Here is a 288,358-nt window from a genome sequence, read left to right as displayed (position 1 = left end):
ACCCTAACCCTAGCTAGGGTTTCAAATGTACATTCCTGCAGGGTGTCTGAGAAGCCCTCCAATCATCAAATCTGAAGTTTTTGCTCAAAGAAAAACAAATCAGTCTTAAACAATCAAAACAGTTTTTAAAACCTCTAGGAAATTTATCTTCTTTAATAATCTGTCTTCTTTAGCCAAATTTTCATTAAGGTGAAAAATGCTGTCAAATGGTAGTTACTGTAAATCAGCATGCTTTTAGTGCCTGCCTAGGGTTAGGGTTAGAAGAACCATAGAATTTTGCCCGCAGGTACACTTTTAGCTGTACTTTAAATGACAAAATGAAGAGAGTTTACCCATTACAACAGGTATTCTTCACACTTTTCATCTGGCTCAGTTTTGGGATAAAATCAACAAATGGGCCAATATACAAAACGATAACCAAAACTGTCTGAAAACTAAAAGTGCAGAAAGGAGCAAATTAACACTCATCCTAAAGATAACTGGGGGCCCAGAATGCAGCACTGACAGTAAAAAACTCCTACCTAGTGTGGGAATGCTAACCCTAACCCTAGCTAGGGTTTCAAATGTACATTCCTGCAGGGTGTCTGAGAAGCCCTCCTATCATCAAATCTGAAGTTTTTCATCAAACCAAAAAAAATCACTCTCAAACAATCAAAACAGTTTTTAAAACCTCTAGGAAATTTATCTTCTTTAATAATCTGTCTTCTTTAGCCAAATTTTCATTAAGGTGAAAAATGCTGTCAAATGGTAGTTACTGTAAATCAGCATGCTTTTAGTGCCTGCCTAGGGTTAGGGTTAGAAGAACCATTGAATTTTGCCTGCAGGTACACTTTTAGCTGTACTTTAAATGACAAAATGAAGAGAGTTTACCCATTACAACAGGTATACTTCACACTTTTCATCTGGCTCAGTTTTGGGATAAAATCAACGAATGGGCCAATATACAAAAAGGTGACCAAAACTGTCTGAAAACTAACAGTGCAGATAGGAGCAAATTAACACTCATCCTACAGATAACTGGGGGCCCAGAATGCAGCACTGACAGTAAAAAACTTCTACCTAGTGTGGGAATCCTAACCCTAACCCTAGCTAGGGTTTCAAATGTACATTCCTGCAGGGTGTCTGAGAAGCCCTCCAATCATCAAATCTGAAGTTTTTCATCAAACCAAAAAAAATCATTCTCAAACAATCAAAACAGTTTTTAAAACCTCTAGGAAATGTATGTTCTTTAATAATCTGTCTTCTTTAGCCAAATTTTCATTAAGGTGAAAAATGATGTCAAATGGTAGTTAAATACGCATGCTTTAAGTGCCTGGCAAGGGTTAGGCTTACAAGAACCATAGAATTTTGCCCGCAGGTACACTTTTAGCTGTACTTTAAATGACAAAATGAAGAGAGTTTACCAATTACAACAGGTATTCTTCACACTTTTCATCTGGCTCAGTTTTGGGATAAAATCAACGAATGGGCCAATATACAAAACGATAACCAAAACTGTCTGAAAACTAAAAGTGCAGATAGGAGCAAATTAACACTCATCCTAAAGATAACTGGGGACCCAGAATGCAGCAGTGACAGTAAAAAACTTCTACCTAGTGTGGGAATGCTAACCCTAACCCTACCTAGGGTTTCAAATGTACATTCCTGCAGGGTGTCTGGGAAGCCCTCCAACCAACAAATCTGAATTTTTTCCTCAAACCAAAAAAAATAAATCACTCTTAAACAATCAAAACAGTTTTTAAAACCTCTAGGAAATGTATCTTCTTTAATAATCTGTCTTGTTTAGGCAAATTTTCATTAAGGTGAAAAATGATGTCAAATGGTAGTTAAATACGCATGCTTTTAGTGCCTGGCTAGGGTTAGGGTTACAAGAACCATAGAATTTTGCCCACAGTTACACTTTTAGCTGCACTTTAAATGACAAAATGAAGAGAGTTTACCCATTACAACAGGTATTCTTCACACTTTTCATCTGGCTCAGTTTTGGGATTAAATCAACGAATGGGCCAATATACAAAAAGGTGACCAAAACTGTCTAAAAACTAAAAGTGAAGATAGGAGCAAATTAACACTCATCCTAAAGATAACTGGGGGCCCAGAATGCAGCAGTGACAGTAAAAAACTTCTATCTAGTGTGGAAATGCTAACCCTCACCCTAGCTAGGGTTTCAAATGTACATTCCTGCAGGCTGTCTGAGAAGCCCTCCAATCATCAAATCTGAAGTTTTTCATCAAACCAAAAAAAATTACTCTCAAACAATCAAAACAGTTTTTAAAACCTCTAGGAAATGTATCTTCTTTAATAATCTGTCTTCTTTAGCCAAATTTTCATTAAGGTGAAAAATGATGTCAAATGGTAGTTAAATACGCATGCTTTAAGTGCCTGGCTAGGGTTAGGCTTACAAGAACCATAGAATTTTGCCCGCAGTTACACTTTTAGCTGCACTTTAAATGACAAAATGAAGAGAGTTTACCCATTACAACAGGTATTCTTCACACTTTTCATCTGGCTCAGTTTTGGGATAAAATCAACGAATGGGCCAATATACAAAAAGGTGACCAAAACTGTCTGAAAACTAAAAGTGCAGATAGGAGCAAATTAACACTCATCCTAAAGATAACTGGGGGCCCAGAATGCAGCACTGACAGTAAAAAACTTCTACCTAGTGTGGGAATGCTAACCCTAACCCTAGCTAGGGTTTCAAATGTACATTCCTGCAGGGTGTCTGAGAAGCCCTCCAATCATCAAATCTGAAGTTTTTCATCAAACCAAAAAAAATCATTCTCAAACAATCAAAACAGTTTTTAAAACCTCTAGGAAATTTATCTTCTTTAATAATCTGTCTTCTTTAGCCAAATTTTCATTAAGGTGAAAAATGATGTCAAATGGTAGTTAAATACGCATGCTTTAAGTGCCTGGCGAGGGTTAGGCTTACAAGAACCATAGAATTTTGCCCGCAGGTACACTTTTAGCTGTACTTTAAATGACAAAATGAAGAGAGTTTACCCATTACAACAGGTATTCTTCACACTTTTCATCTGGCTCAGTTTTGGGATAAAATCAACGAATGGGGCAATATACTGTATGTGTATTGTAAAACATGGGGGTAGGTTATATTTAAAATGATCAGACAGAATTTGGACAGTTTCAGTATTTTGGCTGCACAAAGGGTATGTGGCAGTACCTGACTCATCTACTGACATGTCATGTCTAATAAACTTAGACACACTGCTTTCACAAACTGCATCTAAAAAACAGGATTTCTACCGGGTTGGTTTATCAGTGAATTCAACATGAATAATCCGTTTCTCTTTAAGTTTTAATTCACCAAACGCAGATACTGTATGAAAGTATGCTTTTAACACTACTGTTTAACACATTCTGAAAGAATGCCAACTAATTTAAATGTTTTTAAACTTGACAATTTAAAATGATAATAACTCTTAACAAATAGAAATACACAAATAAAAAGGATATTTTAAAACTTTGATCATGGGAATACAAACCTACAGTAACAAAGATAAAGGTCACAGGGCTTTCAATGCTATTATGGTAAAGAAAACAAAAAAAAAACAGTATGAATCACGACACTGCTGTCAGCTAATTAAAACAGAGTACTTCAAGTATGTGAAAGCTTCATGGCCGTGATAAGATTCTAACTTTTACAGCTAGGGTAGACAACTCCGCGGCATGCACCAGCTCATCCTCTGAAATTGACAAGGAACTGGTCAACCAAATAATTATAATGAACATAAAAGAACTGATGCCACAAACAAAGTATGGTAATTGTTATAGGAAAAAGGAATCAAAATTGAGATATAGACGGTGCTTTTATTGTCATGCAGATGTCTGAGGGGTGCTGAGAATATTATGTTCATCCCCTGGTTTATTGCCTAAAAAAGTAACTAACAACCATTTGACTTAATTAAATGAAAACAACTTCAAAGGGAAAATGAAAAATTCCTCTACACGGAAGTTGAAGACTTTCTCCTTTCTTCTTTGTTGGAGTATGAAACAAGCTGCCCAGCTGTGTTGTTGAAGCCCATACCCTGTGCTTCTTTCAAAAATGGTTGGATGAGATCTTTGGATCAATTATCTACTATCAGATGGACGAGATGGGAGAAGTGGGCTTCTCTTACGTTCCCAATACTTCCAAATACTGCTTTCCTATGTTTTTGTTGTTGAAGCAGTTTAAGCAACCTCTTAAAATGTTATATCATCTATTTGTACATTACATTTGTACAAGTCATTTGACAATATGGCTAATTGGTAAAGCACAATGAAGATACAATCCGTAGAGACAATAAATCTCTTTAATCTAATTATAAAAGAGAAAGGACATATACAAAGCTGTGTAAAGTATTTACATTATTGTCATTGTTATTTTCTATATGCAACCTCATGTCTATTATTTTAGCTACTGTATATTAAGTAAGCTGGTCAAAGTACTAAATACAAAATACACTGTATGTGAATCTGAGCAAAGTAACAACCTCAATTGTAATCATTTACTTCTCATATCTCCTGTTACTACTTCAGACACATACAGTATGTATACACAATTAAATCAATTTAACTGTTCTTGGCATGTTCATAAAGCTGGGACTCTCTCTACAGCTCTTTTGTTTTGAAGCACAATTGTTATATAAATACCACAGTCTTATTAGCTTTTTGTTGTTTAAACACATCCTACTGAGCAATTTACTCCCTTGAGAATTTTTCTATTTTATTACAGAAGTAATCTACTGAAGTCCTAATTCAGCAAATTTCTGTAAATTCCTAAAACAAAATATGGAGAAAATACTCATTGCATGGTCTCCAAATACTGCAATTGATTGCACAGCAACATTTCTTTTGTCACGGTTGCTTTCCGATTTTCGTTCATTTCACAAATAAACAAGGCATGAATATATCAAACCATCAACCATAAACAATAAAGAACTTCATCCTGTAACTTTGCCACGACCAGCAGTTTGTGGCTGAATCTGCCATTTGACAAAAAAAAAAATGACAAGATGATTGCTATTTGTCACTCAATACGTAACAAAAGTGTTTGACTAGGAACCTCTTCAGCGTATCACAAAAAAACATCACCAATTTTCTTACAATGTGGAAACTTCAACCTGTGTGATACTAGGTACAGTACCTTAAGCAACATGATCAGATTTGCTGATTAAGAGAAGTTTTTTTTTACTCTTTTAGAATGTTATAACTTCACATCTTGAATCTGTTCTATTCTTAGTCACTTTATAATTATTGCATGGTATTAACCAGAAAATGCAAGTCTTTTAATTGTATTAATTTGATTTTATTAAGATGTTCTTAAAGATTCGAAATTGTGATAAAATATCCCATTAAGAATATTTTTTCTACTGTCAAACATTATAACTGGGCTTGATCCTCATCATAATTTTGATATTAGATAAGCAGAAAATATAAATACCATCATAAAATATCAGCCTTTAAATCTGAAGTGAAGTGTTTCCTTTATGTACCTTAGGTTGTTCATCTAAACCTTTTAACCAACCAATACTGTTTCTTGAAAATTAAATATATTCAGAAAATACAAGTGCTGCAGATTTAATAATCACCTTCTTAGTAACACAGTACTAAGAGCTCCTCTCGATCGGTTTGACTAAATAGTTGCACAAGGCGATGGTAATTGTCAGGATAAATCCATTTGATAAAGTAAACGATCTCATCAATTAAATTATAAGGGTTGCTCCAACCCCAGCCAAAGTGATAATGCAATTACAAAGTAACAAGAGCTGGCTTAAATATCAGAATGGACTTTTAAAAGGTAAGTGTAATTTCCACACTTTTACACTTTCAAACATGGTTGAAATGTTGTAAAAGGCAACTACATGCTTCTGAGTAGTTATTTGGGTAACTATTTCTTGATAAATAAAGTGTATCAACTAAAGTAACAAACTTTTAAGTTGCTGTCTGTTTTTAAAGTTAAAAAACATGAAATCTTTTTTATTGAAATGTGGTATTTTGATATTCCATTAAAATTACTTGCTGGTATAACAGGGTCAAAATGATGGCATCTGACATTAAGTACTAACCTGATTTTAAACATTGATGTTTAAATACATACAGGACAGCTATGAAATTACTTGTTCCAGTTTTTAAATACCAATTTCATTTTTTTGTGCATAACACTCTGCAGTACAAGTACATTATATTTCAGATGCCAAATAAGATATCCTTTTCATCGTTATTAAAATATAATTTCACATTTTGTGCATGAAATGTTTCCTATCAGAGCACAGGTAGATGTTGCCTGAGAGCTCTTCATTCAGTATTACAGATTGCAGTGGTGCCCTGCCCTTCCCTGAATTGAGCAGTTCTTTGTGTGCTTTCAGGGATGCCAGAAGCAGTTTCTGCCATGGGCTTGAGCAGAGCTGAAAGTGTTAGTACAGAGCAGTACACACAGTGCAGTGCTTCCTGGACCATGCAAGCCTAGAGGTCAGCGTTCCTCAGAAAAGAACTGGCAGCTTTGTGCATAAAGACGTAGCTTTGGTTTTGGAAATTACATAATACAGGAGGTTAAAGACGTTTAGAGCATTCAGACGTGTAGACTTGTAACAAGTCTTTGCAGAACCATCAAAGTTATTCTATTCTGCAAAATAAATAGTCCAACATCTTTGAAAAGGCACAGCAAATATATGTGAACTGTGTTGTTAAAACTCACAACTCCCAGAAGACTGCTCACAAGGATCTGAGAGTTTTGCAATTTTAAAAATATGATGTGTATAATATAAACTACATAATGTTTTTTGCAGCCTATTGAAGAACCTGGCTATTCACAAACAGACGCCTTCAGAGTTTGTTTCTTAACAGTAGCCTACAACCAGGCTTCTGGTTTTTCTGTAAACTATGTCTCTATTGTAATCAGTACTGGACTGGTACTAAGGGTACTGAACATACCTTTCATTAAATACTTCAGTTCCTCATTAATGTATCTCTGAATTTTACCACCAGTGACTTCACTACATGAAAAACCAGTATAGCATTGGAAGTTCTTGATCATAGATGATTCCATGATTTGGGCAAAAATGTGTATTTGTTTTAGAAAATGGAGATTGAATGACAATGGTATCTAACTTCACCTAGCTATGAAAACTTGATTGTACTGTATAACGAAAATGGCCACTAGATAATTTTAGTTGCATGTCTAAAATAAACTAGGAGATGCATTGCTCCTTTTTCAAGAACAGTTTGTTAGATTTTTGTGTAAAGTCTCAGTCACCATTGTTATCTTATTAGGCAAAAATGTAATAGCTAAGTAAAACCTACAATGTTCCATAACTTAAGACATAAGTAAATGCATCATAGAAAGGCATATCTCTTAATAAACCAGAGAAGCTACTTTAGTTTGCACAGGTGTTTAATTTTGAAGTCACACACACAGACTGAGGTACTGTGAGGTAACATTTTACACACTACCAGACAATTTTCACATAACCCACTGTATATTACAATATTAGTAAGAGAAATGTACTATTCTTTCTCTAAACAGTAGAATGCTTGTGTTAGTATTAGTATACTTAACACTGCAGTGATGGTTCTTAATAAGACAACCACTACAAAAAAGCCATCATTATTAAAAATTGAACACATTTTCATGCTATGCAAAGTACTGTACATCTGGCCTCTATTACAAAACATTATTAATAATAGAAATAAGAACAAAATGAGCCCCAAAATCTGATTAAAAGATATATTTTAAATATTCAGTTTTTATAGAAGACAAAATGCTAGACTAAATGCAGTTTGTAAACTTATTTCTGTATAAACTTATTTTACTATAAGAGAGAAAGCTTTTTGTGTTACTGTTAACACTGAGAAACTGCAGTATTCTACAGAAACATGAGAGAAGGCAAAGACCTCAGTTCATTTAAGTGCAACATACTATACATGATTCACTCTCAGTGTTACAGTGTTACGGTAGCTACATAAAGTCTTTTGGAAAAATTAAACATTAATTTCCAAATTAAAAATTAAAAAAATACTTAGTATTTTGAAGTTTGCAATACTTTTCACTCAAAATATGTTGTTGTTTAGAATTTTGGCTGAATACATACTGTATCAAATCAAATTCCAAAATCTAAAACATCCATAATTATTATTAATAGTAGCAGTAGTATGACTACTGGGGCGGAGTGAGGGGCTCTATCCCTTATTCCTAAAAATACTTATAATTGAACAATTCATCAAAAGCACCATTTTGGGGAGGAATATTAATATCAATACAAAAAGCTTTCAGTACTTTAATCTCCTTACTTGACAGTGAAATGTGATACTACACAAGATAACAATATTACAGTATATCCGAAGCACAAGGCTTTCAGGACTTCCTGAGTACCCCTGAGCTACAGTATAAAACATCTTTTTACTGTATATCTCTACAATATTTTCTATAAATAATTTTCTGTCTGTCTCACTTTTTAACCTACCAGCAGCCATATCACCCTGCAGCTCTCAACTGGCAGCCCACTGAAGCTCAGCAGCTGTGAGCCTAGTCAGTACCTGGATGGGAGACAACCTGGGAAAGCTAAGGTTGCTACTGAAAGTGGTGTTACTGGGACCAGTGGGGTGTGCCCACCCTGCAGTCTGTGTGGGTCCTCATGCCCAGGTATAGTGGTGGGGACACTATACTATACTGTAGTGGGTGCTGTCTTTTGGATGAGATGTTAAACCGAGTGCCTGACTCTCAATGGTCATTAAAGATCCTTGGGCACTTCTCAAATTTCCCCCCTCAGCCTTTACCATGGCCTCCAAATTGTCCCCGTGTATGATTGGCTTGCACTTGCCCTGCGGTGGACTGGCGCCCTGTCCAGGGTGTACCCTGCCTTGCGCTCACTGGTTGCTGGGTATGCTCCAGCTTCCCGCAATAACGAATGGTATAAAGCTGTTTGCTAAATGACATGACTTTTTAACCCTTATAATCCAGCAGCTCTTTCCAAAGCTCATATGCAAAGCTCATAGTACTGCCTCAGTGTATTAGTGTAGTACTTGCTTTAGTGCATTAGTGAAATGTATCACACAACTGATGGTTCACAAATACCCCACACGCCTGTGAAACACCTTCCTAAAGGAGAGTTCTGAAAATCTACTTCTGTGACCTCCTAGAAGTCTGCTGCACTCTGATAAAACCACATATGATCATTTCTCCACATAACAATAAGTAATAACAATTCATTTATTTTTTTACTTGTTTTTGTTGTTTTCTCTTCCTGAAGATAAGGATGGCATAAACATTTTTGCAAGGCTGACTCTTATGCTGCTGATGGGAGTTCTGTCTAAGTGGAAGACTTTTAATTCTCAAATTGTTTCACTTCAATAACTCTTTTAAAGTTGTTGCGCCAGGATGCCTGGCGGATTAAGCTCCATTGCCTTTTCTTGTTTTGAACTAATGTATTCTTGATCACCGTTTAATGAAACTATATACCACATGGAGATTTCACATTAGATAAGCCATGTGAAACCCTCATCAGGCAAGTGGCTCTGGCTGGTGGTAATCCTTCAGATGAAAATTTCAGACTAGCAGGTTTTCCAATTTAAATGAGCCCTTTTAACTATAAAAAAATTGGCACGGTAGGATTGCTTGAAAAAAAAAAACTCAAAAAAACACATAGACTTCTACATTTTTACAATTCTGGATAGCCTTGGTGACGAAGAATGGCAGAAGTTCCACAATAAACATGGGAACCATTAACTGGCCACTCAGGGGATCCAATTTACAGCCCAGGGAGACAACTCATATGGCTCACTGGCAGCTGCCATCATTAGGCTTCCACAAAAGACAGCACAATTCTCTTCTGGTCCACAGACACCATGCTTTACTCATGGATACTGTACTGTACCAACAGAAGCAAACTGTCCGGCACGCTGAGGTGCAGCTTTAGTGCTATAACTCTGCCTTCATGTTCAGAAACACATGTGTAGCCCAGTGCTTAACTACTGGAGCACTGGCCTATTAAGTACTGAAAGGTTTCTGAAGTATTTGCAGTTCTTCGATGGAGCTCCAAATTTACAACAAGAATCCAAGGAGTATTTCCAAATGTAATGAAATGTTTGAATTTATAAAATACAGTTAAGAGCAATGAAAAAATGATGGCATGCATGTGTCTGAGAGATTAAAGTAGCAATAATTTCTTCATCCACTAGGACACCTTTTCTGTGCACTGACAGATTTTAATACCAAAGCATCTCATTAAAAGGATTTATACAACAATGACAAGGAATTGTCTGAAGATGAAGTAAACTCATCACACAGTAGAGTCCTGCCACAGAAACATCCTATTTTGACTCGCGACTTAAAAGCATTTACACTTAATGGGTGTGACAAACCTTTTCTTACCTTGGTCTCTTCCATAGTTATACATCTGTTTTTATAGAGGGATTTATGTGTCTCTTCAGACAGCTTTATTCGATCTTTGCAGTTTAAAGTCTCACTTTGAAGGCTGTTAATAATAGAAGTAGCAGTTTTGTGTTTGAAGTCCACGGCATCAAAATCAGCTCTGTAAGAAAATATAAACATTTATTAAAAATCCCCTTAAATTATAAGGATAACCCTTGTTATCCTTGACAGCTGCTGGATGATGCTAGACAAAAGAATAACTTACCATAAAAACATCTGATTGTTTGTGTCATGTTGAAGACACATTTAAAGGAAAGCATTGAGAAAAACAAGAAATTATTATTGCTGCTACAATTAAAAATAAAAAAATGCCATAACATAACATTTCATTTTTACAAAGAAGAATGCCTTTTCTGTTACTTCCTTTAACACATTTTCACAGATGAGTCAAACAAATCATTATTGTTACTGTGCTATGCAATCTGAATCAGCGCAGTGATGCAAAGCTCCTTGCAAAGAAACGTTATTAGAAAACTATGATGCCAGAAGGACATACATATTCCACATAATTTGGAAGAACTCTGTTAAGGGTGAGAAATAGCTTTAAAAAAACATAATGTCAAAGCTGAGTCAAAACAAAGGCAATTAAAAAGTAAAGCTTGAAAAGGACAAGAAAATGCATCATTTTGATGAAATGAAAGGAAAAGAAAATCAAGACAAAACAAGGTCCATATGAGCGATTTACAGTAAGTTAGTTTTGCAATGCTAAAAATTAAAAATAGCACCCAAAACAAACGCTACAAATAAACGCTGCAAATTCTCTTACAAAATGGAGAAGAAGAAAAAACAGACCCAGTCTGATTTCCCTTGTTATCATTACCAGAATGCATTATTTTTTTATTTTACTTTGTTATGTAATAGTATTATTACAGAACAAGAATATTTTTTATTATTCTTTCTTGTCATTCTTGATTAACCTTGAAACTCTGGTCCCTGAGTTTCTATAGGATCGTAGAGATACAGAATCCTGCATACCTCAAAATGAAACAGAGGAGCAAAAGCCCACCAGTATGACTAAATGAGCTTACCAACTCAGTGCATCCTACGGGGCAAAGTGGCCCTTACTGTTTCACAGCACAAAGTGACGTGAGTGTCCTCTGTTAACTCGCATCATGATATGCTAAAATCAAGCTCTTTCTCGGAGTGCTTATTCTCAAGTTGTAATGTTAGCTTTTGTAAATCATTGACAAATAAAAAAATGAACCATAGTCTGAACATGCATGGATGTAGTGTGTTCTTTATCAAGCTGTACACCTGATAAAACACCATCCACAGACTGGTGATAAGGAAGAGACAAAGTGATAGGGGACCAGAGGCATACCCCAGAATATATGGAGATTTTAGTGTTTGTATTTAAACATAAAAACTAATCTGATGTGTTTAATCCAACCCCTAGAGGCCATTTATCAATTGGTTTTAATGTTAGTAAGAAAAGAACTAAGCACAAAAAACACAGGGTGCCATTTGTATTTGTGTGATTAGATAAGCCTGATTTTGTACTGCACACGTTTGTAAAAGCTGTAAAATAATTAAGTTTATCTTCTTACTAAAAATATTTTCTCACAGGGTTTTGTGTGATGTTATTTACGTAATTTAATTTGTTAAACAATGCCAAGAAAATGGAAATCAAACAAAATAGCCTTGATAAACATTTAAACATTAGTACAAGCAGTTTTCTGAAGTTTGTTATTGATATATGATTTTGAAGATTACTGTTATAGGATAAATATTATTTCTGGAATGCAAAAAATGTTATATAGGAAGTAAGTCACCTTATCCATTTCTTCATTAAAAAGTTATAAATCAATTTTACAGCAGCTGCCCACTGTAATGAAGGATTCACAGCAACCGTTGCAATGATAATTAACTGTACTTATTAATTTGGGGGCGACTGTAGCTCTCACTGTTTTTTGTAAATATGCTCTGTTTTTTACTATGAAACTGCTATGTCAAAATATTTAGTGGTACAGTAAATGTCAGTAGCACTATCCTTATACTACAGACAGCATAGAAACAATCAAGGTTTCTTACTGAAGTTTTTCAATGGCATCTGGCATTGTTCTTGCTGTCTTTTCCATGACACATTTTGAAACTCGGTATTCTTCAGTTTTTCTGCTGAGGTCTTCTATCCTGCTCAATACATGAGTCAACTCTGCCGACACTGCTGCATGCCTGTTCTGCAATACAGACATTGCACCTGGCTGTTAGGCAAAGGGCAAACTCATAATTTACCTTAATAATCCCATTATAAATCAAGGTTAAACATATCTTTTACTTATATTATCATGAGAAAATACAGTGTCACTCACAAGAGTAGCATAATGGTCCATGTGCAGTCTCAGGTAATCATGTTTCCCACTTTTAACCAACAAAAATAATTACCACATTTGACTAAAATTCTGTTTTTAGTAATTGTAGAAACCAGAAATTTAAAGCAGGATATTGAAATAATTTCTAGGCTTGTGCTGCCCCATTTAAAAGAATAGTACACCCACAAAAAAGGCCGAGGAATTCAGCAACAAAAGCATTGATGACAGTGAGAACACTTTCTAATCATACTAGAAAACTATTTTAAAAACAACCTAATTAATAACATTTTATTAAAATGTCTGTTGCTGTAGTTTTAACCAAAGTAACGGGACTACTGTAGAACTGTATAAAAACATAAAAAATTAACAAAATACAGTTTTTTGATGTATTGTTTTTCAAAAGCCCACTCTAATGTCCCAAGATAAATTATATACTTTTTGAAATTGCTGATTGTTTAATTTAGACTGAATTAACTCACCATTTTAGATTACAAAACCCTTTAAAGACTAATAATTGCTTACACTTATATAGCACTTTTCTGGACACTCCACTCAAAGCGCTTTACAGGTAATGGGGATCCCCTCCACCACCACCAGTGTGCAGCCCCACCTGGGTGATGCAACGTCAGCCATAGTGCACCTGTACGCTCACCACACACCAGCTATCAGTGGTGAGGAGAGCAGAGTCATGAAGCCAATACATAGATGGGGATTATTAGGAGGCCATGATTGGTAAGGACCAATGGGAAATTTGGCGAGGACACTGGGGTTACACCCCCACTCTTTTTTCGAGAAATGCCCTGGGATATTTAATGACCACAGAGAGTCAGGACCTTGGTTTTACGTCTCATCCGAAGGACGGCGCCTTTTTACAGTATAGTGTCCCCGTCACTATACTGGGGCATTAGGACCCACATAGGCCGCAGGGTGAGCGCCCCCTGCTGGCCCCACTAACACCTCTTCCAGCAGCAACCTTAGTTTTTCCTAAGAGGTCTCCTGTCCAGGTACTGGCCAGGTTCACACCTCCTGAGCTTCAGTGGGCTGCCAGTTGTGAGTTGCCATATAATAAGCAGATTAATAATCAAACTATATCTAAGTGTTAAAGAGCATGTCATTTTAGTACTTCAACATAAAATATAGTAGAAGTAAAGTATCTGCTTGAGGCCTATTTCTTCATCTTCAAAATAAAAAAGCTGATTCCTACTGACAGAATTACTGTACATTCCTGTGGCACATTGCCACTGAGAGTGCTGTAATGACAATGAGACTGCCACTAGGGGCCACTACTGCAGCAGTTCACTAGATTTGTGTGTGAAGTTGAAATCATTGAATGATTGCAAATTGTTTGTAATGAAAAGCAGATTAAAAAAAGCCGCAGAAAAAAACTCATAGCTTTTGCTCACTAGATCTGTACGATGGTAATGTCTATGTAAATTTCTGTTCCTTGGGTTTTATTTTGGAAACTGTCATGTTATCTAGTTAAAAACACAGAAATCAATTTATTTGGAGTTTGGAGTGATTTTACATATGTCATATAGATTTGAGTTAATTTCATAGACGTGGGGGGGGGGAGTTTGCGATTCTGCCTCATGCAGGTATAATACTTTTCCATCCATCTATCCATTTTCTAACCTCTTCATCCAATTCAGGGTTGCAGGACAGCCGGAGCCTATTCCAGCAAGCAACTGGTGCAAGGCAGGAAACACACTGGGCCGTCAGTCACTGGGCACACCCACACACAAACACGCACACTCACACCAGGGCCAGTATTCACCTGCAAGTACAGTATGTTCCTGGGTAGTCAGAGAAAACCAGAGCTCCAGGAGGAAACCCAAGCAAAGGCAAAGAGAACTTACGAACTCCACGCACATAACACCCCAGGAGTGGAATTGAACCCAGGACACAGCACTGTGAGGCAGCACTGTTAACCACTGCGCCACCATGCTGCCCCGGCCAATTATAATGTAATTTAAATCAGAGAACAAGGCTAAGAGAGTGCAATGGTAACAAATACAGCATCAGAGGTTACACTGCATTATGGAGAGAAATGAGAGACAAAAAAGGGGGAGCTGTAACACAAAATGCAACACAAGGTGCACGGCCACCTAGTAACTACATTGGAGATTAAACTCAGTAGTGTACCTTGATATTTTTGCTCGCTGTATAATATTTACCTGTTTCAAACACCTGTAGAAAGGCACTCTGCCAGCATACCAAATAAATGTAATTCTTCAGAAATGACTTCTGGTGTCTAGAGAGTACTCAGACAAATTAATGGGGGCCAGCTTTTGCTCTTTTGAGCATCAGTTGAGCTTGCTTGTTACAGTTCCTACTTTGTCTTTTGACACCATGGAGCATTAGTGTCATGTTAATGGTTGCAGGAAAAACAATGACAAAGGAGTAAAATTATTTTCACTTCAGAAAATGGATTTAAAGGGAGCTTGAACTATCTGTTCATGTCTTGGTTGTGTGCTTTTTTGCACTTGTAAAAACTAAACACTAGGATTTTACCTCTGACTTCAGAAGCAGCCTTCTTTAAGAATCTCTATAGGGGTTTAAAAGATTTTCTAGAAAATTACCATTAGTCCTTAAATGAATCCTTCAGCCTTATCAGAGGGTACTAAATATTTTATTAGGGCCTTTTGTACTGCTTTCGTTTCCACTGGAAACAAAAACTGCAACAGCTGGATTTTTCAGCTGGAATGTGAAACAACTAACTGAAAAATAACAAAAATGAAACTTCTGGAGAGTAATGCTTGACATCTGACCACTCTCAAAAGCGATCTAGAAATGATTAAACTCACTGAAACTGCCTCATACTAAATGAGCTATGTTTTTGCTTTTGGATGTTCTCATAACTTTGCGGGAGGTAAAGACAGCTGCTAAATCTACGCAGAAGTCATTGCAGTCTGGCTCCTCTTATCGATATTAAAAATCAGGTCTAATGACAAAGACCCATTAGAATAGTCTAGCCATCTCTACCATAATTTGGATAAGGCTTTTCATCAACTAGCCTCTTGTGTAGTGTTTCATTAGATGCAGAAATGTTGGTCTGGAACGCTTTAGAATGCTTTAGTTGGTCATTCTTTCATCAGTGTGTTCTGAGGTCTGTCGTATGCTCTGAATTCTGTACAACAGAATTTCTCAAACGCTCAGCTATGACAGTCAGGGATCTGAAGAAGTCTAGTCAGGAGCTAAGCTTGTTTTGGTTTATTGTTTTGGTTTGCTGAGGCTGTTATTCTCCTGCACTGTAAAAAATATTTTTTTAAATAAAAGTGATTTTTTAATGTTTGTATTTATTATGTTACTAATACATGTGAGATATTTGAGTTTTAAAGTTATTTAGCAGTACTGTATGTGTGAGGCTTACCTGGCCTTCATGTAGTGACACAGATGGCTAATTTAATGCTGATACATGTGAGTTAATTAGGGAATGTTCCAGTTCCAAATAAGAAACGTGTGTTACAAGTGGTATTGCATTACTATTGTAATGTTTAAAATAAAGGAAAAGTGCGAAAGCATTCAAACTAAGCACCTATTAATCATTTTTACAGTCATGGCAATCCCATTCTTATAATGCTGGAACCTGTAATTCTAATTATTTTCATCTGGCATGGTAAGTGATCAGGGAACTGACCGATATGACCTTAGAGCTTTCTAAATTCAGGGTGGTCTGTACTAAATTTGAACTATTACTATTAAGCTTTTTAGTTGAGGGTGTTTTAAAATAGATTCTGACCATCAGCTCACAACTTAGAAAGCTTTAACTAAACAGACTGTAAGATGATTAAATGAACGCTATAGTTGCAAACTCATTGGACTTTAGAGGCAAGTCTACAGCTTTTTTGGCAACTCCTTGAAATGTAATAAATATTCAGCAAAGTGGAGCAACTTACTATGACCAAAGGGTCCTCATCACTTCATCTGTGCACCCCTGACTATAAAGATGTTCATAAAGATGTACTTTAGCTGACAAATATGATGACAATAACCGACAGATGTTTCAGAATATAAAGAAGGCTCACTCACTTCTTGGGTTCTCAGGCTCCGCTCTGCCCTTTCTATGCTACTGTACAACCAGTCTTCAGGCAAGGTGCCTTTTTTGAGGGTCTAACTGCTGCCAAAATCTGTTTTGATGAACAGACTGAGATACCCTTAAATCATATATGGATTTGCAAATACTGTTCTTTTGGAAAGCCTGGCTAGATCCTGTTTTGCTTGAACAAGAACTGAGACAGTTGCTTATTCTCCTCTTCAGGACCTGTTCAATTAACCCCTCTTTTGAGCCCTGCCCTTATTGTTTTGTATTTCTTGTATTTTGCTTTCTTTAAAAATGAATAAGACTGCTGTTAAAAAAGAGCTGCTGCACACTGCTTTTACTTGTTTCCAGAATTAATTAGATGTCACTTCACCTTACTTTGTGCTTCACTGCACAAGCAGCCCTCCTATTCAGCAGCATAGCTAGATACAGAAGAGGCTGCCGTGTCAATCTTTACTGAGCTGGGAAACAGGAAGGATTGTAGAAACTCTCTTTCCTTTCTTTGTAATGACCTCTCAATTAACTCTGTTAACATGTGCAATAACATGTTATTTATAGACTTGATGAATAACCCACAGCTGTTACTCATGTCACTACCATGGTGGTAAACAGGGTAAAAGGTGCTACTGTCTCTTTGTGTCCTTTTCCAATGTCTCTGATTAGTTTTACTGGTTGTCGCATCACCATGATGAAAGACAATACCCTTTGTTGCATTATAGTGACGGGAGGCAATATGACCATTTTCTGTCTTTTGTATAAACTGAAAGTCATTTATTAAAAAAATAATGATAGTAAATGGCTTTTAGCAGCATTAAAAATAGAGCCTGTAGTTCCTGTATTTCCTGGTAGTAACAGTATATGCTCATCAATGGGAAAAGTTTAATGTTTTTGTGTGATCGATCTATTAGTGTTTGACATGATAATTATAGCCATGTATATGCATGCGACTATCAGAAAAGTATTACCATGACATTTAGGTGTCATTTTACTTTCTGATGGTAATGTACAATACAAACCAACCTTTTTTGTATATTTTACCAGATAGGTAGGTCAATTTGCCACATATTCTAATCTGGAGATCTATTTATAAAGTAGAGCTTTAAGTGGAGCAATCTAATGGAAGTACCTTGTTCAAGGGTCAACAGCATCCCACGTGGGATTTGAACACATGATGCTCCAGTATGAGCACTAATCACTACTCCACACTGCTGCCTAACAGTCAAGCCTAATTTCACTAAGGCAGCTAAGGTTACTGTCAGGAGAAAGGTAATTTATTAAATCTTTCAAATGAGTTTTTCTGCCCTGCGTCTATAAATATAAACTACAGAATTATTATTTCTCTATTTCTGGCCATGACATAAGACTCTTTGCCATGACTCTGAATCTTTGTTAAGGGCTGGGCCGGGAAACCAAGAAATGCTTAAGCAGTTTCTATATTTGCAATTTTGCCCTAAATTGCTTTGCTAATGGATTATAATAGAAACCCATGGAAACATATTCTGGAATAAACTTACTGTCAGTGTTTAAATAAGATTTTTGATGTCCGTTGCATACAGTAATTTGTCTATCCATCTGATTGAGCTATGGGTTTTGCCACTTTTCAGTACTGTAGATCATTTTTGTGATATTGCCTGTAATTGTAAATTAAAAATCTCATTTTATGCTGCGCGTCCTACCAGGATGTTACAGACCCAAAAGCAAGGGCATCACAGTCCAGGGGTAGTGACTGGTGCACTCTGCTTCACAGCGGGAAGAATTAGGGACAAGGCACAGCTGGATAGTATAAAAGCAGAGCCAGCCAGGACAGGGTACTGGGTAGGGTACATCATGGCAGTCTACAGGGAGTGTACCAGGAACTGGGACAAGGGTTGAGGTGCAGGCTGGCAGGGAACAGGGCTGGAGTGCAGGCTGGACACAGGGATGAACACGAGGCAGGAGTGCAGGCTGGATGCAAGGCTGGAGTGCAGGCAGGTGAGCAGACTGGACACAGGGATGGACAAGGGGCTGAAGTGGAGACTGGACACAGGGATGAACACGAGGCAGGAGGACAGACTGGACACAGGGATGAACACGAGGCAGGAGGACAGACTGGACACAGGGCAGCAGTGCAGGGAGATGAACAGGCTGGATGAGGGACATGAGAGCAGGCTGGACACAGGGATGGACATGGGGCAGGATTGCAGGCTGGACACAGGGTTGGAGTCCAGGCAGGTGAGCAGACTGGACACAGGGATTGACATGGGGCAGGAGTGTAGGCTGGACACAGGGCTGGAGTGTTAAAAAAAGGCTTTTTGTAAAAAAAATAAATAAATACCATAATGTCCTAAAATCTGCAACGACAAAGAAAAATCTTAAATATCAATACCTGTTTAAATCATATTATTCAAATCATGTGACCATATCAGCCGCAATCATGTGAGTTGTGTTTCTCTGTTCTACTTATGCTTCAAATAATTTTCACAAGCTCCTGCTTAAAAAAAAATATGGCTCTTTGCCTTTATGTCATAATAATTTAAATTCCACAAACCGTCAATCCAGCAGTAAGACTTGGAGACACATTTGCTGTATTGTTTCTTGCAACATTACTTTAATATACCAAATAAGACATATTTCACTATGCAGTGGTATTCTCAGTCTCAGTGATTACTTGGAAAATTAAATTCTTCTGTGCAGACACATAGGTTCCACTTGACAGATTTATGTTCAACCACTTTCATGTTCATATTACTGTACATATGTTGGTTGTCTAAACACTGTTTTTTTTTCTGTGTTCAGAGAAAATTTATAAAGCAGTCTTTTCCAAAATTTACACAGAAGATCAAATGCAACTCCTTTACTATTAGGTAGGGCATCTGTAGGTAGGTAAAGTACAGTAGGACAACAAATAGAACATTCAATTAAATGTTGAAAATGATGGTTTCATTTGTTTTTCTATGATGTTTTTTATCAATAAATGTATTTTAAATTAATGATTAACAATACAATTATGAATAACAATTTATAGTCAAATAATTTGACTTAGGCAAAGAAGTGTTGGCAAAATCTGAAATAAACTTTTTTCTGTTTGCAGAATGGACTGTTACTACACTACGAATTTCATCATGTGTAGCATATTTCAAATAAGGAAATTATCTGTTTAGGTTTGCAACAAATAACAGTAATCCAGAAAGGATATATATATAGAATTCTACAAGTATTGTAAGAGGTGTTGATGTTTATTTTCATTTTGACACTTCATCACCATAAATTTAAAAAAAAATGTTCAGAAAACATTTGCTTTAACAAATGCAAAGAAAACAAACTACAGTAATTCCTATGTGCCCTCCGCTGATCTGCAGTATGCATTTGATACACCATTAGCAAGATGCCATCTACTGTGCAACTATACAATCAGCAGCTAATCATAAACTCTACAGTACATGGTTCTATGTCCTGTTTTAAAAGGAAGTCTGTCCATCTTAACAGCCAGCTATAAAAATGTCCCACAGAAGTCTACATACATGTATTAAAGCTTTGTAAAATAAAACATAATTTTGCAATGCAGTAATTCTGAAAGTACTACTTTAATCTACACTGTCCTCATGTCAATGCAATTCTGCGATGCAACATCTTTAATGTATTATGTATATTTTAGTATTATACTGAATCAGAAACACTTTTGATATCTAGTCACCTTATTTTGACAGTAGCAGGTAAATAGGTGCCAAACTAATGAGAAGGTATCCTGACTTTAGGACCTTTACACATGTCATTTGCGGTATCCAAGACATCCTGATGTACTCTGTAAGAAATGTAGCCATTTTCTTTATCTGAACATTCAATGTAATGTATGTAAAAATTAAAAGGCAAAAAAAATACTTTTTATTTGAAAATTAAAATCTAAAATAAAATAGTACTTGTCTGATGATGTAGTTATGAGTCGGAAGTATTACCATCTTATAAACACATTTTGTATTGTGTGTTTTTAGAATACAGTAATGGTAACTGTGCATCCTTTATTTGGAAAGATAGATTTCAGAAAGACTCAAAAGGACTCTCATTTGTCACCCTCTTAAGGGTGGATGGTAGGTTTTGAAAATCTACATTTTGTAGCTAATTAATAAATTTGCACCTTTTCTAGAATATGATTTGTCCTTCATACAGTAGCTCAGTTTAACACATAATAATCAAGAAACAGCATGAATATATCATTTAAAAAAAATCAACCAAAATTTCACCTTCTCAAAAGAAAATAACCCAGTGAAGGTACAGTATAGAACTAAACTGTTACATTTTTTCTTAATGCATATTTTAAAAATATCTAAATGTTTTTATGTTTTAGTTTTACATAATAATAGTAAGTAGTTGACTTTTTCTCAAAAACATGTGGAATACTTAAAGAGTGGAACACTCAGGTTTAAAGCTTAGATCAGAAAGACTACAAATAAAAAAGTTACTTCTAGTTCAGAGCAGTTAATTCATGCAGCATTAACCCAAATAATGTATATACTGTACTAAATTATTAAGACACAAAAACAAAATGCCTTGTAAAATAAAGTAAATCATCTCTAAATCAGTTATATATTGGATTAATACTGTATTTAAGATTTTACTAAATGTTTTTGGAAAGTTCAGATACTGTAGTTCTCTCTGTTTTATAAGATTTCATATAGTTAGACAAAGGATTAGAAGATGGCACATCGTCTCAAGTTGTAAAAAAGCATAAAATTTTGCATGCAGATAAATGGCTTAAAAGCATACTTTGTGCAACTATAATTAAGATTAATCAAAATGAATATAGCAAGAAAAAGGTTTGATTTGCTTTTGTGCATACTTACAAAAAATATCAAAACACATCCCTGTATTTTGAAGATCAATGCACTTAATCTGATTAGCCTTACCTCTACATCTCTCAAGTGGTGGAGGAGAGTGGTTTTCTTCTGTTCCAATTTTTCAGCTTTTGCTTTGTGCTGCGCTTCAAGTTCCTGGATATTTTTCTTCATATTTTCAATACACTGAGCAAACAGAAAATGAAGAAAAAAATGACAAAATTCACAAATGCATAGGCCTTATTTCTAACATTTGCTCTTTACTTATTTCATGTTCATTATGAAACTAATCCTAAAAATAAATATAATCAGATGCATGAATGTAATCAACAACAGTATTTACTTTTGTAAAGATGTGCTTATTCTTACTGTATACTGTATCAGTTAAATTGAGAGAATCAGCAAGACTGACTTAAGAATAGAAAAAAAAAAGCTACAAGTTTGGTGAAGTAAGGAGATGAGACGTGTTATGGGTTTTCTGGTTTCTTCTCACTTCTTACAAAATTAATGTCACTAGGAACCAGTATTTTTTGGTATATGCTACATTATCACCTTGTTTTATTTATCTTAAAGAGAACAAGGCTGTGCAGAATTTAAATACAGAATGTCATTTATGACGATGACGAGTATTTGCAGTTGGTTACTAAAGTTTACTCAACTATACTCAACATGACAGAACTGTAGAATTTATTTTGAACTGTAGAAATTATTTTCACATGAACTGGAGAAAGTTTTCATAGATAAGTAAAACATTCTGCCAATCTATTCCTGTTTGTAGTTAGCAGCTAATTGATTAAAGGATCACATCCAAGCATTTTTTGAAATAGCCATGGTTTTGGTTTAAACTACATTTCTAGGTAGCTTGTTGAATATACTGTAACTTCAACCATTTTCACAAAGAAGTGCCTCCTGTAAACTTTACAAATCTGAACTGGATAGGTAAAGAAGAGGTAACACCACTAAAATTGTACAATTACATTTGTAATTAAGAGGTGGCTAATGTGTTCTCAAAAGCTAGAACTAATGTCCCTGAAGTCAAACTAAACAAACTTTGTGTATGAAATGCTTGAAATTACAATTACTTTGCAAGTTATAGGGATCCATATCTATATGGAGCATTTCTAAATTTAAGTTACAGTAGAACAAAATTGTTTCTTTCCAAACAAGTCATTAAAAATTTAACAAGACCTGTGTAAGACTAAAAACACATTTTGCACAAAGTGGAATGAAAAGCGCATTAGTGCAGTGGTTCACATTGCTACCTTGTAGCTCTGGGGCCCTGCTGATCTATCTGCATGGTGTTTGTATGTTCTCTCCCTGTCTGCGTGGGTTTCCTCCCACATTCCAAAGACATACTGGAAGGTTAATTTGCCTCTGGGAAAACGAGCCCTGGTGTTTGTGTTTGTGTCTGTCTGCCCTGTAATAGACTGGTGTCCTGTCCAGGATGTACACTGTAACTTGGCCTATCCTGCAGTTTTTACTGGGATTGTGTTTACTTAATTAATACATAAGTCACACCAAAAGCCCAGAAACCTCCACTTACCCAGGTGTTTCTTTGCCAACTAACTGCATATATATAATGCCTTAAAGTATTCACCCCCTTCCAAGGACATCCCAAAACAAATGATGTATACACATTTTTTGGTAATGCTTTTATTTGAACATTACTGTATAATGGCTTAATAACACCTTCATAACTTCTACAATACAGGCATAATGCTATACAGCGACATGAGCAATTAATATTATGTCTGCACTACTGTATAATGCAGTACATACTGTATAAATTTGTTTTAGCATCATCTGCAGAATGTGTTATGACACAATGCTAAACAAACATGACCTGTTATGCACACTGTTATGGGCCAATCTCTCGTAGGCAGGCTTTTGGAACTGAGCACATGTACAAAACCACAACAGAAAGACAAACACCATGTAAACGGGTTATTTTAGGCACCATCTTGAAAGGAGAAATAAAAGTACACCTAATCTAATAACTATCACCAAGAATTCCTTAATATACCAAACCTAGGCTAACTGAAAACTACTGTATGTAAGAATGTGACTCTCACCCTTTAACAATGAACTAATCAATGACCTAATTCACCCTATGTGAAACTTAGTCTAGAATACTGAGGTCCGAACAACCTCTAGTGGCAGGTCACCTCAAACCGCTGGCCTGCCACACACAAGTACAGTAATGTCATTTGCACATGTCCCTGTAAAGCATTATGTATGTGATTAGAATGTCTTGTGTAGCAGACATGACAGAATTATAAAGATGCACCAACATTCAAATAAAGTGTCATCAATTTTGAAAGAAATTCTGAATCCAAACTTGAAGCTTGGCAACAAAGTGCAAAACAAAAGAGCAGAGATCTGATGAAACATCATTGTTTAGAGTTTCAGTCATGTCATGACTTTTTATTTCTGATTCAAAAATATTTTAAGCTTACTGTAGATATCCACACCTCCTTAAAATTTCATGAATGTTTTAAGGAGGTGTGGATATCTCAGCTTTAGCTATTTTTTAGCTAGTTTTATTTGTTACCATGAGGCGAGTAACATCTGTGATGTACAGTATGAACCACACCTTCAAACTATCATGAAGACAAACGATATGATCTTCCTCTTATTTCAGCTATACTTTGCTGAGGGAAGGGTTTGTAACATTTGTCACTGACATTTATCTGTTTTGGTACAACACCATCAATAATGGTTCCTGAATTGCTTTTATGTGTTTCCATTATTTCATATATAATTTCAATAAGGTTAGCTTGAACTAAAATATAAAATGACAAATGAGTAAGGAGAAGTAGGAGAAATATTATGCAGAACTCAAAAAGCCAAAAAACAAGATTTCATTCCTCCTGAAATGCCAACAAAGTATTTGATTAAAACTTAAGTAGGCTTCAGCATGCGGAGGCTGAAGCAGCTACCTACTTAAAAGTTTATTCAATGCTGAAAAGAAAAGGAAAGAGACAACGTTTTGGTTGTGACACCTGAAGAAGGCTCCACAGCCAAAATGTTGTTTATATAACTTAGATGACTAAGTGACATAACTATGGCAATGGCTTGCAAACAGCAGTAAAAGATAAGTACAGTAGGTGATCTCTACCTGAAAGACTCTTCATATACTGTACAGTAGGTGATCTCTAACTGACAGACTGTTTATATAGGTTATCTCTACCTGAAAGGCTGTTCATATGGGTGATTTCTACCTGAAAGGCTATTCATATAGGTGGATGGACTGGAATCTCCTTCAGAGTGTAATTCTAATCTTGCACCTTGTGCAGGTTAGATAGGTTCTGGGAGGCTGTAAGCTTTAGCAGAAATAAGCAACTTTTAAATAATGGATGGATAGATACAGTAGCTTAACATTGAGGAATATGCTTGCTACTTTGATATTGATTGATTTTACCAATTCTAACGTTGTGTTGGACCTACAGCATAGTTTTGTATAGGGCATTAAATTCAAATATCAATCATAATATGGTTTTATTTATTCATGTCATTTCGTATTCTTTTACACAAATATATGTGTAAAAGAAAAAGTGGTTATCAGAGGAGATTTTAATTTTTCTCACATATATCGGAAAAAAAATGTCTGGGATGTCAGTAGCTGAAACTGAAATGATAGACATGGCTAACGATTGCTTCCTTCATTGTTTTGTTAGGAGCACTTACTGTAATAGATGCCTACAATGATCTAGCTTCTTCAAACAATAAGATAAGAAAATAAGCAAAACAGTAAATAATAAATAAGAAAATAAGCAAAACAGGTGACAGAAAAATTAGGGAACTATGATAAAGGATAGCCAAGAAGTGCTACAAAAACTATTGTAATGTGGGATAGAATAAATAATGAAAGTTTTTTATAAGCCTTCTACAACAGCAAATGAACAACGGCAAGTGAACTATAACAGTATGTGTTTCAGAGATTAAGGGGGAAGCTTTTAGATGATTAAAGGGAAATGTCTGATGTATTAAATAAATATTTCACCAAGGTGTTTACCGTGGAAGAAATCAACAACATGCCTTAGGGTAAGAAAGAACAAAAATCTATATTAAAAATATTAGCATAGAAAAGGCAGACGTGTTACAACAAGCACTTAAGATAAACAAATCTCCAGTGCCTGATGGTATTCTGTAATTTGTACTGAAGAAGAAAGAGATGTTAATGTAGGCTGTTAACAAAACTCCCTACATTCACTCAATAATCAGTGATGGTAAAGTTACTAGTGGCCATCACCAAGTAATTCCAGGCCAATAAGTCTTACGTGTATTACAGGAAGTATAATGTAGATAACGAAAACAATACTAAGAACCTGAACTTGAGGATCATCTCAATGCAAGTAGGAGTCTACTAAATTACAGTCAACATTGGTTTAGAAAAGGTAGATCTTGTTAAACTTGCTAGAGTTCTTTGAATAAGCAACAATGGTTATGGAAATAAACAGAGTATATAATACACTCTATTTAAAATGCCAAAAGACTTTTATACAGTAAGTGCCTTATACAACTTTAATAGGGGAAAGGCAAATAAAAAGTAAAATGAGTGTTAGAATATATAGTTAAAAGCATAGAAATGAAATCAATGAATATTATGTTAAGTTTGTGCAATGCACTACTAAATCTCATTTAGAATTTTTGGTCATCACGTTACAAAAAGATAGTGCTGCTCCAGAGAAGAGAACTCAGTCACATTCTCAGGTACAAAGAATTATCATACTCCGACAGACTAAAATAACTAAGACCTTACTATCTGAAGAGAGGAAGACAGAACCTGCATCTGAAGTGCTTATAATTAAACCCAACTCATTGGACAATGGGTTAATTAGAATTGACACTGAAACACGAACCAGAGAACACAAATAGAAACAAAAGAGAAATGCTTTAAAATCTGAAAACAGTAGGTGCTTTTTTACACAGTGGGTTTTAGGAGAATGGAACAAACTACCCAGCCACATTGAGGAAGCTAATATTCTGGCATCTTTGAATATATGTGACATCTGTCTCAAGACATTAGGGTGCGTTTTAAAAAGAAATAGCAGTATAATTGTAATACATGTAATTCGTTAAATCTTTTCTGGACAAACTGTCAATTTCTTCACATATACAGGTATTGCACATTTATTGTAAACCTGCAAAAACAACAAGACTTCTCCATTGTGCTTATAATTTTGGAATTGTGCAGATATGCTGTAGATCTACAGACAGATGAATGGATAACTGCACTAGAAGTGGGTGTTTGATTACACCAAATCTCACAAAGCAGCAACATAAAACAACATCACATACTGGGTCTGCAATTAAAATACTTCTTCATAAATGAACAACATACTGTATGTAATTTAACAAATCAGTTTGAAATTACCTCTTTTTTCTCATTGTACATCCTTTGAAATTCCTCAACCTCTTGCTCAAGCTCCAAAGTGGAAGACGATGAATCTTCAAACGCCTTCAGCATTTCCATTTTCTCCTTTTCTGTATTAGTTTGACCTTGTTGTAATTCTGTTTTATCTGAAGCTATTTTGCCCTGCAATTCCAAATCACTAAAATGTATAAATGTAAAACTTTAAAAGTTTTTGCATCACTTTCTACAAACATCATGTTATTTAAAGAGCTTCGGAGTAAAGACAAAAGACATAAAATATAAAGCAGTTTTGCAAACATTACAATATTTTACACAGCACAAACATCTGCTATATGAAATACCATATCCTCAGAAATGAAGTATTGTGCTCACGTTGTTATAAAAAATGTGCTTAAGCTAAAAAAGAACTATGCAAAAATAACCAGGTAACTACACATTAGTAGTAAACAAATCTGTAAAAGAAATATCATACTTAAACTTACAACCAACACCTCATGGCGATAAAATTTAAGTATTGAGTTATTCTGCTGATTTACTGTTAATTTTAATTTATATTAAGAAAATATTCACCTTTAGAATGGCAATTGCTTTCATTTCACTCATTATCTGCCTTTTCATGTTTTCAGCTACTTCCTAGTGAGAAAGAAAAAAAGCACGTGCTGTGTTAGAAAAGATCTGCGCCGGAAATCGAACTCATTACTGTACAGTATGTTTCATAAGTGCAGGTGTCTGGCTTCTCTGACTGACCCTCATCCTCTGCTCCTCCATGTATATCTGCTGCTCATGGTCCTCCAGCTTTGCCTTGGTTGCATTATGAGCTGCAGCCACTTGGGAGAGCTCTTCCTTCACCCTGTCTCTCTGCTCCTCATTCTGGCTGATTTTCTTCAGCATCCTCTTCCTGTCCTTCTGGAGCTGCACAGTTGATTGCTCACTAAGGCAACGCGTAGTGCGTGGGAAGAGACACATGATGGAAAAACAAATTAAATCAACTTTTAATGAAACATTATAACTTATGGAAATTGAGATAAAAATCATGACCATTAATTACATCTATCAGCATGAAACAGGTGTTCAGATACTATTTAGAAATCTGTGTTATGTTGTTAATTTGGTTCCCAGCATTTTCCTGAAATAACATCTTTAAAGTATAGTCATGAAAATAGTACTATGATAAATTTATTCTATTTTTTTATTGTTGGGGTATTTTTATTTTTAAGAGTTTTTGTGGTTTTAACATACTGTAAACTAACTGTGTGCTTATCTTGGATCATGAATAAACCACAACGCACAGTACAGTACTACAGTATATTAAACACTCCTCTGAAATATCTAATGTGATGCATCACATATACAGTACCTTGCATGTACAGTACCTTGCATGTATCTGTATCTCTTTGGTCTGTATGGTAAGGCAATATGAAGGCATGTTAAAACCTTAGAAATTCATACAGTAGCAAACAGGCAAAACAAACTGGTGGAAAAACTGGTGGAAAGTGCACCAGTTACAAAGACCATATAAGTGTAACTCACATTTGATAAATACATGATAAAATTTATTACAAATGTGTACAGTACATTAATATAATAGCACTGCTAAAATCAATAGTAGCAGCAATAATAATTGATACCTAAAACACTACACTATACCAATAACATTTGATAATTGCTTGCATTAGTTCTAGTATATCCCAGCTTTTATATACCAAATAAAGTTTATTTGTCTGCTCAAAAATGTCCAGAATAAGTGAGGCTGTTTTCATTCACCTTTAACACAACACGTGATTTTTGGAAGCAATGCTGATCGTCTGCCGATGACACGGTGTAAAATTTCTATTGAACATAATCATTCAAACCCTTTAAGCATTTTTTGGACAATGCGCATCCACAAACCTCTGCTGAATGTTGCGAGTGAGGTCTTCAATCTCCAGTTCGCACTCTTTGTTTTTCTCGCTCAGTGCCAGCAGAACGTGGCGTTTCTGGTTGTATTCCTGCTCTAGCTGACTGACCTCAGCTTCACCCATTGATCTCTAGAAGAGAAAGAACATGTTTGTACCCTCATTTACATATTCGGAAGACAACTATTTAAATTAAAAGAAAAATAACTCAATGCGGACTTAATGTTTTAATCTAACACCATGTTTATGGCCATGTATTTTCTGCGACGAAACCCCTACTGTGCTTTTTTTTAAAAGACAAAAAATATTTTTCAGTTCTTGCATTTTTTGCCAGTGAAAACTTTTTACTATGATAAACCTTTGTTTATACACAGAAATATATGCTGCATTAGGAAATGTGAATTAGTGAACCCCTGCTGTACTACAATAACTGAAACACAACATACAGTGATTATTTGAAGCTGCCATATTGAGCCTTGCTAAGTCCTTTTCTTACAAATAAATTAAGGAAATGAATAAAAACAAATGTCATGAAGTAGACTTCTTATTACATTAAAAAAGTAGACTTTGAAAATCACTGTCGCATATATATTAAACAACACATTTCCTGAAATGCCTGGTTTTCTTTTTAAAGTGTCTCTTTCTAAATGTCGTTTTGGCAACAAAACTTCATAAAAAGACTTGTACTTCACTCTATGTCATATAAAGAGGCAAATCAGTTGTTTTAGAATGAACCTTTTCAAGTGATGACTTCGCACATCTAAGCAACTACAGTATGCCAACTTTACACAACATTTAAAGGTGTGTAGTAAAACATGTTACAGTAGGTTATGTATATACTTTCAGTACAGCTGATTACAGTTTTAAAGGCATGTATAATGGTCAACACAATACATACACTGCCTATTTACAAAAAATAAGTTTCAATGAAAAAGAACTTTTAACCACATCACAGTTGGTAATAAAGCATTCTTTGTATTTAGCACATTTTAATATAATTTGTCATTTAAGTGCATTTAAATGCTTGACTACAGTAAACATGCCAAATGAAACTAAATGCTAAACAATAAGGATAAAAAACTCACAGTCACTTGAATTTGTCTCTGAAGCTCTGAAGTATCTTCTTGTAACTGTTGAATTTTTAGCATTTGATCTTCTATTTTTAATCTCAACTCTTCTGCCTAAAAGAAAGAATTGTATTTACAGAAACCTGACATGAAAAGACAGTGGACAGGAGACAGTGAGAGAAAAAAGAGGAGAGAGCAGAAAAGGGGGAAATTGCACTATTGTAATGATGGCACAGACATCTCCTTTATACCTATGGTATACAGTACGTTGTCATTACGAAAGAGAATAACAGAATAGCAAAGCATATATCATTTTTTTTTCACAAATACTCTTCAAAGGTTACTATGTTGTATGTGAAAATAATAATAAATGCAGTTCTCAGCTTTTACAAAAATGTAGAATTTTAAATAATATTATAATTCAGTTTTTTTTATTCCTGCATATCAAAACATACAAGAACAAAATCCCTTTAAGATTAAAATATATAAAACAAATATTTAAAAAATGTCAAATTGTAGCAATAATTTACTTGTTATTTTGTTGCAAGACAAAATGCAAGGCTTTAGCATTATTTTGAAAATCAGTAGTTTCCCTTATACAGTAGCTCATTTGCAGTCAATTCTTAGGATATTTCTACAACAGACAAGATACTTTCCTAGTATTTGTATGAAATAAACATCTTATTGACTAATCAGTCTCAAAGAAAAACATTTGTGTATTATGCGATTACTCTACCAAACAAATGAAAAAATGTATGCCTAACCAAATTAAAACACAGAATATGCATAAGAATGTAACGGTTAATGTAAGGCAATACTTGCTTCGCCATTCACTGTTATTTCCTGTTCCCGAAGATGAGGAATTTGTTTCAGCAGATATTCACATATTTTTTCTTTAAGTGCCAGCTTTTCCTCAGTCTCTGCAATTTTGCTGCTATAGGCATTCCAGTGATGCTTTAACTGCTGAAGATCTTTTCTGCAAACACAAAAGGGAAATGCATCTCTTATGAAAAAAAGGACTGAAAAATATTATTTTATGAAAGGTTGTTAATTTTAATTTGTTTGTACAGATTTTTTATTTTTTATTTTGACAAACTAAACTAAAAATGGAGATTGACCTGGCCTAAGATTTTCAACTTTTTTTCTCATGCCTTGGTTAAAAATGGCCATATGATTGCATATTCTTCTACATGAGCAGAAAAATGTTTCTGTAAATTCCAGAAATCATTCTGCTGCTGCCATCATTAGTCACATTATTAAGAATGAACTCACATCTCTTTTATGAGCCTAATTACTCAGCAAACAACTGACTAACAAGAGAAGACCAACAATCAAGTGTCCCAATACTTCTTCTCCTTCAAAATAAAACAGTTTAAACACTCACGTTATTTTTCCCAAGACAGTAGAACTTAATTTATGTTTAGCAAAAATAAAATAAAGTTGTACTCAGTCAGGTTTTTTCTATGAGAATTAGTCACTTGGTGAAATTACCAGATTTTTACAGGACACAGGACCTTTAAAGCAAAGAATCCTTTATACATATCTAGAAATGAACTGGGGGAGTTGTTTCCTTTCCAAAAGTTTATATGATATGGTTTACGGAGCTGCAACAAATGAAAAAAATTATCAAGAAGATCACTAAAATCTTTTTGTAGCAGTTGTACTGACATTTTATTATATTTATAATATTTTTTATTATATTTACTGGCCACAATTGGAAGCAAAACAAGCTGTATGTCCATAGTCTACAAAAAGCTTTAATACAGAGTGTTGCTGATTGCGCCTGAGGGGTTGCTCACATCAGCTCATCCTCCATGGATGAGCATTGCAGAGCACTGGGACAACAACAAGGACTGTTCAGATGCCTCCTCACAGTAAATCTGGTGTGACATGCCTTTCCTGATACACCGGAACTGCCAGTACAGAAAGGATCAGAAAGGATGGAGGACAATGACTTTTCAAGGTGCGAGACACGATGTGACTTGTGGGCTCCCAGATCCTGGCCTATCGCTAATGGACTGTGCCTACCTGCATCATCCTGCACGATTAGAAATTGACAGCAGTGAACTACACAATCCAATTGAAATAACACCTGATTAGGTTTAGTATTGTAAACCTAGTAGAGTTTGATATGATTCTCAAAAAGAATTAAGTTGCAGCATACATCTTTAAAATCCTCTGAAAGTAAGGGTTATATGCGGAGCAAAATGATTTCTCATTCAACATGCATTAAAAAAATCAATTCTGCAGTCAAAATTCTCTTATACAGTAATACCCTGATATTTATCCTCTGATAAATCCCAATAAATGTATTTTAAAAAATACAAAAAGTATGCAGTTTCCACTAGATATTTCACTTATCATATCTTTTACAAAACTATGGTGCCCTTTGCAACTGACAGCGAAGCACCAGGCCAAGCTGTGAGCTAATTAATCTACTGGGCACTGCATAGCAACATAAACTGATCTGTAAACATTCCTACTGTGAATGGAACATAAAATATTTTGAATAAATTATCTGTTCGTCCAGAGCATATATTTGAATAGAAACACACATTTACTTTGCAAACTCGTATACTCACAAGATTCCTTTTAATTGGTCGGCAATACCATCAAGTTTTTTAGCCATTTCGTTTCTTTCTGTGGCAGCTCTAAGCTGTTCCTCTTCAAAATGTTGCTGCGCGTTTCTGAGATCAAGAACGGCCTTTGACAATGTCTCATTGGCCTGAATGAAAACCCCAAAAATTAAAAAATGGATGTAACCATGAAACGCAAAAAAAAATACTGTAGCACAAAACTGTAATGGAGAAACTGTGATTCCTACAAAAGCTGTGCTGCTTTATGGAATGGCAAAGCGGTGTACTGTTCAGGTAGTAGGAGAGCAGTAAAACAACTAAATAAGCAATGGATGGAGCATTCCTAAACAGAGCACACACCTCAATTACTCTTCAAGTCTTCAAGTTCCATGGCTTAGTCCCATTACATACACACAGTTGGTAGAAGTGTAACTCACTCAGGCCATCGGTCATAATTGCTGTGTTCACATATCCTGTTCAGGATTATTTATGGTTGTTTTTAGTGGATTTTGGACAGTTCTCTGGCTGCTGCCATCTGAGGGCATGCCTATTGTTGTGGGACATTTATCCATTTTTTGTTCCAGCACTGTAATAGCTGGATGTACTTGAAAACTTCCTTCCTTACTGTTGACATTATGCTTGGCATTGTAGTGTCTCAGAAATGTGGTTCTGTGATGTTTCCAGCCAGACAGATGCTGGACCATCCCAGCCTGAATCGTCATAAACACCTAATTACACTCATCATAGGAATATGGTGGTATCACTGTGAATGGGCTGGCTCAATATACAGTATTTACAGTACGACTTTTTATTGTTTCATCTGGTACTTGAACAAAAATATGTCTAGCCTGCTTTCATTTAGAAAAAAGTCAACAAATCACTTTTTTCACTACTTTTAAAACACTACTTTTTTTTCATAACACTATGTTCTTCTAATACAGTCATCTATCCATTCATTATCAGAAAGCCACTAATTCCAGTTAAGAATTGCAGTAGTCCAGAGCCTATCCTACTGTACAAGCACAGTGCACAGTGGCACTGCAACGCAAACAATCCTTCACAGGACACACAAGATCACACTCACAAAAACACACTCTACTAATAGAGACTAATTACCCCTAGCCAGTAAGCACGATTAAGGAAATTGGAATGGGAACAGAGCGTGCAGATTAAAGGAGAGGGGGAACATGCAGACTCCAGAAGGCACCCCTCACAGAATCGAACTCATGATCCGAGAGCTGCAAAGATGTAGCTCTAGCCATCATGTTACTATGTGACCCCTCTAATAAAAGTAACATGAATGAAACATGACTAATTTTTCACATTCCGATTCAAGTTTAACATACTGTATAGTAGAGTTCTTTCTTCAATGAGTTTTATGCAAGGTTTTTCACATCATCTGCATACATTTTGGGTTGCATGCCAGGAAATGTAAGGTACAGTATCAGCACAAAAGCCAATGTTATGTGTTAGTATTTCATTTGACTGAAACCGTGCAAGCTCATGATGAATCTAGTTTTTTCTCTGCAGTTTCTCAAAAGTTAATGAGCAATTATTCAGAATTTTCTACACATGCCAGTTGTAAGAAAATGGCTACAGTAGTTCTTGTAGAAAGTGTCCACTATAAAATTATTAATATTTTAAAAGGAAAGGAAAAGGAAACAGTACAAAATACAACTTTTATATGTAAAAGTATATATATATTTAAAAAATGTTAGTACTTAATGCTAAGTAATAACAGCAATACCTCATCTTGAGCACATTTAATCTGGTTCATTATACTGCTTTCCATTTCCAGCTTTCCCTTCAAAAGTGGACCATGTTTCTTCACAAAGTCAATGTCTTCACACAGCCTCTGGTTCAATACTTCTGCCTTTGTCATCCGATCTTTCACGTGTTGCAGTCTTTCCTTTTTGAACTTAAGATGCCACTGCAATTCGCTGATGTCTCGGACACAGGCTTCATGTTCTGTTAAATAGAAACAAATGCACAACACAATCAAATTTAACTACACGGTTCCATGTGTTGGCATCTACTGTATGTCCAATGAAACATAGATTCGCTCTTAGATTAATGGGGGTCTTTTAAATGGATAGATATTAGATGGGCAGAACTTAGAGGAAATGATTTACTGCTCTCTTTCCATTCATGATCTCAGGTTATTCCTTTGTGACAACAGGGTCCCTAACCTTTGTCTCATGGATACATTCAATATGCCACAATGATCCTGTTTCCACAAGAATGTTGTGAATTTTTCACATGGTTAAACAGCTGTCAGACTTTAATACAGTAAACTCTTGGTTGAACAGTCTTGAACAGTCTTGGGTTTCACAGACAGAGGAATTCCTGCTGAAGAGGAATTCCCCCCCACACACAATAAAGGACAAAGTACAGGAAAATTGGTATAGGGGTAGGCAGTTGGCTTACAATGGGTACTGCTGCATTGTATGCTTTAGCTAATAAAAAAACAACAACTGTGTTGATTGCAATTTTAAAAAAATAAGTCAACAGATACAGAAAAAACATGTACAATACATATATATTTAATTATCTTGTAATAGTTTGTTTGGCAGCTGAAAAAAACATCATTCGTGAGTTATTGGACATTTTCAATAATGGAAACTTCTTCCCTCTATTACTCTGTTAAACTGAGGGTTTACTGTATTTTGACATATTTTTGTACAAGATTCACTCTTCTGCTGTGCTGGGATTTGTCCAACTGAGCATTCAATGACAGCTCCATTAAGTAGTTTAAACAGAATGGTTCAAAGAGGTATGAGGACACATCACATCATGTTGTAAGGATGAGATCTAATCACACATCATTATCAATGCAAAGTATAATAATAAGAGAAACAAACATGAAATAAAAGAATGAAACACTTCAAAACAATTGAAACTCAGGGAAAAGGCCATAGTGAAGCGCATTTAATTATATTAAATTTAAATTAAATGTATGTATCTGTAGCCTGAAGAATTATCCCATTTATTTAACATATGCATAAATATTATTCATAAAACTAAATACTCATGTTTTCTGAAAATTAAGGTTTATACATTACATGATTCATTTAAATGTTAATGTGATACAGTACAATAGAAGTTAAACATTAAAGCAGACAGAATAAGTAACCCCTGAATTTTAACCCTTGGCAAAATACCAATTACTTGTAATAAAAGTAGTACTCCAAAGAATGAAACTGTGATGTACTGTACACATTTCCCTACCACACTTCACAATCTACAATGCTGCTTTCTTACACTAACACAAAACCTACAGTATATTGACCAGGATTATTAAGAAACTACATTTACTGTAATTGATTACTAGAAGCCCTTCTTTTTTACTTGTGTCCACAATAACAGACAGTCAACATGGTGAGCCGGAATACTCGAATCACAAGTGGTGCTGGCTTATGTAGGCATTGATTGTTTTCTTACTCTCCATGACAGCTGAAGGCAACACAAACAATGGTATTGTGGTGTTAGAAGCACTACCTTTCTGCACTGCAGCTGGGAGCTGCTGCAGCCTCCACAGTGACAGGCGATCGATTTTCTCCCCTAATGCTCTTCTTCGGTCTTTCTCCTTCTTCAAAGCCTCTTCTGCCTCTTGGCGGTCAGCTTCAAGACGGCCAAGCAGGTCAATAACCTCCGACAGCACAGCTCCTGTCTCTGCGTTGAGAGGGGTCGATGTGCCGCCCTCTGCAACAGAGCAAGAAAGGGCATAAACAACAATTCGGGAAAGCCTCCTGATAATGACTGGCCCTTTGGAAAGAAAAAAAGAAAGAAAGAAAGCAACACAAGCAAGCCGCTGAATATGGCGGGGTAGAGACTGAAATAGGATTCAAACTTTGGGAGGTGGTGCTCCTCTGGGGTGCCCGTTTTATTTGTTCAACTGCAAAACATGACAACTTCATTTAAATATTACATCAGAGCTGTTTCTAGAAGCAAGAGCCAAACTGGAGGCCTAGCACAAGAACCCAATCCTGGAGAAATGCCAGGTGTTTTACTGTGAGTCATATATCTGATTGCACTTGATTTCCCTCCATTAACAGTGCAGGGAATAGTGGTAAATATGAAGCAATTCAATTTGAAATACTGGGAAAGGCTATAAAATTAAACAACAAGAATACATACCAATTGTATTTTAATTTGGTTTAATTTTATTTCATACAGTGGTATCCGCATTCAGTCTGATTCATTTAAGATGTTTTTTGTTAGATTAATACTCACTGTTGGATCATGTTAGCTATCCCAGAATTCTTTTTTTTAAATAGCTCCTGAAAGTCAAAGCTGTATAGTAGGGAATCTGATTAACAATATTTTCTTGTCACCCACTTTACTGTACCTTTTTTATACTGGTACTGAACTTTTATGTACTTGCATTCTATACACATACCCTGTCAATAAGGTTTGATAAACCTTCAGTTGGCTATTTTGGCATGTTGCCATAGCAAACAGTTATTTAATATTAGCCAAAGACAGAATAATTCCCAGCACATATGACAGTGTATGCAACAAAAAAGACATTGAATATCAGGTAAATTGAGGGGATAATAATTTCCCATTTCAGGGGTCAGTTTATCAAAGGTAACAAGACTGGTTTTATTGATTATATTAAAAGAGAACTACAAAAGAAGTGTGAGAGGATTGCATGTTGTATCTAAAATCCCCTTATGTTTATGCTAATTATTTAAGATTTACAGCTATTATGTCTGTAGTTGATGAAAATTTGACAAATGTGCAGTTCATAGCAGTATGCCATGATTGGTGCCCACATTAAATTACCCAAAGAAATATTTTGAGAATCATTTTACCTCTTACACAAAACTCCTTCCCTTCAACGCACAGGCCGGGAGATACTAAAGACGTGATGATGGGAGGAGCAGTATTACCTTCTGTGGTTGAAAACCTAAAATAAAATACATACTGTACAATGGAAGGATTTAAGCGTCAGAACATACTGTGTACAGATACATACTGTACATTCAGACATCTTTTTTTATTTTTTATTTTGTCAGTATCTCTTACCTTACAATTCTGCCACTGTGATTTTTCTGTGGGGAAACGTCACTTTCCATCTATAAATCACAGATTTTAAAATGTAAAACAAATGTTAAATGTTTAAAACAATGTTTTATTTACAATAGTCACACATGATTTGGCAAGATCAATAATTTTTCTAAGGTACAGTTGCCTCTGTGACTTTTTGTTTTTTCTGAATCTATTTGAGCTAAAGCACATACATTAAAATTCCATGACTATGGGACAAGTGATTATACTGTAGTCAGAGATCAGCTGAACAAATTTGAATGTGTACTAATAAGTACTAGTCCAACATCTAAATAATGTTGGCAAATACTGTTCTATTATGGTCAAAATGTGCTTAAATAATGCAAGCTTTCATTTTACAAAAAACAAAATAGAGACAATATCAAAGTAAATCTAAATAATTGGGGGAATTCATTTTCATGCTTCAGTGACAATGCTAATATGATCATGCCAGAAGGATAGCCTAAAGTATTATCAAAGTGGATATACTGTATTATTATTGCTCAAGGGTTGCTTTTCGTTCTTTATAAATTTATATTTAAAAACAGGCCCTGAGCCAAAACTGAGGAGGAAGAAATGCTTTTTGATGAAGAGATTTAGGGCCTGGGTTTAAACTATTGTAAGCCCTATTGCAAGGATCCTGATATCTAAAAGACAGCCATATTGTAAGGTACCGATGTTTAAGGTGGCATAAAATGGTGGTCTGAGGGTCGTAAATGAACCCAGGTGAGGGGCCAGGCAGACAAATAAAGAAAACAGCAGGCAGTGTGGTGTTTGAGAAAACCAAACACGGTACAGATCTGAGGTCGAAGTAGGCAGCGTCCAAAGCCGAGATCAAGATGAAGCAACAAAATTTGTAACACAGCAGGGACGAGAATCGAAACAGAACGCAAAACAGGGAACTTGGAATAAAGAACTTGAAAGGCTCAGCTTTAACTTTGTGAGCCCAGAGCGCTGCGTGGTCAGACCTTAAATATCCTGCTTCACCAGGAGACAGAAGAGAAGGTGGCTACCCACAGGTGCAGCAAGCTTCCTGTCTGACTGCGTTTCTTTGGCAACCAGCCTGACTGACAGGTGGGAGAGATGTGGCCGGCTGCTGTGGCAGAACTAGCCTGCTCGGCAGGGCTCCCACAAGGATGTGCACAATGTATAGAGTCAATTATTTAACCATACAAAAATTCCTTATTTTCAAGGTTTTTTGCGTCCCAATACAATTTGCTCCACGTCTTCTCAAATTTGCTGTGAACAGCTCAAGCTGCAGATTTAGCGATACACAATGCAGGTTAATAAAGGAGTTACGACAGTAATGAGCTTGCTGGGATAGGCTCTGGCTCCCCCGCGGCCCGCTATTGGATAAAGCAGTTAGAAAATGGATGGATGGATGGATTAAGTCTGTTGAGTTTATTTCTTGAAGAAAAACTAAGGGGAAATTCTTGACCCACACATTGATGATAATAACATTGCTGTAACGAACAGTTCTTTCCGGACCCTATGCGGACGACACAGTCCGACGGAGTGGGGGAAACACTAGGGAAAAGTCATGCAGGAAAACGGGGCTGAAGACAAGGGGGCGTGTCCAAGGTGCGCTGGTGCACGGGGGAGGCGTGGCGTGGCCGAGGCGAACAATCCCAAAGAGTAATCCATAGAGTATCCAAAACATGAAGGTAAGTCCAAAACCAGGAGATCCATCAGAGGAAGGAATTAAAAACCACGAAGGCCGGGTCGGAACCGGCGGACGGGGAACAGGAACGGGAACAGAGGTTAAAACCTTAACGGGACCAGGCGCTTCCAGGTCCCGGACTCGCACGATATGGAAATCAGATGCAGAGTCCGGATGAGCGTCAGCGCCTGGCTTTTAAGGTGGGCTGGGAATAGGGAACAGGTGCAGAGAATAAAGTCTTAGTGAAAGGGCTGGAGCACCCTTAAGGAGGGGGGACTATAATCGTGACAATTGCTGATACATGTAAAACATTTTCTTGTAATGTTTATTTCTTAACGCCACCTTTGAACAGTCAAATCAAAACACAAAACACAAATGCAGCTATTCTAACAATTGTGATGCTAGTTTGGCTGTTATCAAAATTAAATGGTTGAACAGCATACACATGGGAGGTAGCATACTGTACCTGTCAATGCTATGGCATAATTACCAGCACAGAAAGTTAGCTTGTGGCCACATGCTGTTCATAGACATGTTTGGTGGTCAAAACAAAACAAATGTTCACATAAACATGATACATACACATAAAACCTGATGTTTGGTTTGGGGTAGCTTAACTGATGTCATTTCTGGGTCTGGTTAGTTTAGGATATTAAGGCACTTACTGTACATATATTTGGAGATTTACACAGTGGAAGCATCTCTGTTTCAATTTAACATTCTGTATGTGAGCATTTATAATTCTTCTATTCATTTCATACAGTATATGTGAAAGACAAAACATCTACAGTATATACAGTACCAGTGACTTTTTTCATGAATATTCTTTTTCTCTTCCAACAAACTGTTTTCAAAAACTTGATTACATTCTTTTGTTAGCTCAAAAAACCTTGAAAGATATCTTAGAAACAAATGATTCTGTTAACTGCTTTATAACAATACTCTTATTATAATCATAAATGTTTAACAGAGTGTAAATACTTTACCTCAAAGACAAATAATGTAAGTAAGAATCACTTTTATTTGTCCAGGGCTATAAGTCTTCATAATTAGCATTGGTGGGAAAATGAGAATAAATTATCCTGAAACAGCCAGCAATCGCAGTTATAACTGCAACAAATTACATTTTTAATTCAGATTACTTTTCTTAATTTGCTTAATTACTATCCCTCTATTCATTAAATCTGAGAGTTTTCTAAAAAGATGTCACCAAGGCATGGCAAGGCATGACTTACACATCTCCATTTTTTATGTTGTGCAGACTGGATAAAACAAAATGCATAAAGCTAAAATAACATGCACTTCTTTATTATCAATCATACCTGTTGAATCCAGCCTTCAATCTTTCTCTCAAGCTCTTGAACGTGGTGAATAGCTTTGCTGACACAAGGTGATGGAGTGTTAACCAAGGCACAAGTGCGACGTCTTAAGGAACAGACTCTCTGTAAATCATTCTCCTCACCTGAAAAATCCAAAAATCACTCAGGAAAAACAAACTATGTCATAATGTTATGAAGAAGAATGTTATTTTTTTTATGTACAAGGCTCAAGATATTCTGACAAAAGTGAAGAAAATGTTGAAGTTAACACTCTTCAAGGTCTTGCCCATCATTTTGTACTTACATTTTATTTAGAAAGTTAATTAGAAGAAAAATCCTTAAATTGATTCTCTTTTTTAATGAAACTTGTGATACCTTTTTTAACTATGGTGTTTTCTTAACACAAGTTTTTAATTGAGATTAAATTTCTAAGTGTTTTATTTTTTTGGAAAGTACAATACAGTATTTGTGTCTGTAAGTCTGCTTTTGTTAAAGTAAATCTAAGAAACAGACCAATGAAAACACATTATTAAAGCAGAAAAGATCAATATTGTGAAATTGAAATGTTTCTAAATATTATATGGATATTGCATTAAGAAATGACATTGACGGGATATTCAGGATATTCGATACATAGTGCCTTGCCCTGTTTTCACATTATTGCTTTAAAGCTTGCAGTCATGGCATTTTGAAGTAGTACTTAATATTTGTTATACACACAACTTACTCCACACTTTCAAAGCAAAAAACAAAAATAAATAAGTAAATAAGTAATTAATATAAAAGAAAAATGAACCTGTCATGATTGTCATACAGTATCCAGAATCTTTGCTGTGGCAACATTATATTAATTTAGGTGCACAAAGTGAGCCACACAATCAGGTGAGAGGCAATATTGCTGTTCCCAAGATTTCAGAATAAATACACCTCTGCAAGTTCCCAACAGTGTACATTAGGTCAGATGGTTTCAAAACAACTCAAGGATAAAGAAAGTTGTAAGATATTTTCTGTAACTTATCCTTAGAAGACTTCATTATTAGCATTGAGGTGTTGAATAAAATATTAAGTTTTAGAAAAATGTGTACTGTATGCATCATTTTCTAATTTTCACAATATGAATACTTTTGCAAGACACTATACATTTTGTATATGATTCCTTTACCTTTACTGATTTGTGTTTAAGATTTACCTGTATGGATTTGTGGTTTTTAAAGTCCTTCTATTTGGCTACAGTACAAAACTAAGAGTAATTAATAATAACGGTAATAATATATTTTATTTTATAAATTACTTTTAAAACTATCACCTTAATGGGCTTAAGGAGATAAGTCTTAAGAAATTGTAATTCAATATTCAGTGGGTATAGAACGAGAAAGGTTATGAGTAATTCTGAATTAAAACAGGAAGACTTTTTTCTTTTAAATATTACAATCAGATTTCATACGTCACACCATGCATGCCTATTTCTACTGGTGTGAAAGGCAGTGTTACAGTAAAAGATTGATCATTTTAGCAATGGATAAAGTGTGTCACATCTGGTGAGAATAGACCTTAATGCTTTACTCCTTGTTTCAGACTACCAGATGAATTCAAATACATGTCTCTGCAATTACAGAGACTATCCTTAGGTGTCATTCAAATAATGTCAGCGACTCTAATCAAATATGTACTTACCATTATCTGAATTCTCTTGTGGCTTTTGAATAGTCTCACTAGTGACCTTGGCTGCTGAAAATGAGGACACCAGTGCCTTTGAGAAATTGTCATTGGTTTCACCTGCAGAAACACATGACCCAGTAAAGAACAGACACATTTATAGAAAAATAATAGTCTCAAATACATTATGAATAAGATACTTTAACAAATAATGACATTACTTAAGTCTCAAAATATGTATCCCTGGAAAAATACTCTTCATAATATATATTGCAATGGACTGTATACAACACATTTTTATTGTATTTTACAGCTGGAAAGGAGTCTTTTGTCCTATTCACAATACCTTTATTATGCAAAGGTGATTTTTTTAATGCCACTACCCATCTGTGGACTACAGTTTGATTATACTTGAAGTTCTCATTAGTTTAAAAAATTGGTGGCACAGTAGCATAGTGATTAGCATTACTGCCTTGCAGTACTGGGTCCCTGGGTTTGACTCCTAGGGTGCTACCTGGGTGGCAATTGTATGCTGTTTCTGTGTTCAAGAGGATTTTCACCACATGCTCTGATTTCCTCTCACAGTCTGAAGACATACTGGCTTAATTGGCCCTGATGTTAGTGTGTGCATGTTTGTGTCTGTTTGCCCTGCACTGGCGTCTTGTCCAGGGTGTGTCCTGCCTTGTCCCTGCTGCTTGCTGGGAAAGACTCTGGCTCTCCTGCAACCCTGTGTTGATTTACCTCTGGATAAATCAATTAGAAAACAGATGGATGGAGAGTTTCAAAACTTTTTTTTTCCACAACATTACATGTATCTGATAATCCTAATGTACTGCAACTAGTACAAAAATGAGTTTAGAATGGCTAGGGGCTTCTGTTGCATTCTCTGGATAATGAAACAATACAGAAATAGCATTACAAGAGAGAAAGATGACTTTGTATGAAATTTGGGCATGAAGTAAAATTCAATTTTTAACTGCTCACTCACTCCCGTCCCCAACATACAAAGATATTTTGAATTTTCACATAAACTGCAAAAGGTGAAACATCACAAAAAATACCATCCTAAATGTTTACCTGATGTTTTAATTTTGCGTCTGAGTGCAGTTTGTACTTGGATAACATACTGTACACTGCTTCACAGGAAAATGTAATAGCCTACTACATCAAAATCGGTGCATCGGTACTGCATACCAAACTTCAAAGAATACAAGACACGTCTGGTATTCCATATTTTCCTTCAACATCAAAACAACTAAAAATGCCATCTCAAGTAAGCTTAGAGAGATGAAAAGTAGCTGCAGCTTCAAAGCAGATTCTGTGACAAGCCTGCTGCATTTAACTTAATATAGGGCTCCTCAATATCCTCAACATGTCTTATGACTCATGTGTGTCATGAAGATTAAATGGGCTAGTGCTGACTTATTTTTTTCTTTAAGAAGTCAAACCATCATTGTTGTTTTCTAGCTGGCACTTCTGCTATGGATATCACTGAGCATGGACAAAGGTATTTGCACACATACAGTATAATGCTCCAGCTGACTTTAGTTTTCTCATTTCAACACACACAATGCAGGGTGTTTGTTAAGTAAATTCAACCTTGCAAAATTAGGCTATTTAAACACCATGGAGTGGTTAAATAATATCGAAATGTGGTGATTTTGGATAAAACATTTTCCAGAAAACTGGTTCAGAATGACTTCTTTCTCAAGGTTTACAATGGAAATTAAAATGTAAAAAAAATGTTAACTTCAAAATAAAAAGCAAACAACTACAGAAATCTACAGACGGCTTCGTTTCCACCTCCTAGAAACTGCCATGAATGCAGATAACTCATGTTGCCATGGTAATCAGAATTTTTCTTAATTTGACAATGTCCAACATTGTGTTTGCCTGCTCTCTTCCAGCAGGTTCATGACCGTAGAACGTGACACTCATACCTTGCAAAGTAAAACCCAGTAAACTAATGCAATATACAGTATATAAAAAAGTCTAAATGTTTATTTAAAAATAAAATTATTACAACAAAACACTTTTGTGCATTCTACTACATCTACTGGATATCAGAACCTCCCCGGGCATTGGTTTTTGACATGTTCCCCAAAACAAAAAGTATGAGAGTGAAAAACTCTAAACCATTCATCAATGCTCTGCAAATGAATGAGATTCAATAATACTTGGTTACAACCTGTGATACGACCGACTCAGTTTTGGGATACAATTACTGCACGGTGCACCGCACTATCCAGGCCCCAGAGTTTCTGAAAAAAAAATTCAGATTTGAGCAAAAAATCACTCGTCCTAAACTTGACTTGGGCCTCAAAATCCAGCGCTGGGCTTAAAAATTGTCTCAGTAGTGTGTGAATGCTAACCCAAACCTTACCTGGGGTGTCTACTGAGCATTTCCGCGATCTACTGTACATCTATGAAAAAACGTAAAATTTGCCCTTGAAATGAGGCATTACCAATATTCTACAACCTTTGCCAAAAAGATACGTTAGATATTGGTCAATAATTACTGAACAGGCTAGAGTCTAAATGTTCCATTTCAGCAAAGGGATAATAAATGCAAGTTGAAGGATCAAGGGCACAATTCCAGTACATTAATACTCTATATGACAATGAGACACAAAATTGCAAAATTTGAACACAGCAGGGTAGTGTGAATAGGGTCCAAGGACAAGTGCCGAGTGTCATTTTAGTGATCATTTTAGATAACTGCCAAGTAGACACTGCACTAAACTCTTAAAGGTGAATGCACTAAGCATGAGGACACATTATAAATACTGTAATTCTCAAAAGTGGAATCACAAGGTAAGATCTGACTGCAGCTGTGTTACACTTAGTCCATTACTATTGGGTTGAGTTGCTTCAAGGCCAGGAAAATAACAAACAGGCCAGTGTCCCCATCTACTATACAAGAGATTTCCAACTACTGCGTGTTGTTTTTTGTACCAAGCTGAGTGGTAAATGACTCTCTTTTCTTCAGGAGTCAAACAATCACAAATGCCACCGAGGATGGAAAAGTCCATCGGAATGTAGAACTTGAAGTTTAGCTGGCTGACGGCCACTGATGGGAGAATTTAAACAGCTCGGGAAAACAACAGACCTCTTACAAACCGTAATAGCACACGTAGGTTTGTGCCCAGCTGCAGGACATGCTGTCACGAACCGCATACCTACGAGCACCTCTCACCGCCAACACCCGCGCACTAATTAATCAATTCTCATTCCTCGCGCTCCTCTCAGTCCCCGCTCACTATTGAGAAGTTCTCTGCGGCTTTCTCTGGTGCGCGCTACGACTCTCGACCCGACCTTGTTTCCTCCAGCTTCGCCTTCGCCTCGCTTCTCGTCTCGGATTTGGATTCACTCGACCTGACTCTTGTTCCGACTACGACTTTTGCCTTTTGCTTTCGGGATTTGGATCCCAACCGGCTGCCTTCCTCTCAGCGCCACATAGGGTCCAACCTGGTTCTCCTAACGCCATCTCTGACACATGCAGGAGAGTAACGTGGTGAGAGTGAGAACAAGGTCCCATAAGTGTTTTTTACCATGAGCGAGCACGGACTTCAGCCAAAAAACATGAGTGCTGAGTCCCCATGGATATTCAAAGTTGCTAAAACTAAAATCCCTGTAAAATCAAGCACTGGTTGCGATATTTGTTTTTCTAAATCTTTTGAAAAAAGGAAATTCAATTTTTTGCCCGAAATAAAACAGAGCAGGGCACAGCATGTGGATGCTTTGAAAGTGCCATTTTATTAAAGTAACGACTGACAGTGTAATCTTTCAGTTGTGCTCTGGTGTTTTTTCTGCAACAGGCTTGGTGAAACAAAGTTATCAATAAAATTGGGGGCAGTTACAAAATAGAGAACGTACTGAAGGTTCACAGCTCTGGTTTCATGGTTAAGGGTTTATGGTTGCAGTTTAGAAGTTATGGTTATGGTTTTCGGTTCGTAGTGGTTGGGATGTGGTCTCCAGAGTAGGGTTTACAGTTTAGTGTATGTCCTCTGGTTTAGGTAAGGGTTTATAGCTCCTGGAGTTACTATGGCTCTGAGTTGGGGGTAAGACGTGGGGTTACAGTCCCCCAAAGCAGTGAAGCAACAGGCCCATAGAAGAAAAATACAGCTCTATAATGCCACAATTTAAATTTGCTTAGCTGGGAAAAACCGCGAGTTACAGGCTGTGACTGCCCAGTGAAAGGTTTCCTTGAAGCTCACACCAGGGATGAGCAGGGACCCTGTTAAAGTTCTTCATTCTACAATCATGGCATTACTAATCATGGGACTGAGACTTTCTTGAATTGACTGTACTGTTGCTTAATGTGTCTTTTTAAACACTACATGGTTGGTGTACGTGTTTCAATGAATAAACTGGCTCTACACTTTGCATGTGCAATTCAATTTTGAGAGAAGGCTTTTCTTTAACACCAGTTTTCATGTGATAAATGGAGTTAGATGAAGTACATAAAAAGTGTGATTCAAAACAATTTGCTGAAGAATATATATCTACATGTTTAAATTAAACCATATTTATCACAATTTTATTGAGCTGTATAAATGTTTAAGACAGTACCAAATCAAATACAATGTAATGTTAATGATCATTTCATTATGAGGAATTTATTTTTCTTGTATTAGGTAATGGTAACATTTTTTAGCTTTCAGGTTTGAAGCTTTAATGAACCACCTTTCAAACCTATTTTTTTAAGTGACAGAAACATACTTGAATCCTTTTACTAAAGGATATGCTGCCATGAAATAGAAATATGCATTTCAGTATTCCAGTCTTAGATTTTTAACCCTGAAGAGTGAGTGAATCCACAACCACAAAAACAGCAATTATGGATCTGATTAATTTATAAAGTTAGTGGGAACACATCTTCTTAGACAGCTCCTTTATGTTTGAAAAACTGTAAACATAACATCACCACGACTGTTTGGTGGCAAAACCGAAGTAAGCTTTGAATTTATGGGAAAATATTTTGTGTCATAAATTTTCATTGTTTTGAGAAAGTGAAATGAAATAGCATTTTCACCTCACTATTCACCTCACCTACTGGCTTCTGCTTTTGGATTGAGAGAGATGAATCTATTTTCTAGCTACACTATTTACTAGTGTTGCTTTGTAAAATATTTGTATGTTGTGGCTACTCTGTAAAGTCTACACAAGCATCATTTGACAATACGTGTATTTGTGAGGGGACATTAAATTAGATCATTTATTTTAAAGAAGATGTGGTTCACCGAAAGTGTTTTGATAAACTCTTAATAGATAAAGTGTGGGATATTCATTGAATTTGTGTTTTACATTGTAATTGCCGGGTTCTGACTAGTGGGGTTTTTTGGGCTTTAGAAAATGCAAGCATGAATTTGGTGCCAGTTTATGTTGTGTCAGTAAAGACTGCACTAATTCGTTTTCCCATGTGTTTTTCTACTGCTGAATAACACATTCTTTTTATTTTCATTTTCCTATTATTTCTTACCAGTTTTACCATTTTGTAACAATACACTTAGGACTCTTTGTTTTTGGTGTTAATTTTCCAGCTGCCTTCCTCCCTTTAAACAGTAATTAGCAGTCACTGAGTTTTCACTATATCTCAATTTACTAAATAAAAGCCATGAAAATCCATTGCCCTCTGAGTATACTGTAGGATGATGTTTTTATAATTATTAGCTTAACTATAATGACTTTAAACATTGTACTTCTGATTATTGTACACTGCGTTGCCAAAATTTTTATGTTGCATCTACGTAGCATTTAAAATATATATATATTTGTCTTAAAAGTTTTGTTTAACTTCTAATGATTATAGAGCTGCAAGCTTTGTCAACAGTGTGTAATCCACGTTTCAAAATTTCAACAACGTTCAAATCAGATCAAACAACATGCTAGTGTACTTCCGGCTCCATGTGTACACCAGTCATAGCCTGAGAATGTTTCTCATTCAGAAAACATGTTTCAACCCTGACTTCTCTGTCTAGCTCTGTAATGAACTCTTTTCAAAGCTTCCAGAGCAAGTGAAGTCCCCTGACTCACAATTCCCAGTATATTCCAAACTCAACTGCCACAGTAAAAATGCACATACAAGTAAACTCTTTATCCTGTAACTGATAGAGAATACATACAGTACATGTATTTTTGTATATATTTTGGTACGATCCGCAAACATGAATACAGTACAATAACTGTATCAGAATATTCATGCAGAATGTATTGATATAAATTAGGATGAGCAGTGATCCTCGTACAGAATCTTGTGGTACCCCTCTAATAACATCACACCAATCTCAACGTTCCCTTTTTTGAACTCTGTTCTCAATCCATTAACCAGTTCTCAGTCTAAATACAGCACACGCATTACCTTGAATGCCTACAGCCTGCAATTCAAGAATTAATCTTTTATGAAGAACTTCTTCAAAAACCTCTTTAAAGCCCTCTTATTCTTATTCTTCAAAAGCCATAAAGCACGAAAAATCTGAAAGCTTCAATTGACCTTTTACCTTTTATTAATTATACCCATAATATCCACTTTAGCAGACAGCTACTAACATGGATTTTATGCACACTAAAAAGTGGAATTAGATGTCTGTTTAGATATTTCTGCTTCCTTGCACTTTAAATCACCCAGAGCTTATTAATATTAATTCCCATAATTTCTAGAGTAGTATAGCTGCTGAATTAGGCAGCAGTGTGGAGTAGTGTAGTGTCTGGGGCTCTGGACTGTGCCTGTAAATCCCAGGTGAGGCACCACTCTTGTACCCTAGGGCAAGCTACTTCACTCAGATTTGCTTCAGTAAAATGCCCAGCTGTATCAACGGCTACAAAATATTAAATTAAATTTAGATTAAAGCATCAGTCAAATTAGTAAAATTCCTATATATAATTAGAGTGTGTAAACAATACCGTTACCATGGTGATATACTAGTGCAATTCCTGTTGCTAAGGCAACTGCTATATTCCACCCCGTCACACTTGCTATTTTTCACATTATGAACACAAATAGTAAGAAAGTAATTAAAGTAAGGTAGCTACAGAATTCAAACAACTAAGTATAATAAAACAGAACTACAAAATAACTGAGAGAGTGCAATCCATCTACAGTATCTTACCTTGAAACTGGCATTCACCTTCCTCAGAGGAAAATCGGAGCAGTTCAACCTCAGGCATTTTGGAGCGTGCAAGATTTACCGCAACCTGCTCAAAAGAGATTTTTCGTTTACTATAATGGAGCATCAGACATTTCAAGCTGTGTTTTTTTCTTTCTTATTTATATTGATGTAAGTTAATAAATAAACAGGACCATGTTTCACACCACTTTTACAGTCCTGAGACATGTCCGCCGGTTTTACTTTTCCAGCAGAGAAACAGACACCTTCAAACCGAAAAGGTTCCCAGTTAAAAAAAAACACATAACCGTAGGTTATGTTTTTGGGGGGCGTACAAAGTTCAGTACATTAAACTAAGAAGAGCAGAAAATAATTCATACTAACTAAAAGCCTAAACGTTGTTTTTGTAAATTGTGTACTTCGGACAATATGGATGAAGTCATCCTGCCATCCATTTTCAGAAGGCCGTTCTCCTTCGAGAGCCACAGGGAACTAGGACCTAACCCCACAGGCTCAGGGCTCAAGGCAGGAGACATAAGATAAGATCACTTTATTGCCCATATACAATTTCTTGTATTAGGAGTTTGTCTTTTCACATACCCCAGCTTGCTCTCCACAGACACACAGACATGGAGAGAAGCTTGGGGTCAGAGCGGCAGGTCAGTGATTTATACAGCGCCCCTAGAGCAGTCGGGGTGAAAGGCCTTGCTCGGGGGCCCAACAGAGTAGGATTCCTCTGCCAGCCACAGGATACAAACCGGCAACCTTCCAGCCACAGGCGCAGAGCCTGAGCCACAGAGCCACCGCACCACATACACGCTGGATGGTATAAAGGCCACTCATGGAAATGATGCCATTTCACTCAGATAGTGTGACTCTGGGCCGTGGGGGGGAAAGCGGACTATCACAACAAAAACCCATGTAAGCATGGGGAGAACACGCAAACTCCACCCAATCAGAGCCCCACTCGAACCCAGGACCCCCCTACCTTCTGCACAGCACTACCCACTGTGCCTGTACCACCCTGGAGGAGATCGTGAAAGGTTTCAGATTGTGCTGTCTGAGTATTATTACCGGGTTTGCTCTGCGCAGTAAATTACTGCTAGTTTTAGGATATCAGTTTAAAAAAAAAAAAACCCTTGTAAGAGCAGACCTCGTTTCCGTGAACTGACAGTTCCTTTAATGTGGAAATTAACGGAAACTTGTCTTAGTGTGCAAAAGTGGAGTCCACACACTAGGTCATCAGGGCAGAGCCCTACGCCAGCTTGTGTGGCTTTAAAGAGACTGCAAGCACAACCCCAGCCTGGCCCGGCCTGTACCCATGTCCACAGCTGGTGGGTTGGAGCAGTGTTGTGATACTCTCACTCAGACATTTGACATCTGTCGAAAAGCACCTGTATGATCCCTGACACAGCAGTCTGGGATACAGATTCCCAGATTATTATTTCACTTTTCTTTCCAAGTGTGAAAAAAACTCGTGCCGACAATATTTCACACCAGGACTACAAAGGATATGACAGAGTTAAGACTGCTTTTCTTACTAGGCGCCGGTGGTATAGCTAAGGAAAAATAAGTACTATCGTTTAAAAAACAAAAGGGTTATTAGGGAGATGAATATATTGTTGCATTTCCTCGGAAAAACAGTATTTAAATCATAATGTATTAATAACCCACAGTATTTAATATTTAATGCTTTTTGTCAAATTGAAATATTATACTATGAATTAAATATTTATTTTGCGAATTAGCGTGTGTTTTTTTTCAGGAGCTCATTCTAACCGCATGAATTTGCCCAGTATCGATCGTGAACCGGAATCCTTTTAAAACAGGTACACATCTCCTATATACTCATAGTATACAGTAGCTACTGTACAGTATAAACATCCTACTGTAGCTCCTCTCTAGACCACTAACTCGACCAGTAACCATCTCCGTTTCATTTAATTGTATTCGTTATAGCGAAAATGAGGCATTCGACATATGTTCTCGGATAATTGCTTATTGTATTTGTATTTTCATTTGACTTAGAGCTTTGCATATTGGCATTAAGTGGAATACCACTTTTTATTTTAAAACCAAGGTAGCAAAAAGAGCTGACAGAAGGCACAAAAATACTTCATTTTTAAACCTTTGTGCTTAAAAAGTAGATTTTTTTTATTTCATGCAACGCGCTAAGGTTCTAAGACCCCAGTGTTTAATGAGGTTACCCAAATGTATCGACAATGCTGGGAAATTAAAAAATAATAACTTTTAACTTTTCTTCCACTTCTGTTTAAGCCTACATAAAAAAAAATTCCTCCACTCAGAAGTTCAACCGCCCGCATCGGTATATCCTTCTGCGAAGCTAGTTCGTGTAATACTGTCAGGCCGACTTTAGTGACCGTAAAGAAGTCTGGAAATACTTACAGGTTACAGCTTTCCTTTATTTTTTTTTTAGGTATATTTTCATTCAGTAATCTACATTTTATTTTCGCGTTCCCATGCCGATCTTTGGAAAATGTCTGTCCGGTTTTATTAACCGGGCCGGCCGCTTGTGGGCCGGTATCCAGGCAACAGGCAGAACGCCGGATTCGGGGGCTGTCCTCGTGTCCGGGCAATTGCGCAGAGCCTCGCTCTTCTTGCGCAGAAAGCTCTCTAACAGTAACACTAAAATACTGTTCATACAGTTCTCAACACCTAATACACAGTTGCCGCAGGAGTCCAAGATACAGTAGCAGGCTCATAATTCACACCACACGTCAAGAGGAACGAGCATGTTTTCAGTGAAGGTTAAACTTCTGGAATGAAAATAATGTACACAGTAGCGTACAGTATACTCAATGCAGAAATACAGTATAGTCACATCTGTATTAAGCGATTTCCTCTCGGCATCTAACTTCATCTTGTACAATACGTCTGATATTGCAAACTACAGCAGTGTAATTAATGTAATTAATATTTTGAGTAAATTGTCTATAAACAATTATAGATCAGGATTAACATCTGTAAAAAAAAGTTGTAATTCAATCATTCAAAATAATACTAAGATAAGTGGTTCGGTGGGATATAAAAAATAAAACTTGATAAGAGCGTTGTTTTCATTGAACAGATTATTTTACTAAAAAAAAGTTCTGAAGCCAACTTTCTTCTAAATGTAAGTAATTCGGGTACAGGAGCTCTTTTTTATTCCACAGAACGAAAGCAGCGGTACGGTTTACAAGGGAAGGGGATTAAGCCCCAGTTTGCAAACGCCACCCAGGCCATGTTAGCGTCCCCAGTCCAGCAGAGCCCAGCAGAGCCCACCCTAGCCTGTCCCAAGAAGTCACCGAGCCCCCGGCGGGCGCGCTGGCCCTTTAAGAAGAGAACGCTTTCCAGGCATTTTCTTCTCGCGTTGCCGGAGAACGCCGACCTCGCGAGAACTGCCCTGTGTGTAGTGAGAACGCTGCCTGTTTCCCCGGGTGACGTCAGTGTGTATTGTTGTTCCCAGCTGTCAGCTGCTGCAGCGAGGTCCCGGGGAACGGTATTGTGTGTGTCAGTATGTCAGTGTGTCATTGTCTTCGTCTCCCTGCTAGCTAAAACCTCATCCACACCTCTGCTTTCTCCATGAAATACCGAGATGAAGGACAAACGGAAGAAAAAGGATCGCACCTGGGCAGAGGCAGCCCGTTTGGTAAGCATTTGCCTTGCAGGAACGTGTCAGCATGTGAAAGATGTTGATGCTTAGGATCAGAAAGTCAGGTCAGTTTTGCCCACATTGCACAGAATTGAGGGGGGTGGGGGGCGGGTATGGACTGCTATCAAAGAGCTCCGCGTTTTGTTGTGGTTAGAGACCGTTGTGTGGTTCACATAAAGGAGAACTAAGAACGCATTTCTGGACCTTGTGCATTTAAATATTGCATGTCTGAAAAAAAAAATGTACTTCGCCGGTCTGCAAACAAAGCGGGTTACATCTACCACACAGTCGCACGACATTGTGTAGCGTTACTGCCCAGATGACTGGAACTCGACCCTGCGCGCAGCGCTCCAGCACGTCTTATTCTCTGGACTTAGGAGAAACTCAACTTTGTTGAATTCCGTGTGTTTGGCTGTAATTACCCCCCCAAAAAAGTAATGCGAAATTAAACCGTAAATGCGTGTTTATCTTTGGTGCTATTGATGATGTTTGCTAATAATTCATATTCGTAGAGAAAAATCTATTAATTAGCTCGTGTATTTTGATTTTTGTCATTCATGGTTTTTTTTTAAAGTTTAACACGTGGTTATGGGTGTTTTGTAGTAATGCAATTTATACCTTATACAACACTTAAACTTGCGGATTTATTAAAATGCTAGATGTACCCTATGTTTTGTGAAGCATACATTGAATCGATTCTCCCTCACTAACCAAAATATACGAATGCACAGATCAACCTGAGTTCTTTTGAGCTTTTAAAGTCATATTTTGAAAGCTCCAGTAATGACAGTGTTTCCCATAAGGCAATGGCATTTAAAGTAGTTGAAGATAAAGATTTCAACATCATTAGCGAGACAGAAATGCACTTTTTTTTAGTTGCATGGCAGTTCAGCCTCCATATTGGAAGCATATTTTAATGTCACAAGATACTGTATATATAGAACAAGACTAGTCAAACCTCTTAGTTAGGTAATAGTGAAATATTGAAACATGCCCTGCCCTTTTTTAATTTTTCTTTATTTCTCCATCTTCTGCTTGGCTTTGTAATTTATTGATGGTATTGTTCTGCAAAGCGGCCTGTCCCATTGTCACACCTCTCATTTAGATCCATGCCTACAGTATATAATCCCTGCCTGTGGAGGCGGAGATCGAGTATGTGGGTATGTACAGTATACACGTTTGAAGGTATGGCTGACTGTGTGCGTTTAGTGATGCGGACTTGTTTCTGGAAATAACAAAATAAACCTGAAATCCCCCCCCCCCCACTCCACAACATATTTCCACTGCGGTGTTCTACCTTATTGGCTGTGTTTGTCTCCCCCATGTCAGCCTGGCCGCTTCTGAAGGCAGTTCTCTCATCTTTTCCACAGGCCAGTGCACGACAGGACAAAAACTACCCTTCATGAGAAGTTAGTCACACTTATAACAAGTTTAAGCAAAATATGATGCAATATGATGTAGAGTATTTGATGCATACGGTCAAGACCGAAAGGAGAAGATTCTAATAAGCAATATCTGATACACAGTCGGTGAGCTTGCAGTTATAAATGTGAAAATATCAAGCTAGCAGAGTCAGAGTCAGAGAACGATGACAAAGCACATAATCTTTGTGCTGCAGCAGCTTATGCTAATGGAACTTAAAAACAAAACACTATTGTGACGCATGTCTTTAAAATGAAAATGCAGTCATAATGCCAAAGCACAGCGAGATCTAAACCCTACAATATACAGTATGTCCCGGCCACCAATGTTCACCATTATAAATGTTGATAAATCTTCAATCAGTTAATTTGCCTTCAAGCTACGCTTCTAGATATATTTTTTAAAATTATTAAAACACCTTTGAAATCATTCTTCTGTGATTTTATCACCAACATATCCAAATCATTATGGTGTGGCAAGATGGGGTTGCTGACTTGTTTATGGCTTTATTTAGTATACATATCAAACATTTCAACTTGATTTAATAGCAGTAACTTTCAGAGCTCTTCACTAAGATGGTGTTTAGCCACAGTAATCTGACATGCCTTGAATGGACCATCAAATAACGAACAGTACATTCAAGCTCTTTTGTTTGGTTTTTTTTCAAGTAATGAGGTCGGAAATAGAGTAGACAAAACCGTATTTAACAGTAATAAAACATTCCCTCTCCCGAGACTAATATCGATAGTAGCATTAGAATTTCTTAAAAATAGAAAATAACTGTTATACAACCAAGCTTAAATATTGCAGGTTTATTGTGTCTTTTTAACGCGTGTAATAAAAAGTATGTCAAATATGACCTGACCTAAATTTCCTCAAGATTCTCTCTTGTATAATTGTTCTGTGGCCATCAAAAACAAACATTCTGGGAGTTTTTTTTTGTAAAACAGCATAATATAACCTAAAAAATGGCAGTGTGCACAGTTAATTTAAATATCAGCCCATTCTTTTACCTCATTTGCATTATGGTGGGAGAAGGGGTGTGCCTAGGTCAAAGAAAGTCTTTCCATGGAAACAGAACAGGCAGAGTGATTTTTCATCTGCTTTGAACAAAATGTTTGAGTAAAAATAGAACACGCGGAAGATCGTGTCTTCTGAAAAATCTTTCAGAACAAGAGAAACATTCCTTTTCACACTCTGGTCCTCTACCTGATGCGTTCGGAGTAACAGGATCCTGCTTGTTCATAATTTGCACCACGTTCATTTTTACACTCACCACGTTCGCCAACCTAGATAGTGGCACTAACGAAGCTTTACACGGATTTTGTAATCAAGTAGCTGTTGCTGTATCTGCATGCCCTCATTCACAAGAACAAATGTGTTGACAGTGAAGTGTACAGTGCAAACTTGATCAGTGAATCCCAGCGTTAAAAAAGTAATTTTTTTTGTAAGCCTGTAAAATAATGTCATTCATGTATTGCGGTTCATGAACTATGAGAACAAGTGTGGCTATATTAGTACTCACTGTATTCCCTCAATAAGAAAAGAAATAAGATGGAGTATTTCTGTTTTGTCATTTTTGTGTATTTAATTTTTGTGGTTGCGGCTGAAGGTCACCTTTAAAATGATCCGTGCTTTTTCTTAGGTAGTTCAGCAGCCTCCGTGCAAGAGAAAGGTTACAGGCCAGAGGAGGCCATTTGTCCCATCGTGCGTGTTTGGTTGTTGTTTCTACAAGTATCCCACGGAGCCTGTTTCAAAAATGAGGCTGGGGCGTTGGGCGTGTGTCGTGCAATGCCTCCTTTTTCCAGTCTGGAATTCTCCTCGTCTTAATTTCCACTTGTGCTGCTGACCAAGGGTGGTACAGTGATTGGCATCGCTGCCTCAGAACACTGGAGCCCTGGGTTCAAATTCTGGACCCGAGGTCCGTCTGTGTGGAGTTTGCATGTTCTCCTCATGTTTGCATGGGTTTCCTCCGGGTGCTCCGGTTTTCTCCAAGGATATACTGGTAGGTTCATTGGCGTCCTGGAAAACTGGCCCTTGTGTTAGTGTATTGCATGTCTGTGCCTGTGTGTGCCCTGTGACGGACTGGCGTCACATCCCGGATGTGTCCTGCCTTTCGCCCATTGCGTGCCATGATGGGCTTCGGCATCCTGCGACCTTGTGTGGGATGAAGCAGTTAGAAAATGGATGGATAGATTCTGACCATCTCTGGTCAGAAAGACAACGTGGTTGTCAATGAAAAATCACGTCTCTGCGATATATTGGCAATATTTGCATTTGTTTGAATCTCCTGTACTCCGGAGGTGGCTCATAAATTTCCTCCAAAAGGACAGTGCTTTCCAGAGAAATACACAGTACCCTTTTGGTACATTACTCTTCTAGTGCAATTATTTGATGTAAGCATCAAACAAGCCAAAGTAAATGAGCACTGTACATTCTTTGTGATAGAAAATACTTTTCTAAAGAGATCCTCTGCTCTAATATAAAGCACATTGCTGCCCTGGAATTAGGCTACAATCGTAAACACTCAAACTTGAATTCACTTCCAAAGAATCTCAAGTGTAAAGCTGGCTGGTATGAAATGAACCAAATCTGAATTTTAAAAAAAGTTATACATGAGGTGTGATTTATAATTGTTTCCAAGTGAACTACAGTAGGTGTGAAAGTGCCTTATAAATCTAAGCATTTTGCTGGCCTTTATTACTTATTACTTGTTATGACTCCTGCAGACTGCGTAGATAAGGAATATAACAGTTAACATGTCTCATGTGTGATTTTTTTTGTCTTTCTCTTCTGTTGTTTCTTCCAGACCAGTACCATTCATTTGATAATCTAAATATTGTATTCTGTGTACCTGTAAGGAATGCAGACAGTCATGCATTTCTAATCCTAAAACTTAATTTAACTTGTGCCTGCCCTTGCTGAATAGTGTTTTTATCTTTTGCATCGCTTTCTTATTGTCATCTGTAAAGTTTACTGTCTATAGCAAAATCGTAAAGATACTATTAAATATACCATTGAATAGGAAGAGCAATAATCCTAGTACAGATCCCTGTGGCCAGTAATGACCTTATTTCTTTCAAACTTAAGCCTTATACAGTACATTCAAAATATAGTCACGTTCTCCGTTTGTGTGCATTAACAAGTTCTTAATTCTTGTGCGCTCTTTACCTTGGATTCCTATGGCAATGTAATATAATCTTTTGTGTGGAACTTTGTTAAAAGCAGATGCCATACAATTATTCATTTGTTAGACAGGATCTGAATATTTAATCCATACCAGGGGCTGGCTGTCCCCTGGTATTTAGCTTTTATTTAGATGTTTTGCTAACTTGTAAGAATATTGGAAAAGATACAAACACGGGGTGGGAATTCATCCTGCACAGCTTGTTTCGTTAATTGATCCCAAAGATTTTAATTAATTTATGATTCATGACGGTGCAGTTTGGTCACGAAGGCCTCCTGTCCCCCTAGGTCCCACCTGTGTCTGGATTATGCCTTTGAGGTGCTTAAATGCTTGAATCAGGTTCCCTCATAGTCTTCTCTGTTCATGATGAAATAGATTCAGTTCTTGTAACCTGTCAGTGTAGGCTTTAACTCCAGAATGGATCTGTCATCTGTTTTCATATTTCAGGACTGTGTTCAGAGCAACGATATTTTTGGTATCGTTGTGACCAAAACTGTGCACAATACAAATCACAATCACAAAAAGTAAAAAAATAAAAATAAAGAAGACGTAGATATGAAAGCAAAAAGGATTTTTTAGTATAAACAGCTGAATCCTAAGTTCAATAGTAGCTTCTTCAAATTCAGTGTTTCCCATCTTACCTTTATAGTTGATGTTTCTGTTACATGTACATTAACACTCTGGACTTGTCTGTATTCAGTGATTTTGTAGTCCTTATTAGTCCTCTGATTTTGGTATGATCTGCAAACTTCATTAGTATAGTAACTGTACCAGAATATAGATTGTTGATATGGATTAAGATGAACAGTGGTCCTCATACAGAATCCTGTGGTACCTCTCTAATAACATCACATCTGAGCATTCCCTTATATCTCCCTTATATGAGTTCTGTTTTTTAATCCATTAACCAGTTCTCAGTCTAAATACATGTATTACCTTGAATGCTTTCAACCTGCATTTGGAGTATTAATGTTTTCTGCAAATCCAAATAAACTATATCATATGCCCTGTTTCAATCTGTTACTGCAGTTGCTTGTTCAAAGAACTCTTAACTCTAGGCGCGATTTCCCACATGCTTGTTGACTATACCCTAGAATACTGTTATCTTAGGTGCTTTATGAGTCTGAAACATATCTGCTTCTTCTCTGCTAAAACGGTTTAATATATACCTTGTCTTTCTTCAGCCTGGGGTATGCTGCAAATTTCTTTCATGTTAAACACCTGAGTAAAATATTAATTTAATACCTTAGCCATTTCCCTTTTATGATGTAAAAGATTCCTGTTCTCATCTCAGGGATACTTTGTTTCATTCTTTATGGTTATTTTGATGTGATGATGAGGCCATTTTTCTCTCATTCTATTTAGTATTGGCTAAAAGTGAATGGTCTGTCATTTCCTGGCCTAGTTTTTTATTTTCCTTCTCCTCTGAATTAGTATATTCCCATTTTATATTTTCCAACCAGTATGTACCACCCCTGTGCTAACAGTTAATAAGTTATTGGTCTGTGATCCCTTTTTCTAGCCTAGGTGTTTGTTAAAGCTCTCCTAATCCCTGTAGGGCAAAGGTCACCGATCTTGGTCATGCAGACCTGGTGTGGCTTCAGTTTTTCAGTCCAGCTGGTTCTGTAAACACTTGCTTGTTATGGGCTTGACTTGTAATTGGAATCTGCTTGGCGGGACTCGGAGGGTGATCCAGGAGTGTTGGGGAGCCCACTTGTTGGATGCGCTTTGGGCTGAGGTGGGGAGCCTGCAGACAGCACACAGGGAACCGCCCAGAGCTGTGCGTTGCTCAGGCCGGAGGGAGTGCGGGACACACGCTGTGGGAGTGGGGAGCCGAGAAGCCCCCCACACAAGGCAGGCACAGTGCTGTGGCTAGCTGGGGAGCCCAGCGCGTGGCACAGTCCAGAATCAAAATCCAAACGAACCATTTTAGACGCAACAGAAGACCAAGCCAAGAGATCCTGGAGAGAAATCCAGGTGGAGGGGTGAATCCAAACTTGAATAAAGCCGGGCTTGTCGTCAAAAACAAACAGTTCACGAAGCCGAGGGGTGAATCGGAAACGCAGTCAGGAGACAAAGCAGAGATTGGAGAACAAACCAAGCAGAGCACGGGAATAAACATAGAGACGACACTCGAGGAGCTCGGTGTCCAAACTCAGGTCCGAGTATTTTTTCTGAAGAGCATCCTGAACGGCTGTGGTCATGAACCAACTTCAGGTGCTGCGAGTCTCCGGGTGATTGGTTTACTGTGGAGAGCACAGCAGCTTGTTCTTGGCTTAACTACACCAGTCTGCCCACTTCTCCCATTACTGCAGGTACTGATGCTTTAATGAATCCGAGAAGACCTGCAGACCTACAGCTCTTCTGGATCATGATAAGATAAGATTGATAAGATCGCTTTATTGGCCATATACAATTTCTTGTATTAGGAATGTGTCTTTTCACATACCCCAGCTTGCTCTCCATGAGACACACAGACAGGGAGAGAAGCCTGGGGTCAGAGCGCAGGGTCAGCCATTTATACGGCACCCCTGGAGCAGTTGGGGTTAGGGGCCTTGCTCAGGGGCCCAACGGAGTAGGATTCCTCTGCCGGCCGTGGGATACGATCCAGCAACCTTCCAGCCACAGGCGCAGATCCTTTGCCCCAGAGCCACCTGATGATGGGACACCCACTGCTTTAATGCTTCACCTTTCTCGTGCGGAGATCATTTCAAGTTGAGGTGGGCGTTGATCTGTGGATAATATTAATTTCTTCTTCTTTAGTGTACACCTATGTATAAAATAATCATTTAGAATATTTACCATCCCCTGCGTCTTTTATGATTAATGCTTTTTTATGATTAAATCTTTTTATGATTGATCTCAAAGACACATTTCTTTTACCATTGTTTTGCTCTTACAATATTGAGTAACTTTGCATTACTTTTAGCACACATTCACATGGTTTGAGTCCCTTTCTCATAACTCAGAAATTCTTTTCTGGTACTGTTTTTGCCTGATTGATCCATTGAACCATTTTGGTGGATGTTTTCTAGACCTTGATTAGCGTACTTCTGATTGTGCCTTTATTTAACCATTCAGTTTCTAATGGTTCCATATCTATCCCCAACTCCGTTACTGTTAAACTCTTTCTCTTCCCCTCAAAGTGCTTTTTTCCAAGGTTGTAGCACCAATGCTTTGGATCTGCCTTTCAGACTCTGAAAGCTACAGAGAAAGCAAGCATATTATTGGTAAACTTCATTAGTACAGTAACTGTACCAGAATAGAGATTATTGCATAAATTAGGATGAGCACTGGTCCTCATACAGAATCCTGTGGTACCCCTCTAATAACATTTAGTTAGATGGATTGTAGCATAGTCTCTATACAAAACCTCTAGAGTCCTTTATTCTTAAGTTTCAGATATATTTGCACGAGTTCTTCTAACAATTTAGGTCTAATTTGCTAACTTGAAAGATGTTTACACCTACTCCCTGACTGACTGGTTTTGTTTTGCAAATCTTTTTGAGATGCTTATAAATAAAAACATTATCCTTAATTTAAAACCTTTTAAAAGCATGTAATTAAATACTCTGTAGTAGTAGTAGTAATAATAATAACAACAATATCAACTTGCACAAAGGTACAGGTAATAGGGACTCTCCTCCACCATCACCAGTGTGCAGCACCACCTGGATGATGCACTGGCAGCCGTAGTGCACCAGCACACTCGCCACACACCAGCTCTCAGTGGGGAGGAGAACAGAGGGATGAAGCCAGTACTGCCAGTTCAGAGATGGGGATTTCTAGCAGGCCATGAATATAGTAAAAACACACACTACAAAAATCTACAGTACAGGAAATAATGCTGTAGAGAAAGCAGGAATTATCTTTTCTTAAATTAATATATACTGTACATTTCATTGCCACCCTGTACTATTCAGTCATTAAACAAAAATAATGTTTTTTTTAAAGAAAAAATAATGAAAGCACTAGGGTGCTTCCCTGATATGACTGCAATACGGGTTACTTGTAGTGAAAAAGCACGAGACAATCTGCAGAGGTCACCACACATGTGCAATAGCAGAGTGTAAATTTGAGAGTTTTTCCTCTTTGAGAGACTGAGAGTAAAACAGGGCTTGAGTGGATGCTGGTGGAGACACATTACTCGTACTCTGTACATATCCAGCGTAAACTTTCCGTAACTCGGGAATTTTATTAAGGGGTCCATGGAAGGGTTTTACAGTACGTAAGTCAAATTTGTGTAAGTCGAGTCTTAGGTAACCCGTTCTTTCGCCCAAGTGTCTTCTGAATGTTGCGCAGCCCAAACTGTTTCGTTCATCACATTTCACTAACTCCAGTGATATTGTAGTTGTTTGCTAATTCTTCTGTTTCTGTATCAGATATCTTATTCCTGCTATGCTCAACATTGAAGTTTACTTATCTGAGGATCTGGAGCCTTACTTCTGTTCGTTTTTTCTTTCCAATGTTGTACGCGTTACCTGACTGTTCGCTCACAGATTCTGTCTTGGATCAGCCTGAGTAATGCGTTTTCCATCCTGGCTGACATATTGCTGATTCTCCTTTATCCAAGCTCACTGCCCCAGAGGGAAATGCAACACTGTAGTCTGTAGTAAAAGAGGTACAGTATATGCAGTTTCAATAGTGCAAGTTAATACAATTGTAGCCTACTTTAAATAGGTGTTGGAAAAGCGTGTGTTGGTATACAATTAGAAAGGCTTTGAATATAGGCAATAATTGGATTATGACAAGAATGGCCTCAGTCTTTGTGTTATTACTGTTTTAGAAAAGCATTGAGATACCTTTTGGATAGTTAATTAAAATTGCATACATGCAGCCTTTGTAGTGGGGGGTAATTGGTTTTAGGGGAAGCTTTAGACCAAGTGCATAAACGTCTTTCAAATATTTCATTTAGGAGAAAATGTACTGTCTGTAATTCATACCATTCTGTAGTTTAACTAGCAACCAAGCTGGATGAGCCTCTTGTGCATTAATGAATTACAATTCTTTCATTAGAATTGAATTAGAATTCATTCACTGAATTGGAACAAAGTTGTTCCAAACTTTGTATTCTTTTGTCATATGAACGTACAAAATAAACTATTTTTACTCAAGCCTACAGTGTACTTTAAATCTACACTGAATACAGAACGCGTACTGTAGCAAAGTCTATTCAGACCTTCAGCAATTTATGTTGGGAATGTCATGTTAATTTAGCATTTTATATTGGTTAGAGCACTGTACAGTATGTAACATTCTTAAGAAGTTAGTAGAAGACCTTTCTGACAATGAAATGTATTGACATTTTTCTTTATTGTTATTTTATGGGTGACGTTTCTAGAAATTTAATGTATCAGGCTTACCTACTATCAATGTTACTGTATAATGGATTGGTAGACTTATAACCGCATGTGTAGAATAAGAACCTTTTTGCTAGGGGCAATATTGAATGTTATATTATGGCGTTTTTAGCCTTCCTGATGCTATATATAGATTAGTGTAGGTGTATATATAGATTTAAGATAAACTGAGTGACTACGTTTTTTTTAAATAAAATGCATGTACTGTATGTAGCCTTAATTGATAAACTAACTTAATCTGAAATAAACCCTCAAGGTTTCAGTGCAGATAAGTGTGAAATTAAATAGGCCAACCAATAAGAATCTAGAAATAGAGATACAGAGCCTTTGTGCTCAGTTGTTTCTTTAGATAATAAGAATGATCTTTGTTGAGAACTGTGTGAATCAACTTAATAACATTTACCACAATCAAAGAAATAATACATATTTTAATTGGTCAACTAAAGGCTCTCCAGTCATGGTCAGAAAAGACATTAACCTGTGTGTAAACAGAGGTTTCAAACCCTTATTTTTATAATTGTACTCATAAAAGTGTACAATAGTTATTATGGATAGCTCTTGGAAAATCTTTAGAATTTAAAAAAGGCATGAAGTCTCATTTTGCAAGTAAGTTTCAACTAGATCCTTCTCCTTTAATTGATATCTCAAAGTATAAAAGCCTCATGTGTTCAGCAGGAAAATATAGCAATTACAATATTTAAGCTATTACATTGAGATCCTGACATGATTTTAGAAATTATAGCGGGAAATGTACGTTTGAGAACGTATCTTTTGGACAAATGCTGTAGCTCCATCCTAAAAGGACTTGTTTGTATCCAATCATAACTTACACCAAAATTAAATCTTTTAATTATTCATCTTGCCATAGAAATAGAGCCATTGACATATTGCTTGTGCATTCTCTATTTTAAAATGCTTTAGGGATATCTCAGGTGTTTGGTAAAAGGTTTTATATTGAAACTGGCTTTGAGCTGTGGGTTATCAAAAGTATTGAACAGCCAATGTTTGTTATATTTATTTGAAATGTCTACGGTTTCTTTTTCCATCTGAAAAAAAAAGTTTAAGAAATGTGGAAAAAAATGGAAGAAAGCTTCTGGATACAAAATTCTCATAAAAATGTGAAGGATGGCAAAACTTTCAAATCAACGAACAAAGAGGGGTTTCTCCTGATTGTAGTTTTCCTAATCGACTGTCTTCGCATTTGAAGAAAATTAAATGAATAAGTTAAATCACCGCACATCTGTTGAGACCAGTAGGTTCTTTGAGGGTTTGGACAATGCTCTTAACTCGCCTGTTGGTTCACCAACACCGTTTACATCAGCTGTCTGGTGTTTCTGAGAGCTCTCCCATCCCAGAGCTGAACAGAGAGAAATTGCTTGGCTTCTGTGACACTGTTGAATTAGACTTCAGTTCGTTGCTAATTAATGGCTAATTACAGAAGAGAGCAGTAAAAGAGCCGTTATGCCTAAAAACAGTGACCAGATCTCCTACCACCTCAACACCCCGCTGAGCCCCTCAGAATGGGCCTATCAGCCTGCTGTTCCTAAAGCTCACTCACCCTGATTCATTCTTAATCCACAGCCAGCTTCAGGATCGCCTTGCTATTCTTGTTTCAACATTAAATCACTGGGTCTGTGTGTCAATTAAATTCAAATGTTTTCTTCATTGTCACCTCTGAGCGCTAGGGCTCTCAGTTCAATTCCTGAACTGAGTGCTGTCCGTGTGGAGTTTTGTATGTTCCCCTCCTGTTCAGGTTGGTTTCCTCCCACAGTCCAAAGACATACTGGGAGATTAATTGGCCCTGGTGTGTGTGCGTGTCTGTGTCTGTTTGTTGGCCCTGCAGTGGTCTGGTGTCCCATCCAGGGTGTACCCCGCCTTGCGCCCATTGCTTGCCAGCATAGGCTCCAGCTCCCTTGTAGCACTGAGTTGGATAAAGTTTTCAGAAAATGGATGTTTAGTCCTGAGAGAACACTTGGTCATATTAGTAGTGTTCACATAAAGGACAGTTCAGCAAGTTTAAATCAGGATTTTAAAAAATTATATCCAGCATTAAAATCTCCTAGGATAATACTTTTTCATGATACATTCCTGGTTTCCTTAAATAAAAGTGACAATAAAGAGTCATTTTCTTATTTCTTTCAAATCACATGGGATTAAGAAGAAGGGGGATAAAAAACGAATTGTTAAGATGTTATTATATGAAATACACGTTCAGAAACTTAGGAGGAAAAGCGAACATTGTTTTTGTTTTTCCTTTTTTAAAATTCACATTCATTATAAAGTGAAAACATAACATGACTGTAATCAAATTTAATTGAGTTTAATGCAACTAAGTTGTATTTAAATTCTGAAATAAATAAGGTAGTTATGAGCTATCAGGTTTAGGTGGTCTCAGGATATTGCTCAGGTGTCACGTTGGGCTTGTCATCAGTTACAAATGTTGAAACAAGATAAAACAGAAAATAGTTACAGAATATTTGAAGTCACTGTCACATAGAAATCACTGTAATGTCTGTGTAGTGGCTGTTAAATTGATAGCTTCATTATTCATTTACCTTATTGAGGATCCGACTGTAAAACTCCTACAATAAAACAATTTCATGGACCATGAATCGCATGTCATGTTCTAAAGGAAGTGTTAAATACAGATGTAAATCATTAAAGAAGTTTCTGTCGGCAGTTTTTTTGTTAATTAATGTTTAAATTTGGTTATGTATCACGGTGCTCTCCTGAACACATTTTGGTTGTCTCTGTCTGTATTATCATCGGGCGTCCTAACTGTTTCAGAACCAGCAGGTTCTGAAACACACCCTGAAAGCTGAAGATGATGAAACGAAGTGGAGAAACATGTTCCACATTAACTCCACTTCCCAGTTATACTCAGGAGTATTGAAAAACGTTTTTTCATTCCTTTCCCTGTCCCCTGAAAACAGTTTGAAAAGTCTTTTCTGCTGAATTTATAAGAGTAATGAAAAAGTATAGTAGTAGAATATACATTAGTAGTAGTTTGTATACATTTAAGTTAACAAAACCTGTACATCATAAATAATGAAAAATATTCATTATATTGCATGCCAAAAAGATTAAATGAGAGAAAAACACTGAATCTGTGAAGTATGGATTAACAAATGATTATTACTGTGATTAAAAGAATAGTACATTATGTTAGTAAGCCTGTAATTTATTGAGTGTAAGTCAACTTCCCACATCCAGATTGCAAACCTATCTTTGGCAGAAGTACTGTATAAAGAATAGTCTGTAAGCATGAGTTCTGGAGCAGAAAATGCTGTAATATCAAATAACAGACCTTGAGGAATTTGAAAAAAAATGTTCTCTAAGTTAAATCCATACCTTACTCCAGATGTTATGTCTTGTAAAAACAGAATTTTGTAATATGAAGGAATATTTGAGCACTGGAAATATGGTATTTTAGCTATTAACCTTGAGCATTACGTCTGTTTTTGCTCTTATGTTTTATTTACTGTTAGCTATTACTAATTTAGTGTCTTAGTAATATATTACTAAGTAGTAATATATTATTAATAATATATTACTACTGTAATGCACGTGGATTATAGTATAATATTTTTATAAAATCATATGAATTTCGTAAGACATTATCCAGTCTATATTTTGTTTCTGTTCTTTTTTTTACTACAAGGGTATTAATAAATCTGGAGGACACTGTATTTCATTAGATCCAAATGCTTCAGCTGGTCTTTGACAATTAAGGTTTTTTTTAGTGTCTTCAAATGTCATTGTGCAAGTACTTCTGAAGCCACTGTAACATAAGCAGGAGAAAGGACAGATTTTCAGATTTGCCATGAATTGCCTCTCATACCCCCAAAGAAAGACAATCCCCAACCCCAACCCACAAGAAGCCAAATTCAGCAAAGCCTATAACTTCATTATAGGTCTGAGGATCTGAGCCATTTTCTTCTTGAAGGATCCCAGCAAATCTACCCCAGTAGATTGTCAGTGAGAGTTGCACCTCTCCTCCAGCTGGCGATAATGTTACTGTGAGTGTCAAATGGTTCAACAGCGGGTGTGTCAGAGAAGGCCGTACACAGTCTTCATCTTTCCTGTGTTGTTTTCTTGTGTAGCAGGGATTGTAACGTGGAGACTAACCTTTTGGAGTTTGAAATGCATTACAAAGCCTCTGGGTCAGATGGCCAGCCTTTAGGTTTATTAGATGTGAGTGACTACAAACTACAGTAAGTTTCTTTTCCTGTCTGTGCCACTGAACATAAGAAGAATCACAGGTGTGAGGAGACCATTTGCCTTACCTAGCTTGTTTGGTTGCTAGCATCTACAATCATCGATCCAAGAATTTTATCTAGCAGTATGTTCAGAGAAGCCATTAACTTTTACAACATGGCTGTGTGGTTCTGAATACTTCGATCAGATCGCCTCAGAGTTTTGACTGTTTAGCTTCTTAGTCGGTTACAGTACAGTATATATAACCATTTTAAATTTGAAAAAAAAAACTGCTTTCCTGACCTTGTAAGCTTTGTTTTGAATTTATCTGTGGACACTCCTTTGAGCCTTTTCTGATTGCTCTTCTGTGAACTGAGAAGCAATACATTTTATATAATAAAGTAACAATAATTTTGCACAGTATTCTAAATGAGGTCTTATTAGTACATTGGGCATTTTTACTAAGGTTCCTTGATTTAAATTATGTGCTTTTAATTTTACATGAGTGCCTATTTATTGCTTCCCACATTGTCTAGAGTAAAAGTACCTGTTAACATGTTACCTGTTACTCTAAATGCCAGGATATGGATCATTGCTACTGTATAAATTAGGAGGAGCAGGGGTCCTAGCACAGATCCCTGTTGTACTCCATTAATTCCATCACTCCCCATATCTGAACTCTGCTTTCTATCCATTAATCAGTTCTCTATCTAAACATACTGTATATGCTATTCCCTTGAATGGCTACCACCTGCATTTTATGAATGACTGACTATATCACCTGCATTTTATGAATGACTGACTGTATCACCTGCATTTTATGAATGACTGACTGTATCAAAAACGTTCTGAAGATACAATATCATATACTCTGTGTTTATTACCACTGTTGCTGAAATTACTCTCAGCAAGATAATTAAGTAAGTAGGACCTAGCTTTTCTAAATCTACACTATTCTCTAACATCTTATTACTTTACAGATGGTCATTAGTTCTAATTATCATTTCAGTACTGTTGCATGCACTATAAGACTGATTGGTCTATAATTACTTGGTCCAGTTTTACATCCTTTTAAATGGATGATTGAATATGTAAAAATGTTGATAGATAATCAAACTTGTTTGCTTAAGGACAGTTGGCATCATCAGTCCCTGGAGGGTTGTTTGTCTTTTGAGCGATAAACAAATTCTAGAATCTGTAACGCCTTCTAGTATCTGTAAGCCTTTTCTGTCATAGTACTGTTTGATATAGTAAATATATTTTTTTCCTTGGTTAACACATGAATGAAATATTCATTTCCTACATTAGCCGTTTCCCTTTCATCTTCCAAATGATTCCCAGTATCATCTCTTAGATGCTTCATCCATTTCTGTTCTTTTGCTATGCTAGTACTGAAAAAAAAAACTTTTATTTTAGCCTCTTATTGCTTTGCAGGTCTCTTTGGGATTTTCTAATATCATTTTTTACTTGTGCTTGCAATTTATTGTACTCCGTTGCTTTAACTATATGTCCTTTTTTAATCATTATATAAAGTGCTTTCTTTTTCCATATATTTTTCTTATTTGATTTATTACACCCTGTGGGCCGTGGCTTTCTAGACTTTGATTTACTCACTTTTGGGATAAATGTTTTGTGTGCTTCAAGCAGAATATCTTTAAAATGCCGCCATCTGTTCTCTCCTGATTTCATGTCCATTCTGTCCTTTTCTGCTGTACTTCTCATAAAATGTGTCTCATTCCTTCATAGGCAGCTTTCTTGAAATTGTAAAGCTTTGTTCCACACTCTGCTTTAACAGATTCGGAATATACTTCAAATCTTTCCATATTGTGATAACCAAATCCTAACGGTTTATTATCCTTGTTTTCTTCCTCTATCTTTGTGACTGTGGGAGGCTGGGAAGGGCCTGAGAGGTTCTGGCTCAGTTCCGATGATCCAGATTTGTGACACTGGTACCACGGCTTGGATACATATTATCATTTTTTGTTTTTGCTCTAAGGAGACTCACAAGGTTTCCATTATGGGGGAATCCAAAGGTAAAACTGTCATGCAAGTAAAATAAAATTGTACTTAGCAATAAGACCACAATAAGAAGAAAGCAGAAAGATGAAAATGCAACACAAGATTAACGTATAACAACATTTCAAATAAGAACTAATACCAAGACTAGCCAGCAGCCATGTCACCCTGCAACTCATACCTGGCAGCTCACTGAAGCTCAGTAGGTGTGAGTCTGGTCAGTACCTGGATGGGAGACCTCCTGGGAAAGACTAAGGTTGCTGCTGGAAAAGGTGTTAGTGGGGCCAGCAGGGGGCGCTCACCCTGTGGTCTGTGTGGGTCTTAAGGGCCCAGTACAGTGATGGGGACACTATACTGTAAAAAAAGGCGCCATCCTTCGGCTGAGACATAAAATCGAGGTCCCGACTCTCTGTGGTCATTAAAAATCATAGGATTTTTCTCGAAATAAGTAGGGGTGTAACCCTGGTGTCCTGGCCAAATTTCCCATTGGCCCTTACCAATCATGGCCTCCTCATAATCCCCATCTCTGAACTGGCTTCATCACTCTGTTCTCTGAAAGCTGATAGCTGTTCACTGATAGCTGATGTGTGGTGAGCGTTCTGGTGCACTATGGCCGCTGTCGCATGTGGTGGAGGGGAGTCCCCATTACATCTAAAGCTCTTTGAGTGGAGTGTCCAGAAAAGTGCTATATAAGTGTAAGCAATTATTATTATTATTAAAACAAAACAAGAATATGCACACTGCATAAATACAAAGCAGTAATGTAAAGACCTTCATGGGTCTTTGTTTGCCACGAATACTAGGAAAAAGTGCAACTTGCAAGTTACAGTACCAGTATATGAATTAATAACCCTTTCCCTTTTATCCAACACTCAGCTGGGTACACTGAACCTGTGCTCACATCTCTGTCTGCACGGAGGAGAGTTACAGACAGCACAAATGGTCGCCGGGGGGGAATCAACTTCCACTGCCACTAGTGAGATCAAACACTGCTGCTTCAGATTTTATTGCTAGGTTTCTTGTAGAGAAAACGTGACAGGCCACGTTTATTTTAACAGTCAAACACACTGTGTTCTACCTTGTTTGAACATCTGAACTCCCTCTTTGCATTCTGCATTTTATTTTGACAAATTTGTTGCCGTTTTAGTTTTTACTGAAATGTGCTACCAACCTCCTTCCTTCTGCCACTAGTCTGTCTTGTTCCAGGCTATTAAAAAGTTCTGCAGTTTGCTCATAGATAGGAAACAGGTCCTGTCCTGCACCCGGGTAACGTTGTCATGCACACAAGCCTCTACCTTTCACGTCACTCCAAAACACTCATTTCACGTGCTTTATTTGTGCTTCTGCTAAATTTTCGTGTTGTCCGTGCAAGAGTCCAGTCTTGAGTTTCCCAATGGCAGTTTATCGTAATAGAGACCTCCTTATGCATGCTCATCTATCTATCTGTTGTAATGGGCTGAAATATACACCCAGTTAATTCCTGTCTCTTTGCCTGATCATGATCCAGTGCAATTAATTTTGAGAAAGTCTGTCAGCACCATTATAAATCATTTTTTTAAATCCAGCCCATGTATTGACACTAGTGGATTATCCTGTGTCCTCACATCCATGATCAGCTCCAGGATTTCCCCTGTTCTTGCACTATTGGGGGATCACTTTCCTTGCCCTAGTGAGCTTTTACAGAAGAAGTCAACTCTTTTTGCTTTTTTAGTTCTGTGGTATTTGGATGAATGCAGCCTTATCATGTGGTCTCGTCAATTTCTTGTGCTTTAGTAAAAGTTCATCGAATTCTCCCATTTAATTCATTACAGCTTGGACGTCTGGTGCTCTGTGAAACAATTCAGCACGCCCAGTGTTTTTTCATTCCTTATTTTTAAGCTCCTGTCTGTCTTCAGTCTCTTGATCTCCCAACTTACTCTCCTTTTACTCATAATATTGTCCCTTCTCCACTTCTGTGACGAAATACAAAGCATTTAAGCTTGCGGGGAAGTAAAAGGTGTCATAATGGAGTAAACAATCCTGTGTACTGTGGTATAATGGTAATATGGTTTTTATACTTTCACCATTATTGTGCTGTGGTTTGACAATGAATTGTTTGTGCTTTCCTATGGTTTCTCTGTACTACAGTGGGCCATGGGAATATCCCATGGTGCATTGTAATAAACATTCCTTGGTTGGGTCAAGGTCAGGCACAGCACTAGATACTCTCCACTTCTCGTAGAAGAATTGTGTTGCTATAATGTTAGGTGACCACAGCTACACAGATTGTAACGTTCCTCTGCATGTACGGATTTACAGCTGATCAAACAGAAGTTGTATCATCACAATTAAATATCCCTCTTCTTCAGGTGTGGATTTCTTTATCGTTTTAGATTTTCTTAGAAAAGTATAGAATTATACTGTTTTATAACAGTATCATTATACTGTACATGGTTTTCCAGTTGTGACCGCAAAGCTCTTAAATATGGCCTTACGTATTCTTTATTCCCTGTATTTCCACAAAACAGCTGCCAGTTTTAGACAGCTCGTGTTCTCTGGGTTTTGTTCTGTGGCTTCCCAGATAATTCATATACATTTTATTTCGCTGGCTGTGAGGTATGATGGGAGTTGGAATTCTTTGTTTTTATAGATTTCTATATAGTACATTGGAGACTGTAATGTTCATACATTTGTTTACTCAAGAGAATTCTACAAATACATTTCCTTTTCATTTTGCCCTCAGAATTCTCTGCAGACTGGCATACATGACCTCTTATTACATGTTGAATCGGTCTTGGCATATTTAAAAAAGGAATAGCATTTAGGGAGTAAAACATGCAATTATATATATACAGTATATTGTTTATGCTCAGTATTTTCAACACTGTTGGTTTTTTTTTTATCCAGAGGTACTGCATAATGAATAAAAAAATAAATAAAATTACCAAATTGAAGAACTCCACAAATGACAAAAGCTCAATGAAAGAAAAGTTTATATACAGTAGTATGCAGAATGATTCTATGTACCCCAGCACCAGAATCTTTTCAATTCTTTAATATATGTACATATTCACATTGTTCCTAGACTCTTGATCTGGCCTTGGGCATTATTGAGTTTCAATTAACATAATCCCAAGTATTTAACAACTGCATACATACTGATTATCTTTCAAAATACCGAGTGAACATTGTTGAAGATTGTTCAGCACAGATGAAAAGCAAAGCTTTAAGGTTTTCCATACATATGTTATTTGTGTTGTATTATTCAATATTCCCAACGCATTTTTTAAAATATTTATCTGTATTGTGTTCAAGGAGCAAGGCGTTTTTCATTTGAACTGTCTTTAGTTATTGCTGGTGCAATCCTCCTGCAAGCTGGAATTTTCCCGTATTCCTGTGCCTTTTAAAGAATCAGTGACGTGTTTTGTCCTTGAAATGTTGCTGAAGGAATAAGACAAATTGAGTTGCCATAGCTTCCTTTACTTCATGCTGCTATCTTGCCGCACTCTCAAGCTTTTATTAACTGCAAGACTATTAGATGTCTATGTAGTTCTTTAAAAAGTAATTGGTTCTTTTTTCATAGACGATGTACTCGTGCAAGTTATATAAATTGTGCACAGAATGACCCAGATACCGTATGTACACATGAAAACCACTACTGCATTATCCAGGGTTTAGAGGAGGCGAGTCTGTATGACACATTTGACTCCGACATGTTTGATAGTAAAAAGACCTGCAGCTCTTCCATATACTGTACATGATGGTTTCTAACTTTCCAGTTTATCCTCTTTACTTAGATCATTATTCACAAATATCTTAGCCACTATGGTTTTTGTATCAAGCTGTCATCATCAATTTGCTCCCTGCGGCTGCTGTAAGGCAGCACAAAGTCGGTCTTATAGCAAAAAGTGGCAACTTGCAAAGCCTGTGTAAGAGTCTACATTTTTATTGGAACAGCCATGTTCGAAAACAAAGTTTGTTTTTCACTTTGCAGTTAAATGTTTTTTTGCTAGCAGCAGGCAATGTAAAATAGAGCAGAGTGCAATGGCTTTTTTGCACAGAATCTAACATGGTTTAATAAATGCATACCTTTTACAGAAGGATGCCATACTGATTTCTGGGCTAGCAACCTAACCCTCTCTGACTGCCACTTTAAATGTGCAAAGTAAATGTGTGGGTTGCTTTGGTATGCATGCACTGAAGCAGTGTTTTTATTCTGCAATGCTTGGCAGTTTCATATTAGCATGGTTATTGAATGCAGAGACCATGATCTGTTACCATTCCTTTATGTCATCTAAAGGCATACTTTTGCACAGATAAGTCAGGAGCTTAGAGATGCAAACATGTTCTCAAGCTTCTGTTTCTCTTTGAAACAGTATGGTTCGTTTAAAAATAAGCAATGGCGTCCAGTGTCTACCTAGATATATATGGTTTTACCAAGAAAGGAAGAGGTAAAGTGTTTTTTTTATAATAACCTGCAAACTAAAACATGATTACAGACATGATTACAATTACAGGGCGGAGCGGTGGCTCTGTGGCTAAGGATCTGCGCCTGTGCCTGGTAGCTTGCCGGTTCAAATCCCGCAGTCGGCAGAGGAATCCTGCTCCCTTGGGCCCCTGAGCAAGGCCCTTAACCTCAACTGCTTCAGGGGTGCTGTATAAATGGCTGACCCTGTGCTCTGACCCCAAGCTTCTCTCCCTGTCTGTGTGTCTCATGGAGAGCAAGCTGGGGTATGCGAAAAGATGAATTCCTAATGCAAGATATTGTATAGAGCTAATAAAGAAACATTATCATTATCACATTACAAACTGATTTTTTGTCCAAACCAAAAAAAAAAGACAACCAACAAAATTAAAACAGGAGGAGTGAGTGACTTTAAATAAGGACACAGGTGTTCGGTATTGTGACACGGTCCTAATGATTGTACACAAATCAGGTGGAAAAGCGGAAAAAAATAATATTCAAAATAAATATGGTAAAGCTTACATTCTGGTACTGCACTAATTTGGTTCGTATGCTGTTGCTTTGGATTCACTTCAGACGGAGGGCACGGGGTCTCAATTTGTTTGCTACTGAGTAAGCTCTGTCAACAGAGCACAATAACACTGTGTTACTTCTGGTCAGAGAAGTACAGCTAAAAAGCAGGCACAAAAGCACTGCTCGCAACCTTTAGAAAAAGCTTTCTGCTTGCTTGTGTCGAAGATATGGGCCCCTTAGCCCTCGCTCCTCTTCTGAGGCATCTTGTGAGCGATGTAGCCTGTTCTTTTACAGCCCCCACAACTGGCACGAGGGAGGAGCTGAAACCCACCTTCTTGAAAACAAAGTGAGCACTTTATTTAATACGGGAGCACGGCACTTTGGGTTTCCGAGAAGGGGTGGCATCTCAGGAAAATGTAGCCTCAGGTGCACTCCATTAAAAGAAGACCTTTAATTGAAATTGCAAATACTATCAAAAGGGCATGGCGGTGAGGCAGAAGCATTAGACCCTTGCAGTATAATGCACGTATTTTATTCTGTCCTGTATAAATCCTGAGTAATGCTTAGACGGCATTACTTAAAAATGAACTGCTGGACGAACTGTATTTATAGCGTTAACCAATGTGCAAAAGAGCATACTATAACTTCACATTGTGTCTATTTTGCAAGTTACAAATCACATTGCGCGTTTTTATCTTTTTAGATTAACATAAGAAGGCCGTTCTGCCCATTTGGTAATTAGTTTGTTATCGATCCTTGGATCTGATCCAGTTGCTACAGTATGTCAGCTCTGGGGCCCCGGGTTCAGTTCCTGGCCTGGGGTGCTATATGCATGGAGTTTGTATGTTCCCCTTGTGTTCGCATTGGTTTCCTCCCAGTCCACAGACATACTGGCAAGTCGATTGGCTTCTGGGAAAATGATCCTTAGGTGCGAGTGTGTATATACAGTATAGGAATTGAACCCAGGACCCCAGCACTGTGAGGCACCAATACTAGCCACTGCGTCCCCATGCCACTCCATTAGCAAACTACTGTATATCATTAAGCAGAAAGACGAGATCCTACGCGCGCACACAACTTTAACACATCTTAACATTGCAGTTTTCTGCGTGGTAAAGAACATTTTTATTATTATTATTATCAATAATAATATTTTTTTCAGGTTGAATTCATTTATTTTTTCCATAATTTCATAAAAAGCTTTATTATACATTCATATAATGTGAGGCAATTTATAAGGGGTTCTTTCCCTACTGTACTGTTCTTCTTGGTAGCTTGATAACCATTTAAGCCTCCCTAGCCAGTCCAAGTTTCAAAGTGCTGACATACTCATTGTATAGTGATTTATAATCACACATCACATAAAAAAGGAGTGTACTGCCATTGTCACCATGCGCGCACACACAGCGTGTTTTCAGTTCTTTTAATATTGTGAAGAAAAGAAGCCTTGGAAGGCTGACAAGTAGCAAGTCATTTCTCCACAGACAAAAAATAAAATGGTGTCTAGATAAAACAATGTTGTATCCAGTATGATGCTTAACAATCATTAACACCACCAATAGATTTTTACTTTTTTTTTTTAAGACGGACCAAACCTGAGAAGTTTTATCCCAAGGTTTCTGTATGTTTTTTTTTAAATAATGTATACCAGTTTTAGATATTGATCATTTGTTTTGGGTGTCACTTTGATGAATTGCTCACTCACGAGTAACTGTGATCCTCTCAGACGACTTTGTCTGTGTGTTGCATGAGCACCGCATTACCTCATTAGACTTGATTGAAACCTATCAGATGTCAGGCAGGGTAAAAAGCAACAAAAACACAGAAAGGAACCAATAAGCCCAGCTTCAAGATTCAAGATTCAATATTTATTGCCATACCAGCTGAGTTGTTAGGAATTTGCCTCAGTGGGCTCATAACAGTTAAACAATAAGACAATAACAACAAAGACATTAAACACAACATAACACAAAACCATGAGGTAACAAGAAAGAATCTCATACAATATTAAAATGAAATTAAATAACTGGGGCATTAAAGGGTCTTATAGTCCACATCATTGTCAATAGTCATCATAAGGTACTTATGTGTAATTGGAAAAGTCAAGAGATCAAGAGAGTAACACCCTTTTCTAGTAATATGTTCGGGCAGGACCTTGTGGATGCCAGGTGGACTACCCAGCACTGGGACCAAGTCCTTTTTTAGCAATGAATCAAGGTTTTGTGTTGATCACCCTGTATAGCCCTCCCTGATAGAGGGGTCAGCAAATGTGGCACAGACACGCAGAGCGATATGCTATGTGTACACAACGTGTACAACAGATGGTCTGGGCAGGAGTGTCTAGTTGCCCGAGAACTAGACTTGTCACGACCGATTTCAGCGTGAATTCACGGTTACTAGAGCGATCTGGTCCCGGGACCTCAGCTGCAGCCCTTCCCACGGGCTCCTCCTGGTGCGACCACATTCTGGCACGACGGCACATCCCCGCGCTGCTCGTGTAACAACACTCCTGGCAGGAATGTGGCAGTTGTGTAGCGGATGCCCTGCCTGCCAGGCCTGAGCCCCTGTGAAACACATGTGGGAGGGGCTGGATTTCCCATTAGCCACTGCAGGCACAGTGCCTGGGGCTTACGAAAGTTTTAGGGCCTACGGAGGAGGGAAACACTAGTGACTAATGAAAAATTAGCTGAAACAACAAACTTGCGAAGACTCTAGGTGCTCCAAATCAATAATCATACGCCATCTAGTGGTTCTAGAAACTAGAAGTATCGAAGTGATGGTCACTCGACTCGCTCCATCAATCACATGGTTTGGCATTAGAATAGTTGCATCATATCGATCGACGTAATTCAGTTGGCGTTTACCCCTCTTTTTGCACATTTTTGAGTGAAAGTGCCTAGGGCCTACGAACACCAAAATCCAGCCCTGATGACTAGTGGCGTCTAGGGCTCAGAGACCAGTGAAGAGGCACAGGCTTGACGTGCTGTTAGTCCGTGAATTTCACAGTAGACCCACTGTTGATCAAATCTGGTGATGAGAAGAATTTCCAAAAATGTCAAGTCTGTTCCGTAAAAGGAAAAGTGCAACTGCTGCAAAAAACGTTTTCATTTTAACTTTAAAAATGAGTTGCAGTCATGAATGATAAATAATTTATTTAAATCTGTACGGCACAACGCATGGCCATTTAATCAGAATTGTTCTAGCGTATTGTAGTGAAATTAACAAATTAACCTTTTCTCTTGCATAAAAATATTCACGGGTTAAACTGTCCATTATCACCCTAAACAATTCAATTAATTGCACGCTGAAAATCTACATCTCAACTATCAATTCTTAGGAGGAGCTGAGAATCATGGAAGATGATAAGATGTGTATTGTGGAAAGGGCAAGGTCAGATCTTTATTATTCCCTTTTGTGATCTTAGTACTGAAATCAGCAGACTGGTTTTGACTGTGTGAACATCTACTGTAGGTAAATTTATAGTGGATGTAAGGATACAAGTGGATGTCTATCTGTTCTCTGTCTCAAAATGTGTTTAACAGTATCTTTTTGCTACACATACTGTATCTAGTCCATCTTTTCCATGCAAGCAGAATAGAGCTGGCGTGTGATGCATCAGGATGAGGTTTTGTGTGCATGAAATGTCTATTTTTCACCTTGGTTCAGTACTGTATGTGTTCTTCATTTGCGTATTAATGTTATTTTTTCCATTTTTAAAATGTGTTTTTTCTTGATATAGATGATTCAGCTAATAGTAAAACACGTTAGCTAAAATATGGGTTTTATTAAAGGCATCTTACATTTTCATACTGATAATTCATAATAATGCATGTTAAAACATAAATGTAAATTATGCATGCTGTTAGTTCAAAGATAGAATTGGGGAAAAAAGAATAAGCATTTTTACAAAATCATGTTTACCAGCTGTATTGAAATATGTGTATTAGAATACTGTGCTATATAGATAAGAGCTAATTAAAAATGTGCCTTTACCAGGATTGATAGAGAATGGCATATCTCTGAAAAAGGTGGCTTTCATTCTGTGATAGTCCTTTAGAGAATTGATCTTTAAAGTTTTTTTTTCCCTAAATATTATTTTACTATTTTGATTTTAAATAGTTCTTCAGTAGTGTTTTCTGTTATTCTGTTTAGTTTACCGCTACGTGTCGTCACAAATACATACATGGAGCCATGACCCTAACCAGGAATAATTAGTCATTATTAATTCACTTAGTATTGATAAGGGGGTGAATGCGTTTTTTTACAGAATAATATACCCTTTAAAAAGGATTCACTCCCTTCCAGTGATGTCTGATTATGTTGAATTATAAATTTGTATACACATTTTATGCAAGTGGAGACTTATTAATCAAAACTTGAATGCTCAAAACAAATTAAATGTCCTCAAAACCTGCCAAGAACAGTCAGTCTTTAAGTGTAATCAAAAACGTGCGCTAAGTAACAAATTAGTGTAGTTATATAATGTGATCGCGATAGCTTCAGAATTCAGAGACAGGGCTGGTTTGGACTTTCACTACTCTGCCCGTCTGCTGAAATAGTGTATTTTTGAACGTTAGACTTAAATTAGTGGTTTTGTAAAATGAAGTCCCAGGCTTTTTCTCCAGATATTGCATATTTAAACTTGGACTTCAGAACATAGTGCTGACAACATGCCAAGGACATTCATCTCATTATTGAGTACTGCCTGTGATTGATATGAAGGTGTCATCAAGCTCCTTCTTGAAGATTATCAGGGTACCAGCTTCTACAACACGGGTAAGCAGCTCCTTTCAGATCTCCCACAACACTGTGTGGGGGGAAATAATTTGCCGAAGGTGTGCCAGAACAGAAAACGGAGGATTAGAAAAATACCGCAAAGTGTTTCAATTTAAGGAAAACGAGAAAAAATGAATCGGTAAGAGTTACAGAGACTTGTGGCTACTCAGCATCAGGAGATCTGTCCACACCTCTGGGATCACCTCGGCAACTGAAATGGAAACAACGGTACAAACTTAGCATCGCAATGGGTAATGGGTTCCAAAAGACTAGAAATGTATTTTTTAAAGGGGGCAAATGCGATGTCCAAATCAATAACAGATGGATAGACTGCTGTGGCCAAGGCTGTCACTACAAGCAGTGGAAACGTAAACTCCTGTATAAACATTGGCAGCAGGTTTATTCAAGAATGCATTCCCGGTGGTTTCTGTAATGATCAGGTATTGATAGAGGGCAATTTGGCAAACATGGAAACTGCACAGTTAGACAAGGCCTTGCTCTTTATTTCTCTGTCTGGGCTCTGACAACAATTCAGGGTTGGTTTGTCTGTTGAGCTGAAGCCTTGTAGTGAACTGGTGTCGTGTTCAGAAACAGAGAAATGACCATACTGCGGTATTAAGGGATCGGCTGTTGAAAGATTTGGTCAGTCCTATTTCTCCAGACCACAGCATTAACTAACCTCAGTCAAGTTGATCAGCACCTACATTTCAGAAATGAACATGGCTCCAGGAGTTCACTACAGTACCTCCCTGACACAAGAGAAGTCATGTACATTGTACTGTATTAACATTGTTAAAAAAATATTGTCTCAGACACCAGTACATCAATCATGTGATAAAGAAATAACATCGCATTACACAAGTAACATTGCATTTCCCATTGACAAGTCTAATTTCTTACTGTCTAGCAGTTTAGCACATTTTATTTTCCTTGCTGGCAAAAGCCATTGGATTTTATGATTCTTTTATTAATTGCTTTCAGTCTATGCAGTTCAAGATAAGGGGTTGTTTCAGTGTAATTGCCTTCTGTCTCAATAATGCAAATACCACACCAATAAACACTATTTATGAATCGTAAAAGGATATAATGAGATGCTAACAACCTTTACCGCTGTGATAAGCAGTTGTTTCATGAATAATCCCTGTGACAGGGTGATCATTTCCCAATTGTTCTGATTTTGTAAGACCTCAGTGTTGCTGCAGTACCACCGAACCTGGTCTTGTGAAATGGTGGAAGCTAAGCCAAGTTGGGCCTGGTCAGTACTGGGATGGGAGAGCTGATTGCTGCTGTGAAGCACGTTGGTAGAGTCGCATTACCAAACTTGCACCACAGTCTTGTGACCGGAGACGATGCGCTGTAGGAGGACGTGGAACCGAGGTCCTGACTTCACACCCCTTACAGATCCCATGATGTTCTGGCTGAATTCCACCTTGAGCTCCCTAAATGTACCCCTTAATTCCACCTGTTCTCCTGTGCATATTGGGCTACAGGCGCTTAATACCCACCACGCATCACCCATGTTGGGGCTGTGCTTGAGTGGTAAATATGTGAGGAGCTGAGGGATTCTTTAGGATGAAAAGCCCTTCAAAGAGGCGTGCTATAGTAATAATAATACCAATACATTGTTTTTTATTATTATCAACAATCCTGATTTTAAAGGTTTATTTACAGCAGGAAATGTAAGCTCTCGGCTGTTAATGCAGGGACAGTGATATCAACTTCAATTTCACCTCCAAGCTGTGTTCGCCTCGGGAGCCTAATGTTGCTGTACTTGAGGAGTTCGGCAAAGCCAAGCCGCCCCAAAAATGTCAGCATGAAGCCTCGTCATGTCCCTTCTTTGCATAATTTGGCCCTAAGCCAGGTCTTGATTTTACAGCCTTTTGGCTTCTGGTAGCGGAAGAATTAGCCACAGTGGCCAAGCACATCTCTTTACTGCCTCACGCTGCTGCAAAAACAATGGTAGATTTCTGCATCTTGGACAAGCTTCGCAATAATTCTCCCATTTTCCTTTTAGGCATTAGAAAAACATCCTAATACTCCGATGACCGCAAAACAAATCTTAGAAGTCATTCAGAAAGAAGGGCTTAAGGAAACCAGGTAAGTTGTATTTTGTTTTATAGGTCTGACGTGTTTTTGTTCCCATATTTTGTAAATGTCGGCTTCCTTGGATGTGTCTATTTTCTGGTGAAAATATTTTATTGCAAAGTTTGCTCACTTGTTTATTCATATGTGTAAAATCCACAGTGTTAGTGGAAATGTGCATGTTCAGTGTTGACTATTTCCCAGTATCCGCTGGGAAAGGACAAAAAGTATTGTGCACACGGTAAGAGCTCTAATGTCCAGCCTGAAAACAACAGCAGCAACATCAGCATAAACACTGTTCTTGTGGAATAACAATGTTCAACACAGAAAATGTGGAGGTTTTACTAATAAGTTGGACCCAAATATATGTGACATTTGAATGTGCTTGACAGATATTATCATTAAGGGCACAGAACTGCACTTATTTCCCCTGAGGCATTCCTTTAAAAAGTCTGTCCAGGGCAGGAAGTGATGACTGAGCATGTGGCTGTAACTTGAAAATAAGGAGGTGACTTAACACAGGCCTGAAGTATAAATAAATGTTTTTTTTTGTGAGTTAACACAATTGTGCGTACACATATAAACATACAGTACACTTAATGTATCCATTTAAAAAACAAACATGCACCGTTTTTTCAGTACACCAGAACGGTGCAATGTTTCTGAATGTAATTTGCAAACTACTTCCTACGCTGACAGTTCAATGAGTGTGGTGAAAAATATTTAAAATACAGAGCATTACTATGTGGCCCTTATTTTACATTGTAAGGGTCATCCCATATTCTATTAAAAAAAAACTGCAATTACTGTAAGTGTTTGACCACTGTTGCTAAACACTACTACTGCTTAGAACCAGAGGCAGGTACTGTACCTGAGCATTTCTCCAGCCGTGAACAGATGCAGATCCGTTCTTCTTTCTCTGGCAGTGGCGGTTGTGTTTTCTAGGCACTGGAACACTTGTTCCCAAGCTGCTCCCAGATCAGACAATCTGAATGGCAGATGACATTGCAATTCTAGACCCTGGAATGCACCTTGAGAGATGAATTGAGGAAAGGCATGAACCATCACTGTAATATGGATTTTATTTTACTTTCTACAGCAAAAGCATTACAGGTTACACTTTTGCATACTGTGTGTTGCAACATGCAGGTATGCAGTAGAATATTGTAGTAATACTTACTTATCTCTTAGATGGTGTAGATCAAATCATGCTTATTGTGGAACACCAGTAGGAACCCCTATATATTGCAGGAACTGGTAACTGTTTGATTCTGTGATAACGAAATGACCTTGATCATGACGTCTGAGGTTCCCTAATGGTTACATGCAACATCTAGGCTCACAGTTATGGAACACATGTTTTTTTGCTCTGCAAAAGAATGTCCTTTCATATCACCTTTCACCTCTCTTGAAGACCAAATGCAAAACTGTGTCATATCTCCCTACAGAGTGCGTGTACTGTATAGTCATATTTACTCTGGAGCATGTACACAAATCCATTAAATTGCTCTTCCAAAAATAATCTTGCTCATTGCTGTTGATCTTTCCCTAAAATGTCATCTAGGTAGGAAGTTTTTGTTGACCACTCTGACCTTCAAGGCTCTTAACCTGAAGTTCACTGTCCTCCTGTGTCCTACTCAAGGTGTCTTTTTACCACTCTAATTGCGTAATTAGAATAGGATCTGTGATTAATTATTGACATTTTCTGTGTTTCACAAGGGCCATCCGGTACCTGTGAATCGACAGTTAGGCAGAAAGGCCTGCATTCTGGATTTGTGTCTGACAATGCGAGTAACATGATCAAGGCCCACAATGACAGTCTTCTAGGCCTGTTTCAAAATTCATTACATTTGATATGTATTACAAATACACATCATACATCACCCTTGTGAGTATATCCCAGAAGACAGTTTCCACGGAAATAGGTTTTAAATCTTATCCAAGCAGGAAAATATATTTTAAAGATCATCTGAGAGATGCAGTTGCTGTACTCTACCCATAAAACTGCCTCCATACCATGAAGACAGCTTGATGAGGCACTTAGTGTTCTACTGCATAATTACAAATGCATCAGTTTTAACCTAAGCTTTGCGGACATGGAAATGGACACTTCCTCAAACACAACAGTGTTAAAAAGCTGAAAACAGTGCTTGAAAGATTTATGAGGTTGGGAAACTCGGCTTCCTTTGACTTTTGTTCTCATCAGCAGATGACCGATTTCATATAGTGGTCTGAGAGTCGTAAAAGTGTAAAAAACACATGATATAGCTGAGGAATTAATAAACGCGTGCCAAGCATTGGCAGAGCAGATTAGCGGCCCAGATAACACAGCCTGGATCAGTTCAAAAAAGAAAACACATTTCATTCAGCCACCTCACAAGCTGGTGTTTGTCAGTTGTTACAGATTCTGTGGATTCTGAATGAAGTGTTTCTTCGTATGGGCAGGTTTTCACACAGCAACGTCAGTCCATGAGCGAAGAATGGGTAGACCAACTGACAATGATTAAATTTAACCGCAAAATATAACACACTGGAAGCTTTCTTTCACTGAACTGTAAGTGTTGTTTGAAGTGATCTTTATGTTTTCCTTTCTTCTTTTATCACTATGATTTTTATATATTTATATAGGAGCTGAATTGTGTTATTGCACTCATTTTATGTATGCTGTACTTTTCACGTCTTCAAACACAGCACAACTGTTCTGTTGCCACATTAATCATGTTCCAAGTGATCATTTTTATTGCTGCCGTGTCTGAGATTCTGTTGAATAAAACATACTGTACAGTAGGCGTGATTAGGCGTTAATAAACACATACTGTACAATACTGTAAGTTATCACTAAAATGAGGAAATTAAGGTACCACCATGGAGTGATTTTTAATAAGTGGTTTTAGTTAAGAAAAACTTCAAGCCCATTTAGTCATCTTGATTGAATTGTGGCTATTCTTGAACATACTGTATATATAGTCATATATGTTCTATCAAAAATTGCAGTTTTCCCAGACAAGGAATATTTTGGCTTGGCTACCAATAATTGATGCTTGCAGATTTACACATATATTGTTGTTATTATTGTGCTCATATTTTCAAATGAAAACTCCTAAAATGTTCTATGGGAAGTTGTCGATGAAATTGAGGCTGATAGGTTACATTTTCATCTTCTTCTTCTTCGTATTATTATTATTATTATTATTATTATTATTATTATTATTATTATTATTATTTCCGGAATGTTCTGTAACGTACCACGAATTACTCCTATCCTGAAGAACTGAAGCTGGTGGAGATTTTGTGATTATGTTTTATACACTACTGCAGAGTAGGGATTCCTTTGTAAAACAGTACAGTTGCCAAACTGCTAATTTTCCCTGAAAATCCACACTGCCGCTGTCTGGTAAAATACAGCACCGACTGCATTGAGATGTTTGCAGCTCACATAGTACAATGATGCTTTTTTTTTGATGGTAGGTTTTTAATTATTATTGTTGTTTATTAATATGTTTGCATGTCCAGATGTTTAAATGGGGGGTGGTGTCTGAACCATTTTAGGTTTTAATGGATAGCTGTAAACCAAATAAACATTTGATTACTTGTTCTGGAATTTTGAATTCAGGTACGTGAAGGACTAGCAGTGAGACCCCATCACACTATGTGGCTAAAAATGATGTTTTGATTTTGAAAGATTGGTTATCTTTAGAAAAAGTGTGATAATGACCTTGGCCATTGGGATAATGAGTACTGTGAATATATTATGAAAAACAGAGGAAATAATAAGAGCTATGAAAAATCCTTATCCATAGAGTTTTGTTTTTGTTTCAGTAGAAACAAAGAAACTAAAGGCATTTTACCAGGCAAACGTACAAAAAATGGAATATTTGAAGGGTTTAACCCAAGTGGCTTAATTGTGGGTCTCAGTTTTTGAATGCAGAGGACTGGTATGCTTAAATTCCTTTCAGAGTTCATTCTCTGTAGTGCTGTGGTTTGTATTTTTTGAAGGGTATTGCACGGTTCATATTCCTTTCTGACAAGACATACATTTTTACAACAATAGCTTCATTAAACAAACTATATCTTGCCTTTGCACATGGTGAACACTGTGTTTTAGAGCCACTGTATTGCTGCTGTTCCTCCATTGTACCAGTCCCTTCCTGTAAAATACAGTAAACGCGTATTGTAAACCCTGTAACTATATGTGGCACAGTAAGAGATCACAGCTGCTTTCAGTAGTATGAATTAAGTGCTTACTCTGCAGAATTCAGAAAAGTCTTGGGGATCAAAAGCTGAATTTTAATAACTTATTTTATGTGGAATTTAAATTCGTTGACATTATCTCTCCCAGCACATGGATAAACATTCCACTGTCAATGTTGTGCTGATGTAGCAAAAGATTGATTCCTGTGCACTTCCGTCTTTGTTAAGCATTAGAAAATGAAATTACAATAAATGTTGTTGGCAAGGAGTCCTTTTTATTGGAGGACTCAGTCATGGTAAAATATTCCTGCAGCTATTAAAAAAGAAAGCCTCCTAAAGCTCTTCACATTTAATCCCTGTTCATGTTAGCAGTTTTCTGATAAGTGTACAGTGACACTGTCAGTGTAGGCAAAGAATATTTTCATTTCCAGAAAGCCAGTCTTTTTTTCTAAAGAACAATGCAAAGAAAAGAGGGACAAGACTAAGAATAACTGTAAATGTAAATGTGTCCCACATTTTTTTTTTGTTTACAAGGCAATCATACATATTAACTGCTTAATTCTGTTGATTGTTTGCTCTCACTGCCACTTGATGTTATGAGAACAGTGAAGGCATGGTTGATCCAAAGGATAATTTAATCACGTGGCATAGCGGAAAAGCTGTTGATCATGTTTCAAAATATACATTTCTCTTTTTTTTATTTAAGAAGTTAAAATTACTTACTTTGGCCAGGCTCAATGCAAGTTAATCGAAATAAGATACAGGTATTAATAACATAAACCTTAGTATCAGGTGGGGAGCTGCGTCAGCCTGCGTAGGCTGCAAAGGAACAAGTAATAGGTTTATTCCGTGCTGAAAAGAGAAGAAAGAGAACACAACGTTTCGCCTGTGGAGCCTTCTTCGGGTGCAAAACGTTGTGTTTTCTTTCTTCTGTTTTCAGCATGGAATAAACCTATTATTTGTTCCTTTAAACCTTAACATCAGCTGAGTTAATATTATTTACTAATTTCTGTTCCAAAAAAGTCAAAAATCATGGATTAAACCCTAACATCTTTTTTTTGTAGCAAACCTCATATTTTAAGAGCCTGCACATCTGTTTTGATCAGCCTGAACTGTAAAATGTTTGTTAACATGGTTTATTAAGTAGTAGGGGATGGCAACATCTGTCAACCTGATTGCCAAGACCAGTGTGTTTCTTATTTCAGGCTTGTAGTAATTCTGCCCTTTCCGTTTTCAGCTCTGTAGTTCTGAACTGTCAAGAATGATTATAAATTGGCAGCCTGCAAGAATGTTCTCTGCATTATAGCCATGTTCCAAGATATTATTAGAGAATCAATCTACAATTCTTCAGATCACTTATGATGTTCTTTTAAAATGTACACTGCAATATAAACCTGCCTTTCAGGAATACCATCATATCACATAGGGCAAGGGCGACCTAATAATTCATAAGTGCCACAGGCACAAATGAGCTGTGAAAGGTCTTCTTCGTGAGTTGTATTGATATTATATCCCACTAGAGGCCATTAGATACTCTTTGTGCACTTGAAAGTGTGTATATTCATTAAAGAGCTGCGTCTGCTGTATATCATCCTGATTAGGAGTTCATTTGATTAGGTGTTTATCTCAAAATGAAACCTTACACCAAGGAATGTACAGTACGTGAATTCCAAATGTATGCTTCCTAGCACCTTCACAAAGCAGCACTGTGGGAACCAGCTATAACTAATGGGAGGGTAATAAAATACAGTTTCTTTTTGCAGCGGATCGTAATACTCTTCAATTTCTCTTCCACTTCACCTTCACTTGCCAAAAAATGAGCTCTAAAGGGAAGGTTTCCAGCCTGGAGACGTTTTGAAAGCCTTACCCAATGTTTTTTCTACCGGTCCTTCCATTGCCAGCACTGCATTGTAAAGAATGCTCCGTGCATGTGCAGGCTAGGTGATGAGCCTCATACTGCGTGTTTTTCTGCATCCATATTTACAGTACGGTGACTTGTGTTTTAAAATTCACGCACTCTGAAGGCACATCCAACATGGTTTTTCTTCTCCGTATTTCACCGAAGAATTTCAGAACTACTTGGGAACCTCTTAAAGAAATGGGATCTAAACCTCTTTCACAAATTTGTCCTCCTTCATGTCCCAGTTCCATTGTCTCATGATGGTACTGCACGTCTCGAAGTCTGTGTGCATTTGCACCACAGCCTCTCGGTGGGACGATGAATTAAATTGCAAATCCATACTTGACACCAATTTAGTTTCACTCTGAATTTCATTTCTGACCTTTTTTATAATAAAATCAAACACTTTTATCTCATTAACATCCTGTGTCACATGGTGGATTAAAAATCTATTTCGTATCTCTTTAATATTTAAATCTATTTGCTTAGAACATCTTTGCCTTAGGCAATAATTGATTATAAGACATTGTAAGCTTTGAGGTACAAGTATAGAGAAATTTTGTCTTTTACCTACCATACAATAAAGGATAAATGTGCCAATATCATATGAAATTTAGCAATAATAATTAGAATTCATGTGATTGCAGAAAGATGCTGCCCTTGAACTTTGTTGTTTGTGTGTAGTATGTAATATTTATATATCGCTTTTCAAAAAGTTTCAAAGTAAACAATATTAAATACCACAGATTAAAGCATGTCAACAAGATTTATGAGCTAATGCAATTTAACATTTGTGTGTAATCACTGCAGTTAAAAGCCAGACTGCACGTCGGATAAGTCGAACACAGGAAAAGACTACATACTGTATCATTGCTGGATATTACACAGTTAAGACCAAGCCCTTTTGAAGAAATGCCTTTCAGCTTGCCTGTAATGATAGACAGTGAGCCAAAAATAATTTTTTTATTTGGATATGGAGTCCCAGATGTTTAACTTGAACATGAAAGCATGTGTTAATATTGGATTGCAATGTTCTTGTAAAGAAAGAAGAGACAAATCTAGAGATTTAGTCCACGAATTTACTGAACAGTTATGTATATGGTTATGTTGTAAAATGTTAGTTAAAAACAGATACTCTTTTAATGTATTATTGATAAGAAGTAAATTACTTAAGATATTTAAAATAAAAATATGATAAGTTTTTATTTTCTGTAGTAATAATTATTACCAGGTGTCTATTTATTTGTTACATGAAGCTTTAGCTTTCTGTTACGCTTCTCAGAGATATTCCCTTGTTACCACCTTTTACTGTCGTTCACATAAACAATGCAGAAAAACTTGAGATTTTTCAGGTTTTGAGGCTTTACTAAAAAACACACATTTCAGAAATAATCAGTGATCAGAGGCACACCCCTCTCCTTATTGGTGCAGTGTGATCAGAGCCACACCCCCTCCTCTTATTGGTGCAGTGTGATCAGAGACACACCCCCTCCTCCCAGTGGTGCTGCCCCTCCTTCTAGGGCTCACAGTGTATTTAGAGAAATCATGCCCAATCCTCATCATCCTGGTGATGCAACAATATGGGGCACTCATAGCACAGCTGTCTTGAGTCTAGCTGTTGGAGTTTTTCCAAACCGGGGAGTTGGGAAAAGAAGAGAAATTAGTGATCTTATATTCTAGTGGGGGAGAGATGTGCACAAGTTCAAAAGCTATCATTGAAAGTTGTGAAAGAGGTTTGGTTTTAAGTAATGGGCTATTTTGCCATGGCGTTCCTCATGGAATTAATGGTCTACAACAGCAGCCTCCCCTTTCTGAAGAGCCCCAGTCCAGGATGTTAAATGTTATATGTTACCCTACATCACCCAAATCTAAATCTAATCCCAATCTTCCTAAATTACATTAGGATTAGATTTATGTTTCTAAAGATTACTTTTTGACAAACGGTACACAGCTGATTTCAGGTAAATTTTTCCAAGCCTTTAGAAAACAATGATTTAATGCTTACCTTCTGTAGAACATCTTGATACTCTCCAGGAGTAAGTGTGGAGATGCATGTTCTTAAAGAAACTAATGGCTGCACTAGCCGATCGGTATGTAGGATGCGGTTGGAAAAGGAGAAGCACTTTCCTGGGTTATTTGGTAGATGTCAAAAAGAGCCCTCGTTAAACAAACACCACGTTCTGGAGAGGAGGTGTTTTTACATTACAATAGAAGAGTTTTAAATCTATATTTAACTAACTGTAAATTAAAAGGTCAGTCATTAAAGAGGTGCAGCTGACATTGTTTTCAAATCTTTTTCAATTTTTACAGTTTAGCATTCATACTACAGTATTTCACTGTGGCTTTTCTTTCATGTTTCACAGTAGAGATTGCAGTAGAGGAGTTTATTGCCATATGTACATGTACATTGAAATTCTTACTCATGCTGATCTCTCAGGACATACGCAGTACAGACGACACAGTACGACAGACAACACCACACAATGTAGATGGTACGTTACAAAATGGTACACAATAAATAGAGCCAGAACAACAAGTACTTTGTAGAGAACAATAAATATGTGACGTAATAGTGAAAGAAAAACGATCGTAATTAGACTATAACGTCAAATTATTCTCAGTTAAATTGCTGAGGTTTCTTTGACAGTGTGAAGGTTTCTTTTTTCCACATGTTTCACATTTCACTTTCCAGGACTAATCAATGGTTAATCCTAAAAAAGGCTGTCTGTTCAGGGCATTATTGTGGAGATGTGGTTAGGGTTATGGACTCACAGCTGTAAGGCTGTGGGTTCAACTCCCAGCTGATGTACTGCTGTTTTGCCCTTGAACAAGGTGCTTAATTTAGATTGCTCCAGTAAAATGCTCATTTTTAGGTCAATCTTCAACACCTGCATAAGCAAATAATTAGGATTTGCCCAAATATCTCTTCTACAGTCATTTTAAACTGTAAATCTTTAGGTTTTCAGAAAATCTTTTGCATTCTCTTCTTTGATTCTTCCTTCTTCTTCAAAGGAGTGGATCTTTAATAGAGCATCTCCGACTGTGTACAGTATTGCTCTAGCAAAGTGTTATCCACAAAGAAAGGGTGATAATCTTGGTATTATTATCCAAACAACAAATCCATTTCATTTTTATTTTTCTGAAGGCAGTTTCAGTTTAGACTTTTTTTCTAATGCTTTCACTTAATTGTGAACATTTAGACCTTAACACTTCTAGTATAATTGGCCCTTGACTCTCCTTATCTTGTCTCATTTCCAGTGTTAATATTTCTGTCAGATCATGTTGTGCTTGTGCTGAATCTTACACTTTTGTTCCTGTGCCTTTTTGTAATTATATTTGTTTTTACTTGATCGAATTTTGGTTGAAAAAAGCGGAGTGGAACACGTATTAAGTGGTATTTAATTTCCTCTCACTTTATTTGCTGCATTTAATTGCAGTGTTCCTTTAAAAAAAAAAACACAACTCAGTCAAGGCTTTGGGAGACTTATTTGTGGGTTTTCTCATGTTTTGTCTTTAACATGGCCAGAAAACTGTGAAGTAAAAATAAAACGCGAACATGTGACATGTGAGCATTGGTACCTCCTGACCGTGTGATGTCAATCCTACAGGTTTTCTACGTTGCTTATCTGGGCAAGTTTTTATTTTGATTTTCCCTTGGAAAAGGTCTCAACTTTGGGCTCTCACAAAGTCGCCCTGATCAACCATACTTAAAAGCAGGTGCCAAGAATATGCCATTTTAGACACGTATGCCCCCTTTTGTGAAGAGCAGACTCACTTCTCTAGTTTAGACATAAAGCATGTCAAGCCCCTCATTGGCTTGGAATTGGTGATTAGAGGATTGAGAGAAAAAAGTACATTACCTTTCTTCATGTTGACCTAAATATTCCATTTGAATAATTGCAGTGCATGCATTTTATGCAATTAAAAAATGAGCCCGCTCCCTGCAGTAGGTAAGTTACTTCTGAGCATTTGGTGCACTTTGTTCAGTCAACTAGCAGACCTTTTCATAGAGGATTTCTTCCTTTTGTCGCCTTTCATCCTATGGGATACAGATGCTCCTGAACGTACGGGCTTTTTGATCATTCAAGTGTATCCGACTTAGTCTAAGACAGAAATTAAACAAAAATCACAACACTCCTTTGCTTCTAGAAATGCTGCTTTGGGGAAAATGATTTTTGACACAAACCTTTAAACAATAAAATACTTGTTTGATATACAGAAATGTGTAATTATGTCTTTGATCTGCGATTAATTTTTTTTTTGCTTCTTTTTGCCTGAAGCCAATGTAACAGATGCATATGATTAAACTTGGTGTTACCAGTCGGTTATTGTAATGTAGATGTTTCAGGGTTGGGGGAATTTTTATAAAGCCCCAGTAGAAAGTGCATGCTGTTACTGCTCAGAGCTCTCAATCTATTTCATCTCTTCAATGCTAGTGGAACTTCACCGTTGGCTTGCCTGAATGCCATGCTTCACACTAACACTCGTGTTGGTGATGGAACTTTCTTTAAAATCCCTGGAAAATCTGGACTTTATGCCCTAAAAGTAAGTATGATGGGACACGATCTCTCGCTTCACCTGTCTGTAAAATCTTGACTTGCACTGTTTTGTACCGTAAGCAAACCCAGTCATTTATTTCAACAAGTATCATTATGAGTATAAATGTACCTGTTTTTTTACCTTGTTTCTTCCTTACTTTATTGTATTAATAAAGGTAATATGTATTGCTTAGTTTCATTATTGTAATCAGATAAGTAAAGATTTGTGTTTTTAATATGTAGTTAATTGTGTAAATAGCTATTTATAATTTGACTTCAGGAAAACCCATACATCAGTAGAGACGTTTTAAAGCAGGTTACATTTGTAACCTTAAAAATGCAGCACTTTACTCAAAGAATCATGCTTTATTTATCTAGTCACCTAATAATATTGTAAGGGTTTGATGTCCTCCTGGCTGGCACTATTAATGTATCATTGTAAACAGATATTCACTATGTAAAACCTCATGCACAGAAAGATAAATATATTTTAATAAACTGAAGCCTAATTCCCTTTAAAAAAGCTGCAGAAATTGCTGCAGTAGATCTCATGGTACTTGAATTGAATATATATTTTTAAAGGGCTGCAGTGGAATTTTCTGTTTCTAACACCACAAGGTAGTAAGATTACTGTGCATCTCTTGTTTGCTGTTTGTCTGTTTAATTACCATTGTATAGGATTTCCTGAGATCTGCAAACAGGGATTAAAAAAAGGTCTCAGTCGTGTTTTGTTCATTTTATTTCTAATATAATGTTGGGTGCTTTAAAAGCAGGCTTGGCCAGACTCCAGACTGCTCCAATCATTCCCATGGTTTGTGTGCTCTCAGTTGTTGTAACGGTCAAGATTCAGGAAGCAGACACAGGCAATATTAAAGGATTTAGGTTTCTGTAGCAGTAGTCTGAACACTGAACTGGCTGGATGGAATTGAGAGTGAAAGGAAGTATGTTTCCAGGAAGAAAAAAAAGCAGCATTTGAACCTTATGTTGTCAGGCATTAAAAAGCCAGGCAAATGTGATAGGATTATTTAACAGTAAATCAATATGTGAAGTGCACTTGTACTAGAGTCTTTGAAAGAAGCGTGCATGCTGTGGGATTCTGTTAGGCTTTTTTTTATTATTGTGTTCTTTGTAGAAAGAAGAATCACCAAGCCTTGCCGATGGGGCAACTGAGTCTGTGTGTGAATCTGATATAGAAGGTATTGAAATGACCGAGACAAATAACAGCACCGGTGAAGAAAATGGAGGTAAGCTAACTTGATTTTTTTTTTTATTGCCATGTTTATTTTTTTTTTTAATTGGTCAGGGATTTGATGTTGAAGCATTTGAAGAGGGAGTGCTTTTCACTAATGCAATTGCCTTAACTCGCTGCTGTTACAAATTATTCAGTTTGCTGTTTCTTAGATTCCTTAAGGTGACAGTAATAAAGAAAGATAAACACACTGATCCAGGAATATTGTGGTCTTGAAGAAAGTGCTTTAACTGCATACAGCGTGCTTTTGCACAGATCCTTCTCAGTCTGTGATCTCTCTGTAGTGGCGGTTGTTCTTAAATATGAGCATATGGAAACAATATTAATTTGTCATGTGGCCTCTTGCAGACAATGTCTAATTTCTGTTCTGAACATTCAGAAGGAAAGGAAGTCTGCTCTCGTCAGTTTCTGTGGTTAAGACGGATTGCTGTATCTATCACATTACCTGGACCAAAATCCAACTCTATTGTTATATTTAAAGGCCTTTAAAGGACTCCCTGGAGTTATTGATTGTTGCCTTGCCTGAAATGTGGCTGGAATTACATTTTTGAGACCTGAACTCTTATCGCAAAGTAATTTAAAATGATTCTGGTCTGAGGGTTTTAAAAGGTCACAAAGGCACTGGTAGAATCAGCTTCATTACCCAGTGTAGAGCAATATCTGCTATCAATCTGCAAACAGGTAAGCACATAACAAAGTCAGACAGCTACAGCACGGCTGTTTTTTTCTTCCTTAAGATGTTAGAACGTTGCCACTAATTGGCTGTTAAGACTCCCTTCTCAACAAATAGGGATGGAAAAGCAGAATATTTAGACCATAATCATACAGTAGAGTATTAAATTGATATTGAAATAATTCGCAAGATGTTTGAAATAACATTATGCCTTAATATATTGAGCATCGGAGACGCTAAAAACGAAGTGTGCTTATGGACTGTTCTGAATTTTAATCACACTTTAGAGTGAGGAGAAAAATAAAAAATTAAAAGAAAAATAACTAAATGACTTTTTGACAGCCATGTGTAGGTGGTTTCTCAAATTATATGCATTGTGTTTGCTTATCTCTATATTTATATCACTGAGGGGGCTGGAAAAACATGTGTGTCCTTGTATGTGTTCATTTAATCTATTTTTTATATAAAGCATGCTTTGGTGCAGACGGAATCCCCATGGGATCTCTAACCATATTTACATGCTGATACTGAATTAAACCATGGCAGTGAAACCCTGTTCTAGGATGCTCAGAGACATTAGTTACTGTACATTATGCTTTGTAAGGTCACTTTATTGATTTTGGATTTTATACGTTAGATTAAAAATCAGTACTTAAATTATACAGAACAATATCATTACTCTGGTAGCTGATTGCGACGTTGAAGGTTTTACTGGGGCTTTAAACACCGCTGTCCAATTTCTACTATTATTCACGAAACATTTGACAGCTGTGGTGGGACAACCACGCAGGGTACAGCTGCAGTAATGTGCTTGAGATCACCCAGCGATTATAGCTCACATCATATTTTGATATACCTTGTGAAAGGTATATTTTAGCAACCTTAAAGGTGAAATAAAAAATAACAAGTGACCTTAAAAGTGTGTGGGGGCGGGCAGCAGTTGTACAAAATCACTTCTGGTGTCCGGGTTTATTTGTGTATGTACTTTCGAATGTTTGTAAGAAACATGGAATTGATTCTGGTAGGAATCCTTGCAGTCGTAAATGGCCTATTACATGTACATTATCAAGATATGTCTTTATTTTAAGTGCTTATAATCTACATGCATAAGGCTGGGGTGAGAAAGAACAGTTCTGTAACTGTTCCGAAAGTCATAGCATCCTGTAATCGAATGTCTTTTTCATCCTATTTAACAAGTGTGGGTGGTACAACATACACAGACATAGTGGTGTCACGGTAGTGACTTGACTTCACATGAGAAAAAAAAAGTATTATAAGGTCCTGAATTTTGTTATTTTACTGTTAATTAATCATAATTTAACCCAGTCAAATTCTGGATTTTTAAACTAAATGGATTATCCCAGTAAAAATACTTTCAACCCTTTGAACAGTTCTGTATACATTAGGGATTTGTCTCTTTCCTAACTCTTGCTATGCACCAAAAAGAAATCATAAAAGCTGTGCTATAAAATGAGAAATGCTTTTTTTTCTGTTCTAATTGGTTCCAGAACAGCATAGTTTTGTATCTTGACTTTAAACCAGTACTAAAGTGCTTCCCTTCAGGGACTTTATGGAGATTTTTTTGGCTCTCTATTAACAAATGGGGAAAAAAAAAAATTCTTCAACAACAGAAAGATTCAATCATATTTCTCCCACGACATCACCTTTACAAATGATCCCATCTGTTTCAAAGAAGCCTGAACAGATTCTTGTTCATCCAAATGCGTTTCTGCTCAGTGACACTGACAGGTGCGATTTGTGAGCTTTTTCGTTTCGTCTTTTACATAGATTGGTGTATTTATTGAATGTGTTTATATAGTACCCGTAATATAGTATTAGATTCACATTTTTATTTTTAAGGGGTATAAATCGCCACGTTCCACTCCTCTGAGTGAAGAGTGAATATTGAGGACAATCGCATGTGTTGGTTTAGGGAAAATGCACAGTGTTATAGTGGCAAACTGGAATAACTACAGTATGCTTTCTGACTCTGTTGTTGAAACACCTGACTAAGCCATCACGTATTTTGTGGCATTGTCTTTTTTTTTGGCATGTTGTGAGACTCTTCCCCTTCCCCCGTGTTGAATGTGGGGGTAATGGAATGAAGTCAGCCTTTTCTTCTCAGCATGACAAACAGATGAGTAATGACTGAAGCAGAAATATACAGGGGATCAATAATTGTATACTAGTAATGAGAGGCACCTTAATTAAGCAATTAGAAACCCCAAAATTCAATCTTGTATGTCAAGCAGCCACTGAAAACAAAACTAACAACGTGTAACATACATCACAAGATATGACCAATAAAATGATCCTGTTGAGGTTTTGTTCCACCAAAAATGCGGTTGATTTTCTGCGTGCAGTGTTTAACGTTTTCAGCATTGTTTTAGACAATTCCTAGTTCTCTAGTAGCATTGTTTATTTGTAGGAAAAAGCAGCAGATTAGATCAGAAATATCTAACCAGTCGCAGGCTCACTAGCCTTTCCCATTGCTACTTGTTATTTAAAAGAGAACTGGGGAATTGTAGAATTACAGTAGATTGAAATTTGTTTCTATTATGCCACCCCCAGATCCCCAGACACTAAGCTTAAGGTGCAAAGTCCATTTTGTGTGGTTACTGATTTGGATATACACATTTTGAAGCTCAGCATATCAGTGTGGAGGAGTGGTTAAGGCTCTGGGTTCATAACTGGAAGGTTTGGGGTTCAAATCCCACGTGAGACTCTTGAGCAAGGTGCTTCATCCACACTGCTCCAGTAAGATACCCAGCTGTATACATGGGTATAAATGCTAGTTGCTTTGGGGAAAAAGCATCAGCCACCTAAATTAGGAACGTAAAATTAAAAATATAACTACAGCATGTTAAAATGCATGTGTAAAATGACCTGTTCTGTCCAGTCTGTGGTATGCAGGCTGGATCATTACACTCAGTGGTACCGAATGTGGGTACTTATAATGTCATCATACCTACATTCCTCAAACAAATACATAAAATTCAGAAAAGAAATCAGAATGAGGGCTATGTCTGTTAAGTGTTTTTGTTCTCCTTGTGTTCACTTGAGTTTCCTCTGGGTGTTCAGGTTTCCTCCCACAGTCCAAAGACATGCTGGTAGATTAACTGGTTGTTAGGAAAACTGGCCCTGGCATGAGTGTGTGTCTGTGTTTGTATTTTGTCGGCCCTGCGATGAACTGGTGTCCCATCCAGGGTGTATCCTGCCTTGCCCCCATTGGTAACTGGGATAGTAACCCCACTGCCCCACTGTGACCCTGAACTGGATAAAGCAGTCAGAAAATGGATGGATGGCAATCCTTATGCATTGCAAGGAAAGAGAGCCACAATGTTACCAAGTTTAATTGAGAGTTTCACCTGCAGAACTTGGAATTTGGAGAACGTATGCACTAAAAATACAAATTAAATTAAAATAAATGGCTTTTTAACAATTTTCATAATGGTAGTATTAAAGTTAATAGACATCCATTCATTTGATGAATATAATATTTAATGAAAGTGATTTCTTTATGTATAGATACTGGCTGCAACTTCTCTGTCACTACTGTTACTGTAAAATTAGTATCATGTTGTCAGTATGCTTCATTAATAATCTTGATCATTTATAATTTCTAAAATCCATTTACTGTTTTTTTTTCCCATTTGGATTTATTAATTTCGTTTTGGCAAAGATCCATCTTTTCTTCATTCACAGAAACATGACAGCTACGAAATGTTTGTATAGTAATTAAAGAGTCTAATGAAATATCTAGAGGGAAGAAATGTCCAGTACTTAATCCACACATCCATGGTAGTAATCTGTGAATCAAGATTCATTTCATTTTTAACAGCAGGAGAATGACTCTAGGTTGCTTCTTATGATGCCATTCTAATTAAAACTAGCCAAACAAAGCTGGCTTTTCTGCCTCATTGTTCAGCTGTGATGAAATCTGAAGTCACATATGCCTTTGAGTGTTACCAATCTAAAGTGGGGTCTTTGTTTTTTTTATCAAATTGAAATTTAGGATGCTGTCAATGTGTAAAATTGGACTATATACTGTGTCAGCTAAATGAAAAATAGCCTTTTTATTTTTAAATACTATAAATGTTAGACAAGTACAGTATATGATGTATGTACAGTACAGTAAATGCACCTCCCAAATATTGTTCTTAAAATGTGTACATTCTACAAGCCTGAAGCTTGCTATCAGGATTTCACAGTAATTGAGGAGGAGGGGTTGGGTGAGTGTTGTTTTGGTTGCCCGTACTGTATCTGTCACTTTATTTTTGCTTCACTGTGTAGCATAATGAAGTTAGTTTTATGCTGAATCCTGCAGTCTGTTAGCACTATGTAAATTGCCTGTGATTATGTATTGTGTATGTGTGTGTTTACAGTGTGATAGAATTATTAACTACAAATCTCCTTGGACAAAGATGTCAACAAAATAAAAAATATTCATAAAGATGTAAATTCACCGTGCATGACAATTCAGTGTGCATTTACAGTACTGTCCATCCATAAAGTGGGGGACAAAACTGAACCAAGTAATTATACACCAATAAGTCTGGCTTTTATTACACGCTAGGTTATGGAAACGATTATTACAACTAAATTAAATGGAAATAGCATCATAGGAGGTAGTCAACATGGATTTAAGTCTTGCTTAACTATCTAATTAGAGTTCTTTCAACAAGTAAAAGCGGTAATCATACACATGGAGCATATGATCCGGTGTATTTATATTTTTGGAAAAAGTTCACCTCAAAATATTAATCTTCAAATTTCAGATGGCTGATGTTCAGCAAAATGTGTACAGGAAAACAGAGTACAGATGATGTGAATGTTCACATATAGAAGGGTGAATGTTCTGATTGGGGTGATGTACAGTACAGTCTCGATTATCTGACATTCCGTTTTATCTGACATACAGTAGCAATCAACATGCTGTATACCTACACGCTATGTACTGTATGCGTGCAATGCATAATATTTTGCCCAATCCCATGCTGCCTTGTCTCTCAATGCGTCAAATACTGCCATTGACGTAGCACCGCTTGTTCGTTTGCGCTCGTATATATAATTTTATTATTTGAGAAACATGACAAGTGCGAAGAGAAAGAAAGTCATTTTTTCAATGGAACAAAAGCTTGAAGCATTAAAAAGACTAGACAAAGGCGAGTCCACGCAAAAAAATTGCATCTGAATTCGGTCTGGGCCAAGTTACAGTTGGTGACTGGAAGAGGAAAAGAAGTGAGCTCTGTTTTATAGTAGATTAATAAACCAGATTTCATACTTATACTGCACTTCCATTAATCTATGATTTGTCTGCTCAGTTTCCGCATTATCCGACATTTTCAATTATCCGGCGTACTATCGGTCCTGTACACGTGGGATAATTGGGACTCTGCTGTAATTAATGGAGTACCACAGGTATCTGTACTAGGACCACTGCTCTTCCTAATTTATATCATGATCTAGGTCTAAATTCTGGTACAGTTAATAAACTAGTCATGTCTGCAGACAATACCAAAATCGGAGGACTAGAAGCAACAAATGAATTTCAGAAACATTTACTACATTAAATGAAGACATGTAGTACAGAATATTACATACAGGTAGTAAAAACATAAAATTCACATTCAAATGGGTGTCATTGAGCTTGAAGAGGCCACTTTTTAAAAATATTTACCAACCGTGCTATTAAACACACATAGTGAATTACATCTCATGACATCGAACCCCATAAAGTGAATTACCACTCATGAAATTGCAGCAATGCAGCAGGTTCACCAGGTTTTTTTTGTCCTTTAAGGTTAACAGGTGTGTGTGCTGAGCACAGAGGGGAGTAGAGATCAAGAGAGAGAATGTAGCAGCAGCATTTACACAGGGAGAGAAAAATTAAATAACGATGAATCCAACAAACCTTTTAAAACTTTGTCATTAGAATAATTGAATACCAAATTTAGCATACACGTAAAAATAGGCAGTACAGTAAAAGAGAAAGAATTTAGTCTTAACAAAATTCTAAATACTGCCATTCACATGCCCTTGAATACACTCATTTACAATTACACTCCTCCCCTATGTTGTTCAGAAATTAAATACAGTAAATAATAAAATCGCTTAGGTGCATGGCTGGCGTGATTGCTGTAGGGGTTGCAGTGAGGAGGCGTGAGGTGGTCCACAGAGGTCACCCCAGGGGTGCGCAAACAGAGCGAGACTGAGTGTAAAACAGCCCAGGAGGAGTCACCTTGCTCTCACTCCACAGGAGGAGCCTGCTGCCCTGCTGGCTCTTCACACAGGCGAAATAACCTCCTTACCGTGACGATAGGGTTAACGGACGGATGTTTTTTTATGTAAAGTCGAATTTGCGGAAGTCAAGTCTCTGGTAACCAGGGAACAGGGTGTAATTTAAATCAAGGAATGTTATTTCAGATTGTATGATTTTTTAAGCCTTTATGTTGAATATTGTGCATGATTTTGGTCACTGGGATGTCAAAAAAAAGTTCTTAAAAAAAGCTATTCCTGCCCTGGATTTAGTCCAGAGAAGAGCAATAATGTGATTTCTGGGCCTTACGAGAATGTTTTATCCTGCCAGGCAGAAGAAACTCAGCCGTTTTAGTCTTTTAGTCAGCTGGATGAGATCCTGGATTAATTAGCTACTACCAGACTGGCTTAGATGTGTTGAGTAGCCTCCTCTCATTTGTAACCTCCCATATGTTCTTATGTTAATTTAAAATAAATATGGGTCAGCTCATGACTGAATAAAATATGACTAAGAAGAACATTTCACATCAGTGACCTTTAAAGTGTAGAAGTTAAGCATATGTGTTTTTTTCATATGGATATATTTACGTTTTTTCTTACTTCTTACTAAATCTTATTTTATCCCATAGAAGACTGTTATATTCTGGATTCTCTTCCTGTGGTTTTTCGAGAAATGCAAAGCTGACCAGCTGTGCCCTTAATATTTTATGCATTATGCATATAAATAAAAGAGTAAGCATTTTTAAATAACACATCCCTTTTGTAGGAAATATTGTGGCCTTGTTGAGATTTAGATATGCATTTTTATGCTGTGTGCTTATTGTGGCATGGCATTGATTTCTGAAAGACGTACCGTGTTGGTATTCAGCCTTGCTCTTTTGGTGTGGCGCTTTTATTTCATTAATCGAAAGGTCTGGCTTCAGAGTGCTCTCTGAGGATCCGTTCACAACAGAATGAATATGGACAGGTGTTCTTTATTTTCAGGGTCACTAACGACGTTTCTGTTGCCAAGCCAAATGAGTGTGCACTCGCAGGCTCTCGCTCACAGCACAGGCTGATGAGGACCTGCTCCGGCTGTAGCTGGGTGAAAAATGAAATCCAGAGCAGCAGGGTGGAAAAGTGGGCCTCCTTACTCTTTATGGGAGAAGCGCAGGAGAAGGGGCATAACCGTGAGGGATGGGAGTCTGATTGGAAAGCAGTTATCCTGGCCCTTTTGGCCACGAAACAAGGTTCTTCGCAAAGTATACATTATGGCCTCTCCTACCGGATACCTAGCAAAAAACACAGCAGGTACAAAAAAAAATAAATCAAATCAAATCAAAGTTTATTTATCAAATGCACAACAATACAGCGTGCAGCAGTAGTTGCTGGCAATTAAATGTCTTTTCTGCGAGCTCACAAAAATCACAAGGATCACAAAAACATCACAAATCACAAAACTGAGGTTACGTTTTTTTTAAATTGAATAAAACTCAATATGAGTAGAGCTGCTATGTCTCTATGTGCTATGTGTCCATGGTGTATGCCATATACTGTATACAAGTAGTGCAGTTATGCTGAATACAGTGAAAACCCTAACCCTAACCCATGTAGCCATTGCAGGTGATTTGCTAAAGGAGCTAAAACGAATCTGCATTCAGACTCAAATGCCAACCGTGGTTTGCAACTCCTAAAATATTCTCATGATTGACGATAGGCCGAAGTTGGCTTGTGTGTTTTCAGCAGAGGGCAGAAAATGGTTGGGAAACATGAAAGATAATTCATTATATCCCAGTTCTGAATATGGTGTATATGTTTTTATATATACAGTATGTGTGCATGTATACGACTGCCTTTATCTAAAAAGGGTAGCAGTAACCATGTGACAGCCCAATGTACAGTATGAGCTAGGAAACGGCTTTAATACTTGTCATAGTGCAACAGAACTACAATACCTTGAAAGAATACTTGGCGTTAAGTCAAAGTCTTTTTTTTTTTTACTCTTGTGAGGAGTTTGTTAAGACTGCCGGCTAAATCAAAACCCCTTTGTGCCCGCGTTGAGCTGTTTGTTTCATTCCAGTCTGTGCGATGAAGCTAACCGATGAAGTGTCTTCCGAACATGATTCAAACACCACGACTACTGCGGTGCAAAACAAGTCCGTGTCTTCCACTCAGCAACACACCAAAAAGGCTCTGAAACAGGTAAGAAGACACCAATCGGAGTGCTGGCTTGTGCTTTCATTATCCTACAGCACCCCTACATGGAGCAAAATATCCTTGCATGCAGACTGGGCTTTTATCCCACATTGTCGTATGCAGTCCATTCACTGTACAAGGAGCGCTTTAAGCATGCTCAGAGTTTTAGAAAACCTGCCTTAATTTCGGCAAGGTATTAGAAACTGTTGAGTAATGCTTATATCATTTTGGGGTTTTTTTTAATTAGTTTTGTTTTTTCCAAACTTAATGACAAATGTATGAAACCTAACAAATGTAAGAATGAATACAACAGGTAAGTTAAAATTCAAACTAGTAGTGCAGCTGGCACTGCTTTTGTCTGAAGCTGAACTGCTGCTTGGAAAATACTAAGTACATACTAAGTACAGTACAGTACATACTACAGATGCAGCCATTCAAAGTGCGCGTTACAGACACGTACCGCAGGTGACGTCGCTCAGTATGACGCAAGATGACGCGGGGCACCGCAGTACGTGATTGGTTGACCGACAGGGGCACTCGTGGTCCGTTGGTCTGTCGTAGAAAGACAGTAAACGTCTTTGCTGTGCCCGTTGTAGGTATTGAATTTTACCACTGAAGGGAAATCTTAGTAGCTGAGCATAAAAAGAATAGGAGCATACTGTAACGCGTGTGAAGGTCATAAACGATATTAATTTTGGAACATAAACATACAGTGTATAGCTGGTCTTGGTACTTTAAAGAAAAAAATACACACCAGTATTCCATTTCTCCCTAAACATTTTAAGCTTCGAAGTCTTTAACTAACGCGATACCGGAGTCAACAAGCATACTTTTAGAATTTGATTAAAAGGGAATATAATATGGAATCGCGTATCTAAAGAATTTAATAATGGTATTCGTGTGCTGCGACAGGGCTGTGTAGGGCTGTTTCGCCTGCCTGTTCATGTGAGCTGTCTTGTAGACGTGACTACCAGCTGACAGGTTGTGTTTTCGAATCCAGCTGGTGCTGGTCTTTTCTTTTAAGAAACATTTCTTCGAAAAAATAGAATAGCGATATTATGGACAATCAATTGACTTTTATATTTCAAAATATCGCAACATGATCGATATTTGCGATATTTTGAACATATCTTCCCTTCTGACAGCGGTGCCTGCTTCTATTGTGTGTGTGTGTGCAACAGAGTAAATTTTTAATAGCGTTTTAAGCGAATAGGTAATTAGATTGCTCGTAAACCTAATCGCTTTTTCTACATAAACACAGCATGATTACTCTCTGAAAATGCTTTTCCTTTATTTTTAAAGTAGGCTCAGATTTCAACTATAGATCGTATTATTATAAACTTTCTTGGAAAAATGTATTTTATGTAAACCATGTTTGCTATTAATTCATTTAGGGCTAAAATACGTTCATTGTCTTCCAATCGAGTCGAGTTGACATTGGAAGCCTGCCACACCCGGACTGTTAAACCAACGCATTAGCACGTCAAAGCCCATTGAGGGTATTGAGCCAGTATTGGCTTTAGTATTCCCCCCCTCTCCCCTCAATTCAATTCAATTCAAGGTGTTTTACTGTAAGTACATAGCGGGTGTGTGCTTTATTTGTGCCTTATCGTGTACAATTCCAGGAATTGGCTGTGTTGTAGCGGCTTGTTTGCTCGTTTCCAGTCAGTAGCAGAATCATGCTGTAAACCAGTCCAGGATTTTCACCGCCTGTTTTGGTTTGGTAAAAAAAAAGTCTTTTATAAAACTGCAACACAAACCAACCATTTTCACGAAGCTGAAAAAGCACTTTTCCGAACCCCTCAGACGGGTTTCTTTGGCATGGCCGCCGCATGCAAGCCTTATTCTTCATCATGAATTCATGGGCGGATTCGCAACGATATGAGACCCCTTTTCCACCCCGCGCTCTTTCCTCGGACTGTAAACTTTTTGTGCTTCGCTCCGCATTTCTCGAAACGACGGGTGTCGGAGTGAGCATTGTTTATTTCCCCCCCTCTCTCAGAATGATCAGCGACAGATAGCGGGCTGGCTTCTTGTTTTAGACGGCCTTTTTTTTTCTCATGCGATTAAGTGTGAGATTCCTACTGCTCAGCCCCAGTGGGGCAGAACTAAGCTGCTCTGCCAAGGTTTCCTCTTTCTGTGTCTGAAGTTGAATTTGCATAAGGAGCAGTGTGGGGGAAGCCTGAGAAAAATATTAAATAACACATAATGTGTTTAGAGTTTTCTGTGTTGCATTTGTTTGAATAGCCTTGAAGTGCTTCATTGCTGAAATCACAGATGTACTGTAGGATAATAGTCTTTGCAGCAAACTCCTAATTGCTGAACATCACACTTAAATAAAGTCCATAATCTTCAAAGTTATTAGCATGTTCACTAGAGAGCAACAAGCAAACTGATATTTTCTAATTAGCAAGTGCAGTTGCTACAGCGCACCACAGAATGTATAAAGCTTTGTGCATTTTGTCTCAATTTTACCCTAATGTACTGATCCATATTTTATGCTGACAACAGAGATGATCTAAATGTCTACAAAACAATATGTTCTATAATGAAGATTTGCGCCCATTGGAAAAAAAAAAAGAATTGCATAAATCACTGATGCTGTCACTCGTATGAAAATATACTACAAATCTGTTGGCAAGTGATAGTGATTTTTTTCTAGGCTTCTGATAAGTATTTCATGCCACTGCCTGGCACACTGAACTGCAATAAAGATTATCCATATCGGTGTAATTTCTCCAGTGTTAAACCCATAGTGTGCGTCTCAGGCATAATGTAAATAAAATACAGCATTAAAATTGGACTGTCAAGAGCTTAAGTTAATGGCGTTTGATTACAGAAAATGGGTTGTAATCAGAGTATGTATTTTGTATACGCTGGGAACCTTATCCTTATACTTTTCCACTGTTGTTTTTCCATTTCGCACCAGTACATTTCAGTATCATACCATCAGAGAGTAGATTTGTGTCAGTATAGCGTGAAAACAGTTTTGTTTGAGAAAAAAAGATGAGTAGCTGAATTGCACACGCAAACAGAACATACCTATCAAAACGTATGTCTCAGCTTCTGACATGTTAGTGGTATTTGTGAAATGTCATTCACTTCAATAAGTGCATTAAAGAGCCACAAATATTATCTAAATGTATTCGTTTTTTGTCTTGAAATCGCTCCGGTGGGAAAGTGTAAGTAAGCATTTGCTCACAATAAGAGAGTGGGTTTGAACAGGAAATTAAATCACTTCAGTTTTACGATGACATAAAGACATTAACTTGACATGCCTACAACATTATTTACTGTTTGAGTCTGAATTAGAAAATGCATGCCTTACAACTGCAGTTCATGACCAGAGACTACATGACAAGGTTTTCATATTAAATTTCATATTAAAGTACAAAGAGTTTTTGCTGTACCCGTAGTAAAATAATTTAAGTTGTTTGTTCATATACTTGTCAAATTTCAAATGGACAGTCTGTCAATAAAAAGTGGCATTTGAGTCCACATGCAACCAGTTGTGTTTGGCCTGGAGCAGGAGTTCTCTGTGAGTCTCTGGGCTCAAATGTACATTTCTAAAATGTTCTATTTTTAAATTGACTAATGGAGACATATTGTACTTCTTTTTACTGATGACAAATGCATAAATCCACTGTTGTCCCACAAAAACCCTAACATACTGAATAGGATTTCCAAAAGTGTCTCTTCATGTAAACAAACGTGCCCTTCTGTAACCTTATTTACAATTAAAACATTATCAGCTTTATTTCTTTCTTAGAAAGGTCATTTATAAAAAGCTTATAGTAAAGGAGATGACGGGACCTACTGTAAACTGTTTTAGAATTAACTGCACACATTTCAAATGAACTACAGTACCTTAATGTTACCACTGTCTTTGCAAAAACAAACTTATTACTAGCAATGTTTTCGCAACAGTGCCTTTTGATAAGGTTACAGTGTTTCAGAAATCTTTCATTCAGCAGGAGTGTAGAGTATGGTTTTACTTTACATTTGTAGGGGCCCAATGTCTATACTGTGTGTTGAACAGACAATAGTGTTAGTTCGAGGTCATAAAAAAATAATGTCAAATTAAATATATTGCAGGGCTTTCACAGGATTCATCAGAATTCTATCCGATAAAAGCACACTTTGAGTTACTATGTTTTGAAAGCATCTACTGTATACTTAGATCCGCTAATAGTTACTCTATATTTAAATCCAGCCTACTATAAGTGGCATTAGAGAAGGAAAAGTTTTGAAAGAGTAAATGTCCACACTTACTTCACAGAATTCAACAAACTCTACAACTAATTCTTGACAAGGTACTATGATATTTTTAAAGCTCTGTAATTAATGTACTACATTATGCCAAAGACTAGAATGTTCTGATAATGTATTCAAAGAAGTACAGTTTCTTTTTCAACTCTTTAGCTTTCTAAAATGGATTCCTCCAGAGAAGTAAGGGGGTAGGGTCACAGTACTCCCAAGTAAAGTGTTACATAAATGGAATTAAAAACATTTTTATTCATAAGCCCTTTCTGTCTCAGATGGCTCTCAAGATCAAAAGTAGGTGTCTCATCTCTGCATAACCCTTCTAAATTAAATAACAGACCCCTCACGTTTCCATGGAGTTTTAAATGAAAGAAAGCTCTAAAAACGTTGCAGAAGGACACAAGTTATTTTAAGATAGAGATTTAACATTTCTCTTTAAAATCCTGTATTGAAAATGCATTTTATATGAGTTCCAGGACCAGGTTGAGTATGTGGTGTTGCTTAACAATGTCAACAATAATATAATAATGAAGATATATTTGTGATAACTTTTCATCAGCTCAATTTTCTAATTCACAGATGATAGTAATCCTGGATGCTTTTTTTAATATCCTCTTACATAGGGACCTCATCTCCAAGAGATTGCTGTGTACATCTACAGTATATCACAGAGATTGCTGGGATTGTTATGTACAACTAAATGAGCTGCTTGTATGTACATAAAGGGGATTAAATTTAATTATTAAAATAAATTGCTGAAAGAATTCCTCCATTAAACTGTGTTGTCTGAAGATTTCACATTGCTAAATAGAGGGAGCCATGGTAGCTCAGACAGCAAGGTGGTCTGGCTCCTGACCGGAAGATCCCGGGTTTGATCCCAGGTAGGGGCAAGCGATATACAGTAGCTTGCTCTAATTCCTTCCAGACGGCTCCCAGGTCCACTCAGCCTGCTTTCCAAGTGAGTACTGGAGGTAACAGGTCAGCCGGAGCGTGATGCTGACCACATCACCTCCGCCTCCAGTGTCGGCTGGTCAAGAAAAATGGTGGCCCTTGTCCCCCCATTCCCCCATGGGCCTTGATGGCCTGAAAAGGGACTGACCTCCCTAACTGTACAGTATATATTGCCTATATTAACATTAAATAGTGGCCGCGTGACCCCTGTTATTAGCTGGTACCTTCAAATTAACATAAAATTAAAAAATCAAATGTAAATTCAGGTGTTCATCTTGTTCAAACTGATCTATGGACTTTTCAGGAGCTTAATAAGTGGATCTTTGAAAGAATAAATGGAGCATAATGCAAAGGAATGTCGCAAAAGCAGCACCAGTCTTGCCGGGTTTCGTGTGACGATGGGGAATTTGCAGCATTGGTGCAGATGTTACTGCGTCCTTTTGTCTGCTCCAGTACTGTTCCACGTACTGTAGCTCTTCGCAGGTAGAGTGTGACAGGCTGACTCACTGGGCAGGGTGGCAGAACAGCCACCACCAGGTGCTCAGAGCCAGTGCCGTAGGGATGCCTGCGCTGGAGTGCAAACACCTTTCGGTCTGCTCTGAAGGACCCCCCGGCCCCATTTCATTCAAATAACTCATCTTCACGTGCCCTCAGTGAGATCTGTCTCAACAAGCAGCTGGATTACATTGCGTTATTTCAATCAAGCCATTCATTTCCAATCAGATTAAAATTCAACAGGTTCTGATCTGCATCAGGTTCAGCTTTAAGTACGTGCTGGTTAAAATAAAAGGTTTTAATGTTTAAAAAGAATTTAAAAGTGTTCTTGAAGTGATGGTTTCACTTCAGAATCAGGAGTTAATTTGCCCACATAACCTGTAGATATCCTGAGCTCCAGGCATTTTAGTTTGTTAAGATGTGAATTTCAAAACACCATGATGTAGATTTATCACATACTGCGACACTTAGCAAAAGGGATGTTGAATTACAATGATAAACATGTTTATAAGATAGATGCTGTTATATCCCTCCTTTATTCTTATTATTTTCCATACACTTCTGCCCTCCTCTCCCTCAGGCACTAAGGCAGCAACACAAGCGCAGGAATGGGGTGTCAATGATGGTGAACAAGGCGGTTCCCCGTGTGGTGTTGACTCCTTTGAAGGTGTCTGATGAGCAGCCAGACTCTCCATCAGGTAAAGAAAGACTCCGGTCGTCACTTGCTGTTGTTCAGAAGGCCATGTTTTTATGTACCGGTGGTCTCTTTCTAAAACATGTTTTTCACAGCACAGCATAACTCCTGTCTAACGGCAGGATCTCCGTTTGCCTTCGCATCTCTGCTGCGGTGTGTTAAAATGTGTAAAATTCACAAGCGTACTGGAATGCAGCAGTAACCTAGCAGCAGATTATGTAGTGCTTGTTGAGTGATACAATCGCACGCTCTTCTGACTTTACCAGTTTTAAACATAACAGGGATAGTAATAAGCAAATCTATCGCTGAAAAATAACTTGTAGGAAATCGCTAAATAGCTTTATTTTTCACCTACCCATAAAGGTGACAAGCAAAGTTTTAAGCATTGCTTAAGTCATATCCAAAACAGATGAATAAGCAAATAATCTAGTGAATAAGCATTATCCCAGTAGCGTTATTTCAGTAGCATGGAATTTGTCATTCACTAAATGCAGTTGAAGTTCACTTACAGTATATTGTTAGAAAAGCTGGTTAATCAATAACTGAGTGACAGTCACCAAGATCTGGATTAATCAAAAGACACCACCGATGAAATACAGGTAGGAAGTGAATAATCAATCGGGTGTTGAAATTTAGTTAGGTGTTTCATCTAGTCAGTTGTTTAATTTAGTTTTAAAAACTATATTTCATACTGTAAATGTTGTTCAGGAACTGTTTTCAATCTCGTTATTTAAAGATGCATGATCTCTGATTTCGACGTATGCTGTTTAACATCAATAAACCACTGAGTACAAACTAGGGCACTCATAATGGTTTTCTGTGTCCTCATAAAACTCTTAATGGACTTCTGTTTCTTCTATGTCATGGACTTTATTTATACCCGGTGCATTTATCTTTAGAAGGTGAATCGCTGTACAGTAGTTCCTAGAAATATATAGTTCATTCAGATTTTTTTTTCTTTCACCTAATTTCTGTTTTGAGTGTCAGTGAAATCTTGTGCCCCAGATGAAAACAGGAAATTTGCAGGGTTCTAATGGTCTGTGAGACATTGTGTCAGAGTGAAACCTGCAAGAGGTTACATATTTTGGTTTTTCATTGACAAAATAAAGTGATTTTTAATATTTTTACTCTGAAAATGAAAATGTGATGGGCCATAACATGTTACTGTAGTCCATGAGTGATTGGTCATTTGATTTGAGCAGCATCTTGAAACTGTTGAAAAGGCTTGAAGACTTCTTCTTCTCAGGTCCTTTAAAACTGTATGTAAATTAAGCACAGCTCATTAAATTAGGTTGTGTTGTCTTTCAGGAGTTTTCATGGAGAGTTACATCTTAAAAAAATAGGGCTGCCATGAGCCAATAAAATTGATTATCGGAGTACACTCTCTAGAGTCCTGTTGCCTCAGCAAGATAAGAGCCAAACCAACTAAAAGTAACCTAATATAGATCTTGAAGCAGTTTAGGAGGATTTCATGATTAAGAGTGTCAAACGCAGCACTAAGTCTGAGGCAGAAGCATTGAGAAGTTCATAACTCACCTTCACCAGGGCTGTTTTCAGTGCTGTGGAAATCTCTGAAGCATTTGAGTAGCCCGACTCTATTTAAATAGCCTTGCATTTGGGACTGTTTCCACATGCTTTAGATATATGGATAGGAAGGAAAGATTTGAAATGGACCTGTAGTTGACCAGAACTGTAACTGCAGCAAGTGAAAAAGGCCTCAATGTCCCAAATCAAAACACTGATTGCTACTGTTGTGACAAAAGGGACCAAGAACAAAAAAAAAATGGATGTCAGTAGTGGGGTAGGAATTAGAATTGCTTACTTTGTATTGTAAGAATGGCAAAGAACGCATTAGACTACCCTTTGGAAGCAGAGACAGTGCATTCGTTGTTTGGCTCTAACATGCTGTTGATGATTGAGAAAAAAGAACGTTGAATAAAAACAATGATCCTGCAGATGTTAGCACCATCCTGAACGGCAAGTCCAGTGAGCTCCTCCTGTGCTCTGGTTTGCAGCCAGGAGGTTTCATGGGTCGTAGTTGCTGGTTACACCAAGGGGATCTTTTGGATAAAAGAAACACCACCCATTTTCTCAGGGGGCCACACAATCAAGAATACCCATCAGGATTTTTGTGATTTGTGATTTGTGTATACTGTGTATGAAACGCAGTGCTACATCTGGTGATAAAGGGAGGCCGCTAGACAATAATTTTCACATTACATTACAACTTGATGGCCTGAAGCACAACATTAGTGAAAACTGCCAGATCACTCTTGGTGGCAAGGTCTAATGGCCACGGTGCGGACTCTGGGGAAACTGTGTGTGTCTGTCTTTGTGTCTGTCTGTGCCCTGCAGTGGACTGACATCCTGTCTGGGGGGAATTGCACTTGTGTGCCCTTTTCTTGCGGGAATGGGCTCCGGGCTTCCCCGCGACCCTGAATCGGATGAAACAGTTAGAAAATAGATGGATGGCTTTATTCCGCATTTTATTTCATGCTCTTAGAGTATGTTATTTGATTAAATGCATTTTTTTTTGTTTTTATTCTGTATTATGTGTAGGGTCAGAGTCTAAAAATGGATTTGGCGATGGAGATAGCTCTGAAAAGGATCTAAAGCAGAGATCCCCAACTGGGAAGCAGATAAGTCAGCACCTTAAGAAACTAAAGAAATCTGGCCTGGGTGAGAACTAACATTATTAAGTTTATAAATGCTTGTCTACGTTGTTATTTATGAACTAAGGTCTCTGCTTTCCTGTAAAGACCTTAGTGGGCCTGTGTGACAGTTGGACCATGCAGTCAGGTCCAATTTATTTCAGTTGGTCAGGGTTATCTCTACTGAAGACGCTGCAGGCCCCACAGTGTGAAAGGAAGCACGTGGTCCAACAGAGCACAATTCAGAAAAGCAGGTTTAGCCCCTCCATCCGCTGATGTGACTGTCGGTTTGCTTAATGCTTAACACCGGCTAGTTCATGCCTAGAGGGGGGATAAACTGAAATTGTGCTGTTCCAGATGTAGAAAATAAAAGTTAGTCTGGAGCAGCTGAAGTATTCCTTACCTTACCTGAAACCGAAAGCAGCTTGATCTGGCTTGCTCACCAGTCATTCATAGGTGTACTTTTTTTGTTTGTTTGTTTGATTACCAGATACCAACATTTCTGCTTTAGGCTGTTTCATCATAATGATTGGACTTCACGAGCATTAAAAATGACAAAATAAAAAAAAAAACTAAAACAAATAAATTCGTCAAATAAATAAAAAAAAACTCATATGTTTGTAAAGTTGAGAGCCCTGAATAAATGTAGCAAAGTCAAAGGCTGTTTTGAGTGTTGTGAAAGTCTTAATCTTCTTTTGTCTTTTTAGGTCATATAAAGTGGACGAAGGCTGAAGATATTGACATTGAAACTCCAGGGTCTATTTTAGTGAACACCAACCTGCGGGCGTTGATCAACAAACACACATTTGCATCCTTACCTCAGCACTTTCAACAATACCTCCTGCTTTTACTGCCAGAGGTGGACAGACAGGTACGGACAGCTTAGCCCTTGCTGTGCTTGATGCTTCATGTACCTCCCATGAATCCCACTCAGTTGTTTAACAGGTGAAAAGTGCGTAATTCCTCTTGTGGAAAGACATTCTTGGGTATCATTAGTATGCAGTTTCTATTATTCTTAACAGTCCATAATACACTCCTGGGACCTGTTGTACAAGCAGGATCAAAAAAGCAAATTCATTCCGGGCATGTTGGAGCCAGATCATGAGAAAGTGTTGTGCAGAGTGTTTCAGACAGATCTTATTTTTTTAATGCATTACTTCAGCACTGTGTGTGGTAACACAAGGAAAATAAAAAGTACATTCTGCATACACACAGCTATGAAGATTGGAAGGAAGACAGATACTGTACTATGCTGAAAAAGTTAACATTCAGACTTTCTGTAAAAATGCAATAAAATGCTCAGAACATGTTTTCTGTAGAAAATGGCCTGTTGAATTAAATTAGAATGCTTACATTGTACAGGTTACTTTTTGCCCCTACGTTTATTAATATTAGATGTCTTTGCTGTGGTTGTTTAGTTTTATTTAATTATGAGGCTCATATTATTGTAATATTGGTTATACAAATAATGAAATGCACACCTGGAAAATTGCCTAACCCAAGATTTTGCAATGTTCACAATCATATACATAATATTGAAATGATTAAGTTCATTATCAGCATTCCTTAATTCTTGTATGCAGGTGGTAAAGCACTTTATGAGCATATTCTGTACTGTGGTCAGTTAAGCGTAAGCTTCAACAATTGCTATTTATACAGGGAGTGGACACAATAATGGAAACACCAAGCAATAAATGAATATTTAATAACTAATATGGAGCTGCGACACCCTTTACCTTCAGAACAACTTCTGAATACTGAAATACTGTACACGTTTTGGACTGTTTCTCCTGGGATATTGGACCATTCTTCAAGAAGGAAAGCCTCCAGTTCTTTGAGAGATGAAGGGGGTGGAGATCTGGTCTGCACTCTTTGCATGAAGATTCAATGATGTTTAGATCTGGTGATTGGAGACATCATGGAAGGTGTTTGACTTCATCCTGGTGTTCATGAAACCACTCTTTAGCAGTGTGTACGGGGGCATTATGGAATTAGGGAATATGGAAACATATTGAGGAAACAATGTCTGCCATAATTCTACCATGCAGAGTAATAGTCGGACCCAGTAACTACCTGGAGGTGGCTGCCCATACCATAACAGATCCACCACCATGTTTAACAGTTGAGAACAGGCAGCTTGGGTTGAAGGCTTCTTTTGGCTTTCTCCAAAACATACAGTAAGCTCATCCTGATGTAGGAAACAGAGTAAAAGAAAGACTCATCAGGCCATATTGCTTTCTTCCCTTGCTCAGAAGTTCATGATTTCTGCTCATCACACCAGGCTTTGCATTGCTGCGGATTGGCCTTGTTTATAAGCGGTTTCTGTGATGGTGGGCACCCCTTCCATAATTATCAGCTTGGTGAAGCTCGTGACGTACAGTTTGCGTTGGGAGTGAGTCAAGTAGGTGTAGATTATGTTCAGCAGTCATGTCTGAGGCCACTTGTGTCCTGTTAAGCTTTGACTTGCAGCCTCTGTTCCTCTTTCCTGATGCGGTTTTCTCTTGTTTGGTATGTGTTGTCATCATACCGTATCATTTAGCCATTTCTGCACCAATTATTTGACCTCTTTCAAAATCTGTTAGATCGCTCCTGTCTCTTTAGAAAAAAATGCATATTTACGTATAGATTGTAAGTTATCGTTTATTGCACAAAATATTGGTAATTCATACAGGAATTAATATGAAATATTTGTAGAATCTTTTTATTGTGATTTCTTTATTTCAAAATACAAGCCCCTTTTCATTAGGTATTTCCATTATTTTGTACATGAAGTGACTTATTCTGAAAGAAAGGGAGTGTGGACTGTGAATTAAGGGACTACAGGCAGAGGTCCTGTAGTGATGTAAGGTAATTCGCTTGTGGCCTGTATCTATTTCCACATGCTGAAACTCAATTGATCAACCCTGATCGTAGGCTATAGTGTGTCCATGCTTCCTCAATAAAGCTTGAAGATGTTTTTTGTACGCATAATCAAGTTGAAAACAAATTGACTTAAAAGATGTACAGTAAAGGAGGAAGTAGGATCTTGCCTGAGGGGAGGATCAGAATTTGGGCCATACAAATTGTGTAAGTGCAGATCTGCCTGGTACAATGTGACCACGCTCCAGACCAATTAGGATCAGGGCCCTGACCCCCTTAGTACATCCAATACCAGGCCCAGGAGCTTCTTCACAGAGCAGGCACTGCCTCCTGCATCTCTGCCTCATGTATGAACATTTCCTCCCCTGCCAAGGTGATGCCTTGTGCAGTCCTTGATGTGGTACTTAATTTCTCTTCCTCCTCTCAAGTTTGTTTTTTTTTAATATGTCCTTAAATTTCTGAAACCCTTAACTTACAATTTAAACCCAGTCCTTCTTGTTTCTTTGGGGGAAGTAAATTAAAAGGAGATTGTCACAGTCCAGAGGTTAATGCACATTAGATTTTCATGAACCCAGGAGGAATGTCCCCGGAGTCTTGAAGGAGAAGTTTATTCTAATAGTATTTATTATAGTATTAAGTTTATTCTAATATTATTTACACTGTTGCCATCGTGACTTGCACGATACTTGCATTGTGCAGTAGCTAAATGAATATCACCTCTTACTTCACAGTGTCTTTGGCATTAAATGTGTTAATTACTGCTAGAAAACAGTAATAGCCCCTTCATAATTATATGAAGAATTTTTGTTAACTTTTTCAAAACTGAAATGTTGTGCTTTCTCAGTTCTGTTCAGTGTTATATACTGTACTTGTACATACTGTATATATATGTTATTGGGTTGCTTACAACATTATGGCATTTGTGTTGTGATGTTTTCTTAAGATATGTTCAGCAGTATGGAACCAGCTTTGCAGCATCAAGTTTGCTTCACAAAGCATGTCTGAAATGAGCTGCCAAACACAACACTGTCCCTTCTTAATGAAAGCGGATACTTATTCCCAAAGCGTGCAAATAAATAACTTTGGATATTGTATTATGATTTATTCCACCGAGTGTTTTTCCACATCATTGGTATATCAATATGCTACTGGAAAAAAGAATCTGTTTATTCTTTAACCCTTAATCTAATATTCAGCACCTGTTTGCTTCAGACATTCAACCAGCTTGTACTCAGTAATTACTATAATTCTTCATAACAGACTGAAGGCCCTGTGGGACATTTCGTGAGAGGGGATCTTCAAACTCATTTATGTGTATAGGCCTTGATTTTTAAAGCACTGCGTGCACACATGCCTGTTGACTGTCCATGGGCTCGTGCACAAATTTGGTTCTGTCACGGATCCTTGTATCTTAAGAAATCTGTTCTTACCTGTTTGGTATTGTAAGTTGTTTCAGTGCATTTCTTTATAAATCTTTAATGCACAATAATATCCTATTAGTACTGGTCTTTGCTTTTTGTGCAGCAAGAACAGAACAGAAGGAAATGGAAGCACTGTAAGCCTGTATTTAACTAGACTTCTTGAATATCTGCATTAGTGCTAAGACTTACAAATTTTAACTTCTACTTTTAAATGCATACTGTATTTCGACACTGAGAGCTGGCCTTTTGGAATCAGGATGGCAAATTGTCATACAGAGCACATCTGCCCAATTACAGTGGCTTGTTTCCTTTTGATGCAGTGGGTTTCTTTATGCAGCAGCGATCCTTTAAATGCTGGACTACATGTTACTCTTAACAGCAGTGCTAAGTGATCATGAAAATAGTCTCGGCAATTACAGTTAATTGTGTTGCTCAGGAGTGTTTAGAAATGTAAATGGTTAGAGAGATTGTAATTTATTCTGACAGCTCTGGGTTTTACTTCATGATCTTTAAACTCTTACTGCTAGGAGTTTTATTACTAAAATTGGTAAACTCGCATCTACTATTACAGTGTACTGCAGTGCTCATTAACGGTTTAATATTAATAGAATGATTGCTTGGCTTTACCAATTAGCTATCTATGAGCTGGGCCTCACTGGATCACTCCTGTTATACTTAAATGAATGCGGCACATCGCTGGTGTGGACCATGATGTCTTCTGAAACCAGTGATGCCTCTTCTTATGCTCCCTGCTTTCCTTTGCAGATGGGAGGTGACGGGGTCCTGCGTCTCAGTAACTCCGCTCTGAATAACGAGTTTTTTGCCTATGCTGCTCAGGGGTGGAAGCAGAGGCTAGCAGAAGGTATGTTGAAACTTGGGCTTTTTTTTTATTTACTCTTTCTGGAGGGTGTTGCTTAGCAACTACACGTACTGTAGTCTGTTAGAGAAAAAAACAGAACACCAAAGACTACAACAGTGGATTTTAAAGAAAGAGTGTACAAACAGTTACTATTGGTCTTTTTAAGTATGTTTAATGCCTTTATTGTTTTATGCCTTTATTTCACAAGTATGATAAAACTATTATTAAACATTAAAATACATGTTATTTTCACTGTGCACATTAACACTGATATACTCACATACAGGCATAAGTCTTGCACCATCTTTAGTTTGTTTTCATTACGATATATTCTGCTGCTACCATTCTGCCTTCTTTTCCCCAGTCTTTTATATTTGTAATATTAAATATAGTGCTGTGACCTCTCTCTTGTCAAAATGTTTTCAAGCGCTCCCCTTTTCAAGTCACAAATGATCCCTAACCCTTAATAAAGATGGATAGATGTGTATTATTATTATTAATTATTATTATTACATCAAATAAGCATTAAATATTGTTTCGTCTGTATCCATCAATTATACATCAGTTCTGTAGATGTTTGGAAGAAATACGATTTCCAAAAATGAATGTTATCATTTCCAGAAATGTTTGCCATTTCTGGATGAATACTTAAGATGTTTTTATTTATTTATCTGCAATGCCTGGAATTTCTAGGAGTGTAGTAATGTCAACAAGGTGATCAAGTCCAGTCTTGTTAGTTAATTTTTGTTAATTGCAAGTTAAAACTGTATACTTCTTACCCAGAGCAAAATTTAGTCTTTAAATTATTATTTAATACCCACCAGGTGGCAGTAGCATTCTGCACTAAAAACCAAGGTATTTAGCACACCAGTGACTTTACACGCACAAATAATTCCTTAAAAAATCTGTCCGACGCTCTCTTTATTTCTGAAAAATACTATTTATTCACCTTGACACCGCAACGTTCATATATGTGTGAGATGACGTCTTAGTTAATGGGCCTCATACAGTAGATATCAGCTCTACTGATTCTCACTACGAGTTGCCAGGTTTCTTATAATTTCTTTGCTCTTATTTCCTTTTTCGTTTTTAATTGTTCAATTTTAAACCTAGCTCAATGAGGACAGATCCTTTGAACCTTTTGTGCGAGTTTCACGTGTTTCTTTCATTCATTTTTTAAAAATCCCAAAAGTGTGGTCAACAAATGTATCTAAGCAACGATCTCGGCTACTGGAATGAGAATACTGACTGTTCCGCGTACAGTACGTCTATTCAAATGAACAGGATGGGGAGGTGAAGGGCCTTACCCTGAGGTTAAGGTATACGATCCAGACCTGTCGCAGGTTGGAACCTGCTACTTGCCGACTGTGACAAAATGTGGATTTTGTGGGTTTCCCCGGCGGTGGCGCGCAGCTCGGCTCTCCGCTCCATGTGACACAGCAGCCCCTGCCAGTTCTCAGATGGCTGTAGGCTTGCGACGCTGTCAGCAGAGGGACTTGCCTCTCCTCTTATTACCACTGAAGCCTGCTTGTGGGGCTGCATAATTAGCGACAGCTGTATAGATGAATGGCTCGCATTTGGGCACGTCCAAGGAGTCTGTCTGTACCTCCTCATTCTCCACCCTGCAGTGTGTGCTTGCAGGGCTGGTGTCTGTGAGGCGGGACACACACGAGGAAACACACACGCCACTAGAAAATCCACAGTGCGCTGGTTGATAGCAAAACAATCAGTAAACAAAATGTTAAAAACAAAAAGACATTAGACAGTGTAGAGCACTGGGCCAGAAAAAGACTGTAGTGGTTTAGAGAACACATTTAAAGTAATGAATTAAAGACAGGGGCTAAAAGGGTTGAGAAAGTAAAGTAAACCTTTTTTTTTCTTCTTTTAATCAAACAATACCTGCCACGTGAAGAGCAAATATTATTGTTTTAAATTAACTATATCCAAAATCTACAATTCTAGGAGAATTTACCCCAGAAATGCAGCTCCGGATTAGGCAGGAAATGGAAAAAGAAAAGAAGATAGAGTTGTGGAAGGAGAAATTTTATGAAACATATTACGGAGAAAAGTAAGTGTTAAATTTGTCCGTCAGTCTCATCATTCTAAACATTAAGATGATTAGTGCCAGGGCCCTGTAAGCTCCTGACTCTGAAACATATTAAAACAACATGTGGAGATACTTCTACAGGTTTTTGCTACTCATATGCTGACCATTTTAAAGCCTTTTTAATTATATTTTATCTGAAGTAAATTTAGAAATAACCTGTAAACAGGAGAGTTTATATGAAGGAAAAAAACTGTAATGGTTATGCTGTATTTCATACTACAAATTTACAAGAAAAATCTAATATAATAATAACCTGTAATCGATATATACTGTATAATAGATTATACTGTATAGAATCTATATAAACCTATAATCTATATAATAATAATCTAATAAAACCTTTGTAAACCACAAAGTGAATAAAAAAAGCGTGTGCTTTGATCTTTGACCAGCCTAATCTTAAACCACTAATCTTAACACAGAAAGCTGATCTTCAAGTCGTTGCAAATTTCTTAAATGACAATTCATTCTCGCTCCCTTTTTTAGATTGGGCATGACAGAAGAGGAGTCGGTGACTCTCACTTCTGTGCAGAAGTGTTCTGAGGACAGAAATGGTTCTGCAGTAGAGCCTCCGGCCGTGCCAGGAACCTCCAGTCAGGGCCCTGCTGACAGAGATGAGCTTGAGCCTTCGGAGAAATTGTATTCCAGTGAAGAAGGTGGGGAGCAGGCCGTGTGCAACATGGAGCTGGCTTCCAAGGTAGCGACTGGGCAGCCATCTGAAGACATACTGCTCTCTGGCTTCCCTGAGATTTCCACAGAGGAAGCTGTGGTACAAGAGGAAATTGCAGAGGAGGTGGACTCTGCTGCCTGCGAGTACCTGGAGGAGCAGGTCAAACAGGGATCAGACACCTCCGAGTACTCCAGTAGCTGCGCTCTGAAAAGCCAGGAAGAAGAAATCAAAGCCCTGGATTCCGAAAGCTCCGATATCCTTGCTGAATACCCATGCTCAGGGACCTCTGCTCAGCCTTCCCACGAAACGACTCCAAAGCCAGTAAGCGATGAAGCAGAAACACTGACTGCAGCTCCACAGTTAGCTCCAAATGTACTGGACCAAACCCTCTCCCCTCCAGTAGACTCAGAAGATGACAGCAGTACAGTGCTGCCTGAAGCTAAAGAGGGAGAACAGTCCGCAGGAGTGCACCAGCTGGAAGCCGAGCAGGCAGCTCTAACGGAGGCAGAGGAGTCTTCGATTTGTTTAGAGCATGACGGTGAATCGGACCTTAGCAGTTCAGAGCCGCCCAGTGGGACGGACCTGTATAACTCAGGACAGCCACCATTATTGGAAAAGACCGAAAGTGAGATGCCTCCTAATCCATGGCTTGAAAACAAGGTGCAGGAGAGTCCGGCAGACATTCTGTTGTGCTCCCCATCGGAAATACTGTCCGTGTCAGCAGAGGAGCCAGTTAGGGTTCCAGACCCCAGTGGGTCTTCTGTGGAGAAAGAAGTAGATGCACTTAGCCCAGTCAAACAACTACCACCGTCAGTACAATTGTCCCATTTGTGTGAAAACCCTAAAATAGAGACCGTAGAACACAATTCGGCTTCCTCTCCCAGATCACCTGGTGTGAATGGGTATCGAATTCAGGAGACAAAAACGGCACCTGTATCTCCAGAACCACCCAGAGTAGAGGAGGAACCGGAAATTGAAAATGTTGAAAGTCAAGTAAAAACACCTTTATCGAAACCCCCTGAACCCTATGCTTCTTTTGCTGCTGAAAATCCCATTGTGCATTCTGACAAGAAGCTTGAGAGTGCAGACGCTAAACAGAATCATTTCACGGAGAAGACTGACTCTGAAGCACCTCCATTCTCAGAAGCCACCTATGAGCCAGAACCTGAAATCCAGAAACCAGCCCAGCTCCTAGCTGAAACGATGGCGGCTGAACCAGAAGTGGTAGAACCTCCATCACCTGAGGTATCGCCCACTGAAAACTCTCAGATCAAACAAAATAAGAAAGAGCCCCAGCATGAGATTGATACCCTTCCCGTAGAGAAAACAGAGACTCATGGCAATGGCAAAGGCTCCAAACAGAATAAGTATCACCAGGCTGCCGAAAAGTCGTCTGCTTCAGAAATCACTGCATGGGCTGAAATGCCAAAGGCCAAACACCATAAGCCCCACTCAACAAACCACCACCACAGGGCAGATGAAACGCACTCTATTAAGCAAGTGGACCCCAGTAGGTCTCCTGACATAGCCCGCTCAGAGAGCAGGGATATAGAGAACCCCAAGAGGAAGACCGGAGAGCAGCACGTGGGGATCTGTAAGGAAAAGCGGGCCAGGATGGAAGAGAGCGAATCAAGCAGCTCTCACTTAAGTTCCCAGGCTCGCGAGAAAGACGCAGTGCCCAAGGAGGAGCTCAGAGTACCTCCGCTCAAGGTTTGTGGAGAAATGATTTTGTTCCTTAGTAGAATCAATGAATTTGAAAAGACCAAGGTCAGATTCAGAAAGCTATCTTGAGAGGGAAAAGTATGTGGTGTTAAAAACACCATTTTAGACATTTAGAATAAGGATAAGAAATCCCTTGTTTTATTAACATTTGGCACTCTGTACTTGGTTCGTCAAAGGTGTCTTCCCTTTCAAAAGGCTTTGAATCAATCCATAGTGTGGAGGCTTCAAAAAATCAATTCCATTAAGCCAAGCATCCAAATTTAAGTAGAGATATTTACCTCTTTTTTGTGACGATAAAATTGTTTTACCTTATTTATCTGCCTTACTTATCTTAAGAAAACAGCGTGAAACGTGTTATTTTTCATTTGGCACTTGCTCTCTTGCTCTTTAACATTCGTGGTTGTTCTGAAACACTTTGAACAGAGTGTAGACTGCACCCCTGCTGTCTAGAAAATTTAAAGAAGGTCAAATGAGAGGCTGGATGGCTGTGGGATAGTCGATAAAGTTTGTCAAACAAAACTTTCTACCGTTGTTCAACAAGAGATAGCACACTCCATTCAGTGCAAGTTTCCTGCCCATGGTCATATACTGTAGATCTGTATTATTTACCACTGCACGGGTGTTAAATCCCATCCATTAACTGCTTTCTGTAGAACAGACTTGTTTTTTTAAGCTGTGAGCTATTGGTGATTCCCAATTGGTTAGATAATTGCTCAAAAAATTAAAACAGGTGGAATGTAAAGGAACAGTACTAACAGCTTGTCTTGTGTGATTTTTTGCCGCATGGTTTTGCTTTAGGCTCTGTTTGGAGCATGTCTCTTCAGTCTTATACAGTTTTACACAGTGCTGTGACAATGTACCATGGCGATAATTCAAAGTGCATTTTTCTGTCCTTAGATTCAGCTCTCCAAAGTTGGTCTGCCGTTTATCATCAAGACTCAGCCGGTGTCAAAGCCTGAGCCGAAGGCCTCTCCTCCGCCTTCTCAAAGTGCCGGGAGGAACACAGGAGCCAGAACCCTGGCAGACATCAAGGCCAGGGCTCAGCAGGCCAGGGCGCAGAGAGAGGCGGCCGCAGCGGCGGCGGTGGCCGCGGCCGCGCGGATCACCTCCGGAGAGGGCGGAACGCCGTCGGAAGGCAGCAAGACCAGGACGCTGGCCCATATCAAAGAGCAAACGAAAGCAAAGCTCTTCGCCAAGCACCAGGCCAGAGCTCACGCCCACCAAGCAGTCAAGGGCCCGAAGCTGCACGGCGCAAAGGAGGACAGATGTCTGACAGAATCGCAAGCTGCTACCCCATCGAAAAGCGACTGTCCGACAGGCGTGATCATAGCCAATCCCAACCGGAGATCCCCCGAAAAGGGCTTTGCCATTGCTCAGGGCTCTTGTCCCAGCTTGAATACTTTAGAAAACAGAATTGCGATTGCAAAGTCTATCGTCAGTATGTCTGTGCCAAACTCTGTCCCTCACAGTGTTCCCTCAGCCTGTACCACCAGCTCCATACCTCTGTTCAGAATGACCAGTGCCAGTCAGGCGGATAGCAAGCCCACTGTGAGTGCTGTTGGTACCTCGCCAGTGCCAGTCTCTGCTCATGGGTTTTCCAGTCCTCCTCAGAGCCCTTCCGTTCTCGTGTCCGTCAGCAACGCTAATCTACAAAATTCTGTCTTCAAAGTCTCCCCTTCTAAACCCTTTGCCAAAACCGCCCTCACTTGCTCTCCCCATAAAGCTGTCCTGCCAAAGTATAAAGATGGCCTCCCGGCTCCCATCTCAGCAGGCCCTTTGACTAATACAGTGTCATGTTCTTCTACAAGTTACGCTGGCCTGCGCTACGCGGGACAGATTACTCCCCCTTCATCTTGCATGAACAGTGGGCAGCTCAACTCTGGTGTTAGTACCATCCAAGACAGCTCGAATATACCCCAGAGAGCCTTCCCTCTGGGAAGCACCAAACACTTTTCCTTTGAAAGGACATGCACGTCCTTTGCTCCTGACCACCACGCTTATAGTGCTTCAGAAAGGAGAGAAGTGCAGCATTACAGAGACAAAACCGAAATGGACAGCTCAAACACAGGTCCACCTCACACAGACGTTAGTCCGGTAAAGAAAGTTCCTACACCAAACTGCCACAATAATGCCAATGAAAATGAATTAGCCAGGTGTAGGCAGCTGCTTCCAGCTGACTCAGCCAGTAATAAAGCTATCCCGTGTAAAGTTATAGTAGATCACAGTTCGGCTTCGTATTCAAACACGCCTCCTGCGGCTGGGCCTGAAGCTCGGCGAATTCAGCCAAGCAAAGGTGTGAAAACTGAAACAGTTCTGCGCCTGCAGGAGTCCATAATGAGCAGAGCCGAGCCCTTCCGCCAGAAAGCAGAGCAGAATGCCATCCTCAACACAGCCTCCAGAATGAACAATAAAAAACTGCAGATGGCTTACAATGTATTGCATGGTCTACCTGCACCCCAGCAGGATGGGCGAAGGGATGGCAATCCCACTGAGCAAAACACTGCCAATCTCATATATAGCTCCTTGTTGTACAAACATGCAGAAAAAGCTGTAATCAATGAGCAAGGCAGTGAAGCCAAAAGTTGGATAAAGGAGAAAGACAGGCATAGCGTGGACACAATGGTAATCCATAAACATCAGCATACAAGTGATGCAAGACAGAACAAAGCTGAAACAACTTCGGGCACAGATGGAATGATCTCTTCTTCAGACTCTTCTCATTTCTCAGAAAGAGTTATCAAATCTGAGCCGACTGATATGGACACCGGGGACTTCAAAGAACCCATGAATCCACACCAGGCAGCTCACCTACTGGAAGGAAGGCCTCTCAAGGCTGTGACCGCAGCTGTCAGCTCCCTGGCTGAGAACTGTGTGTCGGTGAACACAGAAAACCAGCGGAGAGCCCCTCTTCAGGGAAGCTCGACCTGTCGCCTGTCGTCAGTCGAGGCCAATAACCCCCTGGTGACTCAGCTACTGCAAGGAAATCTGCCCTTGGAGAAAGTGCTGCCCCAGCCTCGCACAGGCACGAGGCTGGAGATAAATCGACTGCCCTTGCCTTTTCAGAATACCTCAGTATGCAAAACAGCTGCTGCCGAGAGAAATGTCATGGAGAACGCTCAGAGCTGCATCAGCCCAGACGGCAAAGGACAAGCTCTGGGGCTGGCAGGGCCCAGCCACATCAGAAAACAGGACACCCATGGCACCAAAAGGGTAGCCAGGCCTGTCGGGGAGCTGGCTCACATCAAATGCGAGCAGGGCAAGCAGATGACGGAGGCAGAATCTAAAATTGCTTCCTGCAATCTTAGTTTGAATCATTTGGGCCCAGGGCAACCGTTTGTACAGGAGTGGGTGAATAGAAACCTGATACATGGCAGAATTACTCCCAGCCCAGACATTAAACAACCAAAGAGGCCTCTCCCTGCTTGTAGCTTTCAGAAGGGGTTATTGGGTATTGATAAAAATGGCAGCTTTCCTTCTGAGGCTAGCGCCTCTCAAAGGCTTTTTTATCCTCCCCCGGCTGATGTCAGAGACTCGAGCCCTCCGACCGCTTTGATGAAAGCCACATCTGGCCGCAGCACTCCAAACGCATTAGCATTCAACAGGCAGCAGGAACAAAAAGGTCTAGGGGAGGTCAATATTTCTGTGGCAACAGATCAATTGAGAAAAGGAAGTGTTTTTCCACCTAATCTTCAAATTAAGCAGGCTGATGACATTGGCAGCGTTTCGCAGGCCGCCCAGAACAAATCTTTAGTCCATCCACCTAATGGAGAAGTCCCATCTGATCACAAGCAAACAGTGGTTGCCATGGAGACCAACAAGAGTCTGAATTGGCTTCCCTCAGCAAACATCTGTAGCAATATAAAAGTGGAGCCCGCGTCTTTTGACGATGGGTTAAGCAACAACTGTGAAATGGGTATGAAACAGACACCGTATGAGCAAAATGAAGGAAAGGAACACATTCAGGCCTTTCAGCTCAAGAGCCCAGAGTTCCCTCCCTACATTGCCCCTGAGCCACAGAAGTCGTTTGCCCAGTTAAACCCTCCCAGAAACCCACACGTACCTCAGCCCCAGCAGGTCTATGGCAACTACTCCACCATACACTTCGGTAACAACAAGTTTAACAGGACTGCATCCGTTATCGAGAAGTCCATAGGAAACTTTCTGGGCAACAGCACAAGCGGCGCCAGTGGCTTGTCGAATCAGAGCGCTCCAATGTCAGGCCAGAAGTATGCGGACGGCAGCAGAGCAGATGAACTGGAGCTGAAATGCTCGTGTCGGCTGAAAGCCATGATTGTGTGCAAGGGCTGCGGAGCTTTCTGCCATGATGACTGCATAGGCCCGTCAAAGCTGTGTGTTGCCTGCTTGGTAGTTCGGTAGCCAGGTGACACAAAACATAAGCGAACAACACTAAATTGTGAATACCTTGCGATTTACAGTTTTCATTCCTGCATCGTTCAAGTTGTTTAAAAACTTTTAACTTATTTCTTTTTTTAAAGCTTGTTTTGTGTTTGTCTACTTCATAGCGACACTGTAAGTATTTCAATGTTTACATGAATACAGAGGAATGTGAATATAAGCTATGAATCAGAACCATGGTATTTTAAGTATAGCACTGTCTGAAAATGAAAGGCAGGTTAGAATAGGAGAGGATAGAAGAAAAGCCATTTAAAATATGCACTACAGTTCACTTACAAAATAGCAAGGCCTGAACTATGAAATGTGCCTGTAAATTGAAAAACTTATTCTGGACTTCTTTTACATCGATCATGCTCTGCATTTCTGTGTGAAACCTGGAATTCCGTTAAAAAGATCCGTTTCTTTAGGATAGACATTTCTGAAAAAATGTGTCTTTCTGACATTCGGAATAAAAAACAAAGCTGAGGTTTTTGTTATCTTTTTCTTCAAATGTGAAACTTTTTTTTTCCCCACAGAGCAGCTGCAGTATTTTGATCAGGCCTTATAAACCTTTTTTTTTTCTTTCTCTTTCCTTTTAACCCATTAGGTCTCTGTTATACTGTGGTGAGTCTCTGTACAGTTGTTTATAACTTATTTATTTATTAATGCATACATTTAAAATGTATGTTTCTATCATTTTTATCAAGTATACGATTACCGGTTGTGAAATGATGGCTTTTTAAAATGACCAATTATTTTGTAGCGGAACAGTTAAAGAAATGATCCATTCCACATGGGAGCTGTGAGGAGCAGGAGCCCTATCCTTACAGTGATTTCAGATATACAGTACGAACATACGGGCTTGTGTTGTGCCAAGTGATATCTGATACTGGCCTAACTGGTATCAATGTTAGCATTAAGACTAGTGTTTAAAGGAAAAGTATTGCATCAACCATTAGCCAAGCAACGTCTTACTTTCCGTTGCAATCGTCATGGGCAAAAAGTATTAAAATACTCGTTTGGTATAAATTGTACCTGTATTATACATATAACCATGATATGTTATTAATTATAAGTATATCACATCTTTTTACCAATGCTATTAAAAAGTGTGTCAATTAGAGTTTGTGTTTTGTTTTGCGAGAACGAGTGACGGATTTGTTACAAAATGTCAGAATTCTCAATGTTTACGTACATCTCGATTTTGCCATTGTATGCCTTTTTCAGAGAAGCGCTCTTAAAATTACAGCTGACATCAAATGTATTAGTGTTATCGATGTGAAAAAGAGCCTATGCCTAGCAGGACGGGGAACGTGAATCGTAGTGGAGAACCATTTGAAACGAGACCCATTAACCAGTATTTGTTGTCAAATCCTTCTTCAAATTCTACCAAAGAAGAAAAACTCCCATCAGGTGGTACATACAAATGTAAAGCCCAGAACAGGAGCCGTCAGTCTGTTGCAAAAGGTTTTAATTGTTTAAACTCACGTTATCCTTGATTTGTTATTAAAAGAGCATTGCAGACTTAACTGAAGAGGATTTGTGTTGTATCCGTTAGACTTCAGGGATAATGTCTTCAGTGGTGCTGTATTGTGTTGAGAGGAAAAAAAAACAAATGTCAGATCTTAATGTATAAGAATAAAAAAAATAAAAGACTGGTCTTTTCTGTGTCATTTGGGTTGTTGTTTTTTTTTAAAAAGCACATTTTGGTTTTTGAGCATACGTTTCACTGAGCAAGTTGTGCTTTTTTATTCTCGCAAGTATTTTCTTCTGATATATAACTTCATGAGAATTTGCCAAAGCTGAACAGTTTCAATATGCTGTACGAGCATTTGCATTCACTTTAAAATAGTTCAGTCAGGTTGCCAAAACCGATTCAGTAGAAGGTGTAGGAAATAGCAGATCATCCCCCAGTGGTCACAATGGATCACATCCAGAAAGAACTTGTATCTGAGAATCAGAAGCTTAACAAGCACTGCTTTTAATCCTTCAGTATCCATTGAGCAAGAGTAGGTGTAGGCGTTTCTTAGGTTTTTCTGTGGGAGGACAATAATTACTTGCATATAAATACACTAACAAAGCCTACAAACATATGTTTTATTTCACTATTTTTTATAAGGGCACAGTAATCCAGACTATCACATTGAAATGCAATGTTTATGCTTTTGATGTTTAAAACTTCAGAAATGATATTGCTAAGTTATGCAAAAAGTCCATAGTTTTAAAGTGTTCTGACAATGTTTAAAAAAAATCTTCTGCTCAATGTTTATATCAGATATGAACAGTACTTCAATGTGCATACGAGATCCAATTTAACTGTCGCACAATGAGAGCATAAAAATCTTATGTGCACAGCAGTTTTGAGTTGGAAACAAGTGAATTTATTTCCCTACTGTCCTGAAATAAGCTTCATTTTAACAGCATTCTTTTTCTGAGATGTAAATCAAGCCCTGATCTTACAGAGCACCCAAAAAAAAGAAAAATGCATACAGCAAGTAATTATCATAGCTGATTTAAGAAACAGACTTGAAAAAATGCATTGTGAATGTGTTTAAGGCAAAGCAAGCAACAGTTAAACAAGATACTCGCACCTCAAGTTTGATATTCTCAAGTACAAATATTTTACTAAGGTGCTAATATTTCAAAATGTAATTAAACATATTCTCTACATTTTATATGTCTCTTTAAGATCTGTGCTTTGTGAACTGATAGTGGTACCATTGTACACCAACCCACAAAGTGCAAAACTATATAAAGTTTTACATTTGTCGCTCAATGAGCAAATCCACAATGTTTTTTTTTTTACATTTTAAACCGTGAGCAGATAGGCTTGTTGATTGTTTGAATAGCATTGTTCCTTGGGATGACAAAATAGTGAGTGTCAAGTCATGTGATTTCATGAAAACACCAGATGGCCAGAGTTTGGTACTCGAGTTAAAATTGCCAACGCAAGTAGCTTCAACATCCATAAAGCCGGTTTTACATGAACAGCGAAAGATAACAGTATGCCTCAGTTCAGGTTGTCTGTCTGTGAGAGACATTGCACAGAGAAGGAGATGTGACCAGAGCTGTGAAGGAACAGAGGGTCACCACATCGGTCCAGGACTGTCATGTTCATCTGATTCTTACTGTTGTCAGGCTGCAGCGGCTACAGCCTGACATAAATGCCCCTACACGTCAGAGGAACGAACGTGGCTCATGAGACGATCTGCATGTTCAGAGCCCTTCAGTTCAGGGGCAGTGTTATATGAAATTGGCAACTCTTGGGGGCTAGAGACCATCTGAGCTGGCGGCGGAGCCAGTGCTGTCGAGTGGAGGAGTAATTCAGTCACTGACTACAGCCATTTTGGCCTTGACAGACCTGAGGGAAGAATGTGCGTGGAGACGCCATGGTGACGCTGTTGTCATGCCAACTGTTGCATTGCTCAAGCCAGACTGTGGGGCCGTGGAAGTGTGATGATCTGGGGGGGGCTCTCCTTTACCACAGGAACGCTTTTGGTGTCGAATGAAGACAACCTTACTGCTTATTTTGTGGCATATCCTGGGACAGGGTACTGTAACAAGGATATTTTAAAGATAGGCAGACAAAAGCAGCAGTGCTCTTTATTTACAGTGCGAAAGAAAGCAATATTCAAAACCACAAGAGAAAAGCCTCAGCTTTTCACTGAGCTGCAACTAAACGTTTTCACACTGTACCTCGGCAGCTAAGTTGATAACGGGCTTCAGAACTCTTGGAAACTAGAGTTGCTTTTTAACAGTATTCTCTCAAATAAATCCTTTCCAAAAACTCAACTTTGTGTCCTTGAAGTGTAGGCCAAGGCCTGTCAGTCGGTCGCCTCTCTGCTCCTCCCTTCCCGTGGTACAGACATAACAGAGCCTCTGCAAGCTTCAAGGGTCCCATGGAAAACTCTGCTTCCTTGGTTTGACTTGTCTCCTGAACAACTGTGTTCCACCAGCTGGTCAGATGACAGGAGGGCAGGTTATTAGTCCCCATTGATCTTGTATCCACATGCCAACATACTGTATAAGTACTGATCACACATTGACAAAAGCCATGAACCCTACTGTATGTTTTCCTTTCCTGCAAGCCAATCCGGAGATGCCGGACGCACAGAGCAGCAGCCGGAAGCAAGGCCACGCAGTGCTAGGATTACGCCCTGCCACAGCCAACACGACTTGCTCCTGACTTCAGCCCAGAACAGAATCTGAGGGGCCTTCAGCAGCTGGGCCACTGCTGCCCAGCCGGAGTGACTGAGCTTCTCGGAGCTGTGCCAGGACTGTGTTATTGCTGAGGGAGGTCAGCATTATGAGTTATGACTTTACTGAGTTAACTGCAATCCAATTTGGTAGCACTTTCCAAGTTGCCACATCAAACTGATAGCCTATTAAACTATTATTAAATTCAGGGCTTAAGGGGATGTCCTATACAGGCTGAAGGAACGGAATCTCTTTAATCTGAAGGGAGGGTCCCACACTGACAGACTGAAGGAACTGAGTCTCTTTTGTCAGAAGGGAGTGTCCCACACTGACAAGCTGAAGGAACTGAGTCTCTTTAGTCAGAAGGGAGTGTCCCACACTGACAGGCTGAAGTAACTGAGTCTCTTTAGTCTGAAGGGAGTATCCCACACTGACAGGCTGAAGGAACTCCATCTCTTTAGTCTTAAGGGAAATGCCTCGTACTGATAGGCTTAAGGAACTGAGCTGTTTCAACCCTGCACAGAGACAACTATGAGTTGACCTAATACAAGTATTCAAAATCCTCAAAGGCACTGTCAAAGTCACCGCACCGGATTTCTTCAGATTAAAAAGTGAAAAACACACCAGAGGCTTGAAGTGAAAACGATGTGGAAGTGCATTTAAAACTGAGAACAGGAAGCATTAGTATATCTTAAAGAGTTTTGGGTGTATGGAAATGTCTGTATGAAATCTTTGGATCCAACTAACTAATGGATCCAAAGAAAAACAAACGAAATGGACCATCTTAATGGTATTTTCTTTCATTTGATTTATTTGTTGAGCACCCCAGACATGAAAAAAAGATTATGGAATCCACAGTATAAACACCTAACTACATATTTTTGAAGTACTGCCAATGCTTATTATACTACAAAAGAAAAGAGTTTTCATTGAAAATCTTTATCCGCAATGGAACATGTGTACTGTAGCTCAATTGTGTGCATGCACAGTTTTACCCCTAACACTTTGATGCAATTATCACTTTTATAACATTCAAGTTCAAAAAAACATGCAGCCTTCCACTTTCCAGGAAACTTCAATTAACAGTTTAGTACAACCCATTCTGGATGTGAGAATTTCAATTTTGGGGGTTTAAATATAACCAGAGAACACTGATTTAGCTTATTGCACTTTTCTGTCAGGTGAACCTTCATAATATTGTTTCTTCAACAACTATGAGAGGAATAAGGGAAGAATATGCCATTTTTGTAATCATGTGATGTATACTGCAAAGCTAGGTACTCATTGGTTTCTGACACACGGGCTTAAGAGTATGCTCCAAAATGGATTTTTCCATTATTTTACCTGGGCCTGCAGTAACAATCAAAAAGGCTCTAAAGAAATTTAAAATCTGTTTTGACTGTGTTCTGTCCAAATTCACTCCGGGCCTGCTGGCTACCTTGCTATTTCATGTAGACTGATTGGTCCCCGTGAGGCTACTCTTAGTGTTTTGCACACATTACCCCACTGGTGATAGGAGCAGTCCATCAGATTCCAAGGTTCAACATCGCACTTTTGTTGCCATGGATATGTTACCAAGGCGACTGTAAAAGTGCTATTCTCTTCTGCATGTACTGTATGAGATGGGATCGCCAGTTTAGCTAAATGTCTTTTACTTTTCTTAACCATTCCATTTCCATTTCTTTCTTTTTTCCCTCCAAGTTGAAGCCTCGCCCAGCACAGGAGCTCAGGTGGATGCGGTGCGAAGACAGATACAATAGTATTTAAGAGATATCTAAGAGATGAGATGCAGATTGCATTTACTGCTTAATGTTTTTTTGTATCTTTAATGTTATTCAGGTAATGACAATGACAAGGTAGGAATGAGGGAATTTCGGGAGGTAGTCCGTTACTAAAGAACAGTTTTTTTCTGAAGATTCCTGCTCTTCAGGCTAAACGATGGTAAGATTATTCTCCGGGAAATTCAATAACACCTTAAGAGGAAAATACCTTACAATAGGTTTCAACAGACCACAGTATATATTCAGTATGACAAAAACACATAAAAATGACAGTAGCATATATAAAATACAAAGGAATTAAAGTCCAAAGTCACATTGCCTAAGAAAATACCCCACGAATGCCTGCCGTAGCTCCTTGTGCCCAGCTCCCGGTGGCAACAGCTTGCTGTTCTGTGTGATAGCTTGGCTAGGGCAGGTGGAAGTGTTTGTTCCAGGCAGCACAGCGCCTGGGGCTGCAGGCTCCCAGCTCCTGGGTCCTGAATCTGTCCTGGGCTGGAGCTCCTTCTGTGTGGAGTTTGTATGTCCCCCATATATGTGTATGGGATTGGTCCAAGCACTCACTAAGACACGTAAGGAAAGGTTGATAGGCTGTTTCCAAATTGTGCTGTCCATGATGAGCAAGAGTGAGACCCTGTGTGGAGTAGCCTGGCTGCAGTGCTGAGCCCCGTGCCTTTTGGAAAAAGTTCCAGTGAAGAAGAAGTTCAAGCCTTTGTCCCAGTTATTCCTTCATTATTTAAGTGATCTCCGGCACCTGGCTTAGTAAAATGTTTTTAAATATTTACAGGGAGGGTGGCGTGGTGGTACAGTGGTTAGCAGTACTGTCTCGCAGCGCGGGGGTCATGGATTCAATCCCTGCAGTGTAAGGGAGAACATACAAACTCCACGCCGATACTCTGTGTTTACACGGGTTTCCTCTGGGAGACATACTGGTAGGTAAATCGGCTTCTGGGAAAATTGGCCCTGTTGCTTGTCTGTGTCTGTGTGCGTCCTGCCCGTTGCTTGCCGGGATTGGCTCCAGCTGCTCCCACAACCCAGTGCTGGATGAACAGATTACAGACTGGAAGGGTGGATGGAGATTGCGAAGGTTACCCACCCCTGGGCCCAAAGTGTACAGTAGTGTCAAGGTTACTAAGACGGTAAGCCCCTCGGTAAACAAGGACATTCTGGAAAGTAGGCTTTTCTACTCATCCACGCAATATCAGAAAGCTACTTTTTCTGGGAAAGGGTTACAGCAACTGGGAACTTATCCCGGAAGCACAAAGCGCAGACTGGGAAGCCTAGTGCCAGTCCCTTGCAGGACACGCACAAACACATCAACACACTTGCACGTCCTGGGAAGGCGGCAGGAGCTTCAGGACAACATCAAACATCACAAAGTACCCCAGGACCCCACACCACCAAACTGGTCTTGCTTTTACACTCCAAGAGCAGAACGGAAGACTTTTTTTAACATATCAACAGTACGGTATATCTCGGATAAAGATTATTGACTGCCTAGCAGTTTTTCCTGAACTTAAATAGTAATGTCGTGCCGGCAGCACACATTCTTTTCATTCTGTCTCCCTGCTGCATTCCTATGTGCATTTTCAAACTGTATGTCATGCTGCTTTTGCAATAAATTGCATTCTGGGGCTCACTTTCAAAAGGCTCATAAATATACAGATCTGGCTGGCTGGAGAGCTGCAATGGAGTCATACAGCTACTAAGACAGGAGTGAAATTCTTACTGTCTCATGCTCTGGCCTGTCCGCGCACAGCTGTGAATCAGTCTCTGATGTCTATGGCATCCGCAGTGCCTAACTGACATATTAGAAGTGTAATACAAAATGTGTAGGGCAATTACAAGATGTTTAAGACGAGGTCTCTCACTTTCCTTTCTGTGGCTGTTTTTGCTTTAACGAGCAACTGGAGTTTCCCCAAACTTAACGCAATGGTCCCATTGCACAAATCCTTCCAGAGTTCCTTCATCTTCTCATTTTCCTTCCCATTTAACACATCAGCAGCGAAGTGCTCTTTAGGACGGGCACTGCAACAACATTGTGACTTCATATTCATCATTTCCTGTAGCAAAGAAACACTTGCAGACCGTTGCTACCACTGTTACTAATTAGTTTATCCATCTCCCTACAAACCTAAATAACTCATAATTACTCCCATCCGTTCCTGCACTTCCTGAGCCCGAGCATGTCAATGCAACGTACACAAATCTGGAATGTACAGCACAGTTTGGCTTTGATATTATGCTACCAGCGTTTCCTATTCCAATCTGTTATTATTAGAGAACGTAAAAATGTCACATTACTAAAACAGAGCTGACACCCTTACCTTTATTTGCTCTTGATGACGATTTACTTTCACGTTCTTCCCATGTGAGAAATGAGGTATTTATTAGGCAGCCACGGCAGGTACTGGCTCAATTCATAACGTTAAATCTGCTTCTGCGTGAAGTTCATCCAGAGCTTTGCTGAGCTCTTATTGTAAGTTGCTCTCTCCTATCATGTGGAAGCAGTTGTGAAATAATTTTAATTTCCTTCACATCTCTGGAAATACCTTTTGATATGCTTGTCTTACTGCGCACTGCAATATCGTTTTGGGCTTCAATAAAATAGATTCTTGTATGAGCTGTGTTATTGATTTATTTTGCCTTTGTATTTGCCTATTTTACTGAATTAAAAGCTTTTTGTACATACAGCACCATGAAAATCTAAGTTATTTTTTTCTAAACAAACTTTTCTTCTGAAAAAAATGAACTGCAAGAATTCAGAATTCAAGGAATTCTCTATTAGTGGGTTAGCTTAGAGCTTTAAAGAAAAATATTTTTGCTGCTGTTTTGAAGAATAATATTAAACTTATCTACATCGGTACTATAATTGTACCGTTCAGCTGTAGTCTTAATTGAATTCCAACAGGGGTTGAACCACATTCGTAACCCTCAATGAATCAGCTTAACTGTCCTTGACTGTCTCTTGGGAGATAGAATATATTATTTTTAATGCATACCATACATTAAACTATATATAAAGGGTTGCAGAATGATGATACATTCCCTTTTCTACTGGTAAAATAACAGTCATTCTATCAAAAATAGTACCCAAGCATTTCTGACATTCTAAAGGCTCGAAGTTATATCACTGCAAATATTACCATAGTTGTGCGAAACTTACAGTACGTAGTGTACTTCTGTTCCACGTGTATGAGAATGTAAGATAAATACAATCTACATGTAAAATACATACAAAGATAGTGCTTAAAAAGGTAGACTGAATTGTACATTCATACCTCCAAAACTAAAAGATTTATGCATATTGAGTTTTTCTTGAATATTGCTGGGATTCAGCATTTAATCATCAGTTTAATTTTTTTATGTAACCAAAGAACATATACAATCACAACATGAAATGTGTTCATCAGGGGTAAAACACTGAGTGTGCAAAAGATATGGAGATGCTCTGCATTACTATTTGAAACACTTTCCAACTCTGGCACAATTGTGATTAGAACTTAATTTGTCTGCTGCTAGCATTTTCTATAGATGTGTTTTGCTGTCATCTAAATAGCTAAACTTTGTTAGCAGTAAAACAATTTAATCTCTTATTTGTGGATACAGAAAGGGTATGATTAGTTTTTCCAGCCTACTGCTGTAATTGTCATCCTGGCATCCTATATAGTATATATATATACAGTATAAACTCTATATATGTGCCTCAAGCCTCAAGTTGTTTGATGGGCAACTGGGAAACCTGTCCAGGGTGGCTGGACTCTGGCCATTGGCAACCCTATCTATTAGGCAGTATATTTATTGTATATAGCAACTTATGCATTACTCTATGAAGTCATTATATAGTTCTGGTGCAATGTAAAAGAAAAATGCTTTTATCACAGTGGCGGGCAAGAAATTAAAAACCATTCATGTGAAGGGCCGTAAATTGAAGATGAATTCACAGGAGCTCTGATGATGTGTCAAGTATAGTGTCAGACGTTGATGTTACTTTGTGAAAGTAATGGAAAAATGTATTATGCATATATGCAGGCCTGCCTATAGTACAATCACTGACCTCTTCTTTATCACATGGTTAACCGCCTCCTTCAACCTCTGCACACAGAGAGCAGAGCAGGCTTTCTACACACATACTGTACAGTAAATTAAATTAGACCTGACAAAGGACCACTTGTGTCATTTAGATAAATAAACATTCTGAACTGCTGCTATGTAGAAGTTAATAAAATGCTAAGATATCCTGTTTAGGTGGGTCAGAAAAGAATATACACAGATTCCTGTTGAATGCAAATCCTTCTAGTGCAAATCTGATTTTGAGGGTTGAGCTTTTCACCCAGCAACAAGAGCAGATGACATGTACTGTACTCACGTACTTCTGACTCATTCACACAAACAGGCCAGATGACCTGGTAACCATCTGACTCACATCCTGCATCGCTCCCCGGGCACTAGACACGACACTAAAGGGAGACGTACTGTACATAAACCTGGGGACAGGACGAGGGCGCGCAGCAAACACACCAAAAACAGTTCAATAATAACAGTTCTTAGAACTGTTTTTAGTTCTTTTCAATCCGAGGGTCTCGGTATCTCACCTCCTCAATTAGCATGCTCTTATCGTCTTCCCAGAGTCCTCAGGGGCGGGGGCCAGTGTATCCGAGTGCTGCTCCGACGGTGCACTTGGCAAATTACCCAGAGGCCCTGGCGGCCGAGGCTGCTGTTCTTTAGTACGATTCTAGAAAGTTCTCGCTGGTCGCACTGTAATATTTTACATTTCTTTAACTGACGTGTAAAGCTTACAATCGTGTTTCTCATCTCTTAATTTAATCTAAATTTCATTAAAGCGACATACACAAACTGGCCGAACTGACTCCTCCCCCCTCCACAAAAAACACAGATAAAACATATTGCTCAGACTAGAAAATCCAGACTAAAAACTGAAATCCATACATACTGTACTTACACATTTTTTCTCCATTAATTACAATTTGAAATATTTTAATAAACAGATACAAAGATACGTCACAGCTTTTACGGTTTGTAAGGCTCTAGGTTCATTATTTGAAAGTGAAATCCTATTTTGCGGGTTCAAAAAAATGCAGATTTATTACTATTGTTTACAAGAAAAAAGAACAACTGTCAGGAGATACCAGCCCACCCCTTCGCTCGGCATGATGGACCTCTGGCCACACTGAGGCAGAAAGTTGCCAAGGCGTGTGATCACCGTCACTAATTCATAGCGCCACCTGGTGGCACGCAAGAGTTATAGACGATATACCTTCATCTCGAAGAGCATCCACGCAGGGACGGAAATTGCAGTTCAGAATATCTTGTCAAAAGAAAGTTTCCAAGCAAGAAGTCCGTTTGGTCCAACCTGCTCACTTGGTTACTAGTAGCTAGTAGAGGATCTCATCCAGCCATTTCTCTATAGATTCGATGGAATAAGCAACAGTTCTTTAGCTAGGTATCCACAACTATTTGTGCAAACAAAATGTAATTTCCTCAGGGGGATTCAATTCACGAACAACTTCTAGAACTGCAGCTTTGGAAACCTACAATTAAAGAGTCTGGTCAAAACCTAATTAGTGCGACCAGGTTTATAGAGATAGCATCTTAACCGTGTAGAGGAGTAAACGTGTAAAATAAAAGACTAGAGTTTTTTTTTAACGTTTGTCAAAAATCGCTTATCTGAGAATACAGCAACCTGGCCGTTTGGTCAAGCCTAACAGATACCCCTGCGTCACGGAAGGCAGCCACAGCGGCACAGGTGAAGTCAGGGAGGAGGGAGGAGTTTCGGGAAAATGCGCGAAAAAAGTACCCAGGAAGCGAGATATTTATGAGTAGAAAAGCAGAAGAAAGTCAAGTTTGACCTCCTACCGAACTGCTGTGTAAAAACTCCATTTGAATAGTTCGGTCAAACTCTAATTATAACAAAATGAGCCACAGCTACGAGGGGGAAGCTGATGATGCTGTTGCCAGGGTGTATCTGTTTACTGTTTTCTTGCAGTGTCGTTTGCACTTAGAAACACTAAAGATGGCTTACGCCGAATGACACAAATATGGAAATTTCCGTGACACATAAACTATGCAGCTTTTTTGCCCTTCTATTTCTAAATACATGATATGATTTTGCATCTTTACCCTTATCTCAGAAATATTTGGGGACAGCAGGGTGAATTTACAGTACAGTATGTCCTCCGTCAGAGTCGCAGCGGGTGAGTTAGGATGTTCTGTTTCAATGTACAGTAAGCAGTCTACGGTAGGTCTAGGTCTTCCAAGACATGAAAAGCAGATTTACAGTAGGTGACCCAAAAGAAACTGTTCTCTATGCATGGATGTGTCACTTAACCACTGCCTGTAATGAGATTAAAATAAAGACATGTTGAGTCGCCTGTGAATCGCTTAGTGTTCAGTAGTTAGACATATACAGTAGTTATCATAGATTTTAATCTGGACATCGTTTCTAGCCTATCTAACCCGTGTTATAAGGTACATTAAGCTCTAGAGGAAAATGCCCTCTCCCTCATTTTATGGACAATCTTTTTAAAATACGGTGATGGGGAAATGGGCAAGGTTCTCAGTGGGAAAACAGATTTAAATTCAGGATTTGTCCCCAGAAAATGAATGTATTGCACATAAAAGATCAAATGTCAGATCTCTTCAAATTAATCCAATTCAAAAGGATTCAATGTCATTTCGTTAAAGATTTTATGAATGTATGCTTCAAATAAATTGAAGACAAAATCTGTACAAACTGGCCAGTGTGAAATCTGAGAAATCTGAGGTTGCAGTTAGCAAAATAAATAAGCAAAGGGCTTCCATGGCTTGTGTGAACTCTTAAATTCAACATTTGCTTTAGGCTAGTAATAAAATTAATTATACCAGTCTTAATTTCCAGCATATGAGCTGATAAACTTTCAAACGGATACCTTTTTCTCATAAAAGGAAATCTGACTTGCCCTGCGGTGGACTGGTGTCCTGTCCAGGGTGTACCCTGCCTTGGGCCCCTTGGGCTTGCTGGGATAGGCTCCGGCTCCCCCAACGACCCTGAACTGGTGTATAGAAAAGGGATGGAAGGAAAAAATCTAAATGCCCCTGATCATTCCTAATCTTTCTTCGCCTCCTACTATCTCATTCAAGAAAGTGTTGGCAAGAAAAAGACAAAAAGCGCTTGCTCACAGGGCACTTGCTTATTATCCCATAGAAATAGCTGCAGTAATCAGTGGAGCATTAGAGCCCATACAATGCAGCAGTGACCTCTTCTGAGGAGAAGAACTAATTGACGTGCCTTTAATCTTCACCCTCTCATTTTTTAATAGCAACAGTGAAAAGGTGGTTGCTGATCCCCCAGGTTGCTCTCTGCTAGGGGGCAATGCAGGCCGATTGTACCTGTCTGCCTCCCCATTGGCTAGACACTGGGGGGTCAGGTTTCCCCCGAACAGGTGCAGGACCTGTTGTTTATTTAACAACGAGGTTGGCAGCTGCTGCTTCGGAGCAATTAAAGACAGTGCAGCTTCGGAGGAGGCTGCCAGGTGCTCTTCATCCTCTAACCAGCAGGACTGAGCGCGGAAGGAGCACCTGCCAGCCAGCCAGCCAGCCAGCCTGCCTTGCAGAACGCAGGCAATTTGTCATCTCGGTTCCCCTTCCGTAACGGTGAGCCGACTACCAGGGGAAAGTGGTAACAAGTAACGTCCTTCAGAGTTTCTTTCATTTTCTCGCCCGCTGAAAACTGACTTCTCCCAAATGTTTCAGAAGAGCTTTGACCTTTACTTCTTAGCAGCTTATTTCAGGTTTCAGCTCTTTCTTTTATCGGAAATTTAACTCCCTAACAACAGGAAAGACGGTGTTATTTAGCGCGTTGGTTTCGTTTCGCTGCCATTAGAATCTTTTCTCAAGCTTCATCCCTCTTTTCTGTCGAAGTACGCAGTTTGCTCAAACTGTGGTGATGTGTGTAATGGTTCCAAAAGAACAAACTTTCTTTGTTTCTCGATTTTCCAGGCAGTGTCACAACAGGATAAGTGGTGAAAAACTGTCGCCATCAGTGAAAAAGTCACTTCAGTTACCATTTAAAGTCTTCCTATATTTTCAATGCAATCTCCCAAAGTGACTCGAAGACGGCTAAAACTGACTTCTAATGCTTAATACGCTAAAAAAAGCTGAATTATAGTTTGATCATTTATAATTGTCCAGATCATTGCCCAAATTACATTCACAAGAGCAGACAAGAAACAACACCACATATACTGTTTGTTACTAGCAATTATTGAAACACTACTAAAATCACAAACACTCCTTTCAGTTTGAAGGTGTGCTGTAAACAGATCCATAAAAATTCTATTTTCTAGGGTTCAAATCTAAATTTCCTTCTTTTCCGTGTGGTAATGCATTTTTTAAATACCCACATGCTTGCAAGAACATGGATCAATAATGTTTTTTTATTGATTACATAATTTGTAGGCTTCTCCCGTGTTAACATAAAAGCATAGATGTGAAATCTGGCACAAAAAAACAATTCGTCATCAACTGTCCCAAACTACAGTTTAAAACATATTAGGCCATTATATACTTTGAGTCACAAAAATCAGTCATCTTCAGGCAGTCCACCTGAGAATCCACCATTGACAGATGTATGTCGCAGCACTTGTACTAAACTTTCTTATGGTCTCATGTGCTGTCGCTCTGACTAGTCGGTGGACACACTAGAAGGTCTGCATGGGAACAAAAGAAATCACAGGTGCAGTAAGTCAGCTGCGTCAATATTTAAACTTCACAAATTGAAACTGAGATTCGCCATCTTTGATAGCAAAATATTGTACTGCTACTGCTACTGCTACCAAGGCGAAGGGTTGTGTCTTTATAGAGAATGCTTTTACGGTGTGTGTGATGACTTGATATGTTATTTTGCAAATTGTGATGTTTGCTCTGGATTTCCCTTTGAATCATCCCTGCATACAGGATGCATGTGCGTAGTGCTGTGTAATGTTATTCTAATGGAAATACACATTGAGTGTCAAATGGCACAGGTCCTCCTCACTGCATACAATGTAAGCGTGGACTAATGACATAATCCTCATCCAAAATTTATTTGTTTCGTAGCCCTTGCTCACAACATGAATTAATCATGAACAACCCCTTTTTATAAAGTTTTCTTATTAATCCAGCAGGTCATGAGTTGTCTCACAATTAATTGTTGGTTTTTTTTTTCAGGATTTGCATGCTGATGATAAACAACAACAACAAATAATAATAATAATAAAGTTAGCTACAGTAGCTATTTAAATATAAGTATGATTTTGTTTTCCCACAGCCCACTTTTACACATTTTATTTCCCCTGGAAAAAAAAATACTACAAATTGCATAGCCTTTATTTATAATGAATAAAGAGCCCTGAAGACATTAAAAGGCCTTTCGGTGTCGTTTTCTTTGTCTGTGCTTCTATTCTTACGTCTGTCAGTGTGTATGTGATGATGGGACTACAGGAGGATATTGCTAGTGCTGCATTTAAATTCTACCTGTTCCCGTAAGGAAAGCCCCTTGTATTGTGCTGAGTACACAACTGGGATCTCATGAGCCAGCCATTCTCAGAAGTTATTCAAATACTGTACATTTCATAAAATCTGCAGTAGGTACTTTGCAACATTCACATTCGATGTAAAACATCACAAAAATTTTAACATGACTCATTGCCTGGATATTGCCGTTGACATTGTACAGACAACAGGTGTATTTGTACTAACAGCGCTGTAGGTGATGTACAGTAAGCCATGTGTTTGAGGTTTGAAGAGTCACCTTCTTTTGGGGTTTGAACAGATTCTTTTGGAGGCAACCAAGACAGATTGCAGGTTTGGGGTTGGGCAAGCTGGATAAGATGATAAAGAATGAATTGGGACGTGTCCGGATGCACAAGCAGAGTTTATCTCAATCTGGCACATTTTACTAGGTCTCTGTAACAAAAGTCTCAAGGGAATTTACTACATTTGCTGCCTGAGATGTGAGTCATTCCCTGTTGGCACTGTAATTTGAGCATCAGTGAATGATTCTCCTGTAAAGCTGGAAACTGTGCTGTTTTAGCCTCAGGACCACTTCGGAGAACACTGCCAAATATCTTCCTCTTCAAGTGCTCCTGATTCAGGGTGATGTCATTAGCTACCAAAGGTTTAGTGAAGTCAAAAGTCCTCTGTCGGCGGGGATCACATACTGTAAGACCTATTTTCAGTGAGAAGTACATTAGAGTATTAGAAATGCTTACCACATAAAAAAAGGGAAACTACAGACAACAAACTTTGGGATATAAGCATGGTAACACACCAATATTATTTTTCAGGGACTTTTCCTTTTTCTGTTTGTTTTAACTGTGTGTCAAAATAAAAAGGTATTTAATATTTAAGCCGCCCATATTTAAAATATTACACTATATACTGTACAATTGGTAGTTAATCAAAATACAAGTCATTAGTAACCTCATTAGAAAGATGCAGCAACCAGTAAACTGCAGTTAAATAATTTATCCTCAGTTAATAATGGCAGTACCATCCAACAGGAGCTGTTAAACAGATGTTCGGGGGCAAAGTCCAAATCTAATCTGTCCCACTTCCTCTCTCTTACACGGAAATATCTCTCCCTCTGGGCGCCCTTTGCCAGATCTTGCAGCAGTTTCCACTGTCGCTCAGTTCCTACCCCACCACCTCCTTCAGCTTCTTGGATATTCTAGCACAAACTACAGGCAGCAGGCATTCGGGGAAATGCATGTGTTTGGACTGGAAATTGCCTGATAGAAAACAGTACAGATAAGGTGTGAGAGCTCAAATAGGAGTAGTATAGTTAGTGGGGTACCAAAGGGATCTGTACTGATTGTCCTAATGTATATCCCTTATGTAATGAGTAGAGTACCACTGAGGCTTGTACTAGGACCACTGCTCTTCTTAATTTTATATCCCTGATGTAATTCATAGAGTACCAATGTGGTCTGTACTACTACCACTGCTCTAGCTAATGTGTATCAATGAAGTAATTAGTGGAGTACTACTGGGGTCTGTTCTAGGACCACTAGCTAATGTGTGTCAATGAAGAAATTAGTGGAGTACCACTGGGGTCTGTTCTAGGACTGTCTAGGTGTTCTAGGTGTCCCTTTTTGTTCAGGAGCCTTCTTCAAACACCCAAAGAAGGCTCCATGGCCAAAACGTTGTGTTTTCTTTCTTCTTTTTTACAGCATGGAATAAACCTATTACTTGTTCCTTTGCAGCCTACGCATGCTGACGCAGCTACCCACCTGAACTAATAATGCATAAGAAGACTGAGGCAGCAGAAGTACAAAGGTTATACAGCAACACAAGATGTAAACCTCTCATCAGTATGAAGAGCAGAGAAGCTACTATACTGTAGGTCAGAACTTCATCTTTCTATTTATACATGATACATGATGTTTTCTGTGATTTTCTGACTTAATGCAGTTACTACTGTACCTCAAAGGGATATGAGACAAGGTCCTTTTACACTCTGAAATGTAAGGTCAGTGTCCTTATACTGTACAGTACTTATGGCCAGTTGAAATTATGGTTTGAGCACCATGTTTTTGTTGTTTTAATCAAAGTATACATGTGAATATAAATAATATTTTTGTATTAATATTAATCACTTAATCACCAGTACAAACTGATTGCGTGAACAACAAAAATATGTTTTGAATTTGCTGTTGCAATACTTTTTTAAGTGTTGCAGTGTAAATGTGCAATTTTGCTTACTTTTAAATAAAAACCAGGTAATACTGTTTACATAGCCTTTAGACTATTCCATACATACTGTATACTATCTCTTAATGTCTCCTGTCTAAGATTCCAAGAGGTACAGTATATCACACTGCCACACACACTGCATGGGTTACTGCTGGCTTATAGAACTTGTCATTCTGAGACCCAGCAAGGCTGCATTAATAATCTTAGCTGCCAGTCTTTGGAGACTCTGAAACTGATATACCTACTCCCCAAGTCAGGAGGGAAATTTGTCTGTGGTTGATTTGCCTTACTGCATTACAAAGAATCTATGTACTGTAGAAAACTGCTTGATCTGAGTTTGCAAAAACAGAGCCTTGGCAATACCCACCTGGTTCACTTGCACCGAAAACAGCGCCTTCCTAGGCCGCGAGTTCAGAAAGCTCTGAGCCAGGCTTCTGCTTCTGATATTACGTGCGATTGGAAGTCCAGGATAAGTTTTAATGTGATACAGTAAAGAGGCAAGACAAACCAATAACCCTTTTCTTGGGTGAGCTGCTTTGTGGGCAGTGAGTCTGGTGAAATGGGGAAACATTCTAATAATGCAATAGCTGCCTTCTTGTAACTGCTTTGTGCCTGGAGCTGTTTGACCTTGTAGATACACTTTGTTCGACATCACATTTCAGGGCTCATTAGGAATCCAGTTCCTAACGTATCAAACATTACAGTTTGATCTTGTCAATATGAAGTGTTAAAAAAAGGCTAATCTATCTTGAAATAGCATGCAGTATTTTATGTCTAACTAATAACCTGGACCCCTGTGTGCCAAGAAGGCTAAAAGAATGACTTTCTAAAATACAGTACTTACTGACGACATCCTTTTGTCATTTGTAATCTTTAAAATCAGTTCTGTTTTCCATGACATAAAATCCTGTAGAAACAGCTCCTAGGAACCACAATTTTAATTGACGCACAAGCCCTCTAACGTCATAGAGCTGCTCTGATCATGATCGATTTTCGTTTGCCACAGGTGCCTCACGTAGCGGCCAGATGAAGGCTTGAATTGCTGAGAACTTTGGGAAAAGGTAGCAATAATCCCAGAAATAACCAAGACCAACGGTCTCCCTTCTTTGCACCACGCAAAAAGCTGCCTTTTGGCCTTTCACCCGTAGAGCCAGTGAGGCAAGCTTGACTGGTAATAAACAGAGCTCCCCGGGGCAGTCTCGCAGGGACAGCGGGGCAGATGGAGGAGGTGAAGACGCTGTTACCCTGATGCTAGTTGAACACAAACACTAGTGACAGGTTTCAGGTCTCAGAGGCAAACAGAGGAGAGGTAACATTAGGCTTGCTCGGCTTCCAGACAGCCCCCGAGTTAAATTGTGATTGCAGACTTTCAGGAATAAGAGAAAATGTCACCGACAACAAAAACGTTACACCAACCTGAGGATATTTTCAAGAGGAATCTGCTAGAGTGCAGTGTTACTCTAAATGCATTTACTCCAGTGGCTTTTAATTCCTTCCATTCCTAGTTCTTCAGTCTTTTTCCTACATAAGATGTGATGGACTATCACTGTGTATTTTCCGAAGACAAGGAAGAGTGGAAGTCTGCCCTTGTGCTGGGGATACTGCTGGTCTGGTACAGTATGTTTCTGCATTTTTGTTTCTCTTTCTTGGTGGTGTTTGTATGTGGATTGTTTTGTGTGTGTTTGATGTAATAAAAACATATTTGATTTGGAATTTTGGTGTATGAAGCTGCTGAAATGTTTTTATGTATCTGCAAAATTCCAAAAACTTGAGGCAATTAAGCTTCGGTTGTGACTTGGAGATGGTTGCAATGACCACACAGGTAACAGATGAAGATTTGTAACAGGCAAAGTGGTGGAAACATTCACAGCATTTTACATTACTTGTGGAATTGCCTTTTGACCTTAGACCTCCCTTTTCAGTAGTTTAGTCTTGCAAGTTATTTCTCTTGGCTTGGTCATTCCCAGTTTTTATAGGACATATAATGTATAATCACTAACCGGACATACTGTACAGTATTATTACATTTCATTTGACATGTGGAATGACATTTTGGTAGTTTAGACACTTCTGTAGAATTACGATTATATTAAGAAGCTAACAAGCAAGATAGACCTTTCAAATATTAACTCATCCTCGTTTTTAGCCTTTTGTTTCAGAGTGGAGCTTAACATTCTAACTGATGTAAATGTGTACCACTGCTTCTTTTTCCACACACAGCAGAGTGGCAAGAGCACTTGAACTGTTCTGCACTCAAGGTCTGTTTCCTGGGTCATTACTGCTGCCTGTCTCCCTGGGGTGCTTGTGTTTCCACATCATGTGATGGCTTGGGCTGGACATGCCTTTAGGGGAACAGCAGGGCCTGATCTGGATTCAGTACACTAGCAGTTGCATTTTTTCATACTCAGTCTCATCACCTATGGAAGAATAACCATAAACTGGTGACTCATATAAAAACATTAGTAATCATCTCAGAAGGGAATGCGAGCTTGTCTCTAGAAAATATCCTTCCTTGTTGATTTGAGAATCCGCACTGCATTGCATTCTGTCATGAAATCCTAGTACCATAACTTCTTACCATCTGTTGCTTGTATCCTGTAGCTGTCCAATTAGCTTAAAAAAAGTGGAAAAACCAGCACATAATACTTACAGTATAACCTGTTAATCTTCTTCTTATATTAGATATCTGAGGGTCTGTTTGGCTATCTTCTTGCAGGTGTTTAATGACTTTGCAAAGAGGAATAGTATTGAGCTGTCACAAAAACTACACCATTTCACGAGGAATGACAGCAGCTGAAAGTTTGGGAGAAGTTAGAATCGTTTATTGGGATGTGGAGATTGGGCGTAACCCGCTTGGCTGAGGGCCAACCTCCCGGCCGTTGGACGAAGAGGATAGGACCCCCATGAGACCAATTGGGCAGCTGCAAAGGTGGAGGAGGGATGCAGAAAACGAACGAGGAAGAGGAGAGGGTGACGTTTGATATATATGGAGACCGGTTGCTTTACATCAGAATTAGTGGGAATTGCAGCGGCTGTGTCGAATGAGCTCGGCTGCCTTCATTCCTCCCGAACTTTCATTAAAAACTCCTTTTTGTTAGCCTTTTTAACAATGGCAGAAGACCCCTACACCTCCATACCCATGTCCATTCTGTCCTGTAGACGATACACAGGAGCATGAGGTGAGTAAACTGAGCTGGTTCTCGAATTACATTTCACAGGCAAAGGAATTCTGTAGAAGAAACAGAAGGGAAAAACAATGATTTGCATGAGTGGTGAATCGATTTCAGTTTTTTAGCTTGTTCACTGTTAGTTGAATAATTCTCTAGTATTATGGCAGAGTGTTTCAGATCATTCCCACACTGAAGAGTGAAGCCTCCGCCTATTAATCTTTTTCCAGAGATTCATGAGGTGTTAGAGAATCTGCTTGTAATTTTCCTTGGCTAGGACAACATCAGTATTTAGAATTTTCCATTATTATTTGAAGATTTGCTCCCCTAAACTTCTGGACTTTTTGGTGTCATTCACTGTCAGATGTAAACGCGGTCTTTCATTTCTTTACAGCATGTTTATATCTCCTTCTGTTACTGCTGGAAGTTTTGAATTCTCTGACCAAATAACTTCACCACAGTCAGGTATGGTTATTTTTTTCTTTGTGCACAATCTCTAACAAATCCAAAATGTTTTCTTCTATATACAGTACTGGCCTCAGCGGCCGAAACGCTGTGTCTCTTTTCTTTTCCTTTCAGCGTGGAATGAACCTTCACCTGTTTCTCTGCAGCCTGCGCATGCTGACTCAGCTCCCTATTTCAACTTCTCTGTGGCTGAGGATCTGTGCTTGTGGCTGGAAGGTTGCCGGTTCGTATCCCATGGCTGGCAGAGGAATCCTACTCAGCTGGGCCCCTGAGCAAGGCCCTTAACCCCAACTGCTCCAGGGGCGCCGTATAAATGGCTGACCCTGCGCTCTGACCCCAAGCTTCTCTACCTGTCTGTGTGTCTCATGGAGAGCAAGCTGGGGTATGTGAAAAGACACATTACTAATACAAGAAATTGTATATGACCAATAAAGCGATCTTATCTTATCTTATTCTGTTGGTTTCACCTCTTCTCGGTCCAGGTATACCTATTGTTTAATATTCCTAGAGATTTTAATTTGAAAAGTTGTTTTTCTTAATAAGCGGATTTTCATTAAAAGCTTTCTAGAGATCTGAGCATGTTTTATCCATTTGGTATCCATCCCTACTGTTACCTGTTCAAATTAATCTAGCAAATCGAAATCATATCATTACTGTTATTCGAAGTGACTATTGAAGTGTCTCAAAAATCTATGGACAATAATCAAACATCTGGCTAGTGTCCACGTTTGTAGTTTGTAGGAGCTTCAAAGCAAGAAAGGAAATGAAGTGTTTACTTGGGCCTGAGACACATTGGTCAAAGGAATCGTCTGGATTATCTTGGTTAACGAAGTTCTGGGTAAATGATTAGGAATCATCAATAATTGAGGGACAGAGGATGAAAAGATAGGAGGACACGCAAAAGGAGGAGCACAGAGAGGAAAGACAGCAAGACACAAGGGAAGAGGAGAGGAGACAGTGCCAGACAGGAAGTCCTTGTTTTGATCAGCCTTTAAGACCAGATTCGAGTTAAGTTTTAGAACCTTGCTAAGAGGACTTGCCATTCTGTTTGGTTTAGGAAACTCAGATTTCCAATATAGAGGATCCCTAGGTTAAAAACAGCCTCTCCTGCTTAGCGGAAGCATTTTTAGAACCGGGAGATGGGTTCCCATTCATTTTGTAGCATCCTGGTTTAGAGGGAGGATTTAACAGGCGGTTGTATTCTGTTTTTGTGCAGGAGACAAATTTATGTTTGCTTTTGGGCCCGTTAGGTGTTATAAAGGATTCAAAAAAACTTGGTGGCAATCTGGGGTTTTTCTGGTTGGTCGGAATATAGCCCTTCGAGACATCTTGTTTGTAACATGTATATTGTATGTTTATGTTCTGTGTGGCATTATTACTAATAAAAATGTATTTAACCCAGTATGCCTGATTTATTACTCTTTTCACCAAAGCTGTAATAAAGAACAAAGACCTCCAACCACTTGTGTATGATTGGCAAACTCTTTACAACTGATTACAATATGATTATTTAATTTTCTAATTTAATTTACTCAGTCTATTTTGGTATTCTCTGTTGTATCTCCCTATTTGTAACATTATATATTTTGTAAATCTATAAACATAGTACTGTAAGGTAAGCATTTATTTAGTTATTCTTCAAGTATTGTTTATACTGTATGATGATTTCCCCCTTGTTTCTTAACCCTCAGTCTTTGGTCTCAGGCCAACTTCATGAGCTGGTTTCATGAAGACACCAACTTCGTGTCCTACCATTTAATTCATTTCTAATTAAACGAGTCTCTGTATATTTTTATTTTTATTGAGAAATATATTCTAGCACAAATAAAAATTCCAATGTACATGTAGAAATGGCAGTAAACTAATTGACTCTCTACTCTTTACAGACCATCATTTTTAAAGTACTATTAATTAGTACTTTAGTACAGATTTAGTACAGTATTTTATTAGTACTGTAACAGAACAGTTCTTTCCAGACCCTATGCGGACGACACAATCCAGAGTATTGAGGAAACACTGGGGGAAAAGCCATGCAGGAAACGGGGATCAAAACAGGGGGGCGTGTCCTTGGTGCGCTGGTGTTCAGGGGGGTGAGTCTGGGGCAAACAATCCAGCAGAAATCCAAAGGGGGAATCCAAAACGAAAGCAAAAGTCCAAAACCGGGAGGTCCATCCAAAAACAGACAAGATAGAAACTAGAACCGGGTTGGAACAGGCGGAATGGGAACGTGAACGGGATTAAAACCTTAACGGGACCAGGCGCTTCCAGGTCCCGGACTCGCACGATACGGAGATCAGATGCAGAGCCCAGATAAACGTCAGCGCCTGGCTTTTAAGGTGGACTGGGAACAGGGGACAGGTGCGGGGAATAAGGCAAACAAGGAAGAGCCGGAGCGCCCTTAAGGAGGAGGGACTACAATCGTGACAAGTACTTTAGTACATATTTATAAAAGTCTGTCTCTGGACAGACATTCCTAGGTATGAATTAGCAATAAACCAAACCAATGCATCAGCTAAATTAATGTATAAAAAGAAACTACATATATTTTGCTGGCAGACAATTTCCTATCATCATCATTTGTTTTTTCGAAAATGAAGAAAAGGAACCTTTTGCCAAATGTCTCATAAACAAACAGAATTAAAACACTCTATCACTGATCTTTTTGTTTATGATTTACTGTAGGAATTTTCTTTTCTCTTAAAAGAAAAAAAGGAAAGCAGATACAGGAATCTGAAACACATAAAAAGGTGGTGGTATATACAGTACAAGCAATATACATGTAGGCTTGCTTTGATGTATTTACATATTTTTAAAGATGGAACTTAATTTTAAATTATTAAACAGGAAATGAAAATGATCTAAATCCTTTATTCGTAAACCCTGGAATACAAGTGCTTAGAATTTAATTTTCTAAAAAAATCCAACATCTTTTTTACAATGGTTGCTGTAAAATAGTCCATCCTTGTCTGTGACTGAACAGCAGACATACAAATTCAGTTCTGGAATTATAAGACTGAGGTCACAATCTCTGTTTGAGCATCCATACAGATTCAAGTATCTAAGAGAATACTTCACCGTTTCTGTGTATTCTTTTAACACGCATAATTGTCATTGATAAGTGGAGATAAAGTAAATGTCATTATATCCCTGAATGTCATAAATTTTTAATAATGAAGTTGTCAGTTCATGGATGAAGTAATTATGCAATTACTTTCAGTGACTGCATCCATTATCTCAGCAATTTAAATAATGACATTGTTTACACAGAACTAGAGCCTCATTTACACAGAGACATTCTTGTACATCTATACAGGATTCTTGTGCAACTCCATATATAGTTAAGACATAGATTAGCTTCACAAGTTAATTTTAGGCCATTGAGTACATACCCAATTCAAAACAATTAGTTAGGCAACAAGAGAACGTTTTGAAGGCTGTGATTTAAGGAAATCGGTCTTAAATGTATTAAAATCCAAAGTGATCATCAGTCTCATGACTTCGATGCTCATAACTCATGTCCACTTAACTGGGTAGTCTGTGATCCGAGAGTCTGAGCAGCTCGCGGCCCAGGCCACCATGAGAGACTCCAGCTTTCCCACGAGTGAGCGCCTGTCTCCTGGGGCTCCGATTCAAACACGCTCAGGCCACCTTTCAGTTCCACCTTCCCCCTGCCAAGCCAGCACCCAGTCATCTCATGAATTAATCAATTCAAATCCCCTATTTCATTCCAGAAACGCCACAAGAAAGGTGCTCTGACATTGAGTTACTGAGCTCCTGCTGTGCTCAGCCCTAACTTTAAGACGCGCTACCGGCAAACCAGAATAACCAGAAACCCCAGTCCCTGTGACTTGAAACCCAAGACCCAAAGAGCAAAAGCTTGCAGGAATCTGGATGTTCTTCCCTGCCTGTTCCTGCCCTGTCTCCTGATCCAGTCTGTAGTCTCCCGGTCAGCCATTTCTCACTTCTTTGCAGCAAACTCGGCCAGCATTCGGAAAATACTGAGCTCCTGCAATTGAATTCCTGGCAAGCTGAGTCATTACAGGAAGAGCTCGGAATTTATAACTGCAGTGAGAGTCAAGCCCTTTGTTATGAATCTCCACCTCCTCAGAATAAAGAGTTAAGACAGACATCTGCTCCAGAATGTTATTCTTCACTCTATTTAGGGCACCAGCAAGTTACTTTTATCACCTCCCCATGAACACACTTAGATCTGTCTGTTCTCCCAAACTCTGAAGTGTGTGTACTTACCAAAGAGAATCTCGTGCATACAGTATGTATACATTAGTTTGGCCCTAATCCTAATTAATGCAGAGTACAGTAGAGTTTAAATTAGGATTATTTGTTTAATTGCCTTAACTCGCCTGGCCGTAGGAATGAAGCTGTCCCACCCCTTTGTTTCAGGAGGAATGAGCCAGGGAGCAACGCCAAGGGTAGAGAGAGGGGTGTGAGAGAAGCTGTCCAAGTGGGGGTTTTGTTGTTGAGGTATTTACAGTATGCGCAGGAGAGTGGAAGTGGGTGAGAGCCGGGCTTGACCTCTTCCTAGAATCTGTAAAACCATCATTTGTAAACAACTTAACTGGGAGAGCGGCATCTCTACGTTTTTACTAAAAAAAGAAACCGCTTGCCAGCGCTCAGGACTTTTAATTCAAAATAATAAATTGTAACCACAGTAAGTGAAGCAACTTATCAGCTAAGGGAAATCTAAGAGTCTCAGAATCTACTATCGAATTGAAAAATGCTTTCTGTTAATCTTTTCATTTTAGTCAGCTTCCTGCAAAACACCTCGAAACATGCATTCAAGAACCAGGGTTTTTTAAATATTTATTGAAAATTCAACAACATGTATCTCATTTTACTTTTCACATTTTCACCAACAGTATCACAAAGTTTCTCATTTAGTTTACTTTAAACAACAAATGTAAGAAACACTAGAAAATGCATGAAGGTGTCCACAAATACAATAGAAAGTGCACATTACTTTGTCACAATCATAGTCAGATATCATTAAACAGAAACAACAATATTTATATTTATATCAATTGCCATCATAACAGGTTTTGTTTTTACAAAAAAATTAAACTGGATTCAACATGTAATAAGGCAAATTTCAATACGCACGTAGAAACAATCTGTTAAGCAACATCACTGTAAAAATTAGTTTTTTAAAGGTCAATTTTCCATCACAAAAAGCTGAACAAAAATACTTTCACAACATATAATAAATCTTTCTACTGAACTCAAACCAAACATCAATAATATTTATATACCCAACAGTATAAAAATATGTTACAGCCCATAAAGTACATCTACAAAAACTGTGAGAACTGCATCCAGTTGCAACAGGTTTGTACCGAATTTAGCATGGAAACTATATATAAATTACTTAAGAAGCATTAAACAGCCTCGGTTCAATTGCAGTTTGTAATTGAAAAATGTACAGAAGAGTGCAAAGATTTCAGATTGTCAAATGCAACCTTGCAACATTCAATATAATACATCCCACAGGAAAATAAACAGGAAAAAAAAATGCCAAAAATAGGAAAACAAAAAATATTTTTAAAAAAACCAAGCTGCAGCAATCACAGAGCAAGCTCGTGTACTATGCCTGTCAGGAAAAGAAAAACTGACAAAAACCATGGCTTCGCTTTGATATGTCTTACACAAAACCTTCACAGGTGTGTGTACCTCTGGATAGTGCCTTACTACCGCAGTGATTGATAAGGAAAAATAATAGTCTTGTGCAGATGCTGAGGGGCTGTTTCACACAGTACACTTACCTTCAGTACAAGAATTTGCATTTTTCATCATTAAGACTATCCGCACAACATTTAGAGCAGAGCCACGATATTGCATCTGTTGGCTATACAGTATTTACTGTAATATGTTCTACTGGAGAGCAAATTTTACCCCCTTTTCCCATTTCTCGATGGCTTGACACATTCTTTTCAATGTGATGTTCCGAGACCTTCCCCTGTTCAATTCCATTTACAGTACATCTTCATCTATTTCTCTTTCTGGAAATAAAAGATCTCCACTAATATACTTATCAGTACAAAATACACTGACTGGAGGGGGGGGGGGGGGACTTGAACTAAATTAAACTTGAATCCTATAATCCTGATATTTCACTTTTGATATATAGTAAACATCACAAATTCCGACGCTGCCTTTTTTGTGTTTCTGCTTTATTCTTGAACTTGTAATTAAATATATCGACATTCACCTCACAGAAAGAACACCCACACATTCTGGAAAAAGAAATGTGCCTTCTCTTCAAAAGGTTCCAGGAAGAAATGAAGTAATGACATTTATTTTGTTATAGGTCAATTCCAAAGCAGTACATTTTCTCGAAATTGGATTCATTTTATAGAAATGGCTCAAGACAACACTTCAGTCAAAACCCAGTGGGAACGTTTTTTTTTTCCCCCGTTGTGGCTGTTAATGATTGTTTTACACGACTGGATTCTGCTGAGTCAAAGCTCTGGCGGAGCCTATATTCTGGCAGTAAGAAAACTGAAGGAACGGTGTGTCAACATTAAAGATGGACCATCGTACCTTTAACAGCGGAACTATGGAGATATTCGCAATAAGGCTTATCCAGAATTTAAAGGTAGATGACAAAGTACTGTAGTTACAGTATCCTCTGGGATACAAAGAGATACTGTAAGAATGGCGTCACGGGAAATATTAATTTAGCTGAATAATATTTTTAAAAAGAAAACAAAACACACTAGGACTAGAGCGCCCAGGATGAAATCTACCAGCTCAGTCCTCTAGCATAGGCACTGACGCACCAAAAAATGTCATCACAGACGGCTGGTGCATTTCAATGCTAGATATTTTAAACTCTTGAAAGCGGCATCTTGCTATTCGTAAATGCGGGGAAAAAAATGGTGATGTTCATAAGTGTTGCAAGACTATCCCTTACATAAATACGTGATCTAAATTAAAAACAAAAAGAATTGTAAGAAACTCCGAGCAATCTCTGAAACGGAGGGACTGGCTTGGTGAATCTTTTCTGTACACAAGGTTAATATTCTTTTTAAGAAGTGTTTTACGCTTTTGCGGCGATGTGTAATTAGAAAGGCTTTTAGCCTCCTCCAGAGCTTCGTTTGTCTTTAATGTGATCTTCCCCCTTTTATTTTAGTCTTAAAAACAGGTCAAAAGTCACACGGCGGTACAATGGCTGCAATATCTGAAATTAATGGTCCCCTAGAGGGTTAAGTAAACAACCGTTTTTCACAAAGTTGGTCCCACATATTCACTACTATACATTAACGCAATAAAACACTGTATTTATAAAAGGTACACTTAAGAAAACAGTCAGTAGCACCCTTCAATAATATTGCATGTGCATATCAGACCTTATTTCACATTTTCTGTTCAAAACTCCCCACCACCACCGACCCAACCACAACCCCACACATGACAACAACAACGAAAAAAAAAAATTAATCACTTGCATCACTTATCGAGCAGGTACTTTTGTTAACAGGGCGGAAATCCGAAAACAGAAGCGACTAAGCGATAAGTTACCGTACCTGATGACGTCACCGAGCCCAGCGTTTCGGAACGGCGTCGCCGCGGCGAGTCGAGCGAACGACTTTGACAATCGGAAACTTAAAGCGCAACCCGTGGTCGGCCAGAGGGAAACGGATTTAGCCGTCGGAGGTCAGTTCTGTTGCAGGATCAGGCTTTCCAGCTCGTCCGCTGAGCGCAGGAGGAAGGCGGCGGACTCCCGGTAGCCGGCGATCAGCTGCCGGACGGCGTTGATCTCCGTGAAGTTGAGCTGGGGCCGTGAACCGGCGCCGCCGCTGGAGGAGCCCGAGCCCGGAGCTAACTGCCTCTTCATGCTGAGATCAGTAGGTCCTGGGAGAAGAAGAAAGTACATTTAATTTAGGAAGCGCCTAAATTGATGAAATCACACTATGTGCCAGTGCTGATTTGAAGAAGGGAGTATACAACGACACGCAAATAAACAGTGCATTACCTAGCTGAGAGATGTTTTCTAACGTTTTTGAGGACTGTACTGTAGGTTCATTTAGTCTTTATTGGCAGCAGGAGGAAATAATGGCAAACATATAAGAGACTAGGGCCTGCAGGGTACTTTAAGAAAGAGGGAAAAAAAGGACATACTGTACAACCCCCGTCTCCGAATCACGATAAGCAAGAAATGTTTTTTTAATTCCACATATTCGAAGGGGAAATGACTGTGTGAGGCCCAGTTCCTCCAAAACCTGAATGTGCGAATTCAACAATGCAATCTGTTAATTAAATTGTTATGATCTATTCCTTCCCGCTGTTCATCTAATCATTTTAGGCAGCATTCTGTCCTTTCATTTCACTCTCTGCATTTCAAGTAAGCTGTGTCTTTGGCAAACCTCAGTGTACTTAGCAGCATCTCCAATATCAAGTATGATACACCGGATGGGTTTGATCAGAATTGCCCCAGACTGATTTTGCGTGACTGGAAATAGATTAGCATCCAGTCAAGCACAATCGGCCTGTGGAATCTGTGGGAATGCGCGTATTGGCATTTGTTGTACCACTAGACCTCAATACCCGAGCTGATTCTCTTCTGTGCAAAAGATGATTAAACCAGAACAGAGGTCTATAAAGTCCTGGCTGTAAACACATCCCACTCATGCATCATACCAAGTCAAGCTTCTTCATAGAAGCGTGAGATATTGTAGAAATCCCAGACACCCTTCTGCTCTTTTTCTGACTGTGTGCTACGCAGACCTACACCACGCAGTAGGTGTGTTGGCGGCCAGATATGTAATCCCGTAACAGATCAAAACAAACTGTGAATGGGTAATCAAAGGCAGCCGAAGACCTCTTTTTTGAAAGCCAAAGGCTGTCCCAGAAGTGTCCATTAATGTTACATAATCCAGTTTTGGAAAATTCAATCCATTTGGCTTCTCATCGTCGAAGAGTCCACTCTTTTGAAGAGGTGCGGTGGCTCTGTGGCTAAGGATCTGCGCCTGTGGCTAGAAGGTTGCTGGTTTGTATCCCACGGCTGGCAGAGGAATCCTACTCTGTTGGGCCCCTGAGCAAGGCCCTTCACCCCAGCTGCTCCAGGGGCGCTGTATAATGGCTGACCCTGCGCTCTGACCCCAAGCTTCTCTCCCTGTCTGTGTGTCTCATGGAGAGCAAGCTGGGGTATGCAAAAAAAGATACATTCCTAATACAAGAAATTGTATATGGCCAATAAAGCGATCTGATCTTATCTTTTTTTTATTATATTGCAGCAAAGAAATGTGCACTGTTGCATCTGCCAAATAAAATTTGCAGTTCCTGAAGCAGGGAAGAGCGATGAATGAATTCAACTTGGTAAAAGTGGAAAGTGAATCATGTTCTTGGTGTTTTGAAAGCCGTGCAGAGTCATTGCTGTAAATAAATGCAGCGCCTAGTGAGTGGATGTTCTGTAAACAGATGTTTTCTACTCATGTCAAAAGTGTCCCAAAACTGTTAATAACTGTTCACGAGAAGCATGGACATCCCTCTGCTCTCCTCCCCACTGAGAGCTGGTGTGTGGTGAGTGTACTGGTGCACTATGGCTGCCGTCGCATCATCCAGGAGGGACTGCACACTGGTGGTGGAGGGGAGTCCCCATTACCTGTAAAATGCTTTGAGTGGAGTGTCCAGAAAAGGCGCTATATAAGTGATGCCAAATATCGTTATCGTGTATGCTGTATTCATCCAGATTTAGACAATGCAAGGTAAGGAATCTGTTTTATAGACATATACTGTAATATGTACAATAAGCATACTAAATGTAGGGATGTAACAGTACTAAATTTAGATGTCAGTCTATTATTTTATTACTTCATTTTGGAATACATTTTGTCTAAGGAACTATTGTAAATAAAGATTTTACTTTGAAAATGAACTTTTTAAAGAAATACAAAATGCTCAGCTGCTGCTTTTTTTTTGCCACGTGTCTTTAAAATAAGCAAATGAAAAACAACAGAAGTTGTTTCAGTTCAGTTCAAAACACTTTATTCATCCCCCGTGAGGATAATTTAAGCCTGCCCGTTTGGTAGTTAGGTATACAGTAAAAGTTGCACTAACATGAATTAGTGAAAATAAAACGTCTTTTTTCTCTGATTTAGGAATTTGACGGATGTACACTATTACTCAAGAGCACAATTCTGTTTGTACATAATTTGATAACTACAGTATTAAAGTAACCTCATACTGCAGAGAATGAAGTACTGAGGTGGAGTTATCCCATACTGCTACCCAAGAAACAGAATTTTGGGTTTCCAAATAGCCTTTATCTTCACAATTCATAATACGCATCAATCTGTTCATCTGCTCTGTATTGGCTGTCACGTGCTACTGGACTGCATGTACTGTACTACACTTGAGAAAACTGGCAGTATTGTATCAAACGGGCAGAAAAGAGAAAAAATGTAATAATGTAAGATGTAATACAACATAATGTAACAGTGACAACTTAAAAGCAGGAAATACAGGGCATGTTCACGAGAGGGAAGGGAGAAGAAAGACTGAGGGACAGAGGAACTAAGGAACCTGTCAGTTTTTTAGGGTTGGAAGTGAGGTGAAAAGTCTCAGAGTGAGACTGAAGTTTGAGCTGTGGCTGTCAGTAACACTGATAGAAAGGGACTTGAAGAAGTCTAGTTAACAGCTCAAACTGGAGCTTGGGCTTTTGTCGTTTTTGTTTGGTTTGTGTGGATGTTGTTCTCCGGCACTGTAAATAAGGGAGCACGTTTCTCTTTACCTTATGGCTACCTGGTGTTTGTTTCACCCTGTCATATCTACATTCCTGTTTTCATATCCCCACCGCATGGTGCGTCACAAATACAGCTGTAATCATTTGTAGGATAAGGTAAGTGCTGCTGCTACAACAACACTTTGTTTTGGTCCAGGAGAGCGCGACTTGGCCTCCATATGTTCAGACTACACAGGCTTTACTGTTCACAGACAACATCTGCTGCTTGGCCCCCCCCAAAAAAATGAAAATGTAATACTTTAACTGAAGTGTAAAAAAGGTGGTTGACAGTATGCCTTTGGTGTATTGAGTATTCCACAGGTGTAAAGATGTGTAGTGTTGTTTTGATAGCTGCTACCAGAATTCTGCATTTTCTGTACACCCTGAAATACTAAACCCTATGTGTATTTCACACCCAAAATATTCACACCGGTATTCTTTAGATTTGCAGGAGACAGACATGACCTTAAGTCTGTGGGTTTCTTTGCACTCCCACATGTTTGCTTTATCGTATCTGCTCTTCATTTAGACAATGAAAGTACTAGAAATGGTGTCTGCTTTTTTCAAATCTGAAACGACAAGCGTCATGCACGCGTCCGCAGAGAAAGACACGCGTGGATCTACAGCAACACGTGAATCTGGTAACCACGGGATACAACAATGTCCGCGGCTTCCAAAATATGGTGAGCTATATTTCTCAGACCACAATACAGTCGTACCTGCTTGGAGAATCTCGCACTCTGTGATCAGTGATTCTGTGAACACACAGAAGAAAAGAATACCAGGGCTCTGCAGCAATGAATGCACCAGGGGACCGTCCATGTTCATCACAATCTTTGGCTTAAAACTTCGGGATGCTACGTCACATACACATAGGCAACATTATTCTAAATTCTAGAGCTTGCACTGTTTCGAACCTTCTACCTGCTCCAGCAGTAGTCCCAGGAATAGATGTTAAAAATTGATTTGGACATGGAAGATATTACCAGACGAATGAGGTGAGTCTGACTGCACATCATGTTTGTGTTGCCAGCAAAGCCCATTTTCAAGCTGATTACCACTCCAGTACAATGATTGTCTCAGTGGTGATTATGAGATTACAAAAAAGAAGGAAAGAAAACATGTATATCTTTTTTATTCCTCCTTATTATTTTCATTACAGACTGCATCTTTTTTTTCCCTTTTCTTCATTATCATTCAGCTTCATTGATTTCATCCAAACCTGGAAAACAACAGGCACAAGGGAGGGTCCACCCTAGACGCCAGTCCATGGCAAGGTAAACTCAGACATACCAGGGGCAGTTTTCTCGGAAGCCAATTAACTTACCAATATGTTTTTGAAAGGTGGAAAGTAACTGGAGAGTGTGGAGAAAACCCCACACAAACCATGGGAGAACATGCAAACTCCACACAGACAGCACCTCAGGTCTGGAATAGAAGCCAAACTTCCAAGGCTGTAAGGCAGCGATGCTAACCATTGCTTTGCAAAAAATATTCTTTAGCAGTTACACATAAAAAGTAAGGTTGCCCATATCAAAGAAGCAATGTCAAAGAAATGGGTTATACCCCAAAGAATGGGTTGTGGGAGTATGGAAATAGCTGTGCAGCCACGTTGTTGAACCCAGAACTCTGACTTCTTTCATGATGGAAGAGATCCTTGGATCATTTACTGTAGCTACTTAACTACCACTTAATGAGCTAAATCACCTCCTCTGCTTCGTAACTGTCTTTACGTTCACCGATAACAGAAGTGAAAAGGCAAGGGAACGGATCTGAGTAGCTGGACAAAGCGCTACCGCTAGGGGAAAAGTGCTGGTGCAATTTTCAAGCTCAGATTTTAGGCAAAGCATTATTTTCCCTGCACTGGGATTTTTAGATCAGTCCTTTGTGCAGAGAGCTTCAGGACTAGCCTTAGAAAGAGTGGTCTGCACCACCATTTGAGGTGTGAGCTTTTTAACAATTCCTTGTGAAGGGATGTGGAGGATGATGCAAAGACTGTTGGTGTCTTTTGCATTTTAATAGAGCTCAGGAAGGCCTTTATCAAAACAGTCCTCAGGGCACAGAATCTCGCAGATCGTAAATAAGCATCGATGGAAGGAAATGAAAGGTTCAAACTGAGAAAACGTGGGAAGCAAATGATGAAACTACTGGGTAAACACACTGCATAACAAGAGTAAAAGCACAAAAACCTACAGTACAATAACTTTTGCTGTGGAAAGTGCACTGTACTTGTGTATCTACATGCATAAACAGTACATATACATTATGTCTATAGTACAGGACAAGTAGAGTGGTATATAGGTCACTTATCTATGATTAAATATGAATAAATGGCAGGTATATGTTTGTTCATTGACAGAGAAAATGGCAGGCATAAAAACAGGAGGTGCTGGAGATACCTTTAGAGTACAAAACCACCTGGGAAGAAAGGTATCCAATAAAACCCCAGGGGAAACATGTCATAACTCCGTTGAATTCGGTTTGATCTAGTCTGAGCAATAACGTTTGTGTTGGAATGTGGGGCAGGATTATAGAGAGAGTATTCTCTGGGCTTGGGGTATTGAGAAGCCCCTACCCTTTATAACCCGGTCTCTTTAAAAATCTCTAGTTTTTCTCTGTGTCCTCTCTGTAGGTGAGGCGGAGAACTGCATGTCCCAGATGCCTAAAGGAAATGGCTTGCTCGTGTCCTGTTTAATGAGCTCCAGCTGTGAGGAATTAGTTACCTAGATATTTCCTCTCCAGCTTGGAAAGGGTGTGGCAAAGATAAACTTGGTGTCTTTTGTTTGAAGAGGACCTGAAAGACAGTCTTGGCTTTGTGATGGTTTTTTAACTTTAGTGAGAACCCCCCCCCCCATTTAGTGGAGGATACAGGCATTGTTGTTAAAGGCCTGGGTGTAATTTCTGGCTAGAAATAAGGCAAAGTTCTCAAAGATATCAGGACGAGCCCACGTCATTGAGCACGATATTGCCAGAGAGCCAGGGGAAAAGGGTACGCTTAAAGCCTGATCAAGTACCTGAGACTAGGAAGATCACTGCTGCCAGACGGAAAATGCTAGAACTGGGGGTTATGGAAGAATCCCATGGTCTAGCCCCATAGTGTTGGTCCCAAAACCAAATGGTACTCCAGTATGTGGTTTTGCAATAATTACTCGGAAACTGGATAGTATTTCTCAGTACCCCATGCCTAGAACTGATTGAATTAATCAACAAGCTAGGAATAGCTAGGTGTATCACCACACTAAGGGGTATTGGCTGGTACCATTGACTGAAGTAGTGTCACGGATGTCGGAAAGGACGAACCGTGGAATGGCAGGAGAGTGAAAAAGACCCCATGCGTAGCAGCAAGACGGGGGTTAGCCCGGGCTCAGCTGTTCAGGGAATGCTGTATAGAAACCTATGCCCTCAGGTAGCGGACGTGGGGCGACCTGGTGCTAGGCGGGTTTCAGGACATCCGAACGTCAATGCTGAGCCAAGGCAAAGTGCAAGACCCAGAAATATATAGCCCAGGGAGAGAGAGAGACCGGAAGGACAGCAAAGCAGGAAACTAGGGACAGGACAGAGTAGGAGCGCCCTCTGGCTGCAGAGGGCATGACAAGTAGTTTGTTGGCCTCTCACTGGTAGTACATCCAGATCCTGGCTGGTGGTGACCTAGCACACCCTGCAAATGCTACACTTGTAAGAGGATACATAAGATATTGCAACACTGTTCATAACCCATTCATTAATGACTACTGTTCCAAAAAGCATAAGGAATCTCTATTCCAGTGTCAGATCTGTACCCACACAAAGAGACAAAGTGCTTTTTCTCTGAGAGCGATAGATGAACTGCTTAAGGACAGTGGCAGGCATACCCAAGCAAGCTCTCAAAACAAGCAATCAGAGGATAATAGTCAACTGTGTCAAAAACAGTACTACAGTCCAAAAGAAGAGAAATAAACAAAGCACATGAGGCAGCAGGTATTAAATGTTATCAGATCTGAGCTTCACAAAGCTGAGAAGGTCTGTCCTGGTTATTTACAGTAAGATGATCAGCTGGAGAACAGGGAGTGCGGTGTTGTTTGGTAGAGAGCGTAGATCAGGGCACCAAAGCACCGAATCCTGCAATAACAGTATATGGAGGGAGAGTTTTAAAGGATTCATAAACAAATGACCAAGGAGAGCAGGTGTGCAGGTGGATCATGTTACCGTAGAATGGCAAAACACAAAGGGAGCATTAATCAGGGCTGTGTCACGGGTCTGCTCTGCGCCCTTCAACACGGGAGCCTGATAAAATTCTTTGTCTTGAAACACAGCTTGAACAAATACAGCTGTAAATCAAGATGGGGAAATTAAAAAAAAGGGTCTACAACTAGGGTGAAGACAACAAATTTCTCATGCTAGCAAATAAATTACTTTCATTTCTCTAGGTCGCACTTCAGTTTGGGTTTTCCTGGTAATTCAGGGTATTGCTGTGTTGGTCCTTCATAGAGTATACTTCTTGTTTAGAAACTGTTTTGCTTTTCTTGGACTTCACACTTAAAGGCTGAATTTCCACTTTAACTGTGGTATGATTTTATTTTTTATGAGCACGTTTCACGCAAACTCAGAGCAACATACAAGGCTTATTAAATCATTACACAACTGGAGCAAAAAGCAACTTAATTAAAAGCTTCAAAGGAGAGATCTCTATACAAGGTTTGAAAGTGCTGACACTTGCAGAGTCTTGTAGTGGTGTAATTAATGAGTTCCACAGGCAGGGTTCTGGTCAAGAGAAGGTTCTATCCCATAATGAGTGAAGCCTAATCATCTGTGGAGTAAGTCCTACGGCAGGGGCTCTCAGACTAAGAGCTGAACGGTAAAAATACAATAAACCCTCAAAACAATCTGGAGACAGGCCCCTTGGTGCTTTATACCGTACATTAGTCAATTCTAATTTTTTTACAGGGAATCAATGCAATTTACAGAGGATGGGAGTTACAGTATGTGTTACAACCGGGTATATTAGGAAGCACAACAATCATATAATTCTGGACACATCAAAGCATATCTAGTCCCTTAGATGATGCCTACAGTAAGCAAATAAAGCATTGCATCAGTCTGATCTGTGTATCAATATCAGTATCAGATCCTCAGAGCAAGGGTCTTAACTGAGCAAATCTATGCAGGTATAGAAATGATAATCTCGAGATATTTTTAACCTTTGTCCAGTGTCTGACTTGGATCAACTTTCATCATACTGTACACAGCTTCAGTGTAGCAGTGAAACTCTAGACCATGAAGTTGAAGTACCTGACCAAGCTTTAAAAAGCCAGGATTTGTGTGTTGTGGCTATGTCTTGGTAGCCGAACAGCAGTCATTCCAACAAAGGGCAGTGCAGGTATTTTACAGTGTGATCCAGGAGAATGTTATGATGTAATGCATTCATCCATCCATTTTCTAACCAGGGGAGCGGAGCAGTCGCAGGGGAGTCGGAGCCTATCCCATCAAGCAACGGGCACAAGGCAGGACAGACCTGGATGGGGCACCAGTCCAATGCAGGGCATGATGTAATACATTTACTCATTAGAAGCGTTCATCCAAAGTAATTTACATCCGTAATCTCTGTAATCAACCAGTAATCTCATCTGGCAAAGAAGCAAAGAGGCCATATAACAATAAAAGTAACAATAAAAAATTATGTTTTCAATTTTTAAAGGAGTTTCCTTAAGAGCGGCAACCTATTTCAAAGTTCTGATATTGCATGTACAGTACACGCTGAAGTCAAAGTGAGTCTTCAGGTCACTGAGCCCTAATGAGCCATTTAATTGCTGGGAAATATCATCGTCAAAACTGAGAATAATTTTCAAATTCCTAATGGCCGATCTTTTAAATAAATAAAGCATAAGGGACATACTGAGGGCAAAAATAGTAAACATACTTTACAAATATCTCAACATATTTGGTCATAGGAAACTAAGGCTGAAATGAAAATTAAAGCTCTACAAAGCATTTAAGCATTTAGAACTACTGCAATTTAATTGCGCAGATTTTTTAAACAAATGCAAACAGCTACCATTTGAGAGCTCGCTGATACAGTGTTGTCTTGTGTTGTTAGTGACGGCACCACTCAGTGCTGGGCAAACTACACTTTAGTGAGACCTAATGAGATCTTTCTCAAGTAGTGTAACTCCTTCATGGGGTATTCTGCTGAGCAATGGCCTCACATCTTTGTGACAGACCGTCTTACGTTACTCACAAGCGCAGTGCTAATATTCTGAAACAGAGTGAGAGCAGCAGAACATGGCCAATTGTAAGATACCTGTAAATGCTGTATTGGTCTATAATCAGGCGGTGCGGTGGCTCTGTGGCTGGAAGTCTGCCGGTTCAAATCCCACGGCCAGCAGAGGAATCCTGCTCCGCTGGCCCCTGAGCAAGGCTCTTAACCCCAACTGCTCCAGGGGTGCCGTATAAATGCCTGACCCTGCGTTCTGACACCAGGCTTCTCTCCCTATCTGTGTGTCTCATGGAGAGCAAGTTGGGGTCTGTGAAAAGACACATTACTAATACAAGAAATTGTACTGTATATGGCCAATAAAGTGATCTTATCTTGCTCTAATGTTTCCTCTGTTTTGCAGCTTTATTCTCATATCTGTATGGAATTCTGGCAGCAATCTGTTCAATGAGACACTGTAGCTCGTAAATGCACCTCTTGCTTTAATATCTTCATTTCTGGTTTCAGGGAACTCCTCTTTGACTTTGGTGTAGTTTCTTGATTTTTTTTGTTTGAATTAAAGAAGCATAGTTTAGTGACAATTTCACGATTACTATCAATCTGCAGACAGCTTTTGCCAGTGAATCTAATTACAGTTGAAAAAAAATCAATCTAATGAAGCTCAGATAAGCTGAGATTGCATTAGAGCAGTCTTCGCTCCCAGAAATTGCTCTTATGGAAAGAACGAATCTTTCACCTCGTTAGCACAAAAGGTTTTTCAGATGCTTTTCCTTAAACCTCTTATTCTGTCAGACTTTTCCCCTTTTTATTATCCACGTTCCCCATTTTTTGGTATTGTTAATTCTTAAAATTCTGGGGAAGTTCCACACATTTGCTTTAAAGATCAGAATCCTGAGGAATGTCTTCCTGAGAGGCTCCAGCACTGAGCTCTTGTGATCACTGGTGGCAGCAGAAGAACACTGCTTGTCTTCGTGTGGTAAACTGTCTCTCCGAGGAGCTCTGCATTTTCCCAAATTACAAACCAGAAAACAAAACCAGACAAAAAGGCACGCAAATGTTTTATGTTTGGATGTAACAGAGGGAGACAGTAAAAACTATTGCAGTGTATCAAATTAGAACAATACAAGACCTGCAGATATATGTCTCTCACTGAATCAAAAAGGTCTAACTCTATGACAAGATAATCAAATTTCACAGATCATAACACTACGCATTTCATAATTATCTAATACTTAGATACTGGAACAGCATAATGTATCAAAAAGAATGATACAGGTGCTGAATAGAGGCACCAAATATGCAATAATCGTAGGTTTTATAATTCGTAGTAAAAATTGAAGTAATGGTAATCTTAGAACTACTAGCACAATTACCCTTCGACAAGGGTGACATCATGCGATCAAGATGATGATTGGGTTATTAATACTGTTGTTATGATGGGAATGTCAAGAATAAGAATAATATATCCTGACAGAATTATTCACATATAATATACAGTACACCATACAGGTCCTGCATTTCAGTCCATACACAAGTAACATTTCTCTGGTGTCTCTGTTTGGCCTCTCCTAAGGGAGTCAGGAGCCCAAGCTACATTTCAGAATTCCACTGCGTAGCCGCACAGGTACCTGGGACTCGCAGAAACACAAATCACAGACATTTGGGAAACACAAACGTGAGAAAGCTGAGAGCAACTTCACTGCTTTTCTCAGCTTACACCGCTGAGAAGAAACCAAAGCTTATCCAGTGGTGGTTGCTCTCACACAACGACTGTCTCATATTCCAGTATATGGTATTCCAGTATTCTCATATATTACAGTCATAGACGACTGTCTGTTTTGGTGGAGCACGCTGGGGGGGGATTTCAAAACACAGGAAGACTGTAAAACCCATTTCTCAGGGTCTCCACATGGGTGTAAAAAGAACTTGCTAGAAAAAAGAGCAATGAAAACAGTTCAACTGGATATAATTAAAGTCCAATCTATACTTAATCTGTACATTGATGTAACAGAAGGCAGGTGGAATACAGTTATCCTAAGAGGTCACATTTCCCCGTTTAAGGTTTATGATTATGTACTTGTAGTATCTGTGGAAACAGTACTGAAAGATGTATAACGGATAACAGTACAGAAACAAAATCTTGAATGCCATCACTTATATACCAGGCTCCTCCTCATTTATTTTAATATTTTTTATAAATTCTGCAAGGATCACAATTCTGCAGTAGCTACAGTATCAGAGCATAAGTGTGTTTCAACTGCTGTACTGCATAGTCAGACTGCGGTACTGAGTCACAAGCACTACAATGTCCTGCAGAGAGACCTGTACAGTACATTACCCTGCATACAGGGGGAAAACAGCAATTACAGAATGAGCTGCCTTTACACTAGCACAAATATTCTGAAGAAAGAGAAACAACTTTGGTCACCCTTTTTTGATGTGTTGTAAATGTTACGTTCTGGAATCCTAACACTTATCCCTCAAAAGTTACATTTGTAATCTTAACAGAATGGGCAAGTTAGGATTCCTGCAGATGTCACAGATGTCCATCCCTCCATTTTCTATCCACTTCATGTAATTCAGGGTCACGGGGGAGCCGCAGCCTATCCCAGCAAGCAATGGGTGCAAGGCAGGGTACACCCTGGGTGGGACGTCAGTTCATTGCAGGGCACACACTGACACAGACTCAGACAAGCATACTCACACCAGAGCCCAGAAGCCAATCAACCTGCCAGTACTGTACTGTATGTGTTTGGACTGGGGGAGGAAACTGGAGCACCTGGAGCAAACCCACGCAAACACGGGGAGAATACAATCATAGACAGCAGAAACAGCACCATGAGACAGGAACGCCGTCCACTGCAGAACTGTGCCTGGTGATTCCTATAGATGTTTCCAGTGTGAATGTGCTGCGGGTGTGTTCTGAGAAGACTGCACAAAATAATCAGCTGACAGTGAAGGTCAGCCAGCGACATCATCGCGGTGCCAATTTCCCTTATTCAGTTTAGCTCTGGAATCAAAAGTGAAATGACGAATAAAGAGATTTGAACTCCATTTAATCGCAGAAAACGAACCACAGAATCTTCATGGGAAACTGTATAAACGTTTCTCCTCAGAACTGCTTTCTAGAATGCATAAATTGGGAAGAGTGGAAAGGGAGACTACAGGGGAACGAAACTCCATGAATCGTCACCCGTGTCAGCTGTCAACATTCGTGCGGAACGTCAAACATTTGGCTGAAATCTGAAAATGTTCCTCACCGCTGGAAATGAAATTGTCTTTGCTGTTATAATCCTATCCACAGTATTATCGTGTTGACAACCATCCATTCATCCATCCATCCATTTTCTAACCACCTTATCCAGTCACAGGGGAGGCAGAGTCAACCCCAGCAAACAACGAGCGCAAGGCAGGATACATTCTGGGCAAGACGCCAGTCCATCACAGACAATCGCAATCACACCAGGGCCAATTAACCTACAGTACCACTCTGTCTTTGGACTGTGGGAAAGAAAACTGAAACGCCTGCAGGAAAGTCAGGCAAATGTAGGGAAAACATGCAAACTCCATGCAGATAGCATGTCAAGGCACCAGAGCTGCAAATGCTGACCACTGTGCCATTGACTATTATTATAATTTGTATACAGTACTTTCAAAGGTATATCATCTCATTCCATATGATGGAAAGGAGACGATATTAGTGCCTAGATCTGGGGAGCCTTGGTTTGAGAAATGCAGGGAGACCAGAGTTCAAAGATCACAAAGGTTATGGACTGTCGGAATATAGGGAATTAGCAGTTCACTGATGTAATCAAGAGATACTCCAAGCCCTTAACCATGAGCAGCAGTATTTTGAATTTTATTCCACAGGCAACCAGTGCGAGGAAGCTAAAATCGATGATACTTTTGGGTCTGTTTATGATTTATGACTCTAGGAGTCGAACGTTTGCTACTTGTTCAGCCTTTGATTAAACCAATTTAAAAGAAATGGTTCTGTATTACAGTGTGATAAGAATGTAGTACAGCACTCAGTTGTATCTTGTTTTCTTTATTGCTAACATATATAAACCTGTATTCAGAGCCATGATCTTTGGGTTAACGCATGTAAGCATCTTGCAGAGATAGAAGCCGGCAAAGATGAGGTCAGAGGACAACCAGCAAGAGTCACTCAGCAGCACATTTCCCTGGGTTTCACCTGACCACTGAAGGGAATCCGTTAGCATAATTACAGTTTGTCAGAGAACATGTGGAAATTCATAATGCAGCAAAAACCTCATCTTTGCCAGCTACTACTGTATCTCTGCAAGATGCTTACATGCGTTAACATAAAGATCATGGCTCTGAATACAGGTTTATATATGTTAGCAATAAAGAAAACAAGATACAACTGAGTGCTGTACTACATTCTTATCACACTGTAATATCAAATTTTTGTATTTCATATTATAGTTTCGTATTTCTAAGTGTTTATACAAAACAATCTTCAGAATGTGAAATTAAGACCCCTTTCACCTTTTCCAGCTACTCTGCATTTTAGAAAGCAAATTGGTGTGATTTTACAAGGATTAACAGTTGTTTACTGAGTTCTGAATATACTGTACATATACAGTAAATGAACCTTTTTAATATCATATTCCATTTATTGTAATACTTTTTCGAAAAACTGCTCATGCTATATATTAAAAAAGTGTCCTTATATATTACCTTATTGATGGGTCCTGTGCAGTCAATCACATATTATTTTATCTTATGCAGACATTCATATGCTGTGTGCAGGCTCTTTGGAGGATAGAGATCAAAGCACCTAACAACACAGATCACAATTTAGAAGAATATACTGCACAGCGCATTCCTGCTGGGTGGATTATATGATCCCAAATGATAGAATTAAGTGAGAGACAACAAACATATTGGCTCATAAATATATGTGCCTGCCTTTAGCAGCAGAAAAAATTGTGACACTCAGAGTTAACTTCAGGCGACTGTTTAGTGACTAAGGTAAATTAGTACATATATCAGCATAATAAGTGCCAGTGGCAATGTGGAAGTAAATTTCCTGATCAGAATATGTTATCGTTTTGTTTAGTGAGATACAAACAAAATGGCACAGCTCAGTCAAGCCAGACATCGCAGGAGATCTTAACAATGAGAATACGGTATCTGTGTTGAAATGTAGTGTAAGCAAATCAGTTACTTTTTAACATTAAAGGTACAGGTTCACTGTGGACCTTTTATTCATATGTAATTACTGTACTTTTTCTTTTACCCATTTCCTCTCAGCGATCATACCAGCAGTAGGAAAAGAATTAAGAACTCAAGTATTTCATTTCAGTAAGAATTTTTCGCTGCTTGGAAAATTAGCAACATTACCCGTCAATAAAATGCCTTTGATAAGATATTAGATCCTGTGTTCCCACATGCCATCCAGCTCTTTAATTGTGATCTCTAACAATCTAACAAATCATGGTTCCCAGAGACGTGTCAGCTGTTTCTCTACAGCCCTACAGAGTAAGAATTAATTAGCTCCGTCCTCTTTTTCTTAGGGATCATTAAATCAAACAAAAGGCAGAGAAAGGCAGGTTACTGGTTTGAGTGCTAACCATGCGAAATAAATCGAGACTCTGACAGAGACGGAGCCATGCTGGTGTTGGCGTTCCCTAAGAAGCTGAAGTTCCTCCTGTGGCTGTGTCATGTCAGCCAGCCACAGACTCCCTTCTGTGTCCGTGTCAAATGAGAGTACAGGTGCGCGCTTTCCTCCCGGGTTCAACGGGTTTGTCAATGTGTGCGGATGTGACTCATAAAGTGTGGAGGCACTGCCAGTAGGAGGACAAGCTGGAGAGATTGTTAAACATCACTCAAAGAGAATGAGATTGCTACATACTGGACCTTAAGATTTGTTTCAATGTCATGGAAGAGCCAGATCAGACATGAAACTATGTGATGCAGAGATATATATATATACCGTACGGTATGTCCTTCTGCAACATTCTACCGTCTACTTTGTCCTTCAATAAAAAAAGAAAACATTCCATCAAAAATGATCATTAATACAAGTGCATCCTCTGTAACAGTTTTCATACTACATCAGCGTTGCATTGCATGAGAAAGAGTCTCTTCCTTATGACCGGATTATTTCAACGAAAAACAGTGACATCTGAGATGCACTTGTATATGCAATCTCACACCCAGAGTCTCATTTACAGCCCTGATATTTCCATGAGTCCCCATCCAGAAGTCAACGTCAATAGGCGGGAAAAAAATAGACCGTCTGCCTGGGAACTAGCTGTGAGTGCACATTGGCTCAGTGGTTGGGAGAAAACTGGTCATGAATCAGGCATTCTGGGAACCATCTCTACTGCCCACATACAGTAGCATCCTGTACCTCAGAGTCCACCAGCACACACAACATTTCTCTGCTCAAATTCCTTTTAATTTAAATTCATGTGAAAAGAGTGGTTTCTAATTGGAAATAAGAAAAGTAAATCTAACTGTGTACACGGTATGCTTAATTTAAGCAACCTAAAGGGTAATTGGCTGATTGAAGGTGGATAATGATTTGGTTCCTGAAGAAACTGGCTCCTATTCGTGTCCGGTCCTGAGAAATCAAAACTCTACTGTAAAAATTCATCTGCAGGGTGCCGCCAAATTCTTGTTTCTTCAGTCTGTAGCTAAAATCGTCTTTAGTATCTTTAGCAAAAACTGAACACATGAAAAGGGATAAAAAAAAGCTTACATTCAGGAAGAAACGGTGAGTTTCGTTTTTTCCAAGAAACATTAACTTTATAAAAGAGAGAAACAAGAACCTCGCTGTTTAAAAAATGACATTCTGCTCTTTCCATCAGGCCCTCAACCCACTCTACCTTCTAGTTTCATTCTACTGTAGGGTCTTTACAGGAGTGGCACTCGTGGTTTTGTGATTAATAACTGAAATGAATAATCAAGCAGGTGATTGCAATGCAGATCTGGTGTGGAAGCTGGAATCTCCTGTCCTGTTCTGTTTGTACTCATTGAGCCACAAGAAGCAGTATGTTCCTCAAAAAGTCAAAAAAAGACCTAAATCCAAATTCACTCAGTGAGCAGATGCCAGAATTTGAATACAAATGTAGGTGTGATACTACCAAGGAAAACGTTCAGTAATAGAACTAGGATTGCTACTACAGAAAAGAAAAATGAGGATTTCCACGGTTTCTGTTAAATTATGTTCCTGGCCACATTATGAGAAACCACAACAGACGGTAAAGTTGTTAAAAATGATTTTTTTAAAAAGCAAACAACCAACTTGGGACACATTTTAATCCACGAAGGTCTTGCCTGAAGGAGTACTTTCTACCAGGAAATAAACAAAGTGGGTGGACTTAGGACTCTCTCTGAAGACGGAAACAGAAGTTGAGGCTGGTGTTACTTTGTGACTTTGCCCTGCAGCAGCTTTTTACCCCCGGTAACGTTGTATGAGAGTAACATGGGCCGAAGTGGAGAGAAGGTCTTCTTCAGACAGCAGGAGGTTTACACTCTCTTTCAACTGTGTCATACACAGAACAGTGTACAGTATGTAGATGGGTGGAGAATGAAAACAGTTCGTCTTTTCTTCACTCCCATTATACTGTGTATCGCACTGTGCTGTGTCTTGTCACCTTTTATTTTTGTTAAAGTACTGTAATATTCTCACGTTAGATTTTATGATATGTTTACCCGTACAAAGCTTTTTGAGAATCGTGTTGTCATACTCTGTATTACAGAGTAGATTTTCTTTTGCCGAGTACATTTTTGTTCTGCACCAATGTGATTACCTGATACCAAGTGACTGGATGTATCTTTGCCTTTATAGTACTTTCATATGGTGGAAATGGTACTAAGGGATTAGCTACTTCTGGTCACTAATTTTCAGGGTAAAAAGCTCCCATAACTTCTAGTACATTTATTTTTCTGGATATGTCTCTCTATACCCATCTCTACCAAACTGTCTTCTGTCTTATAAACACAGGTAAATCTTTGATTTTTATTAGGAACTGTTTTCGCGGCATCCCTGAAGTTCCCCCTCATGTTTGGAGCAGTGGAAGAGACTTGACTAATTACAGAGGCCCGTCACTCCCAAGCTCAGTCCCCGCGCCATCTGTCACCGCCTTGACTGTCGCGTTAACTGCTTCCACTGCCCAGCCTTTCAATACAGATAATTGCCGATTAGAGGTTAATCCCGCTTGCGAAAACGAGCCGGACAGGAAATATAAAGTGTCGGATGTGTAAGCCGAGCCCCTGTTTTATCACACAGATCAGACGCTGCTCACAACATCAAATCCGCCGGAATTCTGTACAGTACGTCCTCTCGGGTTTAAGGTTACTGGAGCCCTTAATCCCCAGAGTGTAAAAGTTCAACCCCCGGCTGGCCGGTTGCCACGTGATGCTCAGATTGAACTCACCACTGCTAGCAGCTTCGGTGAGGTTCAGCAGGCCTCCCCCTAACCCGCCGTAACTATGGCAACTGTAGGTTCCATTACCGTTGATGTACAACACCTCCTGTGCAGTTGGAACGGCTGAAGCAGTGAAAGTGACCTGGGCTGGCTCCTGTTTATAGTGTTTGTCGGTTGGAGCAGCTTCATCCTGCGAAGAGAAGCAACATTCAAATGTCAGAGACCGTAAATTGCGGCGCGGCCCTTGGCAGGGTACGGGAACACAGCGACAGTAGACCCCATCTTGAATTCACGGGCACAGAAGGTTATCCCATATAGTGTTTCGTAGTGTATTGTACCCGGCTTCTTCCGGAGTCTCGTGCAAGGTGAAATACGGTTCTGTAAGGCGTTTAAAATAAAACAACTAACAGAAATGCCAGCGTTTAGCGTCTTAAACCCCACTTGCTCTGCAGGCTGCAGTAAATAATTTCAGTCTGTTTCCCTCCTGAGATAGAGATTCCATTGTACCCATTTTGCATTGGAAAACATCTGCATTTTTTCAAATGTTTTGGATTTCATTCTTGGTTCACGCAGCTTCTGAAGCAGAAATTTATCACGGGGTAGTCTGGACAGGCCCCTTTTGTGAAAACACTTAAAGTCTTACTATAGTATATCTAATGATCACATACTTTACAGTACATGTGCCTTTGGCTCTGTTCATACAGTATGTATTAATATCTGCAATTCTGACTGTTGCTAGATAGTGTTAAATATAGGCTCTTGGGGCTTCATTGTAATCAGTGTTAATTGAGAGTGGTTGGGAATTCTGTTAATGTGTTCATCTAAAGAGGTCATTATTGCAATCTGAACTCAGTGTAAGGATGATGTTGAAGTCACTGTCTGTCTACAGTGAATTGCAATTGAAATGTTATGTTTTACTTAAGCAGAACCAGTTTTATTTTACAAGCTTGTCCTCAAGGTATGTCTAATGAAAAAGATACTAAATGCATACTGCGGTGGAATCAGCATTTTAAAGAAATCAAGAACGTGTTTTGTTGTTCTTATGACATGTATTTATTATTTGAAATCTACTGTAGCTTTCAAAGCGTGTACACAATTAAAAAAAGTAAAAATCGGGGGGTAGGGGGTGATAATTGGCCTGAAGTAAAAACCGCCACTAAAGAATTTACAATTTCAACTGAAAAATATCACACACACAAAAGCATGAATGCAACATTTAATGTCTGGATTATGTTTTTGGATTATGTTTTATGTTTTCTTTCAAACATTTCAACAATTTAAATGCTAAGAGAAATGTATTCAATCTAATAACAAAAACATTTCCCAAATACACAGAAAAGTTAAACTGAACTTAAAAGTATGCTAGGAAATTACTTAACTAATCACAGAGGTTCATGGGAGAGTGCTTTGTATCATAAAGGATTACAGACAATTTGTAAGCAGTTCTGAAAGAACAGGAGTCGGGAATCTCCTGTCAGGTAATATGCTCTTTTGATCAAAACACAGAAGAGATAGAATTGTAATTGTAAAATAAAATGAATTAATTGTAAAACATAAAATTGTAAAGCACAGCCTGGTGTAATAGAGAGATGTGAATTCGGTGGCATTCATATTGTAGGTATGAATTAACATACATTTTTGAATCTGATTAAATGGGTATTTCTTAAAAATAATATAATGTCACATTTCCTTTTCAACTATGAGCAGTCGAATCTATATAAAAGTAAAGGATAAAGGAGAGACCAGGCCATGGTATTCTTTCAAAGCAGATAAGATTAAAAAGTGCATTATGTTATAACCATAATCGTAAAAAAAAATATCAGGTAAACGTACTCCTAATGGAGCAGTTCACCACATGTCATTTAGAAAAGGATTCAATTAATGATTAAGGGGAAAAGCTAACAGAGCTCAGCCCCCCTGCAGGAGCTGGGACAGAACAAAGACCCTCAGACCAGAACAGGCGCCTCTGCCAGCTGGCCTGAAAAGTCACTGAAACACAGCAGCGTGGCTCCCCTGCAACAGCTCGTACGTGACGCGCACCGACGACAACGCCGTGGGTAAACAAAACACGCGCCGCACGCTAAGAATAGACGGGCCAGGGCTCCCGCCAGTGCGTTTAACTCTGCTCGCCACCGCGGCAGTTTCTCCAGATCTTTTGCATAGGCTGCTGTGAAATGAAGCAGAGGCTTCTCTTCAAACCTGCGCATTATGCAAATGTATGAAAATGACAGGCCCTCATGCAAATTTGCCTGCCGCTGGTAGGACCAAATAGCCAGAATAGGACAGGACAGCAGCTAATGAACACTCCGCACAGCCTTTCAGCCAGCAGAGCTTCAAAAAATGTATTGCTAATAAGCAGCACTTGAGTCTGTGAACGCTTAGGCGCAGCATTGCAGCCACAGAATACTGTCTTTGTCCTAGTGAACACTGTGTTTAGCCTAATGAACTCTAGAAATGGAGGGTTTGTGCTTGTGTCCGCAGATTCTGTCAGCTTCTGCCTGTGAGGGTTTCAGAAATATCCGGTTCAGCCAGCGTGCACTTGTGGTGCCTGGAGCAATACTGAACCAGACTTAATTCCTCAAGCGTAACATTGAACACCCAAAACAGGAAATATTGATACAAAAAGTCCTAAACCTTTGGACGTGAATGCATGGCTAACAAACACCAATACTTACAGCATTAGAGACAAAACATCTCACTGCAATCTCAACTCAGAGACCACCAGCAGCAGTGAGCGCCCCTTAAACTTTTTAAAAAAAATTAACAATTCCAATTACAGACCCCATCTGAGACCTGCTTAGTTTACCAGTGTTTCAAATGATAATGTCCCGGTAAATAATAGCCATACATATACTATGGATTTACATTTACTACATATAGTAGTAAATATTTTACATGCCCAGTAAGAAAGGCTTTGTTCCATACTCCTCATCTGATTCATGGAACGTTTTTTTTCCACATGCATGTGTACTGTATGTGTAGTACCTCCCGAAGGGCTGTTTTAATTTTTAAGGCATTTGCTCAGTCAGGACCACAAAACAGCTAATCATTGATCCCTATTCTTAAAATGCTGTCCTGATTTGTCCTCAGACGCAATCACTTGCAGACGCTGGGCAGGTGTCTTAGATCCACGCGTACAGTGAATGGAGCTGTCACTCAGCTCCACACCAGCAGGAAAATGCACTCCCGGGCAATAAGGGGCACTACATCTTTAAAAACGTACTGTAGAAAGGCAGCCAACCACATCTTACAAGAGAGTGGGAGTCTGGATTTAGCTTGTCTGGCAGGACTAAAAAATGTATAGATTATGTCGGCACATACAGTACAATATATTTAATATACATACTGTATATACAGAATATGTTTTCTGAAGTACCATATTTGAGAATATGATCAATACAACTGCCTGAGATTTGAAGGCTCAGAAACAATGGCAGCTAATACCGTTTATAAATTTGTAAGACTAGCTCAGCAATTTTGATGCCTTTTTCAGACAAGGGCATCCTAGTGTGTTTCAGATATAGCTGGAATCGCACTGTGATGAATCTTTAAAGTCTGTGACAGAAAGACAGTCGTACTGCATCTAGTATTTTGATGCTCGATAACAACAATGGCATAGAATTGCACAGTCCAATCTCACAATAAATTAAACAAACATCCGTGGATATACCAAGGTCTCTCTGGGAAAGATTACAAGACACCATTCTGAATTGGAGCACATTTTTTTCAGCAGTTTGAAATACTTTTTTTTTAAAAAGGAGGGAGATTGCCCTTAGAAGAAAATGTGGCATAAAATAAGTTAAAATATCCTCCCCTGACATTATACAGACCTCTAGTCATATATACTGTACAGTATATGCATCTTTCCAGTAACAGAAAGTTGCTTATCCCAGGTGAGTAGAAACTGGGAAACTGGGACAAATAGGTCAATACACCCTGCATGGGACCACACAGCTGTCCATCACGAGACAGACACAAACAGGAATAAACTACCCTCTATGTGTTTAAGTCTTTAGAAGGCTAGAAGAAATTGAAACACCTAGAGAAAACCCACACAAAGGTGGAAAATATGCTAATTCTACCTTGAAGGCACCCCCAGTCCAGAATTAAAGCCAGGACTCAAGAGCTATGTTATTGTTGCACGTGGACAGTTTTTAGCATAAATCCATATATACTGTATATATATATATGCATATGGGAAAAAGCAGTAAAGGATAGAGATTCTAGCTTCAGGATTCCAAAATATATACTTGCAAATAACTAAAAAGGATTCTTAACATAAAAGTAGACATCTTGGACTCATGTCAATATAAAATTACAACAAATACACACAAATACTGTACTTCAAGACTACAAAGTCACCCAGAGAAGACGAACTGACTAAGCACAACGCTCACAATTCTCCCTGCTCTGGAATCGGTCCGGCAAACAGCAGCAGGATGCGGTGGACTGTCCAACTCTGATAAGATAAAAGAACTAAAACCCTTTTCATGCCCGAACCAACTACTCACTCAAATTCCTCAAAGGCATCGACAAAGTCAATTCTTTTCCAGCAGCCGTCGTGAAGTATGAACCAATGTGTCGGACGACGCGTCAAACTGAGAACAGGAGGCCCTTCTTTACACAAACGGTTGTGGGAGTGTGGAACGAGCTATGCAGCCATGTTGCCGCTGAATCCGATGAAATGACTGAATGAGATCCTTGGGTCAATGAGCTAGATGGGTTGAGTGGCCTTCTCCTGTTTGTAACAGTTCTTGTGTGCTGGCAGTAGCCCTCATTTACAATATCCAAGTGGCAGCAGCTGCACACTTACCTACTGGAGAGAGACTTAAGCCTCTCAAGTATAAGGATGGGCCACTGACCTATTCTATCTCGACAAACTGCTCAGCTACAGGCATAACAACAGTATTTTCAAAGACAGGCACGTAGTCCCATCCTTAAAGCAAAATGATCTTTCCTGTGCATGCACACATGCTCTTTTATGCATACTGCACTATACATATATGTATACATCTTCTGTGGAGAAACAGTGTATCAAGAAAACAGGCCATATTCATTTGGGCTGAAGTAGTTTGAGTGGGGAGCTGCATCAGCAAGCGAAGGCTGCAAAGGAACAAGTAAAGGTTTATTCCACACTGAAAAGAGAAGAAACACAACGTTTTGGCTGTGAAGCCTTCTTCGGGTATCATATTCCTTTGGGTTGGCAAAGAAGGTCCTTATCATATTCTGTGATTAAGAAGAGACAAATATACAGTGTACAGTATGTAACGAATAATAAATGTTGTGTACTGTATGTTTGTGAGCAGGCAAGATAGTGAAATACTTAAAGACACACCCTGTATATATACTGCATAGGCACTATTCCCTGGATTTCTTGTCCTAGATTTTCTTGACAAATGTAGTTTGAAGAACAACTGAATAGTTTTTATGCATTTGAAATTGAAAGCCGGAAGCAATGAGGTTTGAGGATATGGGATATGGTGTCCTTTGTGATTTGATTTGAATATAGTTCTCTTGTATGTGTATGCAAGTGCACATTTACAAAACACACCCCCGGTATGAAAATCCAGAAAGGAAAGTTGAGCAGTAGTATGCAATCAAAGGGTTACACTATAACAATACATACATACTGTCGCTCGACAACATGTACATAGATTTTGTCAACCACTAATACGTCAGCAGACACAAAGTGTTTTTGTGTTTCTGGAAGAGAGTGCGAACCATTTAGATAAATTAAGCCAACCCACTCAGATGATCTGCATGATGTCCTAGAGGATACATACTATGCAATGGAAACAGGTGCCTATTTTTTGATAGCAGACAGCCCCGTCTTCGGTCAACACATTTCTGTTTGCTAAACATCCTGCTGCAGCTGGCTGTGTGTATCCTGGTAACCACATGCTGAGGCAAGCTGTACACATGGCTTGACAGTAGATCATTAACATATGCCTAAATGTGTAAACCAGAGTAAGAGCCAGGGTCTCTAAATGATCTCCTCACCAGCCTAGAAAGCCATAAAAATGGGTAGGCTTTTTTGTGTTTACAAGCACAAATATGGTAGGCCACAGCACAACAGCCAGATTTTCTCTCTGTGGAAGACATAAACATCAAATCCTTTCTACTGAGGCCGCTGCTATGACAACTATCCAGAGGCAAGTGTCAGGTCAGCTCCCAACATGTGTGTCTGGGATGTAATTGCTTTGTCAGCGACCTAAGAGCCTTTTACCTCCATATACTAAACACCCAAAAAAGCAGAACAGTGAAATTAACTAGCAAGGTTCATTTTCTTTTGACTACAGGAGACTTATCCCAGACTCTTTCAGTGCATTTCATCATTTCTGTATCCTGGGATGCTTCAAGATTCAATTTACAGTACATTCTGCTTGGTACAATGTTCAGTGAACAGCATTGTACTGTGTTCTGAGTTTAGCTGTAAGCCAGACCTCCAACTTCAATGTGTCTAATATTTGCCAAATAAAAACAGGGAAAAATGTGCCTCTTCCAAATTTTAATTAATAGTTAATTATGCACTTATTTAAGGAACTAGAACTCCTTCTAAATGAATTCACAGGTGACACATCCCTATAAAACTCAAGTGAGTGTTCCTAAAGTGGAATCCATCAATAATCTAATAATACAGTAATTAAAAAAAGAATTAAAAAAGAGTATATTATAATGAACACCAAAAAAAAAGGGCGATCAACAGGGGTCTACTGTGAAAGTCACAGGCCAGTGTGAACTACAGTGGAAGAATAATATCCCGTATATTTGCAACACATAAGAATTTAAAAAAGGTTACAAACGAGAGGGGACCTTTTTGATCCTCTAGTACTTTGGTAGTTAGTAGCTAAATGATTCGAGGATGTTTACACAGCAGTCAAGCCACGAGTGTCACTTTCAGTCACAAAAGATCCAACCATCAAAATGACATTTAATCAAATCGAAAATCCATATTTTTTTATTTTTTATCAAAACATACAAGCATAGAGTGGTGGTTTTCTTAAGAAAATGTCCTTTTATACACAGTACGGTTGTATTCTCTAAGGAGGTTCATGTTCCCTTCTCTTTATAGCACTGACATTGCAACTTTCTATAATATACCAAATAAACTTTCTTCTTTAAGGTTGCAATGTGCAAACCAGATCTTTTTTTAATTAGATTATAGGAATAATGTAGAGGATTTTAGTCCATTAACTTCAAACAATTATTCTGTTCTCTTTATTAAACTACTGCACATTCCAGGTTTTAAATTAAAGATGACTCATTTTTCTGGAATTTAGGTTAATAAAATGATCAGTATCAAAAAATCTATTTGAGGATTATTAAAAAAAACTGCTTTGTTTAGCACCCGGCCTGCATTTACTTTTTCAAATGATAGGGCCTAGCTCTAAACTTCTCAGCGTCGCCATCATCATCATCACTTTATGAAGTGCCTCCATTTTACTTTACAGCTACACTATCTCACCTTACTCGAATCCTAGCCCATTCTTTCCTATACAATAGACATTATACAGTAGACCCAGCTGCTTTGTCTATGCCCTTTCTCATCGACCCATCTGTTTTCTAACCGCTATATCCAATTCATGGCCATGTGTGTTAGCTGGAACCTATCCCAGCAAGCAGCGGGCATAAGGCAGGACACACCCTGGATGGGAAGCCAGTCCATCGCAGGGCATATACTCACACCAGAGCTAATGTTCCCAGAAGACAACCTACAAGCATATCTTTGGACTGGGAGGAAACTGGAGCTTCCAGAGGAAACCCAGAGGAATACAGGGAGAACATGCAAACTCCACACAGAGCGCATCCCAGTATTGGAACCCAGGGCCCCAGTGCTGCAAGGCAGCCATTCTCTAGCCACTGTGCCACCCTGCTGTCCTACCCTTCCTCCATGCATCTAAAAACACTTGAGGGAGGTCCGCCATCAGTCCACTGAAGGATTTCAGTTCTTCTAGGAGCTCATTAAATTTGTTTTCTGGTTCTGGTGTCACAAAAAAAAAACCTGAAACTCAAAGCTTGGTATCCATGGAATCCACACGACGCTTTCACCCACTAATTTGTCAAACAGTTCTTGCAAAGGTGCCACAGAAGAGTAAGAATGTTATTCACATTTGATTCTTGAAACTTACTCACACAGGAATTAACCTATGTCAGCCGTCTCCCAGGATAGATAACACCCCTTCATACTCCCTGAAGGAATTAACCACTCTCTGTTCAGGGAGATCTGGGAGACTGCTGGTCTAACAAGCCACACATGCCTTTGATAAAAGAGTGCTTATTAACACAAAGCACATTTCTTATTTCTGGGAGATGCAGGAAAGGTAGGGCTACCAACTGAAAAAAGGTACACTTTTGTCTCTGATTAAATTGGGCTAGTGTAACTTTGGATATGACAGAGCTGTCTGCAGCACACTTGTCAGACACCCCGTAAGGATCTGACAGTCTGTAGCACGAACACAAGAAAAAGATCTTAGGGAATTACTGTGGAAGCTGATGAAAAATACATCTATTGAACTCGTATATTGGATTCTTTTAGAATCTTCTGACACAGCTGCGCTAATGGACAGACATGACTTGGAAATATATGAATACAGTTTTAAATTATTTCTGAGATGCATCTATTATCAGCGAGGCAATAACCTTATGGCCACTGGTCGGTCAGATTAGGCTCCAGCTCATCTTAATCTTGTATTTGACTCATTGGTTATTAAATATGGGAGGATCTATTAGTACCAATGCTGCAACATATCACTCAAAACAGAACTGAGCTATAGATTTCCTAATATTAATTAACATCTGTTTTTTTTTAGGGTTAACCCCTTTAAAACTGCTTAATTTGCAACAGATCTATAATAAGCCTGCTTTCATAAATCTACTGCGTACAAAGTCACTTACAAAAAAATACCATTTACAAAAGCAGGAACATGACTCATTCTCCTCCCAGTATCTTGACCCTTTTTATAGAATTTCATGGTAATTATTAGAATTAAATTGCCTCTCTGAAGCTAAGGCTCTTAGACTGCCTTGCAGAGCAGTACATGAAACAGACAGGTATTTCCTTAGTGTGGCAGGGAAACACAAGCAGCATTATCTGCCTGCCAGACCCCTGCAGGAGCCCAAGGAGGAGTTTGTTTTTGGGAGTTAATCTGCAACCCTGCCTACTCTTGCAGAGAGAATGACTCACAAAGTTTAAATTTACACTTGCAACAGCTGGGAAAAGATGGATGAGAACATGCTCAGTTTACATTAGATCTGCCCCAGATGCTTATGGTGCGCACTTAATGATTGCTAAAGGTCTGGGGATTTGTTTGGTTAAAGAGATGATTGTGTGCTAGCCACTGAAAAGTGGAGTTTGCAAGTGAAAATAATAATTTCCTGGCCAAAAGTGTCTTTAGTACACAGCACATGCAGTACTGCTCATTCTGCATATGAGTACATACTGTAGGGAAAGAACATGAGAAAGGTTATAAAGGAGAGGAAGCCACATGTAATACTTGCTGTATATGTCGAGCTGCTTGTGTACTACATTACCCATAATACCCAGAAGTGTGTGACGTCCGTCGACCTAAGATGGCGATTAAGTAAAGACACACGAGTAATCATATCCCCTTCTCCGAGTCTCTTTATTAAACAACAAAAATACCAGCGCGGTGCACAACAGAACATTACACCACTCAAACCACATAGCCTGTGGGTCAGTTAGCAGCTGGGTGATCTGAGGATCTCTTTGGGGTGTTTCTTGGAAGAAGCCAGGGTATCAGCCTGGGTAGCCTGTGCCACGCTCCCACCACCCTTTGTGTAAAGAAGTGCCTCCTGTTCTCCTATGCAAACAAGTGTAAAACTACGCAAAAGTGCATTTCCTCACTGGTGTTCAGACACAACGCCCCAGACCTGCTGCAGGTGTTTTCACAATGATGTAGCAATTTGTAACCAACTAGGCAAAGGCCTACCTGTCGAGAAGTCAGTTATTTTGGTGGCTCTCCAACTTCCACTCTTATGTATTTCAGAGATGTGTCTGATTTTTGGGAGGTCAGGACCATAAGTGGATGATACCAGAGTCTATCTTTGTGGCTGTATCTTTGGAGCACTCCAAGGGTTCTTTATCTATCATCTTTGCTTAACCTTTTGCAGTATATCCTCAGACAAAAATGTCTGCAAAACACATCTGAGCATTCTTCTGTACTATCACTTGACAGGTGCTGTATATTGTTGCTGCTCCAATAACAATGTGTCTATCCTGATAACATTTTGTCATCTGGAAAGGTTGTCTCTTGATGTGCTAAGCAAATAAAGTAATGCACGTTTAATCTCCCGTGCACATCTGTTTCTGTGACACAATTATACAGTATGTCAGCTGTATTAACGTGTCATTTGAAAGTTTAAAGTAGGACATCCCATGCTTTTTGTTAGCTGTCCACATTGTTAGATGCACATTTCTGCTCATTTTGTGGCGTCCAATCAGGAGAGACAAAAGGCCGTGGCAGTAAATGCCCGATGCAGAACGATAGCCAGTACTGCCCGAAATGCTCCTGTAAGGCAGAAACGCGTCAGTACCTGCGGTCTCTCCAGACGCATCCTCTTAGCGGCGTTTCTGCTTTCGCTTTCGCAGGCAGAGGCCAGAATATTCTCTGCGGCCGCAGACGTGAGGTGAGAAGGAACAGGGCGGGACTGCAAGAGAAATGGAACAGGGACAAGATCCGTCACCCTTCATTTCCTTCATCGTTTCTTCTTCTTACACTCACATGTGCACCATACATTGGCCATCTGAACATGCAGTGAAACGGCAGTGTCTTAAGCTGTCTTGCTCGATCGGCACCCATGACGTGGCCGGTGCAAAAGAGGCCTGTTAGACCACAACTTTGGAAGAAAACTTGCCAGGCGATCTAGTCTCGTTTACCAGGAAACCTACTTTTCAAAGAAAGCGTGTGATGTGATTGGCGAGATTGTAGGATGGCAGCAACTATCTTGTCGCATTATTTGATTTTTTGGGGTTTTTAACCTTTACACAAAACAATTCAAGAAGTGGCATTTAAGAGGCTATCATTTAAGAAGTTGCATTCCAATCGCAGACTACAAAGCGTACAGGGGGAACTACTGGCTAACTATGCGAAAGTTCAACTTTACAACTGTGCGGAGTTATCATTATCGTTGTGAAGGTCTACCACTCTACAATGCAATCATTTTTTTAAAAAAAAAAAACCAACTGAATAGATGTTTGATAACTGATGTGGGTAGGGTGACGCGGTCGACTCTGAAACAATCCGCCGGGACAGCATCTGTGTGTTCATGATGCTGCAGTATTTCCTGGTGCACAGCGGGCGGCAGACGCGGTTAGGGAGGAACGATGCTCCCCGGGGAAGATCATTCCTCATGGAAGCACTTTCACACGTACAGTATGCAGGAAAGGAGAAGGAGAAATGACACATGCTGTTTGGCCCTCAGACCTCACACGTGCATAAAAAAACGGGACACACAGGACAAAAATGACGCAAGCACAACAATAAAATCCACATTCCATGAGCGGGACTTGGAGGTTAGTGTCTTCAGAGAGGGAAGTCTTTACGGCTTTTCTGTTCTTGGCAGCTGAGTTTTTCCTGAGCCCCTGTAACCCGTGTGGCCGGGGGATTATCCTTTTGTAACCCGCAGTACAAGGGGGGGCCGTTTCGCGAAAGAGTGCTCCTGCGGCAGCTGTGATGACCATGTCCTCAATCTCCAGAGAGGGCAGGAAAGCTCCTCCCCTGCCTTTAGAAAGACAGACTAATTATTACCAATTAATAGGCATAAAAGGAAGCGAGGCTTTAAAGCTCCTCTTAGCGACCAGATGGCTGTGTGGTTTTGTCCCTGTGGGTCCTGCAGACGCAGGCTCTCTGCACAGGCTTTTCATTTTGTGGCTCGCTGAAACAATGAACAGCCTTCAAAGTACTGCTGCTGGTTTGTTTCAAAATGCTTTTAGCAAAGAAGACAAAACTAATAACTGTTTTGTTTTGGTTTTTTTTCTGAAATCTGGAAATAAAGAATCTTTTTTTCAGAATACTGGCTTGCAGAACAATGACCAAAGACTACATTTGTTCTGTGAAAACATGCACTGCTAGAATATCTGTGTCTGCGTGTACAGTATACTGTATTGCATACTGTATGCATTCAGATACAAGACAATACATATACAGTATATTGCATGTTACTACAGTCTGCCCAAAGCCAAAACTTCTGACTGGCAAACTTTGCAAGGGATTTAGAAAATGTTCAAGATACATGTCGGACTTTCTGCAGGGCTAGTCAAATATACTTGGATTAAACTCCCTGTTCTCACTTGGCAGGCAGGCTTTAACATCACTGTATCTACTACAAATGTTGTGGAAAAAATGCTCTACAGTTTATATACTGTATAATTACAGCTTTTCCACTTATGCATTCCGGTCCTGCCATCAGTGCTGTTTAAAATATTAATCATACTTATTTTAAGATTTAAGAGTCAAAGTCTGGGTTTCAAAGACTAATAAAATCAATTATTCTAACTCTCCCTGGCTGGCCTTATCTCTGATTTCACCTTGATAGTCATCTCGCAACTTTACCAAAGCCACACTGCCTTCACAACACAAAGTGAAAACCCTAGTGAAATACAGTAACTTCTTATTTTATCCTTAGCATTATATATTTTATAGATACAATCATACAGCATATTCCTATCTATAAGGTAATCCTCATTAGCCATGGGGCTGCAGTTTTACCCAAGTCTTAAAGCTGAAAAGGTTGGGGGACACAGAAAAGAAGAGAAATAGCATTAGCTTACAGCTGTATTATATACAGTGCAGTGTCAAGCAAGCTTTTCAAATACTAATGTGTAACTGTGACCACAGTCCAACAGCTCAAGACAATTTTGAAATGTGTGGCAGTACCCCAAAGAATATTATTTAAAATGCAACGCAAAATCAACAGGAGCTCTTCCGAGACTTAGCTTTCCCCGTTTCCTTGAGGCTAAACCTGCTCGGTTACTCTATTAGAGGTGTTACCGAGATTACAAATGGCAAATAACTGACAGTAGCACGCCTCGGGCATTTTCTGTGCGCTCAGCCTGATGGATTTTATCCTCGTTAAACTCGGGCTGTGCACGTCCTTCCTCTCCACAGGCTACCACAGAGCCTGCGAGAGGGGGCTCCATCAGGTGTCTCGGGGGATAGCAGCCGTGGCCTGGTTATGGGTCACAGAATGTCAGGAAATCTCTCTCGCGGGGCACTGTCCGCTCTCCAACCCTGTTATTATTTATTTTTAGCAAGCAGCTCTTCAGCTACAATTAAACGGAAAACAGCCTCGCTTTCGCGGGTTTAATTACATCGCGCTCGTGCTGCTGGTCTGGGAGAAGGAGATGGAGCAGCTCAGAAATCTCTGATAACTGAAGAATGACCCAAGTGGCCTATTACCGAGGCAGCTCAGTGAAGCTGAGAAGCCAAAGGAGGTTTTTCAAGCCTGCTTGTGGGTGGGTGTCTATTCACCCATATGTCCAGATATCAGTGCTTTCTTTCACAAACTGCATGTCGTGTCAGGGATGGACTCTGACTGGCTGTTGAGTCATATGAACCCTATTGAGTACTTTGTGTTGTAACGCACTGGCCTTTTTTGAAACTGCATCAATTCTTTAAAAAAAAAATGCTAACATGCAGCTGGGGAATGAGCAGCTGTACTTACTGTAGCTGTTGGTGAATGATTAGAAAACATCAGCTGTATGATGTATTTGGTTAAAATATTAGATCTTATACATATAAAAATAAAAAATGATACTGATTTATATGTGGATATAGATCTCCAATTTAAATGCCTCAGAACAAAATTACCCTCACATTCACTTTGAATAAATGGTGTGCCTTTAATGCGGTTTAAGTACAGTACTTTTAAATCTGACTATTTAAAATGACTATGTGTGCAAAATGATAGAACAGATTGTTTTGAAGAGCTGCAAAAACTCTCTTTTTAAACTACTATTCTCTTAAAAAAGGGTTGTAAAATGGTGATTCATTTATCAGCCCCACAGCTTCACTCTCAGACAGAGGATATTTATAAATATCAGCGTAGCGAGAAATATTCACAAATCTGATCACACGAAACCAGAAGATGGACGGACAGATGGATCTCCTGCTAACAGTCACATGCACTTCTAACACTAAATAATGTAGTATCCATCTTCTTCCTGAGGCTCAGACTCATACTGATTTAAGTAATCGAGCTGGGAAGAGCCAGCCAAAATCGAGTACAGTATACTGTACCATGCTCTGATTTCTCACCTCTAACCTCACAGCTCTTCCAAAACGATGACAATATAGCCAGCATTTTTGCAAAACTTTTATATATGCACTCACCAACCTAAGACCATTGTAAGATAAAGGCATGCAAGGTTTAGAAAAACAAAATTGGTTTAACTTTCAAAATTGGTTTAACATCTGCAAAACTACACTATTTTAATACACAAGACTAAGTGCATGGCTTATGGTCAGAGTGGTAATTTTTTTATGGTTTAGGTCATTTCAAAAATCCCCACTAGCATATCATTATCTATGACGAACCATCTTATCTTGCCTCCCTCCGTTTTCTGAAACCACTTTATCTTGAGAGGGTCACAGATCCTTTTTTCATTTTTAAAAACCCAGAAGGTCAGTTGCGTAATTTTATTTTCACCGTATTCAAGCACGGAAATCTCTCTCAGGTTCGTAATAACCAGAATTTGCGACAAAGGTGTTATAGGCTGGAGGAAAAAGTTAAATATCATTTATATTAAATACTGTACAAAGATATGTCTGTATGTCTAACAAACCGTACTCTAGGATTTAAAGGCAAAATTAGTATTTTTCTCTCTTAAAAAGCCAGAATCTTCTGAATAGGCTAGAGAAACACAGATCTGAGCCTTTTTTTTTCTGAAACAAAGTAAAGAATGGATTTTAAACCTGCCAGTTCTTAGAATAACATGCATCAGAAGGCACTGATTTACAGAAGGTATTGTTTTTCATTCCAATGGTAGGGGAAAATGATATGAATGAAAGGGTACTGATGCTCATTGGGGCGAGAAAAATAAAACAACACTGCAAAAAAAAACCACACGTTTTTTCAAAATCAATTGTAAAAAAAAAACGAGGAAAAGTAAAAGAAAGGTACAGTAGGTACTTGTATATGTATATGGCAGGAGTTGGGAGGATGCAGGCTGGGGCTGGGTTCACATGAGGGACTCACCGCGTCAAAACCATTCCTTTTCATCCTCCTGCAGGACTTCAGGTAAGTGCGAATACGTTTCCGGGCGCGTTCCTGATACTCAGGGAACTGTCGCCTACATGAGTCAATGATAGCCTGGATCTTTTCTTTGGGCTGTTTAGATATTGGGACCATTCGGTCCAAGTTCTCATCTACAAACAGCCTGACAAACATCTGTTGGCAAGAGGGAGACACAGGAAAAGGGATTGGAGGGCAGCTCTCTTCTATTCCGCTAGCAAGTCAGTATTACGGGCAATCATTTTGTGCAACGCTTTTCTTGAATGGTGCTACATAACTGGCTGCATAATGCCCTGCATATCTGCTGCACAAGACGTTATAATCACATGCACAGTGCTTTACAGGGACATGCACAAACGACATCACATGTGCATAAGCATCGCAGTATGGGCAGTCATTTCTCTTTCTCTCTCTGGCAACCAGTGTACAAAGCATGAACAGAAGCTAGTGTACTAGTTCAGAGGACAGCAGTTTCTTTTATACACCTGCTGGAGTAGGTGGATTGAGACAACCACAGGTCGCGTTGCACTGGTAGAAGAGGAAATTTGTAATAGGAACACGGCACAGAATTAGTTTGGCCTCCTAAGAGTCTGTCCTTAAGCAGCCTAATTAAGAGAAAGCTAATCAAGATAAGGAGATTTTTTTTACCACATTTAAAGAAAAATACATCAAAATCAGCTCAACATAGAAATACATCAATATAACAAGACTGCACAATAAATTCCATGTACCTTTTTTTAGAAAAAGTTGCTGCGAGTCCTGATATTGTACATACAAAAATGTCAATACACAATAAGTTTGTACTTTGTGTGTCTTCCTCAAGCTTCTGCTGTAACTTGAAAATGCACTTTGTAGCTTGTGTCAGCATAGGCCCAGTTAGAATTTAAGAGGTTCTTAAAAATTCTGGGTTTCCTCTGAGCTCAGACATTCCTCAGATGCACTAAATCAGATTAGCAGATTAAGACAGCACACTGATCCTTTGGTTTTTTGGACCTTCTGCTACTGACCTACCTGTGTGATTCACACTGCAATAGTGCTGACAATTAAATTGATGTATGATCAACAAATGACCACAAAACAGATTTTTTGGTCTGCTGCATTTTTTACTTCTCTCTGTCCATGAAGAGTTAAGGCAGATCTGCATCACAATTTAAGTTCCTTGACACTTAACAGTAGATATGATGGCTCACCAATTGTAAGACTTTTTATCTGCATGAGAACATTGCTCCCAACTTTGGATATCATTCCGGTCACCCTGGACATTAGTTAGGGTTTTATGGACTTCTCAAACTATTATTTTTTCTGCGTTTACAAATGTTTCACTTGATCTCCCAGTTCTGGCTCAGATCCTGGTTGAACATGTTTTTACTTCTCAATAACCGTTTCTAGCAAATTCAGAAGAATGTGCCACCTTTATGTATTCGTATGTATCTGCTTTCTCTAATTTAGTATTGTTCGATATCATTTTTAGCCTTGACAATAGTGTTGAACGCAATAGTCATTTTGTCTTATTGTTCACAAAATCATCTGTGTTCGGAAACAAACTTCATGATGCTTTAAAGGAACAAGTAAAGGTTTATTGCATGCTAAAAAGAGAAGAAAAAAAACAAAACGTTTTGGCCGTGGAGCCTTCTTCTCACCCAAAACGTTGTGTTTTCTTTCTTCTTTTTTCAGCATGGAATAAACCTTTACTTGTTCCTTTGCAGCCTACGCATGCTGACACAGCTACCTTCTTGAACTACTCCATGATACTGTATATGTCAGCGGACAATTAACTGGTTTAATGATTTATATGAAATAATTATTTAGTGGAAATAAACAACCACAAATTAGACTATCAAGCCTATTTGGCGGTAGTTGATTTAACCAAGGATCTCTTTGTATCCTTAGAATGCAGATGTTTACAAAATGTTTTATCATACTGATTTATTGTCATTCCTAACAAGGCATTGTTCATGTAATCCAATACATAATCATTGCATAAATTACATATGACAGTCGATAGGTATATTGCTTCAATAATATTTTGAGCTACAAGTGTCTGATTCTCTGTACAGCTTACACATTATTTCTACTGCTTGCAATTACAAAATTGCAGAACAATTACAGTGCTGATTGTGCACTGCCTTTGCAAGCTTGGGTGTCATATGATGATTATGAATGCGGTGTTGCGAACCTTAGAAAAGTGCATTACTACTCTTCGCAACAACTTCAGGACATCCTGTAGCTGTAAAAGGAAATAAGAGGCCTGCGAACAGCAAGCGGGCCTGTGACATAGAAATAGTGATTCAAGTGCAGTGCCCTCAACGTCTCTTTCTTCTGTGTTAGATACAAAGCTTCTGTCATACATTTCTTCAAAAATACACATTGCAATGACAACTGTTCAATATAACTAGTACATCACTGGTCTCTCTTATACACAACACAATTGTATAAGATGGCATGCACTCAGATATTTTCTACATGCCTGCTGGAAGTAAACTAAACAGATGTCAAGGCCATCAATATATCATCAATAGAATTCTTTGAAGCTGGAAAAGTGCTTGTTCTTTTGTCTTCCAAGTCTAGATTAGGAAAAGGTGTGAAAACTTGTTGCTTTGGTAAAGGCAAAGTTTAAGTACCCACAGAATTAATGGTAATTGTATCCATGGGGACCAGGACTAAACTGCTTTTAACATGTAACATCCATTAAGATGCATTACACGCCAAGAGCACGTCTCATGCAGGGGCATTAAACAATACAATCTGACACAATGCCCACTGGATTTAAAAAACACATCTGTACTACTCAGAGGAAAAGAAGGTTTGCCCTAAAATTGTAAGACGTTACTTTTTCTTATTCTAAAATGTTTGTCTGCAGTTGTTATGGTTTTACTATATTGTTTCCACAAAACAGTGCCCAAGTGCAAAACTATCAACACAAAACCCAAAATGAGATCAAAATTATATGCATCAGACACCATATAAATCATGTTTACACACACACAGTGAAAAACTCTTCATCACCTTTTTTTAAAAACTATTATCTATTGTCTCACATTAGCAGGAGTTTCAAATGCTCATTTCTCTTCATATAAAAATGCTCATGCAATACTGTACATGCAAGAAAATAGAACTTCTCACTACATAAGAAGTCTGTGAGAAGATAACAGCAATGTGCAATGGCATGGGGCAGGCAGATGATGTTGTTGGATGTGGTGATTTCATGGTGGTGATAACGGTTGAAGTAAAAAAAAATCTGTGGCTATATTCATAAAATATATGTAGTGCAGTAGTTAGCATTACTGCCTCGCAGTGCTGGGGCACTGGGTTTCAGTAAGTAATAATAACCTACCAGTAAGTCCAAAGACATACTGGTACTGTAGGTTAATTGGTTTCTGGGAAAACTGTTCCTGGTGTGAGTGTGTATTTGTGTCTGTCTGTGCTGGGATGGACTGGCGTCCCGTCCAGGGTGTATCCTGCCTGTAGCTGTTGCCAGAATAATCTGTCAATCTGTCAATCTGAATTGGATGAAGGGGTTAGAAAATGGACGGACTGGTGTACTATCCTGAGTTTATTTGGCTACTATTTAGTGAATAAAAAGAAACTTTTGAGCTATCTGATGTGTCAGTGTTATTACTTGATTTTGCACAATGACGTCAGTTCAAAAGTTCAAAACTTGTATTTGGAGCTGCTTATGGATTTTTTGTTAAGAGGTTTGCACTTTACAATCATTTGCGAATATTGCAATTTGACAAACTTCATAAAGCAATTGGAAAACAACCGTCATTCCTTTAATCAAGTCAGATATTACCTAGGTTCCCCTACTTTTAATTTTACTTCTGCTTAAGGGTTACCAGTCCTTTTGTGAATCAAGCAAAAACTGTATTTTTAAAGTGAAAAAGAAAAACATCTCAAATTTAAGATGTGAGATAATTGTAGGTATTAGTCTACACTTAAAGATTCACTTAAAGAGTAGTGCCGCAAAATAAGATTGCTGAAAGAATACAGTGAGATTCTGTTATAACACAATCTATGACAGTGCAGTGAAATCAGGGTTTTCACTGTCTGAAAACTATAAATCAACCTGACTCAGATGTTCCAGAAATTGAGTTAAAAAAACAGATAAATGCAAAACCCGGAAATTGCTCTCTATTAGAATGAATCTTAATGTAGTGGGAAAAGCAAAGAAAGGTGAAACTTGAGTTTCATAAGACACATTACTGAATCTACAGTAGATTGCATTATTGTGGCTAAACGACAAAGAAAATTAAAGACATTTTTCTAGCTACAAATTGGGATGTTGAAAGAAAATAATAAACACTCCACTGGTGGACATAATATTTGATGTAATATAGTATTATAACCATGGTAGAGAAACATGGCAAGCAGGTTTTAAAGTAAGCATGGGACAGATGAACTGCCTTCAGAAGATGCATGCCACTGGGCAGGCTTCTATATGTGTATATGAAAATAAAGTCTGCAGATAAGAAACCTGCAGAATTGTTACTAGAACTTTTTTAAACTGGCTCATTTTAAATTGTTTCAGTTTGAAAATGATCATTGCATTGCACTGCACTTCAAGACTTGAAAGTTGAAGTACTTGAAGTCATCCTGCTTATTGGGAATTATGCTACAAATAGCCTCACTCCACTTCAAGGCTGGCATTTATGCAGTTGACAAAATACCATAGCAAATACACTAGCCTTTAATATTAAGTTTACAAGAACTTGATTACTGTATTTTAAACTGTTTCAACTACTAATGCACTTCAGCACTTATCAGTTTAAAAATAAGAGGATGCAGTTAACACTTGCATAAAATACTTCCTAATGTTGGATCAGATGCAGAGCTAAAAAAATTAGTTGTTCATAGGTATTCTGTGTCCAAGTGGATTAGATACTGTACCTCTTTGATGTATTCTGCCGTGTAATATGTAATGATGGATTAATTACTCTGGTTTTTTAACCAGACCTGCACATGAAATAATTTCTGGAAATGCACATTTTTCTTTTCCCTACCCTCCCTTTTCTAAAACTTAAAAGATGTCTCTCACTCACTGTGTAAAAATTAACTGAATAAACCTTTAATTTTAGGGATAATCATCAGTTATTGCTTTAAATGGAAAAGAGCCCCAACCTTCAGTCAGAAGGTTTTAGCGTAGGATTGGAGAATACAACAGTAAAAGGTGAGAAAACATTTTTAAAAATTCAAATTGTTGAAGAATGCTAGAAAGTAAAAGAAAATTCAGAGATGATCTACTGTAGCTTTACTGTAACGATAAAAGCAATGATATGACTAAAGCCCCAGTCATAAAAAATATTGCCTCATAATGCTACAAAATAAAATATCAAAACACGCCACAGTTGTGTGAAAACATGATTAGATTCTGTGCTCTGTATGTTCAGCTTAAAATATCTATCATAATAAACAAATTGAATTCAATCAAGCTAAAAGGGTGGTGTAAATAAAGTAATCACAGATTCTATTACAATTAATTTAGCTTGTGGATATTTCAGTAACAAAACCCCCCCCAAAATGTGTTACAGCATGAAAGTAATGCTGTCTCCTGAGTTTGGACCCCAGCCGCCATGTTATACATGAACAGGGTAGTGGTGTATTACAGTCACCATCCCCTGCACGGCTGGAACACAGCCTCACTGCAGTAGTGCCAGGTATTAACCCATATTAACGAAGCACAACTGCACTGCGGTTCACTAAAACACAGCTTAGTCACCAATCCAGCGCAGCACAGCTGCCACACGAGTTCCCGCTAGGAACCCGGAGACCCGTTGGGAGTCCCCTTGGCCGTACTTACGTTGAAGGCCTTGAGCCGCTCGGCCTCCACCCCTTCCGCCTCCATCGCCCTCTCGCAGTCCTCGTGGTCGTCATGGTCGTCATCGTCTTCGTCGGCGCGGCTGAGGGACAGGTCCTCGGCTCCTCCTCCCACGCTCTCGTTCTTCCCCGAATCCAAGCTGGAGTAGCTGTGTGCTGGCGACTGAAACATATGCACAGGCCGCACACTTCAGCCACATCTCGGGTACTCTTTCTACACCAGAAAACCGCACCGCCGGGTCCTTTCGACTAAGGCTCTTCCTATCATTGTGCAGCAGGATCGACCAAGTGCTGAGTTTAGACCAGTGTAAGACAGTCTGGTTTTACCATCCTGATGGTGTGTTGCTGCAGTAGTGATCAGTGTAAGACAGTCTGGTTTTACCATCCTGATGGTGTGTTGCTGCAGTAGTGATCAGTGTAGGACAGGCTGGTTTTACCATCCTGATGGTGTGTTGCTACAGTAGTGATCAGTGTAGGACAGGCTGGTTTTACCATCCTGATGGTGTGTTGCTGCAGTAGTGATCAGTGTAGGACAGGCTGGTTTTACCATCCTGATGGTGTGTTGCTACAGTAGTGATCAGTGTAGGACAGGCTGGTTTTACCATCCTGATGGTGTGTTGCTGCAGTAGTGATCAGTGTAAGACAGGCTGGTTTTACCATCCTGATGGTGTGTTGCTGCAGTAGTGATCAGTGTAGGACAGGCTGGTTTTACCATCCTGATGGTGTGTTGGTGCAGTAGTGATCAGTGTAGGACAGGCTGGTTTTACCATCCTGATGGTGTGTTGCTGCAGTAGTGATCAGTGTAAGACAGGCTGGTTTTACCATCCTGATGGTGTGTTGCTGCAGTAGTGATCCTGCTCACAGGTTCAGACATCTGATGTACAGTATGAGCCTGGCAGTGGAGTCAATGGTGTGAATGTCTCCCGCCTATGGGAGTTTGACTAATCACCTCATTACTATAAAGTAATGAACAATGAAAATGCACCAGTCTAAGTTTTAGAATACAAATCTGATTAAGCTCAAACACAATGTTATATACATCTCAAGTAGAGAGCAGATACATAAAACATAACTGTTGTTTTTTCAGTAGTGCTGTTCTTTGGGATGACTGAGTTCAAGCTAGTGATTTTATAATAACAGTAAGTGCTCAATGTTTGGCATGTAAGGTTAGTACAATTGCCAAAATTAGTTCAATTAAGATCAATTAGTTCAATTAGTTCAATGTCTGTAAAAAACAGACATTCAAAAAGACAAGATTTAAATGAATGCAAGAACAGCAAAAGAGACAATCATCTCTTCCTTGAGTAATAAAGAGCACCTGGTTCCCATCGACATGACTGGAAGTGCCCTGCCTGGGAGGGAAATGGCACAGACAATGAGATGTTCTGCTTCAACGGGCAGCAGAAAATACAAGACACTGTCTCTGTGAGGGACAGGACATGCCCTGCAAGGCAGAAGGTCAACACATCAAACCAAGAGCATTCCGTCTGTCTTATCCACCTGTGTTAATCGTTTGAAACTTTCTATGGCTACCGCATGGGAGAAATCCCAGGAAGAAATAACATGCCCATTGGCATTATGACTGTAGCTCACTGTTTGCAGGGAAATGATGTGAACACTCACAGGCCGTTCAAAGGTAAAATGTTGACAGCTGAGAGATGTCTTCTGTGGGTCAGAGAACATCTGAGATGAAGGCAGAGAGAACGGTGCAGGCTTTTATTCAACCATTTAACCCTTGACAGCCATGACAGAAGACACCTTGTGCGGGGATATTCCGATAGGCATCCTGCTCACTGTTGCATTGTGCAAGCCAGTCAGTGGAGAAGTGGAAATGCGAGGATGTGAGAGGAAATCTACTTTTTGGTGCAGAGTAAGGGCAACCTTACCGTCCAGCAACTCATTGAGAAAGATCCTGAGCCAATAGTATCTTCTGTCCTACAAGTCAATCCAGAAATGTTGATTTTCCAGCAGGACAGTAAACGATCACATAGTCTAAGGATTACACAGATACAAACTTCAGAGACCTTTTCTGTGGTCATACCGTGGCCAGTTTTATTTCCTGCCTGAGTATGGGAGACCATCTGTGAGTCCCAGTCATCACTTCTATCAAGAGAGACAACCAGCAACCTGCCAGCTTTTCCTGGGTGGCAGCAGCCCCACAGGAAAAATCGTGAAATAACCCCACAGCGATCTGCCCACGGCTGATCAGGTCTACATGTCAGTGCTGCCAGGATTGTGTTCATGTTCAGGGAGGTTATACTGAATGCTGACACTGTAATGTGCTCATTTTGTCAGTGTGCCACGATTTATACTGAAAACTGAAACAATTCTTTGATTTGTATTTTTATTCAAGTTTCCTGATGATTTTGTTATACATCTGTTTAAAGCATTTGTATAAATCCATGATGCCTGAGCGTAGCATTTCTTTTTTTTTTTGCATCAGTACATATTCCATGTTTTGACTTTGGTAACATAAACGTAAAAAATAACTCACCCAGAGAGCTTAGATTGTCTTTTCTACATTACCATCTTGATTTTATTTTCTGCCATCTAGAAAATGTGATTTTTTTTGGTAAATACTTTGGCATATTTTTCAAAGACTATTCCCAGCTACAAAACACTCAACACATAAAACCCAAGCTGAGATTACAATTCTAAACATCAGACAAAGTATATCATATTTACATATGAAATGAGAATCTCTTAATCACCTACTCAGTTCTTTAAATACTATTGTCTCACATAAGGACCAATTTCAAATGTTAATTACTATTCATTCACAATACGTTATTTTATTGTTTGGTAACAATTATGGCTCGTTATTACAAGTCGACCTGTCCATGTGAGAATGGAAGGAAGCTGAACTGATCCTGCCTACATCATTACATCAAAGGCCACAGAGAATGAGTAACAGTTTGTGGCAGTATGGATGAGACAGAAGAAGCTGCAGGAGGTGGATGTGTTCATGCCGAAGCTGGAGCCCCTGGCCATGGTTGTGGTCAGCAACAAATACATACTGTTCTCTCAGATGAAATTAGAGCTCCAGTAATTGCTCATGTCAGAAACAGCTCTCATAATGCAACTAGGTGGATGTGTTATCCAACCAAACCTCAAGAGGTCAGCTTCTAGCCTCAATTATCCGATTATTTCTAAATGAGAATCCGTTAAGTCAAGAGCACTGCACTGGGCTTGTATGTGCAATAGTACAGAAATCATATTAATAATGTTCACATTCCTGTAAAGTTAGCATGAAATTACCGTGTTTGATTGCTCTCCTGTATCGTAGAATTGAAAGGGCTAAATCTGGTGGAAGAAGTGTTCTCATTGCAGAGTAGGAGGTCATTTTAAAAAGGTACCAAGTCACCCTGAAGCATACAGAATGTACTGTATTTCAAATAAGTATAATAAATGCCGTTTCAAATATATAAGCAAGGAGTGAAGGCATTCTGCAATGAATCTGTTCTATTAAGTTTAGAGGCAGTGCAGTCGGAATATAATGTTTTTTGCAACCTTGTCAGGAAATGGGGTTGTGTACTAGGGCTGTTACACCTGCGTGCTATGTTTCCTCAATGAGCTACACAATTTCCTTATAGACCCAAAAGCTGTAATTGCATTTGTCATGACCTGGGACAATATAAACCTGTATTAGACATAAGTAATACGAGACAGTTTTACATCACATGGAGAGTTCATCATGACTTTTCACTCACCCTGTTACCAACTTCTGCACACTACAGTACGAATTACTTCCAGCCTGAAGGTAGAAACCTTATTTTGTATCTTGTGTTTTCATAAATTTAGGATTGCCAATAATATTTTGTTATACCTACCAGAATTGGGATAGTCAGTTGTGTGTTTTTCACGTCTTGTCTGACGGCCACAAACCCTGCAACTGCACACAGGGGAGGATGAGGGCAGACTTTTTCATCCACTATTGAGCCCTTCATCTTTTGTGCTGATGGGAGGACAGGAGCATCCCTCACCAGCAGAACCTCAAGACTGCTACCCAATCTCGGCCAGTTGTGTGCCAGGGCTGGGAGAATCCCAGGTACTGTTTGCTAGTGACATGACCCAGGCTCAGCCCCGATCAAAGTCCTCAGCTAAGGCTCGGGCAAACGCCTTCACATCATTACAAGCCTATGTCACGTTTTTATTTTGTACCTTGTTCGACATAATTTAGAGGATTCACTCATAAAAACATGATCTTATGATGCACAATTTCTATGAAGCAAATGCAACCATGTGAATCTACTGTAGGGTCAGGGTGCTATTGGGGAACTAGAGCTCCTCTCCTGCGATTAAAAATCTGTCTCCAACCTGGAGCCTTATCAATATCATTTGCAGCCAAGATTATACATCAAAATCCTGGAATACCTATTAGACCTATTAGAGTGGAGTGTCCAGAAAAGTGCTATATAAATGTAAGCTATTATTATTATTATTTCAACCCTGGTCCTTGAGGAAGACGGAGTCATCTGGTTCTTATTCCAGCCGGGTTTTTAATCACAGGCTCATTTACTTCTGGTTTCTATTTAAGGCATCCTTGCACATTTGCAAACCAGGTTGAATGGGATTTGCAACAGGTATCAACCCTGTACCGGTTTCTGTGTCTCAGAACTGCCCTCATCCCAGTGTGCTGTTTGAAATGGAACCAACTGGACCTCTGCAGAAACTAAAAAAACTCCCACATTGTGTGGGTGTCTGATACAATCGCTCCCACCTGTGGATCTTAAACTGATCCACAAGCAAGAGCTGTTTACTCTGAATGAATGGTGAGTTGAGGATAAAGTGTATAAAGTTCTGTTTGGTGACATTGCTGGAAACGGTACCTAGAAAGAGGGGTCTTTATGACACCCAGGAAGGACTGCACAGACATGTTAAATGAAAGTCTAAGCAAGCAAGATGATCAATTAAGTCGGCATTCATCTCCGGATGTATGGAGCTCAGCTGGAAGGAAAACCAGCAGACACAGTGCCCGTCCAGGACAATGGGAACCAGTGGTTTAAAATGTACATTTGAGCATATTGTTATTTTACTCCCAGAGGTCATTTTCCTTTCTTGCGTTCACATAATGTGAAAAAAAAAAGATGCAAATCATCTTACTAAAGGCAATGAGGTTAGAAGGCTACTTGGTGTGCTACTGTATATCGCATTCTCCACCAGCTGTAAGAATGGTCAAAATAATCCGTTCTGGATTCTCCCCTTTCCATTAAACAGGAAACACCAGAAAATGGTGTGCATAAAAAAAAAATATTTTACTGTATTGATGAATTGTCTTTATTATTTTGAGTGTTTATTGAGTCTTTTGCCTTTCCACAGAACAGGGGTTTGAGAGCAAGGCGGTGTAAAACTTGTCATTGAACAGAAAAAAGGCCATACTGTATATGGTACCTCATAGTAATGAGCAAACACAATATACTGTAACTGCAATACTTACTGCTGTTTTTTTTAGAAAAGGCGCTACCTTTTTTCTAAAAAACAAAAAACACACAACTTCAAATCTTATATATTAATGTCTTTTCTAATGGTGGCCAGATGCAGTTAATGTACCTTTCAAGTATAAAATTAACCAAAGAATTATTTATCTTGTGTAAGTGAAGGCTTTTTGCACAGATAAGGTCACCAAGGCCAGAATAATTAAAGCTGTAATATCTCTCCAAGTATAGTTACACTAAGTATACAGTATACTGTATATAGCCACTTTTTAAAAAAACTTAAGTCTCCACCCATCTTTTATTCTAAGAATGTATTGATGTTTGTACCGTAGTTTTAGATTAGTTTCATGGAGCATCATTTTCTTTTAATGCTGTATTACTGTTACATGACAATATTTCTTCACAGAAAAAATATATGATCATCTGCAAAGTTATAATAAGTTATCTGTATGTACACTTTTATGTAACAGTTACTATATACAGTATATATTTTCTGATCTGTATATTTTCTTATAGTTTACAGAAACGACTGAAAATGAGATCCTACTATCATGGTGCTTTATTAATCTGTACACAGACCAGTTCATATGAATGGGCACAGAGATTGCTGCATATGCACAATATAGCACCTTAATCTTATTTTTCCCATTTTGGTTCCCATTTAGTCTTTATTGCACTCACAAATTTAACCAATTAATTAAGACTGGAAGTTAAAGTAAAAAAAATGCAGTAGATACAGTCAAATAACACTTTTTCAAATCCACTTCACAAGATGATATTGGTAGCAATTGAAAGGCACATTTTATTCAACACAAGATTAAGCTGTGGAAAGCACTAATGTACATCTACAATAGTGTCATGAATATTGTTTAATGAAAATTGTTCCTCTGTCTTTTTTTATCATAAATATACAAGCTTTTTATTTTGTTACATAAATATACTCGATAAAATTTGTTAAAACAAATGAAACACAAAATACGTTAACTGTAAACAACAGACCTATCCATATAGGGGTATTGATATTCCTGAATTTTAAACCTATGTAGTATTATTTTATTATTTTTATCTTGCTTCATTATTTGTGCATTTCCCCATTATTCTAGAGAAAGTCTGGTATTTCTGATTTTACAAAGTTCCCCTTGAGCAGATTTTCCAAAGAAATCCGAAGTCTGTAAAAGTCTTTACTCTTCAGCCTGTTTCATAATTGCATAAGTAATTAAGGCTATTTTGTTGGATAACGTGATAGAGACATATGCGCATGCAAGTTGATTAAGAATCCTGGCAAGCTTAAGATAAAAAAAAATGCTGGCAAGCGTTACAGTAGGCACGATATGTCATAGTGTGGTGAAATGCTGATTTCTTACAAACAAACACTGTGGAGTCAGAGGCCATGTCCAGCTCCAACCAACCTGAGGTCACATCAGATTTTCTATGTTCATTTTCCTGATTTTAATGAAATACAGGGGTCCCCATTTAGTTTTGCGGTTAGGGACAAAAAAGTTGTGATGCTAAAAAAACAGCACCGATCAGGGAATTTCCCCCCATAGGAAATAATATATTTAAGTGGGGGAAGGGAATAAGGGAATATAAGGACGTAATGGCACCCTAAATGAGGATGATTTTCCTTAATGGACTGTATGATGGATAATACCAGGGTTTTATTCCTGAAATTAAACATGCACAGTGTGGACAGTAATGCAGTATTTCTTTCACAGTTCATACAGTATAGGGCATCAATACAGTTGAAACCTTCACTGAAGTAACTTCAATTTTCATTGAAATGTATTAAATCATAAATATGAAATTGTGTTGATCATTATTATCACTTACCCCCTCAACAGCGGAGGCAGCATAAAAACGTTGAATGAACTTCTTTTAAGAAACAATGACACACACGTTATGGTTGACATTTCCATCGTACGCATAAAATATGAGGAAGGAAATTCATGTTTTTAAAAATATGCCGATATTAACTGCATGTTCACTTTTTCCTATTTCTCTTGGTCTCATCTATCTTTACATCACTACCAGCACAAAAACTCTTTGCTTTCAGCACCAGCACTGTTACTTGCACTTTTCTTTCCACTCATTTTAGAGATTTCAAAGTTATTTCACGATAAAAAACGCTAAGACCATGGGGGTGAAGAGCTCAAACTCGCACCAGGAGAGCTGACAATGGGACCCAGGAGCACCGATGGGATGCTGCACAGCACCATGACGTAGTTAAGATGGCGGCGTGTGTCCCAGAATTCCAACTTACTCGCCATCATTCTGGGTGAGAACTATGCAAATAGCGTTACATAAGTCGAAGGGACCTTTAGCGTCGCTGATCGGGGTGTAGCCCACTTTATCGCTGTCGTCAGGGTGAAACAATGTTGAACGGGGAGATGTTAAACAAGGGCCCAGCGGAAATCTGCACATACATATGTACATCTCCTGTATGTAAGTGAATCAGTGGCTGTAGAAAGGCAGGTCGTCTCTGCGTTCCTGTCTTCATGCAGGTTTCAGCCTGTGGGACGTGAGAAAGGCTACAAAGGAAACGAGGCCATTCGGCCCATGTTGCCATGGCGACGGGAAAAGGCTGTGCCAGAGGCAGCTGCAGGCCTTTTTGTTTATCCCCCTTCCCCACCTGTCCCCCCTTCCCCGCATCCACATTCCCCGTGTTCAGGAACATCGCATGACCCCTCCCCCTGCCTGGAAAGAGGAATTCAGTCAAGGCGAAATGGAAAGCTAAATTTGTTCAAGGGGAGGAAACCTCAAATCTCTGCTACGCTTGATCGGAAGCCGCTTGGAACAGAGGCACATGGGCAGAAAAGGCTGAAACCCCTGCAATAATGCATACTTCCTTTATAAATCAGATGTATTTTACCCTTCGGACAGAAGATGACTAGACATACAGGATGTCCAAGATGCTGTATAACTACATACATTTGGTGGGCTTTATTATTTACTAGGAACGGTCAGATTACATTTTCCCTTCTTGTTATGTGCAGTTTAAAATGCTATGCATGAAAGTAATGTCGGCAGGGAACAGTCAGGGAGAGACTAGGAGAAGAAACTGGAACAATACGGGGTTCGGAATATATACTGTATACATGTTGCATGGAATTTGTAATCTAGTGTATGGTTTCCATTTAAACATCCATATACAGACACAGACACACACTCACACCAGGGCCAATCTTTACAGAAGTCAAGTGACCTATCAGTTTGTCTTTGGCCTATGGGAAAACACAAGAGCCCCCAGTGGAAACCCACAAGAACAGAGTGAGAACATACAAATCCCACACAGACAGCCCCCCAGGTCCAGAATCGAACCCAGGTCTCCATAGCAAGGCAGCAAAGCTAACCGCTGCACCACCATGCTGCCCTTACAGCAGTTAGATAAGTTCCGGTTAAATACATTCCTGTGCCACGTTATACTTTCATCATTTATAATCATGTTTTTAAAAAGAAAGGTCCAATGTTACCGGACACATTGAAAACAAGTACCCATTCATACTGTAAGTGATCAAAACCTTGTTGAAAAGCCTGGTTGCTAAGATTCTAAAAGGTAGTTGGAGTAAATTTCCTTTAGCGCCACTGATTTTTTAATCACTAAGTTTTTAATTTGTACTATCTGGCTTCTCCAGAATGGTCAGGCGTGAGCTGTCAGCACAGCTTTGGGGAGGAAGTCCTCAGGGTTGTGCGACACAACAGGTGAGGCACCTTCAAGCAGGTCCACGCTGTGGCTGATGAAAGGATCTGCCTCTGAGGTCTGTCTGTGCAATCTCACAGTTGCATGTTTTATTTGTCACAGGTGTTGGACTCAGGAGGTATCAAGGAGTCTGAAAAGGGGACATGAGCTTAGACATTTTCTCCAGGCTTATCAGGCCTTTTCAAAATACCAGACAGTGTACATCCCCTAGTCAGTCAGTGTCATATAATTAATAATTAAGGGGCTAAAAAAACTATGTTGCACTTCCTGCGTATTTCAGTTCTTTTTTTTCCCAAATTACTGTAGGGCCCTCAGGGGAGCTAACTTAGGATCACCCCTGGACATTTCTTGTCCATTTCACTTACTCACTGCTTCTATTAAAGTTCTATTAAACATCACACGAATCAATAGAAAAGAAAAAAAAGAGAATTGAAAATATATCTTCATAATATATTAGAATAGACTGCAAAAGGCCCTATGTTTTTTTTAGGAGAACATAATCAGTCTTCAGCTGAAAGCGTTGAGACAGCTTTAGAATAACAGAAGGGCTGACCTTAGGAGCTACAGCCAAAAGCACTCTGACGAAACATTCATTCCTCTCACTTCAATAAAGTGCCAGATGAAATGGGTGGCTGATTTTGCTTAATTTTGAAAAACACCTATAAAATTGACTTCATTGTACTGTCATAGAATTGGTGCATATAAGTATAAAAAATGAAAATGTGAAATGTAGTACAAATCGCATTTAAGCATATTTGTCAAATTACAACAAGGATCATCTAGGTGACATTTTCTACTTAAATATACCAGTAAATAGAATTTTTAGAACGGCAGAAGTAAAACTGTCAGATTACATAGAAGCATGTCAATGAGATTACATTCTATCTGTGTACAGTAAATAACACAAAATGTCCAGAAAGACAGACTACCTGCATAACCATTAATATACTGTGCATTTCATTGTATTGTTCGTTGTCACATGTGTCCAATGTTCATTCAGTGTGAAAAACCAAAACCTATACAATGTGACCGAAGTAATTGTTGCTGCATTCATCCCCACAATTCATGAAAGTAAGACACAAAGGTATGTACGATTTATGCAAAGAATCACTTATATGAAACATTCCTTGTATTTCTCAGAATTAGCCTACCATACAGGGAAGCACGGTGGTGCAGTGGTTAGCAGCATTGTGGCCCTGGGTTCAATTTCTGGGGTGCTGTCTGTCTGGAGTTTGTACGGTATGTTTGCTGGAGTTTCCGCTAGTCTTTCCTCCCACAGTCCAAAACTGTGCTGGTATTTTAATTGGCTTCAGTAAAACTGGCTCTGGTGTGAGGGTGTGAGTGTGTGCGTGTTTGCATCTGTGTGCGTCTTGCATTGGTCTGGCGTGCTGTCCAGGGTATTCTGTTTTGTGCCCATTGCTTGCCAGGACAGGCCCCAACATCCCCTGTGACTTTGTACTCAATCAAGCGATTAGAAAATGGATGGATGGTTCACCATACAAAGTCTTTAGTGATCCCCTCCTCTCTCTTACTGCTTCAGTTTTAGATCGTGATTTCTCTAAGGCATTTATATAGCAAACAGGTCCAAGTGCTGACTTAATGCTCATACAAGGTAAATATACCTTCAGAAAACTGAGAGCTAAACAAACATAAAAATTAGATTACCATCACAAGTACTATCCACTCTATTACCCTAATCGTGTAAACTATACATGTATACTTTTCCTCTTCTGATTTATTCTGAAAATCCTGTCCTTAATTAGCAAATTAAAACTTTTCAGAGCTTTCCAACAGCAATGCCAACCATTTCCAAAATCTGCCCAAGCCGTGGGCACGCTGGTTTCCAGACGATATGCAGTGCCTTGTTCCACCATTACACAGAATCTGCGCTCGGTTGTCTGTATACAAATGAACAGCAATTAGTTGTACATTTTTAAAACCAACAACAGCTGTTTAAGCTGTCAGTACACATGAGGTGATCCATAAAATATAATTGCTTTGCAACATGTTCCTACAGTTACCGAACTCAAAATCTATTTAGCGCTGTCTGAAATGAATATTACCGTTACAAGGAGAAAAGAATAGAGCCATGTCCTGTTCTAAGAGCGAGGGCAGGAGGTTCAGTGGCACCTGAAATTTCCTTGTTAAAAGCCAATGATTTTACCTGATTCAGTTACAGTCTGTGATGCAATGAAACAGCAGACACTAAGAAGTGACATTCAATATGGTTTCAATCACAATTAATTTTAACCAGACACTATCTAGGCATTCCCAGGAACATACTGCATTTGCATCTCCCCCCTAAATTACTTCTCCTTATCTCTCTTCATCACATCTGCTTTGGGCAAAAATAAATTGAATCACCAATACTTCATTTTCACTGACTCTCTTAAAATCAAGACCATTTTTCTGTTCCTTTCCGATGGTGGAATGGGAGGCGTCAATCACAAGGGCCTGATTAAGACATCCTTTGTAACACTTTTTACCTGGAACAAATTTACTGATAAAATGTAGAGTAGTATAGGACGTTAAAGTGTTAATCCCACCAGATTACACTTTTTCAGTGGAGGATCACAGAAAGATCACGCTTTAAGAGTTACGCCTTGTGCATTGCAGAAAGAATAATTATGCTCTCCTGTACAGACCTATTTATATAGATTATAGACACAGAAAGAATAAATCCACTTTCCTAAATAATGAGATAGATTTGAAGAACTTTCTTTAGCCTTTTTTATGTGAATAGATTTACCTACAAAGAAGTATTACCTGTATTGCTTTACAGGTAATCTCTAACTCACACAAATCTGCCAATTTTGGTGTTCAAGCAACATGCCCATAATAAAGATATACATCAAATTTCTTCCACGTTTCAAGAACAGAAAATTCACATTATTACAGTATTATTTACATAACTCATTTAAAATCCAGCCGTTGGTAGGTACATTTCTGTGCCAAAACTGGTGGATCAATTTCTGTAGTTAATTTTGAACTGCTAAACTGTTTTTAGAATTGTTCTGAATTACACAGATTAACCATCAGTAAATTGTTCTGTTATATTATGTTTATTGATTATATTTCATAGTGGTATATATAAATCTCGAAGACACTATACAGTATATTTCATATACAGTGCTAAGAAAAAGTTTGTGAACCCCTTTTCACATTTTTCAAATACTTGAAACTTGCTATATGATCTTTTCCTAAAGTTAAAATCTAACATGATACTCTTTTGACATGTATTTATCCACAAATGATATCACATTCAAAATCCATGTCTGGCAAAGTATGTGAAACCTTTGATTCAGTAACTGGTGGAGCCCTCTTGACCAGCCAGGACTACAACTAAACCTTTCCTTTAACCCTTGCTTTCTTGATATCTTGTCTCCTATTGGTCTTGAGGAATTTTGGCCTCCATTCAGTACTCCCACAACTCAGAGATGCTACATTTGAGATGCTGCCTTGCAGGGACAGCTCCTTTCAGGTCCTGCCACAACATTCCAATGGGGTTTAGGTCTGGACGTTGACTAGGCCATTGTAAAAAGTGTATTTCTTCTTCTGCAGCTATTGTTTTCTAGACCTGCTTGTATGTTTAGTATCATCGTCTGGCTGGAACACCCCCCTTTCTGGTCAGCTTCAGGTCACAGACGGATGGCCTGACATTCTCCTCTGGAGTCTCCTGACACAGTGCAGAATCTATGGTTGTGTCAACGATGGAAATGAAGCAGCAAAGCAGCCCCAAATCATCGCCCCAAGCCTGACGGTTGAGTTTCTTCTGTTCGAAAGCAGCGTGTGTTTTTCACCAGACATACAGGAACGTGTCTCATTGAGGTCAAAAGAGGTCTACCCCAGACCCTTCTGTCCAGAGAACACTGTTCCAGACACCTTATGGATCAGCTTTTTGCTCTTTGCTGAACATCAGACAGGCAACAATATTCTTTTAGGAAGTATTTTTTTCCGTGTTATCCTTCCATGAACACCATTCTTATTGGGTGTTTTTATTGTTGAGAACAGTCACTTTAGCCAATGTGAGAGTAGCCCACATCACAGGACGTTACTCTGTAGTCCCATATGGCTTCCTCCATGACTTTCCGGTTTGTGCTTGCTGAGATATTGGTAGGATGACCATTCCTGGATAGTCTGACTATCATTTTGAACTTTCTCCATTTGTAGACTGTGTCTGACAGTGGATTGGTGGAGCTCCAAATCCTGTGTTTTGTAGTCCTTTTTGGACTGATAAGCATCAAGAACTCTTCCTCGGAGATTTGTTGTTCCTCATGACTCATGACATTAATTCTAATTATTCCCTTAATTGAGCTAATAAAATTAGGGGTTCACTTACTTTTCACATCCCCTTTACCTTAATTACTGTATACATTGTTTTTTTTTCATTCAGAATCATTTTGTTTCAAGAGACATAGAATACATTATGAAAAACTACACTGAATCCTCACAAAATTCATGGTTTTGATTCCAAAAGGCTATCACAGTAAAACTCTGAAATTTCCATAGTTTTCTGTGTGGTTCACAAACATTTTCTCAGCACTATACAACATACTTACTATATGGGAGATCTAAACAGAATTGAAGAAGGTTCCAAAGCCGAAACGTTGTGTTTTATTTCTTCTCTTTTCACCATGGAATAAACCTATTACTTGTTCCTTTGGAGCCTATGCATGCTGACGCAGCTACCCACCTAAACATAATTATGCCCTCTATAGATGATAAAAGGCAGTTGTTGATGTATTTATTGTGAAACACTGTTCAAATATATTTGAGCCTTTTGCATAATTTCACATTTTCAGCAGTAATGTTTTCTCAGGGTCTTGAAATAATTATTTTCTTCAACACATCAATCATATACAGTACACATCCCTCCGCTGATGTAGTCCACATACTTCTATTTTTTATTTTTTTCTTATTTATTATTGTAGTGTTATTTATAAGTGACTTCACACATGAAGTGGTTTCTTCTTTCTACAGCAGCATTAAGGAGACCAGAAGTTTCGGGAAACTTCAGAACATGTATTTTTGCTTGTCAGTTGATATATACAGTATTAGCTTCAAAGTACCACAGGAAGAATGTTTTTTCTGATTGTATTTTTTGTTTAAAAATAAGCTTAATAATAATAATCTCAAAATGACAGCCAGAGGCAAATTGGCTATATTGTTAAGTAGCATCTACTTCAGGTAATAACTAAATTATTCCAAATGTACTTTCATTTTTATCTAGAAGCGCTCCAGGTTAAAGGCCTTGATGTACCCTTATTTGCTTAAGCTAATTATTTTTTCTTTCATTAATATGCTGATTATTCTTAAACTGGCAAGACATAGTCTCATAAAAATGTGTCAATTTTTATACCTTGGTATCTACAGTTGCCATAGAAACATGAATTTGTGTTTCATTTGCAAAATCAACTATCCGTCCATTTCTAATAAGATTACTTAAACACCTTAAAGGAAGAAGAAACTTACATTTGAAAATATATCACCTATATTATGGTTTTAATACTGTAGCTAACCCTGTTGAAGATCACACCTAAAGTGACAGTGTACGGTAAATTAAAAGCAATGTTGATACTTCTCATAATAAATAAAGATATACTGTGCAACAATGGGAATTACAGTATATGTATTCTTAAGCACAATTTATTTGAAGATATTTTAAAAACACCCATAAGGTACTTTTAAAGTATCTTGATAATCTGGAGAGAAATAAAGTTTCATGGGTGATTAACTGATTAATCGTAACGAATTTCAAGTCTTTTCACTTGGATTTAAAAATAGCACTTTTATCTGAATAACATATAGGTGTATTTTGGTGAGAAAAGGTCCACCAAGCAAAGTTTTAACGTTTATACCTTGCTCAGGTTCTTGGGATTACTACTAAATCACTACTGTCGTGCAAAGATTTCCTGTTTTCTAAAGAAATGCTGTTAATTCTGTGCTGAATAAATGCAGGACAGACCTCAGTCTTCCTGAAGAATAATTAGCTTAGTCTTTCACTTGCTAAATAAATATCCAGTTCCTCACCAATACATAAAAAAGGCTTTGTAAAGGTAACAGGTTTTACTTCAGAGCTTCTGAAATGAAGCTTTGATTACTCATATTAGCCAGAATTTCAGCTAGAATAATTAATTACAGCGGCAAATGACAGCCTAACAGAGAATCGCTTACAAAGCACATCACAGTGCATGCAAGAAATCATAAATGAAATGACAGAAAAAATGCAGATGGCATAAATTACTCCATTAACCGTCCTATAATTATTTGTATTTTAATTACCCATAAAGTCTCAGATGTGTGACTCTCCAGTGTAAATCACAATATTTGAGACAGCAAATCACTCCAAAGAGATCAAATGAGCTCAAATTCCTATTGCTAATTTATGTGAAGCTTAACGTTTACCCTATAAATAGTGTATGTTAGATTCCAGCAATCTGAACTTTAATTTAAATCTTAATTTGCTGTCCAAACTCTGTCTAAGGCTGGTTTGATATTTTTGGTCATCTTTGCAAGGGATTATTATTCATCCTCTCCTCCTTTTATTAAACTGTTGATCTGATTTTACAGGAGACGAAGTGAAAAACCTATTACAAAACTATTACCACTACACAGGTGACAAAATGTTCTTCAAATATTGTAGAGCCGAGATACATGTTACCGAAAGGAAAGTTCAAGTTCCTGAAAGGCTTAGACCAAGCCTCATCAGAGACTTCTTTGTGATCAGCAGCAACACACAGGGAAGTTAAGTTTAGGGCTATTTAAGACAGAAAACAGGAAAGGTTGCTTTACACAGAGGATAGTGGGACTTTATCACAAACCTGCAAGTCATGTGACAGAAAATCAACTCTGTGGAATCTGTTAGGAAATTGATAGAATTTTTTAAAAAGGAGGAACTCTAACCTTACCTCTGTGTTTAATATTGTGGTACAAGAGATGCCTGCTTTCTTTTTCATACCTCACTTGATCACTTACAGTCGTTGTATTTATCAGGAAACAAATCTCCATCTTAAAGGACATGTTTTTTGTATTTGGGACCTTCGTCTGATTGCATTTTCCTGCATAATCTGGCATGTTAAGTTGTACAACATTGGGGAATCTTTAATGTACTGATTTGTAGAAGAAGCAGCAATTGCTGTATTCATTGTTCCTTTCTGTATTGGAAATTTAGGAGCATCAGGAATATTTACTGGATAAAATTACATTTTTGTGCTGTAAAATCTTTGAAAAAAACTAAATGAAAAATAAATCTACATGACAAAATGACAACTAGTTCCACAATTGTGATTCCTAAGTCCAACCTGTTTATATTTCCTACAGTATGTACTGCGTTAAACTATACATATAGTTAAAAAGAACCTGAAATCAATCACTGCCTCATTTGAATTTTCACCACTGATGATATTCCACGCACAAGAATGGTTATGCATTTTCACTTTGGAAAATACAGGCAAATAATTGAATGGCAATAAAAATGGTTCCATTGCAAGTGCACAAGGACATTTATTTTCCATCTAAAAACTAGGCCCTACATGTAAAACATTAAATCAAATTTTATTTAGAAAGCCATTACATTCTGTTGTACACACTACTAGTTTGCTAGGTTTATTAGCCCCACTTTTTTGATTTATTGTACATTTTACACTTCAAGAAATGTATTGTTTACTATCTCTCAGTTGTTATTATTAAGACTGTGAACTGTATAATTCCTGTAGTACATGGCATTGTACAGTAGGTCTAAGTGAGAAAAGAAACAGGCAGCAGATCACAGGTCATGTTAGTCTGGCAAATCTAAGCATATTGGAAAGATATGAGGATGGGAAAAAGCCACTGGGTTTTGTAAAAGAAGTGACAGTTTTCTAGAGACAAGGCCACTCCACCTGCAGATGTAATCATAGCTTGCCCAATTGCAAATTACTAACCACTTGCCTACAATGCACTGTATTTTTCTCAGCGGGTCCTTTGAGATCAGTGACTTAAAATGACAGGTTTTTATTTTAAAACATACAAAAATGAATCTGGATTAAAAATGTATAATCTAACAGCTGGCTTTCTCTGATGGTAGTGAAGCAAATACTGTATATGTTCCATTGTTTACCCACTGGCTTTGTAAGAGAACACTAAGGGGTCCATTAATTTTATAAAACCACTTGTAGATGGCAGAAACCAAACTTAGTAATCCACCAACCTTGCTTTACAAAACGCATTTGTTGCATTTGGTACTGCACATTTGTGAAAGCCCCTATAATGTACAGGCATCTTTTGCAGCTTTTTATTTCAAATAAACTGAACAGTGCACACCTATTGGATTCTACTTAAGAAAGCACCAGAAGTGGGAAAACATACAGTATTAACACTTGACCTCATATTGTGTTTTTTAGGAACCTACTGTACAGGCGCACTGAACTGTACTGTTTACAGTTTTATTTCTTTCTCTCTGTGTATGTACGTACTGCATGTGTGCAAAGGGTTTTAAAATAGAATTTTATGGTAAACAAAAATCCAAAAACCACAAAATGATATCAAACAAAATTCACAGAAAGAGACCTGGGCAGATAGTTTAGATCAACAATCTTTGTATAAAGTCATTTGGGAGTAGAATATTACTGTGTGTTTGGTCTATGTTTTATTTCTTTGGGTTATTTTTTGCACAACTGCATCACCATTCATCACTGCTGATTTGTTTTTTAAGTTACAGTGGTTTCACAGCGATACAGCGCCACAAGCCTCTCTAATGGCTGACACCAGAAACACCAAGACAAGAGAGGGCGGTAGAAACTTCATCACTGAAAGAAATTAAATTGAAGCAGAATTGCTAAGTACTATCTTTGTCTTCCAATCAATTATTCATGTGCACACTGATAATAGATGAATTCACAATTAAATAGTTCGAGTGAACAGCCCACTGCTATACATTCTGCTGCACTGAAAGACACTTGTCCGTGCTGGGAACATGCTTGGGGCAAACCCAAGGTCTTCTTCTTTTTCTGAACCGACAATACAGCGGAGGCTGAGACAAAGGTGAAGGCCGCACGAGACCCATTCGCTTTTCCCTGCTAACGACAATCCGGCAGAATTCCTGGCAGAGCAAACGTTTAAGCCAGACGCGGTAAAAAATGTGAAATCGCAGTAGCCGCCCGCGTTGGCCCAGGCAGTGGCCACAACCCGTGAATGGAGACTGCTGGTTCGAGGCCACTTGAAGGTAGGGAATCCCATCTGGCCATCTTCCAGCACAAAAAGCGTGGCTATCAAAGCCCAGGATTTCAGAACCCAAAAGCCCGCACTGCCCTTTCTGTGGAAAACCACTGGCATTTCTCCGGTCTAAAAATATGTCTTTGAAAGCCCCCTTCACCTTTCCAGGCCCTTTGAAAGCCTGAAGCCCGCCAGGGCCTGTGGACGGAATTTTCCGCCCTGCCGGCGCCGTCAGGCAGGCCTCTGGGAAGATGAGCCGTGTGAAGAGCAGGGTGATCAATGCTTGGCCGGGGAAACGCTTGGTGCCGGCCAGCCCCCCCACCCCGGGCGAGCACCCCAGCAGCAGACTGACCTTTCCACCGCCAGCGTGCACGGCCTGTGCTTCTCCGTACACTCGCCTGGCTCGGGATCGGAGTGGGTTTTTCTGGATCGCGTCATCGTTACCGCATGAGGCAAGACACACGATTTCAGGGCCAACTGCTAAGATGCAGAAACAGAGATGTGGAGGAGGAATACAGTATCTGCGTGGTGTCTTGGAAATGGCAAGGATCATAACCCATTTGTATGTCAGTTTAAATGTAAATGTGTATTGGTCTTTTCAATTTCCTCCAGTGACACTTAACTCAGAGCGAAGCCCTAAAAATGTACCAGACCTAATCTGATATTTATCATTTGATTTAGCAAGGCAAAGACATATACAACTTTAGAGCTCACATAAGAAATCAAATTGTCAAACAGTAGCATTTAATAAACTTCGTAAGCTTCTGTTTTAATTTAATCAACTTATATCTTGCTTCTAAATGTAATTCCACACCAACTGGTGATGATGGAAGATTAAGGTAGGGTTAAAGTTTAAGCAACTCTTGAGAAATTGACAATTCTGCTCTCTAGGCAATGGACCCAAATAGTATGGACCCAAAAGCACCCACCCGTACAGGCGAACTGCTCACTCACAAACACCTGACGGCAGCAGCCACAAAGCCCAGTACGCTCTCTCCCTCGAAAGCGTGGCACTACGCAGGGGCGTGTTCTGCGGGGAGGCGGAGCCCTGGATTAAGGGAGACGCGTTGCCTTAGTAACCACAGCTGCACTGGCTCATTAAGGAGGAGCCGTGGTGCCCTTTAAGACACACTGAGCACCTCCCTGGAGGGATGGGCGGACCCCCCGCAAGGGGAGGATCTCCCAGTGGCAGTCCTGGAGGGCACTGACTCCAGCGCACGGCCGTCGTTATTTTTCTTAATCTTTTTTTCTGTTCTCCCACCGGGACAGGTCAGGTTCTTTTTCATTTGGCCGCATGCTCCTTTCCTTCATGTCAGGATCCCGTTAAATAGGGATAATCCGGACTGGATACCGCTGTCCCAAGCGGTTCTTTTTTTTTTTTCCACAGGCTGGACCCCAGTAAAAAGGGACAGTCCAGCTTGGACTCCGCTGTACAAAGCGGTGCTTTCCCCCCCCCTCGTTTTCGCCAACCGCACACCGGTGCCTCCGCCCCCTCAGACCAGGGCGTCGGCTCTTGCCGGTGTTCGCCCACACTGCTACACTAGTCAGAAGAAAAATATTGTGATTCAAGGTATCCAAAAACAGAACCAGTGGACCTAGGACAGAATCCTAAGTCTGTGGTCCTCAAAACACAGTTAACAAGCTCGATAAGGGCTTTTTGAGCGCTAAAGGCCAACTGAAGAGGTTTGTAACATTTGCCTTTAACAGGTTACCCAGTTGTTGTACCCCTACGTGTTCTGACAAGAAAGGTATTGAAATAGATTAGAATTACTTAGGTTCTTAGTAGTTTGGTTAGTTGTTTTTTTTCCAGAACTAGTGCAGCAGATGTGATTTTAAACGCCGTGGGCACAACTTCAGAGCTCAAGGTCCCATTGATGGTTTTATTTGGTTACCAATACTATAGGTACCCAGAACCCAGGAATGAAATACAAAGTTGAGAATGAAGGCTAACAGGCTGTGTGTTAAGTTACCCAAAGAAATTGTGGGAAACGCGTTTGTGCATTAAATATAGTAGAAAACTCAAGGGTTTGAAGTTGATTTTACTAATCTTAATGGTGAAGAACTCTTAAAATATAATTGCAAATAGTACAGACGGTTTAGCTAAAGCAATTTAGCAGACATTTATTTTGTAATATGTTGACATTAAAGTTGATTTAGTAGTTCTTTTTTGGTATTTCTTTATTATAAAGGGTCTTTTCACTAACTGAGATGTTAGGAAGCTTCATGATTTGGAATTGCATCTAGATATCATGTTATTGAAGCAACACCTTACTTTTACTAAATGTTTATTATAAGGTCAGCAGGATTCCCCCTGGTACAGCATATCTTCTGGTTAGTTAAAAGGTTAAATCAAAGGTAGTCATTTTATACGCCTAAGTCTTACTGTTATACAGTGCATGTTTTTTTTAAACATACCAGGTTTCTATGGACTGTACTGTAAATGAGAGCCTATTCCTGTATTCTGTATTTCAATTTGTTATATAATAATTTTAATGTATGAACAAAATTGCTTTTTAATGAAAATCACAGTCTCTAACTTCTATCCAGTGCAATGCAAAAAAAAGTTCACAAATGGCTACATTTATTTCGTTACCGTTCTGCGCATGAAAAATTGATAAGAACTTGCACTATTTTCGCCATGTTCTAACTGTTCAACCTGTCAGCGTTAGGAGATAATGGGTTTTTGTCTACCAGAGAAAAGATCCCTTGAAATACTAATTACTTCAAATGTTGAGGAATGTGAATGTGTTCCAAACAGCCGCACATGACACCTCTTCCCATCCTCTGAGCAGAAACTTTGTTGAATGAGCTGCAGCTGGACAGAGGGGCTCACATAGCACGCCATGATGAGTACATACCAAAAATTATTTGATTTCAGGTGATTAAAGAGGTAAGGTTCCTAGAATTTGCCATCAAAGTAGTGCACGTGCTCAAGGAAATAATCATAATGAGTAAATACATCAAATATGTACAATATCACTCACACAATGTTAGAGCAGGAGGAAACTATTTTGTGGTAAAACGTTTTTACTATAACAAGACAATATCAGTTCTGCCATACTATAACACCACCCATTATTGCACAGCCAATCACAGAGCAGAACAATAAAGCACTATCCTATTACAGCACAGGTCTATCGCCACACAGCCAATCACAGAGCCCTATCATTGTTCCCAAATAATATTTATTTTGCACGTCCTACATGTGCAATTGCAACTTTACTTGACTGATTGAGATTTACTTAAAGATCAATGGGATTCTGCTGATATACCCATGGCCAAAATAAGTCATCTTAAAAGTTACAAAGGTTAATGATTTTCTTAATTCTGTGAAATCAACTTCTCAGTTGGAGTGTTTTTCTTTGACAGTGGTCCTTTTCTTCAAACTTGCAATAAACCAGACTATGGAATTTGCACACAGCTCCTCAACATGTTTACAGTAATAAAGACAAGGGAATTTGGTCAAGCCTTAAAGTAAACCTTGTCCTTTAAAGTATTGATTGCACATTCAGAGTTAACACGAAGAGAGAATATTGGCTGTTCATTAAGGTCCGGTCTGGTTTCAGAGTGCCCTGTAATTCTGCTGTCTTGCTTTGAACAACAGAAAATTAGGATCTGAAGAAAATTCTGCTGAAGTGTGGATAGAAGGAAAGAAGCAATATGAATTAGATCATGAGTCACTGTGGCTTTGATATGGACGTTTTACCATTTTGTGATCTATAAAAAGGCCTTCTATATAAGGTAGTTAATTTAGACCAATTTGAATGTGAAGAGAGTCAGACAGCCTATGCCATGTGAGAGTGGCATACAATATCAGTTGATGGGACTGTAGAATTCCTTCATTATGTAGTTTCTCATTTTGTGGGCACTCTGAATCCTTCTCTTCCTGTCAGTGTACCTTTGTGCCCTGTACACACAAGCTGAAGATGAATGTGGGTATTTTTACTGCGTGGTGGAATGAGGCTATGCTTCACCTGTCTTTCAATAACTATCCTAAAATTAGATTAAGTTTCTGTAGCTACATTCAATATTCCAGTAAAAGTTGTTAGTGCACGAATTGAGATAGCGCACTAATGTATTTTGCCATGCGATAATTATTGTCATTATTATTAGAAGTAATCTATATGTCGTTACTACTGCAGAAGAGAGTTTTGTATTTTACGTAGTAACCTCCTTTTGCTGAAGAGCACATTGCTTTTGGGAATGTACTGAGTGTCCACTAGCCTCTCACACATCATGACCTGTACGAGTTCTGTCACTCTTGTGTTCTTGAGCACATTTTTGTCTGTATTTCACAGGGATGAAATAAACAAATAACGTGAAAATGAAGATGCTGCTGTCTGTACTCTGGTACACAGGGGGGAGCTACTTGGCTGTGTCAGAGCTGAGCCTGCTATTGTGTGGTGTGACCTTTGAGTGAAAAGCACTGTGATGTTTAAAGTATCCTTATTCCTGAAGTGTTGTCATTCTGGTTTTTATAGCTGCTGTGACACATAGTTTATCTCTCTTGTTTTAAGCAGGGAAAGGACTTTAGTTTTTATATAGCATCAGATATACCACAATTCAGCTCCTGTGTTTCTCATGGCATTGTATGTGTCTTGTGCGCATTAGAATAGAAATATTGCTCTTGACCTCAAGACGGTTTTGTGAAAAATACAACTTACTTGTTAACTTTGCATGCAGAGCACGTTGGAGTATTTCTGCAGTAAAATGTCTGCTGTACAGCCTGTACTTATTCACTCATACATAGCGTTACATTGAAATGTTGTAATTCTGTGGCCTGATTGTTGTAGGTATTACGGTGGGATTATTGGTCATGACGATGACTAGTGAGCAGGAAGGGCTGCTTCACATCGCAATTCACACAAATTCTAGCTCTCGCCCGTGGCAAAACCAGCAGTTTGCGACAACATGGTGACTATCCGGTACTCTATCGGATAGTCACAATAGGTTCACGATTTTGTGCTTAATTCAGAATTCGTCAAAAAAAACCCTTCATAACCAGTCTGAGAAACTGGGACAGCAGTTGCCCTTTAAAGATTCTCTGTTGCCTTCCATCTATTTTCAAACCACTTTATCCATGGGACAGCCGGAGCCTATCCTGGCCATCAACAGGATAAGGACGGAGGGGTACACTCTGGACAGGGCACACACAGACAAGACACACTCACACCAGCGACAACTTTCCCAGAAGCAATTAACCTACCAGTGTGTCTTTGGACTTGAGGAGGAAACCCATGAGAAAATGAGGAGAACATACTAACCTGATGCCGATACTACCCCTGAATTCTGGGGGTCCCAGTCCCAGGGTGCCAGCTAGGCAGCAATACTGACCAGTGTGCCACCATGCCTCCCTGTTTGTGTTTCCATTTAATTTTCCTTTTCCATAAGAAATAATTGTTCAAATAACGAGAAAAAACATTTGCTGTTTTCCCACAAGTGCATAAGGGATGCAAAACAGTGGTACCACACATTTTTGCCTATGGAAAAAAGTATTATTGGGCTGCTTTGATATGTGGTTCTATGTTGTCTTCTAGAGTTAGACATGAAGAGGTCTTTGCAGAGGGTGTTAGTTCAAATATACATTCAGAATCCGGACCCTGCTTATTCCAGGTAAGAGTCATAGCAAGCCAGAGTCTATTTCAGAAGCCTAGGGCACATCGCAGGATTGCAGTCTGGATGGGGCTTCAGTCCAGTGTGGTTGGAACGGTTAGAGTAGAGACACAATTCAAGAAAAAACATACAGGATTCAAAAGGAAAATCCGCAACATGATGAGAAACAAAACAGAAATCAAAAACGAAAACATTACACAGGCAATTAAACAATTAATGTAATAAATATGACTTTTCTTAAATTAAGAAGCAAGGATCTAAATAATCTTTGTTCCTTGAATTCCTGGTAATCTCTAAATGATCAGCGAACTGACACTGAATGTTCCTCTTTTAAAACTTTGTCCACTTTAGGATCATAATGAATATCACGTTTCAATATTTATTAACATATTCACAATCCCTGAAAAAAAAGGATATGTAGCTGCTCAAAAAACCTGAAGAGGTTAAACAAACAAAAAGGCTCAAGTGGGCAGCAGAACTGATACGCATTCAATAACACAGTTTTGAGCTCATATACGTCTCCCTGCTCTGTCTGCAAAAAGGCCATTAGCAAGCCTTCTAATGGTGTTTGTATGCAATCTGTCATTTGGAGTAGCTTTTACATAAGAACTTAAGAAAGGCCACAAATGAGAGGAGGCGATTCAGCCTATCTAGCCTGTTTGGTATTTCGGTGCTAATTGATCTCATTCAGCCCTCTCCCGAAAAAAAGCCAGGATATTGGCTTCTGCGATATGGCTGTGAAGCTTGCTCCTCACTCCCATAACACTCAAGTTGAGACATTGATTTCAACAAGCTTGCGTAAGGTATTTCTCTGACCTCATACCGTATTCCCCACATGGCAGCCGTATTCGCCTTTTACAGCTCGAACACGGGTACATTATCGACTGGCGGCTTGCTGGAGAGTAGATTGAACAGTGCGCTGTACGCCAGGGCCTACGCAGTGTAGTGGAGACGTCTCCAGACTCGTGCCTGGTGGGTTGTGGGATCAGGGCCCTGCTGCACACACTGCTGCTGTCATACCTTGAGAGAGCTCCAGCATACCCTGCTTTGTAAATGGGGACTGTCCTGTCGGGGGTGGGCAGTCACAAGCTATTCCTGCCAACGTCGTGCTGTGGAAACCAGGATGAGCTCTGCCCCACCTGTAGCTCAGGATTTGGCAATGACTTATCTATCTGCATGCGGCTTTTATATGGTGCCCTGTCATTTAAGACATGAGAGGGAATCACAATAAAAAGCACAGATTTATTGACTATCATTCCAAACTACACACAAAAAATACAAAACAAACTACTACCTAAAAATGATTTAATAAAGACTGCGAGAACCTGAGTCTCTTGTAGCCCATGGCTTGCCTCACTTATTGTCCCGAAGACAGATTAAGCCCTTATACAAATGAACAGTTGGATAGGGAGATAATGGGGGTTTGTACTTCAGCAAAAGACTCTCCACAGGACGGCCAATTCTCAGTCTCTCAACTGAAAAAACAAATATTTTGTTCTTGAACAGATAAAGCATCCTAGAGAAACAAGCTCTGCCCAGAGGGTATACAAAGGAAATAAATGTTCCCTCAAATATAAAAAATAGACCTTTCCACTAAATCTACTGCAGGTCTATTTGACACTCAAAATTGCTTGTTGCCTAACAACAAACTATTGCCCTAACTTGACAGAAATATCAATATTGTAATAATCTAGAGCCTAGGTATTCATTATTATTTGACTAATCATTACACTTCTCTTGTTTAAAAAGGTTTAATATTTAAAAGAAGTATGGATTGTATAGTCAAATAACTGTGACATCTTTCCACAAATCTACTTGCTTGCAGATTGTGTGGCTTGTAGTTTGTGGTAGTGCAGAATTACAGTATAATTTATATTTGTAAGATGTACTATAATGTCATAATGTGAATGAACAAAACTGAATTAATTTAAACAGAAACCCAAAATTTGGAATACTGAGCTCAACCAAGCAGGCTAAGTTCTCCTTTCTAAAATGGCATTTTGTAAAGTACTGTTCCTGGAACTGAAAAGTGCTGTTCGGTCTAAAAATAGTTAAATCTTATATTATTGAATAAATCTTACTAAAAATACAAAACTCTTCAATAAATATTTTTTTTAATAAAAGCTATTAAGTCTTCTGTAACTCATGAAAGAGGATGAGTGAATTGACCCTAAGCACTGTCTAATTAATTAAAACTGAATTTAAACAGCACATGACACACAACTCAGACAACACAGATCTTAGTTAAGTCTGACAGTTCCAAAAACCGTGATAAAATCGTTTACTGAAAAGCCACAAAAGAAAAAACAAACAAAATAATGCTGTGGATGCTGACACTTTTACGTGGGCCCACAGATTTGCAAGGTTCTCGATGCTTCTCATTTCGAGGTAGAAGTTTCTCACTGTTGTGCCCAAGTAATTGAAAACATCCGAAACGTACTGCCGATCTATAGCAGAAAGAAAACCAAAACAATGCAGGAATGATGGAGCACAACGAAATCACTCCTTCATTCTTCGTTTTGTTAAATCAATCAAGTGGTATTAATGGACCACTAGATGGGACTCTCCCTCTTGGAAATCAACAAAAACAGAAAATGCAGCAGTTCACTGGGAGACAATGTACACTAATTACTTCCATTCTTTGACATTGGGAAGGATGTTAAGACCTGAAATTTGGCATAATTACTATCAATTTTGCTGATGCTTTTATGCAAAATCCACTTACATTTTGAACCATTTTGTACCTTTTCATACAGCTAGATATAAAGTACTCCCAGAAGCTACAGTATCTGAGCGCAGTGCCTTGTTCAAGCGTACAGCAGACAGACCCCACCTGGGATCTGATACCCCACCTTCTGTTCCCCCACACTGTTGCCTAGTGTTAATAATCCAGTCAATGCCCACAGTGCAAGACAGCAGCATTGCTGTCTTCATTAAAAAGGTTTCCACAAGGAATCTGTATATCACTTCAGTATCTTGTCCTGTCTCTCTTTCAGGCTTTTATCAGGATCTCACCATGGTGTGGTGTGGCCAAGGACAGTCCGTCCCTCACTCGAAAGATGGTTTGCAAATCAAGGTCCTGACTCTCTGTGGCCATTAAAAATCCCAGGGCGTTTCTCAAAATGAGCAGTGGTGGTACCCCGGTGTCCTGGCCACATTTACCCCTGGCCTTTATCAATCAGGGCCTCCTAGTTATCCCCATCTCTGAACTGGCTTCATCGCTCTGTTCTCCTCCCCACTCAGAGCTGGTGTGTGGGTGAGCCTACCGGTGCACTTTGGCTGCCAACACATCATCCAGGTGGGGCTGCACCCAGGCGGTGGAGGGGAGACCCCATTACCTGTAAAGCGCCTTGAGTGGAGTGCCCAGAAGAGGACTATATAAATGTAAGAAAGTGTAAGTGAAGTGAAAAAATGGTTAAAGGACATTCAGTCAGCTGGCGCATTTTCGTTGGTGTTTTCATTTCACTTTCATTGTCCTCAGTCACGCCCAGCTTACTGCTTATTTAGTAAACCCTGTGGGAGCTGACACAAGGAATCCGGCTGTCAGGGCTTGCTCAGGACGGCCAGCAGCACGCTGAGGCAAGGGTCAGTGGAAAGCGCTGTGCTAGTGCACCGTCTTACCTTGCTCCCATTCTCCCTGGGCTCCGTCTTGAGGTCTGGCAGCAGAAGGCCCTTGTACTTGCTCCTCCCGTTGGCCGTGTGATTCTCCGTGTGGCACTCTGCCGCTAGGGGACAGTCGCTGAGGTTCAGGGGCTGCTCCTCCGGCTCCGACGGGCCGACGCCGTTGCTGTTGGCGTCTGCCGTCTCTCGACAGTGGCTCCCTCTCGGTCCGGCGGGCTTGTACGCCACCGTCTCGTTGCCGTTTATACTGTCCGCCGCCGAGTCATCTGCTTGAGGAAAAGGAAGAAAAGTACTTTATCGCGACCGCCGCCGATATTTAGTTTCGGTCTTCGCTTGTCAGTTCCCAGTACATAAAAAAAAACCCAAAAGAGTTCCTCACTCCTGGTCTGGGCTTTTCATGAAAACTAGGGAAGGTAGGAAATAAAAACAGAAAGAACAAGAATGTTTCGGGCAAGGTTTTGAATCAACATGGTTACGTTACCCTTTTTGTTTCGTTTCCTTCCACTGTGCTGCGCAGCCTTTGGAGACGTTTATACAGAAATAACACACCTTATCATTTAAATTAATGTAAAACTAAAAAATGCGGTGTCTTGGAATAAACATAATTAAGTATCGGATTACAGTATTTGAAAGAAGTCAGGGAAGCCCAAGAAATCTCAATGTGTAATTTTAATTTTTGTTCTGACATTTCTTTAAAGAAATTATAACATTATGACAACGTAAACGACTAAAAAATCGTGCTCTTCGTTGCTGGTGGTGATGTGGGATTAGCAGTAGCAGCAGTAGGGCTAGTATTGCAGAATCAACATTCACAATGAAGCCAAGGTCCCATGACTTTACTGCTGTTCCCACTGTTCCAGTATTTCTATATACAAGCCGACACGCAATATTAAACATCACAGAAAGTGCCAAGTGTGCAGCACTAATACAACAGCGTTGGCTTCTCTGAGTGCTTTGAGCTAGTATCTGACACGATCAATCAAGCAGACCCTATTCTCCAGTGGGACCACTCATTCCCCCAGAGCAAGGACTTCCACTTTCACAACAAAGTGCTGCAAAACTGAACGCGTCCACGATCAGATCTCCCTTTCATTACGAAAAGGGTGTCAATTACAGTTCTGTACAAAAGGGCTTGAGTAATCTTTGTTTATATTTATACAGTGGATAAAGTAAAGGGGAGCTGCTGCAGGGCATGATTTATGATACTGTACAATGTGAGAAAGACAAGGTGAGCAAAGCAATGAGGATCAGGGCAATTATAATGAAATTGTACATCAGGACTATGGTGGAGCATACAAAGCGATACGTTCAGTAAAGCAGCAAGAAGAGAAACAACTCAAGAACTAAGGGTCAAAGCTCAGTGTTTCATTTTGTTTATATTCTTTTTTGTTCAACAGTCTTCGAAACTTTCATAATAACCCTTACCCGAGGATTCAAAAGACTTTCTTTCTAGGCTTGCTGGATTTCTAGTGAGCATTGCAGTGCCTCTCTTGTCTTAATTCTGACAAATTAAAAACATCACATCTTTCGTGGGAGGATGTGTCCCAGGCGAACCTACAGTAAACATATCCCCCAGTGAAATATAAAGAGGTGTTGTTATTCCATAATATGTAATAGATTGTAAGAAATGTGTGTTTCCCTGGAGCCACGTGGGAATGATCAACACAAACACGAAAAATTAATGTGAAAAAGTAAGGGCTGTCGATTCACCAAACGATCAATTTGTATGATGCGAAAGGCTTCTCAATTAACAGCACTTCCAGTAACCACCCGCCACCTGTCTCTGCTGTCTTGAAGTGTAGTGCAAAGCCTGACCATACCGTAGCTCTGAAACATTAGCAGGTATCAGAGGAGCACTTCAGTTCTACATCATGACTTACAACAGCTTTGAGCAATTTCTATTGTTCCTACACTATTCTAGTCCTTCATACTGTATTGATAATAAGCATGGTCACCAGTAAATCATAATCATTGTGATGTAGACAGTACATCCCAGGAGCTATGAGTAATATGATAGGTGATTCAAATATTAAGATAAATGTTTTCTTATACTGAGTTTTGGTACATTAGAAACATGCAATTACAGTATATGGAAAAAAAAGTTTTAGGAAATGAGATATTTGATCCCTTTCAGACAGCAGAACTGCTACTACCTGCTCAGAACTCAGGAGCTAAGCAAGACTGTGGCTGGTGAGCACTGCAATGGGAACCCCTAAAGAGAACAAGGAAAACCAGTTTGCAGCGCTGCGTGATGTTGGTAGACCAGTAGGTGGCGCTCTATAAACACATTCGATTGAGAGAAAACTTTAAAACGTAGTCATTGAAAATATCATGGTAGGAATGAAAGGAGTGGGAATGTTAACCGTTGATTTCGAACACTCTGGACTGCATAAAGGTCTCCTTCAATTCAAGCAGTTGGCAACTTTTCCATCTGTGATTGATGAAAAAGGTCACTTTTTATTTGTGCAAAACACTTTGGTACCCATGTGGATGAAAAGCAATTTACTATTATTATTAAACTTTTACACTCTTAAGACTCCATATACCTTGAATTGTGTACAAATCTTGGAAGAAACTAATGCTGCAGCCTTATTGTGACACAGAATACATACATATCACTGTTTTGGGGAACAAATATCTCCCTTTTGTGCAGCATTTTCCACCACACTATGTCTACATCATTTCTTTCAAACAAATAATCATAATGTTGCCTAGTAATAAAGAAAAATAAAACCTACTCAAGAGGACTAAATCGGCCCCTTGAAAAAGTTATTTTATTGCGTTTTTTTTGTCTTAGCAGGTTTAAATTGAAGAACATGCGGGTAAAGCATTTCTAAAGGTATTATAGACTTGGCCACCTATTTGTTTACACGAAACTAGATGGAAACTCTTTGCTCAACAAGGTGCCTTTGTTGTCAGCAGAAACTAATACTGTCTTGGAAAGGTCTTAAACAATAGAGGAGGGCCAATAACGTGATCTATTAAGTGCATTTGTATATGTGACATACTGTAGGAGCTACTGCCGTTAAACTCTGTTTAACAATTAAATTATACAATTTTTTAACTTTGTTTTTTTTTCAGTTTTCCAACACGAGTGTTTGCAGCACGCTTAGAAGTGACAGCGTTTTATCACCAGACCCTGGAAGACGTTTCTCCCACTTTGGGCCAAAAGCATTAGGCCTGTCGAGGGGCAGAAACTCCACGCCCCCGGAAAGGCGCGCTGCACGGAGAGCACGCACAAACACGCTCCAGTCCTCAAAAACTGCTGGAGGTGGGGATCGTCTCCGCAGCCCCTCCCTTCACAAAACCCGGCAGCTGTTCCTTCACCGGGACAACATTCCCTGCCTTTCCTCGAGCGAGGAAGAGGCCGATGACGTCGGCGAGGGAGAAGGCGGAAAAAAAAACCCGCCCGTCGAAATTCCACTTTGGAGCGGCTACCGCTAATTGCGGATTCCGCTCCTCAGTGTTGCCGAGGCGGGCCAGATCGAGCGCTGCGGCTCCAGCATCCCTCAGGCGAGGTCCAACCTTTTTCTTGCAGCGCACCCAGGGATTAGCCTGACTTCCCTTAAATTCTCCCCGCTGCACAGCAAGAGCTAATCTTCCCCTGCGCGGAGCAGGAATGGGGTTGCCATGGAAACCGAGCACATTCTGGCAGAGCCACTACAGAGATGAGCCGCGGAAACGACAGTGAAGCATGTACTCGGCCTTCCTCCAGGGTGATGGGCTCCTTCCTCTATGATTAAATTCCCCGACAAGTTTACAGATGGGCCAGAGTGCTGTATTTTGCCAGAGGGATGTTTGCTGGTAAAGGGAGGAGGTTTCAGGATCACAGCAATGGCTAATGAGCCTGCTTGAATTCTGATTTTAGTGAAAGAGCACTCCCCCCACCACCACCACCACCACCTCTGCCACCCCTCCTCCCTTTCTCTATCTCCCCCCATCAAGAGCCACTGCAAAGCCTTTAGTCCCTAAACATTCTTACGCTTTGCTTCAGCACTTCGGATGTTTTTCATTTGCTATGGCTGTAAATGACAATTCACTCAAGGACAGGCCAACCGCCGCAAACTAAGCCTCCAGTTCGCCACAGCCTTGTTTCAGAAAACAACGGCACCTCACACCTGTGATTTCTGGGTTCCTGGCCAACTGTGGATTACCTGCGACGCTCCCTAGCTAAGAAACCAAGGGAAATCAAAATCCTTTGGGCAAGCTGATGTTTGTCTTCGCGACGTGTTTATCTAGGGGGATTGGAGAGGACCTGTTCAATCAGGGGCATCATATCACTTCATTTATCTGATGCCATTACTGCTTCGCCTGAGTTGTGCACTGTAGCGGTTCTCAGTTCCTACCACGGGGTTTATCAGAATGGCGAATAGTGATTTTCCACAGGCTTACGATCGCTGCTGCTTGCTACTGCTGCTGCTGCTCCTGCTGCTCTGCCCTGCAGCGGGATCTGTGGGACCAAGCGCCGAGCTCGAGTCTCCATGGCGATTTCTCCCTCTATCCAATGGGGATTAATACTCTCTTGACAGGCAGGCAGCCGGCGTCGACCTGAACGAGGAATCAAAGCCCATCCACCGCCCCAGTCCAGGGGGCTGCTGTGGGAGCTGATGGCTGACACAGAAAACACATTAGACACAGACAATGAAGTCGCGCTGGATGCTGCTTTATGGCTAGTATTCCTTATTAAATGTGGTTTGCACGTCTGAGAAAACACAGAAGCCATCCCAGGGAAACAAATTAAAAGCCAGGAACCTCTTGGCAGGTGCAGGTGGATCTGCTTGCAGCCCACTAAGGAATTTCACATATCCTGTGCCGTGACAACACAAGCACAGCCCAGACCCAGTAGATTTCACCTGTTAAGCAGCATGACTTCCTAGTAATAATAATGGATTCCTGTGTCAGTCGTGTGTCATTCTCCCAACCTGCGACTCAAATGTATGCGCGAGCAAGTCATACAATCTTGTAGGGAGAGGCAGGCTAAAATAATCGATCCAAAATGTAAAGTTTAGCCCTGTTCAGCTCTTGATAGCTTTGATTTCTGTAACAGCACAGCATGTGGTGCTGGCTACAATGCACAGTGTGTTTGCTCTGGAGCTCTGTAACACCTTCTTAAGGGAAACACAGTGTGATAAGTGAAGCCAAGCACATTGTTTACAAGCATCCTCTTTCAAATTGAAGAGATGGTACTTTTAACTTGAGTACTCAGATGAAAAATAGGATTCTTGTGTCATAAACATACTGTACAAGTTTACTTCCACAAGTCTTTGTGGAAAGATGTGAAAATAATGACAGCGCAAAATAAAAGTTACCTGAGCATGATCAGAACTGTTTTTGATGGTAAAATTAAACTGGTATGGCACGGTGGACAGTGGTTAGCATTTCTGCTTTGCAGAGCTGGGGCCCCGGTTTTAATTCCTGGGGTGCTATCTGTGTGGAGTTTGCATGTGCATTTCCTCCAGGTGCTCCAGTTTCATTCCACAGAGACATACTGGTAGGTTAACTGGTTTTCCGGGGAAAATGGCCCTAGCGTGAGTGTGTGTGTTTGTGTCTATGTGTGCCCTCAGATGGACTGGTGTCCCATCCAGGGTGTATCCTGCCTTGCGCCCGTTGCTTGCTGGGATAGGCTCTGACTGCCCAGTGACCTTCTATTGAATAAAGTGGTTAGACAATTGATGGATAAAACTGGTACTGTATGTTCACCCCACCCTCATGTTCAAGAAATTCTTCAGTCGTTGTTTTACATTTTACAAGTACAGTAAGTCATTTTCTCCTTTTAATAAGACATTGCATTTACTGTGTTTATATAAATATTTATCTCTGGATTTACATGCGATAATGGGAAAAACCCGTTGTCAAAAATTATATTGCGTATATTGGAAAATTGGTTTCCTTCTGATGAAATTCAATTGGGATTTTTGAATAAGAAAAGAATGTGTTTTTCTTTTGGTCAAATATTCTTTTTGTATTTTCGTGACATTTCTAAACTAATTTCTTTTATTGCCTGATTCTGAAAAGGCAACAACTTACTACTTAATATGTCTGATCCTCTGAAGCTTCTCTTAAGAGATGTTTCATTATAAAGCTAAATAAATTGGATACTTAATTAATGACAAACACACAATACTTTGCTTTTATTAATAAAGCATTATTATTACTATGCAGCATGATATTTTTATGATCAAAGCTATTAACATACAGTATGTAAAAATAATATTAAAATCTATGTATATTTTTAAATAACAGTGTTAACATTTTTCATGTTAAAAATTCAAAGCAATGACAGATTTAAAATAATAAGTTCAGATTAATGAGATTTTATCATGATAGCAGAATAAAGAACCAATTATCTTTAAATCACTACACCTGTTGAATATAGAATAAGGATGATTTTTTAAAACCCAAAGAATCAAGAGTTCAAATAAGAAATCCATTAATATTCCACTTTGCTCTTTAGAAATAACCCATCCATCCAACTCATTTTTTAACCACATTTCCCATATATTGTCATGGGGGGAGCTGGAGCCTATCCTGGCAAGCAATGGGCACAAGGCAGGACACTCCCTTGATGGGACGCCAATCCATCACAGGGCACACACATTGACACCAGGGCCAATTTTCCCAGAAGCCCATGAATCTACCAGTACAGCTTTGGACTGTGGGAGGAAATCAGAGCACCCAGAGGAAACTCAGGCAAAAATGGAAAGAACATAAAACCTCCACACAGATATCACCCCAAGAATTGAACCCTGTGCCCCAGTATTACAAGGCAGTAATGCTAACCACTACATCACTGTCCCACCCTTAAAAGGAGTCATTAAAATCAATCTGTCTAATCAATGAATCTAAACTCCACAGAGCAACTAATTTCATACAAATTCAAATCTGCAAGTATCGATGAACAGAGCCATCACAACAACTGGGCTCCTTCCCTGCCTGTCATTAGAAGAGATTTCCAAGGAATGACACTAGTTCATAGAAAAGAACAAGCATGGAAAAATCAAGGAAGAAACAGCCAGCCGGGGGAGTCTGAAGCTGCAGCTACAGAAATAAAAGAGACAAAATCTTTTCTAATGTTTCAACGGTACAGAATATATAGTCCACGTCAGACTCCCCCCGAACTGCAGTTCCTGGAACAAGGAGGACAAATTCTGACTAAGACTAAGGACAATTGGAAACTGGGGTGTTTTTCAATCTACTTTATTTAGAAATCCAATCGAATCCATTGGTGAAGCATCATATCAACCTCAGGCACCAAAGCGAGGCCTCACTCCAGTGAGTAGTGTGTTTTCATCAGGGAGGTCCAGACATGGGGGAAGCTACATTCACTTGAGCACAGCCACCTAATTACTATTTGCAGGTGTATTAATATACAGCATTTAATTATAGGGGAGTGCATTCTGATCACGCATGTCACAAGAGAGGGACTGGTTTTAGGTTACATAATTCTTAAATATTTGCAAAGGCAACTCTGTCTTCAAACATTTTTATCTATAAAGCATTTTCTTATTTTTTTTCAATTAACACATATGCTAGCTAGATAATTAAAGGTTAAAACATATTCAGAAGTCCTTTATAAATAAGGCACCTTTCAAAGATACTAAAAAAACCAACCTAAAAATAGTAACTTCTGACATTTAGTAGAAATTCACATTAAAGACATATAGTAGTTATCACACTCCCAAAAACCTGTTGGTGTATGTGTTTTTACATGGGCTTTTCATTTTTTGGTGTTTGAGGACTTAAAAGCACTTTTCATCTTTATGCTTTGCTGCAGTTGTGGCTCATGTGCAGAAGATTCTCGGCCACAACCCTGACCCCTATCAGATTCTAGATAACAAAACTTCGGTATGTCAGTCATCCCTCAATATGCAGTACAGTAAGTAAATAGCACACACACTTGCTACCATGGTACAGTATGTGCATGAGCTGTACAGTGTTGAAAACCCACCACTGTAGCTCATGACTGGTAGTGGAATCTGAGTTCGCTGGGCTAGAATGTCAGTCTAGGTTCGCACTGAGATCTGAGGTCCTAATCTCTGCCACCCATGACACAAGCAGGACTGATTTCGTAACTGTTGACCTGAACTTTGCAGAACACTGTATTGGGGCTGCATTCCACACAAGCACAAAGTGAATATGTCTTAAGTGTTGTTACCTAAGAAATGAGGACTGCTCTATTTAGACTAGTACTAGTATCACAGAAATGGTCAAAATGGTTTGCAAATTTATTTTTACAATTTTATGCTGGATCTTGAAATAAAAGGATTTGGGCATGATGAGAGACTGAAATATGAAAATAACAGGGAATTATGTCAGGAATATTAAAATAAGAAGGTTGGCAGTTGATTCAAAAGGACATAAAAAGACTATGCTGCTTTCCCATTTCTTCTGTTTACTATTCTGAATTTATTCGATTTGGATATCATTTTGAGTAAAATACTTGAAGCAAAACATGAGAATCACAAATTATGCAAATCCCACTACATTGGTACTGTACAAGCATAATACATTACAAATTACACTTCTTAATTAAACTGCTTAATTGTGCTTAATTGAAAGGACACGCCCTTAAAATACCAAAACAGTAGTGACAAATAAAATGTGCAATTAACATTTTATTATGCACTCTATCCACAAATGTAACTCCATTTAGAGACAGGTGTCTGTAAGAGCAAGCAGAAATCACTAGGAGTTCTGGGAAGTGTCCATAATAATAATCAAGCCTGACCACCTTACAATAGCTGAGCTTGCCCTACCTTCCCTATGCTATACCTATCACTGATGTTGTCATTTGTCTAAGCACCTTGAGGAGCTAAGTAGGTAGGTCCCTTTTCAGGCCATCAAGGCCCATGGGGGAACAGGGGGCAAGGGCCACCATTCTTCTTGACCATCCAACACTGGAGGTGGAGGTGATGTGGCCAGCATCACACTCCGGCTGTCCTATTACTCCTCAGAAGGATTAATCCCCAGTACTCACTTGGAAAGCAGGCTGAGTGGAACTGGGAGCCGTCTGGAAGGAATTAGAGCAAGCTACATCGCTTGCCCCTACCTGTGATTGAACCAGGGACCTTCCAGTCAGGAGCCAGACACCCTTGTCATCTGAGCTCCCACGGGCTTGAGTAGCTGCCTCGGTGAAATATGGGAATGGACAGTTGGACCAGTGGATGGAGGGGATGATAAAGACGAAACAGTCCGGTTGACCCAAATCGTGTTTCACTAGGAAAGACTGAATGTGTATTGAAACGTGATGACAATGTGTAATGAGTGTTTCAGTTGGCCAATAACCTGCTTGGCTGAGGGCTGACCTCCTGGCCAGAGGACGAGGAGGCTGAGACCCCCCTGCAGAGTGAGGGGTGACCAAGGGCCAGCTGCACAGGTGGACGTGGGCTGGAGGTGGGACGCAAACGGCGAGGGAGAGAAGGGAATCACGTATAGTATTTATCGTTTCCAACTGATATAGCTGAGGCTGATTGAACTTGGCTGTTGTCATCCTTCTTGAACTTTAATTAGCAACCCCATTTATAAGAGTTAGGAAATGGGAAGTCAAAGAAGCACCAGCTAAACCTTAAGGAGGATGTTTCACTCACATTGCTACAGTAAAACGTCCGGCTGTATAAATGGGTACAAATGAAAGTCTTTTTGGATAAAGGTGTCGAACGCAATAAATTCATAAGAACAATAACGGTAACAAAACACTGCCCCAAAGTTAATTCTATGCAATATGATGAAGAGACTAATATGTTCATACAATACATACAGTATGTCTATGTAGTGTAAATACCACCAAATGGGTAATGGCATTATGTATTACAAACACATCTCATTGCTTAGAAGAAAAGCAGTATCATATCCACTCATCTGTTCTACACGACTGGTGGAAAACGTTCTAGAAATATTAGGAATATATCAATGTAATCCATATTGATCACGATGATGGGAAGAATGGCTGTGCTGCTACATCAGGCGTGACCTATGGTTTATTGGATTAGGTTCACATTGTGTTTTGTTTGGTTTCTCTGGTGTCTGCTGGTAATGTTATTTAGATAAGCCAGCCACTCACAATCCTTGGGACAAACTGCTTCGAAGACCTTTTGTTTCTCATTGGTAGGTCAAAGCTCTGGGGACTCCTGGGAATATTCCTGAAAAATGTCCTGCTACATGAGGAAAACAGCCATAATTCACTGGCTTTTGCAAAAGTTCGTTAAGTACTGGAGAAGAAAAGACATGGTTTCTGCCACGAGACCATTAACCCTTGTAATGGAGTGTACGTTTCCATCTCTGAGCGATCCAGGTAACTTTCAGATCCTAAGCTGCAGTACGTGCGATAAGAAAACCCAACAAAAAGCAGGAAGAGTGATTTGTTCTGTTAAACGGAGTACCTCCAAGAGTGATGAGGTGTGGTTCACGGTAATTATGAGTCGTAGTTATCGGTATTCATGGATCAAAAGAATAAGATCGAATGGCACGATATCCATGCTTCCTCCAGAAAAGGTTAACAGTGAGACAAAACTAGAAGAGAGACCACAGACCACAACAGACACAGAGCACCAGTAGCTATACAAACAAAACCGGCACAGGCAGTAGAAGGGACTATGACTCACTGTCAGCACGAAGCTGATGCCGATTTCAATTTCCACAGCAAAACCTCGCCCTACGCAACGCCGAAAGGGACGACGCGTCTTTGAGAAGCCGCGACAACGAGGAGAGTAAGAAGTGTTTTCTCTGTCAAGCGGACCGTGTGTCACGATCGCAAACCCCTCCTGTTAAGGGCGCCCCAGCCCTTCCTCGTTTGCCTCTTCCCCCGCACCTGTTCCTTGTTCCTACCCCGTTTCAGTTCGCCTTTATAAGCCAGGCGCTCACTTCACTCGAGGTTCTGCATCTGATCTCCGCATCGTGCGAGCTCGGGTCCTGGTTGCTCCTGGCTCTGTTATGTTTTTTTAGCTTCCTGCGCCTGCGCCTGCGCCTGTTCCCCCCGCCGGTCCCGACCCGGCACCTGTTTTTAATCCCTGGTTTTTGGATGGATTACACGGCCATGGACCTTTGTTTTCGATTTCTTCTGGGTTGTTTGCCTCGGCCACACCTCCCCCGTGCACCACTGACTTCCCCCCTGTTTTCATTCCCATATTCCTGCATGACTTTTTCCCTACTGTTTCCTCACAATTCTGGATTGTGTCATCCGCATAGGGTCCGGAAAGAACTGATCGTGACACCATGAACGTTGCCTAGAACGTCAGGAAAGGTCATGGGGGGGGGCCCAGATGGCCAGCTGTAGAACCTTTAAATCTCCATGAATAAGAAACGAACCGTTCTTATGGCAAACAGAAAGTTAGGATCGTTCAAAGTACAGAAAAGTACTTTTAAAGAAGAGCCCCACAATGGCAGTCTGAAACTGCTTGTCTTGAGTCTTGAGCCGAGAAGATTACATGGAGGCCGTCGGAGCCAAATATTCAAAACCCTCGAAGACAAAGCCAATCCCGCGCACCTCTTCAATGAACACTCCAAAATGAACAAGCCAGAGGACACGTGTGCCCAGAGATGCGCGCCTAAAACTGCCGCACTTTTTCACACAAAGGCTTGTGAGGATCTGGAATCTGGAATAAGATACGGGCCTGTTCCAGTTAAGGGAGCAGGAGAGGGGGAAGAAGGTCAAACCTGAAGCTCCGTGATTGGCAGCAAGGGACCCCCAATTGATCGGAAATACTGCGATTCCTGCAAAATGTAGGGCTGTTTCGAAGAATGTGTTTTGACCTTTGTAGGTTTCGGAACACATTTCTGAACCAGCTTCTGATCTATTAATAGTAATCTGCATAATTTCTACTCCTTTCCGCCTTAAACGACTTTACTTGGCTGAAAATTTAATTACTATGCAGGTAATCCATGTAAATTGAATAAAACATTCATTTGGCCTTTAAAAACAGTATATAAAAAGAACAGGAAACATTTAACTTTAACAACCTAAATCAATTGAAAAAACATTTGTATGTACATAATTAATGGTGCTTGTCATACTCTGAATATACTATATAGCAACTACAGTATACAGTAGTATACCGGGCTTGAGTCACACTCTTTATCTTCAAAGAATAATACAATACTTTATTGTAAATCATCTTTTTTGTAAGCCACGCAAATTCAGGCTGGTTTTTTTTTCATCATGTATAAAATTGGTCAATTAAATATTTATATTAGATACAATGCCAAAGAACCTGGAAAAATAAAATGAGTAATTTTAATAAAAAGTTTCATATTGAAAATTAAAATGTGTTAAACATAATAACAAAGAACAATATCTTTAACAAATAAATACCATCATGGCGCTGTTATAAAACAACGGTGAATCAAATGTTGATCCTCGCATTTAAAATAAAAAACTGCACTGCATCGCGGGTTTGATTTGAGTTGCATTTCCTACAGTCCTGCACTCGCCGCGACGCGCAGGCGCAGACAGAATCAGCCGGTCGCTTCCTGTCGCGGCTCTCAGTGACTGTCTCGCGGCATCACGTGGTGCGCTCGCCTTTAAACGATGATTGTCGCCCTTAATGAGTGTTCAGCACGACCCCCAAGAAGAATTTGCCAGTCAGTCCCTCGAAAAGTGATTGATCACACGCGAAGAGGCAGAAAACAACTGTTGATATGCCCGCTAGAGTTGAGAGGTCAGCGTCTGTGGCGAAGTTTTCGGGCATTAATGAGCTAACTCTGCGAACAGTGATGTGAAAGGAGGTAAAAAGCAGAGAAAGTGTGATGTATTTACTGTACACTGAAGTTATTGTTCCTTCTTATGAAACACCATACAAAATATGGTGAAAGCGCAGTGAATGTTTTCACACCTCAAAAGGTGAGTAAAGCTTAGTAGCAACTTTACATTTCAGTAACGTTTTCATCGTACCTGTAATGGATAAACTATGGGGGCCATCCTGTGAAAAATGGAAAATTAAATTTTATTTGCCATACTGTAGATTTGTATGTGATTTTGGTTTACACAATGTATATTCAAGAACACAACCACAGTGTAGATCAAAGTCTGGCTGATGTCTATCCAGTGGACAATAACAATATCTGGGCAATTAATGGCACAAAGAAAGTGATTTGAAAATAGTTGCAAATGCCACTATGCTCATACTCATACTGTATTTCATTGCAATAATAATGACTTATTATTATTTGATAATATTAATTCCTTACACTTATATAGCACTTTTCTGGGCACTCCACTCAAAGTGCTTTACAGGTAATGGGGATCCCCTCCACCACCACCAGTGTGCGGCCCCACCTCGAGGATGCAACAGCAGCCATAGTGCACCAGTACTCTCACCACACACCAGCTCTCAGTGGGGAGAAGGGCAGAGTAATGAAGCCAGGTCATAGACAGGGATTATAAGAAGGCCATGACTGGTAAAGGCCAATGGGAAATTTGGCCAGGACGCCAGGTATTTTGTTAAAACACCCCTACTCTTTTCAAGAAACCTCTTTTCTGGACCTAGGTTTTACATCTCATCTGAAAGAGGGTGCTTTTTTACAGTATGGTGTCCCCTTCACTTACACCTCTTCCAGTAGCAAACTTCCAGGTACTGGCCAGGCTCACACCTGCTTAGCATCAGTGGGCTGCCAGTTGTGAGTTGCAGAGTGATATAGCTGCTTTAGTAGATAAAGGAGTTGCATATCTCATCTTGCTCATTTGTAAGTTCAGTAGCTACAGTAAGTGAATCTAAAACTGTCCAGCAGTTTCCTGAAAGAGTCAGGCTGTGAAACCTGTTCCAAATATCCACAGCTCTTTGTGTAAAGAAGCTTTTCCTATTCTCTGGACTGAATGATTCCCTTTTAGTTTCCAGTTGTGAACCCTTGTCCTTGTATTGCTTCCGAGTCTGAAATATTCCCTTGGGTTGACTCTATATCTAAGAGCTTAAATACTCTCATCAAATTTCCTCTCAATATCCTTGTTTCTAGACTGAAGAGATTTATCTCCATCAGCCTGTCTGCATATGGCAATACTCTGAGACCAGGAATCGTTTTTTTGTTGATCTTCCTTGAACTCTTCAAGGCTATAATATCCTTTTTAGTGACAGGACAATCAAAACAGAACCAGATTCTAAACGAGGTTTTACGAGAAGACTGACCTACGTGAGCATAACTTCATTTGATTTAAATTTGGCATTCTCCTGCTCTGTGTGCTTTTTTACTGCTTCCTTGCATTGTCAGGACATAGAACAATCCAGATAAATGTCCAGATTCCTTTGACATAAGTTTTCAGCAGCTCTAAACCGCACACTTCACACCAATGTTACATTTCATTTGTCAGCTGTCTGCCCATGATTGTGTCCTGTTGTAACTGACTTGCTGTTGTGTACTGCTTGCCAGTTCCCTTATATTGTTATCAGCTAGGTTGCTTATTATACCAAAATCTCGATCGGCTCTTGATATACAGTAGATCAGGAAGATCAATGTGCCTAAAACAAATCCCTGGGTACTGTACACCGCATTTTACGTGAGGTTATGCCTCTTAAGATAACATGCTGTTTCCTACTCATTACCCACTTTTCACTGTCTTTTAGCAAACATTACCTTTCGATTGGAGAATTATCCTTTTTTATGAGGGAGCTCACAAAACGCTTTCTGGAAGTCTAACTATGCCATATGATTTAGGGTTATTGCCAACGTTGTCACTTTCTGAAGAATTCTAGCAGGTTAGCCAAATAAAATATTACCCTTCCAAGTCCATATTGGCTGTTTGTTAAAATGCCATTGATTCTAAGCTTTCTTCTAGTTCAGCTGTCAGTATTTTTTACTGATAATATTTATAAAACCCTGTCAATGCTATGGCCGCAAATTCTTGTATTGTATTGTATTTCTTAAGCTTCTAGCATTTAGGTACAAGGACTTGAGAAATGGATATGCTGATATGCGTTATGGCTTTTATGGTTGTTTGAAGTGTGGCTCTCAGTGTCCTGAATTGAGAAATAGAACTGGCCTTTTGTTAGCTTCCAGAACTTCAGTTCCACCATTAAACTATTCCTCAGTTACTCCATGTACATTTGAACAGGGGCTCTTGGTGCAGCCTTGCTATAGGAGTGAGAGTCTATAAAAGTGACCTTTGTCATCATGCACATATGTTCAAGTTAATCAACTGTTACTCCAGTAATGCATACTGTGTCTAAGGATACAGAGGACATCCTTGCCAGCTCTGGTTGCCTGAATCCTACCGAGAACATGTTGAAATGACTCGTTTCACCACAATATACTGTAATATCAGTTTCATTACAGCGACTATCTGGAAACGCGGGAGCACCAGTTCAGTTATTGATGGGGGGGTGAGCTACAATCCAAGCTGTATTTGCAGAAACTTCCCTGCAACAGCATAAAAGGGAAAAAAATAACTAACGTAATCAAAATATTTAAGTAAATTATAAGCATTTTACAGTAAGTGGGTAATCAAATGAAGATCGACCCCACGTCTCCGGGTTGTTAAATCACCGTGTTCACCCGTAAGGTTTATACAGGGAAATGTTGTTCTTCCTGCCTCTTTGACACGAGTGGCGATTCATATGACTTCCTGCATGAGGACGTTTGTTAATTGTCTATTTTCCCCCTTTCTCCACTATCTTATGGTTAGTTTTGTTGCCCAGCTGGTTGCTGTACTGCTGACTACTGAAAGGACACCTGTTTCTCACTCTGTTTCTACAGTTCTGTGTTTAACGCCTTTTGTATCTTCTTGTCAGAAAATGAATGTGTTTTACTTTCAGCATCATTGTTTATTGACAGTCCTCATCTGATAGAACATTGCTATCCATGGGGTTAGGTGTGGTTATTTCTTTTTGCAAAATAGTAGTTTTTTTTGCAAAATAATAGTTTAATATGTATAGTTAATACAATAACTAGTTAAAACCTATTAATGTCCAGTGTAGTCGCAATTGACCATGGGCTACGTCAGTATTTACTTAATACAGATATCGCTATGTGCGGACTTGCAGTTTTAAGCAGTGGAAGTGATTGCACATACAGTATACTGTAACTGTTCATAAAGGGACCATCATTGCTTTGATCTCTAAATCCCGCAAAACTGGCCCTCCTGCTTGTAATGATTCTGTTCATATCTGCTAAAAACTGCAAGATTTCATTATGACTAAACCCCGGTTGAAAGTAAATCTGTACACATTCTGCAGTGCTGGACACTGACACAATCATTAAACCGAAAGTGCCAGCCAAGTTCACGGTAGCTTCTACATGCGTTCAGTGCACAACAAAACAGGTTGTACATACACTGACGTAAGCATTGCTATCTCGTAATTACTATTAAGATAAGGGGGCGATTTTTTTTTCCCTTGGTGGCAGCAATGCGCTTCCGTAAAGAGCAATATTTCTATTGGATTAAAAGAGATGTATTCACAAGCCCGCTTTTTTACAATGTAACAGGGCTGCAACACGTCACTGGAAGTTTTGTTGCCTCGTTCTGAATTGCAGAACATGGAGATACACATACCTGGAAATTTCACCTATTTTGTGATGTAAAATGGAAGTTGTCACGATCCGAATCCCTCCTCTTAAGGGCGCTCCGGCCCTTTCGTATTTTAGTTGATTATGTGCACCCTGCCCTCTGTTTGTCCCTCCTTATTTAAGCCTGGGGCTCTCGCTGTTCCTGGCTCTGCTTAGGAAGACGGATGCCCGGAAGCTTGCCTGCCATCAAGTCGCCCTACGTCCGTGGCTTGAAGACATAGGCTTCACGGTGTCCTGACCAAGCTGAGTCCAGGGCTCGGAGCGCCTGGCTTCATCACGCCGTTTTTAATCTCGTTCCATGTCCCTGTCCCTGTTTTTAATCATCTTGTCTCAGATGGATTTCCTGGTTTTGGACTCTGGACTGTGCCCTGGATTCCACCTTTTGGACTGTCTGGACCTGTTTGCCATCGCCACGCCCCCCGAGCACCGGATCACCATAGTCACGCCCCCCTGTCTGTCGAACCGTCCAGATCCTCTTCGTCTCCTCCCCTGATGTCCTTCTCCACTTACTTCCGGATTATACCGTCTGCATAGGGTCCTGAACTACACTTCGCGGGAGCCTGGACCAGCTCCCATTACAGAAGTTTCACAAGTTACTGTCTACATTTTACTTTTGTTGTGGGATGAAGTACGCTCATCAATGCTGATTCTTTCTACCCAACAATATAAAAATAGCGTTGCAGTTCCCCTTTTACATTGTGTTGATCAGGAATCAAACCCAGGAGAAAATGCCATCACTGAACCACCAAAACCTCTTAACTACCAGTGAATAGGTTGCTGTTTTTCTCTATACTGTAGTTGGGTCACACGTCCCTCACTGATGTCCACTTCCCTCTCCACAGTCTCCCGGACTTGGCCTTGGACATGGACAGTCCTCTGGACATTACTTTCCCTAATCAGAGGAACTACTGTCCACATTGCAGTTGTTTTGTCCTTACATACTGAAGATCAGTTTAAATGAATAAGTTAAAGGTTTATTTCATGCTGAAAAGAGAAGAAAAGAAACATAACGTTTTGGCTGTGAGGGCTTCACAGCCAAAACGTTGTTTCTTTTCTCTTTTCAGCCTGGAATAAACCTTTAACTTGTTCCTTTGCAGCCTATGCATGCTGACGTAGCCACCTACTTGATATAGGTATTATATGATAACTGTGCTATCGCATGATCACATAAAGTACGCAAGAATTACTATCTTGTAATTACGAGATAAGGGCAAGGATTTTGTTTTCCCTGGTGGCAGCAATGTGCTTCCGTAGCTCTTGACTTTGAGACGGTTTTGCCCACAAATACTACTCACTCGTTAGCTCTGCATGCAGATCACATTGGAACATGTGTGCTGCACAACCTTATTTATTATCTCATATTACCGGGCCCCGACTAGCTTGGTTGATAGAGCAGGAGACTCATAATTTCAGCGTAGTGGGTTCGTTTCCCACTTCGGGCACCAGGTCCTCCATGTTGGAGGTTGGGCACAAGGCTAACAACCCTGTCCTGTAAGAAATTAATGTCAAATTGCTGCCCCTACATGCTGCAAGGCATAACGGGCAGACATCCACATCACATTACATTAGTCATTACAGTGACTAGTGAGCAAGAAGGGACACATCATGTCGCAATTCGTGGAAACTCGAATGCGAGTTTGCGACAACATGTGCGGCTTACAGTACTTTCACAAAGTTTGTGCTTCATTCGAAATTTGTACATTTGTTTCTATAACATAAATGAATTTATTCGGTTACAAAGATTGAATAACCGGTCTGAGAAATTGGGACTGCAGTTCCCCTTTAACTACCAAATGGGCTAGATAAGACAAATGCCCTCTTCTCATCTGTCCACATTCTTAAGTACTCTCAAGGTTTACTTTGATGCAGGTGGTCAGTTTGATTTTTTGGGTGAGCATTCACAGTACAGCAGGTACTGTATTCTGCGTTGCATTAATTAATGTGAAATTTGAAAACATATTTCTTGTTGATTTCTCTGGGTGAAAAATAGTTTTGTTGCTTTGTGTAGGAAAATTAGTTTTAGTTTGAGAAAAACAAATGATAAGTCAAAATGAGAGGAGTGTGTTTAGAGCTACTGTATAAAACATTTTCTGATGTAACCGCAATATGTATTGGATATTCATATTAATACCGTGTATTCACACTGTATAACTACAGCAAAAAAAAAATAAGCAGCAACATGTTTTCTCATAAACGTGCTAAAATCTGTAAGATATACTGTAATTGAATTATGGAAATTACATTTTATTTTTTGCTTATTTTTTATTGTCAGATATTTGGAACCCCACGCACATTCTATCTATTGCAAAAAGCAATTATTAGGTGCTTATGGTGTGATCTCCTTGCTAACAAACTTTTAAGAACAGACTCCAATGATATCTGTGGTGATATTACTTAGTAGAGTAGATGATAATGGAAGACGCCACAGAAGAGGTAAAACTCCTATATTAAAATGTGCCACACAGTTGTATATCATAAAATCTTGAGCCTTAGAAATACTTATGCATTTGAAAAAAAGTTAAATAAAAAAATGACATGATATTGCTTTATTTCTTCATTGTACCCAGTCACAAATTAGTTAAGAATAATTAGAATATCAAATCTCATTCATGGACCTGCTTCGTAAATGAAGTTATCCTGGTAAAATGGTGCGACATGACACCAGTATATATAGTACCGTAATTCTAATATTGCATTTTTATTAAAAACACTGCAGCTGCTTCATTGAAATCATTAAATGAAAGCATGAAATGGTAAAACATATAATATCTGATGTGATGTCTTATAAGAATACATAAGTATACACCCTGCAGCTCATAACTAGCAACTAGCACTGAATCTCAGCAGGTGGGAGCCTGGTCAGTGCCTGGATGGGAGCCCTTCTGGGAAAAACTAAGGTTGCTGCTGGAAGAGGTGTGAGTGGGACCAGTAGGGGGTGCTTACCTTGCGGTCTGTGTGGGTCTTAATACCCCAGTATAGTGACAGGGACAATATACTGTAAAAAAGGTGCCATCCTTTGAATGAGATGTAAAACTGAGGTCCTGACTTTCTGTGGTCATTAAAACTCCCAGGGCGTTTCTCGAAAAGAGTAGGGGTGTTACCCGGTCTCCTTGCCAAATTTCCCATTAGCCCTTACCAATCGTGCTCTCCTAGTAATCCCCATCTCTGAACTGGCTCCATCACTCTGCTCTCCTCCCCACTGAGAGCTGGTGTGTGGGGAGCGTTCTGGCGCACTATGGCTGCCGTCACATCATCCAGGTGGGGCTGCACACTGGTGGTGGTGGAGGGGAGTCCCCATTACCTGTAAAGTGTTTTGAGTGGAGTGTCCAGAGAAGAGATATATAAAAGTGTAAGGAATTATTATTATAATAATTATATGTGATGTCTGGCAACACTTGCTGGGTGGAAGCGCATTTAAAACTGAGAACAAGAGTCATGTCCTTATGCAGAGGGTGGTGGGAGTATGAGACAAGCTACCCAGCCCTGCTGTCGATACCTGTCAATACCCTGACTTCCTTCAAGAAACAGCTGGGTGAGATCCTCAGATCAATAAGCTTAATCAGTACTAAAAGGGCTAAAAGGGCCAAATCGCCCACTCTCATTTGTAGCTTTTCTTATGTTCCTGTTCTTAAGTATTTGTTCAGAAAAGCTACAGTACCTAGAATTTCTTTTTTTTTTTATTTACCCACTCAATTTGGCATCACTAATTGTGTCTTTGCACCTCGGCTCACGGCAACAACCCCTACGGTCTATCCACACAGAGAGGAAGGATAGATGGAGAAGTGCTCACAGACGTCTCTGGCTTGCCCATCCATTGACCCATCAATCTGTTCACAAACTACAAGCTCCGCAGCAACAGACGGGAGGCTCAGTGCTGGTTAGGCCCAGTGCTCCCTCACTACTCCCAGCAGTAGAGAGTGCAGGTGCCTGACACGTGTCAGGGCTTGCTGTTCTGCAGCAGAGTGAGGGAGCCTCGCCAGACTTGTCCCAGCTCTGCCTCTGGTAGCACAGAGCCACTACTCGGAGAATCCTGGGCACAGTCAGCTAGTGACATGATCCAGGCTCCCGCTCGCTGGATCATAGACCTTAGCCCCCGGTTTTCCACAATCCTTTTAATCTGATCACTGAAATACCAGCATACAGTTTAACTTTCACAAAAAACATGCGTGGTCTACAAAAGTCCCATGTGTGTTTAATATTATGCAGCATGACACAAGGCATTATTTTATCCAAATGCAATTAGACAAACAACAGATCCTGATTTAATGAATTAATTCATGTAGCCTTCTAAAAGCAATGCAATCATGTAAAAAACACCAGCATAAACTCTTGTAGAGACTTGCTCTGTGCAGCCCTGAGGTTTGCTGCAGTGCATTTTTGCTAATTTCATCCAGAATACAGTGGTAACTGGAGGAGCACTCAAAAAGCACTAATCTGAGTTCTAACAGAAGGGATTGCCCACTGTGGTGGGTGTTTACAAGAAGACTCATTTCTCAGATGTCATCACAAGGTGAATTAGTAAGAGCTGCTCTGGAGCATGAGCACAAGGCTCATTTGTTGTCATTTTGAGCAGCTGCAGTTGGCTAAGGAGCCTAATAAAATGTGACTGTATGCAACTACATAAATGATGCATAAAAGAGTAAAAGAAAAACAACCTATCAGCTCTTCCCTCTAGACTACCTTGGTTTCCCCCAACCATCAAAAGTGTCATTTTAAAAAGCCTCTAACCTACAGTACCAATTATCAGCATATTTTTCATTTTTCCTTTCTGAAGCTACTAAAACCTGTCAGAATCCAACTCATACAGTTCGCAGTGGAATCGACTCTCATTGAATCCTCCCTTAAGCCTGTTTCCAGATGTGCCTTATAACTGAAATTGTACATAGTGATGATTGTACGTGACATTCTGATCAGCACACACAGTGGCACGTACAGTACAGTGTGGTATAATACCACAGAACCTCTATCATCTTTTTTTGTCCTACAGGGTTCACTTCTTAGGACTAATCCACTGTATAAAACTCCTTCATTAATGAAAGTTGAACCGCATTATAAAGAATCTGCATTGATGAGCGCATTTCAAACCACAATAAAAGTAAAATGTACACAGTAACTTGTAAAACCTCCAATTTACATCACAAAATAGACTACATTTCCAGGTCTGCGCAGCACCATATTCTACAGTCAGAACGAAGCAACAGAACCTCTGGTGACGCGATATAACATTGTAAAGAAGCAGGCTTGTGAATACATCTCTTCTAAGCCAATAGGAATATTGCTCTGCATGCAGATCATGCTGGAACATGTGAAATGCGGTGAAATGTCTGCTGCACAACCTGTACTTATTTGCTCGTAGATCACAGTACATTAGTCATTACAGGGACTAGTGAGCAGGAAGGGCCGCATCACGTCACAATTCGTGGGAACTCTCGCTCTCGCCTGGTTGTGGCGAGACCTGGGGTTTGCGACGACATAGCAACCGCAGTGCATGCTTATCAGATGTGGAGGGAGCAAGGGAGGTCCTGTAAACGCTCCTCAGCCAGCAGTGAGCTTCACATCAGGACCCACACCAGCTTCAAGAACCTTGCTGCGCAGTTTAGACGATCAGCTGGTCTTATTCTCCACAGCTGCATGAAAAGCTACACCCCAGTGACTCTGAAATATATTCTCCTACTGCCTCTCCAAAAGTACACACTCAACAATTGCTGCTTATGCCTTCCTCTCTTTCATCCATCCATGGGCCTAAAGCTCCTCGCAAGGGTTTTCCCACAAGACTAGGGCCAAAGGAGGGATGAAACGCTTAACACAAGCACATGGGGATCCCAGCTTTCCATCTGAGTTCAACCCATACCGTGAAGACGCTGAATGTCAATTTTTTTGGACCAGGATGAACCGCGGTACACAGGAAAAAGCATGCTCCGTGCACACTGCTACCGTCGTCACCCTAAACACAGCAAAAGGGTGATTCGGAAACTTGAAGGAGTAGCATCAGGGAACAGGGTCAGCAAACTCCAAATACGGATGGAAACACTGGTCCAGTTCACAGCAAAATGCTACGCCCAGGGTTGGAGTGAAAGTAGCACCTGATGTGCTGCCACTGTATACAAATTGTCTGATGTTTGTGGTACCCTCTCATTATTTTTACTGGGATTCATTTATGAACCTGTCTGTAAATAAACATGTTATTTATCTGTCTATTTATATCAGTCTCATATGAAGCAACTGTGTTTCTAGGTAATCCATTTGCATGACCAGAATATGAAACAATCTTTTTCCTGCTTTCAACAAAAGTTCTACAATTTGACTGACATCATTATGACCTATTATGATAGTGAAATATTTGCATTTCAAAACAACCTGTGCAGATCAGACCTTATCGCGCTGGCGAGTAATAACCCGTTCCACACATTGGCAATAGTCAGCTCAGCTGAAAGTCATAATATCAAGTGCAGCATCAGGGCGAAAGGCTTGCCAACAAAGCCTTCTTGAATAGAGCTGTTCCCTATCAAGTTGTGCTTCAAATGAACACGATATGTTTCTCATTAATATGGGTGTTTCATAGTCATGGCTTTGATAAACGCATATTTATTATCACCCAAATGAGGAGAAGTTTTTTTAACTTGATTAGAGGTATGGTAAGAGAAAAGACTTGCCTGAAGGAAGGCTATGATCTATCTCTCTCTTTCTGTAAAATGCTGATAGGCCTGTGCTTGTCCTTCGTCGCAGCCGAAAACTCACCATCTTGCTGATTGTGGAGGTTCTGCGGGCTGCTCATTCTCTCTTCGAGATTAGAGCTGAGGTCAGAATTCACTGCTGACATCCGCGTGGAGTCACTCATGTCGAATTCGTCGCTGTCCAGAGAGCTGTCTTCCTACAACACAGGGCGTGCATGAAATGAATTTCGCCGTCATATGAAAACCAACAGATGGTGCAGGGCAGAGCACACGTATTTCCCTTTGTAAGTGCAATTTCAGGTTGTCACACACCCCTATTCACCCCCATCCTTTTATCTTACTCATGACACACATAAGCAGCAGGTTTGACAAAAACCAAGGATACCATTAACATTAGAAGGACATTCCCTTAAACAAAAAGCCCTCTCCTTCAGTCTGCCACTGCCATTTCTCACAGAAATGGAAAAAGGAAACTCCCTTTGAAATCGCATAAACTTATTTTCTCTCTTTTTGCTGAATAGCTCAATCCATTCACTACATAACATTCTGAACATGGGAATACTCCCATAACACTTTTGGGCTAAACTTTTAGGCATCTTTTTTAATTTCGTAAGATACAAGAAATGTACTTTTGTAAGACATCATCCAGTCTATATTTCTCCCTTAACAATTGTATCTAGCTTGTTGAGGCAGATGTTTTTCTGAAAAAACAAATCATAGCAAAATGCACTTTAGGAGTCTTTCCCCTTTCAAGGATAATTATGAACATAACCGACTGATTTCTGTATCATTCCGAAGACTCATGTCACATCTTAAACAGTTCTGCTGCACACCTCGTAGCTCACGATAGGCCCTCCCAATCACTCAAACCCATCCAAAAGTTATCTCGGTGCATGCAGGAGCCCAGCATAAATCTCTTCTTTTACCTCATCGTTCTGGGAGTTCAGCAGCTGGAGCTTCATGTGTTTCATGTAGGCCATCGTGATCGGCATGTTATAGTCAATTATACTCGTCACCAACGTAGGTGGTTTCCCGTTTTCTAAAAAAGGCAAAGGACACACAAAGTGATTTGTAATGTGCAGAGACTGTATTGCAGACTCCTTACTGTAACTTCTGTGATGTCCATCCCTCCATTTTCTATCTGCTTCTTCCAATTCTGGGGCGCGGGGGAGCCGGAGCCTGTCCCAGCAAGCCATACTGTAGGCACAAGGCAGGGTACACCCTGGACAGGACGCCAGTCCATCACAGGGCCCACACAGGCACAGACACACTCACACCAGGGCCACTTGTCCCAGAAGCCAATTAGGTTTGTGCCCGTTGCTTGCTGGGATAGGCTCTGGTTCCCCTGCGACCCTGAATTGGAAGAAGGGGTTAGAAAGTAGATAGATGGAATTCAGTTGAATAGAATCTGTTGCTTTTCATTGTAGAGACAGTTTGTTTTCCCCCGATTCCACACAACTGTCTTTTCAAGTACCCATCTTCTATTCTTTAATGAATTATAGGAAATAATATCAACTAGTTCTTGTTGTATCACGCTGCGAGTTCTTAAAATGTCACCATTACCCTGAAGCTCCTTCTAAGAGTTCTATTTTTCAAACTCCTGGAAATTTTCATTATCATCATAGCCTAAGTATGAAATTAGGACAAGTGATCAACCATTACAGTATAAAATTTGAGGTTTTACTGATTTACCAATGAACCACAAAAATAGCAGTAAAAATGTCACCTTTAGGTTTGATTAAATACTACTCCTTTACATTAGATATAGATAGAAATGCAGTTCATTTGTTTTTGTGTAATGTTGTGTTGATTTTAAGCATTCTTCCAGTAAAAACTAATTTTAATATAAGTGTGTTGCAAACCTTTCCTGCGTTCATGAGACAAAAATATTCTGAATCACAAGTAATATTACATTTAGTCTAAGTAGTTTCTTAAACTGATTAGTACACAATGCAATAGCTGTATTGCCAAATTTTATTTTACAATTTGCTGCTATATTTAACACACAAAGTTTAATAATCGAGTTTCTGTTCAGTAAATAAAGTCATTTTAGAACAAAAGGATAAAAAATGTACTTTTGAATCACTAGTAAATTTACCTTTATGATCTCCTCCATCTGGATTTAAATGCATTCTCTTCTGACATTCAGAACAGCTCATTAGAAACCGCGTCACGGCTTCTCGTGGTAGGAAGGCGTAAGTCTCTGAAATCTAAATCAAATGGCAAATCAGGATGTTTCTGTCTCAAGAAAAAACACATGCACAAAAACACCTCATCAAACACTCCAGTCCCTGAGAAAGCCACAAAATAGATCTCCACATCATCTTATAAACAGCCCAAAGCAAATCATACTCTAACTTCTTCTCACGATTGTAGTCCCTCCCCCTTAAGGGCACTCCGGCTCGTTCACTTTTTAGTTGATTTTGTGCTCCCGCTCCCTGTTCCAGCCCACCTTTAAAAGCCAGACACTCACTCTGTTCTGGGCTCTGCATTGGAACATGGACGCCCGGAGGCCCGCCTACCACCGAGTCGCCCTACCTCCGCGGCTCGGGCGGCATTCACCCCCTGGGTGTCCTGAACCAGCCGAGCCCGTGACCTGGAGCGCCTGGTTCTGTTTCCCCTTTCTTCCCCCCGACCCTTCGCCGGATCCCACTCCAGTTTTTAACTTTGTGTTGTTCATCTTGGATTGATCACCCGGCTCTGGACCTTCACTTCCACTGGACTTCCCTTTGGACTCCCTTTTGGACAGTTTGCCTGGACCATGCCCCTCGGAGAGCCTTTGTCATGCCCCCCCCCCCCGTTCATCTACCAGCCCAGTTCCTCGTCCCCCCCTGTGTGTGTTCACTCCCTTCCGGATTGTGTCGTCTGCATAGGGTCCTGAAAGACGCTTCGTAACACTTCTAAGGTGTCAGTCTGTCCTGAGAGTGCGATCTCAATGGATCCGGAAAACATAAATCTTCTAACCGGAAGTAATCAAAATTCAATAGTGACTAACAGTAAATCTGCTCTGTAAACTAGGTTTCCCAGAAATTAAATGTCATAGTTTATCACCAAAAACTGAAATCTGAGGGCTCCAAGATGGCTCCAGCAGTAAAAGGTCTTGGTCTGAGTGCAGGCTGAGCTCTTTGATCTAGACATTGCAGGTCTGAGCCTGGCTGGGTGAGGTCACTAGCTGACTGTGACTGTGATCAGCACACTGTGAGTAATGCACCACCAAGGCAGATCTGGGATTAATCAGACAGAGCTCTTTCGGCACAGAGGAGGCTTCTGTGCCCTCCTGGGTGCCCGCCGGCTGGCAGTCATGTCAGTAAGAGCCGCGCTGCTCCTCCGCTTGGCACCTGCAGTCCTGTCAGGAGATGTGGAGTTGGCCGACTATCAGGGCAGGAAGGGATCCACAGCAGGGCAGGCTGGGAAAACGTGTCCTGCTCTTCCTCACTCTCCTGGTGCAGTATGAGAGTCACTGCTGTCACCCGAGCCATGCAGAAACAACTGGAGGTTCCAGCGTGGTGGGTGGAGAATGAAACACCATGGGCCAGTGGCTGGTGTCCAATTGAGTCGGCAATGCCAGCATACCAGCTGTGTGACCTAATGGTTCCTGCAAGTAACATTTCCAAAGTAACGCCACTCCACATCCAGAGGGTGATGCCGCCATAGCAAGCGCTCGTTTTTCACCGGCTCACCTACTTCTCTTTCTGGGCAGCTGCCATTATGTATTATCATGTTTCTCTATGGGAAGCATTGAGTCCAGACTTCCACTATTACCAGTTTTCATGAAGAGTACATTGCACAAGTAACGAAACAGCGCTGTAGGGAAGGAAAGGTTGTGGAACCAAGTGGATTAGGGTTAAAATAAACGAATCCGGAGAAGTCTGGGGTGATTCGCATTCCGATCCAAGTGTTAAAGGCGATAAAAGGAAATCCACACTCACAGGTAAAAGGAAAATCACTTGAAGCAAATGTGGAACATCATCATGTCTGAAATCCAGAACCACAACTTAAGATCGAGTTAATGTGTGTGTTTTTTAATGAAGAATTTTTCAAATAAATTCTGCAGGATTTTATTCCATAGAAAGAAGAAGGCTCTGACCAGCAAAAAACAATAAATCAAGTTCTGGGTTTGCCATTTATCGGTGTTATTGTAGTTGGTTTAAGTTTTAATTTATCTTTGACAAATTCAAAATATCATTGTTTAACGCTGGCTGCATAACTACTGGCACCATGCCCACTGTAGTCATTTATCCAACACATCTAAGGGTAGAGAAATGATTCTAGTGATTGTAGCCAACAAACTGCGGACAACAGCTAGTCTGAATGCTGTTAATTTCAATTCATTCCCTATGGAGGTACTGTGAGAAATATTTATTACATAAAATACTCCTGTATTTTTATTCCAGTTTTTTTTATCTTTGTTCCCTAGACGTACAACAGCTCCTTAAGAACTTGACTGCACATTTTCACCCTCTCCCTCTTCCAGTAATCAATATTACATTATCAAAACAGATAATGTTTAATGTTTAATGTTTAAAGTTCTTGTGTTATAGTATAATTTAATATTTTGCAATGATATAGTTGTTGTGTTATAGAATAGTAGAAAAAAAATCATCTAATTTCATCCCAAAACAGAACACAATGTAAGCAATAATAAAGCACCTTAATCTCCTTATGCAGTTTTCCCGCAACACTTTCTGGACACAAGCTTCTAAATAAACAATCAGAGCAACATTGTTTCATAAACTGCAAAGGCTCGTCTGACAGGGGGGTTTGAATGTCAGGTGTGGCCTGGTTCAGATGTCCATCATTAGATCAAAGCACACGCGTGCCAAGAGACTGGCAGGTGTCTTGCACACAAATCACAAGCGTGCTCTTTCCCACATCCTGAAAAACAACTCCCGAGCCAGGATGGCGTGTGGCGGTTACTTGATGGCGTGTGGCGGATGTACCCATCTAAACAACACGTTGCTGGGTCAAGCGTCAGAGCAGGTCAGATCACGATGTTTCAATCTGAGACTGACTCGAAAAGCCTTCGGTGTTCCAGCGCGCTCACTGAATTGCAGGTTGCTTACCGTAATAACACTACGTGACGTACTGGGCTTCGATGAGGGGTTATTTGGGAGTTATTACATTATTACGTTGTTCCCTGCGAAATACTCGCCCCTGTTCAACCCCATTCACCAATGGCCAGCGAAATGGTGTGTCAAGCGTGTCAAGAAGGCTGTGCCGTTGACAGAACAGGCCACAAAGTGGCAGGCATTATTGTATTCTCACGCTGGCCTCCTGGTTTCTGCATCTTGTTTAGAGATTTTAGAGCGCTGGGATGAACTCCAGGGGTTTGTCTTTCCATACAGACGCTCAAGATGTAGCACTGCACCCAGGAGGCAAGACATTGCCATTGGAGGAGCTTTGGCCCATCTGATGAGCTCAGAGTTCAGGTTTGTGTTTTTTTTTTCATGACGTCCAAACCGATTTGTAGCCATAGGGACAGTTTTACAGACAACATCCCTCATTCGGTCCCTCCTGAGTGGTCACACACTGCTGACCGGGTGTGGGGCATCCACATTCGCTTCCTCTTGGTTGACTGTGCTGCTGGAGTCTATTGATAGACCGTTGATGCCTAACCACTTCATGTTACAGCAACATTTCCAGAGCACCCTTCCTTTTTCATTTGTGAAAATGCACCTCTCATCCAGTGTAATTAAAACCAGCAAACCTGTTTGCCTTTTAAGCACGCATTTCTTAAAACCCATGAGACACCACACTTTTTGTCATTTAGGAGATCAAAAATGAAACATGAGCTCTAATGCCTTCTAGATGCATAATCAACAATTACGGGTGAAAATAGGTGATGCATTACTGATGTAGGAATGTTATTATTTTTTTGAATTATAGACTGGAGCTCTTCACAAACCCCTTCACAATGATAAATATCTTTCATATTCACAACAGCATACCAATTAATACGCATACCAAATCCAATAATAAATACACAATACTTAAATAGCAATTTATACTTATGATATATAAAAATAAGCTTAGCCGGTAGGATATAAAAATTTCAGTGCATTAATAAGCAGGCTCAGGAAATAATGTGAGTTACAATAATAAGCATGCAAGCTACCCCTTTTGTCCCTAATAGATGGGGATTCACCTGTATGCCGCTATTAGCTGAACTGAATCTTAGGTTTGGACCAGTCAGGAACTCCCAGAAAAAGCTTGTCAGTGGACCAGAACGCTCATGATTAACAAAAGAATGGAAGTCATGATGCTCACCATTGTCCGAGAGCTCAGTATGGTATAAGAAATTCAAACTTATTAACTAATTTAAAAAAAACTATTTAAAATACAAAATCGTTCCAGGGAGGCTGTTTTGCTAGTAAGGTAACAGGGTGTTATTATGTCAGAACGGGGACATGAGGTAGACTGTCAGAACCATTTAATGGCCCAATATACACAGAGGGAGGTCCAGCTGATAAGAAGGTACAGTAATAGAATGAAGATTGCATTGTGTTTTCAATTAAAATACATCCTACTTCCTTAGTCACAAATGTCTTCATTTTGAGACACTGAATAAACATTATCTGTGTGATTCCACAACAGAAATACTATATAAAAGACAGTGGGGATGCAAATGCAACTATTATTACTAATCAAACTCATCATCGCCGTAGTCATAGCTGTGATAGTTGCTGAAATTAGAAATGTGTTTACATAAACAGGGAGTCGTCAGAACCTAACCAGTACCGACACAGGTATTTAACCATTAGATATGTGCTTCAGTGGCTGTTAGTGAATTCAGGGCACAGTCAAAGACACCCAGATCTATAAAATAAGGAATTCTTAACACAGCACTGATATAAATTGCATAAATATTCACAGAATGCTTTGCTTCTATTTTATGCAAAAACAAACTTACTGTAAGCAGCATTTGAAACTGATACTACATGTTACCAAAGCTCCCTATTTGGATTATGTTAGGAAAAACAAAATTATGAGTGGTTTTAGGGTTTTTAGGAAGGCATCTTGTAGCATATTCCATTTGTTCTGGTATACTCTACAGATCATAGTCCTCAGGCTCTGTGTTCCCTGTGATGTTCATAGTCCACAGACTCTGTGATCCCCTGTATCGATCACAGTCCACAGACTCTGTGTTCCCTGCAAAGATCATAGTCCAAAGACTCTGTCTTCCCCTGCAAAGTTCATAGTCCACAGACTCTGTGTTCCCCTGTGAAGATCATAGTCCACAGACTCTGTGCTCCCTGTGAACATCATATTCCTCAGGCTCTGTGTTGCCCTATGAAGGTCATAGTCCACAGACTCTCTGTTCCCCTGTGTTGATCACAGTCCACACACTCTGTGTTCCCCTGTGTTGAGCATATTCCTCAGGCTCTGTGTTCCCTGCGAAGATTATAGTCCACAGACTCTGTGTTCCCCTGTGTTGATGATAGTCCACAGACTCTGTGTTCCCTGTGAAGATCATAGTCCACAGACCCTCTGTTCCCTGAGAAGATCATAGTCCAAAGACTCTGTGTTCCCCTGTGTTGATGATAGTCCACAGACTCTGTGTTCCCTGTGAAGATCATAGTCCACAGACTCTGTGCTCCCTGTGAACATCATAGTCCACAGACTCTGTGCTCCCTGTGAACATCATAGTCCTCAGGCTCTGTGTTCCCCTGTGAAGATCATAGCCCACAGACTCTGTGTTCCCTGTGAAGGTCACAGTCCACAGGCTCTGTGTTCCCCTGTGAAGATCATAGCCCACAGACTCCTCACAGAAATGAAAACAAGTGTGCAGGTGTGAGGAAGCTTTTCTGTAGACAGAAAACTTCTGTCCGCTCATTACAACCTTAGGCCCTCACTAGCTGCTCACTGCTCATGTCTGTGCTTCTTCTTCTTCCCAGAGCTGCAGCCTGGAGCTTCATGGTTGGTTTCACAATGAATGGCTTTCAGTGTTGCTCGCAGACTGCTCCCTTCCAGGTCTCAGGATGAGGCCCCACAACAACTGAGCCTCTTCCACCTCCTCCTCTGAATTACTCTGAATTACCATTGAACACTTTCAGACAGGAATTGATGGAGCCTTCCTCTAATTTGGGTATTCAGTGTACAACTTCACAAACCACTGCATTCCTACTTGTAACACCTTGTGATCAAAGCAGTCACTCAGAATACACTTGTAATTAATATGATGTTCCCCAAGCCTTGTGTGAATCACAAACTTGACAGACGGATCTGTGCGTAGATTATCACCATTTCACATGAGAACCAGCCATATCTTTCTTTGTAGTTCTGCTTCTTATTGTTTTCTTCCGTTTTCACAAGTTTCATTCAAGGACATACATAAAATATATTCAGAGAGTGTAAAACAGATTAAATCCTTACAAATGTAGCAAGACATCCATGTCTTTTTTTACATCAAGGTGCTCTGAAACTACATGGAATTAAGCATTTACCCCGTGAAATCTTCACAAAACGCCACATCAATATATTATCAGAAAGCAGTTAACTCCTGGTAAAGCCTGCAGCAGCCTGAAGCCTGGAGGTAATAGCAGTTAATTGCAGGACACACACACACTCAGACGATGTAAAGACATCCATTAGTCTAGCCAGTGCACCATGTCTTTGGGACACCAGAGGAAAGTGGTGCACCAGAAGAAAAACGACATTAACCCAGAAATCACACACAGAAGGTAGCCAAGCCAAAAGTCAACCAGGACCCAGGCCCTGTGAGACAGCACCACTGGGAAGCCGCATGCATAAAAAGAACAGAGAGAGAGGTTTTCTTGAAGCTCGAAATTTACCGCTTTGTATGTCCTCTTCTGACCAGCATGCTTCCGCGTTTTCTCCCCATTGGTTCCATTTTCTACATGCATGGAGTAAATAATGTCGAAGAAATCCTCAACGACAGCAACTTGTCTTAGGGATACTTTCTCATCTATGCCTACGCCATCCTGCGAAGGAAGAAATACATATTGATTGCTATATGGCAAACACCAACAAGCTCATATTCATTCGGGGCAAAAATACCAAGTTGGAACTCTCACAACATTATAAATAATATCTAATTACCCCCATTTTGGGTTTGCAGATGTACAATAATTTCAACAGACTGCAAGAACTGCACCTTTGCCGTAACAGCGTAATAGCACAACAGTCCGCAGTGATACGATACAGCGGTGTTACGGTATAGTGTTGTGTTACAGTATAGTGTAACAGTCTGCAGTAGTATAGTTGTTGTGTTATAGTATACTGTAACAGTCAGACGTAGTGTAGTTGTTGTGTTGTTGTGTTGTCGTATGGTGTAACAGTCTGCAGTGGTATAGTTGTGTTACAGTATAGTGTAACAGTCTGCAGTGGTGTAGTTCTTGTGTTATAGTATAATTTAATATTCTGCAATGGTATAGTTGTTGTGTTATAGAATAGTGTAACAGTCAGAAGTTGTATATTGTTGTGTTGTGCAACATTTTGTACTGTGCTTACAAAATAAAACAGATTAAAACTGAATTAAGGAAAGCAAGAAAACCACCGGGTGATCTACTGTATGGGGGGAACAAACAGCGTCTTTTCAAGCTATTGATCAAAATCTGAACATGTGTTCTCGAATGGTATTTGAAAAATCATGAAGGCGCCCCATTAAAAATAAAGTAAGTAATGCAACTGTTCACCTCATTGCATTGTCAGTTTACCCATCATTAACCAATATAATATACCAGGCCAAACCACCAAAACAGCATCTCAGAGCAAGAGCTGGTTAAATACAGTTCTCCTGTTAGTCTTTGCTTGCCAGACCAGCTGGGATTGGTTTGACTTTTTGTGTATTGCAAGCTATTGTGATGAAGCTACTACTGTTGTTTCAGTAGATTCTCGGGATGTTGAAGGCAACAAAGGCTGGCCATGCTGTCTTTGCTGTAGTCCTGGAGGGAATGAGAGAGGAAAGACAACAGCCGAATAGTTCAAATGAACTGGGACAGAGGTTCACAGCGACAAAGGTCAGCCTTCCACAAGGGTCCTGTTCCACTCCTACAGTAGATAGAGCACACGCAGGGGACCTGGGTTTTCACAGGCTTCTCCGGGGATTGGCAAAAGACGGGGTGAAGGGTATATTCAGGTGGGGGTCAGATGCAGCATGAAATCACCATACGAGACAAAGCCCCTATTTCCTTAAGTAGGCACACATCACAGCTATCTTTCATCAGACCCAACCCCAGAGTGTCCATCTTCCAAATATCCAGAGGTACAGCTGCTTCACTATAATGAACTGTGGTGAAACAATTTAAGTTTGCTTTCATTATGCTGTCATGTTTATTGCAGAAGGATTGCTGCTGAACCCTGGGGCTGCGTACTTCACTCAGAACTCCCCAGTAAAATACCCAGCTGTTTAAATGTGCAAGTCCCTTTGAATGACAGCTTCAGTCAAACAGGTTTTATTTTTCTGTGAAGCCAACATTTTAATTGAGAAATACCTCAAAATACCACCAAGGCACATAAAGAAATCAATCTAGAGCTTCTGATTTATAATGCTTTTTGGACTGCGACTCTTTCTTAAGAATTTATTTAAGGTTTCTGTTGGAAAATGTTCATTTTTTCATTGGTGTTACAGCTAGGAAACAGATTAATACTGTTAATTTGGGATCATGCTTCACTAACTATAACTGTGAACAACCAACGATATTCATGGGCACACACAGACCATACAGTACAATATATTTCCATTTTCACAAGGCTTTTGATAACAATTTTCAAAACTAAAGATTAATGGTCAAATTCAAGATGGTAGGCATGTAGGGAAATGTGTGAGCTTGGACTGAGAACTGGATAATGGATAGAAAACAGTAAGGATAAGGGGCGAATGTCTCGTGGGCTAATGCACTTAGGGGAGTACCGCAGGGGTCTGTACAAGGACCACTACTCTTACTCTTCTTTATCAGTGATGTAATTAGTGGAGTACCACAGAGCTCTGTACTAGGCCCACGGCTCTTATATCAGTGATGTTCTTCTTCTGGAGGTCCTACAAGCCACTGGCAGCCCCTGTTGGCCGAAAGCGTGGCTCATGACATGGGGCCCCTGTGAAAACACTCCATCATAATCCAACATCATGAAGATAAAGCTGAGGTTTCAAATAGGGGTTCCAGCACTAGAGAAGCTAGTAGCGGCCATCATGGAGAAAACGTGCTAGCTTAAGGAGGAACAAAATGGATCGGTTCATAAATCCCAAATCAAACAATGGAAAAGGTAGAGATCCTGATAAAATTAAGAGCCCTAAGGAAGCACCATCGCAGATACAGAGGCAGAGTCGCACAAGAAAAGGAAGGCGAGTGCCTTGGAATCAGAAGTCAATTTAAAAACAAAATCCCAAAAAGAGATGTGATTGTCTTTGGGCTGAATGAATGTGGTTCAAAAAAGTTTAATTTCCTACTCATCATGTTCTGCTCTTAAGTGCAGCAATCTTGAATGCCATTACACAAAAAACGGCAAACACCCACCAGGTAGTACTGTACCTTAAGGAAACAAAACTGAGCAACTGACTTATTGGAGAAAGAGCCCTTCTCTAAAAAATAGTGAAGATCACCGAAGGAGATTTTGGTACTGAAAATCAACTTTGTCAACTTTGACACCAAAAATGGAAGATTAATAAGCACTGCAGAAGCAGCCACTGAAATTGAACAAATACATAGATACAGTTAAATGGAAGACTGGGCAGACACCTGGCAGATAGTGTTTAATGTAGACAGGTGTACTGTAGAATATTACAAGCAGGTAGCGAAAAACATAAACTAAATCAAATGAATAAAAACTAGATTAAAAGAAATGGGAAACGCTGATCTTTCCGAGGTTTGTAATGAAGAAGATTAATATTTATGTTGACAATGTGTGGAGCAATACAAAGCAAACAAAATCTTAGGATATTTAGTTAAAAACACGGAATTTCACTAAAGGAAATTTAAGCTAAAATTGTACAATGCACCAGTTGGGGTCTAATGAAAGACCCCATTAAGAATATTGACTTCTTTCAAGAAATGGCTGGAAGAGAGCCTCAAATCAATTAGCTACTAACTACTTCATGGGCTAGAGGGGCCTTATGGCCTCTTCTAGTTTGTTACCATTCTTAGGTCAGAAAAGATATTACAGCTACAAGTACGACTCTTGAGGTCAAAAGAAGTTCCTTCATGTTTTTCTTACCTTGCATCAAAACATATCCAAACTTGCACTTGGTAAAAAGATATTGCTTTATATTTATTGAAAAAAACAGGGTTTAACACCCCTCATTTTTTACTCATGTTTTGTTTCATTTCAGCTCTTTATTTGATGCTTCTGTGTGCAAGATATTGAGTGATAATGAGCTTTATCGTTACTCTACACTGTGATGCTCTGGGCTGTGTTACCACTTGGTGCTGTATACAGTGGCTGTTTACCAGTCGGTGTTGTGTGGCCGCACTGTGTTCAGCACAATGGCAGGAAGTCGAGGGCTTTTCAGTCCACCTGTTTCTGTGAAAACTCTATCACTGACAACTCGGGAGGGGGGGGACTGTTGTCATGTTTTTAAACCCAGCAGAGTAGAGATGATTCGGGTTGACCTTTATTATTGCAGTTACCATAGACGCCAGCTCCCTCTTTCACGCCTTCAGTAGCTCAATATTCACAACGGGAAAATCCTGAGCAGAGCACTCTGTGGGGCTCTGTGAATTTTATCATGTGTATTAACTTTATTACTATTAATGGCCTGTCATTAGCATTGCTGCCTCACAGCTTTGGGGTCCTTTGCTCAAGTCCTGGGGTGCTATCTGTGTGGAGTTCGTATGTGTTTGTGTGGGTTTCCTCCGGGTGCTCCGGTGTCCCCCCACAGTCCAGAGCCATACTGGTACAGTAGGTTAACTGGCTTCTGGGAAAATAGCACCCCAGGTCCAGAATTCATGTCATTTCTTGTCATTTTATTTTTTTCACATATATTGTTTTTTCTAAGGCTGAAGTCTTTATGATGTATCGCTGTGTGGTACCCCTTTTCTCTGTGTGGTGTCTTCCATTATCACTGTACTTTCTTAAGTATATCTTTCTTAAGTATGTGATCATATCTTATCAGTCTCCTATGTGGAGGAAAAAGACCTTCTACTTGTTTCTATCCAGTTCAGTCTGGTACGTGCACTTACAGTATATAGCACTCTTTATGAGGTCCCATCTATAATAAAAACAATTTTTAAAATGCAAACGTGAAACATAGCACAGCTGAAGCAGACACCAAAGTAACTTAAATGTGTTATGTGTCATGAGATTTGTGTTGAAATTGTAATGGCATTCCTAATGCAAACTGCAATAGGGAACCACACGCAGGGCACACAACAACAACATCTGGCATCACCTCAAACGGACTGTGGGGAGACTCCTCCTCTTGTTCCCTCCTGTCCCACACTGGCCCATTCCCTTCATACACCATATTCCAGAACCGAGATCTTGTTACGGTATTTCATTGTAAATGCGTACTTTTGCCATTATGTTCATACTGTACATTTCCTTGGTTTGGGGTTCTCGAGCCATAGAATGGAATGGCAGGTCAGTGCCCAGAAAAAGTTTGAGATCCCCCACATTAACTGTAGGAATTACAATTCCTTACCACGAAACCCTTGATTAATTGAAATCTTTCTAATTGCGTCTTTCAAATCAAAATACCATTTCTACACCCTATTATTTTCAAAACAAATGCAATGCTCATCCTTACAAACCTACAGCATTGTGTGGTCCAGACAAAGCCTGTGTACATACAGTAACATTCTTTATTATCTATAGCACTCACTGTATGGTGTGCTACTTTATTGCAATATAGATTGAATAAGAGGAAATTTTATAAAGCTCTTTTCATTTTTCGGTACACTAGATCACAATTTACTCCATATAAAAGGAAATGATGTGTTTTTTTTTATATGGAGCGGGTAAGATAAGCATTGCTCAGCAGTATTGTAGTTCTTTTTTTTACAGAAACAACCACAGTTGTAAAAATTGTCAAACATGTCACGCTCACTCTGTATTGCATACTCAATTTCACTAACAGAACATTTTAAATTATAGTAGGCAGAAAAACAGTGTTGGACACTAGTACATTTTTAAGTTTCTGGATTCAGGAGTCTGTTATGCATGGTCAATTGTGTTGATTTAGTAAGATATACTCTCCATTTAATTTAATTGTTCTCCCTCATTTGAGAGGGAGAAGTATTTTTTGTCCTATGTCAATAATATCTCTGTTTCACACCGTGTGAAAAAAATTACTGCCTTTGTTTGGCACACCAAAAGATGTCAAGGAATAGTGTTTTAATCCAAGGTTAAAAAAAAACTCTTTATTTATCTGGGAATTGAGACAGGCAACTGAATATCTCTGACAGCATCCCAAAGTAGGCATTTATTCAAGAGGACAGTTTATGCAGAGCAATTATCCACAGGGCATACAGAAATGATCACAGTGCGCCTGGTCTTATGATTTGCCTGTAAGACAAAGCTTCAGACAGAATGGCATGGTCAAATTACAGCAGCTAAATATCATCAGGGACAAAAACTGCTTTGTTTTGTTTTTGACATAACCAGGCACCCAACAACCACCACCTCAACAGAGCCACTTAAAGTATGTTCTAATGTCCTGTGAAACCCAGAAAAAATACAAATTCAACACAGTTCAGATCTTAAGGTTGGAAATCTTGGGATTGCTTGTACAGTAGCTTATAGCTAAATAATCTAGAGATCTCATGCCTGCGTTTCTTGAAAGAAGCCAGGATATCAGGTTCGACAACATGGCTGTGTAGCCAGACACCTACTGTACAACCCTTTCTGGGAAAATAAAAGTGAACTATGAAAAAGTATTATTTTCGTAAATAACGTCCTGAAGCTCAGTCTCAGATCTGATTTCTAGGCATTTTTTTTTGCTACCTGCATGCAACACTGTACATTTCATTAAATGTCATCTGCCAGGATTGTTTGCCCTGTCTTGCATTTTGTGTAAATCCTTCTGAATTTCCTTTGCAGCTCCTACAATGTTTGCTAATCCTCCTGTTTGGATAGTGACAGCAAACCTGGAAACTAGTTTACTGACACTACCACAATCTAGATAATTAATATAAATTACAAAGCGAATATACCATTTCCTAGCTCACATTTGAGATATCTTTTCCAAATCCAAAGGTCAATACAATTTGTCAGAGTAGCCTAACAAAATAAGCTTTAAATAGAGGCTGTCTTAACTCTTGTGTCGTGTGCCAGCAGGGTTATAAGCTGTCCTCTAGCCTTTACACTGCTAATAAAATCAATGCAGAGCTCACAGCCACAATTGCTGCCATGTTCTGACATGAACAGCTTACATTCAGATTACGCTACACATCAGCTCATAACGTTTAATGCATCGGAGTTCTTTCTCTTTAGATTGAACAATATTAAAAATAAAAACATTGTAATGAACTCCTGTTTGTGTTTTGTGGAGACATATTTTGCATCCATTTTAGCTTTGGTGAAGTCATTTGCAAGACAGGCAGGAGAGAACACAGAGAAACAGAAAAGCATCACACTGTGTTCTAAACTGGAGGGGCATTTAAGATGAAAGTTTAGAAATGTGTTACACTAAAACCTATGCTGAGAATTCATCACACAACAGATGTTGATTATTTAAGTCAACCGTGTCACGGTCACTTCATTAATTATTGTACGAAGTGCAACTGGCCTTCAAAAGATCACACGTCCAGTTTAAACTGGATCGAGCAAGGACATCTGACAGGAGAAACAGAAAGACTTGTTTTTCAAAGGTAAGTGTTAAAATGAAACACCAATAGCTGTATTCTCACGTAGAGGTAGGCAACAGTGTCCAAACAGCACAAAATATTTTCAAATTTAGTAATCTGCCAGACAAACTGCACGTACTGTATATTTCTAGAGATGTGTCATTGGTTTTGTAACCTAATGATCAGTGCCCACAAAAAGTACTTTCCATTTTGTTTCATTTGTTGCAGTTTTCAAACTAAACGTATACAGAAAAAAAGACATTTCCAGAGGTACTGTACACTCTCAGAAAAAGCAACAAGTACAACCAGGAAGCAATCTGTCTCTTCTGGCACCAGCAGAAAAGTGACTGCATTCTACAAATAACTAGGATCGATTTATATTTACTGTTTTGTTTTTAACAATCCCGTGCTTCTGACTTTTAATATTTCTGCATCCCAGGAGAAGTCTTGCGTTTATAAAGACCCAGAGTCCTCTTCAAAGGAGAATTTATTGTAACTGCCCATTTATCACTCATTTATTACTGAGTAGATTAGAAACCTGTCTATTCCTCGAGGCAGATAGTACTGTACAAGTGTGACTGGTCTCACGCACAGAGCCGGCTGCAGAAATGACATCACTGCACTCTGAGGTGCAGACAGTGTAGAACTGCTCTACAGCAGGGAACCCAGTATTTCAGCACAGCTCAGGTATCTGTTGTCTAGGCAGTGGTGCATTAGTACACTACTGTATGTGCTTGGGTTCGAACATCAGCAGGGACAGGGAGAGAGGCACTCCTCACACAAGACAGGACACCAGTCCATTGCAAGGTATACTGTGAAGATCTCAAGGAAATTTTAATAACACACTCAAAGCACTTTACAGGTAATGGGTACTCCCCTCCACCACCACCAGTGTCCAGCCCCACCTGGATGATACGACAGCAGCCATAGTGCACCAGTACTCTCACCACACACCAGCTCTCAGTGGGGAGGAGAACAGAGCAATGAAGCCAGTTCATAGACGGGGATTATTAGGTGGCCATGACTGGTAAAGGCCAATGGGAAATTTGGCCAGGACGCCGGGGTTACACCCCTACTCTTTTCGAGAAATGCCCTTGGATTTTTAATGACCACAGAGAATCAGGACCTCAGTTTTACGTCTCATCCGAAGGACGGCGCCTGTTTACAGTATAGTGTCCCCATCACCATACTGGGGCATTAGGACCCACATGGACCGCAGGGTGAGCGCCCCCTGCTGGCCCCACTAACACCTCTTCCAGCAGCAACCTTAGTTTTTCCCAGGAGGTCTCCCACCCAGGTACTGACTAGGCTCACACCTGCTGTTATTACTTTGTTTCACTTGTTGAAAGAAAAAACAACCTTTTCCCAACACTGTCTATTGTACCACTTTCTGTGTTCTCCAAAGCATCCTGCCACCTTGTTAGATACTGTACTGTTTCCCTGCCAGAAACTCAGAAGTACAAACACTGCAGAAGCAAAACCTTCCAAATAGGCCTAGAAAGCAAAGAGCTCAATACTGCAGAAATAGTAAAAACAAGTAAAAACACTGTAATTATACACAATATGAAGAAAAAAACGGCACTGAAAATATTATTATTAATAATAATAAATGCAACAGTAATAATGGAGCTAATAAAAGACTCTGTGAACTTGACCCAGGGACTGTCTGTCAAGTACATTACCTTCAATAATACACTATCCAGAAGCTGGAGAATAATGACTTGTGAGCATGTTTTGCAAGGCCCAGACAGAACTGCACTGTTTCACCCAGTCTTGAAATGACATGGTTTTACATTGTTATGGTTTTGAGTTCCCGAGGGACGCTGAGAGAAACTGTGTACAGCATGTCATGTGCTGGGCAGATAAGAAGTTGATTAATTCTTGTGTCCGCAAGTTTTTATTATTATTATTTTAAAATATTATTATTGTGTATTTAGCATCAGCAACCCAGGTTATGTTCAGTTTGGTTACAGGGTAGGGACGCGAGTGGAAAAGACAGAAAGAGACCCTGCACCAGTGTGTTTTTCTGTACAGCTGTACAGCTCACAACCAGTTGCTCCTTCATAATTAGTTCCCAAACCCATGGGGGGAGAAACATTCTTCCCATTATCTGATTAAATCTTGATCAGGATGAGAATGTCCTGTAAATCTTATTTTAGCCATTTTTATTTTTTTCAAAGAGACTCATATGTTGTCCAATCGATTACTGTATATAAGTAAACAACGGAAAATATGTGCTGTTCATAGATGGCCGGAGGACTAATAATAGTTCTATGAAACCAATATTTACCAGAAAACAAATACACTGGAAAAAATACAACAAATATAAACAGTATGTGCCGTGCCTTGCCACTGCAGGCATGGCATTGTAGAAGCTGTGTGTAACAACTGTAGAATAATTACAATATTTCACACGTACAGCCTGCTGCATTACCACACGGGCCGTAATAACTGTGTTAACAGCTAATCCTCTTTGGTGTTTTCCCTTCTCCAGTGAGGCTGCTGGTTCAGAGCAGCAGACTGCAGGCAGGTATAATAGAGTGTCTCCATGGCAACCCAGAAAGAAATCCCGGCCCCTGCTCCCGAGCAAGCGCCGGTCCCATCCAGAATGAGCGCACCAGCCTAAGGCCTGGCCTGTCACTTACACTTCCCGGTGCCGCATCTTCGGACTTCATTTATTGGGCGTTTAAAGGGATTGTTTCGGGACATTTTAGGCGCCTTTCTTTCAGCCTCGTTTTTGTTAAGGAAATGCAATTTAATTTACAGATGTAAACGTTGCGCTCTGCTCCGTCTTGTAAATTAACGTCTGTCCCCCCCCCCCCCAACAACCCCCGCGTTGAAAACGCGCATTATGAACGGAATGGCAAATGAGAAGCCAATGGCGCATCACCGAGGCCTGACAAATGTGCTCCCACAAAAGTACGCACGGTTCACAGGTGGTTGGTTGCGAGAGGCGCTCGTTAACGGGGAGGGCCAAATAGGAAAGCGGGACAGCTTGCTTTCAATGACACCGCAGAGAGACTCGGTGAGGTTTAGAAACGAGGAAGTGAGAATGCCCGAGACAGCGGGGAGGCGGCATCGCGCTGCGGCCGCGGAGGAGACGGACTCGACGGAGCGTGTGACGCGGCTGCCTGGTCCCCCAGGGCGCCGCTCAGCGAGACCCGCACTGGGGACGAGGAGAGGCTGAATTGTCAAGCGAGGCTCCACGGAGGATCAGCACACAGGAAAAAAAAGCACACAGGATGGTCTTGCATCGCCAAAGACAGTGGAACAAAGCGCCTGCCTCAGGAGGGTCCAAGACTAGACCCCTGGTTATCCTACAGTTTCTGGTTTATCCTAGAGTACTGTACAGTACAGTATATACCGTAACTGCAAAGATGCATTCAAGCTGCTGAAGAGCAGAAGACATGTCGTGTTTTCAGAGGAACCGCCATGTGTTTCATTATTATGAAATGCTAACAGAAAAAAAAAACTTCTTACAGTACTCCTTAAGAGTTTTTTCATAAGAAGTTGAATTAAATATTCCATTCCAAACAAACAACACACCTCTACCCGTCCATTGAACTGTGTGTTGAATAGCAACAAGGAGCTGTAGAGCATTAACTGAAAATTGATCTTAATAATGGGATATTTTAATACAGTTCTTGCAATAATGAAGAGAATGGCCACAGAGCCTAAGTCCTTACGGTTCTCATTAAAATGATATATCACAGCAGTCATTAAAATGATTGCGCTTTCTGAAGCGCTGTCTTTTGATTCGCAAGCTGTCCGCCACAGCCGGGGAATTTCAGACTGGACAATATGTTTCCTGCCTCTTACATGAGCTCCAAAAAAACACACTTCAGGATCAACGGCTGTGTGTAAATGAATCAAGCCCATCTACTGCATACACTGCTGAGATTCCTAACACAATTTAAACCCTAAAAAAACTTTCTCGGTATCAACACAGAGGTCATTCCCATTCTAAATTGAGTTTGTGAAAGCTATGACAGTTGAACCAATTTAGTAAAAAAAAATATTTTAATGCAGTACTGTTACAAGAAACTTGCTTTCATTCCAATTATTGCAGACCTGCTCAATAAATTTACTACTATTATTATTATTATTATTATTATTATTATTATTGACATGCTGTGCTGACAATTAAACTGACTGTTCTCAGCTGGCAAATGTGATTCTATATTTGTAGCTTAACTATTGGATTTTGTGCCTCTGCTAGAGCCTGTGCTTTATCTGCTAAATCTCAACATTAGTCTTCCAACTCTCCACTGTCCGCTTTCAGAATCAGGTAGCTCATTAGCCTCAGTATGAGCTCCTCTTCCCTTGTCTTTCACTGCAGCAGTGATGATAGCTAATTACCAGCAGAAATGGATTACTGGCCCATCAAAAGGAGATCTTGTCTCCGGCAGCGCTGGCTTGGGCAAGACAAAATGAGGTGTCCAAGCAGTGGAAGTCATGCACTTTGTAAAAAAAAGCATTTAATTGTGGTGTATTTGATATTTTGTCGTTTTTTCTGTACAAGTTTGTTGGATGGTACAAGCTGAGATTGTAGTGGTACATGTGTGTGTATTTCAGTTAAACACAGTTTTTTGTTCATAAGGAAACTGCAGATTTATTTATTTAATTTGGAGCAGATGGGATTCTAATAGGTCCTTCTACTATCTGGAAAATATCACTTTTTAACCCACAAATGATCAACCCTGTGCACATAATAGACAATACACAAGGATAACATACTACAATGGGGCTGTAAATGTTTCAAAGGGATATATTCCACACATATCACAACATTAAATGTCTGATTTATCTATTTATGAACTGTATTTATTTTAATAAGCCTTACAATATTACAATTATGATGTGAGATGGCAAGACCAATCATTTAACACAGAGTTGTTCCCTGGGGGAAGAAAGACGATTAAATTATTAAAATCAACATGCCTGTACATTTGATTGTCTTGAGACTGCAGGGCAGCAAAACTGAGAAGCAAGCAAAATAATATATAGTGTTCATACAGGGACAATGGTTGCTATTCTAAAAGGATACAATAAAGTCTTCCTGTTGCTTTCTTTTTTTTCTCATATGCATTTTCTTAAACAGTAGTTTACCTTGTAAGGAAATTACTTAAAGCACTCATAAATAAAATTATACCACTACTAAAGTCAGGAAAAGTCACTCTCCAGCAAAACAGTTTAACTGTAGACAGCGAATGGTTGATATATAGGAAGTGATATGCTGAAAGAATGAAACATTATTATTATTATTATTATTATTATTATTATTATTAGCTATTATATATTTCTGTCCAAATAATTGCCCAAATCAAGAAACCTTGCTGGATACACACAAAGATGTGATATAAGTATACCCCTTGAAACGCAAGCTTGTGAGATATACTGTAAGAACAGACGCTTGCCAGAGGAAGTGACACAAGCACACAAGCACACAAACGGTTGGAGCTCAGAACGAGCACTGGTAACTCTGTTGGCCAGAGTCAGCAGAGTGCTGGATAGGTTGAGCAACAGCCTTGAAAAGAGGAACCATCCATTTAAAGAGAAGCTAATTGATAATCCATTCAAGGCAGTCCTGGAGGCACAAAGCAAAATGAAGAAGAGGTATTCAGACCCAGCGCGTGTCGTAACTGCGATGAAAAACATGGAGGACCGCCAAGGCAAACCAAGAGACTGCAATGGACACGGCCTGACCTGGAGCTCGCCTACTGCTCCGACCAGCTCAGCACCTCAGAGGGATCTCTGAATCCCTGAGCAGGACTCGGGCCAACTGCTTTTACATGACAAGCCCTTGACGTCACGCCACCGGGTTGAACAGGAGTGTAACTAGTCTGTCAGTAACTCTGAGAGACAGCACAGGTGCTTCTAAGCCTAACTGCCTTTAGGGAAACCATCATTTTTTAGTGGTAGTCCTCAGGCATGGCCAGTCCAGGAATTTTCAGGGTAGCGTGGGCTGGGCAGCTGGGCGATCACACTGCGAAGTGTGTGAGCGAACCGCTACAATACAGTATGTGCGGCTGATGTATCGAGATCTTGCACATCGTTACCATCGTGGATAACAGGTGGCCCTTCCGACATGCGAGAAAGATCGTGTAAGAACTGGCCAACTGGACAGTCATCACCGGACGTGAGGGCTGCGATCCATGTGGGGGAGGCGGGCGAGCACAGTACACCAGAAAGACATGCAGCTGAGCTCGTTCCAAAACATGGGCGGCCGCCGAAAAGCAGACTAAATCTGTGGCACAAGCATGGTACAAACGCAGTAAAACAGCGAAAAACGCCACCCACGTTTACAGGAGGACCAGCAGTCGGGAGGTTGGTTCCCCAAGAAACAGGGGTTATTTTCAACGTTTGTGGAACCTAAGACACTTCCCTAGCCATATATTCCTAAGAATGGAGATAGACACTTCATAAAAACGCTGATAATAAAAACAAATGTGGCACGTTGCTAAAGTGAAAGAGGTACCGGGTCAAAAACGTGTTTACCCTGCTGTCCAAACACATTTTGTTTTAGAAAACGAGGCCTTGCCTTGCAGGTACAGTATTACTCACTGCCGAGAGCCGTGCCGTTTTTACCTTTTACTAATTATAACCTTAACATGACCCCCGAGACAAAAGGCAGAGTAAATTAACACTGCGTGGAAGAGAAGTAACGCGGCGTGGTGCCGTGCCTTTGTGGCCGTGTTTCTCCCTTCGCCTGTTGTAGGGCCAATAAAGTTGACAATATCGGAGGAGGATGGTTTCTCTGTTTCCGTGAGAATACCATCCCAGATAGGGCTTGGGAACAGCGGTGTCGTAGGCTGAGTATAATTCGGAATGGATGTTTATATGAACAGTTTACAGTATATATAGATGTACACTATTCATATATATATATATGAATATGCAAGTAAGCAAAAATATCCCATTGAATAAATTAAAAGTTCTCCGTTTGAGAGTCCTTACATTTATGAAGGGCCACCTCTGACAAATTATCCCATCATATGCTCCGGTTTTGCCCATTTAACGCACACTGATGTTACACGTGTAATCAACAACAAATCATTAAGGCTCTTCCGTATCTCTTGATCAGCTAGGAGAGGGTGATTTATCACTGGTATTAGGAAACTGGAGTCGGGCAATGGTCTGCGTGCGCGTTTGTTTTTTGTTTGGGAATATGGGTAAATACTGATGAAAGGGGGAGATGTAATCGAATGGGCACTGCAGCTTTTAAAGGGATCCCTATGACTTTAACAATGAGGATGTGCCAGGCTACAACACGGAGAAAGAATACTAGTTTCAAGCTCATCGGGGGCTAGAATCACTTCACATTCATTTCGACTAAACGCTGCGCGCTTACGTATCGATGTGTTGTTTCATTTAACGGCGGGACTGAGGCATATGAGCAATTAAACGTGTTTCACTGACCGTGGTTTTAACTGGAACGTAGAGCACTTGTTTCTCCCCTCCGCTGATCTCATCTGGAACACCAAGCTGAAAGCCCTTGGACTTTACCCAAAATTTAAACTTTGCATTGTCTGTGGAGCTGGATTCGGATCCATTCAGGAGCTGTACAATCCGGTCGTATTTTTTACGGGTCACCGTCTTCGTCTTCCCGGAATCACCATATGTCCTGAGGCACCAGTCCTGAAACTGGCGATACATGTCCCGATCTCCCTCCATTATCCTGAGCAGGGTACAGAAATGTTCCTCGCCGTTGTCCCTTTTCGTCTTCCTTATCCTCCGACTTTGCACCTGTTCGCCTGTGATCGGTTATACGAAAAAAATATATATATATCCCTCAATCAAGCCGATGGCGCCTTGAAATGCGGGTCGGAGTGCCAGTTTCTAGAATTACCTTGGCGGCTGGGCTGATGTCGAGGTCCCGCATCCAACCTCTCCCCCCCACCCACCCCTGTTAATTTTCAATTCATCGAGATCTCTCAGGGCAAGACAATCGGATCCCGGCTGCTTATCGTCTGTCTCTCTTCCATACGTGACCAGTTTCAGTATTCCGCACGCAGGACAACGCCACTTTTTTTTTTTTCGGGATATAACGTGCCCCCCGGGAAATTCCAATATATTCCACCTTCCCGGTCTCCGTGGTATTTCACACACCGGACTCTACCTGGCATCGACCGGATTCAACAGACGGAGAGAAATTAGTTGTCGGTTGTCTCTTTTTCTCTACCCCCCCTCCCTCCCTCCCGCAACCCAGCGCTGTTTTGTCCAGGTCTGTGCCTCTCCCCAGTAACCGTGGACAAAAAAAAAAAAGAGAAAGAAATACGAGCCAGGTCAGGACTCTGCGTTTTAAAACGGACTGGTTGGCGATGCTTGTTGGCCTGGAACCAAAACAAATACTCAATTTAATTAATAATTATAATAGCAGTTACTCGGGCCTTTCATAGTATGCTGTACCTCCTTCTTTTTTCTTTGACCAGAAGCGGAGTTTGAGCTGATGGATGTTTGGCTCTTGAATGAATGGAGCTCTTTATACATACAGAGAATATTTTACTCCCCAATCTGGAATACAAAACTAGATCTGTTCATTTATTGAGTAGGGGGAAAAAAAAAAACCCCAACAACAACAACAACAAAAAAACCCATGTCACAACCAAATGTAAACGCAAATCCCGTGTTGATCTGTCCGCTGTTCCGGGAAGCTTTCGGACGTGGACGTCCAGTGTCTTTATCCTCCTCGCCCGCACCGCTCCGGACCCGAAAGTCTTCCTATCCCGCTCTCGGCTCAACCCGTCTTCCTGGACGCGTGTGCGTGTGCAGTGCAGCAGCGGGGTCCACACGGATGTCACCCTGTTCGGCCAGCCCGTGGCTCCCCCCCACCCCCACCAACCCACCCCTGCCCATAAATTTGAGCCCCGTCCTTTGTGAGGAACGATATACCTGGCGGGTATCCCAAAGCAGGTCAGTGCCACCGCTGCTATCCTCCGGCTCTCAGATCTGTTATCCTCATTTGAAGAAGTGAAAATACAATGGTCAGCGGGTTGTTTTTTTTTTCCTTTGCACCGTCTACCAGGACCCCTCCACTATATATATATATTTCGAAATGTGCGAGTGCGGTGTCCCTTTCAGCTTCACTAGATTACGCGAAATGCTCCACGGCCGGACCACCGAAATATCCCATGCCTCTTCCCGCAGTCCTCACAATTCCTCTCTGGAATTGAAATTATATAACTGGAGAAAGTGATGGAGCATTTGCTTGGATTTTTGGGTCTTTCTGGCTTGATCCCTTGAAGCGGCTCCCCATCCCCTTGTGCGGCGGCAGCTACCACGGCAGGATTGTGGGCGCCCTCCCCGTCTCCGTCTCCGGATTGTGCAGGAGGTCTGGCGGCGGCTCCAGCCGGGACTGACAGCACGGGCTGAGCGAGCGCTCGGCGCAGAACCTCTCTCCCCGAGTTCTCAGCCATCTGATTGGCTGCCGGGACAAAAGTTTCTGTGGAGACGGCCGAGTCGTGACGTCACAGAAAGAATTGTCCCATTTAGGGATCCAGGGCAGTGCGCATGCTTCTCCTTGCAGGTTGGTTCGTGGGATCCCTCGTGCGCGGCAGGCAGGCAGGCAGGCAGGCAGCACTGTGCTGGCAAGACAGCGAGGTGGCAGAAAGGAGCGAAAATGCAGGTGAATTATTCCAGCCTGGTTGCTATGGCGATTAATCTGCACGGTGCGAGAAGCCAGCTACATCGTCCTGCCGGCCCGGGCCACGCGAAATGCGGGTTAAATGGCCAGTTGATCTCAAATGTACACGATGATCAGTAGGGACCGCCGGTCCAGGGTCTTTATAAAACAGACAGTAGCTAATATTATCCAAATAAGCACAGAGGTGGATAGATCACTTTTAATCTGCTGATTTGGGACCGTGCTTTGGGAAAGGTGCGATGGTCCACTGAGAAATAAGTTTACCAAAGGCTGTCTTTAAATGCAGTTTTAGGGGATGGAGGAGGAGCATATCGGCGAATCTGGAGCCAGAAAACCGCCTGTAATGTTGTCACCCCCAGTGATGTATTATTTGGTTTTTAAAACGTGAGGAAAGTGTAAGTGTGGGCGATGTCTCACCGGTGGCAGGGAGGCTCTGGGTTCAGTGCCGGACTTTGGAAAACTGTTCTCGTGGAGTCTGTGTGTTCTCCCCTGTGCTCGTTCGGTGGGTTTTCTCCCACACTCCAAAGACCCGCGGGAGGTTAACTTGGCTTGGGGGGAAAGCGGTCCCCAGAGGGTGTTTTTCTGCGCCTGCCCTCAAATGGCCTGACGTCCCATCCTGGGTGTATCCTGCCCCGCTTGCTGGGACAGGGTCCAGGGGGACCCCGGGTGGGGAGAAACAGTGAGGAAACGGCCGGAGGGTGAGGTTTTACGATCAATCTGCTGAGGCTGAATCGCATTCATCATCTCTCGTCAGTCTGCCGGAATGTAAACGGAGTAAGTCACGACTGTGTGTTAGATCAGCTTATCCAAGGTAACCTTCACCCCAGATAACTTTGTCATAACACCGGAAGTTTCTCCCGTTTAACCCTCTATCATTTAATACCGACTTCATTCATCGCTGGACATTTCCCCCAGCGCATGTGGAAAGGCCCTGGGTGTACATTTGTCATATAATATACAGTATAATAAGCCACAGACTACATTTGTGGCTGTCCTACAGCTGGGACAAGAGCATATTCCCTTGCAACATGGGGAAGCATTGGTGTGTGCCCTGATCCTGCGTTGTGAATCACAAAGGTCGATTAAGTTGAATTAAGATTAAATTCATGTCAGGAATTTTGTCTATATCACAGGGCCCTACGTACCGTGAGGCTGACACTGGCGTTAATACCTATCACCCCAAGACAAAGTACACTGTTCCCTTCCATTTTTACATCAGATATCTTCACCTTATTTTTTGCTGTTGGTAGAGCTACTGACTGGCTGTGTTTTAAATGACTGCAGATAGTATCTTTCCATGGTACGGCCCTGATTGAATTGAATGAAATGCTTTGGGAATGAATGGGCGCTCTGTGCCAAACGTCCCGCTCAAGACGATCGGTGAAAGTGTGCACACTTTACAGACGGCCGTGGTCAGAGTCTTGCCCTTGTCCGACCCTGGGGGTAGGTGCCCAGCGCTTCTCTTTTGCTTTTTGCCCGTGCCACGCTCTGCCCTCACTTTGTGTAGAGTGTAAAAATCACCTTTCCTCTCCCTCTGTGGACTATTGGTCTGTTTTATCCCAATACCACCTCTCCCTCCCGCGGCAACACCAAGCTTATGCATTCTCAAGATCCCTCTGCACAGCAAGAGTTTGAAACTGCTACAGTATTCCTGCAGATATGGGGAGGATCAGAGGAAGACGAGTGTGTGTAAAGATGTCCTGGGTTTTGCTGAGGAGTCTTCCTGGTGATGTCCAGTGAGGGCTAGGGTGTCCCACTCGCTGCGTAGTTTCAGTCAAGCTGGCCATAGCTTTGGTAACACCTACTTTTAGTTATTTTTGAACCACCTGAATCTCATTTGATACTGGATAGATGGCCATATCAGTTTAAACTTGATGGCTGAGGGAGTGTCTTATCTGTCGCTCTCAAAAAGCAATTGCTCAACTCCGACAGGACCACAGCTACCAATGGGCTGCTTAAACAGCACATCTGTCATGGCAGTGTTGCCCAGCATGCATGTCTCTTAATGAATAGGTCATTTGTTGCATTTCCTAGGTCATTGTTGAAAGCAGAAAGAGAATACAGTAATACCCCCGTGTACTTAGATTGACAAAATGTCATATGTTGACATAATTTAGTGATTTCTTCATTTCAAAGATAGCATGGCTAAATCCTGAGAATAAGACATTCACTCCATATATGAATATTTATATATTATCACGGTTCTGTATAAACTATTCATAAACTGTGGTGTGAGCCAAATGTGCAGTCAGGGGATTATAATATCATAAAGACTAGTTTATTCTGGTGGATGTTTCTGAAGTGTATGCAGTTGTATAATTTCTGAGAATACTAGTGCCGGCATCTGGGTGATGCAAAACCATTAGGAGCCTGTAAGAGCTCCAGGAGGAAGAATGAGATATTCTGTTAATCTGAGTAATACTGGTACTGTGTTACTCTAGGGATCTTCAGGCTACACGTTAATGGCAAATGACTGTTAAAGTGTGGCCCTTCAGAATGTTAGCATGTTTCTAAAATGGCTTTTGCGTTACATAGAAATGGAAAGGCACCTGTGGTGGCAAGGTGGAGCAGTGATTAGCACCATGATTAATTCCAGAGGTGTCTTGCTATCTGCTTGGAGTTTGCCTGTTCTCCCCTTGTTAGTGTGGATTTCCTCTGGGTGCTCCGGTTTCCTCCCTCAATCCAGAGACATACTGGTAGGTTAATTGGCTTCTGGACAAATTGGCTCTTACATGCGCATGCGTGTGTGTTTATATCAGTTCTGCCCTGCGATGGACTGGAGTCCCATCCAGGGTGTATCCTACCTTGCACCTGTTGCTTGGATAGGCTTCTGCTCTCCCACAGCCCTGAAATGGGTGAAGTAGGTAGAGATAAATGGATAGATGCCTCTTGGAGCAACAGATAGGAACATCTGTCATGTTCATAGAAAAAAACGTGAATGCTGAGTTTTCACCTTGCAAAAGGACTCGATCCTTTGGCAATGAAGGAAGAAGGCTGTTCTTCTAGCATGACAGGAGCTGATAGCCCCACAGAGAATTGGCTATCCTCACACACTCTCTAGACCAGACCAGCTCTCATCCTCGAGGACCAGGGACTCTGTGTAATAGGGGACAAAATGCAGACTCACGCTCAATTTTGACGACAGACAAACAACATCAGGTTATCTGATATCTAATAATTTAATTAATAATAATAATTGCTTACACTTACAGTATATAGCGCTTTTCTGGACACTCCACTCAAAGCGCTTTACAGGTAATGGGGATCCCCTCCACCACCACCAATATGCAGCCCCACCTGGATGATGCAATGGCAGCCATAGTGCACCAGCACACTCATCCACACACCAGCTCTCAGTGGGGAGGAGAACAGAGTAATGAAGCCAGTTCATAGATGGGGATTATTAGGAGGCCATGACTGGTAAGGGCCAATGGGAAATTTGGCCAGGACGCCGAGGGTACACCCCTACTCTTTTCGAGAAACGCCCTGGGATTTTTAATGACCACAGAGAGTCAGGACCTCGGTCAGGATATCTGGATAGTTGGGGCATTTTCTTGCCCTCCTTTTAAGGGTCTCCTGATTGTAGTCCATGTGTCACCCTGTAGGGTAAAGTAGGAATGCTGACAGCACCATAGACCATGAGTGTGACTTCAGCTTTGATGGCATGACCCTCAAACATCTGATTTCTTAGGCTGCAAGGGCTGCATTTGCAGATTTCAGGCGATGCTGTATTTCTTTGTCAATATCAGCCATCTGTGAAAGATATCTCCCAAGGTATGGGAAGTGCTCCACATTCTTCAGACACTTATCATGAATCTAAATCAATAGCCCTGAAGTGTGCATTACGCATTTGCTGATGGAGAATTTCTGTCCTCTGAATGATAAGTCTCATCTTCACATACTTCACGTCTGCCTCTGTAAACATGTCAACATGTCAATTAATAGGCCATTAATCCATTTATTGCAAAGTAAATATTGCGTCATCACCAGCATCCTGGAGTCTAATGACTGTAGTCACAGTGGTTTTAGTTTTGGACTGGAGTGATGGGAGATTAAATAATTTGTGGTCCATTCAGTAAGTCAGCTCCACTTCAGAAAGAATCTTGTCTGTTATCGAATGGAATATGGCACTCTGAAATATTGTTTGATTCCTGCTCAGACTTCAAAGGACCCTTGTAATGGATCTGCTAGTAAGACGCACTGCATGCATATCATCATGAAACAGCTGGACGAAGACACATTTTGGAAGAAGGATCTTAAAGAGTGTCTCACAAGTGCCACACCATACTCTAAGTAAACCCTATCACCAGCTCTAACATGTAATAATAGTCCTATTCATAATACCAGCTCTAACCCTAATGGTTATCTGAAGACAGGCTTATCCCAGTTCTATATACTGTATAATCCTACCTCTCACTTCAACAGCTTATGCTTAACGTTAGATGTTAATGTTCTAAAGTTTAGAACTAAACCTCCAAATCTAACCACTACACATAACCCTAAACTTAATTTTTACTACAAGTACTTTACTACAACTATTATTTTTAAAATCATTTTTATGTTATTATCTTACCCCACGTTACCCAAACTATTTTACACCTAACCCAGATCCCATGTCTAACAGTAACCATTAGCCTAAGCCTGGCCTTTATCTAACCCAAAGCCTTACACCCAATCCTAAATCTAACAATAACTGTAAACGTAACTCTGTGAAAAATGCTAATTCGAATGTAATTCAAACTCTTCACTTAACTCTTCTTTTAAAGGTGCTTTAGATTAACGTTCAGTATATAAAATATAGGTATAAACTTACATAATAATGTAACAAATATGGCCGCCTGGGCTGAGGAAGGTCTTCTTTAGCTTAGCCGGCAAGACCCCTGTTGATTGACAATGGAGACCCGGGTTTGCACCCATGAGGTGGAGGGACAAACTGGGGTGGGAGCGGCGGGGGCACATGCCCCAGACCCCAGGCCTGTTACATTGGTGTCAAGCGTGGGATGGGATAGCCCTTCACTGAGGACGGCGAATTAAGCGGGGGAGTGTGTAACGAATATGCCCCTGTGCATAACAGGGATGCCGGCAAGACCCCTGTTGAGTGACACCAAAGACCCGGGTTCTGGCAAGCAACAGATACAAGGCAGGATACACCCTGGACAAGGCATCAGCCCATCACAGGACACATCTCTCTTCTGTGTATCTATCACTCACACCAGGGCTAACTTAGTTACAAGCATCTCTTTGGACTGTGGGAGGAAACCCCACACAAACTCCACACAGACAGCACCCCAGGTCTGGAATTGAACCCAGGGTCCCAGCCTTGCAACACAGCAATGCTAACCCCTGCGCCACCGTGCCACGTTATTTTAAACCAAATCAGACGTTCAAAGGTGTTCTGAAAACATTGCAAAACGCTGTATCAAAATGTTGCAAGAATTCTTAAAATCAGGGATGATAAGAATACGTGCCCTCACTGTCCCTATAACCATCATCATATGTCAAGAAACAATTGGGCCTCAGTACCAGGATCTAGATCAGACACCAGGTTATATTGGTTATATTGAAGGTGTAATATGTCTTCTGGCAGGGGCAATCCTCCTGCGATCATTTCCCACTTTCTAGGAGTCTGCTCTCTCTCGGTTTCTGCACTGCAAGCGGCGGGCTCACTAATTCTGTTTTTTTTCCAAGGATGAAGTCGATAAAGCAGTGTCCTCTGGGTGGCTTCAGAAGTCCTGGGAAGAAACACACACACATAAGAGCAATGGGCTTGATTAAGCCCAGTTTTTTTTTCCCAAGCAATGCATTCATATCTACATTAAACGAATAGATTTTTAAATATTTTATCTGTGGCTAAGGCATTGGTTAGCAGGCCTACCACTAATTTAAAAGATTTTTAAAGGCTACAGTATGTTTCCATAATATTGATGTGTACGTGGGGTAGTTTTTTCAGTTCCCTGGTAAATACACTTGTAAGAGCTGTTCAAAGAAGTAGCCAATTTTTAAATACGTACTTTTAAGTGTCTTAACACTATTTCAAGTGATGAACAATATCCAGTTTAACAACAATATCCAGTTTTTTGCTGTGTTATTTGATTCAGATCTATGGTCCTTTTCTGTGTCTTTCTATTGTTAAGACTACAATACTTATCAGTTCAAGATGACAAACAGAAGTGTTACTTTAATATGAGGGGTTTAGAATACGATTCTGTAATTATACCCAAAAAAGTTTTTGGCTTGACACCTGAAGAAAACGACCTTGTTTAGCTTTCATATGTTCTTTTTCTGCAAATAATAGGATAAATTACTAGTGCAATGTGGCCTGTATGAAGAGTTTGAATACTAAAGGTACCAAAGTGATGTGCTGCTGATGTAGAGTATTTATATCACAGCTAACGGTATAAGCTGTGCAATATGACACACATTCACATAGAAAAGTCGCATAATGTCTAGAACTGAAATTGCACACATGCTAGTAATTAATGTGCAGGAAAAGAAAAGGAACAAACTCGATACTCTTCTGGGATTATTAGGATTTCATCCTGGAAATGGTGTTTTTTGGAATTTGGTCAGAAAGAATATATTCTCCATTTTTTTTCCCCATTGTTTTCCATTTAGTCTTGATTTTAGTTTATGATTTGAGCTCTGACGCGTTGGCTGCGAAATATGTTTGGTAGCAGCATGCCAGCGACAAAACTAATTTCATTAATTTTCTTCTTTTTCAGCAAATTAAAGCCCGCAGCCAAGCAGTGTGGCCAGTAATTCTCTACTAATTCTCTGGAGATTGTAGGTAGAAGAATGTAAAATATTGCAAATATTTCAGCTCTGGCATTCATTAATCAGCTGTAATCCATTCAAATTTAGAATTAAACTATTAGTATAATGTTTTTTTTTTTAAAGGAGAGAATGAGTTTTGTTGCGAAGTTTCGTTCATGGTCTGATACTTTCAAACTATGGTCATCGCCCTGTTACATGTCACTCCCTGGTGAAAAACCAGAAAAACAGCCACAGAAAGGAACCCAGATTCCCTCTAGTATTTAGAGAACAGCACGCCAGAAGGGTTCTCCAACAGTAGAGCCACGTCAAGGTTTTGTAGACACCAAGATGATTTTTGCTCACCGAGTGTGGCACAGGCATGTTGAGTGGTACTTTGATTGTTGTGTGAACTAGAGCCATAGATGTGGAGCTCCAGGTGTGATGGCTAGTTCCCACAGAGCTGCACCTGAAAGGACTGACGGCAGCCTGACCTCACAATGTCCGGCTCTACGTTGATCAGGTCCTGGGGCCTCACTTGCTGCCCTTCCTGGGGGCTCCTTCCAGCCGGACAACAAGCATCCTCATGCTGCTCTGGCGACACAAAGGCTTTTGTGCAAGACGGGAATGTGATGGATGTGCTACAATCCAAACCTTTGCCCCTGCAAAGGTGATTGTAGGGCCTTTGCTTGAAGCCACCTAGTGGAGTGGAAATTAGACACACTTGGCTTAACTGATCACTGGGAATCCAGTGTGAGTGAAGTTCTGTGAGTGGAAAAGATCACGTGTGATGGGTTCTGTGGGTAACTGGCCAGGCCCAAGGATTACACCTCTGGTCTGTGTTAGCAGCCAGGAGGCAAATGGCTAGGAGTCTGCATTTAGGTCCTACAGGGTTGAGGAGACTGAGAGCTCTGAATTAATATGGAGAGCCTAGGTTGCACAAGTGCAGATTTTCGGCTTTACCAACAGCAGTCAGGCTTGCAGTGAAATAGTGAAATGATGAAAGCGTGATTAAAGAACTCGCATGGACTGTGATTAAGGATTTGTCCTTTTTTAAAAGAAAGATCCAGAGTGATCCGTTGCTCTTTCACCCAGGTACACTATTGCAGGATCTCATTGGGGAAGGTGATTAGTACTGATTAAAATATGTGGTAGCCAGGGGGTAAAAGGTCAAGCCAACCATTCTGGGACCCCAGAGAGGTTCTGATAGCAAGACTCAGTGATAGACTGCACTCCAGCGCCCAAGTGTTAAGGTGATTCCCTGACATTTTTTGGTTCTTGGGTCAGCCTTTTGGGTGGTCCCAGTGATCTTCTGTGGGATGAGCTGGGATGACAGGTAGAATCTAGAGCTCAGAGAACAGACAGGTGCTTCAGGTTCAGTCTCTACAAGTTTCAACCTTTTCCCAAGCATGCATTATAGACACAGACTGTGTTGCTGCTGGTGTTGGCCACACAGACACTGCTAAACTTCCATTTTCACTTTGATACTTAAGTAGGAGCCACACTAATAATAGCAAATGTTAAGCAACTATAATTAATTAATGACATGTCTCTTCAATAAAATGTCATTGCACTTGCAGCAAAACCTTTGTGAATTTAACTGTTTAATGTGTTATCCAGTGTTCATTTAATCATTTGTAAATGTATAGTTTTGATACATTTCTGTAATGTTGAGCTTTTTATATCACCTCTCCCAAACCAGTGATTTTTGCCGGCAGCAGATACACTGCTGATCACAGTTGCTACCGGTGTCCCAGTGGACTAAGCAACATGCTTTTACCAAGTGAAATACTTGAATTGGCAGCTGAAACTCACTAATAACATGTTGCCTTAATTAAACAAAAGGACACTTCTTCAGTGTTTGATTGTGAACATGGTACCATTTATAGTGGGGTTTTTTTACAGCAGAAGCGTCTTTTCTTCTGCTGTGAATCAAAATGAAATAACATAATACGGTCAGTTTTTTTATTATTTTAAAATCAACTTCAAATATAGTATTTGAAAACAGGCTGGTAAATTCAGTTCTGTGTCTTTCACTGAGGGCAGCAGTCATTGCTCTAGAGCAGGACCTGAAACAGTGCCCTGCTTTCTCACAGCCTGTCTTTCTGGACGGTCGGCTGTCCTGTGACCTGTGGCACTCTGTGGGTCTCCCGCATGTTCTCGCTACGTGTCCCCTCTCTCTGCTTGTATCCTGAACCTTTCCAGTCTCGAGCAGAGGAGACCATGAGGGGATCAGATACGGATATTCCAAGTCACTGACGGAAAGTCAAACCGGTGGATTTCTCCGGAACAAATGGTGAAGCACAAACCATAGGACACTACGTGGAAGTGCATTTAATCCTGAGAACAAAAGGCGCTTCCTTGCCCGGAGAGTAGCGAGAGTCTGGAGCAGGCTACCCAGCCATGTTATTGACGTCGAGACCCTGAAGAAACAGCGGGATAAGATGGTTGGTCCAATCAAATACCAACTAGATGGGCCAGATGACCTTCTCTGATTTGTAACCTTATGTTCTTAGATAGCGGAGCACGTACAGAAAGGAGATGCTTGAGCAGGGAAGGCAGGTTCATTCTGCAGCCGACAGGAAGCCAAGCACACACTCGAAGTGTCCCACATGGATGAGGACACTGCAGAGCAGACATTTACCCACGGGTGGTCTCAGTATTTTTTCTTTGTACCTCATATTTTCCTTTGACCCCACCCAAGCCTCTTCTCTTTGACATGTGTGCATGGCTTGACATGATTATGTAGGGCAGTGTGGTGGTGCAGTGTTCAGCGGTGCAGTGTTCAGTAGTGCTACCGTGCAGCGCTGGGGCCCTGCGTTCCATTCCTGGGGTGCGATCCTCCCACATGTCTCTGGGTGCTCTGTTTCCTCTGACTGTCCAAAGACATGCTGGTAGGTGAATTGGCTTCTGGGAAGCACGTGCCTGTGCTTGTGTCTGCCTGCCCTGTGATGGACTGGCTTCCCATCCAGGATGTACCCCGCCTTGCGCCCACTGCCTGCTGGGATAGGCTCCCCCTTGACCCTGTACTGGATAAAGCCGTTAGGAAATGATGGAGGGTTGGAGAGGGCTCAGCGCAGGGTATCAACACCAGGGACCCTTCCTCGAGTCTTGTTTTCGGGGGTGTCTGCAGTTCGAGAGAGAGGCCTGCAACAGACAGTACATCCAGTTTCCTGCCTTCTCCTGGTGCGAGCAACACCCCACTGGGCTGCAGGCCCCAGGGGAGAGCACTGTTCTGTAGCACACGAAACAGGCTTACCCGACAAAACAGTCTGCCTACAAAGTAAAACAGTGGATGAGTATGAGAAACCTTGTGGTATGTTAGAAATTGTGCGGTTATTAAGCATTATATATAGTCATTAAACATATTGTGCAGTTTATTGTATGAAGCCTAGAAACGTATACAGGATCCGTACATTTCCAAAGCGCTTAGACAACTGTTGGGCCTTCCTCTGAATTCCGCTTTAATCCACCAGAGGGAGTGTCCTGCTCATCAAGCATTCTCCCTTTTAGGCTCTTGTTGCAGCAGGACAGAAATTACATTTTTCTGGCTCAAGAATTAGAACTTGAGAAATTGCAATATGGGCAGCTGCAATTAACATTATATTATCATCGCTGCATAACACAATCCATGATACGGTGAGAACACAAGTAAGGTTACATAGGAGAAGATCCCATCGGGCCATTCAGATCATCTGAATGCTAGTATGATCCCAGGATCTCATCTAGCTGTTTCATGAAAGAGGTAGTATTAACTTGTGATTATCCGTGTACGATTAAGTCATGGCAAAATAAGCTTTTTTATATGCTCACTTTCAAAACCAGTCATTTCAAAGCACATTTTACAAAACATAAATTAGATAGCCCAAATTGTCATTTCTTGAAAAGTGCAGTAAGTATTCAGAAATGATTCAGCCAAATTATAGTATAAATGATAACGGCTATCTGCATTTTTGGAAATGACAATAATCTACAATTAGAGAGACTAAGATATGGACAACAGTCAGTTTTGGTGCTTTTACAAAAGCTACAGGACCTGTGAACAAAGTGATTTCAGAGCAGTTTGTGTGAACTGAGATTAATTTGATATTGTGTTGGTAAGTGGAGTGCCAAAGATAACACATGGTTCTGTCTTAAATACCAAGTAGGCTAGGCATTACTGTAACAGGATAGACCTGTAGCATTAGTTTCAGGACGTCATTATTACATGATCTATAGCAATTGGTAATTAGTCAACACATTTTAAGAGCTACAGGCATAGTTCTGTCAATATCTTAACTTTACTCCTTCAAATTGTAAAGTTTTACTCCTGATTTAAACAAATACCACAGCTGAACTGATGACGATACGTCATCTGTTTCAAAATAGAAGAAATAAAATACCATGTATACATTTCAGTCCTACACTTGGGTGAATACATTTGCCTCTGTCACAAGAGTAATCATTGCTGCTCACAACAGAAAAGGGGTGTAGCAGCCTGTTGGCGTGCTCAATGAGGATTTCTATTCAATAGCTCATAGTGCACATGGGCAAGTTATTGAATATTACATTACATGAAGAGTCCTATTCAAAGACACTACATTTGTTAAATATAATTGTATAATTTTTCTATGACTGTTTACTTTTCCTATACATTTTCTATTTTCCTGTTATCTGAAGCATAATTATTATTTGCTCCAGTTAACTTGCTCAAACATTATTTGCAGAGGTAAGTAGACAGACCTGTAAATTAATTCAAAAAAGTTTGGTAGCCACTGATTTTATTAATAATAATGTTTCTTTATTAACCCTCTACAATTTCTTGCATTAGGAATTCATCTTTTCACATACCCCAGCTTTTCTCCATGAGACACAGACAAGGAGAGAGCTTGGGGTCAGAGCACAGGGTCAGCCATTGTACAGCACCCCTGGAGCAGTTGGGGTTAAGGGCCTTGCTCAGGGGCCTAACAGAGTAGGAATCTTCCGCCAGCTGCAGGATTTGAACTGGCAACCTACCAGGCACAGGCGCAGATCCTTAGCCACAGAGCTACCACTCCACCCCAAATGCCCTTGATGAACTGTAACTAATGAAGATTTCCCAACACTTCATTGTGATTAAAATGTATGATTTGTATTGGATATATCAATAGCATAACTGTAAGAAATAATTATTTTAAAAATTATCATATTTATTCTTGCTCTGTAAGTACAGGGCCCCGCAAAAGTGTCCAGACCCTTGCTGTTGTGTCCCATTTTGTGAACTCCTAAAATGATGTTTAAAATAATATTGTTAAATGAATATATCATATTTAATTAAGATGTAATATTATTAAACAACATGTGAATGCTTAGGGGCAGCGTGATAGTTAGAATTGCTGCCTCATGGCGCTGGGGCCCTGAGTTCAAGCTCTGAGGTGCTGTCTGTGTGGAGTTTGTATGTTCTTCCTGTGTTCACATGGGTTTCCTCTGAGTGCTCAGGGGTCCTGCCACAGTCCACAGAGAAACTGGTGAGTTCATTGGCTTCTGGGGAAATTACCCCTGCTGTGAGTGTTGTTGTGCCTTTCTCCCAATGGACTGGTGTCTCAGCCACAGTGTATCCTCCCTTGCGCCTGTTGCTTACTGGGATAGGCTCTGGCTCCCCCGTGATGCCTTAAATCTTAACTACACCTTGGTATGAAAGCTGTCAGAATCAGCATTATTGATCACCGTACAGAGCCCAAAGTTTCATGTCGAACTAAAAAGTCTGCTTGAGCAACCTTAAAGTACTGTACATTATTCTAAAATCAGATGTACAAATGACTCTGATCTCAGATCCTCTAGAATGCAGGGATACTTTCACTTTTATAAATTCACAAATGCTGTAACAATGATAATCCATGAGTTCAAAGAGCCATGATAAGTTATTGATCGTTCAGGGGGCTGGGTGTTCGATGTGTTTCTTAATGGATATTGTGATTGATCCTTTTCACACCAGCCTTTCCCATTCCTGAGCATAAAGAGAAGCAAATGTATCTCAATATTACAATAAAGTAATAAGTCATAAACAAGGAGTGAATGTTTAGTATGTGAGTCTCTGTTGTAAAAATAAATGTTATTCCTCTCATTACGTTATTATTCCCTGTGATGTTCATTGCACTACCACTATAATATAATGAGCAAAATTAACTCTGATGTAATTAGTTTTATTCATACCTAAAACCTCTATCTAATTTCAAAAATTACTATTGGGCTTTTGATTTCAGTGTAGTTAGGATACATGTGGAGTCCATGATTTCATGGCTTACAGGAAGTGTTAATTAAACCATTTGGGCCTTATGATCTTGTATTTTTTACTCCTAAAAGCAAGACTACTTCCTTTCACATGGGCTTAGTTCTGATGGATGCACTGAATATCTAGAAGAGGCAAACATTTGAAATAATTGTTTTTATTTATTGACTGCTTCTCAAAGTTTACCAATCCATGTCCGGACGTACAAGAAAGAGTCAAACGTCTGGCAATATTTTTGTTAAACACTCGCTCTCATTTCAGAGTTTTACCCACTCCCCGCCTTTTCTTTCTTTATATACTTTATCACGAACTCTGTAAAGTCCGACCCATCCGTGCGGTGTCATGGGACTGTGCTTTGGCTTCACAATCCACGTGCAGTTGGTGATTTAACTGTATCAACACCACTACCTGCAAATAGTTAAATCACCTTTTTTTTACTGCGCTTCTCACTGACTGTATTGTAACGCATACGGCCTCCATTGGTTGTGGGAGCCGGTTTACCAGCGCGGTGACGTCATTGCCCTTCCCTGTGGATAGCAGGAACCGCAGCCGTCGGGCTGATGGGAGATTTCCCTTTGGCTCAACTGGCTGGGTCCCTGTTGAGTGATGCCGGAGGCCCGGGTTTGAGTCCCTGAGGGTGGGGGGCTGACCTGATGCAGCAGTGGCGAGGGCGCCCACGTGAACCCTGAAGCCTTACAGTATTGTATGTATTGTATTGTTGTCTTATTGTATCATTTCGTTACACTGTGCTGTGTGGACTGTGCTAAGCTGCTTTTGCACTGCAATTTCCCTCACGGGATCAATAAATTATCTATCTAAAATCAGAAATCAGTTCCCTTACAGATATCTTTAAAAAAAAAAAAGCTGGACAAATGGGTCGGTCCTGATTTGGGTGAAAAACATTTTTTTTCCACTGAAACCTAGCCAAAGCATTTTAAACTTGCACACAGAACGCACGCAAAACAATAACCACCGTTCTGAACGGATACGGCTTCTGATCCTCTGTTGGAGAGGCACGCCACGTCCTGTGAACGAGAGCTTTTGCCGGCACGTGTTTGTTGAGCTCTCGGATGACACTGGTGTGACTGAGCTCCAGACTGCCCCTGCTCAGCGATGACTGTCAGGTTCCTGTTAATCAGCAGGTACGACATCTTTCACGTCTCTTACTGGCCGGTCTAACTTTAGCCAAAAAATCGTGCTTGGCTAGGTGGAGACTGAGATACTGTACGTCTGAGGCGAGTCGAGCCTGGCTGCATTCCTGTGAAGAAAGTTGCTCTTGCAGGAGGAAGCACAGCTGAGCTGCACTCTGTCAGCCTTGACAGAAGCCTAGTGAGCCTCTAGAATTTTGATAGGCAGCGAGATGGAGTGTTCATTCCAAATAACTGTCCTGGTATGGTGACTAAGAATACGGTACTACAGCTGTCCTTCAGATGAGTCTTTAAACTGGTGCCCCTATTACTTGATCAGTATAGAATCCATGGTGTTTGTAAGGGACAGGGGTATGAGCTCTGGGCCTGAACAATTCACTACACCAGCTAAAGTTCCCCCGTAATTTCGATAGCTGAAACAATTTCTCACTTCTTTACCTTAGCTGATGTGTTTCTGGGACTGCTGGCAGAAAATAAATGTTACACATCCATCAGGTGGGGGCTGTACTTTGGCTGTGTATGAAGTGGGTCCTATCCTATAAGTAAAGCAGAAAGGGATTCTTCTCTATGAAACGACTATACAAGTACAAGGAATTATTAATAACTTAAAAAGCAGTTGTATAAAACACTAGGTGTATTTTAAGTATTGTCTGTATTGGATTGGCCTTCAGTGTATTTTTTACTTTTCCTGGGTTATACTGTAGGTTGAAATCTGAGTTACCTGGCTTGGCTCAGTCCCCTGCAAGAGTCCCTCCCAGAGAAGTAGGCTATTGGCTGTTTCCAGCACGGGTAGGCGGGGCTTCCACACAATGTCACCCAATCTGATTGGTCTTCCATTGTATTGAGGTGTAAGGAATCATTGAAGTGCATTAATAAAGAATGTGTAGATGGTTGTGTGTGTGTGTTAAGATTATGATTGTCTCAGGTTTGTACCTTTGCTTTTAAATCATTTCTATCTTTTCTCCTGTTCAGCTTCCAGTAGGGGGCAAAAACACCATCCGCTGTACCAAATGCACGTAAAAACTATCATAGCACAGCTGACTAAACATAATAAAGATGAGTGTTTTATTTATTTAAATAGGAATTCATTATGAATGCCATGTAACCAGAGTGGTGTATAAACACTAGCAATATTGCAATGTGTATTTGGGGTTCTTTTTTAACATAAGTCTATTTTAAAATGTTTTTTGTAAGGCGAAGTGCAGCATTCTTTTCCCATGACAGTAATGTGACACTGCTGTAGTCACAGAGAAATACGCTGGAGAAGGTTTGGGAGAGTGGAGAAATGATGGTGAAGCAATTATCTAACAAGTATTCTCCCATTTGTTTTCACTCTCAATAGGGCTCTGAAGGTCAGAAGTCTCTAATGGGCTACTGGCTGAAACACTTGTTACTTGGCTAAAGGCCAGAACAGCATTTTCTTTCCTACATTGCGATGTGCTCTTCAGTCTCCTGTTAGAATGCGCACTAAAACACAATGTTTTGTTCATGGTTGCATATAATACAGCAATGTGTTTTGTATGCAAGTGGGAGTCTCTTGTGTATAACAGACTCATCATATTAAAGCGCAGCTTTTGAGAGGTGCACAGGTTTTGCACTGTATTGCTTTTTTTTTCCTGGCCTTGGAAAATCAAAACACTCTATATTAATATATTATACAGTATATTATATATAATATACTTTATTAGATACTATATCAATGTACCTTCAAAGTTGATTGCTAAAGGGCATGGGACATAAGAAAGGTTGCAATTGGTTTACAAAGTTACGAAGTGTGGATTGCTCAAGTTTTCATATGCCATGTGTCAACCAAATCCATAATTTTTGTCGAAGACTTTTAGTAATTTTCCTACCTCTCTTTCTGTGTTTGCCAGTGCCCCATAATTTTGTATCTTCAGCACATTTAACTGGTTTCCAAGTATATTAGAATCTACTCTGCATCATTGACATTAATTAGATAGGGTTTTAAAACAGATCCCAGTATCCTCACTGGCCCAATTACAGGGTATGGCCCTAAGATTATGCTCTGTTAACTGTTGATTAGAATGGTCTTGTTCCATTTGTGCAAGGTACCTATGACTTGACATCACTTTATTTACCCTACACAATTTCTTGCATTAGGGTATACCCCAGCTTGCCCTCCATGTGACACAGACACACAGATAGGGAGAGAGCCTGGGGTCAAAGTGCAGGGTCAGCCATTGTACAGCACCCCTGGAGCAGTTGGGGTTAAGCTCAGGGGCCCAACAGAGTAGGATTCATCTGCCAGCTGCAGGATTTGAACCAGCAACCTTCTAGCCACAGGCGCAGAGCCACCGCTCCACCCCAACTTTAATTTGAGAACTGACATTTTATGAGAAATGACATTAAAAGCCTTCTTGACATCTAAAAATATTTTATAGTATGCCTTAATGTAACAATTACTTCTTTGAAAATGTCTAATAATTTACTTGACCAACACCTGCCCAACATTAATTTATGTTGGCCATATCTTACACTGTCAATGTTTCTCTTAGTTTAGCACTCAGTATCAATTACATCAGTAATAAATCAGTCTTGTCCTTCGGATGAGATGTAAAACCGAGGTCCTGACTCTCTGTGGTCATTAAAAATCCCAGGGTGTTTCTTGAAAAGAGTAGGGGTGTAACCCCGGCATCCTGGCCAAATTTCCCCCTGGCCTTTACCAATCATGGCCTCCTAATAATCCCCATCTCTGAACTGGCTTCATCACTCTGCTCTCCTCCCCACTGAGAGCTGGTGTGTGGTGGGTGTACTGGTGCACTATGGCTGCTGTCGCATCATCCAGGTGGTGGAGGGGATCCCCATTACTTGTAAAGAGCTTTGAGTGGAATGTCCAGAAAAGTGCTATATAAGTGTAAGCAATTATTATTAAATTATTATAATTATTCATTAATAACAGTAAGTCTGATTAGTCTAGAGTGGTGGTTCCCAGTCCTGTTCCTGGTGACCCACACGACTGCTGGTTTTCATACCCTCCCACCTGAATTAGAGAACTGAAGGCTTATTGATCCTAGAAGTTGCTTCATTGGAATATTTGCATTTTGTTTCTAGTCACAAGTTTGGGATTTTATGTCACTTACAGGAAACTACAGTTAAAGCTCCAGCGTATTTAAGAGCTGGGAGGAAACAGGTCACATTAATCTTATTATTATTATTATTATTATTATTATTATTATTATTATTGGGTCCATGAAGGGTTTGATTGTGTAACAGAGGGCTCAGCTGGAACACTAAACAACAGGTGTGTGAGCCACCAGGACTGGAGACCACTGCTCTCAACTATGGTCCTTGTTCAATTCTGCCCCCCTTTCCTCAGCACTAGTCCTTCATTTGCAGCTTCCATTCTGTTGGTTCAGCCCGTTTGGCAAGAGTTAAATATCCTTGCTGAGGGTTCCAAGAATCACACCCCTCGTTTCTGTAAACATGACTGGGGAAATACCACAACGCCTCAGGGATTTAACCCCTAGCCCCTGTCAGTTCGACTAAAATCACCAAATATGAATGCAGTTTCTTTATACCATGGGACACAGTATTTATGTCTTCTTTTGTAAAAAACAGAATAAAATATTCCCTTAGCCAGATAACTATTTCTTCATCATATTGAATTTATAATCCTCCATTATCTTTGTAAATTTTTCTTCACTTCTAAAGCCCCCTTTTCATTCTGACTTATTTCTAATGTCTTGGTTAAACCATTTAGAGGATATTATTTTAGAGCTGGATTTCACTGGTTTTGAATTTGTTTCAAGCCTTTAACTTCATGTATTTTAGTGTATGTATGACCATCCTTCTCTCCATCTATCCAAACATTCTCTTTCATCATCCCACTCAAGGTCTCGGATGAGCTGGCGCCTTTACCAGCAAGCAACGGGCTCAAGGCGGGATACACCCTGGACAGGACACCAGTCCATTGCAGGGCACACACAGACACAGACACTCACACTCACATCAGGGTCAGTTTCTCCAGGAGCCAACTAACCAGCATGTCTTTGGACTGTGGTAAACTGGAGCACTTGAAGGAAAAACCCCCAAGAACACACAGTACAAACTCCACACAGACAGCACCCCAGGTCTGTAACAACATTTTCCCTGGCATGTGCCTTTTGAAAACTGAGTTAGGAATTAATACTTGACTGTTTCAACCATAATAATTTTCTGTTTTTGGTATTCCCCATCACAGCCTCCTAGCAATATGGTAATATTAATGGTACCAGTACCAAGGTATAGTAATATAACAACACCTTTGTTATAAATGTTGCGGATCTGGTCATGCAATAAGCTGCATGTGTGCACATCTGCTTTAGCATAACTGAATTGTTGAGAACATAAAAAAAATCTTTAAATAATTTCAGGAGTTTCCAGTTCAACTGGTATAGATTTTTAATATCCTTCAGAGTCTCTATTTCTTGCTACAGTTCTCTAGCTTGCAGGTTACTGTGGTAGAAGGTCCCACCCCACCATCCCTTATGTCCTGCCTATGGATCCAAATAAAATGTAGCCATTAATTTGATATTTTCCCTTGCCGACCTCCCTAGCCACATTATACAGTATGTATACAGTAATGTCTTAGTTCCCTACTACTGCTGTGGCCCTAGGTTCTTCCATTTTATCTAGCACTGAAGCAGAAGGTTTGGGAATGTTTAAGTTTGTGTCTGTGTTTTAAGTTTGTTCTTAGCATTGCCCCAGGCTCTGCTGATCCCACCAGATCTGTTGGCCAGCTGGAATAGAGTGTGCATATTCTTTTTCAGCCATTTGTGAAATTGTCACTAAATGCTTTGGGAATATTTAAATTGAATTGCTTTCCATAGACTCCTCCAAGATGGCGAATCTACTGTGTTGTGGCAAAGCCTAGGCTATTTTGTTTTTATGATTTGTGCCTTCAAGAGAGCTTTTTGTAGGATAGCAACGTCATCCTGTTCCTGGCCAAAATATAATAATCTGTAATGAGAAGTTAGTCAAAAACCTTTGGCACAAAGAACTTACTTCAGCCTATTTTAAACATCCAGTTGTTTCTGGGGTTTTAGGTTTAATATTGCCAGTGCTGGATTCAGGAATTTAAGTTTAGACTCATTCCTGCAGCAAAATGTCCGTTTCTCTCCAATGAAGTACTCTTCCTAGGCACAGATGTTTCTGGTCTTCTCTTTAGAGGCACGTTCACTATCACCAGTGTTTACACGATCATTATTTAATGTGTAATAATTATTTGTTTGTTTTTTGGTTTACTGGACAAAGTCCTTTAATGGGAAAGGTTCATTTGTTAAATGTTTCAGGTGTGATTCTAGAACTCTGTGCTTTAAGGTGTTCTAGCAGACATTTTACCTGGGAATGGGAATCCGG

The 288,358-nt window shown here is 39.7% G+C and overlaps 3 protein-coding genes across 5 annotated transcripts in view; 1 reads left to right on the top strand and 2 right to left on the bottom strand.

Annotated features, from left to right (window-relative positions):
* Positions 1 to 51,842, bottom strand: part of ccdc178 (coiled-coil domain containing 178) — a 124,509-nt gene extending 72,667 nt beyond the window's left edge. The window contains exons 1-18 of the mRNA XM_088919111.1: positions 51,700 to 51,842; positions 49,297 to 49,381; positions 42,206 to 42,307; positions 40,535 to 40,674; positions 37,532 to 37,581; positions 37,318 to 37,412; positions 35,999 to 36,202; positions 34,248 to 34,468; positions 32,507 to 32,649; positions 30,743 to 30,900; positions 29,943 to 30,034; positions 28,853 to 28,989; positions 27,710 to 27,893; positions 27,533 to 27,595; positions 26,963 to 27,124; positions 21,658 to 21,771; positions 12,461 to 12,606; positions 10,370 to 10,529 (exon numbers count right to left, since the gene is read on the bottom strand). Of these exons, the coding sequence (XP_088775237.1) occupies positions 10,370 to 10,529; positions 12,461 to 12,606; positions 21,658 to 21,771; positions 26,963 to 27,124; positions 27,533 to 27,595; positions 27,710 to 27,893; positions 28,853 to 28,989; positions 29,943 to 30,034; positions 30,743 to 30,900; positions 32,507 to 32,649; positions 34,248 to 34,468; positions 35,999 to 36,202; positions 37,318 to 37,412; positions 37,532 to 37,581; positions 40,535 to 40,674; positions 42,206 to 42,307; positions 49,297 to 49,354 (2,229 nt within the window). The 5' untranslated portion in view covers positions 49,355 to 49,381; positions 51,700 to 51,842. The remainder of the gene's footprint in view (positions 1 to 10,369; positions 10,530 to 12,460; positions 12,607 to 21,657; positions 21,772 to 26,962; positions 27,125 to 27,532; positions 27,596 to 27,709; positions 27,894 to 28,852; positions 28,990 to 29,942; positions 30,035 to 30,742; positions 30,901 to 32,506; positions 32,650 to 34,247; positions 34,469 to 35,998; positions 36,203 to 37,317; positions 37,413 to 37,531; positions 37,582 to 40,534; positions 40,675 to 42,205; positions 42,308 to 49,296; positions 49,382 to 51,699) is intronic.
* Positions 51,843 to 52,888: 1,046 nt separating this feature from the next.
* Positions 52,889 to 126,672, top strand: LOC148831860 (putative Polycomb group protein ASXL3). Its single transcript, XM_088919105.1, has 12 exons — positions 52,889 to 52,942; positions 80,875 to 80,957; positions 91,470 to 91,578; positions 92,704 to 92,815; positions 101,811 to 101,932; positions 108,216 to 108,333; positions 110,889 to 111,008; positions 111,688 to 111,851; positions 116,026 to 116,122; positions 118,082 to 118,187; positions 118,713 to 120,606; positions 121,516 to 126,672. The coding sequence occupies exons 1-12, from the start codon at positions 52,889 to 52,891 to the stop codon at positions 124,993 to 124,995; spliced, it is 6,459 nt and encodes a 2,152-aa protein (XP_088775231.1). The 3' UTR covers positions 124,996 to 126,672.
* A 24,488-nt stretch (positions 126,673 to 151,160) lies between these two features.
* On the bottom strand, positions 151,161 to 268,221 carry LOC148831859 (nucleolar protein 4-like). Of its 3 annotated transcripts, none has more exons than XM_088919294.1 (11): positions 266,632 to 268,221; positions 252,265 to 252,414; positions 245,571 to 245,682; positions 244,399 to 244,511; positions 243,537 to 243,669; positions 220,311 to 220,576; positions 192,736 to 192,915; positions 186,903 to 187,094; positions 182,241 to 182,354; positions 171,696 to 171,876; positions 151,161 to 154,222 (listed from the first exon to the last, which is right to left on the bottom strand). In XM_088919294.1, the coding sequence occupies exons 1-11, from the start codon at positions 266,884 to 266,886 to the stop codon at positions 154,026 to 154,028; spliced, it is 1,893 nt and encodes a 630-aa protein (XP_088775420.1). In that variant the 5' UTR covers positions 266,887 to 268,221; the 3' UTR covers positions 151,161 to 154,025. The 3 variants fall into 3 exon arrangements, with proteins under 3 accessions (XP_088775420.1, XP_088775419.1, XP_088775421.1); XM_088919293.1 differs by having other exon boundaries at positions 220,311 to 220,579; positions 266,632 to 266,964; XM_088919295.1 differs by lacking the exon at positions 186,903 to 187,094 and having other exon boundaries at positions 266,632 to 268,049.
* Positions 268,222 to 288,358: the final 20,137 nt, after the last annotated feature.

Source organism: Atractosteus spatula, chromosome 6, assembly GCF_055471065.1.
Source record: "Atractosteus spatula isolate fAtrSpa1 chromosome 6, fAtrSpa1.hap1, whole genome shotgun sequence".
NCBI classification, from domain to species: domain Eukaryota; kingdom Metazoa; phylum Chordata; class Actinopteri; order Semionotiformes; family Lepisosteidae; genus Atractosteus; species Atractosteus spatula.
Note: the sequence above shows the minus strand (reverse complement) of the source record. Positions and strands in the feature narration are given on the sequence as shown.

Bases quoted from the DNA above. Each gene is read 5' to 3' on its own strand.
- LOC148831860 (XM_088919105.1), top strand. From the start codon at position 52,889: ATGAAGGACAAACGGAAGAAAAAGGATCGCACCTGGGCAGAGGCAGCC. The intron at 80,958-91,469 runs GTAAGTTGTATT...CTTCAATGCTAG, and splicing joins GAAGGGCTTAAGGAAACCAG to TGGAACTTCACCGTTGGCTT. The intron at 92,816-101,810 runs GTAAGCTAACTT...GTTTCATTCCAG, and splicing joins CACCGGTGAAGAAAATGGAG to TCTGTGCGATGAAGCTAACC.
- LOC148831859 (XM_088919293.1), bottom strand. From the start codon at position 266,886: ATGGAGGGAGATCGGGACATGTATCGCCAGTTTCAGGACTGGTGCCTC. The intron at 220,580-243,536 runs GTGAGTTTTCGG...CTTTTCCTCAAG, and splicing joins CCTCCACAATCAGCAAGATG to CAGATGACTCGGCGGCGGAC. The intron at 187,095-192,735 runs GTAAGTACGGCC...TCTTGCCAACAG, and splicing joins AGCGGCTCAAGGCCTTCAAC to ATGTTTGTCAGGCTGTTTGT.